General features: G+C 46.6%; 14 protein-coding genes across 28 annotated transcripts; 11 read left to right on the forward strand and 3 right to left on the reverse strand.

Annotated features, from left to right (window-relative positions):
- Positions 1–12,180: 12,180 nt before the first annotated feature.
- On the forward strand, positions 12,181–54,910 carry KHDRBS1 (KH RNA binding domain containing, signal transduction associated 1). Of its 2 annotated transcripts, none has more exons than XM_058553521.1 (10): positions 12,181–12,820; positions 24,228–24,352; positions 25,257–25,373; positions 26,807–26,953; positions 31,705–31,838; positions 32,593–32,794; positions 33,300–33,367; positions 34,164–34,222; positions 36,478–39,334; positions 49,749–54,910. In XM_058553521.1, the coding sequence occupies exons 1-9, from the start codon at positions 12,439–12,441 to the stop codon at positions 36,573–36,575; spliced, it is 1,332 nt and encodes a 443-aa protein (XP_058409504.1). In that variant the 5' UTR covers positions 12,181–12,438; the 3' UTR covers positions 36,576–39,334; positions 49,749–54,910. The 2 variants fall into 2 exon arrangements, with proteins under 2 accessions (XP_058409504.1, XP_058409505.1); XM_058553522.1 differs by lacking the exon at positions 49,749–54,910 and adding an exon at positions 44,144–47,846.
- Positions 54,911–58,350: 3,440 nt separating this feature from the next.
- TMEM39B (transmembrane protein 39B) lies at positions 58,351–75,911 on the forward strand. 5 transcript variants are annotated; one of them, XM_058553523.1, is made up of 9 exons: positions 58,351–58,468; positions 60,224–60,350; positions 60,859–61,078; positions 61,660–61,743; positions 62,067–62,221; positions 68,841–69,177; positions 70,653–70,840; positions 73,844–73,964; positions 75,445–75,911. In XM_058553523.1, the coding sequence occupies exons 1-9, from the start codon at positions 58,465–58,467 to the stop codon at positions 75,685–75,687; spliced, it is 1,479 nt and encodes a 492-aa protein (XP_058409506.1). In that variant the 5' UTR covers positions 58,351–58,464; the 3' UTR covers positions 75,688–75,911. The 5 variants fall into 5 exon arrangements, with proteins under 5 accessions (XP_058409506.1, XP_058409508.1, XP_058409507.1 ...); XM_058553524.1 differs by lacking the exons at positions 58,351–58,468; positions 60,859–61,078 and having other exon boundaries at positions 60,300–60,350; XM_058553525.1 differs by lacking the exons at positions 60,859–61,078; positions 61,660–61,743; positions 62,067–62,221 and having other exon boundaries at positions 58,352–58,468.
- A 3,011-nt stretch (positions 75,912–78,922) lies between these two features.
- KPNA6 (karyopherin subunit alpha 6) lies at positions 78,923–130,296 on the forward strand. Of its 2 annotated transcripts, none has more exons than XM_058553532.1 (14): positions 78,923–79,066; positions 113,394–113,527; positions 114,326–114,418; positions 114,830–114,929; positions 116,320–116,414; positions 117,127–117,258; positions 118,594–118,682; positions 119,594–119,693; positions 120,005–120,168; positions 120,358–120,436; positions 122,571–122,696; positions 123,013–123,140; positions 124,192–124,370; positions 124,988–130,296. In XM_058553532.1, exons 1-14 carry the CDS (start codon positions 79,063–79,065, stop codon positions 125,173–125,175), a joined length of 1,611 nt encoding a protein of 536 aa, XP_058409515.1. In that variant the 5' UTR covers positions 78,923–79,062; the 3' UTR covers positions 125,176–130,296. The 2 variants fall into 2 exon arrangements, with proteins under 2 accessions (XP_058409515.1, XP_058409516.1); XM_058553533.1 differs by lacking the exon at positions 78,923–79,066 and adding an exon at positions 79,107–79,175.
- A 2,806-nt stretch (positions 130,297–133,102) lies between these two features.
- TXLNA (taxilin alpha) lies at positions 133,103–149,001 on the forward strand. 3 transcript variants are annotated; one of them, XM_058553529.1, is made up of 11 exons: positions 133,104–133,205; positions 133,767–133,976; positions 134,604–134,942; positions 136,563–136,654; positions 139,425–139,595; positions 141,058–141,252; positions 143,043–143,162; positions 143,377–143,451; positions 144,211–144,303; positions 144,721–144,816; positions 145,528–149,001. In XM_058553529.1, exons 2-11 carry the CDS (start codon positions 133,799–133,801, stop codon positions 145,852–145,854), a joined length of 1,686 nt encoding a protein of 561 aa, XP_058409512.1. In that variant the 5' UTR covers positions 133,104–133,205; positions 133,767–133,798; the 3' UTR covers positions 145,855–149,001. The 3 variants fall into 3 exon arrangements, with proteins under 3 accessions (XP_058409514.1, XP_058409512.1, XP_058409513.1); XM_058553531.1 differs by lacking the exon at positions 144,211–144,303 and having other exon boundaries at positions 133,103–133,205; XM_058553530.1 differs by lacking the exon at positions 133,104–133,205 and having other exon boundaries at positions 133,501–133,976.
- Positions 149,002–152,203: 3,202 nt separating this feature from the next.
- On the forward strand, positions 152,204–155,681 carry CCDC28B (coiled-coil domain containing 28B). Its single transcript, XM_058553534.1, has 5 exons — positions 152,204–152,913; positions 154,065–154,231; positions 154,346–154,542; positions 154,769–154,791; positions 155,396–155,681. Exons 1-5 carry the CDS (start codon positions 152,705–152,707, stop codon positions 155,448–155,450), a joined length of 651 nt encoding a protein of 216 aa, XP_058409517.1. The 5' UTR covers positions 152,204–152,704; the 3' UTR covers positions 155,451–155,681.
- Positions 155,682–155,926: 245 nt separating this feature from the next.
- IQCC (IQ motif containing C) lies at positions 155,927–158,603 on the forward strand. Of its 2 annotated transcripts, none has more exons than XM_058553538.1 (5): positions 155,927–155,980; positions 156,382–156,525; positions 156,730–156,994; positions 157,222–157,337; positions 157,458–158,603. In XM_058553538.1, the coding sequence occupies exons 1-5, from the start codon at positions 155,939–155,941 to the stop codon at positions 158,301–158,303; spliced, it is 1,413 nt and encodes a 470-aa protein (XP_058409521.1). In that variant the 5' UTR covers positions 155,927–155,938; the 3' UTR covers positions 158,304–158,603. The 2 variants fall into 2 exon arrangements, with proteins under 2 accessions (XP_058409521.1, XP_058409522.1); XM_058553539.1 differs by having other exon boundaries at positions 157,228–157,337.
- Positions 158,604–158,682: 79 nt separating this feature from the next.
- Positions 158,683–164,222, forward strand: DCDC2B (doublecortin domain containing 2B). Its single transcript, XM_058553546.1, has 9 exons — positions 158,683–159,366; positions 160,335–160,386; positions 160,857–160,933; positions 161,181–161,312; positions 161,611–161,757; positions 161,859–161,898; positions 162,570–162,705; positions 163,390–163,493; positions 163,759–164,222. The coding sequence occupies exons 1-9, from the start codon at positions 159,101–159,103 to the stop codon at positions 163,852–163,854; spliced, it is 1,050 nt and encodes a 349-aa protein (XP_058409529.1). The 5' UTR covers positions 158,683–159,100; the 3' UTR covers positions 163,855–164,222.
- A 163-nt stretch (positions 164,223–164,385) lies between these two features.
- Positions 164,386–169,685, reverse strand: TMEM234 (transmembrane protein 234). 3 transcript variants are annotated; one of them, XM_058553541.1, is made up of 5 exons: positions 169,526–169,685; positions 168,922–169,073; positions 168,074–168,140; positions 165,230–165,322; positions 164,386–164,950 (listed from the first exon to the last, which is right to left on the reverse strand). In XM_058553541.1, exons 1-5 carry the CDS (start codon positions 169,683–169,685, stop codon positions 164,856–164,858), a joined length of 567 nt encoding a protein of 188 aa, XP_058409524.1. In that variant the 3' UTR covers positions 164,386–164,855. The 3 variants fall into 3 exon arrangements, with proteins under 3 accessions (XP_058409524.1, XP_058409527.1, XP_058409526.1); XM_058553544.1 differs by lacking the exon at positions 169,526–169,685 and adding an exon at positions 169,420–169,450; XM_058553543.1 differs by lacking the exons at positions 164,386–164,950; positions 168,074–168,140; positions 169,526–169,685 and adding an exon at positions 169,199–169,484 and having other exon boundaries at positions 165,255–165,322.
- EIF3I (eukaryotic translation initiation factor 3 subunit I) lies at positions 169,481–177,764 on the forward strand. The gene is made up of 11 exons (XM_058553540.1): positions 169,481–169,557; positions 169,651–169,743; positions 171,260–171,347; positions 171,654–171,719; positions 172,676–172,825; positions 172,909–173,036; positions 175,873–175,983; positions 176,103–176,192; positions 176,765–176,838; positions 177,354–177,446; positions 177,574–177,764. The coding sequence occupies exons 1-11, from the start codon at positions 169,555–169,557 to the stop codon at positions 177,653–177,655; spliced, it is 978 nt and encodes a 325-aa protein (XP_058409523.1). The 5' UTR covers positions 169,481–169,554; the 3' UTR covers positions 177,656–177,764.
- Positions 177,765–177,794: 30 nt separating this feature from the next.
- Positions 177,795–184,400, reverse strand: LOC131413083 (myotubularin-related protein 9-like). Of its 2 annotated transcripts, XM_058553536.1 has the most exons (10): positions 184,004–184,400; positions 183,718–183,826; positions 183,368–183,493; positions 183,079–183,252; positions 182,340–182,566; positions 180,832–180,993; positions 180,513–180,654; positions 180,210–180,430; positions 178,214–178,365; positions 177,796–178,134 (listed from the first exon to the last, which is right to left on the reverse strand). In XM_058553536.1, the coding sequence occupies exons 1-10, from the start codon at positions 184,186–184,188 to the stop codon at positions 178,001–178,003; spliced, it is 1,632 nt and encodes a 543-aa protein (XP_058409519.1). In that variant the 5' UTR covers positions 184,189–184,400; the 3' UTR covers positions 177,796–178,000. The 2 variants fall into 2 exon arrangements, with proteins under 2 accessions (XP_058409518.1, XP_058409519.1); XM_058553535.1 differs by lacking the exon at positions 180,832–180,993 and having other exon boundaries at positions 177,795–178,134; positions 184,004–184,274.
- A 42-nt stretch (positions 184,401–184,442) lies between these two features.
- Positions 184,443–187,782, forward strand: FAM167B (family with sequence similarity 167 member B). The gene is made up of 2 exons (XM_058553545.1): positions 184,443–186,621; positions 187,313–187,782. Exons 1-2 carry the CDS (start codon positions 186,361–186,363, stop codon positions 187,541–187,543), a joined length of 492 nt encoding a protein of 163 aa, XP_058409528.1. The 5' UTR covers positions 184,443–186,360; the 3' UTR covers positions 187,544–187,782.
- Positions 187,783–189,864: 2,082 nt separating this feature from the next.
- Positions 189,865–208,171, forward strand: LCK (LCK proto-oncogene, Src family tyrosine kinase). 2 transcript variants are annotated; one of them, XM_058553548.1, is made up of 13 exons: positions 189,865–189,972; positions 199,653–199,762; positions 200,067–200,148; positions 200,341–200,431; positions 200,676–200,774; positions 200,918–201,021; positions 201,195–201,344; positions 201,640–201,792; positions 201,936–202,115; positions 204,215–204,291; positions 204,383–204,536; positions 204,620–204,751; positions 207,523–208,171. In XM_058553548.1, exons 2-13 carry the CDS (start codon positions 199,658–199,660, stop codon positions 207,723–207,725), a joined length of 1,530 nt encoding a protein of 509 aa, XP_058409531.1. In that variant the 5' UTR covers positions 189,865–189,972; positions 199,653–199,657; the 3' UTR covers positions 207,726–208,171. The 2 variants fall into 2 exon arrangements, with proteins under 2 accessions (XP_058409531.1, XP_058409532.1); XM_058553549.1 differs by lacking the exon at positions 189,865–189,972 and having other exon boundaries at positions 199,532–199,762.
- Positions 208,172–211,169: 2,998 nt separating this feature from the next.
- On the forward strand, positions 211,170–239,950 carry HDAC1 (histone deacetylase 1). 2 transcript variants are annotated; one of them, XM_058553550.1, is made up of 14 exons: positions 211,170–211,275; positions 216,517–216,629; positions 226,528–226,645; positions 232,331–232,405; positions 233,787–233,925; positions 234,385–234,526; positions 235,614–235,706; positions 236,873–236,981; positions 237,062–237,202; positions 237,735–237,843; positions 237,938–238,068; positions 238,324–238,476; positions 238,995–239,043; positions 239,320–239,950. In XM_058553550.1, exons 1-14 carry the CDS (start codon positions 211,227–211,229, stop codon positions 239,345–239,347), a joined length of 1,449 nt encoding a protein of 482 aa, XP_058409533.1. In that variant the 5' UTR covers positions 211,170–211,226; the 3' UTR covers positions 239,348–239,950. The 2 variants fall into 2 exon arrangements, with proteins under 2 accessions (XP_058409533.1, XP_058409534.1); XM_058553551.1 differs by lacking the exon at positions 235,614–235,706.
- Positions 239,951–240,138: 188 nt separating this feature from the next.
- On the reverse strand, positions 240,139–242,498 carry MARCKSL1 (MARCKS like 1). Its single transcript, XM_058553552.1, has 2 exons — positions 242,230–242,498; positions 240,139–241,417 (listed from the first exon to the last, which is right to left on the reverse strand). Exons 1-2 carry the CDS (start codon positions 242,314–242,316, stop codon positions 240,905–240,907), a joined length of 600 nt encoding a protein of 199 aa, XP_058409535.1. The 5' UTR covers positions 242,317–242,498; the 3' UTR covers positions 240,139–240,904.
- Positions 242,499–243,793: the final 1,295 nt, after the last annotated feature.

The following is a 243,793-nucleotide window of genomic DNA, read 5'->3' on the forward strand; positions in this document are numbered from 1 at the left end:
CCTCCCTGGCCCCTTGTATTCTGGCCATGGAGAAGATGGCACCATATATTGGTTCCTTGTCTAAGGCATACACTACATCCTTTGACATCACCCCAACTTTGCAGATTACTGTCTCCTAGGTGGCATTCTCAGGAATTACCTGGCTGTGATTTTCTAAGCTATTTCCATGCCATCAGAGTTTGTTTTAAGGTGTGACAGCTGAACTGGAAGTTTTTGCTGGTGGCTTTACCTCTCTATGAAGAAGATATTTTGGTTATTTGACAATACCTTGCATTTTCATCAAAACAAAAAAAACCCAAGAAAATAAAAACACTCTTGTTCTATAATGATCTTTTTAAGTTATACAGGCAGACCCCACCTAAAATACTTGGCTTTGCCATGCTATTTGATGCCTAATTATCACTCATTTCTTAGCTCTCATTGCCTTACCCCATCTAGTGGAGAATGTGTCCACTATGCCTATATCAGCCATTTTCACAGAGATATTTTATATTTCCTATTAAGAACCATTGTTAATGACAACCTGGTAATTCTGTAGCATTCATAAAGTATGATACGCCCTGTAATATATCAACAAAGTGGCAAGTGGGCCCTGTGTTGAAGTCAAGAAAAAAGATAATGGCCCCTAATGCTTCCCATTTCATATTTTGATCTGATAACTTAAACTGAGGAGCAGCTTGGGATGAAAGGAACAGTCTGACTTGTTCAAAATTATAAGAGAAACACCTTCAGTATAATAATCATTCTCATGCATTTAAATAAGTATCTTTTTTTGTGTGTGTGAGAAAGATTAGCCCTGAGCTAACATCCGATGCCAATCCTCCCCTTTTTTCTTGAGGAAGATTGGCCCTGGGCTAACATCCGTGCCCATCCTCCTCTACTTTATATGTGATGCTGCCACAGCATGGCTTAGCAAGTGGTGCATTGGTGCGCACCCGGGATCCGAACCTGCGAACCCTGGGCCGCCGCAGCGGAGCATGTGCACTTAACTGCTGCGCCACTGGGCCAGCCCCAAATAAGTATCTATTTCTTAGAGAAAATCTTTACAACTATTTGTAGTCTAAGAGTTTGGATTTTGAAATCAGACAACCCTGAGTTCCAAACCTTAATTTACCAGTTATGCGATCTGGGCAAATTATTTAAACTCTCTGAGCCTCAGTTTCTTCCTCTTTGTAAAGTGCGCATAACCATAGTCCTTTCTTCTAGACGGAGAGGCTCACATAGAGCCTGGCATATACTAAGTCCTTTAAAAATGTTAGCAATTGTGGTTTGTAGTAGTTATTATGTACTAGGCATTATAGATGCTGGGCTCTAAAAGAAATGAAAGATTTCAGAAGTCTCTGTTTGTAATAGGGAAATTTACCAAGAGGAAAAGACTTCAACTTGTTTCCTTTAGACTGTTTTTTAGAAGGTTGGATCATTCTTTCCCCTTGCCACTCTCCCCCAAAAAGACTTGATAAACTTTAAGAAAGCAAGCACAATTGCTTAACATGAGCTTTATCATAGCAAGTTAATATTATAATAGTTTGAGAACAAATTAATTCATTTAGGTCAACTTAACGGTACAAAGAAATTCTGTTTTTATGGCTTATAAAGGTTTTTTGTAGCCATTGTATTGACACCACTGTATAATCACTGAATTCAGTATAGTTATGCCCAATTTTATAGAACTAGAGGCCAAAATTTGTCAATTTATATAATTTTAGGGGTTTGTGGTTGCATCTTTGTCTTTAAGTCCCTAAATCGGTCACACCTATGGTGTAGAGCTTAAAAATTTGGGCTCTCAGGTCAGACTACCTGGGTTCAAATCCTTGATAACCTTGAGCAAGTGACTTAACCTCTCTGTGCTTTTGTTTTTTCAACTGTAACATAGGAATAACAGTACCAGCCTCACAGGACTGTTGTGAGAATTAAATAAACTGAACACATGTAGATGTTGGCTTTTTTTTTTTTTCTGTAATGCGAAGTTCCTAGTAAGGAACGCATTGTGGAGAGAAGAAGAAACAGCCTGTCCTATCAGAAAAGGTATCTGAAAGTCAGAAGTGCCTAGTGAGCTTGTCCCAGGAAAAAGTCTGATTGCACACGTAGTGAACCACTATCCCAAGAAATGCAGACCAGCTGTGCCAAGAAGGAATCCATTTCATGCACAACTACCCTAGAAGTTAGGGACAAACCTAATGAGTCAGCTTACTGGAGCATAAAATCGACTGACTGGTCCCATCCTTTGATAAATTGGATTTTCCAAGAGTCTGTAAAAAAGGTTGAAGCAGGCCCCAAGTCTCTTTATTCCACTGTACCCCTGGGCTGCAGCCTCACGGATGGTATGATCTAAGTAGTCTTATGCAGTTTCCCAGGTAGATCTTTTCCATTACTCAGAGAGTAGTGATTTTTTGCCTCCTCTGTTCTTTTTCATCTAGTTAGGAAAGAACAGAGGTGTTCAGCCAGCGTGCTTTGTGGTTTTCAACACTGAGTATAATATCAGGTTCAAAGTTACAGCTCAACAGATTCTTATTAAGACTGATTTGAGGCAATTAGGGAGAGAGGCAGTTGAGAGCTGGGCAGGCCCCTGAAGCATCTCGTTCTGCTGCTGAAAACCCTTTGAACGCCTTTCCTATGCAAACTCAAGAGGCTTATATCCAAAAAAAAACAAAAACAAAAACAAAACCTAAGACCGATTTCTTTTTTACAGGAAATATACTTAAGATCCAGCCATACTAAACTCCTTGTGGGTCCTCAAACTCACCAAGTCCTCATTCCCCCTCTAAGCCCTCTCAATGCCTAGGATGCTCTTCTCCAGCCCTTCACCTGGCTAATTCCTGAGGTCCTTCAAGTTCAGCTTAACTGACACCTCCTCCAGGAAGCACTCCTTAACCCCCCAGCCTGATGACCCTCCTCTATACTCTCACAGCTCCTTGTCCTTACCTCTATGTCAGCATTTACCACACTGATATACAATTGCCGGTTTGTCTGTGTCTCCCACTATCATCAGCAACCTGAGGACAGGAACCCACATCTTATGAAATCCCTAGCATCTAGCACAGTTCCTGGCACAAAGGAGATGCTAAAGAAATATTTGTTGAATATTTACTGTAATAGCCTCCTAATCAGTCTTTGTGCTTCCGTTCTTCTTCCAATTTCTACACAACAGCCAGAGAAAACTCCTTACTGCAGTCTACATGGCCATACTGGATTATGATCCTACTTACCCCCCGTGCTCACTTTATTCTCCAGCCATTTGGCCTTTCTTCTGTTCCTAGAATTCACTCAACCAGTTCCTGCCTCAGGGCCCCTGCACTTGCTGCTCCTTTTTTCCAGAGTGTTCTTCCTCCAGCACTTGCCATGGCTGGCTTCTTCTCCCTCATCAGGATCCCCTCAGAGAGACCCTCCTGGACTATCCTACCTAAAGTATCCGACCCTAGCACTCCTTGGTCACTCTACCACAGTATCTCGTTTTGCCTTTCTATAACTTATTTGTACCCTGTTTGCTTGGTGATTATCCATCTCGCCTATTTAGAAAGGAGCACAAAAGCAAGACCCTGTCTATCTTGTTCACCACTTACCTCAACACCCAGAACAATGCTTGGCATCTATTAGGTAGATATTTAATGAATATCTGTTGAATGAATGAATGTACGCATGCATGAACGAAACAAGTGCTGTCCTTGAAGTAGTCACTTTCGGTGGGTGTGTCTACCCTTGTACTGAGAGTGCCATCATCGATCCAAAGTATTTTGAGATCTCATCTTTTATTTTTTATTTTATAATATTTTTTGTGAGGAAGATCAGCCCTGAGCTAGCATCCATGCCAATCCTCCTCGTTTTTTGCTGAGGAAGACTGGCCCTGAGCTAACATCCGCGCCAATCTTCCTCCACTTTATGTGAGAGGCTGCCACAGCATGGCCTGACAAGCGGTGTGTCGGTGCGCGCCCGGGATCCGAACCCTGGCCACCAGCAGCGGAGCGTGCACTTAACCGCTACGCCACAGGGCCAGCCCAGATCTCATCTTTTAGAATTGACTTCAGGATCATTTTAAAAGTTACACAAGAAAATTAGATTCACTACTCTGTGGTCACACCTACTTTTTTACTCAAAATCTTTCTCCCCAACTTGATTTGTATCTTATTCACTAACTTTGGCTCTGAATTATTTGTTTCCCAAAATTAAATTAACCCTCAAGAATACAAATTTGTCACCTTTGATAACAGTCTGAAGAATGGACTTTAGGCTCTGAAGACAATTTTAAAAGAGGCATCCAAAAACCTCTCATTTCAACGTGTAAGTTCTGGAGTGTTATGTTGATTTAAAATGATTACCTTACTTTACAGTGAAACCTTATACACTGGCACAACAGTGTTTCCACCTCTGGACTGGTTTCTCATTTTAGTTATTCTTGGAAATAGTTCCATTTTAAAGAATACAATTTCTAGAAAAAAACAATGATATTTAGGTCAAAAGACAACTTAGGGTCTAAACAATTTGCTTCCTTCTCTTCTACAAAAATCACTCCAGGGGCCCGCCCCGTGGCTTAGCGGTTAAGTGCGCGCACTCCGCTACTGGCGGCCCGGGTGCAAATCCCTGGTGCGCACCGAAGCACCACTTCTCCGGCCACGCTGAGGCTGCGTCCCACATACAGCAACTAGAAAGATGTGCAACTATGACATACAACTATCTACTGGGGCTTTGGGGGAAGAAAAGGAGGAAGATTGGCAATAGATGTTAGCGCAGAGCCAGTCTTACTCAGCAAAAAGAGGATTAGCATGAATGTTAGCTCAGGGCTGATCTTCCTCACACACACACAAAAAAAATCACTCCAACTCAATACTTCACCATTCCTCAAACATTTCACACATTCTCACCAGTTCTTCCTGTTCTTTCTTCTGACTAGGATGGGCTTTCTATGCTCCAACCCAAGCCCTAGCAAAATTTTATTCTTCCTTCCAGGCCCAGCTCAAATGTCTGCCTTCCAGAAGTCTCATGCCATGTAAACCTCTTTCAGAATTAATTCCATCATATTCTGAGCTCCCAAACTACCTAGATATAAACCCTATGAGGGCAGAGGCCATACCTGTCTTCTTCCTGACTATACCCCCAGCACCTAGCACAGTGTCTGGCACATAGTAGGTATGGTAGGTGCTCAAAAATATATTTGTTGAATGAATGAATGCTTCTCTAGTCTATTATCTAGCACTATTGAGTTATTTAAATGTCTTCCTCCCCCAAAAGACTGTCAATTTCCTCTACAGTAAGGATCATGGTCTCATTCATCTTTTATCTATCTGGGACATGGAGAGTGCAAGGGCGCACTCAGAAAGAGGTAGCATTTATCTTGTTAAAATTCCAAAGTTTCCATTCATTTACTCTCAGATCACCCAGGATCACAGCAGATTTCCTGTTTTGTTTTTATCTTCTCTTTAGCCCAAACAAAGCTTCTCTTGGCAGAAGACCGGCCCTATGTTCTGAAGCTTATTTCCCTCCCCCACTCCAAGCCTGGGCCTGACTGATTGAGTCCAGATGTAGTGTCCCTTGGGTCTAAGTGTCTCCAACTTGAATGTGAACTCCTTTCTCTCCCTGGGTTTCTCCAGCTGCCATTGCCCTTCCCTACCTGCTCCAATCTCTTCTCCCATTCCACCACCAGAATGATCCCTCTAGGACTGGCTCACTAACTCAAATGCTTAGGGAGTCAGGCTGGTAGCAAAAATGCCTGGGGAGTTAGAGGCAGTGCCCTCTTAAGGAGGAAGCTAATTATTGCTTGGAGGAATACAAACCCGGGGTTCCTAGAATATCTGATGTTTCGACAAAAACTAGAAATCCAGAATTTTTTTTAAATGTAAAATCTCCCAATGTTTAAGTACTGGCAACTATTTCAATTTTTTTAAATTAGGCAGGCCAATTAAGACACATTTACAGGCCATATTTGGTTTCCCTCTCTACTCTAGATCTTGACCATGTTATTTCGATGCTCCGCACGGGCATTCTATCTCCTTCCTTGAGCATCAAGACACAGTCTACCCTTTGGACCTCATCTCCTGTCATTTTCCATGCACCACTCCCCCCAGTCCAGGTCATACCACATGACTTACCATTCCAGGGACCCAAGCCAAGTTTTGTAATGCTTTACTGTCTCCGCATGTGCTGTTCCTATTTCTTTTCATTGAGTCAACCAATCTTTATTGATCAGCCAATCTAGCCCACACTGTGCTAGGTGCTGGGGGAAAACCTCAAACACCACAGGCAAAGTTCCTATCCTCATGGGTCTTACATTCAAGTGGCAGAGGTATATGTTACTCAAATAATAGTTAAATACTCACACAAACAAGTAAAGTTTAAATGTGATAGATGTTAGGAATGAGCCATGAGAGCATACGACAACGAGCGCTAAGCTGACCTGCCCTGGGGATCTGGGAAGGCTTCCCTGAAGAAGCGACACTTTCATATATCTGAAGGATGTGTAGGAATTACAGTATCTAAGGGAAAGAGGTGGTGGGGCAGGGAGAGGCTGGATTGGAGCAAGGGGAGCAGTGATTAGAGTTTTAGGCGAAGGAACCAGAAAGTGTGCCGTCCAGGGGAGGCAGGAGTCTGGCTGGTTTGAGGAACTGAAAAAGGCCAGGGCTGCCGAGCACAGGAACTGAGGAGGAAAAGGGCATGAGATAAGGCAAGAAAGCCAGGCGGGGCTAGCCATGCAGGCAGGGCTGGGTCAGGCATGGTACGGATTCTGATCTTTATCCTAAGAGCAATGGGAAGCCACTGAAAAGGTTTAATAAGGGGTGTGTGTGTGTGTGTGTGTGTGTGTGTGTGTGTGTGTAAAAGAGACAGACAAGCAAACAGACAGACATGATCAGACGTGTGTTTTGAAAATATCATGCTGGCTTCTGAGTGGAGCATGGAGAAAGGCGCAGGAGTAGAAGTGGGGGACCAGTTCAGAGGTGGCAGAAGTTCAAGCGAGGCATTATCGCACTTTAGGTGGATGCAGAGGTAGTGGAGATAGAGAAACATGGATGGGATTTGCAAGATTTATGAAGTAAACATCAATAGGATTTAGGCACGGATTGTATATGGCGGGGGTAGAGCAGTGAGGCAGTGGAGAGAAGTTAAGGATGACTCCCAGATTTCCTGCTATGCGGTGAATTGAGGATACTGTTCCCTAAGACAGGAAACACTGAAGGAAGAGCAGGTCGGTGGTAAACGCAACGGGGAGAATGAGAGTTTAATTATTTTGCAGATATTTACTTGGTCAACAGACACTTATCGAATGCCTGCTCTGTTCCAGCCTCTGTCTATACAAAGACAGAAATGGTTCCTGCCCACAAGCCGCTCACTTTCTGGTTGGAAGGACAGGCAGAAAAAAGATTATTATAATCCAAATATCACACAGGCCTCACTGGCCTGTGGATTCAAACAAAGCCACGTGAACACTAATCATCCTGAGTTCCTATTGTTGCCCCTGCAAAGTCCACTTCAAGTATTTTTGGGACACTTGTAGGGACTTTTCACATGTGGCTGTCAGACAAAGCAGTGGGACCAACCACTGAGCACATCAGCCCTGTTCTGATCCTCTCAGTCCCTGCTCACTGCCCCCACCAATAGTGCCTTCTGTGGGAATGTTAAGAGCACCCCAGGGCTAGAGGGAGGCAAGCAAGAAGCATGGCCCTGAAAGGGAATGCCTCCTTAAATTGTGCAGGCCCTGATGCTCTTGAGGTGCTGGAATAGGCCTGGGTCCAGAAAGGGGAGCTTCTCCCAAGCCCCGAGTTTCATTAAGTCATCTGGGCCCTGACACAGCACTGCTAGTGGCTGCAGTTTGGGTTCTACTGGGGACACGTTGAGTTTGAGGGGCCTCTGAGACATCCAAATGGGGATGTCAGGGATACAGTTGGCTATCTGGATTTGGAACTCGGGAGTTTGGGCTAGAGATCTAAATTCTAGAGCCATGAACACGGAGGAGGAAGTATAGGCATGGGACCAAGCTTTGCTGAACTCCTAACATTTAAATGCCCTGCCCCCACTCCACCTAGCAACTTCCCAAAGATCTAACTTCCCTAATTCCTGTCCGCAGTTGCTCTGTCACTCCTTCCTGTGCATTCCCACAGCTCTCTGTATAGTCCCCTATTATAACACTTTTCATACTACATCATAACTCTAGGTTTACATATTTGTCTCCTTCACTAAACAGTGAGCTCCTTCAAAGCAGAGACTCTAATATTCAATGTTGACTCTCATGCCATTTCATCTACCACACTGGTGAAGACTAAAAAGATGGGAAGACGGTACCCAAAATTGATTGAGGAGGTGGGAGAAGAGGATGCTGTCTACCCTGCTGCTTGGCACAGTCTTTTTGTGCTACTTCTAGGAATTATCCTATAGATATATTGATATTAGTGCACAAAGATATTCTCTACAGTGATGCTCATTGCAGTATGATTTGCAATACTAAAAAGCTGGAATCGACCTACATTTCTTTCAGAAGGGAACTGGTTAAGAAGTACTCAATGGAATATTATGCAACCATTAAAAATGAAGTAGGTTTCTATACAGTGACAAGGAAAGGCAACCAGAATATTTCATTTAAAAACTGTTCGTATAGAACACTCCAGTTTGTGCTTAAAGCAAAAAATATAGACTTGCATATAGATGTATTAAAATGTCTGGAAAGCTACACAAGCAACCACTGAATAGTGGGTATCTTTGGAGAAGGGCAGTCAGGTGAACGGGCAGGTTTGGGGAGGAATTTTACTTTTCACTTTACAAGCCTATCTTATGGTTGGATTTTTCTTAAAACTAGAAGTGTATATATATATATATATATATATTGTGTGTGTGTGTGTGTGTGTGTGTGTGTGTGTCCGTGTCTGTGTGAGGAAGATTAGCCATCTTCCTCTACTTTATATGGGACGCCGCCACACCATGGCTCGATAAGCGGTGCGTCAGTCTGCGCCCAGGATCCGAACCCACAAACCCTGCACCGCCAAAGTAGAGCTCGAGAACTTAACCACTATGCCACCCAGCCAGCCCCTAGAAGTATATGGTTTTGCAACAAAAAAAAAACCTTAGAAAAAATTGTAAAATGTTTAATCTTGGTCTCCCTGTCTCCTTCTCTATCCTCCACATGTTTGGCACCAAGTAAGTGTTTAAGATTGAACAGATGAACTACACTCTTGGAAGAGAAACTCCTGTCCAGGGCTGGAGCCCTTCTCCCAGGAACTGGCTGCAAAGCAGGAGACATAGGCAGGGCCTGCAGATCCTCCACTGGTGGAGATCACACAGGTCCAGCAGCAACAGGCAAATTTTGAGTATTCTCAGCCCGTCAGTTAGAGACTCACATGAAAGTGCAAGTCTGCAATAGGGTACTCAATAAATCTGTGTGTAGCAAGAATAACAATGGCCGCTATCGTTTATCAAGTACCCACTAACTGCCAGCCTCTGTGCTGAGTGCTTTACAGACACTATCTCTTTTAATCCTAACAGCCCTGAGCTAGGTATTGTTATGACTTCTGTTTTATCAAGGAGGAGGAAGCAGAGGCTGAGCACGGTTAAGCAATGTGCTCAATCACTCAGCAGGTAAGAGGTCTAAGAGCCAGCTTCGGACCTCACTCCATCTAAATCACTATGCTCTCAATTGCTCTTGCATCCTACACCATAGTAACTAAACTATGAGAGGAAATAGGGTAGAAGAAACTTAGTCTTTTCGGAACCTCCCCCCTCCAAAACAAAGTCAAGCTATAGTCAGTGAAAATGAGACAGATTAGAGAGCAGGCCTTGCAGATCCACACCCAACATGAAGCAACCAAAAATCTTCATTAGGCATAACTAAATGGCACAATAATAATGATTACTTCTGCTTATAAGCCCAATTGTGAGGAGGTTTACACTGGTCTTTGTCAATGTTCACAACAATTCTGCAAGGTAGATGTCAGTACGTCCACTATAAAGGCTCAGGTTGTGGTTTTCCCAATGACATACAGCAAGGACAAGGCACTGATGAATTTGAATTTGTCTGCCTCACTCCAAAGTCAGAGTCATTTCACAAGGCCATGCTGTTAATACCTTCAGGTGAACCTGGAGCAGCATACCATGGTCAACACAAAATGAACTCTACACTTTCAAGGTGGGAATTACTCTTCCCTGCCCCCGGGAAGGGCCCCCACAATGGAAAGCTGCTGCATTACTGACTTGGTAAATACATCGCAGCCTCAGCAACCCATCACCTGCCTCAGAGATTACCTTTTGTGTATCTCACCAAGAAGAAGAGCTCAAAGCTCCCCTTGACCCCACCCTCAGAGAAACTAAGCAAAAGGTTTGACAGCCATCTGGAAAGACTGCTGATTTTAGTCTAGATACCCACAGATACCACTACCCAGCTCCTTCTCAGACACTTCTTCATCAAAGTTTTATTAGCCTCAGCTCAAGGTACCTCCATCTGGGCATCTCATTACAGAGCAAGGACACTTCAGCCATTTGTAACACCACCACCCAAGCAGGATTTTCAAGGATAGCAGCAGAAATGAGTTGCAACGGAGCTATAAATCCTCCTTGCCCCCTTTCCCCTCCTCCATGCATTTGCTCTATCCACCCACCTATTTCTTCACAGTCCACAACTGGATTACGACTCCCATTCCTTACCCACGTCTCTGCTCATTTATTCACACTTCCCTTCTGCTGGAACTCATTCTCCCCTGGCCGAAATCTATCTTCCGCTTTGAGCTGCAATCGCACTTAATATTCACTTATCTTTTGGCATTTGTCACATTACATTTTTCATTCCAATTATTCAAAAACATTCTTTTTTTTTTCTCCTACTTGACTATAAACTACCTATGTGATCTTAAACTACAGTACTGCACCACACACTGGAAATACATATGTATAATACATGTGTGATAACTGATGGAGATACTTGTGTTTTGTTCTCATTTCTGTGGATGATTTCTCTCCCCCGTCCCCAAGAAGGTAGCCAGGCCTTAATGTTCTCTAGTTGAAGGCTTCTAAGTTTCAGATCCAAATATCAACAGTTTCCAGGCACCCAGAGGACAATTTCCAGAAATGCTTTTGAAAAGCCTGGGCTTATTAGAGGAACTGATCCAGAAGGAAAAGGGATGGGAGTGAGTGCTTTGAATGGGGGAAGCAAAAATCTGTGGAGGGAAGGAAGGGTTAGAGAAGGCACCAGCTCTCTTGAGCCTTTATGGGACAGTAGAGACGTAAGCTCCTTTTGCATATAGCACTCGAGGGATGAGGAGAATGCTGTGGGAGACTGTCCGCTATATACCTTGGCCTTTAGAGCAGTAGTAAGGGTCTGTCTCTTTGAGCAAGTCTGGAACGATCCATTGTGAAGGCCCAACAAAGGCAGGATTAGCACTCACATCCGTATAAAGAGCCACCCTAATGATGCAACCATCAGGGATTAAGGACCTGGTCTCTACCCCACTTTTTTGCGGAAGAAACACAAGTCAGCAGAAAGCAGTACTATACGTAAAGAGCTAAAATGCTTCATCTTTTAAGACTTCTCTGACCAACAATGGCAAATGTTTTAGAGCCTTTTATACTGGAAACCATAGGATACGACTTCTTGGGTTCCCTGCTTTGGTCTGGTGCCCTTTGCTAGATTTCAGGTCTCCTACCTGAACCTTACCTCTTAGTTCAAGTCCTGCAATAGCCTTCGGTCTTCCCACTGACCCGTCCTTCCTCACTTGCTCCTCCAAGCTTCCTTTCCCCATCTCCACCCCTCATCCCTGCGTCAGACTCTCCCTTAGTCGTCCCCTTTTCACTCCTAGTCTCCCCTGCGCCCTGTCTGTTCCTCTCCTCCTGCCTAGACGGCCTCAATTTTCTCTCCTTCCCAGGCGGGTCTCCTTTCATTTCCATACTTTAGAGACCGCCCCCCTCGCCCGACCCCCCCACCCCCCATCCCCCCATCCCCCCACTGAGCACAGCCCGGCTCGGCGGCTCAGCCGTTGGAGGGGGCGCGGCCCCGCGAGTAACAGGTCTCCCCCCCCACACTCTGCGGGCTCGCGCGCAGACAAAGACATTCCACAGCCCCCGCCCCTCCGCGCACTCGGCCAGAAGGGGGAGGAGACACGTGTCCCGCTAGCGCCGAGTCACGTGGAAAAGAAAACGAACGAAGCCCGCGGCCACCCGCGCACGCGCACAGAGCTCTGGCCTGGCGGGCTCGGAGGAAAAAGGGGAGCGGGGAGGCGACTTCTTCGGGCTCCGCGGCGGTGCGCAAGCGCTGTGGCCCGACCGGGGACTTTGTTCTCCGCGGAGAGACCCAAGGGCGGTGCCGGCGGCTGGCTGCGCACGCGCGCCGCCTCATTTCCGGTGCTCTCTTTCGCTGGGTCGGTCGGGTCGCCTTCGGTCGCCGTCGCTCCCGCTCTCCCACCCCCGCCAACCGCCGCTCGGGCCTCCGCCGCTGCCGCGTCGCTTCCTCGATCCCTCGATCGCACATCCTCCCCAATGCAGCGCCGGGACGACCCCGCCGCGCGCATGAGCCGGTCCTCGGGCCGCAGCGGCTCCATGGACCCCTCCGGTGCCCACCCCTCAGTGCGTCAGGCGCCGTCTCGGCAGCCGCCGCTGCCTCACCGGTCCCGGGGAGGCGGAGGGGGGTCCCGGGGGGGCGCCCGGGCCTCGCCCGCCACGCAGCCGCCACCGCTGCTGCCGCCCTCGGCCACGGGTCCCGACGCGACAGTGGGAGGTCCGGCGCCGACCCCGCTGCTGCCCCCCTCAGCCACTGCCTCGGTCAAGATGGAGCCGGAGAACAAGTACCTCCCCGAACTTATGGCCGAGAAGGACTCGCTGGATCCGTCCTTCACTCACGCCATGCAGTTGCTGACCGCAGGTGAGCCGGCCTCCCGGGTCCCTCTGGGTCGCCAGGCCACCCGGGGGCACGGGTGGCAGCGGCTTTGTTCCGCTCGCATCCCTCCCCCTCGGGACCAAGGCAGGCGTGAACTCCCCTTCTTCTCTCATCCTCATTCTGGGGAGCCTGGATTCCACATTCCCGTCCCGGCCCAGGGTGCGAGGGGGAGTTTCTAGGCTGCAGAGGAGGCCCGAAGGGGACTTGGCGATCTCAAAGATCTGGATGGATAGTGCTGAGCTCCCCGCCCCCTTGCCGACCCTTCCCCCTCCCACCTCTCGCAGCTGCCCCGCGCTCCTGGTGCTCAGATGCTTCCAGAAATGAGCCTTTATCACCCCCTTCCCCCCAAAGGGAAAGCTTTTTTGATCTCGGGTGGCGGAAGGCGCCCCGAGTGAGGGTGTAGGAGGTGAAGACAGCCCGAGTGAGGAGGGACGGTGGGTGGGAAAGCCGAGGTGAGGCGAGGTGAGGCTGAAGTGCCCTGTCCAGCGCGCCGCGGTCGCAGGGGCGGGTCGGACTTAGCGGTAATTGACGCTTAAGTTGCTTGGAGGCAGGAGCAACCTGTGGGAATTGGAGCTTGATGTTTTCCGAATCAGATTTCCGACTTAGGCGGATAAAATGATAATTGCTACAGAGCCGGAAGTTTGGATCACTTTATTTTACAACGTGTGTTCATCATTCAAGAAGGGGAAAAATAACCCTAGAGACAGTGAAATCGGATGGTTAGAGGGAGGTAAAGGGTGGTTTGCATTTGTATTTCCGGTGAGGTGGACAGAAATTGAAAGAAGTTGCACGATGCTTCTACCTGAAAGGCTTGGTGTTTTTAGTTTTTTTCTTTTGGCTTCGGGAGTGAAATAGATTAGGAATAGTAGTCTTTGTTCTCTGTCTGTGGGCTAGCGCTCCTTTCCTGCTCAGCACTGGCCAATCACCTAGTCGCTCTGATTTCTCCGTAAAGCCGCCTGTTTTCCTCGCACTTTTAGTTAAAACGTTTTAATAAGTATTTGTTATGATACCTAAATTTTATTAAGCAAGTAAAAATTCACAACTCTCAACACTGAATGAGTAGTTGAACTCTTTGGCAAGGTTGATATAATGGACAGATGGTTATGAAAATATCGTTTCCCTCTCTTTGTTCTCTAGCCCCCAACATTGGTAAAGGGTCTTTACTTTTAAACACAATAAACAAAGCACGCAGTGGTCAAGAATAAGAATATTTAGATAAACTGCTTACATTTTCAACTCAGGGTTTTGCTGTTCTGTAACACAGATTGTTTGAAACATTAGTGTTCATTGTGTTCTTCTGGCAAGCTCTTTGAGGGCAAGGATTGCCTTTTATCTTGGTATTTTTCTTATTGCCTTGAATATAGCAAACACCAGGTGTTTGAATCTGAAAGCAAATACATGCAGATTTAGGAATGTCAGACTAAATGGTAAAGATCGATTCGGTAGTCTAATTTTTATTTCCTCAAATCTTTAATCAGTCCAGATTAAAAGAATGAAAACAGAATAACACACCTTTGAACTTTAAGATGTCAGCTTGGGTTTTGAAATTCTGACCATTAACTAGTTACTTACTCTTAGGAAACTCTGAACCTCAGTAACCTCATCTGTAAAGTGGGATGGTGAGTTGTGAGGATTAAATGATGTTTAAAAGCACCAGCACAGTTCTCTTTGGCCTTTTGACCTATTGTCAATAGATAATAACTTGTCACCACAGTTTTCTTCTAGTTGTAAATCCCTGGTTCTGAAAAAGGTATGAAAACACAAGATATTTTTTGCCTTTCTGACCACATCAAGTGCCCAATGTGGTGTTTGTCTTTTAAGTAAAACATGGTTTCTTAGGATAACCATCAAAAACTATTGATCCTTAAAAGTTACTTATAATTCTCACGCTTCTCTCACTGCTTAACTTCTGTTACGAGAGAGTGCTGTTTAATTTTTTTAACTTGGGCTTTTTTGATGTCTTTTTTTTTAACCAAACTGAAATTTTAATTGGAGAAATGGGATTAAGGTAATGCTGGCTTATTGAGAGAACAGATTTGGAGTGTATGGATACTTCTTAGCATGGATAAGTCATGACATATATTGGACCTAGCTTTTAAGGTATTTTTGAATGATCTGGAGAAGGGGTTGCAGTGGAGTCAACCAACTGTGCGGAAGTGAGACTCTGAGAAGACAGAATAGTGGTATCTAAGCTCTGATAAGGATACATGTAATAACAATATAGCTAACATTTATTGTGCCAGGCACTGGTCTGAGCACTTTACATCAAATATTTAGTCTTCATGACAATACTATGAAGAAGTTATCTTATCCTCACTTTTACGGATGAAGAAACCAAGGCACACAGAGATTAAATAATTTGCCTAAGGTAACAAAATTAGTAAGCAGCATAACTAGGATTTGAAGTCAGTCCAAGTCTGGATCTACACACCTAACCCTCTCCATGCCCACTACAGTACCTGTAACAAATTGAACTTAAAGTATTTTGTACCAGTTGAACAAAATATTAAAAGAAAATCTATTTGAATGCATGAGAGTGCTAGCTAACAGGGCAGTGAAGATGACAAGGCGGAGATACAGAAAAAGGAGGAAACTCAGCGAGCAGAGCCTAGCACTCGGCACTGTGACTTGCCCATTTCCCAAGAGGTGCCGCAAGACCCAGATGACTCTTCCTTTACTAGCCACACAGCTCTCTCTCTCCCTTTCCCAGCTTTACTTTATTTTGCACTTATCGGCATCTGATGCACCATATATTCTAGTTATGTGTGTTTGTTGACTGCCCCTTCTCCTTCATGGCTAGAATGTCCACCAGGGCACCAGGGCAGGGATCTTTTGTCGGCTTTGTTCACTGCTGTATCTCCTGTTCCTTGAAGAGGGCCACACAGAGTGGCCTCTTACTAGATGTTTGATAAATAAATATTCTTCGTTGCATGATGGAAAACTATCAACACAATTCTGAGAGATTTAGATTTTGAATATAGACTTCTATATTAGCCAAGTTGATATTCAACTATGATGACAGTTAAATGAAGTCACAGACGTGCAAGGACTTGGGGTACCCATGCTTGTTTTATGAAACAAAAGTAATTTATTTTTTGTGTTAAATATTTATATAACACACAGAAATGCTTTTATGTATATCAGTGTTCTTTTTCTACTTTCTATAATTAGGAAAATGTAAGTTAGTATAAATGACTCAGGAATAAGTAAACGTTTTGAATAGATTAAGGTAATCTGCAGAAGATCTTGCAAGGATACTCAGAAATCCATCTTCCGAAATCCATCTTCTTTGTAAATGGAGAACATTTACAAAGTTTGTTGAAACTTCAAAATAGTTCATTGCTTTATTTTATTTACAGTATACTGTAAAAATATATCTGAATGTTCCCATTTCATTCTACAGGGCTAGCAAAACCTATTCAAAACCAGAAAGTGGAATTGCAAAGGAATTATAGACCAAATATAGGTATAAGTATTAATATTAGGAAAGGAAGAGGCAGAAGTTATCACTATTTGCAATAACTTCATGGTTGTTGACCTAGGAAAGTGGTCAGTTATGTGGCTAATTACAAGATGAAGATGTGCAAATCAATAGGTTTCTGATATATGAGCAGTAGCCAATTAGAAAAGAATTGACAGAATGATCTCGTTTTTAGAATAGTGTCAAATGCCTTGGCATAAGCAATAAAAATCAGTTCAAAATGTATTGAATAATCATAACAAACAATAACAGTAATAATATTTAACCTTTGTAGAGCATGTAACGTGAGGTGTGCTACTCATTAATTCCATCCTCCTTGGCTATTCTATGCGATAGGAAGAATTTTTATCTCAATAATGCAGATGAGGAATATTGTGATCACATATTATCAATATGTGATAAATAAATTTTTACTGAAGGTGATAAAGGAAGATCTGAATAAAAAGAAAAATATGCCATGTCTTGGGCAGGAGTTGGGAGGTGGGGGAGGAACTAGTGTTATAAAGATGACAGAACTTTTAACTTAACATGTTGAATTTTTGCATTTTCCAAACGGATTCTGACTGGATTTACTTTTTCAGCTTGACATGTTGAATATAAAGTAGCTAAAAGAGTAAATGAAGATAAAAGAAAAAAAATTTTTGGAGACAGGAAAATAATGAAAACCTGCTACATTGACAAAAATTAAGTCAAACAGGATTTAGAGCTTGAGAGGATGTGGAATTAGAAGGAACTCTTAAACATTACTGGTGGAAGTATGAATTGGTACAACCACTTTGGATAACAGTTTGGCATTTCATCTGAAAGCTGAGCATTCAAATTCCTTAAAATTCAACAACATTATTCCTAGGAATATGCCCAAAGAAACTTGCACATGAATGCCTTATTCATAAAATGGTGCACCTTGTTCATAAAATGGTGTGACTTGTTTCATCATTGGCTGGATACTGTGAGATTTTCAAAATGAAATATTTATACGTCAGTGAAAATGAAAACTATGGCGACAGGCGATAGTAGAGAGAAATCTTGGAAATCTAATGTTAGGTGAAAAAGTAAGTCCCGTAAGGCTACATACATGCAATACAATGCTATTTTTATAGAAAATAATACTAGTAAGATTAAGCAAAATATTATTGCATACATATTTCTCTGATAAAGCTATTTTTTTATTTTGCACAACTGAGCCAGTGTTTACCCTACTACTCAGCAGTTGCACTCTTGGTCTTTTATCCCAGAAAAATTAAAACTTAGGTTCACACAACACCTTTACATGAATGTTCATAGCTTTATTGATACTAGCCAAAAACTGGAAACAAACCGTAGCTCAAATAGGTGAATAGGTAAGCTGTGGTATGTCCATACCATGAAATACTACTCAGCAATAAAAAGAAATGAACTATTGATAACTGCAACAACTTGGATGGATCTCAAGAGAATTATGGTAAGTGAAAAAAGCCAGTCTCAAAAGGTTACATACTACATAATTCTATTAATTTAATATTCTTGAAAAGACAAAATAATAGAGATGGAGAACAGATTAGTGGTTGCCAATGGTGAGAGAGAGATGGAGGGAGGTGACTGTGGCTATAAAAGGGTAGCATGAGTGGCCGGCCTGGTGGCATAGTGGTTAAGTTCACACGCTCCGCTTTGGTGGCCCAGGGTTTGCAGGTTCAGATCCTGGGTGCAGACCTACACACCACTCATCAAGCCATGCTGTGGCGGCGTCCCGTATACAAAGAAGAGGAAGATTGGCACAGATGTTAGCTCAGGGACCATCTTCCTCACCAAAAAAAAAAAAAAGGTAGCACTAGGGATCCTTGTGATGTAACTGTCCTGTATCTTGACTGTGGTAGTGGTCACATGAATCTGATTAAATTGCATAGAACTAAACACACACACACGCAAATAAGTGCTTGTAAAACTAGTGAAATCTGAATAAAGTCAATAGGTTGTGTTAATGTTAATTTTCTGGTTACAATATTGTATTAGAGATACGCAAAATATTATGAAGATGACTGGGTGAAGGGTATCTGAGATCTCTTAAGTTTTTTTTAAAAAGCCCTAAACTCTAAATTGTGCCCCGAGAAGAGATTTGGGAGACCATGGTCAATATGGCATAATAGGGTTTGCCGCTATCCTGAAATGTGAGAATTAAGCCCTTTAGAGGGCTCCTAACTCGGGCTTTGGGGGATTTTTTTGAACCAATACCCACCCTTAGTCAACATTGTATGCGAAATATTGTGTTTGTATCTTTTTCTGGGGAGCTATTCTGTACCTTTCGTCAGATTCTGAAAGGGGCCCATGACCCAAAAAAAGATTAAGAACCTGCTGCTCTGTGCTCTTGCTTAAAACAGTAGGTAATTTGATAAATAAAAGGAAGAGAGTTTTTTTAATAGAAAGGTAGTAAGTTTACTGGACTTGTGATTCCAAAAGGTGGTACCAACAGAAAAGGTATAGGGCAGAGAATTATAAATTTGGGGATGATAAAGTCACATGAATCATTAAGGGAAGTTGGGGGTGTTAATGGTACATTTCTTTCATTCAGTAAACGTTTATAGATGCCTATTGTGTATTAGGCATTGTACTAAGAATGGCAGAGACTCAGTTTAGTGATGGAAGGGGTCCAGAAATCATTAACAGGGGAGGGAGTGCTGTGGTTAGAAGTATGAACCGAAAGCATTGACAGTCTGGAGGAGAGCATGACCCCTGACCTTTTGGAGCCTATGAATCTTGCCTTCCTACAAACACTGTCTCTGGATGCCTTAGTAAGAAAACCTTGACCACTATCTTGTTCTTTATGCAGCCTTTATCAAATGTTCAGTTAATGAATGTACGTGCTGGTCTGTGTTTAGTTAAGCCAGTCCAGTTGATAAAGTTTGTATATAATTTTTACAAACTTCTCTAGTATTAACATTTCACGTTCATTAAATCTCTCTTTTTTTTAATCCTCCTTTTTAAAAGTAAGAAGAGGGCCGGCCCTGTGGCTTAGCGGTTAAGTGCGTGCGCTCTGCTGCTGGCAGCCCAGGTTCAGATCCCGGGCGCGCACCGGCGCACCGCTTCTCCGGCCATGCTGAGGCCGCGTCCCACATACAGCAACTAGAAGGATGTGCAGCTATGACATACAACTATCTACTGGGGCTTTGGGGGAAAAAATAAATAAATAAAAATTTTTTTAAAAATTAAAAAAAAAAAGTGAGAAGAGAAGACTAAAAGAGGTTCAGTGACTTGGCCCAAGTCACACACCAAGCATGTAACAGAGCTAGGGTTTAAACTCAGTTCTGTCTAGCTTCAAAACCCATGTTTTTTCCTCTGACACATACATTTAAGAAACAGTCATGCTTCGGAGATTACAGTCTGGTTGTAATAGGACCTACCAAAAAAGGAAAGATAAAGTACAGTAAAAGAATAAAAGAAATGCCACAAGATTAGCTGAATTTACTGACTGATGTAAGGAGTAACTTGAGTTTAAATACCTGCTCTGTCGGGGCTGGCCCCGTGGCTTAGCAGTTAAGTGCGCGCGCTCCACTACTGGTGGCCCGGGTTCGGATCCGGGGCGCGCACCGGCGCACCGCTTCTCCGACCATGCTGGGCCACATCCCACGTACAGCAACTAGAAGGATGTGCAACTATGACATACAACTATCTACTGGGGCTTTGGGGGAAAAAAGGAGGAGGATTGGCAATAGATGTTAGGTCAGAGCCGGTCTTCCTCAGCAAAAAGAGAAGGATTAGCATGGATGTTAGCTCAGGGCTGATCTTCCTCACCAAAAAAAAAAAAAAAAATACCTGCTCTGTCGCTAATTAGTTTTGTGATCTTGGACAAGTTATATAACTTTTCTGAGCCCAGGCTTCTTCAGCTGTCAAACGGGGATAGTCCTGGTTAAAAATACAAAATTCCAGGGGCCGGCCCTGTGGTACAAGCGGTTAAGTGCGCGTGCTCCGCTGCGGCGGCTCGGGGTTCTCAGGTTCGGATCCCAGGCGTGCACTGATGCACTGCTTGGCAAGCCATGCTGTGGCGGCGTCCCATATAAAGTGGAGGAAGATCAGCACGGATGTTAGCCCAGGGCCAGTCTTCCTCAGCAAAAAAGGAGGAGGATTGGCAGATGTTAGCACAGGGCTGATCTCCTCACAAAAAAAAAAAAAAAAAAAATTCCAGACACACAAAAGGCACTGGATATAAGATATGATTATTGTAAACATCTGGCTAGGAAATAAATGGGTCACCTCTCTGTGTTGTTTACACCTTAGCTTTTCTTTTTTTGGCTCTTGGGACATCCAAGGTCTCTAGAGGCCCAGGCAAAGATCATTTAAACGAGTCAGTTTCAGAAAGGTTGTCTAGAAAGTACTTGTACCTGAGGGTAAGCCGTTTTTAGGAAGCTGCTGCTTGATTTTTTTTCTTCCCATTACAGCCTGCTCCTGGCTCTCCAAGAGAAGTGAGGCCAAGGAGAGAAATATAGAATTGAAAAAGAAAAGACGAGAGATCAGGCAGCTGAACATCTGAGGCACCCACAGAGCCCTTTCGTTGCTTTTAGCCGCATGACGGTGTCTAAGGGTATAAACTTCCCAGAATTTTACAAAATCAGCTCTTTCTTGCTTAAATAAAGCCCCTCCCCCCCAAACCCCTCATTGAGAGGCAATAATAAAAGCATGAGGTTTGACCTTAGAGAAAGCCTGGATTTTAATCCTTATTCGGGCACTGTAAAGCTTTGTGACTTAGAGATTTAACTTCTCTGAGTTTGTTTCCTCAATTGTAAGATGGGGATAGTACCAGCCACTTCACTGAGTAGTTTTGTAGGATAAATGAGACAATATTTGTATAGTATTTGATACATCGTAGGCATTGAATAAATGTTAGTCATTCCCCTTCCAAGCATGGAAGATAACCCTTCTTGAGGGGTCAAATTGCCTCTTAGTCTTTTGCATTCTAGGCTAAACTCCCCCTGATTCTTTTGTCTTTTCAATTCTGTTTTATTTAAATCATTATTCTCTGAATTCTCTAAAAATACTTTAGTATTATTTTTTAAATTGTGAGATAGATTGGAAAAAGGGATCCTAATTAAGATCTGACTAGTTCAAAATAGAGCAGAAGGATCCATGTTATAGAAAGGCCTTAAATTCACAGGGTGCATTACGATGCATATAAATGAACTTTTCTACGGGGTTCAATTTTTGCAGCCCTGCTTCCTATAGGAGTACAACAGATTAACAGACATGGAGTCTTATCTTCTTGCACTGACCAAGAAAAGTTTCTGGCAAGTGGTATAAAATACAGCTGAAGGGCCTAACTAGATGATAGCAATTAGGACATACAGAGGGATATAGATAAAATGAAGTATGTAATTTGTTCCACGTTTTTTAGAAGCTCCTCGGTGATGTTTTCAGATCAGAAATGTGTCTTCTTGTTCCTTGAGGACTTTTAAGGATTGAGTACCCAGTTTTGCAGCCTGGAAGCTCAAGAGGAGATGTATTCAGAGATGGTAGTCTCAAAAGTAGTGACTAGAAAAAGTTAATATTAGCAGTAGGTGGGAAAGGGTGGAGGTCAGGATATACCACCAATAAAACAGCAAACAAATAGGATGTTGAATGAAGCATTTAGTCTGTTAATTTTAAGGTCAAATTTGTTTTCTATTCCAAGCAGTGAAACAGGAGTGTGAAGAGCACTGTCATTTGCAGTTCTTCTCATAGAAGTAAAGGTTTAGTTAAGAATATTTACAATATAATGAGCAGTTTTAATTGTCAGAAAGCAAGGGGGTGGGTATGTGCTCTCGGGCTTAAGTAGGTCAGTTAGCTCACCGAATATTATAACATCTGAAATTAGATTTTTTAATAAACAGAAGGCTTCAGTTTGAAATTCTGAACTCCTATGAAGTCTGTCAAAGTCAAAATAACTCTCCTTCATCTGTGTACTTCACAGCTGAACTTAGTCTAAACAGTTATTTTTTTTTTTTTTTTTTTTTTTTTTTTAAAGATTTTATTTATTTTATTTTTTCCCCCAAAGCCCCAGTGGATAGTTGTATGTCGTAGCTGCACATCCTTCTAGTTGCTGTATGTGGGACTCGGCCTCAGGATGAACGGAGAAGTGGTGCCTCAATGCGTACCCGGGATCCGAACCCGGGCCACCAGCATCGCAGCGCGCGCACTTAACCACCAAGCCACAGGGCCGGCCCTAAACAGTTATTTTTAAACTGTTAAAGGTATAGATTTGCAGAATGTGTTTGAAGTAGTATATCTTTATACCCTAAACCAGTGGTTTTCAAAGTGTGGCTCCTGGGCCAGCAATATCAGCATCACCTGTAAATGTAAATTCCTAATACAAATCCCACACTGGGGTTGGGGCCCAGCAATCTAGTGTGAGTCTTCCGAGTGATTCTGATGCATACTGAAGTTTGAGAACCTTTACGTTAAAATTATAGAAGATAAAAACACAGTGTGAGAATATTATACGAGGAGAATATTCTGTGTTATTTAGAATGTTCCACTGATTTTAGGGAGTATCAGTTTCTTATTTTGACTGTTCTCAGTGGACCATATAACCTTTTAGTTGCTGTTCATTGCCTGCACACTCTGCCCGCATCTCTGTTAGTACTCCTGTCGTAGTACTTAACTGTGTTTCATTGCCAGCTTTATAGACTGGGAACTCTAGTGTATAACATGGGGAAGATGGGGACCATATCTGACTTGTTCTGTTGTGTCTCCTGTACTTTATAGGATAGGTGCCTGGCTCTTAGTAAATCTCCCATAGTGGTTAATGATCATACCTGTATCTCTCACTTCATCTGCCTCTCTATAGGAAACACTCAGACACTTGCAGTCAGTGAATGAATGAATGAAGGTCTCTAATGATAGGAAATCTTTTTGGATGCTCAGGTTCTATCTGATGAAACTGTGTTAACCTGCGAACTGAAAGTTCCTTGGTGCGTGTTTTTTCCTTTAGGACAAACTGAATTGGGGCTAGATACTGTTGACTATATATTAAGCTCTCCCTAAGAAATGGGCTTTAATTAGCATGTGTATATATGTTATTTTATTGTCTTTATAGCAACTTCATGAGGTAGATATTGCCTCCATTTTACAAATGAGGAAACCAAAATTCAGAGCAATTAAACAACTTTTCGAAGTTCACACAACTAGTGAGTGACAGAGTAAGAGCCAGGTCAAGTCTTTCAAACTCTTAAGGGCTACTACTATCCAAAGCACTACTGTCACAGTGGAATTTTAACTGGACTCTCTATTGTATACTTAAATTACTGACTGTTGTTTCTTCAATTAATATATGACTTTGTACTTTTGTTGGTGCAGATTTTTATTTTTACTTTTTTATTTTTGTGTGTGTGAGATCAGCCCTGTGCTAACATCTGCCAATCCTCCTCTTTTTTTTTTTTTCCCCCGCTGAGGAAGATTGGCCCTGGGCTAACATCCGTGCCCATCTCCCTCCACTTTATATGGGATGCTGCCACAGCATGGCTTGCCAAGCGGTGCATTGGTGTGCGCCCGGGATCTGAACCTGCGAATCCCGGGCGGCCGCAGCGGAGCGCACACACCCAACCGCTTGCGTCACCGGGTCGGCCCTATTTTTATTTTTTTAGTTCGTTTATCCCTTTTTCCCCTTTCTCACCCCATTAGTTTTGTTAAATCCATTTATTCTTAAGACGCATTTGAATGTCTCTGATGTAGAGTCTTCAGGTGAGGGTGGAAAAGCAAACTGCCCTTAATTAGAAGCAGGCTTTGGGTTTCCTAGTCAACTTCATATAGCTTTGGTGCTTTCAGCCAGTCTCTGTCTGAAATTAGCACATTCATCCGAACTATTTGGTCTCATTATACAGCACTCCATGTTACTGCTCTAAGCAGACTTGGAAATTTGCCTTTATTTACCAGAAGAAAACTAAATTAAATTCTATTTGTCCTATTCAGAAATTGAGAAGATTCAGAAAGGGGATTCAAAAAAGGATGATGAGGAGAATTACTTGGATTTATTTTCTCACAAGAACATGAAGTTGAAGGAGCGGGTACTGATACCTGTCAAGCAGTATCCCAAGGTAAGGCAAAAAATGCCTCACTTCTTTGAGTTGTCTTTGTAGGTATGAGAGTCATGGGCTGTAATAAAGACTGCTGGAGGGCCGGCACCGTGGCTTAGCGGTTAAGTGCGCGCGCTCCGCTACTGGCGGCCGGGGTTCGGATCCCGGGCGCGCACCGACGCACCGCTTCTCCGGCCATGCTGAGGCCGCGTCCCACATACAGCAACTAGAAGGCTGTGCAACTATGACATACAGCTATCTACTGGGGCTTTGGGGGAAAAAATAAATAAATAAAATTAAAAAAAAAAAAGAATTTCTTTCTCAAATGTTTGTTCAGGCTCCAAGTTCAAAGAAAAAAATTAAACCATGAAGAGTGGCTCTCTGTCAAAAGATTGACCTGAAATCTAAATAAAGGAAATATAACAAATCCTTCACTGGATGAGGTTAATTTTATTTCTTACTCTAAGTTTTACTTTTAAATAAATGCTGTCGTCTTCATCTCCTCCTGCCCTCCTCCTTCCCTCTCCCCACACCTCCTTTTCCTTCTCCTTTTTTCCTTTTTTTAGGAAAGCTATTAGTTGTATTTAGTTTACTAAACCAGTACTACCAAAAGGTGCCATATGTCTGTTCTGTTTTGAGGTAACTGCCTTAAAAGTGTTTATGTATGTTAAAGTGCAAAGGGTTACAGTGTGATATTATGGAAGGAGCACCAGATTACATCAGGAAACCCAAATTCAAGTCTAGGAACTGCCACTTTCTAGTTGTATAACCTTAGGCTAATTACTTTATCAGTATATCCTTCAGTAAAATGGAAATGGTAATACGCTACTTATTTTACAGGGTTGTTGAAGATAAATGAGATAATACATGTGGAATGTTTTATAGGACCATATGTATTTAGAAATCTGTTTTTGTTTTCTGTCAGTTCAATTTTGTGGGGAAGATCCTTGGACCACAAGGGAATACCATCAAAAGACTGCAAGAAGAGACTGGGGCAAAGATTTCTGTTTTGGGAAAGGGCTCAATGAGAGACAAAGCCAAGGTAAGCTCACATTAGTGAGGCAGGAAGACACCTTAATGCCTTCCCAGTAGCCAAAGTCCAGTATGGATGCCTTATGGGAGCTAGCGCTTCTATACCTACAGAGTGTGACTCCTTTAAATTTGCGTTGGATGTTAAAAGATTATAGACCAAGTTAATTTACTTGCTTGGCAACCCTGGAAGAGCCTAGGAGTGCCCTGGTGATTGTTTTCTTTCTGACTTTTGACTGCATTGTAATGGAAACAGCAGTAGTGATTTTGGCATTAGCAAGCTTATCTATGAAAACTTGGAAGAGGGGCTGGAGGTTCTAAAACTTACCCAGGCTAAAGACACAGTCCCTTTGCTGTAGCATGGAAATGTGAGAGCAGTAGTGTTGTGAGTGCAGGTGAATCTGAGGATTAGTTGGCTGGTTTGTTTTATAGCCAGCTGGAATGTGAGGCCCAGTAAAAGAGAGTATTCCAAAAGGAGGATCCATGAGTAATCCTGACAACAGAACCTAATGCTTATTTTTATCCATGCCATAGCCCCATATGCTTCATATCCTTTGTAAGTGCCAAGAAACTTCCCACCGAATAGAATAGCCTTAGCCTTCTAGGATTAGCTTTTTAAATGAGACATACCTGCTACAGCCTAAAAACTAACTCTTTCAGGCCTCCTTTTATGCAGCCCAATTGATGAACATTGCTTTCTCAGACCCTCTTCTTTTGTCCACTCACGTTTCTCACTAGATGAATACAGTTAGAGCTAAAATATGTTATTCTAGCTAATGAGATTTCTTTCTCTGTCCTGACTTCTTTCCTCCTCTAGAACTTGAGTTCCCAGACCATATAAGTGAATAAGAAGAGCTGGTGATTAACAGCTCTGCCTGGGATTTAAAAGCAAATGCCTGGGCCGGCCCTGTGGCTTAGTGGTTAAGTGTGTGCGCTCCGCGGTTAAGTGGCGGCCCGGGTTCGGATCCTGGGCGCGCACCGACGCACCGCTTCTCCAGCCATGCTGAGGCCGTGTCCCACATGCAGCAACTAGAAGGATGTGCAGCTATGACATACAACTATCTATTGGGGCTTTGGGGGAAAAATAAATAAATAAAATCATAAAAAAATAAAATAAAAGCAAATGCTTGGCTATAAATGAATGAATGCTTGACAAATGCTGTTATCTGAATGGAGACTGGTATCAAGTTTGTCTCTTCTATACCTTGTAATAAGAGCTTCAGTGAATATATGGGAGATTCAAGGCAACAATTAACTTTTAGCAGCAGACCGCTTGCAGGTTTAGCAGGTTGTGTAAATTACTCTTCTCCAGAGCGTGTTTTACTTTCTTACACTTTACTGTTTTTCTTAGACATTGAGGTTATTTCTTGCTGTTCCTTTGAACTTGAGGTAAAGGTATCATTTTCTAGTCCATGTGATGTGATGTTTTTCTGCATTTTTCCATAGGAGGAAGAGCTGCGCAAAGGTGGAGACCCCAAATATGCCCACTTGAATATGGATCTGCATGTCTTCATTGAAGTCTTTGGACCCCCATGTGAGGCTTATGCTCTTATGGCCCATGCTATGGAGGAAGTCAAGAAGTTTCTAGTACCAGTAAGGAAATCCACATCCTGTATCTTTTGAGCAAGAGAGAACTGGGATTTTGTGCTGTTGCCAAAGCAGGGGTTATCAGCAAAGGTCTATGCATATAACCTGACATTGCATACCAAAGTCTGCATTTGTGTTCATGTTTCTGAGGTGGTCCATTACTTGTACCTAGTTCTCAAAGCACTGTGCCTCAAGGCCACTCTACCCCTCCTTGTCTAATGTGGTTTTAGTTGTATACCAGTATCTGTTGTCCACAATGTGTCTGGCATTGTAACATCTGGTTAACAAAGATTTAACAGGATCTTTGCTTAGCTAAGTGTTTTGGTACTAGAGTGGAACCAGTAGGTTATGATGGGAAAATGACTAAGATGGTCATAAACCCCCTGCACTCAAGGGTTTATGTTCTAGACTCTAGAGGGTCTAGAGGATGACAGCAAGAAGCTCATATACTTATAGTATAGTGTTACTGGATTAAATTCTGACCTGGGTGCACTTAGGGCTTTATCTTCTGAAGGAGCTTATTCAAGTAGAGTTTGATTTGAAAGAGGCATGATTGTTACAGGCTTGACTGTTGATGATATTAAACAAATTGATGTGCAGCTCCTTTCAGAATATAACTAAGGCCCAGGAAGAGTTGAGACAGACCAAGTTACCTATCTTGCTTATTACCACCTGTTCAGAGGGTTCATTCTTTGAATAAGTAGAAAATGGTGCAATTTTTGCCTTTTTAGCAAGGCCTGGTAGTTGTCAGAGTTAACATACTATTGTTGAATATTTAATAACCAAGGATGAATCTGGAACCTTAAGAAGCATTTGGAATACTATTCAACTAGAATTGAGTAAGCATCATATTTCATCACTAAAACTAAGAGGAGATGAGATACAGTTCTTGGTTTTCTTGTGCATGTAAAATGAGGGAGTTGAAACTAAATGTGGTGTCAGAGGATTTGAGAATTGGTAGAGCAAAAATTTATAGGCAGTGTGTACCTATAACGCCGAGCCCCAAGGATTCCAACACTATCTCAAATGTCTCAGCAGCTGCTTTGCTTCCAAGTACCTTGTCTTCATTAGAACGTTCAACCTGAAACAGCCAATTTAAAACATCCTAGAGAAAAACTCAGAGCTGGTAAATTTTCCCTTGAGGGAATTCTTTTTACTCTTTTTGAGGTGTTGTATTGAAGCATCCTGAGCCACCCAGTTGCTGAAGGACTGTAGGGGAATGCTCATCTCCTCTTTGTCGTTAGTCTCAGCATATTTCTCAAAAAGAATAGGTTTACAAGGCTTCCATGTAAGTGGATCTTCAAAAAAGCTGCCTGCCAGGGAGATCTGGGCTTCCTCAGTGTTGATGTGGCAGTTGGAAGGATCTGAGCTAATGGAGTGTCGCTGGTCACTTGTGAGTCTAAGGGAGGAATAATGTGGGGCCGGCCCCGTGGCTTAGCAGTTAAGTGCGCGCGCTCCGCTACTGGCGGCCCGGGTTCGGATCCTGGGTGCGCACCGACGCACCACTTCTCTGGCCATGCTGAGGCCGCGTCCCACATGCAGCAACTAGAAGGATGTGCAGCTATGACATACAACTATCTACTGTGACTTTGGGGGAAAAAATAAATAAATAAAAATTATAAAAAATAGAAGGATGTGCAACTATGACATGCAACTATCTACTGGGGCTTTGGGGAACAAAAAAGGAGGAGGATTGGCAATAGATGTTAGCTCAGAGGCAGTCTTCCTTAGCAAAAAGAGGAGGATTAGCATGAATGTTAGCTCAGGGCTGATCTTCCTCACACAAAAAATAATAAATAAATAATAAATAAATAAATAAATAAATAAATAAAAAAGGAGGAGTAATGTGTAAGGTAGGAGGAGGTGAAGAGTTAAGTGGGGGCATTTCTCTGTGGTGACTAGAATCTTCTGTTCTAAAGCTGTATCCACCTGGGATGTATAAAAATGCTTGAAGTATTAAGACTGAATGGCTCTCATCAGGAAATACGTAGAAAGATTTGCAAATGGCATTTGACTCAATTCTCCCCTCTTGTGAGGAAAGAAAGGGAGCCTATTTTTTGCATCCATCACCCGAGCCCTATGTTTTCCCCTTAGAACCATTAACTGTACCAGAGAGGTTTCCTGGTACAGTAGGAAGAGCACTGGACTGGGAGCTCTATCTGTGTCATCTTGGACAAGTTATTATTTTACTTTTCTAAGCCTCAGGTTTCTTGTTCATCCCAAACGTTTGTTAAGTATCTGGTAGGTGACTAATACTGTGCTTGGGTCTGAAGTTACAGAAATGGCTCCTGAAGAGCTTACAATCTAGTAGAAAGACAATTCTAAAAAGATGTGGTAAGTGTTTGGGTAGAGAAAATTACATGGTGCTGTGGAAAAAGAGGAGGAAGTAGGGGTGGTGGCATCAAGAGAAAGTTTTTCAAAAGAGGTAATATTTTAGATTAAGTCTTATAAGAGTGAGTTAGAGTCCCTCAGTTGGAGAAAAAAGACGATATAGTCTAATGATTTAAAACCTAGCTTTTGGAGACAGGTAATTCTTTTTTTTTTTTCCCCCCAATAGTTCATTTCATTTTAGTACGTATGATTTTCTTCTATAATACCAAAATAGGCTTCTTACACATTGTAACTTGATTTATCTAATTACATTCCAGTAATGAGTTATAAAATGAAACTGAACTCAGAACTAAAAAGTTTCGCTTTTTAAAAATGTAGAGAGTTTCCATAAAATAAGTTTTATAGAAATTTAAGTTAAAAAGTTAATGCAGTGATTTCAGCTTACCAGGATTGAAGATTGTTTGCTTTATGAAAACCCTTATAAATTCCTTTAGTAAGTGATTTTTAAAGGTAACCTAAAAAATGTTATATAGGATGTTTTTTATAATACATCAGTCTGATTCTATCAGCAGGTCATAACCTGCCATGCAAAAATTACTGAAAAAATTCAGCAAAAATTATTGAAAATCATGCCTTGCTTAACTGTAGGACTGTGTAACTTAAATTTAACAAGAGTTCTAAAGAAATTATTTAAAACATAGACTAAATATGTAGGTGTTCTTGGCCTTCCAAGTTAGTGAGGACTTTAGTACCTTTTGATACATTTTTAAAAATACAATTTAGATGACAGCTAAGAGACCTATATAAATATAGGTTTCATCACACTTCAAGATGTAGTCCCTGTCCAACACAATAACTACATTTGATAAAAAATGTAAATATGATAGATAATAGAATATTCTTTATGCAATTCATAATAAAGTCTTCGAGGAAGTTAGAACATGTCTTGACTGTCATATATGAGATATAATTTACCAGGAATTATCCAATATGTGGCATTTTAGCTAATGTAGTAGTATTTGCATTGGTAATAGCTGGACTCAGGGGGCATCTAATCTCATTTCTGCAGGATTGTTAGAAAGATGTTACAAGACTACAGTAATAAATGCTCATTAAATTCATAGAACTTAAATTGCTAGTAAATAGGTGAGTCTTTAATAATTATGTTCACCTGTATTAAAACTGTATATATGAAATGGAAAAGTTTCAGTGTTTGTGACTTCTAATAAAATTTTCTGGCTTTGTTACAATACTAGTTAATTCAAATAAAACTTCTGAATATTCATATGTTTTCATGTTTAGAGATAAATGTGTATTTAAAGTAAAATGTTATTTCAAAATACTTAGATTCATGAATTTATGACATACTTTCACTTAGAGGAGTACTGTTGGATTAAAGAATTTGGAACACTGTTCTGAAAATAAGAAACAAAATAATCCTAAGGAAAATAGAGGCTATAGAGTTATTAAAAATTTTAACGATGTATACCAGCACACATAAGCAGGCTTAGGATATAAAGGAAACTATTGAAAGCAAAAAAGAAATATGTCATATTTCATGATAAAGGTTAAGTATTTTTTTCTAAGTTTCTATTTTGGCACTCATCTGTTTCATAATCTAGCTGTGAAGAACTAATTGCTCATCTTGAAACACTCATTGATGTATTTCATTGAAGGATTAGAGTTCTTATTTAGACTTTTCATCTTCAGTCTTTGGATCTGCTTATACTGCTTCCTCTTCCCCACAACACAATGCCCTCAATATATTCTCAGTGATTGATGGTGCTGTTGGTGGTAAGGATGGTGCTGAGGCTCTGGCATCAAGACAAATTTGAGGGAGACAGGTAATTCTGAATTCACATCTAGAGTCTACCACTTACTAGCTCTATGTCCTTAGGCTGGTTGCTTTATACTCCCTGAATCTGTTTTCCCAACTGTAAAATGGGAAGATTTGCCTACTTACTTCAGGGTTATTTTGAAGATTAAACTGAAAAATCTATATAAAGCTCATTATATAGTACCCAGTACATAGAGCTTAATTAATGGTAGTGGCTTTTACTATTCTAGGAAGAGGAAACTATTTGCAAGAATGGATGTGTAAGAGTATGCCAGGTTCTGAACTACAAGTTGTTCAGCATGGCTTGAAAGGAGGTTATACAGGGAGAAAGGATGGAAGTGGTCTGGAGAGCTAGGCAGGGACCACATCATGAAGAGCTTCATCTGATTAATGAGGGGTCTGACATCAAGACTTTCCTCAAAGAAGTGACAGGTAGAGTGCGATTTGACTTCAGAGAATGAATGACCTGAGACTTCATCTGGACTTTTAAAGCTTTTCTTTGTATCCAAGGCTCACGTGGGCTAGATGACTTCTCAGCAGAAGCTGGAGATGTTGCGCAAAACTCCTTCTCATTACCTTTCTTTTGCAGGATATGATGGATGATATCTGCCAGGAGCAGTTTCTAGAGCTCTCCTACCTGAATGGAGTACCAGAGCCCTCTCGTGGACGTGGGGTGCCAGTGAGAGGCCGGGGAGCTGCACCTCCTCCTCCACCTGTTCCCAGGTAAAAATAATGGAGAAAACCAGAAATAGGATGTAAATTTGACTGCTAGTACCATCTGTCTCTTAGTGATGCTCTTATCTCCAGCTTCGAAAGGGTCTCAGGATTTGTATATTGTATCAAGAGTGGAATTCTAGATCTTGGGTACTTTGCCCATAGTCAAGTGCAACAGTCCTGCTGAAACTTTTGGTCTTTTCATTTGGACAGTTGTAGCATTTTTCAATGGTCTCTGACTTTAGAATGTTATCTTTTGTGACTGAACTTTATGGAGTGTTCAGACTCTCCAAGGCAGTCCACTGATGAGACATTGATAGGTCCACTGTGGCGCCTGGGGAGTCTTCCAGTATGGGTCCTTTACCCACCATACATTTCTCCTTGTTTTAATAATAATCTACCCAAGGCATCATAAAATCTATCTTAACTCCAGAGTTTGCGAACAAATCTGAACATGAAAGTAGCCTATTTATAAAAATCTCCAGGGGCCGGCCCGGTGGCACAGCAGTTAACTTCGCACGTCCCGCTTAGGTGGCCAGGTTCGCTGGTTCGGATCCTGGGCGCAGACCTACTCACTGCTCATCAAGCCATGCTGAGGCAGCATCCCACATAAAAGAGCTATAACTCTACAACTATGTATACAACTATGTACTGGTGCTTTGGGGAGAAAAAAGGAAAAGAAAGATTGGCAACAGATGTTAGCGCAGGGTCAGTCTTCCTCAAAAAAGAAAATCTGCATTTAAGACAAACTTTCTTTTTGCAGGGGCCGTGGTGTTGGACCACCTCGGGGGGCTTTGGTGCGTGGTACACCAGTGAGAGGAGCCATCACCAGAGGTGCCACCGTGACTCGAGGGGTGCCACCCCCACCTACTGTGAGGGGTGCTCCAGCACCAAGAGCACGGACAGCAGGCATCCAGAGAATACCTTTGCCGCCACCCCCTGCACCAGAAACATATGAAGAATATGTAAGTTTGAACAGTGTACCATTTCCCAATACCTAGAAGATTGCCAAAGGAAGTTGAATGACAGGGCCTTGGCCCTTGACGTAGGTGGCAGGGACTGCTTGTAAGATTTGGAATCTTTCCTTTTCTCTTGCATTGAATGTTAAACTATGACAAGATTTTTCCATTTTAATCATGGTTTACTATATATGTGTGTAGATTAAACAGGAACTAAGCTGAGCATTGTTGTACAGTGTTTTACTAAGAGTCTTCCACTACTACTACTACTAATGCTAAAGTTCAACTTTATACCTTATTTCCTGCCCTCACTTGAAGGGGTTTTTTTGTTTGATTGGTTGTTTTGTTTTTTAAAAAATAACCCTTTCTTTCTTGACTATTCCACAGCAGGTGTTAACATTTTGGAGAGAATTCCTATGTTCTGTTAATGCAGAGCCTGCCATACTCCCATGGGATATAATTACCTTCCCTCCTCTCTGTGATTCTGACTTTCTGTTTCATTTTGTTCTAGGGATATGATGATACATATGCAGAACAGAGTTATGAAGGTTACGAGGGCTATTACAGCCAGAGCCAAGGGTGAGTCAAGCAATAGAAGTGTTGTTTCATATCCTAGGGATGGATGGGGGGAGTTGGAGGAATTGAGAAGTTTAGGCAGCACACATCTAAGGAGTAGTGAGGCTCACCTTTTGAGGGTATCTCTGCTTTTAACATCTGTAAGGCACGTACTTGGGTCTGCAAGTTTGATAACTGTGAATCTTAAATTATAGTGTGGAATCTGGGAATAGCAGATGAAAAATTCTTGAGCTGTGACTACATGGAAACAGAGGGAAAAATGCCTTTAAATTATTTTGATTTATTAAGAAATATCACAGCCAGATTAAAGTTGTATAAAAGTTTAAAAGGAAACTAAAATCCTACTACTATAACTTAGGTTCTTTTCTGCACTTTTCTTAAAAAACATTTTTTATGTGTGTGTGTATGTATCTTATCTGTGATTCCTTGAAAAGGAGTCTTATAATTCTACAGTGGGGACAGAACAGTTCTTTTTGTGTTTGTTTATTCTCTTCCAGTGAACCCTATGAATGTATGTGTACGTACAGTATGGTTAAGATGGTCAATTTTGGATTGTGCTTTTTTCACTTTAAATTGTGTGGCATCCACTTTTCTTTGCTATAGTTGTCACAATTTTTTTATGAGTGCATAGTGTATACATGTTTTGGACATATTTTGTGGTTTGGAGATGGGGCAGAATGAGCATTTTCCTGTATCATATGCACAGTAAAATGATTGAAATATGGAATTATTTGGGAGAGAGGTGAAACTGAAACATAGTTGCTATATAGCTCTCTAACACTCTGTCTTTGGCTTTCAGGGACTCAGAATATTATGACTATGGACATGGGGAGGTTCAAGATTCTTATGAAGCATATGGTATGTCTTTATTTCTGTGGTGGGGCAGAATGTGCAAGTAAGTGCCTGGGATAATGCTGGTGACTGGGTTATTGGGTGTCAGACAATCACACACCTAAGAGGAAACGTTTAGAAGACCAAGATGTTGCTAGAGGTGACAATAGGAGTCCTACTCTTATTTAAATTTTGTGGTGTGCGGTAGAAAGAGGAACTGCTAAAGTGAGGTAGGGGTGCTGTGCACACGGCCTAAACCAGGGCTCATGTCCAGCTTGGCCTGGTTGGAGCAGCAGACTTGTAAGCTGATGTTGATTTTTTTCCTGCTTTAGGCCAGGAGATGGCTAGGCCTCAGTTACGTTGCTGGCCCTTTGCTGCTGATACCTAGGTCACATTGGTGGATAAGAATTCAATCATATCCAACTCTACTTTTCTGCCCCACCTCATTTTAAAAAACAACTTTGGATCTCATTGAAAAGAATCTCAATGTGGAGGAAATGCTAGCTGAAAGGGACCTAGATGGCAAGTAGCTAGCCAGAGCCAGTTACGGGCAAGAAGAGGATCTATTAGGCTCAGAGTAGAGGCTGGAGCCAATTCAGTGCAGTACTTGCACCAGGCTCTTTACTCTCCTGGAGACATCTCAGCTCGGTTCTTGATCCAAAGAGAGCTAGAGGCTGGAATGGCAGCAGGACCAAACTGCCTTCCCTGAGGTTTGGTTGAAAACACATTGCTCAAGAGTGTCCTCAAGAGCCAGTTATGGCCCCATGTTAATGGGCCCCAGAGGGAGTGCCATGTGGCAGTGAATGCAGAGAGAGCAGTGTTTTAAATGTGAGGTATTCTCAATATACCTAAAGGAATTCCAGAATCCTTGGCAAGGGGCTTGGCAATTGACAGTTCATCTTAAGATACTAGTTGACAGTCTCCTGTTACCCCTAGCCAAAAAAGGGAGCTTCTTAGGGCCTCCCACTGACAGACAAGCTGAGCTGAACTCCTCAGCACAGTATGTAATAGCCAATCAGCTGCTTATCCAGGGAGACAGTTTTTACCAGTTCTAGCTAAATGGTACTGGACAGTTGCCATCAGTAACACTGCACTGCTCATATGCCACTATTTAGAAGAGCGGTATGATTGCCTCCGGCTATTTCCCTCCATCCATGAGGCAGCACAATGGGGCCTCTGTATGTGTTTGACTAAATCGCATTTCTGTTTTGCTGGAGAAAAGACTGGACTGAAAGGGGCAGGCTGCTCCTTGTGCTCCTGGTATGATGTTGCCACGGTTAATCTGTTCTGATTTCTGCTTTTATAAACAGAATTAGAAAAATAAACCGTCGTCTTGGCACCGAAAAGCCACTTGGAAAGTGATGGACGTATCTATTATATTAGGGGTATAAACAGGCTTAGATAGGGTTCTTTGCGACTTTAGATCCATATAGGGATTTTAGACTTATAGGGATGGAGGCAGATGTTTGTGAATGCAGGCAGCTGGAGAAATACTTCAGGAATGAACTGGCATGGGCAAAGTATGGGGGTGAGTGGGATGAATAAAGCAACTCATTTTCATAAGAGGTCAGTTCTAAAAGTAAGTGATCATCTCCCTCAGGCTTTTTCCTGTCACAAAGGAGAACCATTCGAGAATGTCAGCCATGTCGTCTGGCTTCTCTGGACTATTGGCATATGAAAGGAGATAATACATTCTCCTAATCAGTGCTGTAAACAAATTTAATTTTATTTCCCTCTGCCAGAGCAGTGGACCAGCTCTGCTGGTGGGGGGCCTCATGAAATGTGGCCCTTGCTTACTTCTCCTCAGGGAAACCTGACTTGCTGTTGCATGGGAAGGGAGCTACCTGCTTCCAATTCGAAAGACTTCGGATGTTGTCACCTTACCTGAGGCTCTCTGCCAGATTGCTTTGGGAACAGGAAAAGGCATTGCAGACCCTTACCAAGATGTGTTTCCTGACTATCTCAAGCACAGTGTTGGGTTTATCCAGTTTTAGGGGCGGCAGTATAGATCATGTTGCCTTTGGAGAGCCTCTTTGCTAGAGACTACTTTAAGCCCTTTCTGTTTCCTTCGGTCCATCCATTCAAAACTGCCCTATAGTTGGGAAATTCCCTAAGCTGCTCAGGAGGGCCAAGCAGAGTGGAAAGCAAGGACCACCTGGGAGGTGGCAAGACACTTGAAGCAAAGCAGTGTTTTTTGGTGATCTTTACCAGGTGACATACCCCTGCTCCTCTCAGAATGCCATTGGCATGTGGTTTATAAACTGTTCTTGCTTTCTCCACAGGCCAAGACGACTGGAATGGGACCAGGCCATCGCTGAAGGCCCCTCCAGCTAGGCCAGTGAAGGGAGCATACAGAGAACACCCATATGGACGTTATTAAAAACAAACATGAGGGGAAAATATCAGTTATGAGCAAAGTTGTTACTGATTTCTTGTATCTCCCAGGATTCCTGTTGCTTTACCCACAGCAGACAAGTAATTGTCTAAGTGTTTTTCTTCGTGGTCCCCTTCTTCTCCCCACCTTACTCCATTCTTAACTCTGCATTCTGGCTTCTGTATGTAGTATTTTAAAATGAGTTAAAATAGATTTAGGAATATCGAATTACTTTTTTAAGTGTGTAGATGCTTTTTTCTTTGTTGTTTAAATATAAACAGAAATGTACCTTTTATAATAAAAAAAGAAGTTGAGTAAAAAAAAAAACCACAAACCTGTTAGTTTCAAAAGTGACATTGCTTGCTTAAAGGTTCTGAAGTTAAGGCTTGTTAACTTTATCTTAGTTTTGATTTGAGGCATCCCGTAAAGTTGTAGTTGCAGAATCCCAAACTAGGCTACATTTCAAAATTCAGGGCTGTGTAAGATTTAAAATCACAAACGTTAACGGCAGTAGGTGCCACCGTGTAAAAGTGAGCTCAGACGTCTCTAAAAATGTTTCCTTTAAAAGCACATGGCGGTTGAATCTTAAGGTTAAATTTTAATATGAAAGATCCTCATGAATTAAATAGTTGATGCAATTTTTAACGTTAATTGATTTAAAAACAACAACAACAAAATTAGGTTTGTAAAACTGAACTTTTTCATTATGTGGGTTTTGAAATCTAGCCCCAGACATACAGTGTTGAGAGATACTTAGCGGGGAGTAGGTTTTGAAGAGGTTGATTGGGGGAGAGGGGCTGGCCACCTGAGTTGAATTTGATGCAGAGGTTTTTAGCCACAAACAATCTTTCTGTAATAGTACTAATAATTAAAGTTTCAGTATTTAAAAAGACAAAGTATTTTGTCCATTTGAGATGCTGCACTCCATGAAAAGCTCACTTGGACACTGGGGCCAAAAGCTGATGATTTTCTTAAGTTGACGGTTGTCAATACTGAACTGTTCCCAAGGTAGTTAGTCAAGTATGTCTCAACACTAGCATGATATAAAAAGGGACACTGCAGCTGAATGAAAAAGGAATCAAAATCCACTTTGTACATAAGTTAAAGTCCTAATTGGATTTGTACCGTCCTCCCATTTTGTTCTCGGAAGATTAAATGCTACATGTGTAAGTCTGCCTAAATAGGTAGCTTAAACTTATGTCAAAATGTCTGCAGCAGTTTGTCAATAAAGTTTAGTCCTTTTTTAATCAAAGTAAATGTGATGAATTGTCATTTTTTTGGGTGGACAATAAAATAGTTTTCTCTTTCAAATAAACTTAAATTAACTCTAAAGTTAATGGGCTTGTTAAAAGTTGGAGACATTCTTAAAAGTGGTGGGGGGGATTTTATTTTAAGTTTACCAAAAAAAAAGTTTATGGAGTTGTTAAGTTTTAGTTTAAAAATAACCAAAGCTTTTTCACCCCCTGGAAGTTGTTGAAAACAGTTTTAGCCAATCCTATCATAAGCTCTAATTTCCGAAGAGAAAAACTCAATTAAGCTGAAAGTTAGAATGGTTTCCATACATAGGCCTCAATATTGAAAGTGCCAGCCACCCTAGTTTGCACCTTCTGTAAAGCCCCTAGGTGCCCCTAAGAGTGACACCAAATCATCTTTGTGATCTTGGAAAAGGGTAGCACTGCCTGCCTTTGATAAGACAATTCAGCAAACCCTGGATGCCCTTAAGGGTTTCCCTTCCAATCCCAGAAATGCTGTTAACAAATCAGCTGGGCTGGGGCAGGATCTGGCATGATAGGCTGGCTCTGAACTCCCTCTTGAGAGACCAAGAGGGCAAATGATGGAATTGGTTGGCCCTCTTTCCACTCCTCTATGTTAATTCTCAGGTTCTCATGTCTTCCCTAAGGGAGCCACCTAAACTGCTCGGGGGTGAAAAATCCTCTTGTATGCAGTGCCAAGCTGCCTGCAGCAGTGCATGATGGACATTTTTTTTCTTTTTAAAACACACCAACAAAAAAATGTATTTGTAGATTGTGATAAAGTGTAAATAACTGAATTTTCAACCATGGTTTGAAGTCAGCTTTCAGGGCATTATGTCTTGTTTTGATGAAAAGAGATCACTCTATACCCCCCTTTTTAAAGGAAAATTATCGCAAGAGAATCAGGATGTGTAAAGCTAACATGCATCGCAAAAAACCAAAGGTAACCTAAATGTCTGATTTTAATAGCACATATTTCTCTTTTACATAAACTGTGACAGCAACTTGCATAAACAATTCTTTAGCTGTTAATTTTAATGTTAAAACTTTGCAAAACTTGTTTAATAAAAATAGCTGTAAAAAGAAAAACCATATGCTGCCACATAAATTAGCCATAACTCTTAATAATCCTGCCCATCACAAGTGAACTGTAATGTAACCTGGGCACAAAGTCTGACATCTTAAATGACACGTTGTTAAAATTTCAATGACTAGTTTAGACCTGCTGCTCCCCAAAGTAAAGCTTTCTGCTCAGCTATTTTAAAATGTACAAGGATGAGCCCCTCTAGGTCCCCCGTATTGATATTCACAATGAAACGTTACTTAAAATTTCTTTAAAGTTGCATGACTCTCTCCTGTAATGTGTAAACTGCATGCAGGATCTCTATCTTTTATTTTGTGTCTTTAAAACTTCCTCTTCAAAAGACTGATCTCTTGCTTCTCCATTTTCAGATGATTGAAAACTCCTGAGACATTTTCTGGAGTAGAATGGGTAGTGAAGACCCATGTCAGGTATGTTAAGGTGGCTTTTTATTAAGGATGTGAGACTTTTTACCCTAGCTATAAAACAGTTTTGCCAGGAGGTGGCCTGGGGGTGATCAATGAGGGAATCTTTCTTGCATGTCGTTTGTACCATATTTACAACATGACCATGCTTATATGTTGGTTTACAGTCCATATTGAATTTACTTGTAATGACCAGGTAGTGTCTATTTATATCTTTTGCATCCCACTCTATGCTGTCAATAACCTGATGAGGCAGTGTTTCATTTGGAGTTCATTGGTTGTTAGCACCAAAGTGACTGGCTAATGTAAATAAAAAGGCATTTATTGGAAGGATGTCAGGGGCTCAGAAATTTAGTGTGAAGGCTAGAAATTCTGGCTTGGGAACCAGAGTGGCTGCAGAGAACTGGAACAGTAGTGGTAGACCACAGGAATGGTCCTGAAGCCAGGACTAGTTGCTTAGGTGCTATTGCTGGAAGAAGTAAACTCTAGCCATGTTTGGTTTCTTTTTCCCTTTATTCAAGATTCAAGTTCTAGGGAGGTAATGTCAGACTGGATTAGCCTGAGTCACATGTCCATACTTTACCATTATGTAGTATTCCTCAAAAGGAAGTCAGGGTGTTATTAGGAAAGGGAAATGGATATTGGGCAGCCAGAAAACAATTGTCCAGTAATACCATATTTTACAGAAGAAGTGACTGAGACTTAATAAGGTTAAGTGACTTCCAAGGGTCACACAATTAGTATGGTTAGTAATCAAGCCTGAGTTTGTGTGTTGCCAGAACCTGACATCTTAATTCTTCTACTCTCCTGCTCTAATCTAAGGAAGGGCTATTTCTCACACTTAGGAGACTCCTGGTAGGGATATTCTGTTGTAAGAGAAAGGAAATGGAACCTGACAAACCTAGAGTTGAATCTGCGAGCTGTGTTTTGTTTACTGACCTAAAACAAATCACTTGTCTTATTTCCACATCTAGGAAAGAAGATAAGGATAATGTACACGTTACAGTAGTTAGTGAACTGAAGGAGTTCTGATATGTATAAGGCCAACCATTCAGTGCCCTATACATGGTAAATATTAGTGTTCTTTCCCTAAGAAAGTTTAGCCCCTTGGTTTGGGTAGTTGGGGGCTCTGTGAGCCTTCCTGTTGCTTGAAGCCATCAAGGAACTAACTGGATGTTTTTTCCCTCTGCCCCTGAGTGAGTTGTTAGGGTTAGGATGGCACTGAGCAGACAGGATCTAACTAGGCAGGCCAAAGGCACATACAGCCTTTGACGGTGAAATCTGCCTTCTTGGAGATCATTTATTCCAAATCTCCCTCTCAGCCAGGAGCCTCTGAGATCTGGAGACTTTTAAGGAGGGCCACGTATATTAAGCATGGTTCTGAGCACCCAGGAAATCCTGAGTTTGATGTTAGTCACACAAATGGCTAGGAAATTTTAAGGACAAGTCCCTGAGTGCAGGAAATTTAGTCTCAACTCTTCCTGGAGTAGTCTTAAGAGCAGAATTTTGGAGAAACTTCTGTCTTCATTTGGCCTCTAATTTGTGCTTGGAAAGGCAGGTTCCATTGTTGGCAGACCCAGGCCTGCCAGTGGTCTGCCTATTCTGGGTGTCTAGCTTAGTCAGATGGTCCCAGTGTTTTCTGTGGCTTTCTGTCACTACCTGTGAACTTTTACTACAGTTCTATAAGCTTTAAAGACAGGCAAGATTGGGGACCTGTCCTAACTCTGCCTCATCATAGCCTTTGTCTTTGTTTTGACAAAAACAAAAGCCTTAACCCCTCTCTGTGTCTCATTTTTTTTATCATCAAATGAAGTTGATGATGATAACTAACATTTATCACTATGTGCATCATAATATCCTGAGCAGTTAATCAAGGTTATCTCATTTGGTCCTCTCTACCTTTTTCTTTTTAAGTTGAGATAAAATTCATATAACACAAAATTTACCATTTTAACCATTTTAAAGTATACAGTTCAGTGGTTTTTAGAATATTCACAATGCTGTGTAACTATCATCACTATTTAATTCCAGAAAATTTCTGCTACCCCAAAAAGAAATCTCGTACCTGTTAGTAGTTACCCCCAATTCTCCTCTCTCTTCAGCCCCTGGTAACAACTAACCTACTTTTTGTTTCTATGGATTTGCCTATACTGGACATTTCATACAATTGGAATCGTATAATATGTACCTTTTGTGGTTGGCTTCTTTCACTTCACGTAGTATTTTCAAGGATCAACTATGTTATAGTGTGTATCAGTACTTCATACTAGTGATAAGAAACATATTACTTCTCCAAAGTAGCCTATTTCATTTAAGGCAGTTCCAAGTATTAGAAGTTTTCCCTCATTTTGAGTGAGTCACTCCAGTAACTTATACTGGTTCTACTTTGGACCCCTGAAGGAATATCCTTTCAAGCATTTGAAGATAATTTTCATTCATGTTTTTTTCCCAGCTCTAAAAATTTTTTACTGAACTTGCTAGATCTGATTTTCAAGAAAAACTAGAAATTTGGATTTTCTATCCTGGTAGTTGTTTAATATTTGCTCAGATTTGTAGTCCCTGTAAAACATCTGCTGCAAGCCAAATGCTGCCCGTAGCCTACCATTTTGCAGCCTCTCGTTAGCCTCTGTTGATAGAAATTAAAGGACATGTTAGGATTGTTGAGATATAAGTCATAGCCCGTACTGTTCACCCGTTTAAAGTGTACAGTTCAGGGGCTGGCCCCGTGGCGTAGCGGTTAAGTGCGCACACTCTGCTGCTGGCAACCCGGGTTTGGATCCCGGGAGCACACCAACGCACCACTTGTCGGGCCATGCTGAGGCGGCATCCCACATAAAGTGAGGAAGGTTGGCACAGATGTTAGCTGAGGGCCAGTCTTCCTCAGCAAAAAGAGGAGGATTGGCATGGATGTTAGCTCAGGGCTGATCTTCCTCACAAAAAATAAATAAAGTGTACAGTTCAGTGGTTTTTAGTATATACAGAGTTGTACAGTCATCACAATCAATTTTAGAACATCTTTGTCACCCCAAAAAAGAAGTCCCATAACCTTTAGCCATCTCCCCTCAATCTACTTATCTTCTCCAGCCCTGAGTAACCACTAATCTACTTTCTGTCTGTATCGACTTGCTTTTTCTGGGCATTTCATGTAAATGGAATCATACAGTATATGATCTTTTTTGACTGACTTCTTTCACTTAGCATAATGTTTTCAAGCTTCATCCACGTTGTAGCATGTATCGGTACTTTGTTCCTTTTATTGTCAAATACTTTTTCATTGCATGCATACGCCACATTTTATTTATCCATTCACCTGTTGACGGACCTATGAGTTGTTTCTGCTTTTTGGTTTTCATGAATAATACTACTGTGATCATTCATGTACAAGTTTTTGTGTGGACATGTTTTCAGTTTCTTGGGTATATACCTAGGAGAGGAATTGCTGTGTCATATGATAACACTATGTTTAACTTCTTGAGGGACTGCCAAACTGTTTTCCACAGAGGCTGCACCATTCCCACCAGCAAGCTGTGAGGTTTCTAATTTCTCCATATCCTCACCAACCCTTGTTATTTTCTGTTTTGTTTATTATAGCTATCCTGCTGGGTGTGAATTGGTAGCTCATTGTAGTTTTGATTTGCATTTCCGTAATGATTAATGTTGTTGAACATCTTTTCATGCGCTTATTCACCATTTGAATATCTTCTTTGGAGAAATGTCTATTTAAATCTTTTGCCAATTTTTAAATTGGATTGTTTGTCTTTTATTATTGAATTGTAAGTGCTTTATGTATTCCGATACTAGACCCTTACCAGATTTATGATTTTGCAAGTGTTTTCTCCCATTCTGTGGGTTGTCTTTGTTTTCTTTGAAACACTAAAGATTTTCATTTTGATGAAGTCAGATTTATCTGTTACTTTCTTGTGTTGCTTATGCTGTTGGTGTCGTAAGTAAGAAGCCATTGTCTCATTCAGGGTCCTGAAGATTTGTACCTGTTTCCTTCTAAGAGTTTTATAGTTTTAATTCTTAAACATTTAGGTCTATGATCCATTTTCCGTTAACTTTTATATATGGGGTGAGGTGGGGGTTTCATATTCATTCTTTTGCACGTGGATACCCAGTAGTCCAAGCACCATTTATTGAAAAGACTACTGTTTCCTCGTTGAATGATCTTGGCACCCTTGTCGGAAATGAGTTGACCATAGATGTATATATATATATACTGCCTTTTGAAATAGGTATTACTTAAAGTGATTAATGGTATTACTTAAAGTGATTAATACAATTTCTGGCATATGGTAGCTACTCAATAATAAATCATAGCTGATTGGGTTTCTTTGGCATCTCTAAGAGTTAGTAAGTGGTGGGGCTGGGATTTGATCCCAGGTATGGGTGACTCCAAATCATGTCTTTATCCTGTGCATTATACTGCATGCTGCTGAAGTGGAAATGAGGCTGTTCTAGCTGCCATGCTGGCCATATGTAGTTCTCCAGAGGCTCAGAGGCTGAGCCTCAACATGCCCTTCTCCGACCGTCAACCTCCTTTGCACTTTTCCCCATCTCCCTCCAGGGTTTCCGTGGAGCTTCCAGGTCACTCTTGGTAATGAGAGTTGCTGCTAAAGGAACACTCTTTGCCCTTCCTTTCCTAGGAATATGGCAGTTATTCAAATAGCCTTAGGATTTGTCCACTCTTGCTTTCTCTCCCACCACTTCCCACCCTCTCCCCCAAGCTAAGAGTGAAGGTAAAGATGCATCAGCAGCTGCTAGGACTTTCTGGCCACCAAGGATGAAACAGACTCAGATTGTGTTTTGTTTCAGGAACAGCAGCCTGAGAGTTGACACCCAAAAGACTTCTTGCCTACACATATGCAGAGTGCTCCTGAACCAAGTGAACAAGGGGGATAGAAGTGACAGTGGTGGATGTTTTGCTCAGGTTTTTGAAACTTAAGTACTCCCTCCCTGGCCTGAAGTTCTATGTCCCCCCAAGTCTTTGCCAAAAGATCATTTCTGGGTTAGAATGCAGAAAGCAGCACATGGGCTCCCTCTTTCTTAATGTGTTCTCGTGCTTTGTGTGCCAGTATACAGGCTGCTGTTTACTGGCAGTGTTACTATTAAGTGGTCATTTTCATTTTTTTCTCATTTTATTGCTTCTCAGTCTACTCCCTTTCATTAATCTTGAGCCCATTTTTTAAAAGGAGGAGAAAGTGACATAGGGAAATAGGCAGCTTTGCCTGACTAAGGGAGAAGAGAACTCAATTTGAATGCCTACTTTGTGTTCTTATTTTTGTAAATGAGGCAGCTGATACTAGGAGAGGTGAAGTAATTTCCCACAGTTGCATAGCAAGTTGTGGGGGAGTGCATATCAGTGTTTTTATACACCAGAGTCCATTCTCTATGCTGAAAGCGTGCTGCTTCTATAAGATAACACCACCATAATTCATTGACACTGAGGCCATTTATTATAAGACATATCATTAAGTACTGGAAAGAAAGAAAAAACAATGCCAATTAAACCAACACAGTGGTTTATTTTCTTCTGGAGTGTAAGATGCATCGTGATTTCAGAAATGTTAAAATCTGGAAAAAAATGTATTTTAGCTACTATTACGTTTTGTCAGTTCTAACATTTATTCTTTATTATGTGCCATGCACTATCTTCTTCACCTGTAAAGTAGCTATTATTATCCCATTTTTACACAGTGATGAAACTGAGTCCCATAAAAATTAAATAACTTATCAAGGTCATGCAGGTGGTAAGTAGCAGAGCTGGGATTCAAGCTCAAGCAGTCTGATTTCAGAGTCTGTGATCAATCTCAACTACTAGGTCATACTGGAATTTAGAATGAGTTTTACCTGTCAGCCAGAATCATCCCAGGGAGCCTGTACAGTCATTCTCTATCCTGGAAGAAGGCTTCTTCTACAGGAATATTATTACTAATGCAGTGAGCATTTGCTGAGGCCACTTAGGGCATTATGCTGGCTGTGCTGGGTCATTGGTCTACATCAGTTCATAATCTCTGCCTTCAAGAAACTCAGTCTAATGGGAGAGAATAAGTCTTAAATAGTTACAGTAGTGTGTGATCGTGTTCTGTTGCTGAACTGAATACCAGGGAGCTTGGAGGAGCTGTCTGAGAAAGGCTTAGGAAACATCAGAGAGGGAGAGTGACATTTAAGTCGAATCTTAAAGGATAACTAAGGATTTTCCAGGCAGACAGTTAGAGTAGCATAGCACTTTATTATGGCTTTAAACAGACTGATTTCAAGTTCTGCCTCCTCCAAAGCTAACTAGCTTTGGAACTTTAGGTGAGTTATCCTCTCTAAGTCTCAGTTTCATCATATGTAAAGTGAGGGGATAATATCATTTGCTTCACAACATTGTTGTGAAGATGGAGTGAAACTAGCATGTAAAACATTCAGCATAACATGTAGTAAGCACCCAATAAATGTTAGCTATAAATCGAGGCTAGAAGAGTAGGCTAGTGCTGATTTTGAAAAGCTAAATGTTAGGCAAAGAATTTGGACTTGTTTCTAAAGTTTAGGGAGCTATTTAAGGCCTTAAGCACAAGAGTGACTTGAACACTCCTGTGTTCACTATTGTGCTGGCAAGGCAGGAAAACAGGGAAGCAGAAGAGAAAAGTCTTCCGTAAAGTGGCCCCCGTTCCTTTGTGGGAGAGTGAAGAGACATTCCCCCATCACTTTGCCTTCCTTCTGCTTTCCCTGTTGCCTGAAGGCCGTTTGGTTCTTAGATTTTTCAGATAGATTAATCATCTCTCCTCTCAGATATTTGGACTATTGGAGGGTGGAGTGTTAGGCCTTCGCCATGTGTTAAGGGAGTCTTCCCTTATCCTATCCCTTTCACCCACCCTGTGATTTAGAGACCAAAACTCTTGTGAGTCTCCACTGATAGAAACTTTGCTCTTAAGGAATTGTTACACAAAGCTTTGCTTCACCACTCTTAGGTCCTGAATGAATGAAATTTCTGCCTCCGTTTTAAGCTCTTAATTCTGTGCTAACTCTGTCCTGGGAGTATCATATGCAGCATCCCATTTAATTCTCACAAACAACCCTGTGAAGCGATGATTATCCTGGGAAACTGATGTGTACAGGGTCCAAGAACTGAAGTTTAGACACAAGTCTTTCTACTGCCACTTAGCTGCCTCCTGGTGTCTCCTCTGTACCTAGAGGAGATCAGCTTACACTGAAAGTAGTTCGGGGCTTTGGCGTACAGAATGGGTTGCCCCTGGCTTGGTTTCCAGATTCCTGAAGTTAAAAGAATTGGATCCTTTTAAGCCCTCCCTCTCTCTCTCTCCAGACCCTCATGTACCTCTTGCTCTCCAGATTAATAGTCGTTGCATGTTTAAAGCTAGCAAGCATCTGATGAATATTTAATAGGCTTGAGCAGACAGGCTGGATACAGCTGTCTGAGATAGCAGCTGTTGGGGGGAGGGGGAGGAAATGCACTGCACTGCGAAACTAGTGTTCTTTTGTTCCCCAGCCTAGCCCTTGTAGGCCCTTTAGGAGCAAAGGCCCATGGTGAGCACTGTACCCTAGTCCTATTGTGGCCCAATTGCTGCTGTGGGCTCCCAGGGAGGCTGCATTCAAGCAACAGATCAAACCCTTTTTGGGGAGTGATGGGGGGGCAGATATGTTCACTGATATCTAGAATCACTTTTCCAGCCCCGGGGCTGGAGGTCTTCTACTCCATAACCTGTTCTGACTCTGAGGCTGAGAATGTGTTCTCATCCAGTGTTCTGCCAGCTGTAGCTCTCTTTTCTGAAGGGAGAGAGACTTGTATCTGGACGGGACTTGAATTTCATAACATGGTACTGGGGTTAGGTTCTTGACATTCCTTAACTACAAATGCTGCAACCTCTCAGCGGGAGGTGTACTTCTCATTCCTAGCCTAAGCTGTGGTGGTTATCTTTGGCTACATCTTAGCCAGGGAATGGGCAGGTAGGAGTTCTCAGACAGGACACAAGCCATCCCTGTGCTTCCCCCCACCTAGGTCTAGGAGCTTTTTGCTTCAAGGAGGCCTCATTATTTCCAGGGGAGATTGGGGGAGGTCATGGGGATTCCTGAAGAAAGCTCATTTGAGAGGTTTCCAGGCAGAGTGAGGTACAGTCAGGCTATCAGCCCAGATTTTTTTTTTTTCTTTTTTTGTGAGGAAGATCAGCCCTGAGCTAACATCTGCCAATCTTCCTCTTTTTTTTGCTGAGGAAGACTGGCCCTTGACTAACATCCGTGCTCATCTTCCTCTACTTTATATGGGATGCCACCACAGCATGGCTTGACAAGTGGTGTGTCAGTGCGCACCCGGGATCCGAACCGGTGAACCCCGGCCACCGCAGCGGAGTGCGCGCACTTAACCGCTTGCACCACCGGGCTGGCCCGTCAGCCCAGATTAATCACCTAGTAATTGCCAGAAATTTGGGCACTATTTCTGTTTTTAATACTGCGTTAAGGGCCGGCCCTGTGGCGTAGCGGTTAAGTACACGCGCTTCCCTGCTGGCGGCCCGGGTGCGGATCTCGGGCGTGCACCGATGCACCACTTGTCAGGCCATGCTGTGGCGGCGTCCCACATAAAGTGGAGGAAGATCAGCACGGATGTTAGTGAAGGGCCAGTCTTCCTCAGCAAAAAAGAGGAGGATTGGCATGGATGTCAGCTCAGGGCTGATCTTCCTCACACACACAAAAAAAATACTGCATTAAGATGCCCAAATTAGCTGTTCCCTTGTCAGCCTGTGGGACCCACCTTGGCCCTCCTCAGGATAGCCAGTCTCTTCCTCCCCAGGCACCATGTGTGAGAACTTGAGATAAAAGAGTTTGGGTTCCGATACAGGGCTAATTCTTCTCTAGGTCCTCTGGCTCCTGCAGCCTTCATCCTTCCTGTTCGTGGCCCAGCTTTGAGTCTAAAATGGGTGCTCCCCATCTCAGGCTCTCTGAGGTTGGAATGTAGGAAACAAACTCTGCATCTGTCTTTGAGAGAGAGAAATACCTTCTGCCTCTGATAGGATTCTTCATGAGCTTCTCTCCAGGGATCAGTACAAATGACCCCTTTCATTCATTTTTTTTAATACATTCACTGTTATAAATTGGAACACCTACTGTGTGCTAGACACTGAAGATTCACTGGCAAGTGAACAAGATAAAATGGTCCCTGACCTCATGGAGCTTATGTATATTTGAGGAGATAGACACTAAACAGATATTAATCTCATAAATAACATAAATCATTTCAGTTGTGATAAGTGCTGTGAAAGAGAAGAATAGGGTGCTATGAGGGCATACAACAGGGAGCTAACCTAGCTCTGGGGTTTTCCTTGAGGAAATGATGCTTAAGCTGACCTCTAAAGGAAAAGTTAAGTAGGCAGAGGGTTTGGGAGATGGTTTGGGGAAAGGACATGAAGCATATTGTAGGCAGAGGGTAGGACTGAGGCAGGTTCAAGGTGAGGTAGGAATCTGGACCTTATTCTGAGGTCATCACTGAAGACCATTGAATCCATGAGAGAGGGGTAAGGAATGACATGATTACCAGATTTCTGCTTTTTAAACTTCACTTGCTCCTGAGTGGAGAGTGGATTATGGGAACCTATTAGGAAACTTTTTTGCATTGGTCCAGACAAGAAATGAGAAAAACGTAGTAGGGTGATATCAGTGAAAATATAGAGAAGTGAATGCATTCAAGAACTTTTAGGAGATAGAATAAACATTATTTGGTGATTGATTAGATGTGGAAGAAGAGGGAGGTATTAAGACGGGCTCCCAGGTTACTGGCTTGAACACTGGGGAATGGTAGTGCTGTTTTTTTTTTTAAGGTGGGGAGGCACTACTACAGTCTTTGGCATGAGATCAGGGCCCTGTTCTGTGCCCTAGCCTTAGGGTGTGTCTCTCCTGTGGATGACCCTGAGTTTTGGGGGCTGGAATGAACCCCTCATAAGGCCAGAAGAGATGGAGCCCTCAGCCTAGAATTAATAGCTATGGGAAGAGGCGTATTTCCTCATTCTCTTTCTTCCAAAGGCTTTAAAGCTCTTTGTTAATCTTTTATCTTTTTCACATCTCTGGGAGAGCAGAAATCATTTCCCCTTTATATAGCTGGAGGCCCCAAAGCTTGTATGGCTGAAGGCCCCAAAGGTTTAGTTGATTCTGCCCTGGATCACTCAGCTCCAGCGTGGCCGGGGATGGGACGTAGGAGGTGTGAGTCTCCATTTTCACTGCCTGACTGACAGCAAAAAGAGAGCTCATAGGCTGTGGACTTCTGTTTTCTACCCATCTGTGTCCCTAGAAACCTTGTACTGAATGAAACAATTGGAGTTCTGCTGTGGGCTGGGGAGATATAAGGGAGGCAGCCTGGCCAAATGGGAGGCTGGGAAGCGCCCGTGATATGCCAGCTTCATTTCTTAATTTTCTACCTGTGTCTTTGCAGCGATCAGAGGACTCTGGAAACCAGGAGAGCTGCCTGCTGTGTCAAGGCTGGCCTGAGGGCATTTGCTGAGCACAGAGAAACCCAGGAGCGGAGATCCACAGTCTTTTCCCACCCCACCTCTTGATCTGTTTGATTTACCCACAGAAAGCCAGCCAGGATCCCCTGAGAGAGTCTCTAGGCCCAGAATGGAGTCCTCAGGACTGCAGGGGACTGTGAGGCTAACAGTTAAACCTGCTCAGGACTTCAAAGAGTTGAAGGGGGACTGACAGTATCCCCAGCATGGCCTCCTAGATCTGAATAAACTGGCAGTCCTACTGTGTCTTTCCCAGTTTGCCTGCTTCCCCTTAGCTTCCACTAGAACTAGCTGGAATACCCCTACCACCACCTCCTGTTTCCCGCCTTGCCACACCTGTGTTGTGGGTGCCAGCCTGGGAGCCGTTGGACACTTCCAGAGGGCTCCCAGAGAGAGGCAGGTCACCACCTCTGTAACAGGCCAAGGAGAGCCAAGTGAGAAGGTTCATTTACTTTGGGCAAGTTATTTAACCTCTGAGCCTGTTTTTCTCTCCACTGTTGATTACTAACCTTGTCCAAAAAGCTCTTGAAGGGTAGGGCTTTTCCTTCTTCACCTCTGTACTATAATCCCTTCCCCAACAAATATCTGACACTGAGGAGCTCAATAAAGATTTGGTCAAGTTATGAATGGTCCAACTCTGGTAGCTTCTGTCAGCTTTGGGAGAGAGCCAAAGGCCCCCTGTCTAGCTCCCACTTTCCTTCCAGCTGTATTGGGCTAGCTATTTATCCATTTTCCCATTTCTCTTGAAGAATGGGAAAGTCAGCCTTTGATAGACTTCTGGTTTCCTATGGCCTATGCCCTAGGCTGATTTTACACTGAGCTTCCTGAGAGGTTAGGGACCTCTAATATTGCATTCTTCCTTTATTTTATTTTTACTTTTTTTGTGTGTGAGGAAGATCAGCCCTGAGCTAACATCCATGCCAATCCTCCTCTTTTTGCTGAGGAAGACTGGCCCTGAGCTAACATCCATGCGGATCTTCCTCCACTTTATGTGGGACGCCGCCACAGCATGGCCTGACAAGCGGTGCGTCGGTGCGCGCCCGGGATCCGAACCCCGGGCCACCAGCAGCAGAGCACGCGCACACTTAACTGCTACGCCTCGGGGCGGCCCCTACATTCTTCCTTTAATGTCTCCTCGTTATTTATCCCAACAAGGGAGCATCGCTTCTGGCCTTTTGGCTAAGATCAAGTGTAGTATCCTAACAAGGGAGCAAGAGAATGGGCTGAGTTTGGGGAAAGAGCCTGTCTGCACTTTAACTGTGCCTGGGGCATTCTAATGAACTTGGATTCCTTCTTAGCAGGAAAGGGATGTTGAAATCGGTTGATTTACTTTGGGCAAGTTATTTAATCTCTGAGCCCATTTCTGTCTTCACTATTGATTATTATAAATAATAGCAAATTATTTATTGAAAGCTTAATAATGTACCAGGCGCTATCTCAAGCACTTATATGCACTGTTGCACTTAATTCTCCAATCCATTATACTCATTTTACAGATGAGGAAACGGAGGCTTAAGGAGGATAAGTAACTTGCCTAAGGTTAAAAAAAGGTTCTGTCAGACTTCAGAGACCTTGCTTTTGACCAGTTTGTACCTCTTACAGCTACCAGTACTTTGAAACAGAAAAGCATTGTGTTTGTGTGAGAGAGCTGTTTAGGGTGACAAACCATCCAGGTTTACCCAGGACTGAGGGTTCCTGGGATGTTGGACTTTCAGTGCTAAAACCAGGAGAATCCCAGGCAAACTGAGATGTTTGTCAACCTAAGTTTGCATTGCGACTCTCAGTCCAGGGTTGACCACTGAGGCTGCATTTTCCCTGGCTTCTTGGTCTCCTAGGCCTCATCTTGTGGCTAGAGTTCCTTTATCTAGCATTTGAGGACCTGCTTCAGTTCAGCAGGCAGGGGAGGAGTTTGGGGCGGGGAGTTAGGGAATCAGATGGAATCCTGGTCATAGATAAATGGAGGCGCAGAGCCTGGGTCACTATCTGAGAAGCCAGGGCTAGGCTCCTAGGCAGCCAGACCCTCCACCCCCAGATGCAGGATATCTACTTGGGAGCCAAGGAATTTTACAGGAAGGCTCACAGGGCTAAAGCCAAAGAGATCTGGATTCAAATCCTAGCTCATCACTTGCTGTGTATTTTTCTGAGCCTGTTTACTCTGTAAAAGTAGGATAATAATCCCTATCCACTGAATGGATAGGGATTTCACAATGTGTGTGAAATACCTACCACAGGGTCCATACATAATAGTGGTCAACACTTAAGTTTCCTTCCTCCTTTTTTCTGGCTTGTTTTTTTAATCCAGTCCTGTCACCTGTCATGTCTGTCACATACAGCCTTCTCCCTCCTCCCATTACCACTTGCAGCCCTAGGGATCTTCCTGTGAGAGCCCTGACCTAGTAGGTTTGGCCCACCCGCCCAGCTGCCCTGCATGTCAGTCACCTTCCCTGCAAGCAGAGAAGGGATGACATCAGGCTTCATTCCTTCCCCCATCCGAAGCCTCTGGACTGTTTTGAGCCGTAAATATTTTAGCTGGGCCTTTCTCTGGATGTTGCCAGGGTAATGGACTCTCAGGGGAGTGGGGTGGGGGTGTGGAGGCAGGGCTGGCAGCCTGGGGCCTACCAGCAGAGCTGGCCCTGAAGGGGCGGGTATGAAGCCTGGCCAAGAGCCAGCGCTTGCTGCAGCAGTTCTGAAGGCTGTTGCTCTGTCTGCCTCCTTCCCTTTCCTGGGCCGCTCCTACTGCTTCCAGGCCCTGCTCTGCCCTTGAGTGCTACTTGGGTAAATTGCTAAATGTCTTCATTTTAACATCTGTAACAGAAAAGTCCCTGATTAACTCAGTGCAGGTAAGTGGAGAAGACAAAGAAGATAAAGGAGGTTTTGTAAAAATCCTGTGAAACGCTAGATTAGTAAGTCATGACTGGAGAAGCTAGGCCCCATAGCTCTTTCTCTTTTTTTTTTTTATAATTTTATTTATTTATTTTTTCCCCCAAAGCCCCAGCGGATAGTTGTAGGTCATAGCTGCACATCCTTCTAGTTGCTGTATGTGGGACACGGCCTCAGCGTGGCCGGAGAAGCGGTGCGTCGGTGCGCACCCCAGATCGAACCCGGGCCGCCAGCAGTGGAGTGCGCACACTTAACCGCTAAGCCACGGGGCCGGCCCACCCACAGCTCTTTCTGATAGACCTAGAGGCTGGAGTCCAGGGTAATGTGGATGCTGCTCTAAACACTGATCATCAGGGGGCCGGCCCGGTGGCGTAGTGGTTAAGTGCGTGAGCTCTGCGTTGGTGGCAGCCCGGGGTTCCCAAGTTCAGATCCCAGGCACGGACCTACACATCGCTCATCAAGCCATGCTGTGGCGGCATGCCACATACAAAATAGAGGAAGATTGGCATGGATGTTAGCTCAGGGCTAATCACCCTCAAGTGAAAAGAGGAAGATTGGCAATAGATGTTAGCTCAGGGCCAATCTTCCTCACAAAAATAAATAAGACATCCCTCAGACATGGCACTGCCTCTCCTCCTTCCCCCTTCTTCACACTGCAACCCCAGCTCCTTTTCTAAGGTTCCCAGGTCTAGCTAGACTATCTGGCCTGACACACGGTGTTCTAAGGAGTTGGGCCTAGAGGCTTGTGAGCAGAATTGATAAAAGCCTTTTTTTGCTTGAGATACAAAAACTCAGGCCCCAGAACTAGATCCGGCCCTCATCTTCTACCCCCAATCCTAGAGCTCTTACATCTGGCTAGCTGCTAGGCTCTAGGTTGTGGCAGCATGCCTCCCTCTCTCCTTGTGATGTGTCTAAGAAAGAAAAGAGGACCACACGGGGGGCAACTGGATCATGTCCCACTGCTACTGTTGAGAAGCTCTGGATTTGGCCCAGAATTCCACATCCCCTGCTCAGCCATTCCCACTGCAATTTTCCTGTTGAGCTGGGAGTTCTGATTCCTTTGTAGCGAGCTCCCTCTGATGGTTGATATGCGTTGCAGGAAAATAGGATCTCAAAAGTAAGAATGAATTGCAGGCCACCCTAAGAGGTGGGATGGCTATACCAAGGAGAAGAATCCTTGTCCCCAACTCCTAATGACAGTCATTGCATTTCTTATATAGGATATCTCCCATATGTTTGCTTCTCTCTGTCATTAAACCTTATAACAATTCAGTGACGTAGGAATTATCCTAATTTTACAGATGATACAGGTTTAGAGAGGTGAAATCAAATCCAGACTCTTCACTGTGTGTAGCATTCAAAATCCTCAAGTGATATGAACTTAATCTATTTTTCCAGCCTTATCTTTTCCAGCCTCAATTACTCTAAAGCCAAAATGGACTTGCTCTTCTGGAATACAGCTTACCTCTGGACCTTTGCTCATGCTGTTCCATCTATCTTCATTGCTTCCCCCCTCCCCAGTACATTACCTACCAAATTCCTATTCATTTTTGAAAAACTAAAGTGGCAATACGGTATTTTCTAAAGCTTGCATATATTATCTTTGTAATAAATATTATAAGACATGAGAAGACAAATGTCTGGATGAGAACAGATGGGTGGGGATCTGAGATGTGGAAGGTTGAATGGGGAGAGAATGGCCCAGGAAATAAGAAGAGCATGAAGACACCTGTATTCTCTTGTAGGCTCTTGTAGTAAAAATCAGATGTGAGTATTTTTGCTGGCAGAAGAAAGTGAGAGCAAATCCCTTGGAAGCTGGGACAGAACTGCAGGTGACATGTCTTCAAAGTCCTTCATCTTACATTCACATTAGTTTTCTTTGTACTTCATAATATATCCATGTCTTAATAATAGCTAATAAATAGCACTTACTGTGCACTAGGCACTGTTCTAAGTACTTTACGCAGACTAACTTAATCTTCACCATAATCTCATAAGATAGGTACTAATACTACCCTCACCTTACACTGAGGAAACCTAGGCACGGAGAGGTTAAGTAACTTCCTAAGGTCATGCAGCTAGTAAGTGGTGGAGCCAGGATTTGGTTCCATCTAAATCTGGCTCAGGGAAGGTGCTCTGAATAACTACACTTTAATATTGAAAATATTGCCTTACTTTTCCATGAATAAAACTGACACTCCAGAAAGCAGTATTGTGTTTTATCCTGTGGTTTCAGCACCCCCACTGCGTACCACTAGAGGTCTGCATAATCCAGGTTGAAAACTACTGATCTAGAGGACAGACTTGCCAGCCTTGGCCCCAGAATAACATGACCAAGGAAGAGATCCCAAGTCCTGACACCCAGTGACACAGGACTGGCCTAGAGCCAGTGGCATTTCCTCAAAAACTCAGACTCTTGGAAAAGCCAAGATAGTAGGTTAATCAGGAAATTAAGATGCAGAGGAGGGAAGTGAGGGCTTCAAGGTCACAAAACGGCTGAGATGTGTGGCCACAGATCTGGAGGACAAGAACCTAACCAACGTCCTGCCATTTTATGATTATTTTCCTCAGGGAGCCTGTAGGAGGCAGATGTGAAAGGACTAAGACACTAGATGTTTCTGGCAGATACTGAGATAGAAGTGTATAATACTCTGGATTATTTCATTTGCAGTTGTCAGAGACCAAACAAACTGACTTTTTGTAACAGAGAAGTCCAGAAAGGCTTTAGGTAAGGCTGGGGTCCAGGGGTTCAAATGATGCCCTTGAGCAAGTGTCTCCTGATTTCTTGACTTTTCTGTGTTTCCTTCATCGTCAGCTAAGTTCTTCCCAAAAGGTTGCGAGAAAGCCACCAAGAGCTCCACATTTATATCCTATTTGCTTAGCCATCCAAGAGGGGGAAAATTTTATTTCCTAATCGTTCTAGCAAAGATCCTAGGATTGCATCTCATTTGGCCTGACTTGGGTCACTAACACCCCCTCACCCCCAACCAGTCACTGTAGCCTGGAGTGGCAGAGAGGGAATGCTTTGCTTCGCCAGGCCAGGGTGGTCAGCCCACACTGGAACTCCAGAGTAAGGCAGCCCCACCAAACCACATGGACTGAGAGAGTCGGGGGAAGGGTAGTTCCCCAAGGGAAAATCAGAGTGTTCTTACCAGAAGGAGGAATGGATGCTGGGCAGACAAAATCAATAGTCAACCTGTACAAGATGGGCAGGAGCCACAAGTAATGGGTCACATGCATAACAGTCCATTTGAATGGACTTACGCATTATACTGGGTTGTATGAATGCCTTCAAATCAATTCAGCAAACATTTCCTGAGTATTTGCCATGTACAAGGCCCAGCACGTTCCACATAATAGATACACAGCAAGACATTCTCCTGCCACCACCCCCAGTAAGGCAATTACCAGACTCAAGCTACTGCTTCATCCCATAGGAGTATAACTGGCAAACTCTTATGCATCTCTCAGACACTAGCTCTGAAGTCATCTCTCATGAAGCCTTCTCTTGACTACCTCCCCTGTCAGAGTTAGTCACTTTCCATCCATCTCTGAACTTGGTACACACTGCTGTCGTTATCACACCGTGCCATAATTTATTGATTCTCCTCTCTGTCTCCTCCAATAACGAGTGGCACCTCCGTTTCCCCAGTGCCCAGAATATAATAGATACTCAAAAATATTTGTTGACCTGAGTTAAAATGAGTTCCCAGGAATGGCCTGGCCTCAGTCTTCTATGGAATATGCCTGAAACCACTTAGCTTCCCTTCCCAACCGGCCTTTCTTTCAAAAGCCAGTTTGCCACTACCTCAATTCAACTGAACTAATACTTATTGAATGCCTATCATGTGCCAGGTAGTGATAGGCCTTGGGGATTCAGAAATTAACAAGATATATTTCAAATTGAGTACTCTAAAGAGCCCAGAACCAGCTCTTCTACCAGAATTTCTTTGGCTGGAAAAAGAAATCTCAGTCCTCGTTTCTACTCTGCTTTGTGGCCTGCCTTGTGACCTGGTCATTCTCCCTGCCTGGGCCTCTTTCCCCTCAGAAGGGAAGGCCTGACCTCATGTAAAATCTATAATTTAGTAGATGTATATGTGTTGAATTAAGCTCCATATTTCCATTTGCCTAGGTTAAAAACTTTGGAGTAATCCTTGATCTTCTCTTTCTTCCACACACCTATCCAATCTGCCAACAAATCCTGTTGACTTTACCTTCAAATCCAGAATTCAACCGTGTCTCATCACCTCACCCAGTTTGGTACAAACCACCACCATCTCTAGCTAAGATCATTGCCATAGCCTCCTGTCTGGTCTCCCTGCTTCCACCCTTGTGCCCCTGCAGTCTATTTTCACAGAGCAGCCAGAGGGATTCTTTAAAAGTGAAAGTTCAGACTCTCCAATAGCTCCCCATCTCCTTCAGAGTTAAAGCCACACAGCCCTATATGGTCCATCCCTTCTCATGCCCTGCTTTCGTGTCTATTCCATTCAAGCTGCCCTGGCCTCCTTGCTGTTTCTTAAACACACCGGAGATGCTCGTGCCTGAGGGCCTTTCCACTGACTTTTCCCTCTGCCTGAAATGCCCCCCTTTCTCCAGATATCTGTATTGACTGATTCACTCATTTCCTTCAAATGTTTGCCCAAACGTCACCTTCTCAGTGAAGCCTACTCTGACTGCCCTGTTTAAAATTGCAACCTCCCACCCCTTTCCTGTTTTCCTCCACAGCAATCATTCCTTTCTGACATACTACATAAACTTCGTTTATGTCTATCTCCTCCCACTTAACTGTAAGCTCTGCGAATATCTATTAAGTAAATATCTACTAATTCATTTAATTAATTGAATATTGATGTATATTATGTGCCAAACACAGTGCTAAGCGATGGGGCTACCAGGTGATTAAGACAAGTGATTAAGTCTTGTAAGGGAAGAAATCATAACAATTAGTAGTAGTAACTCATTTATTGAGTGCTGCTTCTGTGTTAAGTGCTTGCCACTCATCATAATAATGATGGCTAACATTTATTAAAACAGACTCTGTTTTACATGCATTATCTCATTTAATCCTCACCAAGACCTATAAGGTGAATATTACCAGCCTCATTTTAAAGAGCAAGAAACAAGAGTTCGAGGCTCTGAACTGACAGAGTCAGGATTTGAATTAAGGTGGTGGCAGGAGAGTAGGTAAGGTCAGATGTGAGAAATTATTAGGATTTAGGGTCAGCAAGGCTAGATTAAAGATTGGATGTGGGGGCCGAGGGAAAGGAGGAACTGACTCTCAGGTTTTGACTGGGATGGACTAAAGAGCAATAAGACTGAAGAGAGATGAAAGCCCAATTTGGGACGCGTTGAATGTGGACGCCTGTGGGCCACTCACGGATATAGTCCATTTCGGAACCGAGACGAGAGGCCGTTCCGGTCCCCTCCCTCCAGCCTGAAGAGATGCTGGGAGAAGGCATGCACGGGAAGGGCAGGAGGTGGGTTTCCTTGCCTCTTGGGTTTCTTCAGCAGCAGCTGCAGGAAGGGCATAGGGGACCCCCAGACAAAGAGCGTGCGGAGCCGCCTTTCTCCGGGCGGCCCCTTTAAGAAACGCGCCCCCAGCTTCTAGCCCGCCTTGTATGCAAATTTGGCGGCGAGGCGGGAGCGCGCAGCTGATACCCGGGGACTGGGCTGTGGCGGTTAGTCCTCTCCCGGCCGCCGTCGCCTCCGACATATTGCCCGCAGGAGCTGCGGCGGCGAAGCGGAGAGCGCCGGGGGGAGGAGATGGGTGAGTAGAGCGGGTTCGCCTCGGCCCGGGAACAGGGGGGCGCGGGGTATAGGATGGGCAGGCTGCTAATTGCTCCCCCACGCGGACAGAATCCGGCGAGGGGAGGGGGAGGGGATGAGGGGCGCAGAGGGACCCCGCCCCCTCCTGTCGTTTTGCGGGGTGGGGCCTCTGTTGTGGGGGCGGGACATTGGAGTGGTGGGCGGGGCTTCCAAAATAAAGAGGGCTTCTGGGGGCTTGGGCCTTGGGCCTTGGTGAGGGCTAGAAGTGGGGGCGGGGCTTATCGGTGGGCGGGGCCTTCGTGCTAAGGGCGGACCTCCTGGGCTGTAGGCACTTATGCGGAGGCAAACTTTCTGGGCTGTAGGGGCTTTATACTGGGGTCGATGGGGAGGGAAGGAGACCTTCCAGGTTAAGGAAGCCTATTCTGGAGCGGGGCTTTTGGGCAGAGCTTATTGGCTTGTGGGCAGGTTTTCTGGGCTGACAGTTGTCTGTAGGCGGGGCTTATAGGCTGAGAGGCTTTATGTGGGTGCGGACCTTCTAAAGAGAGGAGAGTAGGTGTGGGCAGAGCTTTTGGACTGAGCGTGTGTCTGTGTGTGGGTGGAGGAGGGTGCTTTTTAAGCCGGTTATAGTAGTGTATGAACAGAGCTTCTGGGCTGGGAGCTGGTTGAGGACAGAGCTCCTGGACCAGTACTTTTTGGAGACGTCTGGGAAAAGCTTCCAAGCTGAGGAGCTAGGACAAGGGGTGTTGTGTGTGTCTAGGCTGCTGTGTGGCCATGAGGAGGTATGAACAAAGCTATAACTTTGACTAGGATTAGGATGGTACTTAGAAGCTTTGTGCAGGACCTTTGTGCAGGGGGATGCCTGGGTGCTTGAGCTAGACTGCTAAGACTAGGGTGATAAGTTGTAGGCCCAAGTTTTAGGTCCACGACCACAGCCATTCTCCCAGAGCCCACATCCTTGACCCTGTACTCAGGCCCTGGGTCCTGCCCATGAGACACCTGTATGCCGTTGAGCTGGACCTCAGGGCCTTAGAGGAAAAAGCTGTCCCAAGGGTGCCCAGAATTGTAAGCCTATAGAGACTTGTAGTATTCGAATGGGCAATGCACGCCAGATTTGAGAGCACAGGACCCAGACCCCAAAACTGCCTGTGACACAATGTAAACTCAGTTTCCTAATCTGTGAAAAACCTACATTGCTGAGTTCATTCACTCATCAACATATGCTTATTGGGCACTTACTTTGTGCTGCACACTGCAGCAGGGAAGGGGGGGGAGGGGGAAGGGATATAACAGTGAAAAAGACAGATAAGGGTATTGATTTCACTGACCTTCCATTCTAGTGGGAAAGAGAGACAATAGATATGTTAACAAACGAGTAAGATAAATTCCAAGGGTGAATTGTTGTGGGGTAAAAAAAGAAATAAGATAGAAAAAAAAAAAAGAAATAAGATAGTGATGCAGGCAGATACTTCAAAAATGGCAGTCAGGGAAGGGCTCTCCAGACAGAGATAACAACAAGTGCAAGAGGTAGCAATAAGCTTGGCTTGCTTAAGGAGAGAAAGGCCACTATGGCTAAAGCATGGGAGTGAGGCAGAGAATGGTAGATGAGGTTGAAGAGGTAGGCAGGGACCAGATCATAGATCTCTGTGAGGATTAAATGATAAAATGAGATAGTAGGTAACTGGTAGCTAGTATCCTTGCTGTTGTCCTTGATGTATGCCCTCTGGCTTGAGGATCTACCTTATGTTGAGCCCCACAGGAGGACGAAGAGGTCCCAACAGGACATCCTACTGTCGAAATCCACTCTGTGAGCCAGGATCCTCAGGGGGCTCTGGTGGGGGCCACACTTCCAGCGCATCGGTCACCAGTGTCCGTTCCCGTACCAGGTAAACCACCTTTCTGTCTCTTGCCCCTTACTTTGGGCTCATGGGCAGTATAGACAAAGCTCTCCCTGACTGGGCTCTAGGATATGATACCCCAGATGCCAGATGGAGGCTTAGAGGGCAGTGAGCAGCAGAAGAGACCCAGAGAGTGGTCACTTGGACAGATGCAGTGGGACATAGAGTAATAAGCCCAAAGGCTTGGATTCCAGTTACAGTTCTGCTCCTGTTTTGCTGGTAACTTGGATAAGTCTCCCATCTTTGGGCCTCCTTTTCCTCATCTGTAAAATGAACCTAATAATTGTTTCCTTCCTGGGGAATGTTGGAAAGCCTGAATAAGATGAGGGATAGGAAAAGGCTCTGTCAGCTGCTTTGTCTGACAGGCAGAATTAGGAGGACTCCATCCTTGCCATGAGCTGCTTTTCTGTTCCTATCCCACAATCCTGTGCTCTAGAAGCCCTTCTTGATAGTGTTCTCAGGTCAGCTCCTGATGTTGTTTCCTCCCCATCCCCAGGAGCAGTTCTGGGACGGGCCTCTCCAGCCCCCCACTGGCCACCCAGACGGTCGTGCCCCTACAGCATTGCAAGATCCCCGAGTTGCCAGTCCAGGCCAGCATTCTGTTTGAGTTACAGCTCTTCTTCTGCCAGCTCATAGCCCTCTTCGTCCACTACATCAACATCTACAAGACAGTGTGGTGGTATCCGCCTTCGCACCCACCCTCCCACACCTCCCTGGTAGGTGCCCAGCTAGGACCAGCTGTGTGTGTGTGTGTGTGTGTGTGTGGCATTTGGTTTTAGTTTAGCATAGCTTACTAAGTACCTTGTACTCTTGGCCTCCTCCTGGGCATGGGAGGTGTAGAAGGAACAGGAAACTGATGATTCCTGAACCGTCACCCCTAATGTGCTCAGTACCACACTAGGCATTGTAAGGGTAGCAGAGATAAATTTGACACAGATTTTGCCAAAAGAAGCACAGTCTTAAGTCCTGTGGGGGAGATGAGCCACAGGCATACATGAGTGTTTCAAGGAGTGGAAAGATGTCCATGTGGAAAGAGAGGTTCAGGGAGAGGGACATGGGTGATCAGAGCAAGAGGGTTCACATACCATTCTCTTATCTCCAGGGACTGTCCCACTTCCCTCCTCTTGGTCCTGTTCTACTCTAGGTAATTTCCTGGCCTGACTCAGCTAGAGGTCTATGAAGGTCAGAGAGTGGGGATAGCCCCTCTGGAAAGGACTGGGCAGGGGGAGGTGGGTATGAGAGAAGCCTGTGTGTGGGCAGGGGGCCCACATGACCCCTAGCCTCTGCCCCCTGACAGAATTTCCACCTGATCGACTTCAACTTGCTGATGGTGACCACCATTGTTCTGGGCCGCCGCTTCATTGGGTCCATCGTGAAGGAGGTGATTGGGTCCTAGAGGCTGGCTGGGAACTTGGGGACTCCCCTCTCCCCCTCTGGGTGCCAAGGAGACATATCTAGCCCTTCAACCCTGAGACATTTCCTTGGGGCTCCCTTTGGACTTGGTTGAAGAACATTACTCACATCCTGTTGGCTCTTGGAGTTTACTGGGCGTTGAGGAAAAGGATTCGCCTAGCCGACTTCTACCCAGGCTGCTGCCCCACATTTCCCTGGGTGGGATCACAGGCCATGCTGGGTGGGATTTGGGCACAGCCCCCGTGGCCTCCATCCAAAGGCCCCATCCCGTCCTATCTCGCCCTGACCCAGGCTTCTCAGAGGGGGAAAGTCTCCCTCTTTCGCTCCATCCTGCTGTTCCTCACCCGCTTCACCGTTCTCACGGCAACAGGCTGGAGTCTGTGCCGCTCCCTCATCCACCTCTTCAGGACCTACTCCTTCCTGAACCTCCTGTTCCTCTGCTATCCGTGAGTACCCCTCACTCTACCCATCACTGCCTAGCACCCGGCTCCTGACCTCTGCCCTGAGTGTGGTTAGGTCACCAGGCCCTCATACCTGGAAGACTTACAGGCAGGGCAGCAACAATATCCTCTCACATTGTCTGATAGCATCCCCCTGAGATCAGAATGATTAGCTTTCTTTTGCAGGAGCAGAAACTGAGACGGCATAATTTACCCAAGGTGCCACCAAGCGGGAGGTCAGAATGGGACTCAGATCTGAATGTATATCCCAAAGGAACGATGCTGAGGGGGAATGCATGGGATTTGTCTATCTTCTCTCTTCCTTTCCTCTCTCTCTGGTTCTGTCTCTTTGTGTATCTTAGTATTTATGTAATCTCTTGGTGCCTCCTTCAGGTCTGTGTGCAAGCAAGCACCTCTGTGTAGGCATGTTTATGTCTGAGTGTCTGTGCATGAAGCGTGTGTGTATCTGCCCGTGCATGTTTGTATGTCTTTCTTTGTGTCTGTTTTGCTCACTCACTCCCTCTGTCTTGCCAGAACCCAGATTGTTGAGGATGGAAAGATAATCTGGGAGGAGCCCAGGATTGCCCCTTTCTGGCCTAGAATTAGGGAGGGCTTTGGCAAGATGTCCACCCTGGCTGCCTGGGCATTAACAGTCATTTCCCAACCCCTGGACTTTCTAGTTCATGAACTTCCTCAGGCTGGGCCAGCTCCGTTCCCTGGGAAACTTCAGAGCTGGGCAGTCCTCCCTCTCTACCTTGCATGACCGAATGGGTACTGGCATGGGAGGCACTCCATCACACTTGCTTCAGTTATAACTAGTTTTTAATTATAAGAGTGACACGTGTCATATAAAAACACTAAACTTTATAGAAGCTTTTAACATAGAAAATGAAAGTCCCACCCAGAAAACCATTATTTGTAGCATATCCTTCCAAATTTTTTCTGTGCAAGTACACACACGTATACTTTTTTTAAACAAAAGTGAGATTAATTTATGCATGATGCTGTACAATTTACTACATTTTTCACATACTGCTATAACTCAGATATTTTTCCATGGCAATACACATGGGTCTGCCTCACTTTTTTTAATGGCGTCATAGTATTCCATTGTATAGATTTTTCGCAATTGGTTTTGTCCTCTATTGGTGGACTTTTGAGTTGTTCCTAGCTTTTCCCTATTGGAAACAATGAGGCAGGGAACATTCTTTTGCATACATCTTTGCACACTTGTCCAATATTTTTGTACAGCAGATTCCCAGAAGTGGAATTACTGCACCAAAAAGTATGTCCATTTACGTTTTTGAGAGATATTAACAAATGGCCCTCCAAGGGTTGTACTGGTTAGAACTATCAGTAGTCACCTTAATTTGACACTCTCCGGTTACTACCCAGTGAGTCCATTCTCCTTGGATATAGACATTACCCAGTGTTCATATTTTGCTTTATTTTTTATTATTAATTTTTATTAATATAAAACAAGTATATCATAAAAAATCAAATCCAGTAGTGCTAAAAAGGTTATGATGAAAAACAGCTTCCAACCCTGCCCTCCAGATTTTTAGTCCCACTTCTCAAAAGCAGTCTTTCACTGTTTCCCGTTTTAAGTGTTTTTTAAGTTACCTCCATAATTCTAGTATTTTTGTACCTTTGTTTATTCCTTTTAAAAATTTATTTATTGATTTTATAGTTGGATAATAGGTTTACGTAGTTAAAATTCAAAATGTAGGGGGGCCGGCCCCGTGGCTTAGTGGTTAAGTGCGTGCGCTCTGCTACTGGCGGCCCGGGTTCGGAAGCCCGGGCATGCACCGACGCACCTCTTGTCCGGCCATGCTGAGGCGGCATCCCACATAAAGCAACTAGAAGGATGTGCAACTATGACATACAACTATTTACTGGGGCTTTGGGGAGAAAAAGGGAAAAAAATAGAATAAAAAAAGATAAATAAATAAAATTCAAAATGTACAAAAGAATATAGAATGAAAAAGTCTCCCCTTGACTCCTATCTCCCAGCTACCCAGTTTCCCTTCTAAGAGGTAACCACTAACGTTTCTGGTTTCTTGTATATCCTGAAAATAAATGTTCTGTGCATATACAAGCATACCACACATGCACACACACACAGATGCATGCATACAGGCACACGTACATTGATTCTGTGCAGTGAGAGATGAAGACTTAGTTCACCCTTCCATCCATACTGTTTCCAGTATTTAATAACTGTTAGTATTTTTAGTTTTCTGTTGGTTATCTTTTTCAATAATATGAGTATGCCTGTATTTTTTTATTTCATCATCAATAGTCAGTATCTTAATCCCTTTTATGTAAGATGATAATATTAGGAACCCTATCCATCCACTTTTCCTCCCCTCTTCTTCCACTCACTTCTTGGCAGCTGTACTCTTACTTTTATATTGTCAAGCTTGACATTAACATTCTCCTATATAACCACATTTAAGTCTTCCATTCTTTGTCTAAGGCTAATTCTAAAAATTAAAAATGAATAAGTAGCCTTGGTATTGTTATGAGTATGAAAATATCGTTCACTACAGGGCCAAGTAGTGTGCGTAGATGACATTCCTTCTCTATAGTTACTGAGTTATAATCTTGGGCCTCTTAAAAAAAGAATGTTCCTAGTGGCAAGATCAAATGGGTTTCTCTTTTCTTACATTCCATCAATTGCTTAAAATCATGCCACATTTTAGTTTGCTTCGTATTTAGATTGTAACTCTTATACAGCTTTTTATTTTTCTTGGAGTTTCTAATTGCCTTTCTTTTTTCTTGTTGACAAAAGAATGATGGGCCTTCAACATATCCTCAAGTTTATCCAGCCTCTCAATCATGCTACCTGTTGCCTGGAGTCCATTGTTCCCCCCAAAGACATCCCTCTCAGAGCTCTCCATCCTCCTGCTCCAGTCTGGAGTGGTTGCTCTTTAGGTCTGCTGTACAGCTCTCAGCTTGGGACTTCCCTTCGCTGCCCTCCTGGGTCGGATCCACTGTTTCCTGGATCCCATGTCTTCCTCTTTCTTGATTTTCTCCCTTATTTTGCTGGAGTGCCTTATCAGGTAATTTCCTTAACAATGGGTATGTGGGAGGTATATGTATTCTGAGTCCTTGCATGTCTAAAAATGTCTTTATTCTGCCCTCATACTTGATTGATAGTTCAACTAAAAATAGGTTTCTAAGTTCAATTTCTTATTCTCTTAGAATTTTGAAGATATTGCTCCATTGTCTCTAGCATCCAATGTTTCTAATGAGAAGTTTAATGCCAGTTTGATTCCAACTACTTTGTAGATGTCTTGTTTTTTCCTTTCTGAAAGCTTTTAGAAATATTCTGTTTATCTTTTGATTATCTGAAATTTCACAAGGATGTGTCTGGTGTGGAACTTTAGTCATTCATCTTATTAGTATTCTAGGACTTTTTTAACCTGGAGATTTGGGTATTTCTTCAGGTCAGGGAGATTTTCTTCTATTATTTCTTTGATAATATCTTCCCTTCCCGTTTTTTCTATTCTCTCTGGGACTTCTGTTCATCAGATGGTAGACCTCATAGATTGGTCATCTGTTTCTCTTATATTTTCCCTCATATTTTTCATCTCTCTCCCTTTCTCTCTCTTCTTCCCTCCTCTCTTTCTTTCTCTTTCTGTTTCTGTCTCTCTCTTTCTCTCTCTGTCTTTCTCTCATCTCTCTCTCTCTCTTTACTTTGCCTTTAGGGAGATTTCCTCAACTTTACCTTCCAGATTTTGTATTGGAATTTTTTTCAGCAATCATATTTTTCATCTCTAAGGCTCTTTCTTGTTTTCTGATTGTTCTTTTCTCATAGCATTCTGTTCTTGTTTTAAAAATCTCTCATGTTCCCTCAATTTTGTCTTTCCACTAGGATCAGTTTTTATTTTTTGTGCTGCTAGTTTTTTTAAATGTAGTTGGTTTCTTTGGTTGTCTGTTTATATTTAAGAATGAAGGACTGAGTAGCTTGGAGTACATTTTCTTTCCCTGTGCCATTGTATATGTGAGTGGGAGGTTTAACTGGAAATTCTAAGTACATGGGCAGAGCACACTAACTGGCAGGCTTTGCTTTAGGATGAGTGAGTGCAGTGTTTGTTGTCAGGCTGTGGGCCCCCATAGGCTGGAAAGGTGGGGCTGTTACTCTAGGATGCCCCCATTAGAGACTTCAGTCCTCCTCAGATAGTTTATTCAGTTTCTTTAGAGAAGAATCCTTCACGATGGATTGCGGAAGTGTGTAGGAAAATAAAGGGACTCACTCTTATAAATAAATACAGATCTTTGTTTAATCCCATTTGTTCAGCCCTGCTTCTCATTTCTACCCTCTATCAAATGTACCTACTTCAAACCATAGTCTGTCTTGGGTCAATTTGGGCAGATTAGCTCCTACCCCCAGCACAGCCCTCTCTTGGCATATTCTAGACCTACACCATCCAGTTTAGTAGCTTCTAGCTGCCTGTTAGTATTGAACATTTGAAATAGGCTAGTTTGAATTGAGATGTGCTGTAAATTTTAAATATACACCAGATTCTGAATACTTAGTACAAAAAAAGAAAGTAAGTAAAACATCTCATTTATAAATAATGACTATGTGTTGAAATGATAATACTTTACGTATATTGGGTTAAGTAAAATAGAGTATTAAAATTAATTTCATCTCTTTTTTTAATGTAGCCGCTAGAAAATTTAAAATTACATGTGACTCCCATTATATTTTTATTGGACAGTGCTGCTCTAGACGATGGCTTGCTTCCTCATCTGTCATCATGTTTACATCTGCTTTCTAAGTTTGTCAAAATCACTTGTGTACTGATAATTCCCACACCCATTCTTTTTGCTGATATGGATTTATTTTATGCTTTTATACTGTCACGTCTTGGGTGGAGAGGATGAGAGGGAATCTGCCATCTTGCAAGTGAAGTTGCTTCTAACTTGTGACCTGTCAGAGCAGTCACTTGCTGTAACCAAATAATTTAATTGTATCTGCAGTCCTTCTTAGAGGCAAAGCCAGGGAGATTCTTAAGTACTTGCCCTTAAGTTTGAGTCTGAATCCCTTGTATGTTCATGGAGGTGCCCCACCCCCTCATTCCCACAAGGTATCCTGAAGAGTGTTTTGGGAATCTCATTTAAGTCTTCTTTTCTGTCCCACAGAGTCACTGGCCTCTTTCCTTTCTAAACAGAATTGTATTGATCTTCTGCTCTGGGCCAGGCACCATGCTAGGGGTTGTTATAAGAATTAAAAAAGAGTGTTTATGAAAACAATAGCATAATGCCTGACAGAGCCTAGAGAAGCAATACAAGCTATGTAACTTAAGGCAAGTTAAGGAAACTGAGGCTCATAGAGGTTAAGTAACTTGCCCTAAATCACAGTGCTAGTAAGTTGGCAGAGCTAGGATTTTAACCCTGGCCTATTTGACCCCAAAGGTTATCCTCTTGACCACAATTCTCTAAGGTATCTTACTTAACCTTACCCCAGGGAGAGTAGTGGCATCCCCATTTTATAGACCAGAAAGCAGAAACCCAAAGAGGCTAATTGCCTGCCCAAGAACACTCATATATCCCTTCTTAGAACCTCAGAAAAAAGGAAAAGAGAAAATTACTGTTGATAAGAAAACGCAGTATTCTCGTTGGCCCTAACTGCTGGGGGCAGCCCAGGGACCCTTCTAAACCTGTGTCTTGAGGACCTGGGAAATTGAGAGGCCACAAGCTAAAACAAGGAATGCCTGTAAAGAGCGCCCCTATGATGTTCCATGCACTGTGCTCGGCACTCACCCACTTCCTGTAATTACTCTTCTGGGCTATGGGTCTGTCTGGTTTTCTCCTCAAATACCAGCCATACACTCAAAATACCCCTTGACTAATTAGCTCCAGCCCTGACCTAAGTGTGCTGCTCTGGGGAGGGAATTCATACTGTTCAAGGGCCCATTTCAGTGCCTGGCACATACTAGGCACCCAATAAATACTGTTCCTGAACTGCTCTCCTCTGCAGACTAAAGAGAGCTGCCTCTAGCATATGCATCCATGACAACTTACACCTCTCTTTTGTGGTACCGTGTACATTTTTAATCAATTAATTACTCATGGTATTTGTTGAGTATCTGTGTTGATCTTTGGTACCAGACAGTTCAGGGTTTGAATCCCAGCTCTGTTACTTCCTTACTAATTGTGTAACCTTTGGGAATCCACTTCACTTCTCTGAGCCACAGCTTCCTTGGCTGAAAAGGGCTCAAAATAATAGTACCAAACACATCGTGTTCTTAGGAGCAACAAAAGAAGAAAATGTATGTAAAGCACTTAGTACAGTGTCTGGAACATAGGTTGTGCCCAGTGAACATGGGCTGTTATGATTACTGTTAGCCAGCAATGGACTTCTAGGGCAGGGACTCGTCTCTTGCTTCTGACTGTATCCCCGATGCTCGGCACAACATAGTCATTCATCAATGCTATGTTGAATGACTGACCATTGGATGGGAGGATGGATGGATAGAAGGATGGGTAAATTCTCCCCTCTGAGCAGCCAGGAGAGCTAAGGCCCAGGAAAGAAAGAAGATTCTCTCAGTGGCGGAGGGTTGGGATCCTGGCCCATGGGCAGGCCTGCCCTCACCACTGTCTTCTCCAGCAGGTTTGGGATGTACATTCCGTTCCTGCAGCTGAACTGTGACCTCCGCAAGACAAACCTTTTCAGCCACATGGCCTCCATGGGTCCCCGGGAGGCAGTCAGTGGCCTGGCACGGAGCCGGGACTACCTACTGACGCTACGGGAGACATGGAAACAGCACACGCGGCAGCTGTATGGCCCGGACGCCATGCCCACCCATGCCTGCTGCCTGTCGCCCAGCCTCATCCGCAGCGAGGTAGAGTTCCTCAAGATGGACTTCAACTGGCGCATGAAGGAAGTGCTGGTCAGCTCCATGCTGAGTGCTTATTATGTGGCCTTTGTGCCTGTCTGGTTCGTGAAGGTGCGTAGCTCAACCCAGGGTCCCTGGGGCCTTACCCTGCTGCCTGCCCCACAGAGCCCTCCTGCTTGCATAAATCATTCTACTGTTTTTGATGAGATTCCTGTCTGTTCTCTTGAGGGCTAGAGTGACTACTGTCTCCATTTTAGAGTGGAGGGAACAAGGCTCACTGAAAGGAAGTGGCCTACACAAGGTCACCTAGCCAATGAGGGGGACATGGCATTGTTGTTCATAACATTTGATAACAAAAAGCGGTGACTTTGTATTTATTTATTTATTTATATCGTGAGGAAGATCAGCCCTGAGCTAACATCCATGCCAATCCTCTTTTTTTTTTTTTTAATTTTATTTATTTTATTTTTTTCCCCCAAAGCCCCAGTAGACAGTTTTATGTCAGCTGCACATCCTTCTAGTTGCTGCATATGGGACGCGGCCTCAGCATGGCTGGAGAAGCGGTGCGTCGGTGCATGCCTGGGATCCGAACCCAGGCTGCCAACAGCGGAGTGCGCGCACTTAACCGCTAAGCCACGGGTCCGGCCCCCAATCCTCCTCTTTTTGCTAAGGAAGACCAGCCCTGAGCTAACATCTATTGCCAATCTTCCTTTTTTTTTTTTTCCCCTTTTTCTCCCCAAAGCCCCAGTAGATAGTTGTACGTGATAATTGCACATCCCTCTAGTTGCTGTATATGGGACGCCGCCTCAGCATGGCCGGACAAGTGGTGTGTTGGTGCGCACCTGGGATCCGAACCCGGACCGCCAGTAGTGGAGCATGCGCACTTAACCGCTATGCCATGGGGCCGGCCCCTGACTTTGGATTTAAATGTGACTGTTTTGGCACAGGCATGTCACAGTATACTGTTTTATCATTAAGTAGGAAAGCCAGGATTCACCCAGATCTGAGTGACTCCAACAGCCTGTGCGCTCTCTCTCTAGCTTGTAATGCCTTCTGGGAAGGTACCTCCCCAGCTGACAGTAGGCTTGAAACATTTCTCCAGGGATGGAATGCACTGAGTGATTGGAGGTTGAGACTACTTAATGTCTGTTGAGCACCTACAATGTGCTAGAGCTTTCATGAGTACTATGATCCTCCTGACGCCTCTCAGAGGTGGTTACTGTTATCCTCATTGAACAGATGAGCAAGCTAGAGCACACACAAGTGAAATGACTTGCCCAGGATCACATAGTTAATAAGCAGCAGAGCCAAGATTTGAACTCATGTCTTTTGGACTTAAGAGCCTGTGCCATGGCTCAGAGTGGTGGGCAGTGGGAGTAATTTTTCATTGTAGAAAACTGAGTAATTAGCACCGGGTCCAAGCCCATGATTAAGCCTTCTTTGTTAGGTGTTTGATCCTTGGTTTCAGGCCACCCTGAGGTCTCTCCAGGGCTTTCCTGATCTCTGAGGCAGATAGAATCAGGGAAGGGGGAGGGAGTGAGGCCATTATGGCATCCCAGGCCTTACCCACCTCCTGCTGCCCCCAGAACACACATTACTATGACAAGCGCTGGTCCTGTGAGCTCTTCCTGCTGGTGTCCATCAGCACCTCAGTGATCCTCATGCAGCACCTGCTGCCTGCCAGCTACTGCGACCTGCTGCACAAGGCCGCTGCCCACCTGGGCTGCTGGCAGAAGGTGGACCCAGCGCTGTGCTCCAACGTGCTGCAGCACCCGTAAGTCGCCCTACCCTTCTCTGTCCAACCCCAGCCCTCCTGGTCACCTCCTCGCTCATCAACTCATTTATTCAGTCAGCAAATAGTTATTGAGCATGTCTTGTATCCTAGGCCTTTTGGCTGGAATGAGGTATGGCAGGGCCCCAGATGGACATGTTTCCTATCTTTGGGTAACTTGCAGTGTACTGGAGATGGGAGAGGGGCAGGCGGTAAATTCATAGACTCATTGACTTTCTCATTCACTGACTATTATCTGTTCACTCATTGATTGATTTGCTCCTGCATTCATTCATTGCTTCACTCCTATCACCTGCTCGCTCATCCATTCAGTCATTAGGTCATCTCCTCTTTCAGCAGACATTTACTTTACCTAATCCATACCAGGCATGGTGCCATGTATTGGACAAAGGAGCTTGGACTTTGACCTGTAGGCAGAGGAGAGCTTTGAAGGGTTTTGAACAGTGGAGGGACCCATTCTAAGCTGTGCCTTAGAAACATCAGTCTGGTAACAGGATATGGTGCTGTGTTAGCTGATGGTGAACCTGGCCAGGGAAGAAGAGCCACAGGGAGGAAATAACTGAGGAGTTCACAGTCTGGTGGGGGTGATGGTCGTGTACACAACTAGTTAGGCTGAGTAGGGCGAAGAGGCCCAGCTGCAGGGTGGCATTGCACCCAGAGCAGAGGCAGAAGTCACCCTGCTCAGGAGCCCTGAGTTGCTGGGCTGTCCTCCCTCAGGCTGGCTCATCCTTCATGGTGCCTAGCATTTCTACAGCCTTTCGTCATGTACTTTTCACCCAGGTTTTACTAATTTTCCTGCCTGTATTCCGCCATTAGATTGGAAGCTCCTCAAGGCTGGGACCACCTCTGAATCACATCTGAGTCTTGGGCCCAGCACAAGGCCTGGCAGAGAAGAGGCCTCTAGGACAGATTTGTAGAGGTAGGCCCCCAGAGATGCAAAGGGAGGCCACAGAGGCCAAGCCGCCTGGTGTTGGCCCTCCATACCAATAGGGTCCCTCTCATGCTCTGTCCAGGTGGTCCAGGAATGGGGATGGATATTGCGCAATGGGCCAAAGTGGGGCTCGGCTTAGCCTCAGGCTCTGAGAAGAGGGAGGAGTAGAAAGATAGAACATAGCTGAATATGAGGATACACCTGTCCATGGCTCACCATCGTCCGCAGATAAGATCCAGGCTCCTTCACATGGCTTCCCAGCTGATGAACTGCGTGCTGCCAACCTTTTCTGCCTTATCTCTTACTGTGCCCCCAGTCACACTCTGCTCTCGCCAGACCACACCTCTTTGGGTCTTCAAATTCTTGTATCCAGGCTCTTCTACATGATGCATGTTTTGCCTGAAATGTCCTTTCAAACTTTCTTTTCCAGATTAATACCTATTCATCCCTTAGCACTTTGCTTCCTCCAGGAACACTTCCCTGACCCCCTGGGATGGGTTCAGTGCCCCTCCTCTATGCTCCCACAACCCCATAATACCATGATCATTGCATCTAACATTTCTGCTGTGTTTGCTTAGTTACTTGCCTGTCATTCCAGGACTAAAGCTCTTGGAGGTCAGAGTCCTTGCCTGTCAAGCACTCAGCCATCTCCTCACTCCTGGCAGTATGCCTGGCTTATAATAGGGCCACAGCAAATTTTTTGTGTATAGTGTTTTTTTTAAGGTAGAATTTACATACAGTAAAATGCACAAATCTTAAGATGTACAATTCTTTGAATTTTGTTAAAGGCATATACACCCATGTAACCCACCCTCACATCAAGATATAGAATATTTCCAGCCCCTCAGAAAATTTCCTCATGGCCCTTCCCAATGACCCCCGGCCCCTGACAACCACCTTTCCCCTTTCTTTCACCATAGATTAGTTTTGCCTGTTCTACAACTTAAATAAGTGAAATCATACAGTAGATACTCTTGGGTCCAGCTTGTTTCATTCAGCATATTGTCTGTGAGGTTCACCCGTGTTGTTGCATATAACACAATAACTGTTTTTAAATGAATGAATCAATAGGGCAGGAGCATGAGATTGAGCTTCTTGCAGACAGTGATTCTCAGTCCTCTGGCCCAGGACCCTTGGAGTTCCTGGGAGATCTTGCAGAACACTGGAAGAAAACTCACTGGTCCTACCACCTCATTCACATGCTCACTGGGGCTCCTCTGTGCCAAGCCTTGTGGTGTGCTCTGAGGACACAGAGATGAATTGGACACCGTCCGTTCCCTCAAGGGCTCCTAAACTAGTGAGGGATACAGGAGTATAAATAAGTGATAAAACACTGGGGAAAGTGGACCAGTAGCAGGAGATTTAAGGAGGTGTTAATGGATGCTGAACTCTGTGGGGAGTTTGAGAAAGGCTTTCTGGAGCATCCTGGATTTTCAAAGATGGCAAAGAGCTTACCAGAAGGATAAGGCATCAGGAAGGGCAGTCCAATTGGAGGGAGCGACTTATGCAGAGACATGAAGCATTAAGGTATGTTGGAGGAACTAGAAACAGTTCTGAATGGCTTGAGCATGAGGTGTGTGGTGGGAGCCATGGAAGGCCACACAGGGCCTCAGAGGCCATGCCAGATCCTTGGGGACTTGATCCTAAGAGCACTGGAAAGCCTTCAGACGGTTTTGAGCAGAGAATAGTCAGGCTCAGCTTGGTATTTTACAAAGACCACTCAGGCAGCTGTGTGGTGGACCAATTGGAGGCTAGAGATGAGAACTATTGGAGACTAGATGAAGAAAATGACCCCAGAGAGGGAAAAGGGTTTTCTTGACAGTCTCTCAGACGTTAATGTCAGCCCTAGACCTACTGACTCCCAGTGCAGTGATTTCTCATGATTCTTACCCCATTTTACAGGAGAGGCAACTGAGACCCAAAAAAGAAAAGTCACTATGTCTAAGTGATAGAAATGGGAGTAAAGCCCTGGTGGTCACCCCGTGCCTAATCTTCTGGTATCCCCTTTTGTGGGTGAGCTGGGCGTAAGGGATGCTGTTGGGCTCTGCCTCCAGGTGGACTGAAGAATGCATGTGGCCACAGGGCGTGCTGGTGAAGCACAGCAAGAACGTCTACAAAGCAGTGGGCCACTACAACGTGGCCATCCCCTCTGATGTCTCCCACTTCCGGTTCCACGTGAGTCTCCTCCCCTGGGAAGGATGGGGAGGGCCTGACTAGAGGGCAGGAGGATCAGCAGGGCAGGAAGGTGATGTCATACAAGAGAAAGCTATTTTCAGTATTTCCCAAATCCAAAGGAAGACAGTGCACACGTGCAGCACAAGGACAGCCGTATAAATGATCACTTCATAACTGCAGCTCACTTGGTAGCAAATGTTTGAAAACACTGGGTGGGGAAGACGATACAATAAAAGGAGGGGTTCTTGGTAGTGAAAATAGTAACTGTCATTCCTTCTAGTGTGCCAGGCACTGTGGTAAGTACTTCCCATGCACCCTCCCATTCAGTTGTCACAGAACCTTGTGTATGAAAAATGCCAGGGCTATCCCCATTTGCGGATACTGAAATCGGCTTAGAGAATTTAATTTGTTCAAGGGTGCCTTACTGGGAAACTTGGGAACTGATGGTAATGACTCGTGGGCTCAGCTCTGTGGAAAAGACTGTGCAAAATCATCTAGGCTAGTGATCTCCATTTTATTTATTTATTTTATTATCAAAATCTTTTTTTCCAACACAGTCATAGATTAAAGTCCAATATGTAGGACCTTATGGCACTGCTCTATTTGAAAGAGTTGGAATGCCCTTCACTTCCCACTTCCCACTGCTATAGCCCCTAAAAGACCTCCTCAGAACCTCGGGCTCTGAGGAACCTAGTTGAGGAAGCATTGATCTAGGCTGATCTCTTCACTTCACAGTAGAGAAACCTGAGGCCCAGACAGGGAAGGGACTTGCCCAAGGTCCTGTAGCCTGTCAGGTGTAGAGCTGAGCCTGGCACACTGGTCTCTTGGACTCCCATTTCCTGCCACTTCTCCTCCCATTCTGTAAGCAGCTTTTGACGTTTAGGTACCTTGACCTCTGCAGAATCAAGATCCCCTAGACGTTGATTACTCTTTTGAACTGATCAGAAAATTTTTCTTGAGTCCCTATACTCTGCCTTGCCCTGTAAACACCAAGTAAGAGTGAGGTATCACTATGTCCCCTGGAAGCTTCTGGCCTAGCTGGGGATGCTACACATGAAGTAGTGGGTGACTCATGCTGTAGAGTCTATAATAACTTTCCATGCCTATGTCATAAGATTCTAATTTGTTCAGGCCTGACAGTACCCAGGAGGATCACATGTAAAAAGGTGTTGATTTTAGACCAGAAAAAGTATGAAAGAGTGAGTAAGACCTCTCAAGAAAATCTTCCTGGAGGAGGTAGAAGTTGAAGAGGATCTTAAACAATTTATATGGGAAGCAGTAGTCTTGACAGAAGGAACAGCACAAGCAAAGGCAGAGAGGTGGCAAAGTCTGCGCCTATCACTATGAAGTCTTCTTCCCCACCCAAGTCTGCATGGGGTCCCAAGAGCTTGTCCTCTTCACTGGCCCACCCAGAACTCCCATCCAAGAAGCAGGTTTCTGGAATATACTTTCCAGTCCATGCCTACTCTTTCCTGGGCAGTTCTTTTTCAGCAAACCCTTGCGGATCCTCAACATCCTTCTGCTGCTGGAGGGTGCCGTCATTGTCTACCAGCTGTACTCCTTAATGTCCTCTGAAAAGTGGCACCAGACCATCTCACTGGCGCTCATCCTCTTCAGCAACTACTATGCCTTCTTCAAGCTGCTGCGGGACCGCCTGGTATTGGGCAAGGCCTACTCGTACTCGGCCAGCCCCCAGAGGGACCTGGACCACCGGTTCTCCTGAGCCCCAGGGCAACCCCAGGGACAGCATCCAGGCTTCAGCCAGGGGCTCCCTGGGAAGGGGCTGTTGGGGAGGGATGGGTGAGGGGCAAAAACAAAAAAAGACAAAAAAATCCACCAGAGCTTTGTATTTTTGTTACATACTGTTTCTTTCTTTGATAATTGATGTGATTATGAGGAAAACAAAAGTCCTATTTTTATACTCCCAATAAGCCTGTGTCCTGTATTTCTTTCCCTTCTTGCCTGTCAGGCAGAAAGCAGATGTGTGGGATTCTGGGTGGGGAAGCCCCGCTGTGGCTCCTGGGGCCCCTGTGGGCTCTGCCTTCTCCAGTGGAAAGGAGATGAGTAGGCACCAGAGGTCATGGTAGCAGTGACAGCTGCTGCTAGCTGAGTGCTCACTGTGTACCGTGCTGCTCTATGTGTATTATAGGCCTTGTCTTAATCCAACTTTCATGATAATCCTAGGAGGTAGGTGCTGTCACTTCTCTTAAAGATGAAGAACGAGCTCAGAGAGCTGTAATGACTTGCCCAAGGTAACACAGCTAGGAGGTAGAGCTGGGCCCCAAAACCTTCTGAAAGGTGACATATTAACCTAGCAGAATGTGATGTCCTGATTCTCTCAGCATGCAGTCACTGAGACCCTGCTCTCTGCTAGGTGCTGTGGTACATGGTGAGGATGCCAAGACACAGAAACAAGTCATACTACACTGGGATGGGTGTAACAGTTACAGGGGAGGGAATGGTTAATGCTCTGTGGACTTCCTGGAGGAGGGGTAGTCTGAGTTGTATCAGCCACTTCCCAGGTGGACAAGAGGGAGACTTGGCAGAGTCTACACTTAAGCAGAGAAAAGCGTACGAGTAATAGCACAGAGATTTGGAACATCGTAATGTATTGGGGGAAGGGAAGCAGAATGTGGTTCCTAGAGCAGAAAGGATAAGGAAAGTGAGGTGGGGGTGGGTTGGAGCTAGAAAGGTCTGCAGGGACTGGATCAGGGAGGACCAATGGCTCTAGGCTAGGGAGAGTGAGTGAGCAAGGCCAAGTGCTAGAGTGGAAATACAAAGCTGCTTGGAGGGCCACCTGGCTCTTAGGGGGCATAGGATGGAGAGCTCAGGAGTAAGAGAAGAGGAGACACAGACAGTCATAGCCACTTGTCTAGTCTGCCCGTGTTCCCCGAGCCCTATTGGCCACAGGATATGCAGATAAGTCCACGGTGGTGTATTAGAGACAGACACTGCAACCAGCGTTTTTGATGCCTCTGTTGAGGAAGGCATTGTGCCAGGTGCTGGCACAGATACAAAGATGAGGAAGATTCTATCCCTTCCATAGACAACCAGCAGAGAGAGACATTGTCATGAGCAAATTAGGGTGCTAAGTGCTGAGGAAAACATGTGTCCAGGGCACTGAGGAGCAGAGAGGACAGACACCCTGACTCTGGAAAGACAGGCTTTTTCAAGGAGGTGAGAGTTGAGTCTTGAAAGTGAGTAGGTCACACCATGGTCAAGAGGAAAGAGAGGGCATTGCATTTCAAGCAGAGGGAACAGCATGTGCAAAGGCACAAGAGAAGATAGGGACATATTTGGGGAAAAGTGGTTCCCCAAATATGGATGGAGCCTGGGTTGCCTGGTGGGGAGCAGCCTAAGAAGCCAGTAAGGACCAGCCCGTGTGTCAGATTGAAATGTTTGTGCATTACCTAAGGGCAGATAGTAGGAAGTTGCTGAGCAAAGGAGTGACATGAAAAGGTCTCTGATTTTAAGGAGATAGTGGGTGCGGGTGGGAGAGCTTGGAGGCAGGAGACCAGTGAGGAGGCAGGCAAAATAGACCAGGAGAGAAAGAAGAGGTCTGACCTTGAGCAGTGGCAGTAGGAATGATACCAAACCAAGTGGGCTCGCCTCCTGGTGAGTTAAATAAGACTCTACACCAGTGGAAGTTGTCTCACAAAGTAAAGTGTATTTGCAACAAATACTAGGCCATGAGGAATCATTTCCCAAGTTGTGGTGTCCCCGAACAAAGGGAAGCAGGAACTTTTATTTCGGTTGGGGAATGAATATTCAAAAGGGAGAGGTGGGTTATGCACTGCAGATTATGGTAATGAGGCTTAATCTCCGCTTGCAGAGATCGCATTAAAAATCAGGCAAGGTCATGGGCATAGCTCTTGTAAAGAGGCTTGGTTGCTTCAGAGTGGTTGCTGGTTTTGTCTCCTTAACATAAAAACACAACTTGGAAAAACAGTTAAATGCTTCCAAACCCACCCTTGAGTTCCTTGGGGCACTAGTCAGTGACAGGAAGAGAAAGGTAGTGCTCCCTTTCCTGACCATGAGTTCTAGAGTGGGGTTTTTGAGTTGTTTCCCTAAATGAGCCCACCAGGCACACAACTAGAGTTGGCAATTTGTTGTGACAGGACCTGGAAGCCCACATTGCTCTTTCTGCTTCCAAAAGGCATCTCCCTCTGGGACCAGTGACTTGAAGACATAGGCTTCCTCTGTGTGTTGAGGTGGAGGACAGGAGGACGGGCATGTCACTATGCAAAAAGGGAGGCCTACTATGTACCAGCCATAAATTCCATGATTCAAAAGGCACATGAACACTCAGAGCCTCAATTTCCTCATCTCTAAAAAGGGAGATCATATCCCTTGCTTTGTGTAACTTACAGGCTGTTCATTTGTTTATTCATTCAACAATTATTTATGGAGCACATACCATGTGCCAGATACTGTGCTAGGTGCTGGAGATACAGTGATGAACAACACAGGACCCACCCTTGCCTTCAGAGAGCTTACTGTAAGGACAAATGAAATAGCTCTGTTGACTATAAAGCACTGCACCTGTCTCATTCTTTTTCTACTTCTTATCTCCCAATAGGGTTGTAATCGGGTTTACTCTTGACTTCATTTCCCTACCTCTATATCCTTGAGCAAGTCACTTCCCCTCTCCAGATGATTCCTTTTTCATATCCAGCTCAAGGGTCTATGATTGGCTTTAATTACGAAAGGAAGGAATATCTTTCTGGGAGAAAAAGTTTCTAGGGGAGGAAATCTCACTATAAAGAGGAAATAGTAGCAGAAAAACCTGGGAACTCCCAGGCACGCTGAACTTTCTTTAGTAGGCATCCCTCCCAGTCTCTCTCCGCCCACTCCTTTCATATTCCGCCCCTATTCCCCGCCTTTAATAGCTGCGGTCTCTTTAAGTGTGCGCCTTGGTGTGAACTAGGCTGCAGGGCTGAAAGCGCGTTTCTTCGCTGGACTGAATATTGAGTTGTTTGTCCGTTTCGGGCTGCCGTCCTGCAGATCCGCCATATTGTCTGCTGAAGCTGCAGCTGAAGCTCGCCGCTCCCGTCGCCGCCGCCGCCGCCGCCGCCAAGTAGGAGCGAGCGGAGCCGCGATGGGTGAGTAAGGAAACCAGGCGATTGGGGACTCGAGCTGAGGCAGTCTCGGGGTTAGGGGTCTGGCGAGAGCCTGTCTCCGGTCTGCAGAGGATATCCGAGGCCCTTTCAAGTAGGTTTGAGGGGAGAAGCCAGGCCGGGAGTGCCGCTCAGGCCAGTTTGGGGCCGGGCTAGGGCCCATGCGGAGATCAGTCTTCGGGGGCTGGTTCTGGGGACACCTTGTCAAGCCTGGAGCCCCCACGTGGTGGCTCTAGGCCGGAGCCTACGCGTTCCCGGAGGCTAGAAAGGTGCCGACCCTCCGGCCTGCGCCGAGACTGGGGCTGGGGGACGGGCTCCCGGCGGCAGGCCCAGCCGGTGCTAAGGGAGCTCTCTCCAGGCGTGTGTTTGACCGACGCGCATCTTGACTGGATTCGGTGACTCCCCTGAACTCAGGGAAATGTTGCCTACGTCGCGGGTTGAGTCCTCCGTTGAGGAGACGCCAGGCGAGCCAACTCCAGGCCCGTAACCAGGGGCAGCCATGCCAAAGGCAGCCTGGGCCGTTCAAGGCCGGGAGAAGTTCCCGAGCCGAGGCGGAAATGGGGTGGTTCGGTTGGTCTCAGAGTGGACAGCCTTCGTAGTGGTAGAAAACCAAAGGCCGAGACTTCGTGGCCATATATAGGTCGGGGACTTCGGTTTCTGCGCCCGGCCCTGGTTAGGAGAAAAGGAGCGACCTGTTGCTCGTTCTGAAGGGACTCCAGCTGGCAAGGCCTGTGCTTAGAATACGATGGCCAAGTTTTTGGACTTAGGGACAGAACTGTCAGTGGTATTTCCTCTCCAGCAATAAAAACTATTAAATTTGCTAAGCTCTTCCTATGTGCAGGCATTGTTCTGACTGCTTTACATGTCACGTTTCACTTAAAGTGCACAGCCTAATGAGATACATACTACTGTTACCCCTATTTTACAGATGGGAAAACTGAGCCTTAGAGAGGCAAAGTAACTTACCCAAGGTCACACAGTGGCTAAACCAGAGTGATCACTCCAGAACCCTAGTTTATAGCTGCTGTTCTTTATGGCCTGGCCCCCTGGTGGTTGGGGTGGAAGAGGGGGGAAGAAAGCTTTTAACCCTAGGGAAAGTTGTAAAGGTGGTTTGCTGTGTTGTTTTTTTTGCTGGTGGGCCGACTTTGAAATCTTTAGTCTGAAGGAAACTGAAAAAACTCCAAAGTGAATTGCTAACCCCAGCTACTGCGTGGGGCGGGGGGGGGGGGGCGGCTAAATGAGATTCTAGGATTGAGTTTTGTAAGATTCCTGATTCTGAGGAAAGAAAAATTATTCCCTTGAGCTGCAATGCAGTGACTTCAGAATCAGATCTGGTATTTTAATCCTGCCTGCCACTTCCTAGCTCTCATCCAGAGAAGTCACTTAAATGTCAAATGCAGTAATGCATAAGGAAAGCATCTAGCACAGTCCACAATAAATGTTATGTTCCTTCCTTTCTGAGCCTTCCTTTCCTCATCTCTAGAAAGAGGGGAGGGGGCAGTGTTATCAAGGTGTTTGAGAACTAAATAACATAACACAAGCGTTTGGAGTCTAGTAAGGGCTCTATAAATATCAGAACAGATTCCTTTCCACCCTCAATGTTAGTTCCTTTCCCTTAAGCACTCTGGTTTCCAGAATCCTCCATTAAGACTGATAGGCCTGTCTTTATAACTGCAGCTTTATGTATCAATGAAAAATTTTAGGGGTTTTTATGTTATAGATTTTTGTGTTGGCCTTCAATTTCAGAAACCCTGGTGTCTCAAAGGGAAGTGGCTAATGTTTAGTTTATTAAGCTCAGTGAAATAAATTTGGTAGTGGTTTACTCAATTTTTATAGACTGGGGAACTACCTGAGAGAAGATAACACAGCTAGTAATCAGCAAAGCCAGAAGTGAGATTCTTACCCATTTTGCTGCCCGTAAACCTCTTACAAGACATAAGGTGTGAAGTAAAGTTAGTCCTTTTTTAGTAGACTTGGAAATGAAAGTTCTTCACTGGAGCAGCAAAATCTGACCAGAGGCCCGAAGGAGATTTTTAGTCTAGAGTCAGGCAGCCTCTCCTTTTCTCTCCAACTCCATTTCAGGTACCTCTCACCTGTGCCACTTTGTCTTTTTGAACATCCAGCTATTGGTGTGTGTTTGGAGTTTTTTGTTTTTGGCTGATTCTTATACCATGGGAGTGAAACTAGTGTAAGGATACATTTAATCCTGACGTCAAATCTGAGATAGTTTGGGTTATCCTCATTTATAAATGAGTAAACTGAGGCTTTCAGAAGATTAGGTGACTAGTCCAAGGCTGGTGATCTAAGCCCTTTGAGTGCTGGGGACACTAACAGGGCCTGCGTCACATTTCCATGAATCTAGAACCTGCTGTATTTCACTGCCTCTCAGGTATACTCTCCTTGAGCTCTGGCCTATATCCTATACTATTTCTCACTAGCCTTAAGAGACCTTTGTAGTGATTTCACTGCCATTAGGAGCCCTGTAGGCTTCATGCAGCTCTGGAAGTTACTTATTCTGACCCTTCCTATCAGAGACCACAGCCTCTCAAGACTAAGTCTTGGCAGATGCTGGTTGTTTTATCACCATTTCTGCCGTGTTGCTTCCCAGGAATCTGGCATCCCCTCCCCAGCCTCAGAGGGTGGGTCTTGATTAATATAAACTCTAAACCAGTCATTGTAATTCTATCTCCCTAGGCAGTGATTGCTTTAGGCATGGGCATGTGACGCAGTTCTGGCTAATTAGATGTGGAGAAAAGCCTAGGGGACTTCTGGAAAAGCCTTCCTCATTTCAAAGAGATTTGCCTGGTTTTATTATTTTTTGCCAGCTTATATTTTAACCCACGTATCACCAAAGTGTGAGAGCCTCAAAAAAAGACAGAGAGATGGGAAAGCTATAATGATAGCCAACACTTATATAGAACTCGCTATATGCTAGACACTAAGTTCTATAATATTAACTCATTTAATTCTCAGATTCTCATGTTCTACTTGAGGAAACTGAAGCACAGAGAGGTTTAGTAACTTTTGCAAGGAAAAGAGCTAGTAGAAGAACCACTTACTCAAGTAGTATGGTTCTAACCAAAATAGGGGCTATTAAGGTCTATATTCTGCCTCTGGAAAGGAAAGAGCCCTTTTCTGACTCTGAAATTGCCATTAGCAATGCTGGGATCATGAGGCAGAATTTATAATAATAAATAAGAGTAGGCAATTCTAAGGATGAGGATAGAAAAGATGGAAAAAATCTGATATCTTCATGATGTTTTTGAGCCACTGAACTAGCCAACTTGGGAACTGTCTTATCTCTGGGCTTAAATAGGATACCGAAGGCCCCTTCTAGGTTGCTTTTAGCTGCAAGTAACAAAACCTTTCTAACTGATAACGCTTCCAGGTCAGGAAGTAACTTAGCCCATCTCTTCTCTTAGTTTCCCTCCAGTCTTGCCCACCCACTCCACAGTTCATAACAGTTACTTGCAGAGAAGGCACTAAACCATCAATCACCACCTTAATGTCCCACAAGCATTGAACTCACTCCCTATGCCTGGACTTCTTTTCCTGCTTTTTTGTTGATGCTGGGATTATTGGCCCAGACACTAGAGCATAAGATAGAAACCATATCCATCTTTGGTTCCTTGCTCTTTTCTTCCCTTTCTATATAGCAATTATTGGATACTCTATGATCCTATTACTGAGGTCTTCCCTAAATTGCTTTGTGTAGGTTTCTCTCACAGCGTAGTCCCGCAAAGAATATTAATTCTGTGGTCTTTAACCTTGCTGAGTCTCAGGCTCCTCAGAGTGAAAATATGGATAATACTATATATTAATGTTGTTAGTGAAGAGTCAGTGAAGTACTAGATACAAAAAAATATCGTAGGTGCCGGCCCAGTGGCACAGCGGTTAAGTGTGCGCACTCCACTTTGGCGGCCCAGGGTTCGTAGGTTTGGATCCTGGGTGCGCACTGACACACCGTTTGTCAAGCCATGCTGTGATGGTGTCCCATATAAACTAGAGGAAGATGGGCACAGATGTTAGCCCAGGGCCAATCTTCCTCAGCAAAAAGAGGAGGATTGGCATCGGATGTTACCTCAGGGCTAATCTTCCTCACACATGCACGCACAAAAATATTGTAAATTGTAAAGGTGTTATTACTTCAGAAGCCCTCCAAATCTCTTCTGAGGCCTCCCCTACCACTACCAATTCTGCAGCAACGTTGCTAAAACACCCATCTGATCTTGTCACTCTTCTTAGTTTAGGAACTTTCACAGACTCCTTATTGTCTATAGGATAAAATCATAACCCATTGGGTATGGTATTCAAGGCCTTCCTATTGACTCTACTAATCTTATTCCATTTAATGTTTATCCACATATCTTGCATTCCATTCAGACTACCTCCTTAGTACCTTAGCATTCCTGGCAGAGAAAGTGACAAAAGCAATTCCTTCCCCACTCATCTTTTCCTTTGGAAATCTTCCTTGTTTTCCAGGATCTAATTTAAATGCTACCTACTTCATGATCTTTTCCCAAATATTTTGTGCCTTCCAAAGTGGAAGTGAATTCTCCTTCTGAATTCTAAGCACTTTGTTCTTGCCTTTCATATAGCTCTTATCATATTCTTTCTTTGTGTTACAGTTATTTCGTTCTGTAATGTAGTTAGTTCTTCGACTAGTTACTTAACCTCCAGAGCCTCATTTTCCTCATCTCTAAAATAGGGATAATAGTATCTACCTCATAGGAGTGTTAGAGAGATTAAATGAGTTGATGCGTGTAAAGCATTTTAGTATGGTGTTTAGCATACAGTAAGTACTCAATAAGCGGTAACTAATTATTGTTAGTCACTTAGTGAACAAATAAAGTGCTTATTATGTATCAGGCCCACTGCTAAATATAAAGATTAATCAGTTTGTCTTTGAGGGGTAGGCAGAAACATATTATGAATACTTGTCATACTTGGGGGCCGGCCCCCTGGCGTAGTGGTAGAGCCACGTAGAGCACGTGCTCTGCTGCTGGCGGCCCTGGTTTGGATCCTGGGCGCGCATTGATGCACTGCTTGTCAAGCCATGCTGTGATAGCATCCCATATAAAGTGGAGGAAGGGGCTGGCCCCGTGTCTTAGCGGTTAAGTGCGTGCGCTCCGCTGCTGGCGGCCCAGGTTCGGATCCCGGATGCGCACCGACACACTGTTTCTCCAGGCATGCTGAGGCCGCGTCCCACATACAGCAACTAGAAGGATGTGCAACTATGATGTACAACTATCTACTGGGGCTTTGGGGGAAAAAAATAAATAAATAAAATTAAAAAAAAATAAAAATAAAGTGGAGGAAGATGGGCACAGATGTTAGCCCAGGACCAGTCTTCCTCAGCAAAAAGAGGAGGATTGGCATGGATGTTAGCTCAAGGCTGATCTTGCTCACCGAAAACAAACAAACAAACAAAAAAACCATTTATCCATTTCGTGAATGTTGATTTAATTAAACCTAGATAACTTATAAATCCATTTAACTAGGCATACAAACTACAGTGTGATGCAGTATTTTAAATGTGAATGAACTAATATCCGCACTTGCTGGGTATAACTCCCAGCCTTCCTTCAGGAAAACTTGGCCATCTGGCCATTACACACACACGTATGATAAAGGTAAGCCTTATATTAGTATATATTATATATTAATATATTAGCATATATATTTTTTTTCTTCCTACATCCCAGTTGGTCTTTTTTCCCATACTTTGGAGACCAGTATAAAATGGTAAATATTTTGGATGGGGCAATCCAGAGTGCTATGGACGCATATAGTAAGGGAGCCCCAGACTAGGGGAATCAGGGAAGGCCCTTAAGCTAAGTGGGACCTGACCCATGCGTAGGAGTTCTTAGTGGCAGGGTGGGAATGATTATTTCAAAAGCGAAAGATTGGTAGACTAGATGGGTTGGTAGCATGAGGGGAATGATATTTGGATCACGATGACAGTGAAATGCCGTTGAAGGGTTTTAATCTCAGGAGTGACATCAGATTTATTTGTTTGTTTATATTACTTGCACTGCTCTGGGGAGAATGAATTAGACTGCAGTAAGATTCCAACTAGGAGGCTCTTTAAGGAGTTGGTTCTTAAATAGTGCGGTAGTCCTATCCAGAGGTGATAATGGCGAGTGAGGTAGTAATAGTAAGGAATTTGAGTTAGCAGGACTTGATTTCATCTGGAGGCTGAAGCACGAGGTGGGGTGGAATTAAGCATGACTCCTAGGCCTCTTGCCTTGAGCAGCAGAGTAAATAGTGATGCTGTTAACTGAGATGAGTTGAAATTTGAACGTTTTGGGGTGTCTCTGACTTCCAAGGGAAGGTGTCCAAAAAGCATTTGGATATATAGAAGTCTGGAGCTCAAGTGTAAGGTGTGGGGATGAAGATAGAGGTTTGATCGATCATCTATTTATGTCTATCTATATATGGTAACTGAAACCATGGGAATCACTGATAGCACCTACAGAAAATGTGTATCATGACAGATGGGAGGAAAAGAGAACCCCAAGGTACATCAGCTTTAATGTGCAGAAGAAAGGGATCAGCATCCAGAATTGGAAGAAGAAAACAAGGAGTGATTGATGTCTCAAAAAAAAGACAAAAGAGAGTATTTCAAGAAGAAGGAAATGGTTGTCAGGATTGACTGCTGCCGAGAGGACCAGCAAAATAAGGACTAAAAAGGTCTATTGAATTTCGCGTCATGCACTTGATCAGTGGCTTTTACAAAAACAGTTTTGGTGGCATAGAAGCAAATTGGAGTGGGCTAAGAAATGAGAGAGGAGAGGCAAACTGTTTCAAGAAGTTTGGAGTAAAGAGAGAAGGAACAGGTTAATGAGGCTCTTTTAAAGTCTAGGCAAGAAATCATGAAGACCCAAATTAGGGCAATGGCAGTAGAAATGGAGAAAAAGAGAGAGTCCAGAAATAATTAGGAAATAGAGCTGGCCGTGATTGGATGTGGGGATAGGGGAAAGGAGTTGTCAAGGGTGGTTCCCAAGTTTCTGGCTTGAAGAGCTGAGAAGATATTGATACAGATCTCTAATCTTTTATCAGTATTTCTCAACTCTTTCATTATCTCCCTCCTAAGGAGCCTTTTTTTTTCCCTAATGCATCCTCTCGTGAAATTTTAATACACAGATAACTGTATCTTTTTATGTATGGTAAGTATGTCTGTGCTTTATACATAAAAAAAAGTAAGCATAAAGCTTGCTTTTTATTCAATGCAAGGTTAAGAATGACTAAACAAAATTTTTAGGTTAAAAGTTAAATTAAAAAGCTATTTGCATTTAAATAACTTTTATAGCTTTATTTGCTGAGTAACTTTTAATGTAATTTATTTAATTATATAAATTGTAATGTATCAAATTGCATATTCAAGTTAGCATTTCTACATACATAATGTAATCCAAATTTTAAAAATCATTCAAAACTGTTCATTTTCCAGCAAAAGCAAAACAATAAAGATCAGTTTCTTAAAATTATTTTTAGTAAACTTTTTAAGTTTTGCTTGATATGAGAAATAACTTATAACTTAACAACCTGTTAGATATTCATTTAGATATTGTTGACATTCCTCTTTTCAGCACTTGGTGTAATTAGTCATGACAGATTTTAATTTGTAGAACTAAATATAAACTTTTAATTACCATATCTCATGTCGTACACAAAAGCCCTAAGGATCAAACATAACATCTCAAGTCATAATAGGCATGCACAGGCCGCCTCTTGTTCTGTCTTCAAGATCCAGCGATCAGTCAAGAGAAAGCCTCCCGGTCATGGCCATCTATTCGCCATAGCTTTGCAGTGCAGATCTTGCATACATTTTGTCTGCCTTCCATGAAGTCAGTGTCAGTGGTGCTCATGTAATACTTGAGAACCCAACGAGAGATATTAAATACTAAGGAGTAAGACTTTGTTGATAAGGTTGAGCTTTGGAGGACCACATACCATTGTAATATCTAAGTGTCCCCCCCTTCCCTATGAACCAGTTTCACCCTTTTGGGTGCAGTATTGCCCCCATTGAGAATGCATGCCTTAAAAGAAACCATTTAGGGGCCGGCAGGTGGCGTAGTGGTTAAGTTTGCGCATTCTGCTTCGGCTGCCCAGGGTTTGCGGGTTTGGATCCTAGGCGCAGACATACCGCTCATCAAGCCATGCTGTGACAGCATCCCACATACAAAAAACAGAGGAAGATTGGCACAGATGTTAGCTCAGGAACAATCTTCCCGTTTATGCCAGATATTTCAGAATTCTACTTGTTTAGATTTTAGAAAGGCATTATAGTACGTGTAACTTAGATAACACCTCCAGCGGGGTCTGAGATAGAGCCCAGATAGTCAGATATCATTAATATTTTGTAGCAAACCATTTGAATATTAATTAAGGGATGAATAAAGGCTATAAACAGTCTCATATTAGTTTTGTTCAACTTCTGCCACGCATGTTTTGAGGCTATATTTACTAAAAACCTTCCTTTTGATTTTAGAATTCCAAGTAAGGGATTGTGGACCATGAAATTAAGAGAAATATATAAGAAGCAGCTTTATGGAGAAGCTGATGACTTTAAAATTTTTTTAAAAAAACATTTGAGATGCTTATGGGACATGGGTGAAAGGAACTCCTTGAGTATTAGGTATGCAATTGCAGATGTAGAGTTGGAAGTCATCAGCATTTAAGTCTTCCAAAGAGGCAATAATTGTCTAATGAGACATGAGTTAAATTGTTCATTTTGGGGTGAGGTAAATGGTAGAGTCCTTTTAAAACACGGGCTTATTGGTTCTTACAGCCTAGCTTTGGAGGGAATGAAGATGGAATAGAAGGATAAAGATTAAGAGAAAGGAGCTGCAGTGTTAGGAGAAAGGAAAAGGAAAAACCACCTTTTAATATAGAGCAAGGAAATATAGCTGTCCTCTTTGACCCTAACTTCCTGGAAATTGCCCTCATGAGGAATTGAGGCCTCTTAGAGTGGGAGCTGAGAAGAAGGAAATACCATTGATTCAGCATCTAGGCCCTAGACACTTTCACATTACCTCATCAATCCTAGAGGGCTATAAAGTTTATCATCCTCATTTTATAGGTAATGGAAGGAGTAACTCAAAGATAGTGGGTAATTTGCCTATGTTTATGCAGTTGTGATTGGAACCCAGCTCACCTGACTCCCAAATCAGTGCTCTTTCCTGCTACATCATATTGGAAGGAGTTGATAGGGCTTGAGGGGTAACATTGGATGTCTGTCCATAGCATGTCTTCTGAGAGCAGAGAGGATTCCCTTTGTGTGGCCTCTCAGTCTGTCTCTTCTCCCCCATATTGTCCTGGGCCCTTCATGCATGGGGCCTCAGAAGATTGCCTCCCAAATTGAGCTCCTTCTTTTTAAATTAATATATATGGGTTAGAGAAATCCCTGCTTTTAATTTGTCAGAGGGCTATTGGAAAAGCCCTTTCTCATGTTACTAAAAGTTAAAATGAAGAGCTAATTAGAGGGATTTGTGTGATTCAGCCTACAGACAACGCAGAACCCTCCTTGTTCAGAGACTGGGGATGGAGAGGCATAGTGCTGCAGAACAGGGGCCAGGTAGCCAGCAGTTCACTGTTACATTGCAGAGACATTTTACTGTGTGGACCTTTGTTTTCATACCTCTCTAACCAAACTGGTCGTGTTCCTCAAACCAGCCTTGGGCTTTCTGATCTCTTAATCTTTGCTCCTGGTGGACTGCTCTCCCTCCCTACCCCTGTTACCTTCAGAAATATTAACCATCTAGACTTCAAAGACCACGTTAGAGCTTACCACTCAGTAAAGATAGTTCTCACTCCCACTCTCTAAACTCGTTGGACACTTAGATTCATTATCTTTTATATTTTCTTTTTTTGTTTTTTTTGGTGAGGCAGATTGGCCCTGAGCTTACATCTGTTGCCAATCTTCCTCTTTTTGCTTGAGGAAGATGGTCCCTGAGCTAACATCTGTGCCAATCTTCCTCTACTTTGTATATGGTACGTTGCCACAGCATGGCTTGATGAGCAGTGTATAGGTCTGCACCCTGGATCTGAACCTGTGAACCCTGGGCTGCCAAAGCAGAGCACGTGAACATAACCACTATGCCACTGGGCCAGCCCCATCTTTTATATTCTGGATGCTGTGAGACTAAACTAGGTTGTAAAGCTCCCTGAAGGCAGATACCTTTACACAGTGCCTGGCACACACATTTTTAAAAATGAATAATAAATCACTTGTCAAATTTATTTGAGTCAGTTTGGAGATAACCATTTGGATTTTATATATATATATATTTTTTTTTTTTCTTGATTCCTTGAACAGCGTTGAGTGCTTAGGAGATACTCAGTGAATATTTTGAGGTTTGCTTAAATGGAAGTTAAGCTCTTTGGTTTCCCAACTTTAAGTAATTTATTTTATTTCCTTGTGGTACCTGGTGGTAGCAGCAATGGAGTGTCCCTAGGAAGGTGAGAGCCACCGGATTCTGCACAGTCTACAAGGGATAGTTGGAAATTTTCTTTTGGAGAAACTGTTTGGATTGTCGCTATCCTAGTCTGTTCCTATGTCTCTTATCACCCCTTCCTTCCCCTCCCTAGATCTGAGCATTGCGTTTACATATAGACGCAAGGGCTAAAAGGACTAGTAATTCCTAGGAGAGAATTAGGATTAGAGAACTGGGACTGTGAACTGTCCGGTTGATTCAGTACCTCAGTGTGCCATACTTCACTTGGACCCTGAGCTTTGAATATGTAGTTGTGTGTGCAGAAGATAGTTTTCCCCATGTGGTCTTTTAGCCAAACCGCCTAGTTTTCAGCTTTGTTTCCTAGAATGATCACTGTTCAGCTCAGTCCTGTGGGGATCTGCCGAATATGAGCAGCCTTATTGTGGCCCCATTGTGGACTGACCCAATTGTCCATAGAGGAGTCTCTCCCATTGTCTTGGTGACTGGCGGTTCTGACAGGCTTGCAAATAACACCCTGAGAGCCCCATGCTGTCAGACCTGTTTCATACTGTTTTCTTGTTTGCAGTATTTCCTGGTCATGAATCTCTGAGAGATATTCCAAAGTTTGAAAAACTGTTATCAAACCTGATCTTACCTTACCAGCACAGCATTTTAGTATTTACAAAGTACTTTCATGTATATTTTCATTTGATCTTCACTGTAACTCTGAGGTAGACAGGGTAAGGGTAGGAAAATTGAGATACAGATAAGTGACACCCAAGGTTGTACATTTATTAAGTAGCAAGACCAAAGTTCAGGTTGTCTGGCTTTGTAGCTCCTTTCACCACTTCCACAGTTTCCAGTGTGCTTGTTAGTGGTCCATCCAACACAGCTGCCTTCTCTCAGCCTAGATATTTCTTTCTGATACAAACCCTTGTAGATATTCTGTCCATTCACATAATATTGAGCTTTTTAAAAAGATTGTCAGACCCCACACCAGACTTAAATGGCATTTATCTCAGCTCATCCTATTTCCCTCAATTTTGTATCATTAATGCAGCTGCTACCACCACCAATCACTCCCTTCTACACACACACACCCCCCTACACACCTGCCGCCACCACCAATCACGCCTTCCTACACACACACCTGCCACCACCACCAATCACTCCCGCCTACACACACACACCTGCCACCACCACCAGTCACTCCCGCCTACACACACACCTACCACTACCACCAATCACTCCCTCCTATACTCACACACCTACCACCACCACCACCAATCACTCCTTCCTACACACACACACACGCACACACACACACACACAACCTGCCACCACCACCAATCACTCCCTCTTACACATGCGCGCACGAGGGGGGCTTCAAAGACAAGAACAGGGAAGATTAACTAGGTTGGTTTTGTTTTTCCTTTGAAGTGGCAAATAGCCTTCAAATGACTACATTACTACCTGCCAGTCCATACAATTTTCTGCTTCTGTTCATATCAGTGTTGGTATCATCTGATATTTGTATTCCCTATTCCTGGTAAGAACTGGACCACACTTCATTTGAGGTATTGAGTCAGGCAATGGTTAGGGTGGTAGAATCCAAGGCTGAACATTGATACCTCTTCCAGGAAATACCAAGGGAGTCCCCTTGTGGCTAGTATGCTCTTGTGTAAAGTACAGATGGCCCCTCACTTACGATGTTGCGACTTAGGATTTTTCAGCTTTACAGTGGTGCAAAAGCAATACTCATTCAGTAGAAACCGTACTTGGAATTTTAAATTTTGATCTTTTCCCAGGCTAGCAATATATGTTATAATACTCTCTCATGATACTGGGCAGTGCAGTGAGCCACAGTTCCCAGTCAGCCACGCTATCACGAGGCTAAGCAACTGGTACGCTTACAACCATTCTGTACCCATACAGTCATTCTGTTTTTCACTTTCAGTACAGTATTAAATAAATTACATGAGATATTCAACACTTCATTATAAAATAGGCTTTGTGTTAGATGATTTTACCCAAGTGTAGGCTAAGGTAAGTGTTTTGAGCATGTTGAAGGTGGGCTGCACTAAGATATGATGTCGAGTAGGTTAGAAATGTATTAAATACATTTTCGGCTTACAATATTTTCAACTTAGAATGTTGAGGGGCTTAACCCCATCGTAAGTCAAGGAAGATCTGCATGTGTAATGGAGAGAGCATTGACTTTAGTCAGAAAGACCTGTTTTCAACTCGCCCACTTATTAGCTGGGTCCTTCTGCAAGTTATACCTCAGTTTCCCTACCTCTAAAATGGGGGTTCTACATGAGCTCAGACTTAAAAGCTAAGCAAATTGTTAGTAAATCATTACGAATCAAATTTGAATTTTCCATAGGAACATCCCCTCTGTAGAGGTTAGAGATTGACTTTGTGATATTTGAAAGATCTTTCAAAAGGAATATCTTGAGTTTTAGTCTGGATTTAGTAGTTAAAACCTTTTCACCATGGCCAGAGACTTTGGAAAGCATTATGGACTGAACTCAAGAAGACTGCTTCACATCTAGCAGTGAGGTCACAGGTGTTTGATTTTCTTGGCGGGAGCGTCGTGATCCTTGCCTGCCTTGGTGCGTGATAGAGGTCTCCTAGCAGGACATGGAAATAAGTAATTTGACACAGGAAAGGAACTTGTTGAATACTGCAGTAGTTTGTGGGTTTAATCATAAAAATCGTTAACTTTGAAGGCATCTCAGTTAAAGATAAATTCATTAAGAAAGAACTCATGTGGATCACTAGTTTATTTTGATTATCCTGATGTGCTAATTACTATATATAATGCCTAAGAAGAACAGGTATGCAAAAGAATGAAGTTGGACCCCTGCCTTACACCATATACAAAAATTAACTCAGTAGATCAAAGACTTCAATCTAAAGAGCTAAAACTATGAAACTCTTTTAAGAAGACATAGGAGTAAATCTTCATGACCTTAAATTGTCAACAGTTTCTTAGATATGACACTGAAAGCACAAGCAACCAAAAAAATAAAAAAGATAAATTGGACTTAATCAAAATTTAAAACTTTTGTGCTTCAAAGGACACCATCATGGATAATGAGACTTATGTAAGTGCTCACTCATATTGCTTTATTTTGGCTGCCAGGTAAGCTGACATGTCAAAATGCAGCTCAGTTTTAATAATTAAATGATTCTTTAAGTCCTGCTTATCTGCATTCTTCTTTGCCCATTTACTATACAAATTTGTATAGAATTTGGAAATTCTATACAGATATACAAATTCTATAGAATTGGAAATTCTATACAGATCCTTTGGAAAACTGAAGCTTAAAGTGTTGGATGAAACATTTGAGAGCATGTGTGTGCTTTGTGCTGTAGACTCAAGATTCTTGCTGTTGAAGATTTAATGGTCTAGAAGTGAGAGGTGGTGAGTTGTGAACTAAAACTGTCTTTGGAGGTTGTCAGTAGTCAGTAACCAATTTGGGGTAACTAGTGTCAAAGAAACAAAGCTAGACACTAAAGTGGTAAGGACAAATTTTAATCGGTAATATACTATTGCAATAGGGAAAAGTGCAAACTGAACTCAGCTTCAATTTGTACTGAAGTAACTGGGCATTTGAAAAGGTGTATGAGGGAATAGAGGCATGGTTGGTGAGAGGGAGAGGGAGCTCGGTAGAGTCAGGGAAGTGAAAAATTATCAAATGTGAGGAAGGGGAGTTGGTCCATGTGAAACCCATCTGGGTTTGCTAACTGGTGCTTATTGAAGTTAGACTCCTACCTTCCCACAGAGCCTGGGAGACAGGGACCCTATTTTCAGGTGTTAGCTAAAACAAACAGTAAATTCTTCTGGCAGTCTTGAGATTTTCTCAGGCAGGCACTTTAAGAGGGGCTAGGGTCATCCTAGTGATGTGACCTTGAGCTCTGAAGTAACTATGTCATTGTTTTGTTCAAATCTTTATAGGCCATGGTTGAGGCCTAGTTGAGAAAGGGCTCAGAGGAGCCTGGATAGAGTTTGGTTAAGGAGAGGATCTTCAGCACAGGTAAAAATCAGTTTACCAACCTCCTGTCTTTGGCGGGGAGAAAGTTCGTGGCTTGGCTGACTTTTAAGACCAGGTGAATGGTAATGGCATTAACTCTGAACTATAGGAAGATAGGAGAAGAAACTGGTTTAAGGAGAAAGACAGTGAGGTGGAAATAGCCAGTTGGCATTTGGAAATATACTTTCAGGCAAGAGGTTGTGACAATAGGGATTTGGTACTTGATGTAAAAGTGGAGGTTGAAGCTAAGGGAAATCACTTGGAGAGGGGGCTGCTTCTGAGACCAAAGGCAGAATTTTGATACACACTGACATTGAGAGATTGGCAGTGGAAAAGGAACACAGTAAGAAACCTTAGAAAGTGTGGTTGGAAAGGTAAGAGAAGAACTGGAGAGGATGCCATCAGAATCGTGGGTAGAGTTTCAAGAAAGCAAAAGGGATCATCAGTGTGAAATTAGAAAGTCAAATAGAATGATTACTGACAGGGTCACTGGATTTAGTAGCCTAAAGTGTCTTTTTCTGAGGCATCTGTGTCCTGCAGTCTTACAGCAGAGCACTTTTATTCAGTTTTCATATCAATTTTGGAGGAAACCTATGCTTTCTGTGTTTCTAGTAAGAAACCCTTCTAAAGTCTTTCTTTGGAAGTTCTGCTCCACTCCAGTCACAAGGAAGATCCTTTGCTGTACACTTCTTCACTTACTGGCAAACATTAAGCAATTATTATAGCTAAACCTTGTGTCTGGGACAATGTAGGTGTTCAATAAGGAATAAATATTTGAACAATGGTTCGTTGAACAAATGTGTATGTATGATATTATTATAGATGCTGGGGATACAGCAAAGGTCTCTGCCTTTGTAGAACTTAACACATCCTATGGAGGAGAACAGACACAGGTTGTAAATAGTGTAATGAAGGAAATAAAACAGGTGTTCTGATGAAAATAGAGTAGCTTACTTTGGGTTAGAGTAACGACTGAAAGAACTGGCAATTCTGAGAGCTAGAGAAGAGCATTGTGGGCAGAAAGAAAACAAAGTATGAAGACTGCAGCTGGAAACAGCTTGATGGGTTCCAAATACTGAGAGGGTCATTGTGACAGGAGCATATGATGAATGAGGGTAAAGTATTGAATGAAATGAGATGAAGATATAGGCAGAGCCTTGAATTGTGAAGAAGATTTTATTCTACATGGGAGCAGTGGTGTGCTCTGGTTTTATTGTGTGGTGATGGATTGAGGGGAAAAGAGGGAGGTTGTTTTAGTAGCCAGGCAAGAGATGATAGTGATTTGGATGGGGTGGGGGTCAGGAATTGAAAGAGATGTAAATACATTCAAGATATATTTTGGAGATAAAACCAGGACAAGATTTGGCAATAGATTAGATGAAAGAGGTGAGAGAAGGTTTGGGATATTAAAGTGAAGATTTCGATAGCTAGTTGAATATATGAATCTGGAGCTCAAGGGAAAGGGCTGGGCTGGGGACATAAATTTGGGAGTTATGGAAATGGATGAAATCACCTAGAGCGAGAGTGAAGACAGAAACCGGTATGTAGATGTAGGGAGGAGGAGGAGGCATTAAGAGAGACTGAGAAGACTGGATGAGGTCAGGAGTGGTGCCAAGAAAACTGGGTGTTTCCAAGAGATGAGATTAGACAGCTTTTGAGGGGTTAAGAAGAGGACAGAAATTTCTGTCCTTTAGATATGGCAATATGGAGGTTGTTGATGACCTTGATAAAAGCATTTTCATTGGAGTAGAAAGAATGGAAGTCAAATTTGAAGAGTTAGAAGAGTGAACAGAGCACACAGAGATTCAACAATATTGGTAATGCCTATTTTTTAAAGTTGGTCATTTCATTATGCTTTATATCTTACACATAAAATATGTAATAATCAAGAAACATGTCACAATAAAATTAAAGTGAATGGAGACTTAGAGTATGTAGATGACTTTCAAGAAGAGAGAGCTGGTTACTGTCTTATCAAATTTAGTATCATTTGGGCAACCTGCCATTAAGTGCCTCCTGATGTGATGTAGTATGAAACGCTATATGTATTCTTGCCAAAAATTTTTTTTTGTTGAGGAAGCTTCGCCCTGAGCTAACATCTGTTGCCAATCTTCCTCTGTTTGCTTGAGGAAGATTGTCGCTGAGCTAACATCTGTGCCAGTCTTCCTCTACTTTGTATGTGGGACGCTGCCACAGCATGGCTTGATGAGTAGTGTATTAGGTTTGTGCCCGGGATCTGAACCACCAAACCTCAGGCCACCGAAGTGGAGTGTGCAAACTTAACCGCTATGCCACCAGGCTTGCCACCTGAAAAGTATTTTTAACCTGAATCTATTATAGCTCCTAGACCTAACTTCAGTTTTACAAGAAACAGAGAATTAGGGGTATAAGTTAATGACACAAAACCAGAATGTGGGGCATTCATTAAGGCAACTGAGCTAGTCTCTTCAGAAAGTTAGTATCCACAAATAAATAAAAGAGTTGGAGGAGAGGAGGACAGGGACTTTGTAGGTTAAAAGTGACCAAATGTTGGAATAATGATATTATAATTTTAAAAAACATTTTTATTGTTTGGAGTTACATACTGTAATATATGTGGATGAAATGACATGTCAGGAATTTGCTAAAATAATACAGGGTCTAGGAGTAGATGGAAGCATAGGTGAATGGCTGCTAGTTGATTACTGAGTCTGGATGATGATTGTATTGAGATTCATGTTATTTACTATTCTGTCTACTTTTGTATATATTTTGAAATTTCCATAATAAAATGTTAAAATAAAAGACTAAATACGATGAGTGAACCTTGACTGGGTTCTGGTTTCGGGGGGGGGAAACAGCTATAAAAACTATTTTGAGATAAGTAAGGAAATTTGAGTATGGACTAGATAATAGGTGTTTTGTTAATTTTCTTAGGTTTGAAATGGTATTGTGGTTATGTAAGAAGGTCGTCATTATGAGATGCATACTAAAGTAAATAAGGTAAAGTACCATGTCATGACATTTGCAACTTTTATTTATTTATTTATTTTTTTGTGAGGAGATCAGCCCTGTGCTAACATCTGCCAATCCTCCTCCTTTTTGGCTGAGGAAGACTGGCCCTGGGCTAACATCCGTGCTGATCTTCCTCCACTTTATATGGGACGCCACCACAGCATGGCTTGCCAAGCAGTGCATCAGTGCACACCCGGGATCTGAACTGGCGAACCCCAGGCCACCGCAGCGGAGCACGTGTGCTTAACCGCTTGTGCCACTGGGCTGGCCCCGCAATTTCTAAATGTTCAGTTTAAAAAAGTATATATATATATATATACACACACACATATATCATATGTACATCTGATAGAGTAAAACAGATATGGCATTTTTAAAAATTGTTGAATCTGGGGCCAGCCCAGTGGCATAGTGGTTAAGTTCGCTTGTCCTGCTTTGGCGGCCCAGGGTTGCAGGTTTGACTCCTGGGCACGGACTGACATACCGTTCATCAAGCCTTGCTGTGGTGGCATCCCTCATACAAAATAGAGGAAGATGGGTACAGATGTTAGCCAGAGCCAATCTTCCTCAGCAAAAAGAGAAAGATTGGCAACAGATGTTAGCTCAAGACCAATCTTCCTCACCAAAAAAAAAACAATTGTTGAATCTCAGAGGAGAATTTATAGATGTTTATTGTACTCTTTCAAAATTTCAGTGTTTGAATAATTCATAATGAAAAGGTGGCAGAAAAAATCATATTGCTATTCATGAGAACAGAGAAATGGGGCAGTAAGTAGCTTGAGGAGGATGGTGAATGAAAAGATGTACTCACAAGTGTCTGGCTGATTTCTTGGTATGAAGAATTGCAGCTGGTGAGATTCCTGAACTATTCCTATGGTGCTGATTTTAGCTAGCAAAGTTGTAAATCAGCAATACCAAAATTTTGCCCTAAGTGTTGAGTGCATTCACAGTAATATATCTACTAGGTAGACCAGCAAGATTTATCTATTAGTAGACCAGCAAGAAGATAGGCAAAATTTAAACCAGTCTGTGTTGTTTTCTTATGGCATCTTTGATAAGAAACCAGGCCAGGTAAATTTTAGAACATCTTTGAAAATGTTTGCATTTGTTAGTCTCTGTATCTTTTACTTGTATATTATGTGGTATTTTCCCACTCTTCCAATCCCAACATCGTGGCTTGCCTTATCTGCTTTGGAGGAATTTTGATTTAATTAATTCTGATGGTTTAGGTGTTCAGTCAGGGTCAGATGGACTTCAGTTTTACGGTTGGTTGGATTTGTGGTCTAGGGAGAGAACTCATTGCAAAAGGAAAACCTGTACTGTGAAAATGAGTTCCTAAAAATTAGATATGGTGGGTGAAGACGGGAACTCTTAGACAAACATCTTTAGTACAGTTTTCAGTTGCTTCCTGTTCATATGCACTAATTAGAGAATTGATTGCCAGTAATTCTCAAGTTAAAATGACTGTGAGTAAATAGATCAAGCTAGACAGAACCTAGTCTAAAGGCAGGAGCCAAATTGAATAGAATTATATGTGTGTTGGGAGGATGGAAAGTAGTAGTTCTCAGAGGTTGGATGAAAAGAGGAGGCCTTTGGAATTCGAGGGTCTAGATCCCAGTCCCAGCTTCACAATTTAATAGCTGGATGATCTTGTGCAAGTTACAGCCCCACTGAACTTGGTTCCTTAGCTGTTAAGTGGATATGCTAGTAATTGACTAATCTTTCTCATAGGTTGTTATAGGGGTTGATGAGATCCTGCGTATGCAAACATTTTTTGAAAACAGAAGCATGATGCTGGGATTTATTTGATTATTATCCTCAAACCAAGGGCTTAGAACAGCTGATTTCACTCTGGCCCCTGTCAAAATTTTGTTTGGCTGGCACAGTATTGTAAAAATTGAGTATGATGCAATCCCTGCTGTGCTATTATAACTGTCCCGTTAAAAATCATTAACCTCTTTACCTTTTAAGGCATTTGAGTTTGTGGTTAACTGAGATCCTGGGATGTGAACAGATTTGTTTCTTTTTTTGGGGTGAGGAAGATTGACCCTGAGCCAACATCTGTTGCCAATCCTCTTTTTGCTTGAGGAAGATTGTTGCTGAGCTAACATCTGTGCCAGTCTTCCTCTATTTTATATATGGGATGCCGCTGCAGCATGGCTTGATGAGCGGTGCCTAGGTCTGCACCCAGGATCGGAACCTGTGAACCCCGGGCCGCAGAAGCAGAGCTGGAGAGGTTAACCACTGTGCCACGAGTCCCAGATTTGTTTCTTTATTGGTGATGGAGCAGTCAGTACCCAACCCAGAATTCTGATGAATTTGCTGTTACCAATAGCTTCCCTTTTCAGGAAATGAAAAGAACCTAGAGTCTGGGACCAAACAGGTCAGGGCTGACTTACTAGCTTCCTGCCTTGTCACTTAACCTCTGAGTCTCATTTTTCTCATCTGTAAAATAGATTCTCAGGATTGTTGTGAAGATTAGAGACTATATGTACAAAGAGCTTGGCACATTATTAAACCTTACTAGCTTGCTAAGGCTATGGGCTCTATATCCCAGTATACTCGTTCTCCTCTCTTTTTTTTTTTAATTTTCTATTTATTTTTTTTCCCCCAAAGGCCCAGTAGACAGTTGTATGTCATAGTTGCACATCCTTCTAGTTGCTGTATGTGGGACGCGGCCTCAGCATGGCCGGGGAAGCGGTGCGCCTGTGCGCGCCCGGGATCGAACCCGGGCTGCCAGCAGCAGGGCGCGCGCACTCAACCGCTAAGCCACGGGGCGGGCCCCGTACTCCTCTCTTTTTAATTGACTGGCAAGTGGCTTTAGTGTTTTAACCAAGGAATCTTATGTTGATGCATATTTTTTTTTTTTTTTTTTTTTTTTTTTTGTGAGGAGATCAGCCCTGTGCTAACATCTGCAATCCTCCTCTTTTTTGCTGAGGAAGACTGGCCCTGGGCTAACATCCACGCCCATTTTCCTCCACTTTATATGGGACGCCGCCACAGCATGGCCTGACAAGCGGTGCGTTGGTGCGCTACCGGGATCTGAACCGGCGAACCCTGGGCCGCCGCAGTGGAGTGCACGCACTTAACCGCTTGCGCCACCGTGCCGGCCCCCTTATGTTGATGCATATTTGCTAGAGAATTCCTAGTGAAAAGTCAGAGAGGCCAGCTGAAAAAAGCCATTTCAGCCTGGGAGGAATCAGTTTTCTTTCATTCTTGAAGGAAGAGGCCTTAAGTTGGGAGATAACAGTTTTTCTGTTCTCTCTCTCTCTTCCTAGTGCCATTAAATAACCTTTAATGCATCATGATAAGTTGTCAAGCTTCCTAACTGTAGCATATGCTCAACAGTCAAGTCTGCTTGATTTAAAGCCTTAGCTCATTCTCTGTACCTGGGCAGCTACAATAACATTTCATTAGAAAGCCTTCCTCTGCAAAGAGGAAGGCCCGCTCAGTTTAGCACTAGGACAAGGGAAATGATTTGAAAAGACTGACTGCTTCATAGTGTTCCAGGGCCCATCTCCTTTGAAGATTATGTTATTACCTGGAAAATAAGGCTAGTTCCCTTATCTCCTAAATATAGCTCTTTTGGATTCTTCGAGGCAGATCCCTTCAAGTGATTGCTTGGTAACTTTTTGAAATACAGACCACGAATATAAGAATTTGATTTGGAAAGTCCTAGAGCCAGTAACTGTCCAGGATGTGAGCTTGAAGGTGTAGTAGTATCATTCTCATCCCACGCACAGGACAGCTGGCTGTAGGTAGTATGCCTTTTTTTGAGAAAATGTGCATAATTTAAAAATTTTATGAATCTCAAAATTTTAAACATACCAGTGATTAAATAGAGTACTACAGTAATCTTGCTGCTCACTAAGTGTGTGACCTGAGACTTAGTTCTTCATCTATCATTAGGGCTTATATTAATTTGCTAGGGCTGCCTTAACAAAGTACCACAGACTGGGTGGCTTAAACAAGAGAAATTTATTTTCTCACAGTTCTGGAGGCTAGAAGTCCAAGATCAAGATGTTGGCAGAGTTGGCTGCTTTTTGTGTGTGTGTGAGGAAGATCAGCCCTGAGCTAACATCCATGCCAGTCCTCCTCTTTTTGCTGAGGAAGACTGGCCCTGAGCTAACACCTGTGCCCATCTTCCTCCATTTTATGTGGGACGCCACCACAGCATGGCCTGCCAAGCGGTGTGTCGGTGTGTGCCAGGGATCCGAACCCAAGCTGCCAGCAGCACGCACTTAACTGCTAAGCCACGGGGCCAGCCCCCAGGTTGGCTTCTTCTGAGACTTCTTGCCTTGGTTTATAGATGGCTGTCTTCATGCTTCACATGGTGTTCTCCCTCTTTGTGCAGCTGTGTCTTAATCTTATCCTCTTATAAGGAGACTAGTCATATTGGATTAGGGCCTTACCCCAGTATCCTCATTTAACACTAATCACCTCTTTAAAGACCCAAATACAGTCACATTTTGAGATACTGGGGGTTAGGACTTCAACATACAAATTTGGGGGCAGGCACAATTCAAGCCATAACAGGATCCATACCCCCCCCTTTTTTTTTTTTGGTGAGAAAGATTGGCCCTGAGCTAACATCTGTTGCCAATCTTCCTCTTTTTGCTTGAGGAAGATTGGCCCTGTGCCAACATCTGTGCCAATCTTCCTCTATTTTGTATGTGGGTCCGCCACCACAGCGTAGCTGACAAGTGGTATAGGTCATGCCTGGGATCTGAACCTACGAACCCAGGTGACCAAAGCAGAGCATGCTGAACTCAACCACTACACCACCAGGCCGGCGCCTATTTTGTGTTGTTATTGCCAGTCTCTTGGTTCTAAAGGCTTAGAAAATGCATGGCAAAGTTAGACATTTCTTTCCTGGAAATGGGAGGTAAAACTTCAGGGAACTATTCCCTTTGAGAGTTCCTTGACTAACAAAACCCAAAGGCTATCTAAGACAGTTAGATGCTAGAAAAGGTATCTTTGTATCGTGGCTTTCTTGATCCAGCCCCAACAAATAAGGGAGTACATGATGAAAAAAGCCCCTTTGCCCGCTTGTCCCTGAACAAGAGGCCAGCATTCCTTTCGTTGCTGATTCCAAGTGTGCTTCTGCACATGTTCCTCCTTCTAATCCAACCTCTCCTGCCTGGCTTCTCCAGTGAAGTCATACGCAAATATTTGTGATAGTTTCCTGTTGCCATGGTGACTAAAGAAGCACAGCCTGGTTCTACTTCTAGCTTCACTGTCAGCTCTGCTTGAAGGGAGGGGACAGCCCTCCAAGAGAGCCTAGGCTCAGTCATGAAAAACTGTGTGTCAGGTAATGGGGGACAGCAGTCCACAGAGCTGCGTTTAGGAATCTGTCTTGTGCCTGTTAGTCTCCAGGCACAGGTGTAGTCAGGGACCCCAAAGGGAGGCCACTGCAATCTTTTAGAACTTGTTTTTCTTTTTTTGGTGAGGAAGATTGGCCCTGAGCTAACATCTGTGCCAGTCTTCCTCTATTTTGTATGTGGGACGATGCCACAGCATGGCTTGATGAGCGGTGTGTAGGTCTGCCCCCAGGATCCAAACCTGTGAACCGCAGGATGCTGAAGCGGAGTGTGGGAACCCAGCCACTACGCCACGGGGCCAGCCCCCATAGGCTGATTATTTTTAAGAAACAAAATACTCAGAAAGTTTTTCTTGTTACCTCTCCCTTAACTGTCTAAAAGAATTCAGATTAAAAAAACCTGTCTCAGGCCAGCCCCGTGGCTTAGTGGTTAAGTGCGCGTGCTCCGCTACTGGCAGCCTGGGTTCGGATCCCAGGTGCGCACCAACGCACCACTTCTCTGGCCATGCTGAGGCCGTGTCCCACATACAGCAACTAGAAGGATGTGCAACTGTGATATACTGAGGCTTTGGGGAAAAAAAAGGAGGAGGATTGGCAATAGATGTTATTAGCTCAGAGCCGGTCTTCCTCAGCAAAAAGAGGAGGATTAGCATGGATGTTAGCTCAGGGCTGATCTTCCTCACAAAAACAAACAAAGAAAAAAAACCACACCTGTCTCAGGAAGTGAGCTATCTATCACCTTAGCATAACATGAACTAGGTGGTAGACAGGAAGGAACCCAGAAAAGCCTGTTTGTTGGGCTCCCTTCTGTGTTCTTCTGTTTCTGTGTGGCCATTTGTTTTCTGAACCTTTGCTCCTTTTCACCTACCTGTAAATTACATTCTTTCTCTTTGAAGTCCCTGACTCTCCCCACCCCCAATATCTTCTTTTGTCTTTAGCCAAGGGTGGTATTTAAGGTGAGGGCTTCAGCCATTTTGGCGAGTTACTCAGTTTTCCTGGGTTTCTCCCATGTAAACATGTTATTAAACTTTTGTTTGTTTTTCTCCTGTTAATTTTTCTCATGTCAATTTAATTCTTAGACCAGCCAGAAGAACCTAGAAGAGGAGAGGAAAGTTTCTTCCTCACCTACATTACTTACATAAACCTAGATGGTATAGTCTACTACACACCTAGGCTGTGTGCTACTAATCTTATGAGACTGCTGTCGTATGTATACGCAGTCTGTCATTGACCGAAACGTCTTTATGCAGAGGTGCATGACTGTAGTTGGATCATGTTTTGTTTTTTTTTTTTAATCCATCACGCCAATCTCTTCCTTTTGACTGGAGAGTTTAATCCATTTACATATAATGTAATTACTGACAAGGAAAGACTTTTGCCATTTTGGTCTTTGTTTCCTGTATGTCTTATACCTTTTCTGTCTCTCTCTTCCTTTACTGCCTTTTGTGTTTAGTTGATTTTTTTGTAGTGAAGTTTTTGATTCTCTTCGCATTTCCATTTGTGTATATTTTTAGTTTTTATTTTGTGTATGTGTGGGGTTTTTTTTGTTTTAGATATTGTGGTTACCATGGGGATAACATTTAACATCCTTATTTTTTAACAATCTAGTTTGAATTGATACCAGCCTAACTTCAGTAGCATATGAAAACTTTGTTCCCACAGCTTCAATCCTCCCTTTTATGTTGTTGCTGTCACAAATTACATCTTTATACATCGTATGCCCAGTAACATAGATTTATAATTCTTTTATACATTTGTTTTTGAAATCATGTAGGAAGTAAAAAGTGGAATTACAAACCAAAAATACAATAATACTGGCTTTTATATTTCCCCATGTAGTTATCTTTACTGGCTTCAAGTTAACTGTGTAGTGTCCTTTCATTTTCAGCCTGAAGGACTCCATTTAGCATTTCTTGTAGAGTAGGTATAGTGGTAACAAACTCCCTCAGCTTTTGTTTATCTGAGAATGTCTTCATTTCTCCCTTGTGTCTGAAGGACAGTTTTTTCAAATATAGAATTCTTTGATGGGCCGGCCCCGTGGCTTAGCGGTTAAGTGCATGCGCTCTGCTACTGGCAGCCCGGGTTCGGATCCCGGGTGCGCACCAACACACCGCTTCTCTGGCCATGCTGAGGCTGCATCCCACATATAACAACTAGAAGGATGTGCAACTATGACATACAACTATCTACTGGGGCTTTCGGGGGAAGAAAGGAGGAGGATTGGCAATAGATGTTAGGTCAGAGCTCATCTTCCTCAGCAAAAAGAGGAGGATTAGCATGGATGTTAGCTCAGGGTTGATCTTCCTCCCAAAAAAAAAAAAAAAAAGGATTCTTTGACAGTTTTTTTCTTTTAGCACTTTTTTTTTTTTTTTTTTGTGAGCAAGATCAGCCCTGTACTAACATCATCCAATCCTCCTCTTTTTTTGCTGAGGGAGACTGGCCCTGGGCTAACCTCCATGCCCATCTTCCTCCACTTTACATAGGATGCCACCACAGCATGGCTTGCCAAGTGGTGCGTTGGTGTGCACCCGGGATCCGAACCAGTGAACCCCAGACCTCCGCAGCGGAGCACGTGCACTTAACCACTTGAGCCACCGGGCCAGCCCCTCTTTCAGCACTTTAAATAAGTCATCCCAATGCCTTCTGGCCTTCGTGGTTTCTGATAAGAAATTGGCTTGCATGTGATGAGTCACTTCTCTTTTGCTGCTTTCAAGATTCTCTTTTTGCCTTTGGCTCTCAGCAGTTTGATTATGTGTCTAGATGTGGCTCAGAGTTTACCCTCTTTGGGATTCGTTGAGCATCTTTTATGTGTAGATTCATGTTTTACATTAAATTTGGGAAATTTTCTGCCATTATTTCTTCAAAATTTCTTTTGCCTCTTTCTCTTCTGTCTCTTTAACTTCCATAATGCATATATTGATTTGCTTGTTGGAGTTTCATGGATCCCTAGGCTGTGTTCACTTTTCTTCATGCTTTTTCCTTTCTGCTCCTCCGACTGCATAATTATAATTTTCCTATCTTCAAGTTTTCTTCTTCTCTATGTTACCTGCTCAGATCTGCTGTTGGACCCTCTAGTGAATTTTTCATTTCAGTTTTTGTACTTTTCAACTCCAAAACTTCTGTTTGGTTCCTTTTCCATTTGTTGATATTCTCATTTTGTTCATACTTTGTTTTCCTGATTTCCTTGAGTTGTTTGTCCATGTTTTTCCTTTGCTCTTTGAGTGGATTTTAGACAGCTGTTTGAAAGTCTTTGTCTAGTACGTCCAGTGTCTGGGTTTCCTCAGGGATGGTTGGTGTCAGTTTATTTTGTTTCTTTGAATGGGCCATACTTCCCTGTTTGTATGCTTTATGACTTTTTTCTTTTAATTAAAAACTGGACATTTGAACATTATAATGTTGTAACTCCGGAAATGAGTTTATTTTCTATTTGTCATGTGTTCTTGGTTCTTTTTTCCTTCTTTACCCATTTTCTTTTGGATTATTTTCTATAATTACATTTTGTCTCCATTATTGACTTATTGGCTTTAAAGAAATTTTTTTAAATGGGAAAAAGTTATTTTATATGTACCTACACATTTACCATTTCTAGTGTTCTTCCTTTTGTGAAGATCTGAGTTACCGTCTGATATCATTTTCCTTCTACTTGAGCATTTCTTTAGTGGAGGTCTGCTAGAGAGAAAGAATCTCAACTTTTGTTTGTCTGAAAAAGTCTATTTCACTTTCCTTTTTTTTTTGTGAGGAAGATCAGCCCTGAGCTAACATCTGTGCCGATCTTCCTCCACTTTACGTGGGACGCCGCCATAGCATGGCCTGACAAGCAGTGTGTTGGTGCGCAACTGGGATCCGAACCTGGGCTGCCAGCAGCGGAGCACGTGCACTTAACCACTGTGCCATGCAGCCAGCCCTTCACTTTCATTTTTGAAAGTATTTTCATTGGGTATAGAATTCTAGTTTGACAGGTTTTTTTTCTTTCAGTACATTAAAAATGTTAATGAAATAACATCTTCTGACTTGTATAGTTTCTGGCAAGAAGTCAGGTTATTCTTATCTTTGGTCTTTTGTATGCAATGAGTCTTTCTGGCTTTTAAGATTTTTCTCTATCACTGGTTTTCAGGAATTTGACTATGATGTGCCTTAGTGTGATTTTCTTTGTTTTTATCATAGTTAAGTTTGTCATGGTTTCTTCGGTTTATGGGATCAAATTTGGAAAATTTCCAGTCTTTGTTTCTTCATAAATTTTTTTTCTGTCCCCCTCCCTGCTTTGTTTCCCCTGTGAATCCAGCTATAGATGTATTAGATTGTTTGATATCATCCCACAGGCCACTGAGGCATCGTTTTTAAGTCTGTCTATATTGACTGATTTTTCTCCTGACTGTGGGTCACATTTTCTGGCTTCTTGGCATATGTACTAATTTTTAATTGGATTTTCGATGTTGTATTTTGTGTTGTCTTTTTTTTAAAGGATGTGGAAATGGAGCTTTATAGGCAGTTGTTACATGCTGCTCAGTTGATCAGTTTGTCTTGTGTTTTTAAGCTTTATTGATAGTCTTTTCTAGGGATAATTTAATCCCACTACCCTAAGGCACGGCCTTTTTAGAGTCTTCACTGAATGCCCTGAGTGATCAGTGAGGTATCTTCATTCTGATTCATCAAATGCCTTTCAGCCCTGTGTGAACTCTGGGAACCACTGAGGTTACAGCTTCCCAGTTGCTCTTTGCCTGGCTTATGAAGCTTTATCCTATACTTGTGTATCAGCCAAGACTTAAGGGAACCCCAAGCAGATTTCCTGAGTTTTTTTTCTGTGTATCTCACTCTTCTCTGAAACTGCCTCACAGTTTCCGGCTATCTCAATCTCCTTGAACTCTGCAGTCTCTTTCCTCAACTAGTGAGATTTCTATGCTGTTGGGTCACCCCCTCCCTGCTCAGTGGTCTAGAATGTGCCTCGAGGCAGAAAGCCAAGGAGATAAGTCAGGCTTGCTTCATTTGTTTCCTTCTTTTTCACTGCCTGTTGTCGGCTATCTGAAACAGTTTACAACAGAAGGGTAAACCCGATCACTGTTATTCCACCTTGGCTGGAAGTTAATGTCTAACGAAATAAGATAAAAAGCTTTGATAAAGAATAATTAGGCTGTTTATAATAAAAAATTCTTAAATACACCAGGAAGATACGACCATTCTAAATCTGTATACCCCTAATAAAATAGTCTTAAAATATATAAAGCAAAATGAAATTACATGGCAAATGGATACATTCAGTATTGATTAAGTCAAGAAAAAAATTAGTAAAGCAATAGAAGAGTTAAACAACATGAAGAACTTGATTTAATGGACATATGGTATATAGAATGCCATGCACTATAATTAAAGAATACACCTTCTGGGGCCAGCCTGGTGGCGCAAGTGGTTAAGTGCGCGTGCTCTGCTGCGGCGGCCCGGGGTTTGCCGGTTCGGATCCTGGGCGTGCACTGACGCACCACTTGTCAAGCCAAGCTGTGGTGGCATCCCATATAAAGTAGAGGAAGATGGGCATGGATGTTAGCCCAGGGCTAGTCTTCCTCAGCAAAAAAAAAAAGAGGAGGATTGGCAGATGTTAGCTCAGGGCCAATCTTCCTCACACACACACAAAAAAAGAATACACCTTCTTCTCAAGCGCACATGGGACATATATAAATTGAATACATATTAAGCAAAAAAAGCAAATCTCAGTAAATTTAAAAGAATCATCCAGACTGACTGCAGTGTAATTATGTTAGAAATAACCAAAAAGGTAAGTCCCCAAACAGTACTAATTTAAAAAAAATACCCATGATTCAAATAAAACTGATAGGAATTAGATATTCAGAGCTGAATTACAATGAAAATATTAATTTGGAGGAAATTTACAAGCCTTAGGAAGATAATATAAAAGTACAAAGTCTGAACATTAATGATTTAGGTACACAGGTTAGAAAGAAAAGGAGAGAAAAGTCATACAATAGAAAGAATTAACAAAGGCAAAACTTGGATCTTTCAAAATACTAAAAATATTCAAGTCTCTGGTGAGATTTCTCAAGAACAAAAGAGGACACAAATATTATTAGGAATGAAAAAAACATAACTACAGGTAACTAAAGAGATTAAGAGAACATGAACAACTTTATGCTAACACATTTGAAAAGACAAATTCCTAGAATAACATAACTTACTAAACCGGACTCAAATAGGATGTCTGACGAGCCTTATGACCTTATAAATATATTGAACCTTATAAATATATTGAATCATCAGTAAAGAATATTCCCACAAAGAAAAGGCCAAGCCTAAATGGTTTTATAGATGAGTTCTACCAAATTTTCAATAAGTTATTTTATTCTTCTATGTACTCCCAGAAGACAGGAAGAGAAGGAACATTCTTTTGATAACACCACCAAAGAAGGATAATGTGAGAAAGTTCTGTACTTTTCCTATATCAATTATGAACAAGGATATAAAAATTCTAAATAATATTAAAACATACCCAGCAGTGTATAAAAAAGATAATTCATCTTGACCAAGTTGGGCTTATCCCAGGAATTTACGGGTGACTTTCTGTTAGAAAATCTATAGATCTAATTCATTCCTTATGCATTTTAAGGAGAAAAACCATATATCATTTCAGTAGATGCAGAAAAAGGATTGGATAATATTCAACAGTTATTCATGTCTACAAACTCATAGAAAACCAGGAATAGAGGAGTCTTTTTTAGCCTGATCAAAGATGTATGCCAAAAACAGTCAACACCATTCATAATGATAAGTTAGAAACTTTCCTTAAAATTAGGAACATAGCAAGGATACTCCCTATCACTACTTATTTTTAGCATTGTACTAGAAATCCTAGCCAGTGCAAAAAGATAAAATTAAATAAATATTTACTTCCTAGTACTCAGTAGGGATTTCTTTTTTTAAGTATGAGAATAAGAAAGAAAAATCTATTATTTGCAGGTGATGTAATTTATCTACAAAGAAAATCAGGTTTTTTGGACTCAATAAGAATTTATCAAGGTGTCTGAACATAAGAGTAACCTCCTACCTCCTCCCCTCAGCCCCCCCCAAAATTACCTGGAATAAACCTAAAAGTTGTAGATCTTTATGGAGAAAATACTAAATCTTTATTGAAAAGCATTAAAGAAAATGAAAAAAAATGAGAGAGACACATGATCATATTTCATGGATATGGCAGTTCAGTATTGGCTAACTTTAATAATTTAATATTATTTTTAATAATTTAATTCCAATTAAAATCCCAACGGGATTTTTTAATCAAAACAATGTGATATTGGAGCAGGAAAGAAATTACCAATGGAAGAGAGTCTACATAAAACTAGACTTGGTCATAGAGGGAGATTTGCTTGATGACTAGAGTGGCATAGTGAGAAAGGAAAGATGAGTCAGTAAACCATGGTAGGACAGTTGATTGTTCACATGGAAAAAAATGAATCCCTGTCTCATATATGCATGCAATTAAATTTCAGGTAGGTGAAACATCTGCATGTGAAAGGCAAGCTTTAAAACTTCTAGAAGACATGAGAGGGTATCTTTCTGACCTTGGGAGCATGAAAGGATTTATTAAACGACGCACACAGGAAAAGCTAAGTACAAAAGAAAAAATTAACTACATTATAATTAAGAACTTCTTGTTAAAGAACTTAATAAAGTGAAATTGAAAAAAATGAAAAACTACAAACTGTTAGGAGATATTTGTAACACAAATCACCAACAAATGATTAATAACTAGAATATCTAAAGAACTACCAAACAGTAAGGAAAGGACAAATAATTCAATAGGAAAATATTCAAAATACATAAACAGGCATTTTTCACAGAAGAGGAAACATGTGGCTAATAAGCATGAAATCTAACCTTATTAGTAATCTGGGATGTGCAAATCATTATCTCAATGAAATACCTTTTACCCAGTAGAGTGGCAAAGGTGACAATTCTGGTGATAGGATATATATCAATGGGAACCCCTTATGTATTGCTAAGCTAGAGTAAATTGGCATCACATAGTAAAGCAACGTGGTACTACCTGGTCAAGTTCAACATTTACCTGCCTACAGCCCAGCAGTTCATTCCTTAGAGCAGCAGTTCTCAAAATATGATCTGTAGACTATTTCAGAGGGTCTGGGAAGTGAAGATTAAGATGTTATTTGCCGAATCAAAATAGATTAAAGACTTGATTGTAAAATCTGAAACCATAAAACTCCTAGAAGAAAACATAGGAAAAAAGACCTTGGTCGTGGCACTGATTTTTTGGATGTGACAACAAAAGCAAAAATAAGTGGAATTACATCAAATTAGAAAACTTGAACTAAAAGCTTCTGCACGGCAAAAGAAACGGTCAACAAAATGAAAAGACAACCTATGGAATGAGAGAAAATATTTGAACCATATATCTAATAAGGGGTTAGTATCCAAAATATATAAGGAACTCATACAATTCAATAGCAAAAAATAATAATACTAATCCAATTAAAAATGGGCAAAGGACCTAAATAGACATTTTTCCAAAGCAGACATACAAATGGCCAACAGGTACACCAGAAGGTGTTCAGCATCACTAATCATGAGGGAAATGCAAATCAAAACCACAATGAGATATCACCTCACACCTGTTAGAATGGCTGTTATCAAAAAGACAAGAGATAACAGGTGCTGGCAAGGATTTGGAGAAAAGGGAAGTCTTGTACACTGTCGGTAAGAATGTAAATTGATGCAGCTACTACAGAAAACAGCATAGAGGTACCTCAAAAAATTAAAAATAGAACTACTATACGATCCAGCAATCCCACTTGTGTGAAATAAAATCACTATGTCGAAAAGATATCTGTACCCGCATGTTCATTGCAGCATTATTTACAATAGCCAAGACTTGGAAACAAACTAAGTGTCCATCAGTGGATGAATAGATAAAGAAATTGTGGTGTATATATAAACAATGGACTGTTATTAGGCCATAGGAAAAAAAAAGAAAATCCTGCCATTGGTGATAACATGGATGAACCTTGAGGGCATTATGCTAAGTGAAATAAGTCAGACAGAGATAGACAAATACAAATACACTTATATGTGGAATCTAAAAAAACTGAACTCATAGCAACAGAGTGTAGATTGGTGGTTGCCAGGGGCGGGCAGGGTAGGGGAAATGGATGAAGGTGGTCAAAGGGTACAAACTTCCAGTTTAAGGTGAGTAAGTTCTGGGGGATCTCATGTACAGCATTGTGACTATAGTTAACAGTACTATATTACATACTTTAAAATTGCTAAGACAGTAGGTCTTAAACGTTTTCACCCCCCCAAAAAAAAAGAGGTAACTGTGAGATGATGGATGTGTTACCTAACCTTATTTGTGGTAATCATCTTGCAATATTTATGTATATTAAAGTCACCATTTTGTGACTTTTAACTTACACAATGTTATATGTCAATTATATCTCAGTGAAGCTGGAAAATAATTTTTTTTTTTCACTGCGAAAGATTCACCCTGAGCTACATGTCTTGCCAGTCTTCCTCTGTTTTGTATGTGAACTGCCACAGCATGGCCACTGACAAGTGGTGTCAATCTGTGCCCGGAAACTGAACCCAGGCCACCGAAGCAGAACACACCAAAGCAGAACACGCCAAACTTAACCACTAGGCCACCAGGGCTGGCCCTGGAAAAAAAATTTTTTTAACATGTTATTCACCATTTTCACTATGTTGACATTTGCACCGATGTTGCAAAAGCAATGGTAAATGGATAAAAGCACTGGTGCCTTAGCACAAATCAAGGCAGTGGCACAAAGCTGTACTAATAGTCCATGTATTCTTCACCACCACTCACTCACTGTTGGAAAAAAAAAAAATGCTAGTTTCACTTAAGAATGTCCTTCATGAAATTGTACAAATCCAAACTTTGAAAAAGTGTCTGGAGGAAATCACCTGTGGGCTTAAGCTAAACTAGATACTTTTTTATTTTTTATTTTATTTTATTTTTTTGAGTTTAACTCTTTTTTTTTTTAATTTTATTTATTTTATTTTTCCCCCCAAAGCCCCAGTAGATAGTTGTATGTCATAGATGCACATCCTTCTAGTTGCTGTATGTGGGACTCGGCCTCAGCATGGCCAGAGAAGTGGTGCGTTGGTGCGCGCCCGGGATCCGAACCCGGGCCGCCAGCAGCGGAGCGCGTGCACTTAACCGCTAAGCCACGGGGAACTGGATACTTTTTTAATTGACACTGTTTTTATTTGAAAGAATGACTTACAGACAAACTGGTTATTCAGGCTTAGGTATTGGGCTGACATTTTCTCAAAATGTGTGAAGTGAGTCAGTATTTGTTGTCAATGATAAAATTTTAGCTTTCAAGCAAAAATTAGAATTTCAGAAAATTTGTATCCACCACTTAGTTCTCAATAATGTTCCAATAGATTTGTAATAGGAAAAAACTGGGGAGGAGTGAGGGAGACCAACAGAAAAATGGATAAATTATGATGTATTTATTCGGTGAAACCATATAGGAAGAATGAATGATATACAGCTCCATGCAAAAACATGGGTGAATCTTAGAAACCCAGTGGAGGGGGGACAATTCTCAGAAGACTAAACACAGTATGATACAATATTTAGGGATATACATATATGTAATTAATAAAAACAGATATTGGCAGTTCAGGATAGCAGTTTTCTTTTGGCTGGAGTTAGAGTAGGGATGGGGAAGCCTGGGATAGGAGAAGAGCCCACAACTAGATGCGGGCATATTGATAACGTTCTAGTTCTTAGATTTGGTGGTGGGTTTACAGATGCTTATTGTATTATTTTGCTTGGTAACGTAACATTATGTTTCATCTTTTTGTATGTATCAAATAATAATTTAATAAATTAAAATTTTTTTAATTTAAAAAATAGATGGACATAATGAGTCATTAAAAAAAGATACATCATATACCACTGAACTATATTTCAAAAATAAATATATTTGAGTTTATTGGGCAAGTCATATAACTGTTTCCTCTCTTGTCTTGGAGGTGATCATAGCTTGTGAGAATTTACCACGTGCCTAGCATTGTTCTAAGTAGTACTTCACATGTATTAATCTATTTAATCCTTCTAACAACTGTGAAGTAGGAACTATTATGTCTCTCTCTGTTTTAAGGATGAGATCCTAAGGCATAGAGGTTAAAGTAACTTGTTGAAGGTTGGACAGCTAACAAGTAGAAGAGCCAGAATTTGAACCCATGCAGTCTGGCTCCAGGGCCTACACCTTTTAACTACTATGCTTACATCAATTGCTATAATAGCATTTATTTGACAAGCTTATTATAATTAAAGGAGACTTCGTTTGTTGGTGTGGGGGTGGTACTAGAGATGTCAGGTGCAGTTATTGAGATTATTAGGCCTCCTTGAGAAGCTGTGGTCCCCCTGAGTAGGGGAGGATGGGTTGGGACATAAGACCAGTGAAAAGGAAAAGCTGCCTTCTTAAGAGCCTTTGCCAATGTGATTGTATCTTGCCTTTTTCTAGAGACCATGGCGAGCCCAGGGAAAGATAATTATCGGATGAAGAGTTATAAGAACAATGCCCTAAACCCTGAGGAAATGAGACGAAGAAGAGAGGAAGAGGGCATTCAGCTCCGGAAGCAGAAGCGGGAGCAACAAGTGGGTTAACTGGAGTATTCTCAAACATACTATTCAGGGAAGTGATCCAGCCGCCATGATTGGCCTCCAGCTTGCACTCGCACTTTCCCCTTAGGAGGAGAGTAGCTTAGCTCTATGGGCCGTTCATCCAGTCTCCTTTGTTATAAAGAAATATCGGAAGCTTTGAGAAAGAGAGAACCAATCCCTTATTCCTTTTCCATAATTTATAACAACTTAGACATCATTTATGTCTTCAATATAACATTCTGGTTCTAACCCCTTCTCTCTTCTTCACCCTGTAGTCATTGTTGACCTGGCCTTCAAGCCCCAGCCCAAGCCTGGCACTTTAAAAGGTTCATCAGCCATTCTGGGCTGCCTTACTTCTATTTCTTGAGTCCATTCTTTGTAAGTCTCCCTAGGACTGAGACTATATTAATGCCTCATCATCTGTGCTCCACCACACGCCACCACCAAATTAGCGCTTTGCCCAGGTCTAGATGCAGTCACCTAACCTGCTTTTGTCCACCCTCTTGCTTTACTGTTATTCTTTCCTTCAAAGCCTTTTATACCCATCACCTTTTATACAAAGGGCAAAGAAATCTTTAAAGATTTTTTTGCTTATAAAAATGTTCTCTTAAAAAATGCAAACAATTAGATATAACATATAAAGTCTTTGAATATCTTTCCATGTCAGCATATTAAGCTTGGCATTTTCTCAACTATGCTGGCATTTCCTTGACAGTTATGCCATAATTTAACATTGGGTCATTCTTTGTTTCAGTGAGTAGTCTTATCACCATCTCTTCTCTTTACTTTCAGCTTTTTAAACGAAGAAATGTGGAGCTGATTAATGAAGAAGCCGCCATGTTCGATAGTCTCCTCATGGACTCCTATGTGAGCTCTACCAGTGGGGTAAGGTCCTTACATGTGCTTTAGGTAGGCCTGGGAAGTACCTGCTTCTACAGAACAGAAATCAGGCAGTTCACGTCATCTAGTAGCTTTGCCGACAACCATGTTAAGCTCTTTCTTCCATGGGCCCTTTTGTAGCTGGTCAGCCTAAGGAGTCAGTAAGGATTCTTCTCTCTTGGAGACACTTGAGGAAGCATTTAAGGGAAGCCATCAGTTGCCTCAGAGGTTAGGAATCACTTTCAAATGTCCCAACTTGAAGCAGCCATGGAGTAAACAAACAGCTTCTCCTGAGCCTGCTATTATGCTATTCTCTTGCCCTCAGGTCTTTAGAAAATAGGATGCCAAGCAGGATTGTGTGCTCATATCTGGCTCTAGTTTGGGTTTGCACAGTCTTGAACTTGTTTTATGTTCTAGGAGAGTGTGATCACAAGAGAGATGGTGGAGATGCTCTTCTCTGATGATTCTGACCTGCAGTTAGCAACTACACAGAAATTCCGGAAACTGCTCTCCAAAGGTACAAAACCTGGTTCTCCCTAGAGAGGCCCTACATGATTTAGACTCTTGTTTCTTCTCACTGACCTCATCAACTACTTCCCTTCCCTCATTCTACTCTAGCCCTACTGGCTTTGGTGTTCCTTTGACAAGCCAGACACATTGTTACCTTTACGTGGCTATTCCCTCTGCCTGATATCCTCTACTTGCAGATATCTGTGTGACAGCTCTCTCACTTCTGTGATCAGTTCCTACCTTCTCAATGAAGCCTACCCTGACACCCTATCTAAAGTTGCAGACTACACCCCACCCTCAACATTTTTAATCTCCTTGCCCTGCCCTATTCTTTATTTAACCCTCTACACTTATTACCTTCTAACACAATAGAATGTCTCTCCTCGCTGTCTCTGAGGACAGAGACTTTGGGTTTTGTTCATTACTGTATCCTCAGTACTAGAACTATGTCTGGCACACAGTTTGTGCTCAATATAAATTTGATATATGATAGGAAAAATACTTCTTGCCTCAGTATTAAGCAGTCCCCCCAAGAACAGATTGCTGGTCTTAGAAGGGAAATGTTTAAACTAGGGCTGCTCATCCCTTGGGCTTTCGTCTCTCCCTTTCTTACTTGCTTAGGTAAGTAAGGTTGCTTGCTTCGGTTCAGTAAGCCAAAGGTGAGCATACTTAAATTAGGATTGGCTTGGACCGGCCCCATGGCTTAGCGGTTAACTGCGCGTGCTCCGCTGCTGGCGGTCTGGGTTCAGATCCTGGGCGCGCACGGACGCGCCGCATGTCCGGCCATGCTGAGGCCGCGTCTCACATACAGCAACTAGAAGGATGTGCAACTATGACATACAATTATCTACTGGGGCTTTGGGGAAAAAAAAAAGGAGGAGGATTGGCAATAGATGTTAGCTCAGAGCCGGTTTTCCTCAGCAAAAAGAGGAGGATTAGCATGGATGTTAGCTCAGGGCTGATCTTCCTCACAAAAAATATATATGTATATATATTAGGATTGGCTTTTCCTCCATAGCATCCCAACTGTATTATACAGTTCAAAGGTGACCAGCTTGGGGCCGGCCCAGTGGTGTAGTGCACTCCACTTCAGCGGCCCAGGGTTCAAGAGTTTGGATCCTGGGCACAGAAGCATACACCACTCACCAAGCCATGCTGTGGCGGAGTTACACATAAAATAGAGGAAGATTGGCACGGATGTTAGCTCAGGGACAATCTTCCTCACCAAAAAAAAAAAAAAGATGACCAGCTGTTGTTGAAATTATCTCACCAAAAGGGAGTTTGGGAATGTTAATAAGGATGGTCAGGAGTTTCTAGGAAGGATGGTGGGCTAACCCCAGTGAATGTATCAGCCAAAGCCTCTCCTGACTTCTCTCCTTCCTTTTTCCTTCCTCCAGAGCCTAGTCCTCCAATAGATGAAGTTATCAACACTCCAGGAGTGGTGGATCGGTTTGTGGAGTTTCTGAAGAGGAATGAGAATTGTACATTACAGGTGAGGCCTGGGGTGCAGGGGTACCATATGAAAGCCCTTCATCCAAGAAATTGCAGTGAGATGTTTCTACAGACACAACTCTCAGGAACTAGACAAGCAGTATGAGGAAACATTTAAGAGAAGCTATCAGTTCCTTCAGAGGTCTTGGCCTCAAATAAGAGGGCCAGAATCTCTTACCTAAAACAGTCTCAAAGGAAGGATAACAGAATATGATGACTGAACCTTCAGTTATAAATCGGAATTTCTATCCCACTTCTTGTTACCTGCGTGACCTGAGGCAAATCATTTAGCCTTTCTGGGTCTCTCTTCTCAGAAATGGGTGATGAGTCAATTCATTGGAACTTACTAGAAACTCAGCTGAAAGGGAGTTTAAGAAACTCATCTTACTCTACACCTGGTTTCAGAAATGAAGAAAGTGAAGCTCAGGAAATAAAAAACTGACTTGCTCAAGAACTCATGGGTGCTATGGTAGTGCAGACTAGACCTGGGACCATTGAAGCCCAATTCCATCTTTCCATTGTGTTACATCACTACTGATACCTCTTCCTGCCATTTAAAGGGGCGAGATGAAAAGGCATGTGTTTTGATTTTTTTTAGTCAGGAGCAAGAGGCTTACTCCTCTTGCTGCCTCTTGCTTACTACCAGGCCAGCTGGTAGACATGGTTGCTCTGTCTGGAATGACCTCTCAATCATGACTTAATCTCACTTTCAGTTTGAAGCTGCCTGGGCTCTAACGAACATTGCCTCTGGAACTTCTCAGCAGACCAAAATTGTCATTGAAGCAGGGGCTGTCCCCATTTTTATAGAGCTGCTTAACTCGGACTTTGAGGATGTACAGGAACAGGTAATGCTTGAATTTGACTTGATTCTTGATGGTACCTGTGGTATAATGAAAAATATATTTGGTCTTTGTTCCTAGTTCCTGGCAAAGAGCTCCTAAAAACCTGAGAATTTTCTGAGTGATAGGAGTGTATTTTGTTATTTATATAATGAGCCCCTTTGGAACACACCTGAGTCTATACTAATGTGATGACTCAGGCTGGGGCCCCTAGATAGCCTTAGGATGGGGCTGAGGGGTGGGAGGGCTGATCGTTAGAGAGTGGGAACTCTCAGCCCTAACCCTCCAACCTTCCAACCTTTCCTCACCCCTCCACCCCAACCTTCCCAGGGAGGTTAGGAGGGCTGGAGATAGGGTTATAAAAACTTTTGAACAGTGAGATTCAGAGAGCTTCCAGGTTGATGAACACATCGATGTGCTGGGAAGGTGGTGTGCCTGGAGAGAGCATGAAAGCTCTGTGTCGCTTCTACTCCTCACCCCATACCTTGCCCTATGTATACTCTTCCGCTTAGCTCTTTGAGTTGTATCCATTATAATAAACTGAAAAATGTAAGTAAAGTGTTTTCCTGAGTTCCATGAATCATTCTAATGGTTACTGAACCTGAGGAGGGGATTGTGGGAAGTCTTGAATTTATAGCCAGTCAGTCAGAACTACAGGTGGTACCTGGGATTTGCAACTGGTGTCTAAAGTGGGGGCAGCCTTGTGGAACTGAGCCCTTAACCTGGGGCTTAACTGGGGGGTCAGCGCTAACTCCAGGAGTTAGTATCAGAATTGAATTGAATCATTGGACATACAGTTGGTGTCAGAGAATTGGTTTTTGGTGTGGGAAAAACTCCACACATTTGGCATCAAAGGTGGTATTGGAAAAAAGACCACAGTATCCATTTCTACAGATCATAGAGATAAAGACACAACTTCCATTTTTTTCCACTGAACTTTTGCTGGTTGGATAGAAATGGAGAGTGGTACTGGAATTTTTTCCTCCATTACTACATATAAGGTCAGTCCTGTGAGCCTACAAGAATGCAACTTTCCAATCACTTCCTCCTTTTCTAGGAGGTGGGGATAGGGAGGTCTTGGTTTGGCTTCTCTGGCTGCAGTACAGATATCAGCCTGTCTTCCCCACTGAATCAGGAACTCTCAGAGGAGAGGTCCTCACAGAGCAAGTGCTCGATAAGGATGTCAACAGGGTAGGTACCTGAGCTTGCTTTGTGTATCTCAGGCCTTGATATAGTTTTCGTCCTGGTTACTGGTGGGTATTCACTCTGTAGCTGTGAGTGTAAAGTACTTACAGAAGCCACTAGGCTTTGTGGGTGATGGTTCCATCATCCCTTTTACAGGCAGTCTGGGCACTGGGAAACATAGCTGGAGACAGCTCCGTTTGCCGAGATTACGTCTTGAACTGTTCCATCCTTAATCCTTTGTTAACGTGAGTAACTATGATCGTCTGCACCTGGGGCACCTATAGGGCAGCCATGTGGCAGGTCTTTTGGGAGCAGCTTACCTTAAGATGATAAGTAAATACAAAAACGCTGAAAGTGCATTCTGATTGCCAAAGTAAAAGCTATCTTTTGAGAGTAGGAAGATTTTGCCAAAGAGGACCTTGTGCTTCCTCACTTCATGGCACTATAGAATCTCATGTTGGTCATACCTGCCTGATTGTTGAGCCAGAGGAGAGAGGCCAGGACTAGCCCATCTGTAAAAATCCAGCCTTCTCTACGGAATACATTTATTTGCTATGGGTTTATGCGTAGGTACATTGGAGAGCTCTGTTGTAAACCACAGGTCAAAGACCCCATGAAGGGTTATCTGGATCCTTCTCCCATCCCTCCCTCCCATACCCCTAAAGTAGAGCTACATCTAAACCAAAATAGATGGGTGAACTGTTCTTCAGAGACCACAATCTCATAGGCTACTGCTATAACTTTTTCTTGAGCCCTTCACAGAAAACCATTCCGTACTGCATGGCTAAAGCCCTCACACTAGACCTTCAGCTTTTGTTTCCAAGGAGAACAGCAACAATACTCCTTATTTAGAACTTAGGGCAACAGTTAGGGGCACAGTATGTCCTATCTTAAAAGCTTTGCAAGCTTACTCAAGATCCAATCCTCTGTCCTAATTAGCTATGGTTTTAACTAGCCACAGCAGATCCTAATTCGCTGAAGATGTGGGTTGGCCTCCTGGCCCAAACAGGCTCAGTTAACTTAGATCTATGAATAGGAAGAAACAGAGAGGCTGCTAGTCTTACAGGTCTGATTGGATTTGCTCCTGGGGTTCATTGGCAACAGTCCTATGCCAAGTGCATCATTGCTCAGGATCTGGCTTTGTTGTTTCGTTTAGACTCCTTACCAAGTCCACACGACTGACAATGACACGGAATGCAGTCTGGGCCCTGTCAAACCTCTGCCGAGGGAAGAACCCACCCCCAGAGTTTGCAAAGGTGAGAGCTTTTTACTAGTTCCTGAGTGATAGCAGGTTTCTTCATATGCGGAAATTTTGATATGAAGTTTTCAATTCTTTGGGGAACCCCTTAGAATCTCAATCCATGGCAAACTGAAAGAGGTGATTATCAACGAAGTAGGTGATCTCATGTGCCTGAATGGTAAAGTGAAAAGTAGGCCTGATGGTATAATGTAGAGATCTCCAGGGCTTAGAATTACTTGTAGAGGAGGGGACAGCAATGTGAGGGTTAGTGGTAAAGCTGATGTAGCCCTGCCCCCCTATGAGTCCCTCTCACTCTGCTTCCAACAGGTCTGTCCTTGTTTGCCTGTGCTGTCTCGCCTACTCTTCAGCAGCGACTCAGACTTGCTGGCAGATGCCTGCTGGGCCCTTTCTTATCTGTCTGATGGCCCCAACGAGAAGATCCAGGCAGTTATAGACTCTGGAGTCTGCCGGAGATTGGTAGAACTTCTAATGTGAGTGGTCTCAGTTAGAAAGGGAACAGATTCCCTAAGCTTCTATAAGCTCAGACTAAAGAACTACATTCAGCAGTCTGTTGCCCTATCCCAAGGTCTGGAGCCATGAGAATGCTGCCAGCCTTGGTGGTCAGCAGGGCTGAATACCGTGTGCTGGCTCTCTACTGATCAGATCTCCCTCCTCTGTAGGCACAACGATTATAAAGTGGCTTCTCCTGCCCTGAGAGCTGTGGGTAACATTGTCACTGGGGATGACATCCAGACCCAGGTAAGGAAGAGGAGAGCTGTCTATGGACAAAACTCTTCCCTGTTAAGGGCTTTGGTCCTGACGGGAGGCAGCGTGGTCTAAAAGAGAAAGCATGGACTTGAGTGAAGAATTCCAACTCAGCTACTTTCTCTGTGAACATGGGCAACTTCGTTGCCTTCATTTCTTCTATAAAGTGGAAGCAAATCATCATCCATTGGGTGCTTTTGAAGGAAAACTAAATGAAATAACTTGACTTACTACATGGGACATTGTAAGGTAATTGTTAATAGTTTTTGAGTCATGATCCCTTTGAGATACTAAAAGCTATGGAACCTTTACCCCTACTTCCTAGACTTTTAGGATCCTAAGGACACTATCTAATGTTAATCTCGTGTTAGTAGCACCTCCAGTGAGGGCACAGTAAACAGGATTCCTTTGTTCAAAGGCTAGAGATCTAGGTATTATTTGGATCTTGAGTAGTTGGCATAATTATGTGGGATTCTTGACAAATTTCTTACAAGTGAGCAGTCTTACTCAAACACACACACTAATTTTCTAGGTCATTCTAGTGTGTGTGTGCATATGTGTGCAAATATTCATAACATAAAATGTACTGTTTTAACCATTTTTAAATGTATAGTTCAGTGGCATTAAGTACATTCACATTGTTACTCAGCCATCACAAGCATCTATCTCCACAACTTTTTCATCATCCCAAACTACTTTGTACCCATTAAATAATAACTCCCTCCCTTCAGTGCCTGGTAACAACCATACAACTTTCTGTCTCTTATGAGTTGGACTACTCTAGGTACTTCATATCAGTGGAACCATATGTATTTGTCCTTTTGTGTCAACTTATTTTACTTAGCATGATATCCTCGAGGTTATCCATATTGTAGCATATGTCAGACTTTCATTCCTTTTTATGGCTGAATAATAGTCCATTGCATGCATATACCATATTTTGTTTGTCCATTCATCTGTTGATAGACGCTTGGGTGGTTTTTGCCTTTGGCTATTGTGAATAATGCTGCATTGAACGTTGACACACAAGTATCTGTTTGAGTCCCTGCTTTCAGTTCTTTGGGGTATATACCCAGAAGTGGAATTACTGGATCATATGGTAATTTTATGTTTAAGATTTTGAGGGGCCAGCCCCAGTGGCCTAGTGGTTAAGTTCGGCATGCTCTGCTTCTGTGGCCTGGGTTCAGTTCCTGGGCGTGGACCTACACCTCTCACCAGTGGCCGTGCTGTGGCGGCAGCTCACATACATGATAGAAGAAGATTGGCAACAGGTGTTAGCTCAGGGTGACTCTTCCTCAAGCAAAAAGAGGAAGATTGGTGACAGAGGTTAGCTCAGGGCGAATTGTCTCAGCAAAAAAAAAAAAAAAGATTTTGAGGAACCACCATACTGTTTTGCACAGCGACTGCACCATTTTACATTCCCAATAGCAATGTACCAGATTCCAGTTTCTCCACATCCTTAACAACACTTGTATTTTCTGGGTTTTTTTGATAATAGCCATCCTAATAAGTGTGAAGTGGTATCTCATTGCAGTTTTTGTTCACATTTCCCTAATGTTCAGTGATGTTTGGCATCTTTTCATGTGCTTTTTGGCCATCTGTATATCTTCTTTGGAGAAATATCTATTCAAGTCCTTTGCCCATTTTTTAATTGAGTTGTTAAGTTTTTTGTTGTTTATTTGTAAGAGTTCTTTATATATTCTGGATATTAATCCTTATCAGATATATGATTTGTATATATTTTATCCCATTTTGTGGTTTGCCTGTTTTCTCTGATGGTATCTCTTGATGCACAAAAGTTTTTTTTTTTTTTTTGGTGAGGAAGATTGGCCTTGCGCTAACACCTGTTGCCAGTCTTCCTCTTTTTGCTTGAGGAAGAGTGGCCCTGAGCTAACTAAATCTGTGCCTGTCCTCCTCTATTTTGTACGTGAGGTGCTGCCACAATACGGCTTGATGAGTGGTATAGGTCCACACCCGGGATTCAAACCTGCGAACTCAGGCCACCGAAGCAGAGCACGCCAAACTGAACCACTAACACCACTGGGCCAACCCCTAAAAAAGTTGTTAATTTTGATTAAGTCCAATTTAACTAATTTTTCTTTTGTTGCCTGTGTTTTTGTTGTTCTAGGTCATTCTTAACTGTTCAGCCCTCCCTTGCCTCCTCCACTTGCTGAGCAGCTCCAAGGAGTCAATCCGGAAGGAAGCTTGCTGGACCATTTCAAATATTACTGCTGGCAACAGGGCTCAAATACAGGTAGAACAAGCAGGAGGGGAGTCAGGGGGCAGGGGCCGGGGGGGTTGGCAGGTGGGAAGGCATGGGAACATGAGAGGTTGTGGGATATTTGCTTCTAGAAGAAAGAGTTTGTTTCCCTCTAGAAATAGAGGTCAAAGATTTTGTGTAGTGCAAGCCAGGTTCCTCTGTAGCGTATCACCTATATGAGAAGAACAAGGGAGGCCTCCCAGGAAGGGGAAGATGTCTAAACCTTAGCTGATTTTTGGGCTGGATTTGCTTTCTCTTCTTAAGTGACTTTTTTTTCTTCACCCATCCCCCCCACCAAATCCTCTCTAAGGCTGTCATAGATGCAAATATTTTCCCTGTGTTGATCGAAATCCTTCAGAAAGCAGAGTTCCGTACAAGGAAAGAAGCAGCCTGGGCCATCACCAATGCCACGTCAGGAGGAACCCCTGAGCAGATCAGGTATCACATTCCTTTCCCATTGTCCTGAGTGATGTGTGTCCTCTCCCTCTTGGCTCATGGTTTACATGTGACCTCTAAACTGCTTTTTCTGGGATAGGTCTGTCCCTGTCTAGCTGCAGTAGAGTTTAACTGGTAAGCTGCTAGGGTGGCACTGCAATAGGTTCCTATAGACCAGGTACCTCTTTTCCCTCTTGGGGAATAGAATCCTGTGACACAGACATCCTTCTCTCCTCTACTTCTTCCTACCCTCTAGAGAATTTAAATCTTTGTAATTCTTAATTATCCATACAAATGGAGGAGAACCATGCTGTGGCTCATTCAAAGCAGCTTCTTCAGAAAATTGTTTTGAGGGTGATATTTGGGAGAAGCAAATAGAAAGCTATTTTGTGTGTGTGTGGTCTTTGATTTTAGTTTCCATTATCGATATGAGTAGAAGTGATGGGAGCTAGACAAGTGTCTTGCCCTCAGCTTGTAGCCTAGGAGGGGAGTATATTCAGTATACAGAAAGCCTTAGGAGAAAAGGGATAGCCATTGAGTTAAGCTTTGAAGGAAAAATACGGGGTTATAAAAGGTCAAAGGCCTTCTGGACAGGAAAAAGCATAGGTAAAGGTACAAGAATCAGAAATCTGGAGACATTTACATGTTTGACTGCAATGTAGTGTCCTTGGAAGGGAGTGATGGGAGGCAAAGCTAGAAAAGGAGGGTGGGAGCCAGATTCTAGAGGGTCTTTATTGGCATACCTGTAGAGCTTGGACTGTGAACAATTTTAAGCAGAGAAATGATGTGTTCAGAGTGATAATATTGCAGCAAGGAGACATTAGAGACTAAGAGGAGGAATCTGTGGCAGCCTTCCGCTTGAAATGAACTAGACCAGCAGCACTGGGGAGGGTGGAGAGCTTAAGATAAAGGATGGGTGGTTATGAAGGCTCAGGAAGAGTGGATTGCTGAGAGTCTTGACATGGATGAGAGAGACCCACAGTCCCCTCAGCACCTACCTAGCACCTCCCTAGCCCTGCATTAATTTAGAACTTGCCTGGTCTCTTGCCCCCAGGTACCTGGTCTCACTGGGCTGCATCAAACCCCTGTGTGACTTGCTGACTGTGATGGATTCAAAGATTGTACAAGTGGCCCTCAATGGACTAGAAAACATCCTTCGACTTGGAGAGCAAGAGGGCAAGCGCAGTGGCTCAGGGGTCAATCCCTACTGTGGCCTCATCGAGGAAGCCTACGGTATGTGCTCTCTCCCCAACCTCACCTCTGCCTAAAGTAGAGAGGTTCTAGGTCAGAACCTGGGGACTGTAGGTCTCCAAAGTGGTATACATATGTGAGGGTGTGTGTTTTTTGGGGTCATCATTGAATGCAAGGTTGTATCCCACCAGTTCCTTCTCCCTTGAGGAGCAGTACGTCAGTTCTCTTTCTTATAGGCTCTCCCCAATAAGTAGGTATGGAATAGATGGAAAAAAATAAAGCTCCAGAATTGATAATAGAATCAGGCACTGGAAGGCCTGTTTTCATCTGAGTTTCTGGCAAATTCCAGTAAGAGTGCTGGATTGACTCATCACTCATCTCTCAGAGATTCAGAGAGACTAATGATTTGCCCGTGTCACACAGGTAGTTAAAAGCAGAATAGGGACTAGAATCTCTGATTTATAACTGACACTTTGGGGTTATATAGTTGGGGGAAAAGATCTTGGCGCTCCTCTTTCACATCAAAAAGAGATCTGATCGTATTACTGGTGTTTATAAACACTAACATAGCTCAGGGAAAGAAAAATAGCTTGTTTCATGGACCCATAAAAAAGCACTCCAAGTTTACTCTTCTGCCTCCTTCCTTCTTGCCACCATAGGCTTGGATAAAATTGAGTTTCTCCAGAGCCATGAGAACCAGGAGATCTACCAGAAGGCCTTCGACCTCATTGAGCACTACTTTGGTGTAGAAGATGATGATAGCAGCCTGGCTCCCCAAGTGGATGAAACGCAACAGCAGTTCATCTTCCAGCAGCCTGAGGCCCCCATGGAGGGCTTCCAGCTATAATGTCTGCCTCCGGGGAGGGGAGGGAATGGGAAGCACCACCAACCAGTGGAAAAGCAGCCCTCTGGTGGGCGGGAAACCAGCCCCCCCACCATTAGCCACCACACACCTCTGCTGCTCTGGAAACTGTGCTCTTGACCTGCTCCGCCCCCTTCCCTGGAGGGAGCACCCTCTGGACAGACAAAACCATCTGAGGCTCACATTTGGGTTTTGTGACAAGAAGGGGACGTGTTGGGTTTTTCTTCCTTATGCTATATTTTGGCTGCACATATGTCTTTAACCCAGGAGCCCAGGGGTAGACAAAGGAGGACTGAGGTAATCAATTTTGCACCTTTTTTTTATTTTTATTTTTTTCTTTAGTGGTGACTTCCTCGCCTTTTATCTTCCTTCATCCTTCCCAGTCCTCTGCCCTGATCTGTGTAACTCTTCTCTTGGGTACTTGAGCAGATGGAATATTCCAGAGGTGGGGGTGGGGGTGGGGAGGGGAGATATCCAAAACAAAGTGTTCTTGCTCTGACAGAATATTAATCTTGTATGCTTGGATTGAGTTATTTAATTTTTTTTCTTTTGCACATTTTTCTTGTATTAAGATTGCTCTTTCCAAGAGCCATGAGTTCCTGGTTTTAGGAATCCCAGCTGCCAGCATTGTCTGGGACTAGAGGCTGAGGGGGGCTCACCATGAGACAAAGACCTCCTTCTTCCCTCTAACCCCTTTCCCAGACCTCTTTAGTTTGGGAGATCCCCCTCACTCTCCTGGGGCGAGGACACCAGTGGGAGTGGAGGGGAGGAGCACAGGCCTTCAGATAGGGCTTCCCATGTGTCGCTACTGATCCCATGTTTCCTACCCACCTTCCAATGGTGCGACCCAACTTCATTTGTTTACTTGAAATTTCCCCTCGGAGTTGAATAAACCTCTGAGGTAGCTGTATTTTCTCCTAAGCATGAGACAGGGGGCTGTGGTCCTTCCTTTCTCCTGAGGAGAAAGTCCTTGCTCTAGTGACCCATAAGTTGCAGAGGAGGTTGGAGTGAGAGTGTCATGTATTGGGATAGCCAGGGATCCCTGCCTTTGGCCTTTCTTCTTCTTCCTCTTCCATAGTTGGATCATGTATATTTTACTTCCAAAGGAGAGAATGTCAAAAAGTTCTGTATTTTTTTATATTCTATATATTAGGTAGGTCAATCTTAATTGGTCTCAAGAGGAAGAACTGTCTGTAATTTCTCTAAGTAGGATACTGTGAGGAAGACCAAAAAGACATGTGGAAGCTCCCTCACTCAGGAAGCCTGAATGTGGTCCTTTTCCTCTCTGCTTGGGTTCTGTGCCACCACCTGGGACCAACCCTTAGCTCTGGAACCTTTATATAGCAGGTCAGCCTGGTCTCATTGTCCTAGTACCTGGAGGGAGCAAGGATGGCCCCAGGGCCTGGTGAAGTCTACCACTCTAGTCCTTACTGCTGAGCATCCTGCTTAGATCAGGAAACCCACAAAGTAGTCTGGCTTCTCAGATTCAGTCTCAAAGGCCCTTGTCCACATACTTTATCACTTACGGCTGCCTCTCCTATTATCACAGAAACTTAGCAGCCTCGGGACTTTTGTGGGAGTTATTGATATCTTTCCTATTTGGATTCCTTGTATCTGGTTGGGGTTTTGCCCTTCTTTGTGACAATTATAATCCTAATGCCTTTTCTTTTCTCTTTGAGTAAAGCTAGTGCAGTGCCTCAGTGGCTTGCCTATGCTTTAGTGGATTACCTGTGATAGTCAAACCCAGTTGTTGGGGATAGGGGTGGAGGAAGTAATTGGCTAAGTATAGACCAGCTGTGGAGCTGAAGGCACAATCTTCCCTGCCCCTGCTTCCCCACTGTGCTTGGTCAGAGGTGCCCTGCTCCAAGCTGTATCTTCCCTTCCCCAGAAACAATGCCATTCTTGCTCCTATTCCTGTGCATCCCCTCTGGCTCAGGTGAAATCCATGCCCCTCTCATTACAGATCTAAGTTCAGGTGCTCATTGTCGGCCATTGGTCTTGAATTTGCCCTCTCTTTCTAGTGTCAAGATCCAACTCCAGAGCCATTTTCTGAGAAAGGTTGTTTGGGGCTAGTGGTTATCACTAAAAAGTCACACCAATGCTGTACCACCTTAGTGAGTCACATGCTACTCTTCAGCTTGGGATTGGTGACTGCCAACCCCCAATCCCACAGGTAGGCAAGGGGCAGGACCTTTTTCACTTGGCCTGCTGACTTCATTACAAAACTGTTCTCTTCCAGTTCAGACAAAAGCTACTCCCCCCCCGTTGTCTTTGTCCAAAGGGCAGAGCACTTTAGTAGGATCTACTTTGTACGTCTCAAAGAATAGTTAAGTCCTATTGGGGCCAAATTCTTATTGTGAGACATACACATCCTGCTTTTCCCAACTATTCCTCCAAAATCTACTTTCACTTCAGATCTGGGTCCTATACCAGATGGAAGACTTTTTTAATGATCTGGCTTCTGTTTAAAGCCAGTTTTCTCCAAGGATTTCAAAGACTGAAGTGTCTCCCAGGGCACAACATGACAGATTTCTCATCAGATTAAGTGGCCTCTAGGAGCTTTCCTTTGTTAGTGTCTTCCTTAGACCATGTTTTCCCATAATCGTCCTCTAACTCCTTTTTAGTCAACAGGCAAAGTTCTTACAGCCCATAGAGGCAGTAACATCATCTTTTGTGTCTTGTCTTCTCTCTCGGCTTTCTTGGAAAGCAAAATATTATTTCTTTAGCCCAGGCTTGACAGCCACTCTTTGTGGGCAGCTCCCATCTGGACTCTAGACCCTGGCCTAGGAGAGGTCAAAGGCTTTCTGGTAGATTTCTGAATGGACGTTGCAGAGATGGAAGGGCTCCCCGGCCTGGTGTAGGGAATAGCCTGATAAGACATGTTTTTGGAATCTTCATATGTTTGCAATATGGCTGGTATATCCATTTTAAGATCTTTGGTGGAGGTGGAAGTATCTAGGTGTGGATTAAGGGAACAAGGAGCCTACTTCTTAACTAGTGTGTTCAAATACTGTTTTGAACAGTGCCAGCTATTTATTGCCAGCCCCTCTGGACATCCCACCCCAAAATCATCTTTTCTAGTACTAACAAGGTCTCTGGTCTTAGAAGCCTGCCTTCAATTCTGAGCTGTCCCCAGTGACTGCCTAGCCTTGGTGTTGGCTGCAACCTTCTGGTTGAACCATAGGGTTCCACCCTCATCTGGCCAGCCTGGTCACTTGGGGTAGTGGGTACAAATGACCCTTTTAAGAAGCAGGCATTAATGATCTCAGCTTTCAGGGACCCGACCCTTGATGTTCCCCCTTTTCCTAGAACTCTTAGATCTACTCCTTCTCTCTTTGCTGTAGAAGCCACTTTCCAGGAGCCCTGTTTTTTGGAACTGAACTGCACAGATTATAACTGCTTCTGTACTTAGCTAAGGAAGAGCAAGGAAGGCTCTCAGGCACTGACTTGCTATTTCTTTCAAGCCAAACCAGTTTAAAATGAAAATGGTCTATCAGAATGAACTGGATTTCCATTTCTCAAGTCTACTGCCTTCTTTCTACATCCTAGAGTTACCCCTGTTTCTAGCAAACTAGAAGGGAAGGAGATGAATGCCTGGGAATACTTCCTCATCCCACATGCCCCTCTTTGAAGGCCTCAGCTCATTTGTTCAGGCCACATCTCTTCTCAGTGAGACTCAGCTTGGTATCCATCATTTTGGGTATTCCTCAGTAGATTCATCTTGTGGGGTGAGATTCTGGATTCTCAGTTGAAGGCAGGGAGTCAGGTTCTCCAGGTCCCTGCAGGCACTACAGGGATACGTAGGGAAAACAGGCTGGTTGGGGGCCTCAGGAATGTGTATGACTATCTGCCTCTCTGGCAGGCTGGGGAAGGGTGCAAGGCTCAGTGCACTGAACTGAGGAAACGCTCATAACCAGTAGCAACATCTTCCAGGTAGGACTATCCAAAAAGTGAGTGTGAGAGTGAAAAATTGCCCAGAGTGGGTTTCTTCCACAGCCGTTTTAGGATTGCACATTCTAGACCAATCTTGTCCAGTATTTTTTCTTGTCTTAACTTTTGGATTCTGTTGTTAAGCCAACAAGCTGAGAATTTGGCTCTGCGGAGATCCATATGGTAGGCACTAGCTGCTCTTTGACCAAGGCCTTCCTAAATGATTCAGTCATCCCATTGTCTAGCCCCTAGCCCCACCCCCAGATTTAAGACCACGGCAAATGAAGAATTTGAGGTCAATACCAACCAAGTCTGTGAATTAAAGCTGTTATTTTCCTCTCAGAGGGCATTTTGCATCAGGCCTGGGCTATGTGCAGAACCAAAACTGGGTATGAGAGTTAGAAGAAGCAGTGTTAAATTTTGGGCCCAGAACACCCTGGGAGAAAGGTTTGTGTAGTGTGTTATAAAGGTCTTCAGTGGCTTTGGGCCTACCTCGCTACTTCTGGGCAAGCCTAACTGCTGACGTCTGCGTTAGCACATACCTGAACCCTTCTGCTAAACACTAGCCCTGCTCCCCTGTGTAGGTCAGATTTTCAGCCCCTGGGTTTGGGGAGAGAAAACTTGGCCATGCCCTGGGGGCAGTGAAGGAAGTCAAAGCTTAGAGCCTGAGACTGGCTAGGAACCTCTGACTCACAAGATGGCCTTAAAGAGCCCACCTCTACAAGAACCTTCAGGCCCTGGAGTTAGGTATTGGCCAGCTTTTGTGGGAACTGCCTTTGATTGAACCACTAAAGAAGTGAAGGGGCTGTGAGGTCTTAGCCACCCAAGACAGACTGGCTGTCCCTCAGAAACAGCTTGGGTTCCCAGCTACAAACCTAAGGAAGGTGAATCGAACCCTTTTCCTTACTGGTTTTTCTTTCCAAATTCATTTGCTTTTAGTTTTCCAAGAACTGTAAACTGGCTGTTTTCCATGTTCTCAGGGCCCCTGGGTAGACAGACAAAGCTTGATTATTTCAGAGCAGACATAGGCCAAGAAACCATGGCATTGAGTGTGCTGAGTCCAGACAAATGATATTTATATACACATCCAAATTTGAAGAGAAAATGTATTTCTTTAGGTTTCAAACACTGTAATAGATATAAAGCAAAAATAAAAACCTGTTGCAAAGTTCTAAATCGTCTTCTTTGGAATGATCCTAGATTTTGTGGAAGCGAATGAGGAGAGGGTGTTTAAACTTGTGGCCTAACAGTGGAATTAAGAATTGCAACAGCCTGCTCCTGCTATAGAGAATCTTTTTAAATCACCTTTATTGTAATATAATTGACATAGAGTAAATGGCACATATTTAAAATGTACAATTTGATAAGTTTTGGCATATACAATCAAGATAGTGAACATATCCATCACCTCTAGAAGTTTCCACATGCCCCTTTGGAATCCCTCCTTCCTGCCCGACCCCCAGCAACCACGCATCTGCATTTTGTCACTATAGTTTAGTTGGCATATTTTCTAGAGTTTCTCTAAAGGATTTTGACATCATTTCATCAGCACCATTCCACAGCCCTTTGAGCCCATTGAGGTCATACAGTTCACAACTACCCACTTCATTTTAGATCAGTTCCTAAAGCAGAGATTACAGACAAAAAGTTGGTTCAACCCAAAAGGAGGGTTTTGGTTGGCTGATAGAGTGTGTTTAAGGTTTAATTTGTTGCCAACATTTAAAAAAATAAAGATATATCTATCTTGAAAAATATCTGGCACTGCTGGGCCTGAGTTTCTGCTTGAAAACAATCTGCAAGAGCTCCATTTTACCACAATCACCGCCATTCTCAATGGTCTCCCTGACTGACTCTGGCAGATGCTAATATTGGTGATATTCTCTTTTACAGCAAAGGAGAAAGTAACTTTTTAACCCATGTTTCTATCAAATTTTCTTATTCCTTGCCTGCCTGCTCTACTCATTACCCAGGTGGCCCCTGTAGGCCACTGATGATCCTGATACACCACTCCACCCTTCACCCCATGCATACCTTGTTCTTGCTTATTATGTTCTTTATCTCTGCCTAGAACATCCTCTTCCCATGAAAATCCATCAAGGCTTGATTTATATGTTACCTTCTCAAGAAATTTCCAACGTGCTTCTCTGGAAATAAGCAGGGACTTGGTTTCGTGAGACCTGGATTCCAAACCTTTCAGAGCTTGAGTTTGACCATTATACTATTATACCATATTGCCTCTCAATGTTACCTGGAAAATGCAAACTCTTGCTGCCTAAGGGATGTGGAAGAGAACTGCCCTGAAGTCTCTAACTGGGGAAAATACTTAACATCTTAAGAGCCCTAAAACAATGCCCAATTTGCACAACAATTTAAAACTCTCTGCCTCCAGAATGATGCTAGGCTTTAGGACTAGAGAATTTAGCCAATGTCATTGTTGTTCTCGCAATGTCATTGACTTGTAAAGCAAGTAATTTCAACACCTTGTTACTAATGCTGTAATAAGACCTCTATCCAGACTTAGGGAGCCAGGACAGACTGCAGAGCACTGGGAAGGCTCTGAAGTGACCTTTGACCTGGACTTCAAAAGATTTTGTTTTTGCCAGAAGGCCGTTTTGGAAGGTGGAATAGCACCTGCAAAAACCTAGGAAATCCTGGAAATAAAAGTATAATTGGAGCAAAAAAGGCAGAGGGGATGGGCAGGATCGGCTAGAAACAGAAGCCAAACCATGTAGACATTAAATTCCATGTGCAAGAGTTGTCGGTTTTTTTTCCATTACCTCTAGGCAACTGGATAAAGAATTGTGATATCACTTGCGGAGAAAAGTTTGGCTTTTTTCCCCTTTAGCCCCAGTGCAACTGAGACTTTGTAGAGAATGAGCCAGTCAAAGAAAAGGCTCAGGAATCTGCTGAGGCCAAAATTCCCCTTACAGGGCCCCCTTACCCTTTCCAAAGAGGGACTCAAGCTGGTAATGGAGAGGGGAAAAAATATAACCTACTTTCACAAGTCACAAGTCATCGTCAGGGAAAGCGTCCCATGGTGGTTATTTCTTCTGGGTAAGAGGCAGGGTAGTCTAGTAGTTAAAGATGGGTGCTGGTGCCAGACTTCCTGGTCTCGAATCTCTGCTCTAACCATTCAATAACGATGTGACCTTGGACAAGTTATCTAACCTTTGCCTTACGGTCCTTGGCTATAAAATGGGAATAACAAATAGTACTTAGTTATGAGGATTAAGCTAGTAGACACTGAGAAAGCACACTGTAAGCGCTCAAAGAACTGCTATTGTTATTAAACGCTTCTATTTGAATACGGATATTGATGCCCTCGGATAAAAAAAAAAAATGCCAGGGGCCAGCCTGTGGCTTAGAGGTTAAGTGCTCGCACTCCGCTGCTGGCGGCCTGGGCTTCGGATCCTGGGCCCGCACCGACGCACCACTTCTCTGGCCATGCTGCGGCAGTGTCCCACATACAGCAACTAGAAGGATGTGCAACTTATACAACTATCTACTGGGGCTATGGGGAAAAATAAATAAATAAATAAAAATTGTTAAAAAGAAAAAAATGCCTGGTCACACAGCAAATTAGTGATGAAGTTAGGACTGGAATACAAATCTCCTGATTCCCAGCCCCAGTATTCTATCCCTTGTCCTCAGAGTTCCTAGATAGTCATAGATGTTCGCAGAAAGGGTGGAGGCATGTAAGAAAGAACAGCCAGGGGCAAGGCTTTGAGAGCTGAATCACAGCTTCCGCGTAATGGAAACGAGGTTGACGTTGATGTTTGTGCAAAATGACCTGCTTCTTTCGGACCTCCTGGGTATCGGGCTCCAAGACTAAACCCCTTCCTACTGCATCTTGGGAGTTGGGGTCAGCCCCAGTGCATGGAGGGACTTGTAGTCCTCTCCCTCCCCCGCCTTCCCAACTCACCGGCCTCAGAGGCTGCCTTCGCTTCATCTTTCCCAGCAAGCCTCGCGAGAGCGCCGGCTATTGATTGGCTGCGGCGGGAGCAGGCGGCTCTGCCGGCAGCGGTTACCCAGGGTTTCCGGTGCGAGGCCAGAGCGGGCGAAGCCGTCGGGACGTTGGCGTTGAGGTGGGTACCACGGCGGCTAGAGGGACGAGGCGATCAGACGGTCTGTGGACCTGAACCCTTTCGGCCAGTGCGGGGAAACACGCCGATTCTGCGCGAGAGCTCGGGCCGGGGGGCAGGGCTGAGACCTGTGCGCATGCGCGGGCGGAGCGCGCGGCTGGAGGGCGCGCGGGGTGTGGGTGGCTGCGCGCGGGCGCGCGCTGGGGGCCCCACGTGGGGCCTAGGGGGCGGGGAGGGACCGGCGATGGAGCGTCTCGCCACGTCAGTCTCGGTCCCTGAGCCTGTCCCGCGGTAGGCCTGCGTGAGGGCCCGTGTTGTCCCCGGGAAGTGGTTTCGGGAAAAAGGAGGCCTCTCCTTCCTCGCTCCCGGAGCAGCGCCCGGAAAACCTGCCTGGGCACACCAGGCTCCTGTGACTGGCTAGAGACAGGGGGAACCGTTGGCTCCCTCCGGGGAAGGCCGGCCAGTTTGTTTTAAGAAGCTTTGTGCGCCCAGTGTTGAGATTTCTGATCCAGGCTACGAAGAATTTCTTAGTCTGGAAAATAGCAAGTGTGCTTGTTTCTATAGGATCTGCTCCTAACCTAGCATTGCAAACCACAATGAAGAACCAAGACAAAAAGAATGGGGCTGCCAAGCAATCGGGCAACACTTCCAACCCAAAAAGCACCCCAGGGCAACCGGAAGCAGGACCGGAGGGAGCCCAGGGGAGGCCCGGCCAGTCGGCTCCTGCGACAGAAGCTGAAAGTTCCACCAGCCAGGCTCCAGGGAAGACTGAGGGTGTGTGCCAGCTCTGCTTTTCCAGCGGGCAGGGGGAGGAGTTTGTGATTCGCCAGTCTAGCTTCTGGAGTTAGAGGGCAGGGCCACTGTTTACCCAGGAAGGAGGAAATGTAGAATGAGAAGAGGACATTGCTGAGTCTGTGCGGTCCCCACCGTTTCCTGGGGAGTGGGTAGAGCCCCCACCCTAAGCACAGGAACAGAACTGTCTTGAGAGAAGGCTCTGACAGGATTAAATCAGGGAGCAGTCAGATGAGACACCTAGCCAGCAAATCCAGGTTAGAAACACCTTATTCACCAGTGGGTAACTGCTGTTCATATTTGAGGCATTTCTGGAACTTTTTTAATAGTAAGAAATGAGTTTTGCAGGGAGGAGAAGGGCAGGGACTAGACGTTGAACTGCTACATGCCATCCCTATGTTGGATGCTTTACTTACTTGATTTCTTTTATACTCAAACACAATCGGGCAGCAGTGAGAAATAATTATATCATTTTATAGGTAAATAAACTGAGGCTTAAAGATGTTAGGCAACATCTCACCCAAACTAGTAAGTTTGGACCTGAAAAACGCCAACCATTGGTATAACCATCTTATTTCTCACTCTGCTCCTCCTCCTCTCCTGGTGTAGGAGCACAAGCCAAAACTGCTCAGTCCGGGGCCCTCCGTGATGTGTCTGAGGAGCTGAGCCGCCAGTTGGAAGACATCCTGAGTACCTACTGTGTGGACAACAATCAGGGGGCCCCAGGTGAGGACGGGGCACAAGGTGAGCCTGCTGAGCCTGAAGATGCAGAGAAGTCCCGGACCTATGCTTCGAGGAATGGGGAGCCTGAGCCAGAGACCCCAGTAGTCAATGGTGAGAAGGAGACCTCCAAGGGGGAGCCAGGCACAGATGAGATCCGGGCAGGTGACGAAGTCGGAGACCGAGACCACCGAAGGCCACAAGAGAAGAAGAAAGCCAAGGGTCTGGGTGAGCAGAGGGCGGCTGCTTGTGAGGGTGCTGAGGGGGAGAAGTTTGGACCTGACATTCCTTGGGCTAGCCTGCTCTGCCAGGATTCAGAGGAAATCCTGCTTCCCAGAGCAGAGAGTCCCGCTAGTTTAATCAAAGCCAGTGCTTTGGGGCCATTGCATAGAAGTGTGCAGGTTGTTCACTGTGCAAGGGCTTCTGGCCTTGGGAGCAAGTAGGAACTGAAATCCAACTTACGCTCTCTGACAAAGTGGAGAGCAGGAGACCTGAGTGGGCTCCTGTGTCAGCCAGCACCATTTCTAACCTGCTCTGTGACCTTGGGCAAGACCTTTCTTCTCTCTAGTCCTTAATGTTTGTTTCTCTACAGTAAGAGAATTGGCCTAGACCAGGGTTGAAAACTCAAATGAGCCAAGCTAGCTGGGGGGCCCCATGAGGACCAAGAGAGTACCTACTTCATCCAAAGGGTTGACTGCCGCCTGGTCCCAGAACGTTGCATGTAAAACCACAGGCTAAGTGTAGCCAGCTTTTCCTTTTTGTTTTTTTTTAAGAAAAGCCATGGGCCGGCCCCGTGGCTTAGCGGTTAAGTGCGCGCGCTCTGCTGCTGGCGGCCCGGATTCGGATCCCGGGCGCACACCGACGTACCGCTTCTCCGGCCATGCTGAGGCTGCGTCCCACATACAGCAACTAGAAGGATGTGCAGCTATGACATACAACTATCTACTAGGGCTTTGGGGGAGAAAATAAATAAATAAAATTAAAAAAAAAAAAAAGCCAGAAATCTAGGGTTACATGAAATGTCCAGAATTCTAACATTTGGCAACTCATATGCTGGGAGCCAAACAAAACCCATCTGTGGGTTGGATTTGGCTTGTGTGCCAGCGATTTCCAGTCTCCACCCTGATCTCGGAGCCTCCCAGGGTTGACCCTTCAGGAGCCTCGTGCTGTACTCTGTACGCCGGCCCTCCAGGTGACAGTGGGAAAATTGGACTCAGGCTAGTGTATGTTAAAGAATCAAAGTTAGGTGATATTATGCCCATGTCTTAGTTCCTACTCCCCCACCTCTACCTGCCATTCTAATTTAAAGAGGGTGGTTTTTGTTGTTGTTTTTTCACCTTAGCATCAAATATTGGAAGGTATACTCATGTTAAAGTTCACTGTTTGGCTGCCTGTGTTGACGAGTCTAGTAGTTCTCAAGGAGACCTGTTCGTTTTTGCATCCTTCCTCTTTCAGAAGGACCTTCCTTATATTGAAACAGTAGCCCTGCATTCACTGGTGGGACACCTTTCTTTCATCTGTTGGTAGAGCAGGCAGTTTTTTTTCTTCCAGTCCTGGTGCTCACCAAGGAGATTCCACAGAGATTCAGTCATTCATTTCATAAGCATTTGCTGAGCCTGTCCTCTGGGGTGGGCGCTAGAGGCAGTACTGGGGCTATAGTAACGGGCAGAAATGAGTTGGTCCCAGCCCTCGTGGAGCACACAGTCTAGCAGCAAAGGCAGCCAGTTCAACAAACAGAAATATCAAGTATGATAAGGGAGGGCTGCCTCGGGTGGAAGATGGTGGGCCCAGGCCTGGAGGGGACCTCCAGAGAAGGAGGTACATGCCTTTGCTCCCTGTGCTTTGCAGGGAAGGAGATCACGTTGCTGATGCAGACGTTGAACACGCTGAGTACCCCAGAGGAGAAGCTGGCAGCTCTGTGCAAGAAGTATGCTGAACTGGTCAGTTCTCCCCCTTCTCCTCGCACCTTCCCTGCCTCAGAAGGTCAGCAGGCCACCTGGTGTGGGGTTTGGGGTGCAGGGGCAGGTGGGTGGCTTAATTCCTGTCCAACTTCTCTCAGAGCCTTTTGCGCGTCTGTTTAGTGGGGAGTCAGGTCCCAACCAGCCTCTTCAGGTAAGATGTAGAGTAATAGGAGAGGCTTCATGTTCCAGTGGTGGATCCCGAGCTCCTGGCCCGAGTCCCGGGTACCATCTTGTCTCGCCCGTGTGCTTCAGTATGCGTCCTCCCAAAATATGAAAACGCACGGTGCCATCATCACACTTCACAGAAGGAACACTAATCACTTGATAGTCTGTAATACCCAGTCTGCAGTCAGATTTCCCGCATTGTTTAAAAATGTCAGTTTGGTCAAATCAGAGTCCAAATGAGGTCCATTTATTATATTGGGTTGTTACGACTTTTTTTTCCTTTTACTTCAAAATAGTCTTCCTCTTCCTGCCCCTCTTTTTCCTATGACAGTGACTTATTGCAAATCAGTTGTCCTGTAGGATGCCCCACTTTGTAGCTTTCTGGTGGCATTTAAGTTGCTCCTTTATCCCCTGAGTTCCTGTAAATAAAGTGGAACTTAGCTCTAGAAGCTTGATCCAATTCAGGTTCAACTTCTCTAACAGGAATTTTTCATAGGTGGGTACTCGGAACTTCGTGTTGCCTCACAGGAGAAACCAAGTGTGGACATCTTACTTTTAGTGATGGAAGATTGTTCAGTGGGTTCTGATGGGCCAGCCAGGGCCCTCCTTTGTCAGGTTCCCCATCAGAATGTGAATTAACAGATTCATCCACTGAAGATCATTACTTAAGGACTTTTTTTTTGTGAGGAAGATCAGCCCTGAGCTAACATCCATGCCAGTCCTCCTCTTTTTGCTGAGGAAGGCTGGCCCTGAGCTAACATCCGTGCCTATTTTCCTCCACTTTATGTGGGATGCCGCCACAGCGTGGCCTGACAAGCGGTGTGTCGGTGCGCACCCCAGATCCGAAGCCAGGCCACCAGCAGCGCAGCGCATGCAGTTAACCGCTATGCCACGGGGCCAGCCCCTAAGGACTTCTTTTTAAATTCTTTCATTCCATTCACACTTATTAGCTGGAATTCTCCTATAAGGAACTTTTCTCATCTGTAAAATGGGGGAAGTCATACCTGTCTAATGGGCTTATTATAATGATTAAATAAAAGAAAGGATATGAAAAAGATACCTCCCTTTCAAAATGATCTAGCCAGGGAAAGATTGATGATGGAAGAGAGGAGGAAGTGAGTTGCTAGAGTGATGTTCAAGAGGAAATGAGAGGAGGTGAGGTCCGGGGTGCAAAGAGAGGGGTCCTCGTGGCTGGAGGAGAGGACAGGTGCAGAGGGCCCAGCAGGTATGGAGCTTGTGCCCCTGCTCCTCTGGTTGCTCCTTTGTTCTCAGGGAGATGGGGATGATAGTTTTAGCTGGGGCGGAGGAGATTTGAAAAGGAGGATGAAAGAGTTGTCTGGAAGAGGGGTGTGAATAACATGAGAAATATAGGAGGACCACTAGGCAGCCCAGGGTCTTCCTGGAAGTGGTGGTCATGAATGTAAAGTGAGAGTCTTCAAGCGGGGCTGCTTCAGTGCCAGTGCAGAGTAAGCAGGAGGTTATGTGCCAGGGTTGGGATTTTGCTAGGAAAAGGGGGAAGAGAGTTGAGAGTGTAAGAAATGTAAGCCCGGTAAGAAGGTTAGTGATTATTTAAAGGAGGGTTGAAAGAAAGTGAAAGGATGATTGAGTCAATGGATTGGAGATCAAGTAGGGTAAGAGGCTCTGGGACCACAGATTAGAGAGAATGAGCTAGAATGATAGGTGATGGTGGTCCTGGCCTGGGATGAGATAATGGAGGTGAGTGCAGTTCCAGGTAATGACAAAGTCTAGGCCTGCGCTGTCCAGGACAGTAGCCCCAGATTGAAATGTGGCTAGTCTGAATTTGGATGTACTCTACGTGTAAGATACACATCGGATTTCAAAGACCTAAGAAAAAAAGGAACAATGTAAAATATCTCAAATTTTTTATGTTGATTCCAGGTTGAAATTATAATATTTGGGTATTGGATTAAGTAAATATACTCTTAAAGCTAATTTCACCTATTTCTTTTTACTTTGCTAATGTGGCCACTAGAAAATTTATCATTACATAATTGTCTCGTATTTGAGTATTGAGTAGGCCCATGGGAGGAGAGGACAGGGTCCGAGGAGATTAAGAACTGTGAAGCCAGGGAGTCAGAAGGATTGTCTGTTGATGATAAAAATGCCAAGATGATAATAGGAGTCATGTGAAGAGAGAAATGATGAGCCAGTGCTCAAGTGTTAAAGCAGTGAGAGGGAGGGATGGGGGTCTGTTGATGAGTAGCAGGTGGGGTAGCAGGTGGTCTCATCTGAGGGCACAAGGTCCCGAGAGTTGGGGGAGTGTAATGGCCAAGATACTGGAGAGCTGTATCTCTGGAGTCAGGGCTGGGAAAGAAACTGGGATCTGCTGGCTGTGCACCTCTGCTTGTCCTGTCTGACGGTCCATTTCTGTAGCCTTGAGATGGGGCCCTTGGGGTTATCGTGAGGAGTAAATGGGAGGAGGGTGTGAAGCACCCACATAGTGTCCGGCCTGAGGTGTTATGGCTTGAGTTGGGGGAGAGGGCCAGGTTGGATCAGCTCAGAAGACCCTGGATCCCCGTGGGGAGAGCCCCACAGGGCGCTGACCCGCCCTCGCCATCCCCAGCTGGAGGAGCACCGGAACTCCCAGAAGCAGATGAAGCTCCTGCAGAAGAAGCAGAGCCAGCTGGTTCAGGAGAAGGACCACCTGCGTGGCGAGCATAGCAAGGCCGTCCTGGCCCGCAGCAAGCTCGAGAGCCTGTGCCGCGAGCTGCAGCGCCACAACCGCTCCCTCAAGGTAGGCCGGCCGGCCCCTGGGAGGGACGACTGGTTCCCTTTGACTTCTGCTTGCTTTTGCTGGGTTCTCCCCTTAAAAAGTAGCACAGGCTTTTGGTATAGAAATAGATTTCCCCAATAGTGCCCTACCTTAGAGAGAGCTACTGGCACCCACTTGACACGTGCTACTTGCATCAGTAACGTAAAGACTCAGGCGCTAAGGAGAACCCACGATGCAGGGCTTCAGAGTTCTCAGTTCAGCAGCAGCCCCCAGATGAGCCAGCGTCCAGCGCCAACCAGCAGCTCTTCTCCCAGAGTTGGTCTGTCGAGGCCCTTTCCCTAAGTTCTGCTTCTCCAAGGTGGGGGGGCGGGGGGGGGGCGCTCAGTCTGGTTAAAGCCCGGTCACTGCTGTGGCCTCCAGATGGTTTTTGTATGTGGATCCTTTATATATATTTCTTAAAAAGTTTAGATCAATGAATATATGGTATTGCTTATTTTTAGTTTGTCTCTGAAAATATTACAAATTTAATACAAATTTGATGTAAGGGATTCAAAGGTGACAAAGTCTAACAAAGATAATAGTTGCCCCCCCCTTCAACCTTAGTGCTCAGCAGAACCACGGGGGTAAACCTCCTTATATGAAAGTTTAAGTACAGCCTTCTAACTTTCCTGTCTATGTGTAAAATCTTACCTACAGTTTTTTAAATGAAATTGTTATACATGTATTGTTTCATATCCTATCCCGTTTTCTCACTTTATACAACGCCTTCTCTCTCTCTGTCGGTTTATATAGGGCTGTCTCATTCTTTTTAACAGCACTGTTATCTGGATATGCTGTATTTTATCAGTGCCCTAGTTAAGGTATTTTTGGCTTGTTTTTAATTTTTCACTATTACATGCAGAGAGCTACAGTGAAAATTCTTGTTATATATATATCCCTGGCTAATTATATAGAATTTATCCATAGGATAAATCTCAGAAGTGAAATGGCTGGGTCAAAAAGTATGCAAATTTTAAAATTTGATAGATTTTGCCAGATTGCAAAATGAGAAGCAGTAAACCCTCCCACCAACAGTGTCTAAGTCCCTAATTCTGCACAAGTTTGCCAACCCTGGATATTAATGAATCTTGACTACTTGGTGTTGGGGGAACGGGGGAGCACAGGAATGAAAGCACATTAAAACAAGGCTACTTAGTCTGAAATCTGGAAGAACAGGCTTCAGGAGATCCAGATTTCTTTAGAATGGCACTTCCATGTATGCCTGCATTTCTCTAGAAAGAGAACCTCTTGCTTGATATCATCTGATGTATAAAGAAGTCCATTAGGAGCCCCCCATTGCACAGTGTCTTGGAGCCTGGCTCCTCCTCCCGTTGAGAGCAGAGAAGGTTATTGATAGAGACCCTCCCTGGACTAGCTGGGGGAGCCTGGCAGGGCTGGCCAGGGAGCAGTGGATGATGGAGCTAGGGCTGACTTCTCTGCCCAGGAAGAAGGCGTGCAGCGGGCCCGGGAGGAGGAGGAGAAACGCAAGGAGGTGACCTCGCACTTCCAGGTGACGCTGAATGACATTCAGCTGCAGATGGAACAGCACAATGAGCGTAATTCCAAGCTGCGCCAGGAGAACATGGAGCTGGCTGAGAGGCTCAAGAAGCTGATTGAGCAGTATGAACTGCGAGAGGAGGTAGGGTGTCAGCAACAGCCTCCCCAGTCATAGCCGGGGGATTGTGAGGTTCTGGGTGTGCTAGATGCCCGGACGGCACTTTTCAGGCTTCATCCCATTCTCCCATTCTTCCTCCTCCTCCCTTGGGAGGGGGGTCATGTTGTGCATCCTCATATAGACGAGGAACTGAGGTGAGGAGAGGAGACTTGCCTGCAGCTGTACAACCACAGGTCCACAGTGCCCTGTCCTAAATGGTAGGGCCAGGCATCTTTAGAACTATCCAGGTTTTAGAATGGAGATACGTACATGTACTATGTATTACAACCCCCAGCAGGGCCTTATGGCAGCACTTCCAAATCAGACACATCAGTACTGATGCAGTTAAACTTCTGAATACTCACCTAGATTATAAAAAGCCTTACAATGGTACAGTTCATGTTTGTTTGTCTCCTAGCTTATGACGTTTTCAGAGTTTTTTAGAATTGGGACTCTCAGGGGAGGAGCTGGACCTGTGGTCAGTGATGGACTCCAGGCTCTGTGTCCTCTGATTCCTTGCTGCTCTGCTGCCCATGCCACCTGAAAGGGCAGGATGTCACTGCTCAGCTGGCATTGGCTGCTACCCCTGGTACTTGAATCCCTCTCTGGGTCCCCTCATGCCAGTCACTTGGCTTTTCTAGGCCTTTGTTTCCTCGTGAAAAGGCAGACTGGCATCCACCTGATAGGGCAGGGCCAGGCCCCTTGCTAGGCCCTGGGGGTGTGGTGGTGGGTGGGATGCGTGAGATGTGGCGATCATGGGTGTGCAGTGCCTAGAGGGGCCTCCCCTGACTCCCCCCTTCTTTTCCTGTACTTCGTCCTCTGAGAACACAGCTGTGAGTGATTTATTTGGTTTGAGAGGAGTTGGTTTGCTTCTTGTCCCTCAGCAGTGAGAGACATGGAAACTTCCTGAGCCACCACAGAGTGAGGCGCCTACTTCAAGATGCTGAGGACTCTCTTTTTCCTTCCCCCTCCTTCCCCCCGAGATATTGAAAAGACCGGGGGGGTTGGGGTGCAGGTCTACCAGGTCCTGCTGCTCCTCACTGTCACCCTATCCCTAGTCAGATTCAGGCACTCCCATCCTGCCCCCTCTGAGCCTCTGGACCCTAGATCACAGGCGACTGCAATTCATCATGTCCCATGCTGGGCCTGTCCCCAAGCCCACTTCCCTTCCACATCCAAAAAATACATAAAATTGCTCGCATCCCTTGTTGCAGTTGATGTTCCTTTGAAGTAGCGCTTGAGTCCGTCACCTTCTCTCCGTCCCTGCTCTCTCGGCTGGTCCAGGCTCCTGGGGCTCCTCCCGCGGTTAGGACAGCCGTTCCTCGGGATGCACGCGTCCCATCCTCGCCTGTAGTTAGGGCAGATCTCTGCCAGCCCTGCAAAGCTGTTGTCTTGGTAGAGGCGTCATTTTTGCCCTTCCTTCCCATTCACAAGGGAGTCGGGGGCTGCAGAAGTGAGGGTTGTCAGCCCAGTGGAGTGTTCTCTTGGGCCTGAAGGTTTGAGTGTATTCGTTACTTGGCTTCCTGGGAGCTTGTTTCATTCATAAACCCCTGTGCTCACCCAGGACTGACACTGTGAGAGAGAAACACAGTCAGGTCAGGAAGTAGACCTTACAGGGACTTGGGGTCCACGTGGGACCCCAGCATGTCAGACTGAGATGGGAGGCTGGGTAGGGGGCCCTGGTCTCTACAGGTAGGCCATCCCTGCAGCCACCGGCCCTCCCTGAGAAGGGGAGCTCCTGACAGGTGGCCCCCTCCCACTGTGCTTTCCTGCAGCATATCGACAAAGTCTTCAAACACAAGGACCTGCAGCAGCAGCTGGTGGATGCGAAGCTCCAGCAGGCCCAGGAGATGCTGAAGGAGGCAGAGGAGAGGCACCAGCGGGAGAAGGATTTTGTGAGGCTCAAGCCCCGGGGGTGGGGGGTCTGGCCCAGCTCGTAGTCAGGTTTGTATGGGAGAGGTTGCTGCCTGGCCAGATCAGGACAGTGCCTCCTCAAACACCATTCTGAGAGCAGGAAGCCTCAGTGGGTTCTGGTGCATACGGCTAAAAAAAGCCAAACACAGCCCCTGGGAGCTTCTGATGGGGTCTGGGGTCCTGTCTTGGAAATAGCTCCTCAAAGAGGCAGTGGAGTCCCAGAGGATGTGCGAGCTGATGAAGCAGCAGGAGACCCACCTGAAGCAGCAGGTAAGACAGTGTGTATCCTGACCCTGTTTCTCCAAGGTCCCCTCGCTGGGCCCCATCCCAGGGGGAGGGAAATGTGACCCTCATTCTAGGACCACCTTGACTGTTGGTGACCTTGCTGAGCCTTTGTTCTCTCTGGACCCACCCAGCACCTGTGTGGTGGTGACCAGGTGGCTAGGTGAGCTCGAAGGACTTCGTTCCTAGGTGGAAGTGTTGTGCTGCTTTTGAGGAGGTGAGGATAGAACAGCTGTTGTTTTTTTGTGTGTGTGAGGAAGATCAGCCCTGAGCTAACATCCATACCAATCCTCCTCTTTTTGCTGAGGAAAACTGGCCCTGGGCTAACATCTGTGCCCATCTTCCTCCACTTTATATGGGACGCCACCACAGCATGGTACAAGCGGTACATCCATGCGCACCCAGGATCCGAACCCAGGCCGCCAGCAGCAGAGCGTGCGCACTTAACTGCTACGCCACGGGGCCGGCCTGAACAGTTGTATTTAATTATGTAAATTATACTTAATTCTGGAAGAAAAGTTTGAAAACAAACATAAAGACAAATATAAGTCATCCTAAATCCTACTCTCCAGGCTTAACATTGTGGATTATATCCTTCCAAATACGTAGTTTTGTTTCGTTTTTCTATTTTTAATGGTATCTCAATAGAAATTTTGGGCCAGAGGGCCAAGGATGGGTCTGAGTGTGTTGACCAGAAGTGCCATCCAGAGAAGCCCAGTCTTACCTGTGGGCTTCTTTCTTACTCAGCTTGCCCTATACACAGAGAAGTTTGAGGAATTCCAGAACACTCTTTCCAAAAGCAGTGAGGTGTTTACCACATTCAAACAGGAGATGGAAAAGGTAACGGTGATCCAGGCTGGGTGAGGCTGCGGGGGCACAAGCTGCTCCATTCAGAATTCAGCACTGGGCCTGCCCTCGGGAAGTCCCTGTCCCTGGGCTGCCTCATGGGGAGCTGTTTACAGTAACAGTGTGGTTGATACCAAGGGTGGGGCTGTAGAAGGGATCACAGCCCTTCCACCTTCTCAAGGAACTGTCAGTAGATTGGGCATCTCCAACTTGTCCTGGAGAAGGGGCACTCTTGTCATTTCCTCTTCTTGGGGGCGGGCATTTAACTTGAGACATCCTGACGTGACACCGAAGGCACTAACTGTGCCCTATAATACCTTGCTCCCTTGGGACCATTCCTTAAGTTGGAGACACGGATGCACAGACAGCCTGGCCCCCTGACCATTTCCTTCTGTCTGTTACATAACCCAGATGACTAAGAAGATCAAGAAGCTGGAGAAAGAAACCACTATGTACCGGTCCCGGTGGGAGAGCAGCAACAAGGCCCTGCTTGAGATGGCTGAGGAGGTGGGCTGAGTGGGGTCTGCATGGGGTGCAGTTATGAGCACTGGGCCCTTTCCTAGACGTTCTACCAGTAAGTAATGTAGCGAGCATGAGGGGAGCTGGGATTCACGTGCACATCTGTCCAAGTCCAAAGGCACCGCCAGCTCTCTCCCCATGGGAGGTGGGGAGCCCAGTGATAGGTCTGCAGTGAAAGCAAACAGAGAAAATGGAAGAAGGGAATAAAGGAGCAGAAAAACCAAGGGTTGCCAATGATGCACGTAGTTTGTATGCAGAGCGGCCCAGATAATTTGACTTTCTGGCTTGAGATATAGGAGAAGAAAGTAACACTGCTGGAGTAGCCACTGCATGCCAGATCCTGCTGAGTGTTTTAGATAAGCCAGTTCATTGAACCTTCTCTTGAGATCTGAGAGGTTGATGTTAGTAGTCCAGCTTAACAGATAAGGAGATAGGCTCAAAAGCCAAGTACTTTGCCAAGGTCATCTGGTGGATAAATGGACGAATACGTTTTCTCCAAGCCATGCCTCTTCTCTGTACCACACTGTCCCCAAGTGACAGCTAAGTCTTGGTATAAACCAGAGCTGTTTACTAGAAAAGGGCCAGCTTTTGACTCTGGTCTGCTCCAAGTGCTGTTCAAGTATGAATGTTTTCTACCAAGTGGCCTTGTTGGCTGGGGGGTTGACAGCGTGACACTGAAGGCCCCATTTCTCTCCCTAGAAAACACTCCGGGACAAAGAGCTGGAGGGCCTGCAGGTGAAAATCCAGCGGCTGGAGAAGCTGTGCCGGGCACTGCAGACAGAGCGCAATGACCTGAACAAGAGGGTACAGGACCTGAGTGCTGGCGGCCCAGGCTCCCTCACTGACAGCGGCCGTGAGCAAAGGCCAGAGGCTGCCACTGCCTCCAAGGAGCTGGCTGGCGAGGGGCCTGGGGCCCAAGCACCCAGCTCCCCAAGGGCCACAGAAGCTCCTTGCTGTCCTGGAGCACCGAGCACAGAAGTATCAGGCCACACAGGGCCCCAGGAGCCCACCTCCGCCACAGCCTAGGGAGCCTGGTGCTAGGGGCCTGCTGGGAAGGGAGCAAGCAGCCCAGCCAGGCCTGGCCCGTGCAAGGCTCCCACCACTAAACAGTCCAGTGCTGAGGCCCAGGGTGCTCTGACCTGGCTGGCATCTGACACTTTGCAGTTTTGTGGGTCAGTCTTACATACATATGGCATATGTGCAAAGGCTCATACATTTATATCTCTAAGTGTAAAATGGGCTTGCACTGGAGGTAGAGGTGTGTACAGATGAAGTCTGGCTCTTCTGTGAGCTGAAGAACCTTAAAGAGGAGCTGTCATCTGTAGCTGCTATCGCAGTGAGCTGGCAGAACAAGTGACTTGAGCATTTCCCTGCCTGATTCGAGGCTCAGGCCCCTCCCGCCCTGCCCTTCAGGACTCATGACAAGTGACACACCAGGCCTTGACTGTGTTTCTCTTGTTTGTGGGGCTGGGGCAGCGCTGGCTCTCCTAGCTCCCCTGGAAGCTTCTTTGCTTCTTTTGACCTGGAAAAGGGTTCCCGAGGCAGAGCCTAGGCGGGGCACTCAGAGCTCATGATTGAACTGCTTTCCTGCCTAGAACAAGGGACCTGGAGAATGTTTCTGTGTGGGATGATGCGCTGGTAGGGAGCCCCTCAGGCCCCACTTCCCCTGCCCTCTGGTATTGCCAGGACCAGGCCAGTGATGCTTCTCGGTAGCCTTATCATTCACAGGTGCCTCTCTAGCCTGCACACATGATTGACAAGAGATCACCCAAAAGATTCTTTCTGAAGGGTTGTTTTTTTTTCTTTTTGCACATGACAGTGTATTGGGGGTCTTCTGAGGAAGGATTAGGGGTGCTGTAGCAGTGGTGCCTGGTTCCTGTGCCTCACCACCCTTACCACCCCACCTGGCACCTTTGCCATGTTGGTGCTGAGGTTTCCTGTTTGATAAAATCAGGTTGTAGTAAGAAAGGAACAGGCTTCTGATGGCTTTGCCACTAGCTTGCCTATGGATTTCAGTCCTGGGAGGCCACCGCTGGTTTCCATCACCACTGTCTCCATGCGGCAGTTCTCATGCCCTCTTGGCTTTATGAGTCTATTTCTGCTTCCTGCCCTCACCTTTCCCACCCCCAATGTGCAATGGTGGAGATTTGCCCTGGTTCCGTTGCCCCAGAGCTGAGGTATGTCCTCCTTGACATCCCACTTCTTCCTATGTGGGAGCCCCCACCTGTTACCCGCCAGCTAAGGGATAAGAATGAGACTCAACAATTGACTGAGCCCCAGAAATCCGCAGAACGGCTGCAGATATTTATGTCTTTTCTCCAACCACTGCTCCCACCCTGCCCGTACCTTACATGTGCTACTCTATACTCTGAAAGTTCTGGTTGCAAACTTGCCAGGGCATTAGCCAGTCTTTATAGAAAGCAACTTTTGAGTCTTGGATCAGGAGGCAGAGCTCTGTAGGGCTCGTGGTACTGTGTCCCATCTGCAGCTTCAGTGTCGCTGAGGGGGGCCACAAACCAAGATGATGATGGTTGAGCTTTTGCTTCTTGCTGTATTTCCTTGAAGTGAGTTCCTTATCCTACGGTCCCTTCATCTTCCACAACCAGCCCACTCTTTCAGCCCTTATTTAATCCCTCAGGTAAATAGGTTCGTGAAGAGTGTTAAGTACTCCTGGATCGTGTTATGACTTAGACCAGAGATGGCAAATAGATGGCACACCATCATCCCTCTGCCCCCATGGTAGGTACACTAACCTGTTTAAGAGTGTTTCCCACTAATCCCCAGGATATCCTCATTTCTCAAGATTCCTCCCGCAGCCAGTGTAAGTGTCGAGGCCTATTTGCCATCCCTGGCTGAGATACTGCTCTCCTGTGGAGAAGTGTTTCCTAAGATCTTTTCCTCCCCTCTGCAGTGCCTGTGTCTGAAATTGTCCCTGAACATGCCTCTTCCAGCTCCAGTAAGGCCTTCTCCCTCCCCCAGCCCCTATGCCAGTCTGATGTACATAAGAGCTGCCAACCCCAAACAGGGTTTGCTGGGCTATGGAAGCACAGGGAAGAGGCAGAAGCTTCTGTCTGCCCCCTCTAAAGAGAGCAGGAAGGCCTGCAGTGGCCCCTGATTGCCTGCCTCGCTTCAGCTACCTCTTAAAGCCCATGGGGTGGGAGTGGGGAGCTGTTGGAGCCCAGTGTGGTGCTGAGGAGGTCACAGCTGCACAGCACAGCAGCCCTCTGAGACCACGTCTAGCTACTGTGGAGCTAACAGTAGGCAGGGTGGAACCTTCACTCTCAGCTCCAGCCATCCCTAGACATCCAGCCTAGGCTATAGATGGGGATCCCATTCTTCCTCTTTCTCCTTCTCCATTGACCAAATCTTACCACTCACTACAGCTGCTCTGCTTGCTCTGCTTTCCAAAGTCAGCCCAGGTACCTGGGTGCTGCCCACACCAGCCAGGAGCCTGGGCCAGATGCAGAGGAGGTGGCCTATCGGTGAATGAAGGCCAGTGCCGTCCTTACTGCGGCAGGTCCCATGCACATGACCTCAGTTTTAGGACCAAGAGCTGTGTTGGTGTCTTAGGTTGCTAGCTTTTTCTCCAGAGGACCACAACAGGTGAGGCTCACAGCCCAGAGCCCTTGGCTCTGCTGACAGTAGTTTGTGTTCAGGACCTTGTCCAGCTTAGAGCTTTGTGTACACCAGATCATGAGAGGTGTCAGCAGCACTTTTTGTTTTGTTTTGTTTTCCGTGAGGTTTTTGGACCATGGGCTGAGCTCAGGCACTCTCTGTAAGAGAATGTTATGTCTGCAAAGATGGTTATTTCCTCTTCTTCACCCACGTCATGGTGGCCCTGCTGAGAGCTGACCAGGAGGCCAGGGGAGCTGCCCTGCTGTCTAGTGGGGAGGGCCAAGGCCTGCTGAGCTGATCCTCCAGCTGCTGCTCCAGCCCTCCCACCTTGCACAGCACAGAAGTGGTCACCCCGGGGACAGCCAGGCACCTGCCTGGGGGAGGGGTGCTGCCTTCTGTCCCTATAACTGCTTCCCTTATGGCCCAGCCTGGCCGCCCAGATTTGTTTGAAGCTGTGCTGACAGCTTTTTTTTTTTGTCTCCTTTTGGTATTCACAACAGCCAGGGACTTGATTTTGATGTATTTTAAACCACATTAAATAAAGAGTCTGTTGCCTTACTTGTTTCTCTCCTGACCTTCGTGGTCATCTGGCGCTTCTGGATCCATGCAGCCCTCACTGGTTTGTCTGCATATGCTGCAAAGCTCTGTGGTCATGCCCTGGTATTCTGCATTTTCCAGAGTGCCCTCCCAATTTCCAGCAGTCCCACAGGCTCAGGACACTAGCAGAGTCACTTCAGCTGCCTGAGCGGAGCCCTTGGCAAAGTTAGCATGATGCTCATATATACATGGGAGTGTCAGAGATGATTTCTTTGAATCAGAAGTTGCCCCTGCCCCCTTAGGGCTCGCAGGCTAGTGAGAGAAGAGGTATTTTTACATATAGAAAGGTCAGTGGTGCTATGGAAGCATAGAGGAGGCCCTGTCCCCTTCAGCAAAGGGATACCTGCCAAAGGGCAAGTGGAAGTTTGACAACTTCATTTAGTAACGACATGGTTCATCTAGCAATGCAGGTGCACGTGGAGCTGGGAGGAGGCAGTGAGGCAGGGGCCAAACCACCAAGAGCCTGTGCGCCAACTTGAATTTGGGCTAGGTGGTGGGGGAGGGGCACCACTGAAGGTGTTTAAATAGGAAATTGCTAGGGTCCACGAAGAAGGCAAAAGGCAAGGAGAGCAGAGAGCCAGGCATAGGCCAATTGAGGCCCAAGTCAAGATGGGTGGACACTTGTCACTGCTGTCTGGGGCTGGCTGCCATTGGCAGCATCCTTTGGCACTAGCCCACCCAAGGGAATACACAGGGACCTCAGGTTCTTTTGATTTTGTGCCCTCTGGCAAGACCACATTCTGCATGCAGTTCTTAAGAATGGGCTGGTTTCTTAACTCCTGCTCAGCCACCCCAAGCACAGGTGCAAAAGTTGAGGCTTCTGTATGAGAGACATGGTACTGATGGGCTTGCCCAGCACCCTGTTCTCTCTGGGGCCTGGGTTGGTTTGGCACAAAGGATGTTATGTGAATGCCCAACAAATGGCAGAAACAACTAAAGTGCCCTTCCCTCCAGGCTCCAGATATGTCCACACTGGCTGTGACAGTCCCCACAGAGCCTCTGCCCCTTCTAGTCAGGGTCCTGATGGATAGTTTTTGGTGCTGGCCACAATGGTTCCAGTCAAAGGTCCTTTGCATGGGGTCAGAGGAGGCCGCCCCAACTCTTGGAGCTCCTGAGCAAAACAGCTCTGAGAATAACCACCCTAAATGTGCTCCTGGACCCACTGCCACTTTCCTGGAGGAGTCCTGATGCCACTCTATCAGCTCTGGTAGGAGGACAGGGACTGCCCAGTTGTCCTCTCTGTGCAGACCCCTCCCTTGACCCCTGGTTGTTGAAAAAGTCCTGAATTAATGTCTCCTCTTCTGGAGCAGTCTGGGGTTGGAAATACCTGGGAAAGAGCCCTGCACAGCTGCCTGAGAAAACAGTGCCTTCCCTCCAACAGTCAGCCAGAGGCCCAGGCCCAGGCCCAGGCCCAGAGAAGATGCTCCTGCCCAGCGGGAAGGGAAGGTAGGTGAGGTGGCTCTGTGCATTCCCCAAGGCAATTATTTGAGGCTGCAAGGCAGCCTGGCCAAGGATAAGCCTGTCTCCTGTTGCATCAAATGCTTCTCCTGGGTACCTGAGCTGGGCACCTCTGCCAGGTCTTTAAATAGCCGCCCCATTGATCTGGCCTCCTGGGCAGCACCAGCAGTGCTGGGTCAGCCTCCATCAGGTGCTCAGGTTTCCCTCATGGAGGCTGGAGTCAAGCACCAGGTAATCGCACTGGCTTCCTTGTGACCTGATGCTCCTCACATGTGTTTCCTAGGTCAGGGTGGGGAAGGGGTAGGCTTGGTCCCGTCACTTCATCAGTTCAGAGCACAGCCCCCACAGCTTACCAGGGAAGAGTGTGTGTTGTGGGGGGAGGGTATTGCCCTCAAAAGACTATTGCTGACTTTCAGTAAAACGGACGATGACGGTATCTTCCCCAGGGTTGTTATGAGGATTAAATGTATGTAAAGTGCTTAACAGGGGACCTGGACTCACTCAGTAGACGGTTGTCTTCTTACAGTTTCTTCCTGCAGCTGCTTGTGCTTATATGCTTGTATATATTCATATTCTCTCTCTCTCTCTTCCCGCCATTCCCCCCTCCCCTTCGTCCCACTCTGACAAAGCCATCACCATTTTGTATGGGACAGTAGCTTCTCTCCTACGTGGGAGAAGCGAAATGGATGGATGGGAAAGAGAAGGGTTTAGATTGCCATCACACAACCAACGTGGTCACCTTAGTTCAGGTTGGAAGGTAAAGCCGAGTGAGAGGAACAGCTTAATAAACGTGGGGATGCTGTTCCCATCTTACTCCATCCCAAGCTCTACAGAAGGTCACTTTCTCTTTAAATGCAAATTGCCTCCTGCCCGCTCAGCCTCCGCCCATTCTGTTCCCTAGGAGAGTGCTGAGGGTGGAGGGAAGCCGCACAGAAGCATCTCTCCAGACCCCAAACCTCCAGGTCAGTTGCCCTCTCTGGGGGTGGGGGTGGGGGCAGGATGACGCGGGTTTGACGGTCCATTTCCGATCCTACTCCAGAGCTGAGCAATTCTTTGGGCACACAGCTTTGGAGACTGAGCATGGGAAAGAGATCCCGGTTGTCCTAGCCGTTCCTGGAGACTAGGAGCTCCTGCTCCAATTCTTCTATCAAGTCTGTAATTGGGCCAAGCTGCCGCAGGGCGAGGCAGATCCACCACACCCCCTCGGTGCCAGCCAGCCATGTGCCAGTTTAAATGCTTGTGCCCCCAGCACCACCACCGTCCCAAAGGGCGGAGTCAGGCTTGGTGGCAGCAGCCTGGAATGAGCAGCTTGGGAAAACCCCGTAAAGGGCCCCCAGACCTCCATGAGGGAGGACCTCAGCAGACCTGAGGCTTAGGGGCCGGGGCTGAACGAGAGGCTGAGCAGTGCCAGCCACAGGCGCAGCCATTGTTGGAGGCCAAGGCAGCCAGCTGCCCGACCACCCACCCCACGCTGGCTGAGCAGAAGCCAAGCAGGGACTTTCTGACTGGGGAGGGTGATGGGGCTAGAAGCATGTCCCAGGGAGCTTCTGGGAGTCGCCTGGTCTTTGCAGTCGGGGGTGGGGTGGAAGAGCGGAAGAGCAGGGATGCCAGTGTCTTGAGTGGGGACACTCCACACGGAGCCCCGCCCCGCTGCGTGCCATGGCTTCTGCCGCTGTTACCCACTCTCTGGGGATTACTGCTTGACACTGGGGTCTTCCCAGGCACCCCACTCACACCTTGATCACCTCCCGTGCTGACAGAGTTGGTCAGCATCTGCCTAGGCAGTTGATAAATAGAACGAGACCTAGTTAAGACACCCCTAATCCTCAGCTGGGTTCCTGCCAGCTCAAATCCACCCTGTCTCCCCCTGCATTTCCTCTGCCAGCTCCGCCCCCTCAGCCACTGGGACAGGAAACCCCAGCAGCAGCAGGAGAAGTGTCTGGTCTTGCCCTTTCCAGGCAGGGCCTAGGTTCTCAGGCTAAGGCCAGAGGGCGGAAGGGGACCTGGAATGGGCCATGCAAGGTCCTTCAAATGCACATCCATGACCCCAGCAGTGGGTGCTGGCATCTGGCCTTGCCCATACTGCACAGATGAGGGGACAGAGGCCTTGACAGTTGTGAGGAGACAGTTGGAAGGTCCCAGGGCCCTTCCTTTGCAACTCTCAGGGGTTACTGGGTGAAGGGATGACTTGCCCCTCACTATCTCAATGGGGCCGCCCCCCTTCCAGGGCCTGAGGCTCAGCCAGCACCCAATGGAGGACAAGAAGAAGAAAAGGAGTCCCAAGCCCTGCCTGACCCAGCCAGCCCAGGCCCCGGGCACACTACGCAGGGTCCCTGTGCCCACCAGCCACAGTGGCTCTTTGGCCCTGGGACTCCCTCATCTGCCGTCCCCCAAGCAGCGGGCCAAGTTCAAGAGGTGGGTACAGAAGGAAACAGGGCAAGAAGGGAGGGACCCCAACTCTGGGCTGGGCTCTGTGGGGAGGAGGGCAAGGGGGGCTTTTAGCCTTGAGTTAGTAAACAATAATCGATGCCTTCCCTGGGGCTGCCCCAGCTGGCCCCTGAGACCCAGAGATGCCTCAGACCCTGTCCCTACCCTCAAGTGTGGGGGGAAAAGGCCAGGTGGATCACTGGGATCACACCGCATGATGATGAACCTCAAAGCAGGGAGTGAGCAACGCTGCCAGGGAGTGAGTCAGAGAAGGCTGTTGGCACACTGGAGAGAAGAATGTTCTGAGCTGAGGGGATTGCCCGGCATAAACATTGAAGAAAAATATTGCCTGGAAGATTCTAAGAACCACCAGTGGTTTGGTGGCCCTGGAGTGTCACAGGGCAGGAAATGGTGAGGGGATGCTCAGGCGTACAATTTGAATTCTCTGCTTAATTTTCTATAATGATTGGGAATTTGCATCCTACCCTATAATGTGTCCGTGTTTGTTTCCCACTAAACAAGATGTGCTGTCTCTCCAATTACGATGTTTCCCTGTGGCTTTGCCTGAGAGGCGTGTTTGGGGATGGCCACAGTGGCTGCAGCTGAAGCTCAGGGCTGGGGCAGGAACGGGAAGTGCAATTGGAGAAGCCAAGGGGCCAGGCTGGGAAGGACGTTCAGTGTCATCCTGAGGGCAATGGAAAAGTCAAAACTGTTTTTAAATAGAAAAGGGGCAGAAAGATATTTGGGGGAGGGGTAAGATGGCTCTTGTGGCAATAAGGGAGTAACTGTCCCCAAATTAATTCTGAGGACCAGGGAAGACAAGTGATTCACCCAGGGTGATTGGAAGAATGAATGAGGGGCTCAGACAGGAACCCAGGAGCCCCCTTCCAGGCATGGCTCTGGCTGTGAGTGTTTTTGGCAGAAAAAGACTTCTTTTGACTTTTTATCTTCACCTATTTCCCTTCCTTTACCAATCCCGGTAAAAATCCTGGCCCCAGGGTAGAGCCAGGAAAACAAACATCCATTTATCTTGGTGAGTGGATAGGAAGATGAATTAGGCCATAAATAGATGGCACAAAAGACCTGGGGGTAACTGGCTGCCCCCACCCTGTGACCATGGTCATGCGCACCCCATCCAGGGTAGGCAAGGAGAAATGCCGCCCAGTGCTGGCCGGAGGTGGGGGCGGCTCTGCAGGCACCCCCCTGCAGCACTCTTTCCTGACCGAGGTGACCGACGTCTATGAGATGGAGGGGGGACTGCTGAACCTGCTCAATGATTTCCACTCCGGCCGGCTGCAGGCCTTCGGTGAGTCCTGGGGGCTGGGCTTAGAGGGTGTGTGGGTGGGGCTGGGGGTCTCTGGGCGGGGCTGGGGCCAGGGTCCCAAGCTTGCCCCCCAGGGCTCAGACACATGCTGTCCAGGGAAGGAATGCTCCTTCGAGCAGTTGGAGCACGTGCGGGAGATGCAGGAGAAGCTGGCCCGGCTGCACTTCAGCCTGGACGTGTGTGGGGAGCAGGAGGAGGAGGAGGACGATGAAGACGATGGGGTCACTGAGGGGCTGCCTGAGGAGCAGAAGAAGACGATGGCTGACCGCAACCTGGACCAGCTGCTTAGCAATGTGGGTCGCAAGGCTGGGTGCTTCGGTTCCTGGGGGCCCTCGGAGGCGGGGGAGGGACATGCTCCTAAGACCATTCCTGGCCCTGGGTGAAAAGCTGAGGTGCATGGAGCCAAGAGCTCTAGGCCCCTCAACTCCCTCACCACCACCGAAGATGGCCCCCAGGGCATCTGGGGTATGGCCTGGTGTCCCTACTGACAGAAACCTCCCTTTCTCTTTCTGTTGACAGCTGGAAGATCTTAGCAATTCTATGTATCCTTTTCAGGGGACCTGACTGTGTGCGTGTGTGTGCGCGCCTGCGCGCGCACGCGCCACCCTCCAAAGACAAGATCAGTTTCCTTCTCCCCACCACCCTCCAGGAGTATTCACATATAACCAACATCCCCACCTCTTCCAGTCCTACTGAGTCAGAATTAGCCGCCGACTGCCCTCACCCAGGTAGAGGAGTGCAGAAAGAATTTCCCAAATATTAGGAGACAGGTGGTTGCAGGGTATATATTTTATCTACTTATCAAAATCTTTGCAAGTGCTTTAGCTGACACCAATCCATGGCAAAGCTTGTCTGCTGTCTTCCTGCTTTCAGCATTGAATTGTTTCTACTGATTTACACTATCTCCTCATCTAGTCCTAGTCAGAAATAGTGCGGGTGCTCGCACCTGCATGATCTAGATCAGAAGAGGGGTTGCGGGTAAGACACCTAGCAAGAAAGGGAGGTGAGGACTGCAACCTCAGACCACGGACCGCCCCAGAGACCCTCACCCCACCCCTTTGTGCAGTTGGGGAAATAGCCTGTGCAGGATGGGAAGACAGGGCTGGAAACAGGAGTCCAAAGCATGACAATCCTTGACTGGCACAGACAGAAGTTGCATCTGGCGGAGAACACCGAGCCTGAGGAGCAGTCAGCTGTGTAGATGTCGGATCCAGGCCCAGATTGCCCCCTTTTATTCCCTCCAAACTGTGACTTTTTACAGACTCGACTGGGTATTCCGCGGCCCCCCAGGTGCTATGGGGAGGGGGGCACTGGATGGAATTAAATCGGAAAGAAAGAAAGCGGCTCAAAACAATGAAAATAAAAACAAAGAAAAAAACGATAAAAAAAAAACGAAAACAGAAAGAAAGCGGCTCCGTGTCTTCCTTCGCCGCGTTGCGCCTTTTCTCGGCAGGGGCGCCCAGGCCCCGGCCTCCGTGGAGACGCCCTCGCGCCGCACTTTTGTTCGGGAGAGCGAGCTCAGGGTGGGGCCGGTCCGCCGTGGGGCTCTGGGAGTGGAGCCGGGCCAGGCCGCGGCCTGCCGGGGTGCGAGGGAACGGTTGCCGTGGAGACGGGGGGCGGGGCCTGCGCCAGCCCGGAGCGGCGCCGACGAGTGACGCACTGCGCGGGCGCCCGGCAGTTGGTGCCCGGATGGAGCGGGAGCGGTTTCTTCGGAAGGTGTCGGCGATGCAGGTGTGGCCAGGGCGGGGGCTGCACAGGATTCACCCCATGAGATCTGAGACTGGGTCCTTGTAGCGAGATGAGGCTGTCACGTTTAGTCACCTGCCCGTGTGCCCACCCCTGGAGATACCGACCCACCCCCACCGCCCAGAAGAATGCTGGCGCCCACGGACTTCCCCACGCGCCCCGCGCACACTCCCGCGGGATCAGGGAAGGACGGGAAGGGCCTTATAGCGAAGAGAAGGATGCAGTCCAGCATACCTCCTTGAGCCCCCATCCACACCGTCACCTATCCTTTCCCCGCGGCCGGTCCCCTCTTGCAGTCACCGGGATGACCTCTCCACGAGAATCCCCCAAGATGCCCCCACTTTTGCAGCGATAAGGGTTTTCTTTCCCCTCTTTCTCCACAACAGGCCTGCGTCCGGGGCTTCTTGGTCCGACGCCACTTCCAGAGTCTGAGAGCTGAGTATGAGGCTATTGTACGAGAGATCGAGGGTGATCTGGGCACGCTTCAGTGGACTGAGGGCTGGATTCCCAGGCCCCAATTTCTCCCAGAGGTAGTATACAACCCAAGGGGAGAACGGAGGGGAAGGAGGGTCCTGGGCAGGGGATGCTGACAAGTTTTTCTCGAGGGAATAAGCAGCAGACTCACCTCACACCCCAATCCTTAAGTCTCATCAGTTTGTCTGCTAAATCATGGCGCTCAAATACTTGGAGGGTTTAACCCTGGGGCTCTCATACTTCTCTGACTGATTTCTCAGAAAGCAAAATCCCATCGGATCTGGAAAGCTGGAGAGAGGATACAAAATCCAGAGCAGGAACAGTGGAGCCGCTTCCCATGTAAAGAGCCTGAGAGAGAGGCCATCTGGGAGGGGATGATGCTGAAGAAGTCAGGAGAGAGCCCAGCAAACTCAAGAAGTCTTCCCTGCAGAGATGACAGCCCCTGGCTCCAGGATGAGCAAAGCAAGAAAACCGCAAAACCCAGCCAAGAGGAGACCAGAGATATATCAAGGATGGAGAACACAGGTACTGCTCTGCCTAGATCAGGGAAGCCCCTGACCCTCTCTGGACCTCAGCTTTCCCATCTGAAAAGTGAAAGGCTTGTGCTAGATAAGCTGCATCCCTTTCCTTCTTCCGTCTGCCTGGTTCAGGGCAACACACGGGTGGGCAGGGGGAGGATGCCAGGGTCTTATGCTAGGCCAGTGCCTACCCCTCAAGGCTTTCTCCCTTCTTTCCTCCCTCCTTCACGGAAGCTGCAGGTCCAGGACTGCCCCACAGCCAGATGGAGTTCCAGGAGCTCCAGTACCAGCGCAGCCACTTGGCCATGGAACTGCTGTGGCTACAACAGGCCATCAATAGCCGTAAGGAGGTAGGCACTAACTTGAAACCTTTTCTGCACATTTAGGGCCAAGGCTGGGGGTTAGGGACAGGCCTCCTGCCATGCCCAAGCAGGCCTGCCTGGTACAGTGTCTGCTCTCTTCCCCAACAGTACCTAATTCTCAAACAAACACTGAGATCCCCAGAGGCGGGCCAGACCGGAGACGAGCCCAGCATGTGCCCAGACCACAGGGGACAGGCCTGTGAGAGGGCCAGGTCACAACCAAGCCCACCACTGGAAGACCAGTCCTACAGAGACAGGACCACTAGAGAGCCAGACCATGTGGATGACTCCTGCAGGAAGGTCAAATCACAACCCCACAAATCCCCAGAAAGACTGGCCACTACACTCAAAACCACTACTGGGGCCAAGTACAGGGACCAATGCTACAGGAGGGCTGGACCACAGCTGCCCACACCATCAGATAACCAGGCAATAGAGAACAGGCGCAGCAAAGAGCCAGACTGTGGGGAGCAGACCTTTGGAGGGGCCTGCATGCAGCTGACAAAACTCCTGGAGGACCAAACCCCTAAAGGCCTCAAACCTAGCGGCCACTGTTCTGGAAAGGCCAGGACACAGCTGCCTGCACTCCATGAGGACCCAAACATCGAAGACAAGTCTCCCAGAAGGCCAGACCACAAAAAGCCTGATTTCCAAAGAGCTAGACCACGAGAGTTGGGTCTCTCGGAGGACCATGTCATCTGGGATAGGACCTTGACAGGACCAGAGCATGGTGGCCTGGATCTCTGGAGGACTAAACCACCTAAGGGCCAGACACCCAGTGACAAAAGCTCCAGAGATAGAACCTCCAATGAGCTTAGCTATGAAAGATGGAAAAACCAGAGGACTGTACCATGGAGATCAAGGCCACCTGAGAAACTGTCTTCCAGAGGGTCAAACCAAACAGGAGAGGACCACTGGAGGGGCAGACCGTGGAAAACAGGACCAGCAGGCTAGACCCTGGGGAGCCAGGGGTGGACCAGGTTCCGAAAGGGGTACCATGAAAGAGCAAGGAGGGAGACGGGACCTCGTCCTAGCTCCCTGGTACCAGCTCTACCTCCTGCCCCTGTCCCTGGCCACTGGTAGCTAATGGGGCCAAGACAAGCTGAGCCAAGAGCTGGTACCAGTATAGGGAGTGGAGGGAGAAGGACGCTCATCCTCTGCCTGTGGATCAATCCAAATTTTGGGACAGGGAGTTACCTGGGGTAAGTAAAGTGGGGGGCCTGATGGAGAATAAAGGTTTTTGTTGGATTCTGAGCCTGGTTGCTTTCATCTTCTGCCTCTAGTCAGGACCGACTCTGGGCCTTCCTGTTAGCTTCCTACTCGCCTGGACATCTTCCCCAGAGCTGGCTGGGAGTCACAGCCCGGGAGCAGACTAGCCATCCTTGGAGAACAGCCCCCTAAGTTGATCCTCCTTTGAGCCCAGCCCTTGGACTGCAGAGTGGCAGGAAGGTTCTGAGAATCCCTCCCTCCGCCCAGTATTGGAACATCTGTGTTTCAGTGTGATCTCTGTCACTTCCTCTCTCACTGAGCCCCAGGGTCTTCCTTCGTGTATAGTGACCATAACCACCCTGCTCTCATGAGGCCCCACCAGGAGCAGATGGGATGAGACCCTGAATACAGATAGATGCTCCTGCCAGAGGCTCTCCCTGCCTTCTAGGTGAGAAGGCAGGACTCCACTTCTGACTGGCACTGCTCCCAGCCCTGCCTTAGTTGCTTAGCAACAGTTCTGCGTCTCTAGCTGAGGACACACTATGGCGTCTGGCAGTCCAGCGGCCAAGAGAGTAGTGGTGTACCGAAATGGGGACCCCTTCTCCCCAGGCCGCCGGCTGCTGGTGACTCAACGCCGCTTCCCCACCCTGGAGACCTTCCTCTGTGAGGTGACATCAGCTGTGCAGGCCCCACTGGCTGTGCGTGCCCTCTACACACCTTGTCATGGCCACCCTGTCACTGACCTGGCAGACCTGCAGAACGGAGGGCAGTATGTGGCTGCTGGCTTCGAACGATTCCGCAAGCTCCAGTGAGTGGGCTGGGGCTGGTCAAAGAGCCGAGGGAGGGAATAGTAATAGCACATGTTCGGTACTTATGTGTTCGCACGGGCACTTTATACGTTATCTCATGGGGTACAGAAACCCTATGGAGAGGGTGGTTTTACCCCCATTCTTTAGAAGGGGAAATCAAGATGGTGACGTTAAGTAACCACTTAAGAGTACCCAAGTAACAGAGTGGAGCCACTGTTCAAGTCGAAGTCTGACCCTGGGGTTTATGTCCCTCACAGGCAGGATAGCCCTTGGGAAGGAGGACATTGTCCCGCAGGTTGGGCCCCTTTTTCCAAAGGCTCTTGATTGGATCCCCTACCACCACGACCACCACCACCAAACACGAAATCCACCCGTCACTTTCTCCCTGCTGTGTTTAGATGTCCATGCTCTTCATTAGGCCGGGGTCATCCGCCTTTGCAGGGTGGGGCTTGCCTTCCAAGATGGAAGAAGAAGAATTTGAGTATCTGAGTTTCCAGCTCAGATCTGGCTTCCAGGTCCTACTCTGCTCTCAGCTGAGGTTGCTTACTGTAACATAAGGAGCAAGGGTTTGGGAGTGAGACAGACTTAGAATCCGGGCTCTGTCACTTATTTCTGTGTTACTTTAAGTGAGTCACTTAACTTTCTCTCAATCTGACACGCAATTAGATAAAACCACCTACCTCATGAATAAGAAACTTCCTGGGATACAGCAGGATGCTTAATGAACTGGTTTCTGTTGACCTTTAATCTTACGGTTTGTATCTGAGACTCCAGTCTGAATGTTCAGCCTGACAGGGCCCTAAGGCAGGTTCAAGTGCCAGCATCTGTTTCTAGACTGAGATGACTGAGACTATTCCACTGGAAGGGATACCTGGTGGGCTGGGCTCCAGCCCCACACTCTGGCAGCTACTGGGCTGTTGAGGCTCCAGGCTCCCCAAGATGACCTGTGACCTATCTGTCCTTTCAGCTATTTACCCCCTGGAGGGAAGGATCCAGGCGGGAAGAGCGGCCGACTACCAGTGAGTCCTGGGGTCTGGGGGAGGCTGGCCCTCAGCCCTGTCTTCCCACCCCTCCTGGGGTTGCCCCCAATTTGGTCTCGGAATTCAGGGGCCCTGGGAACAGCAGGGTCTGCCAGTTCTATGGGGCATCCTCCACACCCACGCTGGAGCCAGCTGCTATCCTCCCTGGGGTGCAGGATTTCAAGACACTATCCCTTGCTCCTTTTCCAGCCTTTTGCTTTATCTCCAGGCTGTGGTGCCCAAGGGAAAGAGGAAGCTATAAAACACACATGGGGACTGGGGGTGCTTAGAATGTCACTTAGGGGAGGTAGAAGCACCCTTTGGTGAAAGGTGTGACCAGTCTTATCCCTCTTGTCCCTTCTCCTGCCCCAGTCTGGCTCCTCTGCCTCACCCTACCTACCTTGGACTAACCCACCCCTAACCAAAGGCCTCAACTCTCCCCTGATTTGGGGGCCTGACTTGGGTTTCAGGGTCCTCCTGTGACTCATCGCCCGCGTGATGGGGCCCTTGGACGGCAGCTACCTACAGGTTCCCCCTGCTATATCCAGTGAGTGCTGGTGTCAGGGAGGAGGGCATAGATTTTTGTTTCAGTGAGGCCAAGAAAATGTGGGTGGGTTTGTTCCAGGAGTCTCTGGTCACTGGTGGGGATATAACAAGTCCAACACACTTGATGGGTGAAAATGGACCAATGCACTGGTTCTTGGACCATCTTCTGGCCCTGTGCCACCCTTCTTCCTCTCACACGTAGGGAGTCCTGGGGACCCATCCCCTTACCAGGCTGCTCTTTGTCCCAGTGTGTTCAGGAATGGGGACCTGTTAAGTCCCCCATTTAGCCTGAAGCTGTCCCAGGCTGCCAGCGAGGACTGGGAAACGGTGTTGAAGCTCCTGACTGAGAAGGCCAAGTTGCAGAGTGGGCCTGTGTGCAAGTGAGTATGGGGACTGGGGAGGCCCAAAAGTCCCCAAAGGGAGCCTCCTACTGGTTTTGGCTGTCCCTGAGGATGAAAAGGCAAAAGGAAAGCATGTTTCCCCAAATGGGACTTCCTTCTATGTGACAGGGAGAGACCCCTACAGCCCAGCCCTTGGAGCCTAGGTGACTGGCTTGGTGTCCAGAAGGTCAGCAGCTAAAGGGTACCTTGGAAGAGCTGTACCCACCCCCTCACAGTCTGCCAGATATGAAGAGGCATCTTGTCTACCGGCTCTTATCCGCTCTCCTCTCTCTCCCAGACTCTGCACTCTGGAGGGGCTCCCAGTGTCAGCAGGGGAGGCTCTGGTGAGTGGCCATTACTATGTGGCTGTCGGAGAGGATGAGTTCAAGGCCCTCCCCTATCTGGAGCTGCTGGTGCCCAGCCCCTCACTGCCCAGGGGCTGCTGGTATGTATGTGTGAGGTGGAGGGGTAGCGGGTTAGAGCAGAGGAAGCCACCCTGACTCCATGTCCTCTGCCCACGACAAGCCTTTTCTTTTTTCGTTGCAGGCATCCCCCAGACCTGAGGTCTAGGCCCCACAAGCAGAGGGTAGGTGATGTGAGGGGCTGTGGCGGGTGGGAAGGAAGGGGAATGACTGGCTGACTCCTCTTCCAGCTCAGGCTCTGACCTTATCTCACTGCATCCTCTCAATAATCTTATGAAACAGAGATTATTATTCCCATTTTCTAGAGGAGAAACTGAAGTACAAAGGAGTCAAGTAATTTGTTCAGGGTGACACAGTTATTGAGTGGCAGGGGCCAGACCAGAGCCTGGGCTGAAAGCCAACTCATTCAGGCCCCATGGATATCTTCAGGACTCTGAGTTACTGGACCTAATGCCTTCCTGCCAGGCTGGATGCTGGGAGAGAGAACTGGCGTATCTGGCATAGCAGGGTCCAAAGGAGCTTACCAGTTCCCCATCTTATCCCAGGCCTGAGCTCTCCCAAGAGATGAGCCAGTGAGCATCGGGTGGGGGTTAGGAGGACACGGCCTGGTTTCAGTGGGCATCCTGAGTGCCAGGCACCAGCCGCTCTGTCCCTGGATAAGGCAGCCTGATGGGAAGAGGGAGCAGGGAGGGAGGATGCAGGCTGTGAAGATGGATGGCATCTCCTCTCCCAAGCTCCCACAGGCCCCAGGGGCAGGCAGTTCAAGCCTGGACTGGGAGGAGAGAAGGTAAGAACAGCCAGCACCCGTGGCCCAAGCCTGGTGTCCTCTCTACAGGCCCATGGCCACAGGGCACAGGCAACCCAGCCCTCTCCAAAGGAACCAAGCCAAATTGAGCCATCTGCTTTTGATGCCAGATCTCAGCAGGCCATTCAACCAAGAAGCATGCTCCCTACGCTCTCATTTCCATCAGGTGAGAGGACTCTGGGACCCAGGCTCTTCTCAGCCACCTTCTGACAGTGACACAGGATGGTCCCTGCTGTTTGGGGGAGGTCCCTGGGGGCACAATGCCCAGGTACAGAGCTGGCCTGATCTCAGCACAACTGTCTCCTACTCCCTCATGTGCATATCCAGCCCCTTGCTCTTCACAAGGACTTGGCATATGAAAAGAAGCACATGGCAACTCAAAGCAGTGAAACTTTAGGGGTGGGATTTGGAAGGGATGGGATGGGGCCAAAGGCCTGCCTCTGAATTACCCTGCCCTCCTCTGAGGTAACAAGGCATGCGGAGCACAGCTCAGGGGAGGGGTGGGGGCTGGTAGAGAAGGTCAAGGGAAAGAATGCTGGGACCTGCCCGGTGGCATAGTGGTTAAGTGCGCGCGTTCCGCTTCGGTGGCCCAGGGTTCGCAGGTTTGGATCCCGGGCGCACACCAACGCACCACTTATCAAGCCATGCTGTGGCAGCGTTCCATATAAAGTAGAGAAGATGGGCACGGATGTTAGCCCAGGGCCAATCTTGCTCAGCAAAAAGAGGAGGATTGGCAACAGATGTTAGCTCAGGGCTAATCTTCCTCAGAAAAAAAAGAAAGAAAGAAAGAAAGAAAGAATGCTGAGGGCTCCTCAGCCAGGGCATCAGCCGATGTTGTCCCCCTCATCAGGAGTCAAGGGAGTGTATTGGGCTCCCCACCCAAGGAAGGAGACAGCAGGGGCCCAGGAAGTAGCAGATGATGAAGACACCTGGACAGAGGAACCCTTGAATCAGGTGGGCTGGGGCTGGAAGTAGTATGTTGGGACAGGAGTCCTGAGCTGGAAACTGGCAGCCCTAGGTCCCAGGAACAGCTCTTCCCCCTTGTGACTGTGAGAAGATCTCCTAACAGCTCAAAGCCCAACTTCCTACCTTGTTAAATGAGAGGGCAGACCCTAATTTCTAAAGTCTCTTCCCTGGGGTCGGGAAACTGCCGTTGAGGGCTGGAGGCTGGACCTGGGATGCTACTGGCTCCGCTCTGTATGGCCTTCGCCTCCTCCAGAGGGCAGCACAGATAGTGGAAGAGGACCTGTCCCTGGAAAACCAGCCTGGGGCTGGGGCAGCTATCTCAGTCTCAGCCTCTGCTCTGCCATCTTGAGAGCCAGCAGATCCAGCCAGGAACTGGGGACACCACTCTGCAGCCATGTTTTATCTTCAGCCTCCAGCAGCCTGTTCTCCAGGAGCCAGCGCCTCCCCTGGGCTCACAGGGTATGCTGCAGTCCCCTCAGCCCCTCCCCACCTTCTGCTCCTAAAGCCACAGCCCAGTCTTCCATTCCTCTGAGCAGAGCAGCCCTAGCCACCCAAGCCATTTCCTTATTGGGGTTCTCTGGCCAGAGAAACGAGTAGCCAACTGAGCTCCAACTGAGCTTGGGGAAGAGACCACAAACTTGGAAGCGGGTCTATCACAATAAAAGAATACTTAGTAACCTCTGTCTGTTTACTACGAATTTATTACAGACTACTACTCACCAGGCATTGCCCCTATGCTGGAGTTAAGCAGTGTTGGGGCTCACAGGTGTCTGAGAGGGGCAGGCAGTTGAGGATTTCCACCCACCTTATGGGTGGGACAGGCAAGGCTAACAGACAGCTCACCTCCCTTACATCTGCCATTCTAATGCACCTTCTTCCCCTCAGTTCCCCCTTCAGCCAGCCAAGGCTCTCTGACTGAGCCCTGGAGGCCTCCTGTTTGCATTTCTGGCTCAAAGACTGTAGCTGGCCCTCTCCATGCAGCAGGGGTTCTGCGGTCCATCAACCCTGCTGCTGGGAGAGTCCAGATCAGGCCATAGTAACAGTGGCTGGGCTAGGGCCTTAGGGGCCTGATGTGACAGCAGGAAGAGAGCTGCTGGGGCAGAAAGGTTGCTGAAGGTGAGTGTGAAGTCTCTTGTGCTAAATCGCAGAAGTTGAACAGCACTTGAAAGTTACAAAATCCTTTCAGTCTTGTTCTCTTATTGTGATCCATGAGGTAGCTGTTATTCCCATAAGAGATGAGGAAGCGGAAGCTCAGAGCGGGGACGTGCTAGGTCCATCTGCTCACAGCCTGCACCTCATGGCACGAGGGCTTCCTGGAGACAGTAGAGCTGGAGGGTGGTGTCGGCCCACTCAAAGGGTAGATGGTTGCCCCTGGGTCTTGCTCACTGAGCTTGTGATGCAGAGGGTGATTCCTGCCACGGTGAGCACAATGCCTGCGAATGCTCCTGCGGTAATGGGCAGAAATAAGAGGCTCTGAGCCCAGCCATGCCAGCAGGAGCTGGTACAGGGCTGAGGGAAGGGCTTAGATGGGGTGTGTCCCCAGACTGTCCAGGGGAAGGGAACTCTGATGGCCCCAAGGAAGCAGGAGAGCTGCAGAGGAAAGGGGCAGGATCGGAGAAGGTCCTCTCCTCCCCCACCCATGGGACATGGCTTTGAGAAAGAACCAAAACAGGGGTATCAAGGCCCAAGTAGCTGCTTCCCACACTTGCAGTGGCCCGACTTACGTTCTCCACCAATATCTTCTCCAAGGACCTTCCCAACAATCAGTGTGAAGACGATGGCCAGAGAGTTGCTGATGGGCACAGCTAGGGTCAGATCTGAGTGAGCAGAATGAAAAGAATCTCTGAGATGCAAAAATGCCTTTCGAAGCACAAAACACTTTCATTTCATCATCAAGACAGCCTTTTAAAAAACGGTATCTCAGGACTCCATTTCCCAGACGAAGTCACAGCCAAGCTCAGGATTCAAAGCCAGGTCTCCTAACTCCAAATTCCATGTTCCCTCAAGATTCCAGCATGAAAATCTGAACTACAAAGTCTGGAACCACCCTGGTTTGCTGCTAAGGATGAGGTCTTTGCACTCAAAGAGAGCTCCTGAGATCTCAAGCACATCTGGACAGACAGGCACCCAAAGCCCAAAGGATGCAGCAGAATGAGTGCAGTGACACGAAGCACAGCCACTGTTCATACTAAGCACATATTCTGTGCTGGGCGCTTTGTGTCCATGTCTCATTGACTCTTCACAACAACACTGCAAGAACAGCACTGTCATCATTTTGCATCGATAAAGGAAACAAAGGCTCAAAGAAGTCACATAAATTGAGGCAAATTGAGGATTTAAACCAAGGTCTGCCTGACTCCCAAGCCTGTGCCCTTATCGAATTAAATGGATATGGACAAACCAAAAGAGAAGGAGAAGCACAGTTTGTTTCTGTTTCAGCTCAGGCTTGGGCCTTATGGAGTTAAAGACGAAAAAAGAATGTTAGAAGGAGGAGGCCGGGTACCTGTTCAGGACAGGCCCCACAGGGCTGGGCCTTAGGGAGAGGCCACCAGAGCCCAGGATCTGCTCCTTAGTCTTGAAGCTCCGAGTGACTGACTCCCAATAAACAGACTTGAAAAAGACTAACAGACTTAACAACTCTGTTAACTTAAAATGTGTTACACTTAAATTTTATACACTTAAAATTTGTTAAGAGGGTAGATCTCATGTTAAGTGTTCTTACCACACACATACGAAAAAAAAAAAAAAAAACTAATGGATAAATCAGAAGCTGAGTTACTTGTTTACAAAACTCCTAACTGCCAGCGAGACCAGGATGCTCATGTTGGCTCCTCAAGAAGTTCTTTCCCAGCACTCCCAGGCCTCACCTGTTTCAGGTAGTGAGTGGAGGCGAGAATTGTCCCACTCCTCATCCCCTGTGAGGCCCTACCATGGCTGGCATTACCCATCCAAGAAACTGACACAACTCCTACTACTCAGACCTGCTTCCTTAAGCTTACATGCCTTACAACAAATGCCATGGCTGCTAAAGACTGGGTTACAATGGTAGATGGGGGAGGGAAGCAGCATGCTGCACTGGAAGAGCAAGGGCACTGGAGAGGCAGAGCTGGGTGTCCCTGTGTAGTCTCGGTTAGCTCATTCAAACACTCGGAGCCCGCTCCCCACGTGTAAAACAGTGATAGCAAGATAACAGCATCTACTTACAACAGGGTTGTTGCAAGATGAAATATGACAATGCCTGTATAGTCCCTGGCTGAAGTAGATGCTTAATAAATAGTAACCATTGTTCTGATTATTAGAATGGGTGGATGTTAAAGGATAGAGGCAGAGTAGGTGATGAGATAACAGGATCATAAAATTGCCATTTGCCCAAAACTTGGTAAATGGCCAACCGCAGTCAGCTGGCCAGAGGGTTCAGCATTCTTGGGTAGCAGGGAGTGCCCAAGTCTTTCAAACTTTCTTTTTTCTTTTTTTTTGCTGAGGAAGATTAGCCCTGAGCTAACGTCTGTGCCCATCTTCCTCTATTTTGTATGTGGGATGCCGCCACAGCATGGCTTGATGAGTGCTGCATAGGTCTGTGCCCTGGATCCGAACCCACAAACCCCAGGCCACTGAAGCAGAGTGCACGAACTTAACCACTACACCACTGGGCCAGCCCTTAAACTTTCTTTTAAATGAAGTCTTATGAGAAGCCCAAAATGTAAAACAGATGAAAGTGGAGTGACTCTAGTTGAAGCTGACACAGCAGGTCTGGAGACTGGCCTATCCCCTTGCCCACCCATGGCCTGAGAGGTTCCCCAGAGCTATCTGGGGCCCAAACTCCCTTCAAGTCCCCAGAGGGCCTGGGTGAGACTCCAGAGGAGGTGAAGCCACCACAGGGAGACTTCTCATAGCAAAGTTAAAGAGCATAAACTTTAAGTAATACATGGCTTCAAACCCTTCTGCACTGACATGCTGTGGGACTTAAGAGAGATGAAATAAGTTGCCCAAAGTTTTGTAACTTCATCTCCTAAATGGAGATAATCATGTGTCCTTCACAGGGTCACGATGAGAATTAAATAAAATGTGTAAAACTAGCACAGTATCTGATGCAGTAGAGGGCAGTCAACAAACAATGGGGGAAAGGAAATTTATATTTATTGGGCTCCTACAGTGTGCACCAGGTACTCTGCTAGATGCTTCTCATACACTGAATTTAATCCTCTCAATGCTATGAAGCCAGTCGTATAAAACCAAGGTTCACATGAGGGACTTGCTCAAGGTCAAGCAGGTAGCATGCAGTGGAAGCAAGAGCATCAAAGCCAGCCCTTGACACAGCAAAGTGAACCCTCCTTCTTCCTCTGCTGCTGCACAAGACTGCCAGGCTTCAAACCAAGCCTAGTGCCTGGCAGCATACTCACAACCAGCCCCCTGTGCTCCTTCTGCTCAGAGAAGGCGGTGCACAGGGAACCAGAGGCAGTGGGCTCTCCCTCACCCATGGGAACAAGGTGCTTCAGGCTCCCTCCCCAAAGTGACTCTTCCAGGTGGCCTCCACCACTAAGCATAGCAGTTCTAAGCCAGAGACCCACCTGTTGATGCCAAGGTGAGGTAGTAGAGAAGGGAACCACACTGGTTTAGGAAAAACGGCATCAGGTACTGAAAACAGAAGAAATCTGTAGTCAGTGTGATTGCTTGACTGAGCAGCACTGTCTACTTTGAGCTTCTGGATATGCCTTTCCTTGGAGGGAGGGGTAGCTATAAGGGCCCAGGGAGCACTGAGCCTTCTGAAAAGGACCCTTCCAGGGCAGAGGGAAAGTTACTGACTGAACTCCATGCCTTTGTCCTGAATGCCCCCTCCCTCAGCCCTCCTAGTTCCCATACCCCCTATCCTGCAAGTCCCTGAGTGCCAATGTCACTCCCTCCAGGAAGCTTTTCCCAAGTCCCCTAACTCCAGCCTCCCTCCTCTGAACTATCTGTACCTCTCTCATACCCCTTAGCCCTGAGAGGTGGTTGTGTCCATGTCTTGTCTTTTCCACTAGCCTAGACTGGCAGTGTTGGGGTCAGAGGGAGTTCTCCATATCCTTCCTTAAACTCCCTCCCCAGGGCCAGTTTGGGCCCCAAGCCCTCGCTCTGGAAAGGTCTACTGGAGGGATCACAATAATAAAATATTAATAATAGCAGCCATAGGCTGAGCACTACTTATGTACTAGGCCCTGTAACTCACTTCACTTAATCCTCACAACTGCCCTATAAAATGGTTACCATTATAATTCCCATTTTACAGATGATGAAACTGAGTCTCAAGAAGAACAAGTAACTTGTCCATGAGCTTCTAGCGAGTAAGTGGTGGGGTGTAGATTCTAACCCAGACTTGTTTGACTCAGGAGACTAAACTCTTAGCCACTATCCCCGAGAGAGGGGCCATTCACAGACGCACCTCAGTATTCAAGAAGAGAGTCTTCATCTCCTGCAGCAACTGCCGGGCCCAGGTCTGCTCATGAACCTGCTGCAGGCCGGAGGAGGCCCGCTTGAGCAGCGGTTGTGTGCCACCCCACAGAGCGGCCACCAGCACCAAGGCCAGTACCTGCCCTGGATGGAGATGCGAGTGACCCCTCCCTACCCCCAAATGGCCGCCCGCCGGGCCCAGCCCTCATCCGGCCTCCCATCCCGGCCGGCCCTCTCCCGGCCTCCTATGCCCAGCTAGCCTCCCCCACCTCCCTCCTTCGCTCTCCGACGCTGCGGGTGCGATTCGCGGGTAGGACAGACCCCGGAAGGCCGGGGAGATGAATCCAGGAGCCCGGGGCTTGGGGCTGTAGCAAGAGTCGGGGTGAGGTGGAGGTGGAGGTGGACGTGGAGTAGGAAGCGAACTCCAGAGGTGGAAACTGAAGGCCGTAGACGGGCGGTAAGCCATGGTGGGGCGGGGCGCCTTACCCACCGAGAGACGCCGCCATGGCAACGCCGCTCCCTTCCACTTCCGGGAACGAAGGGGCGGGGACCCATAATCCGGAAGCCGCTGCAAAGCCTCTTCCGGTTCTACTCACGTTGCCGCTCTCCTCGCGTCACCGCTGCGATGGTAAGTTCCCCTGAGTTGGAGGTGTTGCCCTGGGGGTCCGGGTCTGGACAGGGGCCGGTTCTGGGCGCTGACTCTCCCGTCCTGTCCCCACAGAAGCCGATCCTTCTCCAGGGCCATGAGCGGTCCATTACGCAGATTAAGTACAACCGCGAGGGAGACCTCCTCTTCACGGTGGCCAAGGACCCTGTGAGCCTCGGCTGGAGGGCGGGCTGGCGGGATCATGCGGAGGGCCTCTGGAGGGGGCGCGTTCATTCTGGAGGGCGATGGGTGGACAAGCGAGTTTTGCCGCAAGAGGGGAACCAAAGAGCGCCCTATTCTGAGAAGTAAGGAGAGACCATCCTGGGGGTAGGTAGGAGAGAGCATTCTACCAGGAAAGGTGGGAAAGAACTCAGTTGTTGGTAGAAAGAGGGAGTAGCCGGGGAGAAGAAAAGCAAGAGACCATTGTGGAAGGAGGACGGGGACAAGGGTCAGCTCGTTCAGGGGACCAGGAGGAGACCACTCTGGGGGAGAACAAAACTATTCTACCTGGAGAGGGGAACAAGCCACCTCTAGAAGGGGAAAGCTGATGTTTGGGTGGTGAGGGACACAGAGGACTTAATAAAGGTGTCCTTGGTCTCATTTCAGTCAGTCCTTCTGGGCCCCATCCTGCCATTCACTGATTGTAAACAGGCCCTCACAGCACCGCCTTTTGAGGCACCTCCCCATGGATGAAGTTAACTCTAATGGTAAAAGTGGGGATGCGGAAGCCAAACGCCTGATTTGAATCCTGACCCCTGCATCCACTAGCAATGTGACTTTGAGTGTGTCATTTAACCTTTCTAAACTTCAAGTTTTGGGGCGGCCCCGTGGCTTAGCAGTTAAGTGCGCGCGCTCCGCTGCTGGCAGCCAGGGTTCGGACCCCGGGCGCGCACCGAGGCACCGCTTCTCCGGCCATGCTGAGGCCGTGTCCCATGTACAGCAACTAGAAGGATGTGCAGCTATGGCATACAACTATCTACTGGGGCTTTGGGGAAAAATAAATAAATAAATAAAATTATAAACTTCAAGTTTCCCTTTTTATAAAATATGGGTACTGATAGTACCTCCTCCATGGCATTGTCTTTAGGATTAAATGAGATCATTCAAGTAAGGAGCTTAGCACCTGGTGCGTATGAGTGCCTAATTAATGTTAGTCACCTATATTTTAAATTCCTTAATCATTTTATTGGAGCCTCACAGCTACCCTTTGAAAATGGCATTATTGTCATGGCTATTTTACAGATAGGCAAACTGAAGTTCAGAGGGGAAAAGCACTGTATCTGAGATAATACAGTGAGATTGTGGCAGAGCAAGGACTCCCCAGGCTTCCCTACTACCAAGTACTCCCACTTGGACAGGACACCAAAGCTACTGTTTTTCTGGACTGGCACTCAACTTGACCTTTTATTCTTCTGAGGGCTTAGGAGTCTGGGGGAGGGCTGGGACAGTGGCAGATGGAGACATTTTTGCAAGCCTCCTGACTCCTCTGCCGCTTACCTGTAGGAAGGAGGAGAATCCAGGAGTTGGTCTTTTTACCAGCAACCTGCTGTTTCCCAAGAGATGAGCAGGAGAGAGCAGAATCTGGCCTGGCTAGAGGCTGGTGAGGGTTCCTGGGGCAAAATAGGAGGCTATTGCTCTGCCTGGGTTGTGTACCATCCTGTCACATTGTCGTTGACCCCTCCAGATTGTCAATGTATGGTACTCCGTGAATGGTGAGAGGCTGGGCACCTACATGGGCCATACTGGAGCTGTGTGGTGTGTGGACGCTGACTGTATCCTTGTCTTGGCCCTGAGTCTATGCTCCCAGGGTCTGCCAGCAATGGAAAAGCTGCTGAGTTGGAGGTTGGGAGTTTGGGATGCTCTTGTGGGTCTAGATAATGAAGCCTCCTACTCCCTTTGTTCACTGATTGGGGGAAGATTCAGGACAAGTTCCAGTTCTAGATGAGGAGGTGAGAAACCTCTGAGGTAAGAGAGAAGAAGAAAAGCTCTTTGGGGCTGAAAAGGGAGATGATTGAGTTGGCTCCCAAGAGGACAAGGGCTCAGGTGAACTCAGTCATGTTTCTTAACACCCTCTTCAGGGGACACCAAGCATGTCCTCACTGGCTCAGCTGACAACAGCTGTCGTCTCTGGGACTGTGAAACAGGTAAGCCTGGGCTATTCACTTTTTCAGCACAGTGGGGACCTACAGTGTACTGTTTAAGTGAACAGGTTCTGGGGAAATAGAAATAAATCCAGAGATGGTTCCTAGCCTAGGGAACAAGAGACAGATAAGAAAATAAGGAAGACAGATGAGAAAAGAGGCACTGCAGGAAGATAATGAGCCATGTGAGAGGAAGCATAGAGCTCGGTGGAAGGCCAGAGAGAAGCGACTGACTGCCTGGCAGGGGGATGGGAGCAGCCCGAAAGGTTTCCCAAGGTAAATGTCATATGAGCTGGGGCTTAAAGGATGAGAAAGAGGTCATCACTTTGGCACATGCAGGAATGAAAGCATGGCAAGTGTCGTGTCCAGGTCATATGATCTGGCAGGAGTTCCCGCTTGAGGGATGAAATAGTCAGTGGAGAAGATGAAGCAGGCTAGGGCCAGAACAGGCCTTGAGTGCCAAACTCAGGAGCTTGGCTTTGTTCTGTAGGACGTGGCATGCTGTGGAGGTTGCTGAGCAGGGAAGAGTGGTGGTCTGTGTTTAGTTTTAGCAAGCTCAGGTAGCAGTGGGGAAAGAACTGCAACTAAAGACGGGGGAGCCTATGAAAGCTGCTCCATATAGTAAATATTTACCGAGTCCCCAATTTTGTGCCAGGTCTAGGCTGGGCGCTGGGGACACAGGGAAATTAGAGCGGGTGTTTGCTGTGAAGGAGCATATTCCGAGGGGGAAACAGGTATATTGCAGTCCACTGTGAGCAGTGCTCCATTAGCACGATGTCTGAGGAGGGGCTGGGGAAGAAGTTAAAAGACTTGAGGGAAAGCATAGCAGTGAGGAAGAGGAGGTGGTGGGTTGGAGTCACTAGAGCAGGAGAAACAGTGAGACGTGATGACAGGCAGGTGTACTGTCCTCCCTGTGATGGCAGTGGGCAAGGGGTAGCCCAAACTCTTCCTGTCCCCAGGGAAGCAGCTGGCCCTGCTCAAGACCAATTCAGCTGTCCGGACCTGTGGTTTTGACTTTGGGGGCAACATCATCATGTTCTCCACGGACAAGCAGATGGGCTACCAGTGTTTTGTGAGCTTCTTTGATCTGCGGGATCCGAGCCAGATCGGTGAGAGCTGGGGCCAGGGCTGGGGGGTGAGGTGAAGGGTGCGGCTCCAGACCCCAGGGCCTGACATCTGCTGCCCCACACAGACAACAACGAGCCCTACATGAAGATCCCTTGCAATGACTCCAAGATCACCAGTGCCGTGTGGGGACCCCTGGGGGAGTGTATCATCGCAGGCCATGAGGGCGGAGAGCTCAACCAGTATAGCGCCAAGGTAAGGGGCTGCGTGGGGCCAGAGCCCACTAGAATGATTCCCTACCAGAACCAGGATGGCACAGTGGTTAAGAGCGAGGGCTGGATTCAAACACAGATTTCACCACTTTCTAGCTGTGTGATCTTGGGCAAGTTACATAACTTCCCTGAGCCTGTTTATCTTTAAAATATTTTGGGGCTGGCCCTGTGGCTTAGCGGTTAAGTGCGCGGGCTCCGCTACTGGCGGCCTGGGTTCAGATCCTGGGCACGCACCGACGCACCGCTTCTCCGGCCATGCTGAGGTGGCATCCCACATACAGCAACTAGAAGGATGTGCAACTATGACATACAACTATCTACTGGGGCTTTGGGGAGGAAAAGGGAAAAAAAGGAGGAGGATTGGCAATAGATGTTAGCTCAGGGCTGGTCTTCCTCACCAAAAAAAAAAAAAATTTCTCTAAAATGTTTCAAGGATCTAATGACATCAGATGTTTGAAAAATTTGTCACAGAGTACTCAGGATATGTTAATAGTGATCACAAGTAAGCATTTTCCTGCCACCACTGAGTACCAGCCCCTGTGCTAGGCTCTGAGGGCAAAGAAGTGAATCAGACATGGGCTCTGCCCCAGGGGGAGACAGACTTGCAAACGGCTAGGACATGAGTCAGATTGTGAATTGTGCCACCATAGAGGTCTCAGTCAAGTGCAGAAAGTGCCCTCTGTCACAGAGGAGGTGGCATGTACAGTAAGCCATGAAGAATAAATGGAGCGGGGCCGGCCCGGTGGCACAAGTGGTTAAGTGTGCACGCTCTACTGTGGCAGCCTAGGGTTCGCCAGTTCAGATCCCTGGAGCACACTGACGCACTGCTTGTCAGGCCACGCTGTGGCAGCGTCCCATATAAAGTGGAGGAAGATGGGCATGGATGTTAGCCCAGGGCCAGTCTTCCTTAGCCAAAAGAGGAGGATTGGCAGATGTTAGCTTAGGGCTGATCTTCCTCACAAAAAAAACGGGGGGGGGGGGGCCGGCCCGGTGGCGCAAGAGGGTAAGTGCGCACGCTCTGCTGCGGCGGCCCGGGGTTCGCCGGTTCGGATCCCGGGCGCGCATCAACGCACCGCTTGGCAAGCCATGCTGTGGCGGCGTCCCATATAAAATGGAGGAAGATGGGCACGAATGTTAGCCCAGGGCCAATCTTCCTCAGCAAAAAAAGAGGAGGATTGGCAGATGTTAGCACGGGGCTGATCTCCTCACAAAAAAATAAATAAATAAAGTCCATGACTGATAACTTTAAAAAATAAATAAATAAATAAATGGAGCTTCAAGCAGGAAGAGAACGTTCCACAGGCAAAAGGAGCAGCACACGCAAAGGCACAGATTTAAGAGAGTATATGGATTCTTCAGGAAACAGTCTGGTTATCATTGGAATGCCGTGTTGGGGAAGGTGGACAGAGACTAGATTTTTTGAGTGTCAGGAGGTAGGGGGTTGTGATTTTCCTTTAGGCAGTAGGGAATCTTTAAATGGTTATTGATGGTCACATTTTCTCCTTAGAGAGCTTTGCAGGCTACAGTTTGGAGAAGGGACCTGAACTAGGCAGTAGCCATGGGGACGTGGAGTACCTGATGGAGTCGAGAGATATTTAGGGGTGACTGATCAGATGGAGGGGTTAGGAAAGGGTCAAATCCAGGCCGTCTCAGATTTCTGAGCTGGGTGTCTGGGTTTCTAGGGAATGCTGGAATGTAGTACCATCAAGGTTACTCAGTCACTCAGCAAGCCCAGGCCTACCTGCCTGTATAGGAAACAGGAACCAAGGTCAAAGGCATAAATAATGCTTGATGCTAGCAGATGGTGGAGCTGATCTTTGTCCCCCAGCTAGGCCTGACTGCAAAGCTGGTATTGGTTCTCCAGAATGTGGAAGCCAGATATGTTTGTACCATGTGTCCAAATTGATGGAGGAGACAAAAATACATTCTTCCCTCAGAATAGGTAAAAGTAATTAAGGAAAGTGTGAGGCACAGCGCTCAGGGCCTTTCAGTCATGTAACAAATGTTTACAAAGCATAGGCCAGGTGCCTGTCACAACTAAGTCAAGTAAGACACAGTCCCAGTACCCTTACAGTGACCCTGGGTGGTGGGCTTTTAGTAATCTTCTTTTCCAGATAAATTGAAGCAAAGAGAAGTACTTTTAGGGGCATATTCTAAAACTCTGCTCTTTGTACTACACAGTCTAGCAGGTTGTTTAGTGGGAAGGGAAACCAGGAGATGAAATGGCCCGTTGGGGAGACCTAAGAAAAGATAGATATGCAGCAGTCCTCGTGGACTGTGACCAAGACCCTGGGAGGGAAGGGGGGTGAGCTCGGGTAGTCTGCCTCCTACTAGTCGTGTGATCTTCAACAAGTCACCCCATCTCTCTGAGCCTTAGTTTCTTCCTGTTAAAATTTCCATTAAAATACCCACTTCATAGGATTGGTGTGAGGATTAAATGAAGTAAGGTGTTAAGTGCTTGGCACAATGCTTGGCAAATAGTATCTGTTCAATAAATATTTGGTGAAAGAAAGAATAAACAGAAACTGCTCAACCCTTATAGTATGATGATGAATTAATAGGTGCATAGATTTGTCACGATAAGCATGTGTTTTCCTAGGTGGACTAGCAGTGTTTATGAAACTTGTACACGTGGGCCGGGTTAGATGTAGACTTGGGTTTGGGAGAGGGAGAAAATTTTGATTCAGGGGATATGTGGGCAGTCCCAACCTGAACCTCGCCTCCCTGTGATGGGACAAGAAGCAGTATAGAACCCTGGCTGAGCAATGGGGCTGCTGGGGTTCGAGCTGGTCAGAGCCTCCCTCTCCTTTCTTCCCCAGTCTGGAGAGGTATTGGTGAATGTTAAGGAGCACTCCCGGCAGATCAATGACATCCAGTTATCCCGGGACATGACTATGTTTGTCACTGCATCCAAGGACAACACAGCCAAGGTGAGCCCGAACAAGGGGTCTGGCGGGGCTGCTCCCGCCCTCCTGCATGGCTCTCAACTTGCCCGACTTCCCCCAAGAAGGCGTCTTTTACAGGCTTTTCCCCTGCCTTCTCTCTCCAGCTCTTTGACTCTACAACGCTTGAACACCAGAAGACTTTCCGGACAGAACGTCCTGTCAACTCAGCTGCCCTCTCTCCCAACTATGACCATGTAAGGGAACCCCGCCTGGGCTTCCTGCTAAAGCCTCAGAATGCTTTTAGGATCTAGATGTTTGTCTAGCAATTAAGATATGAACTCTGGGGTGAAATAGTGTCAGGCAGACAAGGGATTCCCAGAACAGCGACAAGGCTGAATGATTGGGAAGTCCCAGGGGACAGGGCAAGAGGTGGCTGAAGTATCTGTCCCCTGCCCTTAGTATCCTCCCAGTCTGGTATGGGAGATTTTAAAAGCTTATGGGGGGACCAGCCCGTGGCGTAGTGGTTAATTGCATACCCTGCTTCGGCAGCCTGGGTTCGCGGGTTCAGACCCCAGGCGCAGGCCTACACCACTTGTCTGCCATGCTGTGGCGGCGAGCCACATACAAAATAGAGGAAGGTGGGCACAGATGTTAGCTCAGGGCCAATCTTCCTCAAGCGAAAAAGGAGGAAGATTGGCAACAGATGTTAGCTCAGGGCAAATCTTCCTCAGCAAAAAACAAAAAAAAGCTTATGGGGCAAGAGAAAAAAACAGAAAATGGACTTCCCTGCCCTTTGGGCCTGTCTAGAGTTTCTTCTTCTCTTCAGGTGGTACTGGGTGGTGGTCAGGAAGCCATGGATGTAACCACAACCTCCACCAGGATTGGCAAGTTTGAGGCCAGGTAAAGGAAGAGGGAGCTCTCTCAAACCGGAACCTCATGGGGTGTCTTTCATAATGGACGCAAAGCACGTAACTGAGGAGACCCTCTTATTTCATTGGCAGCCAGATTTGTGGCCCTTCTGTGACAAGTGTGTAATACAGCAGGTCAGAGCATGAACCCTCAGGCTCGCTCTGAGGCCCTAGACACATCATTGTATTTGTCTGTGCCCAATTATCCTTGACTGTAATGGGGACAGTAAAAATGTACTTACCTCACAGGATTGTACAGATCAAATGAGTTAATGCTCGTCAAGTTCTTAGAGCACTGCCCAGCACATAGTAAGGAGGTGTTGGCTATGTATTCAGGCAGACATTTGGGTCTAGTCTTCCCCTAACTTCATCTTACTTTGTTCACATTCATTTCCCCTTTTCCCAGTTTCCCCACTTTATAGTTTGCATTTGGGGAGTGGTAGGAGGGTTTTGGAAGGAGATGGAGAGTGAATTAACTGTCCCTTCCCACCTCACTCTCTCCTCCAGGTTCTTCCACTTGGCCTTTGAAGAAGAGTTTGGAAGAGTCAAGGGCCACTTCGGGCCTATCAACAGTGTTGCCTTCCATCCTGATGGCAAGAGGTAGGGCCCCAGGGAAGGGAGCTGAGCTCAGCCCAGGTCCGGCCTCTGCCTCTTTCCCATGCCCTGCCCCACAGGCCTGCCTCCCCCAGAGCAGGTATCTGACTGGTCCCTGGCTATGTCTTTCCAGCTACAGCAGTGGCGGAGAAGATGGTTATGTCCGCATCCACTACTTCGACCCACAGTACTTTGAATTTGAATTTGAGGCTTAAGAAGCTGGATCTCCATCCGGGCCAGGGAAGAGTTTCTGGGCCAAGGCTCCCGGAAAGTTGTGGACTATGAGAAATCAATTAGTTTGGGAATAAATGGTTTCTGGCCAGATGTTTTATGGGGTCTGTTTCATCATTTTCCCTTCTCAGTGACACCCCAGCGAGCTGATGCCAATCATGGATGCTTTTATTATTTGGACCTTCTCCCTATACTTTGGACACTTCAAACCTGGAACTTCAGTATTATGGGCTAGGCTGGGTTGCAGGCACCCTCATCCAAGGTCCAGAGGTGCTGAGGGCCTGGAGAGGTCTCAGGAACATCTCAGCCACTATCCAAGGAGCCAGCGCTTAGGATTGGGGCTCAGGGGCTGACACTGTTGGCTGAGAGCCTTCTGTCTTCTCCTTGTCTGTCACTATTTGCCACACCTTCTCCCATGCTACCTCTGAAGGCTCAGGTGGGCGGGTCCAGCGCAGAAAGAGGCCTGAGGAGGAGGAGGACAGGTAAGGAAGCCGAGCAGAGGGGATAACTCCCCAGGGGAGAAGGAGGAGTAGGGGGGTCACCTTGCCACAGTCGTAGACTCTGGGGCTCCACAGAGGGCCAGATGGCCAAGGGATTGAGGACGTAGAGCGGGTTCCGGACTTTTCGTTGTTCTTTTGGCTGGTTGAGCCCAGACCACAAGGAGTGTGTTCGAGTTCTCACTTCACACAGGCATCTGGAGGGAGAGAGTTTCCAGACTCAGCTGTGCCTACTGGGATTTGTGTGTGTGTATGGGGCGGGGTGGGACGGGGCTAGTTAATAGGGTGACAGCCACTAGGGCAGTGATAACCTCTCCTTTTTCCTGCAAACATTACTGCCAGTCACATCCTGTACCGGGCACTAGAATAATGCAGGAACAAGACAAAATCTGAGTTCTTAAGGAATTCTGCTTAGCTTTGCCTGAAAGTGTCAGGGAAGGCTAATTAAGAATGTGCTGTTTGAGGGGCTGGCCCGGTGGCATAGTGGTTAAGTTTGCGTGCTCCACTTTGGCAGCCCAGGGTTCGCAGGTTCAGATCCCGGGTGTAGACCGACACACCACTCATCAAGCCATGCTGTGGAGGCGTCCCATATATAAAATAGAGGAAGATGGGCACAAATGTTAGCTCAGGGCCAATCTTCCTCAGCAAAAAGAAGAGGAAGAATGGCAACAGATGTTAGCTCATGGCCAAGCTTCCTCACACACACACAAAAAAGAATGTGCTGTTTGAGCTGGGTCTAGCAGCAGAAGTTCACCAGGTGTACAAAAGCATGGGAACACTCAGGAGGGGGAACTGCACCAGCAAAAGCAAGAAAGTGGGAAAGGGCCCAATGTGAATATTGATAGATGTAGATTGATGTGTTTAAAAAAAGCTGATGGAAGTGGAGACAGCGCAGGGAGGAGGCTGTTCCAATGGTCCTCACGGAAAGGAAAGGGTTTGGATTAGGGTAGTAGGAGGGGCTTTGACAAGAGAGGACTAAGCTAAGAAATTCTTAGGAGAAAGGCTAACTATGAAGGATGGGGGAGAGGGAGGTAAATAAAGAGAACAGTTTCTAACCTAGATGACCCACTGGTGGAGTTAGTGAAAACAACGAGGGGGTAGGGGGAGGCTAAGCAACAAGATAACTAACTACGATCTTCACCTTCTTGGAGAGGAGTGAACCCTCCCTCCCTCATCTCAGTCTGATTAGAGAAAGACGGCTTACGGGGGCTTATTGGGATCATATACAACAAGCCAATTAAATAATAAAAATAACACCCCCTTGTGTGCCCACTAGCGCCAGGCACTGTGCTAAGCACTTTGTATGCTTTAACTCAGCTAATCATCACATCCCACCCCCCATAGATTATGGCTACTATGATCTTCTCCTTGCTACTGATGAGGAAACAGACTCAGGTTTGCTGCTTTTTTTTGCTGAGGAAGATTGTCTCTGAGCTAACATCCGTGCCCATCTTCCTTTATTTTGTATGTGGGATGCCACCACAGCATGGCTTGATGAGCAGTGCATCGGTCCACGCCTGAGATTTGAACCTGAAACCCAGGCTGCCGAAGCAGAGTGCGTGAACGTAGCCACTACGCCACTCAGCCGCCCCCTCAGATTTGCTTCTGATCACCCAGCTGGTGAGTAGTGGAGCCAGAATCTGAGCCCAAACAGTTTGACTCAGCTGTCAGCCTCTATTCTAGAGGCTGCTTCACTAGAATCAACCCTGCAGGGTGGTAGAGAGCCCCAGAAATGATTTATTTTTGCAGCAACTTTCCCCTTCAGTCCTTGTTTTTAAGCTAGGGGTGCACTTGCTCTTGGCCATGGACAGAGTGGGTAGATCTGAAGGATTGACCTTGGACCCATCCATCTCTGGGTTTGCAGAAGTTAGGGGGAACTGTGAGATTTGGAGGTAGGGGAGGAGAGGACACAGTTTTCCTAAAAGAGAAACTCATTTGGAAGGGAAAGATGTCCCCTAAGGGAGTAAGGGGCTGATGCGGCTGGTATGCGACCCTGTCTTGTGCCTGCCCACTGACCCACCTGGACACCCCCTTAGCTCACCTCTCCTTTTCGCTGTTGCAGAGGAAGGTGCCAAAAGGGGAGGCATAGGCGTGTTCAAACAGCACCAACAGCAGCCCCTCCCCAAACTCCAGTGACAGCGGGAACTGGCGACCCAGCTGCCACACGCAGTCCAGGAAGAGGAGAAAGGTGGGTGCCTCGTGCTTGGGGCGGGCGTGGGAGAAGGCCGAGTGGGCACAGCGCAGCTGGAAGGGGTGGCCGGCCTGGGGAGGGGGCAGAGCGATGGGCACAAGGAAGCGAGGTTTCTGGATGGAGGGGTAGGGCTGGGGCTAGGTGGCCACTTACCTGGATCCACTCCCGCTCTACCAGTTCCTGGAATCCAGCCATGGTCCGGCTCAAGGGGTCCAGGATGAGTTGTGCCAGTGAAGTCACAAGCAGGGTGCTGTCCGTGCCTTCAGCCCCATGCACCAGGATGCAGGCCCCTTCCCTGTGGACCCAGGGCTTATCAACAGCAGCCAGACCTTCCCTGCCTGGGTGGCCAGGCCAGGAATAGAATCGGCCCAGTTCTAGGCAATATTTGCTTACTGAGAGATGCTTTTGTGCCCAGGGGTTGAGAGCCCTGCCCATCCCGCCTTGTTCTCTGTCTTGTAGGGATGGGCCTTACCTCTCCATGCCCTGGGCTGCGAGGCAGGCGGTACTCAGTGCCTCCTTCACATGTGCCAGCCAGCGGCAGCCCTCTAGTCGACTAAGCCAGCGGTCCATGCTCTGCTCCAGGTCCCCACAGGCCTCCACCAGGCGCACAAAGCTCTCCTGTAGGGGCCGCCCCCTGTGCAAGTGAGAGTCTGGTCATCCCTCCACCAGCCCAAGCTCAGGTGAGCACAGCCTGGGAACAAGTGCTCCAGACTAATAAGGGAGACATAGAACCCTCAGGGGAACCCATCTGATGAGGGGAACACAGGACTCTTTGGGGAGCCCACCAATCTGGTGGAAATGATTCAGTATTCTTGAGGGTTCCCCAATCTAATGGAGGAGACCCAAGACCCTTTGGGGAGACCTAGTCTGTTCGAGGGGCACAGCATCATCTGGGGAGGGGTCACATAGCCCTCTGGAGAAACAAAGAACGCCCTGGGAAAACCCCAATTTGATGGCAGTGTCACTGTACCCTGAAGTCCCCCAGTCTGACAAAAGAAACAATACGTCTGGGATTCTGGTGTCTGCTCCTACTTCCCAGAAACTGTTCTGCTCCAAACCACCAGTGATCTCCAGGCAGAAAATCTAATGGAGACTTTTTCAGCCCTGTTTAAGAGCCTTCAGTGGCTCCCCACTGCCTGTAGGATAAAGTCTAAGCTCATAATCATGGCATTCAAGACCTTTGCTCTGGCCTCTGTCACCCCTTTAGCCCCATCTCCACCTCCACCTCACACTCTACATTCCCACCATACTGAAGTACTTGCAGTTCCCCAAACAGGACAAATGCCCAGGCTCCCTGCTTCTACACACCAGCAGTTCCCTCTACCTGGAATGTCCTTCTCTGGCCCTCTGGCTAACTCCTTTTCTTTCGGGTCTCAGCTAAAGCATCATCTTCTCAGAGAAACTCTTTGGATTACTTATAGAGAGGGGTGCCTCCTCTGCAATGCTGCTTATCACATTGAATTCAAACTGCCCATTTACTGCTGATCTCTCAGCCATGTCTGGGTCGGCCACCATCTCACCCTCTGCTCAGTCAGTGTCGGTGGAAGAAGTGAATAAAGTGAGTTTTATATTCTGGATAGGGGAGCAGTCCACTCTCCTCAAAGCACAAAAACTCCCTCAGGACCTCCTCTTGGTACTACCATGACCTGGAGACAGAGGGAACAGATACAACTGTGCAGGTACAGGGGACTAATGGGGAGGGCGTTGTGTGTGTCTGTGGTGAGGTAGTTCCTGGAAGACATTTTCAGTGTCATGTAAAGAGTTGCTTTTTCTTTCACAGGCAGAGTTGGGGTGCCTAGAAAGTAATGAGCTCTGTCAATGGGGATCTGCAAATGGGGATGCCCACCTGGCGGGATGGCTACCAGGAAAGTCCTAACAGTCCTCAAGGTTCCTGGAAGACATGCTCCCTACTCCGCACCCCCCACATCCATGAAGAGTCCTGCAGGAGTGTGCCTAAAAGAGGATGGGAAGGCTCCTTACCTCTCCAGGGGCCGGTGCAGCCGTTTCCAGCCAGGGTAGGCGGCCTTGGCCTCGGTGCCGCCGCCGGTCATGCGGGCCTGTTTGGCGGTCTGGGATGAGCGCGTGTCCACGATGAAGCCCCGGGCCCCAGGGCGAGCCCCAGCCAGCACAGCTCGCAGCATCTCCTCATCCTCAGCGCAGCGCCGCTTCTGAGGCCCGGTCAGGGGCTGGCTGGAACGTAGCAGCACCTGCGGACAGGGACTCAGCTCCGAGAGCTGTAGCCACCCAGCCCTAGTTCAGAGACTTCGCTCTGGGAGCCCCTAGGCCAGGTCTACACACTGGAGCGGGTCTGGAGCTGGCAGGGGCGGGCTGGAAAGCAGGAGCCTTATTGGCGGAACTCGGAAGGTGTAGCACCCAGGTCTGTGTGGATTGTGGCCAGAATGGGTAGAGACGGGATGAATAGACCGTGGGTCGGTCCTGGGTTGACAAAGAAGGCACTAGGCTTCCAGCGGCCCAGATCCGCCGTGGGCGGGGCCAGAGAAAGGCCAGACTCCCGAACCCGGGAGAGGGGCAGGGTCAGAGTCAGTGAAGCTGGATTGAGCAGAGGGACCGGGGCCTGTTGGAGGCAGCAAGAGGCGGGGCCAGAATAGGGCCGGAGCCCGGGCAGCAGCCGAGCTACGAATTGGGCCGGCCAGTGCGGAAAAGGGCCGAGGAGAGATGCAGTTGGTCCAAGCGGCGGGGTCGGGAGGGCGGGGCTCACGGTTCCGCTGGGAGCGTGGTGGTAGCTGAGCACAGGGAAGCGGCCTCCCTGGCGGAAGCGGGCGCTGCGCTTCAGGGCATCGTCATCCACCGCGCGAGGCACGATCACTGCGCGGGGGTAACTGGGGCACACGCTGAAGTCCTCGTTCACCTCACTCAGCCGCCACGCGTTGGTCTGCGGCGCGGGGAGGGGCAAAGGCCAGGTCTAGGGCATCCAATGAGTGCCCCGTCCCCTCGCCCCCTGCAGGCCCGGCGCTTCCACATCCCCTGGCCCCCACGACCGCGCCCACCTCGCGAGCTACTCGCTTGTAATAGTGTTCGGGCGGGTGGAAGTGCCAGGCGTCGCCCAATCTCAAGCCCTTGGGACGGTAGAAGAACGGAAAGGAGGTGATCACCGATTCCAGGGAGGACAGCGCCTGGGGAAGGAAGTCAGGGGATCTGAGAAAGGTCGGAAACATCTCACCCGCGCCCTTCTAGCCCTTCCGCAGCTCCCGCCTCTCCAGACCACCCTGCATCCCCTGGCCATTAGCTGTACCCCGGGATAACTGGATGCTGAGTCCCCTTGCGCAATTGCCCCTGTGTACTCCCTTCGTTACAGGATAGGGGTAGCTTAAGGGCCTCTGATGCACCCCTGGCGTACCTCGATGGAGCGGGCGATGTCCAGCGTCGCTTCCACGCCCTCAATGTCCAGCTGCAGCACTCGCAGGTCCTTACAGCGCAGCGTGATGGTGCCAGAGTCACCCGCGACCCTGGGGATAGACGGGTTTAGGCTTAGTGTCCCCCACACACACCAGGGGAGGAGAAACGAGTTTCTTGGGATTGGACGTTATGCAGGGGGGCACCGGCTCCAACTGCGCTTGCCCTTCCCCCTCTCCCCGCGGAGCCGCGCGCTCCCCAACTACGGGGACGCCCCCGCCACGTCTCACCGCTTCTCGATGGAGTCGACGCTACGCAACAGCAGCAGCCACAAGTCTGAAGTCGCCTGGGGCCCTGGCGACAGCAGCAGGTGGTGGCCGGTGACGCACAGCGTGCCGCGCAGCGGGGGCGCCTCTGGGCCCCGCAGGAGCTCGGCTTGGGCCCGGCCGGTACGGATCAGCTCTGAGAACTCCATTCTGCTAGCGGTGGGCCTGGGGCCCAGCAGAACGACAGACTCCAGGGGCGTCAGGCGGGGCGAGCGCGGGCTCCGAAAGGGACAGGAACTGGCTGGGCAGCTGGCGACGCCGGCAGGACAGCTGTTAAGGAGGCCCCTTGGAGGAAGAGATCGCACAGTTTCACAGGAATTTCCCCCTTCTATTGCCAGCACCTCGTAGTAAGGACCCAAGCCGGAACCTGTTAGGAAACCTCAATTTCATCCTCTGTGAAATGGGGAGAATTATCTTGCGTAAAGCCATTTTACGTAGTGCCTGAGTCGCAGGAGGCGCTCAATATTTTTCTTTTTTTTAAAACTTTGGGGTGCTGGTACTCCTGCTGATTGAAAAAAGAAAGAAAAATACCACCTCTTCTGTACTCTGCTGGAAAGAGTGGGTGTGAAACTGGGAACTGTCTACTTCCTCCCCTATGTCTGAGGCTGCCTGGGGAAAATCCCTTGGTCCACCTTAAATGCAAGCAGCTGTGTAGCTGTCGCCCCTCCTCCACCACAGCTGGAAGTCCCTGCCTGACAGCGCCCTCTATGGGGGCCACTTCTGGCTTAGTCCTGCCCTCGGGAGCCCCATCTCCTATCACTCCATCCTTTGACGGAATATGAATTGCCCATACACGGAGCTGAGCCCTATATTTGGTGTTGGGACCCAAGGATGACTGAGGAAGGTGCTGTTCGGAGGGTCTTCAGTCTGTCAAGAGACGCACTTAAGCTGGTAAATTATAAGAGTTTAAACAGATTTACTGGAGGACTCATCTATCCATCCAGTTATTCTTTCATTTCTTAAACATTGATGTAGCACTTTGCTAAGTGCTGATGACTAGGAAGAAGATAAACTCTTGCCTTCCAAGGGCCTTCTTGTCCACTAAGTTCCAGGCTTGTGTGTGTGTGCACAAAACCCTTTTCTCAAATAAACAAGTGAAATCATAGGTGGGCCCCCATAATATAAACATAAAATTGGAACTTCTCTATGAAAGGAACTAGACATAAAAGGGTACAAATTGTAAAATGCCAGATCAGCAGCATCAGCCGGGATAGGAATTCATTAGAAATGAAAATTATCAGGTCTTACCCCATAGATACTGAATCAGAAACTCTAGGAGTGGGGCCCAGCAATGTGTTTTAACAAGCTTTCCAGGTGATTCCAATGCATGCTAAAGTTTGAGAACCACTGGAAAGTATACAAAAAGGCAAAACTCATCCATGCTATCAGAAATTAGGGTAGCATTACCCTTAGGAGAGTAGTCCCAGGCCAGGAGCACAAAGCCGGCTTCCTAGATGCTGGTAATACTCTGTTGCTTCATCTGGGTGCTGGTTACATAAGCCTGTTCTGTTTGGGAGAATTCATCAAGCTATGTATTTATGACGTGAATTTTTCTATGTGTCTGTTATATTTCAATACAAAGTGTAAATATAGGGCTCTGGTTGGAGCCCTGGGAGGGGCAGGGGGAGGAAGGTCTAGGAGCCCGTCCACAGCTCTGTCCTTACCTGGCACGCAGTCCTTGAGGGATTTTCAAGGGAACCTAAAGTTCCTTAGAATATAGCTTGAAATCATCCCTCTGTCCCAACAGAGAGGCAGTGACTTGTCCAAGGTCCCACAGAGCCAGCACCAGAAGCCAGGTCTCCTGACTCCCAGGCCAGGATCTGGACACTATTCCTTTGCTGAAGGGCCAGTGTCATGAGTGAGGACAGGGACAGCTTGTCAGTCTCCTGTCCCCTCCCCACTCCCTTAACTTGCATCTTGGGAAGAGGGCCAAGACTCTGGTGTGAATGATGCTTTCCTTATCCTGGAGCAACTTCCTTTCTGGGAACTGGGTGTCTCCTTCTGGGCAAAGACAATAAAATTTATCCAAGGGACCAGAGGAGCAGGGCTCCTCCTGCCCCCACCCGGATGGGCATCACGTGGCTCCCGGGTTAGCAGTTCAGGAAAATCCCAGCCGTTGCACAGTTGGCCTCCCATATCCATCTCCTCACCCACCCTGACACACTCAGTCTCTGGGACCCACCTTGAACATTCACCATTGCCCACTCCCTGGCACACTTCTTTCACCCTCAGCTTCTGCCACCTCTCTCTGGGCAATATTGCCAGCCTTTCCCTAATCCCAGAGCTGCAGCCTTGCCCTGTCACTCATCCCAAAACCCACCATGTCCCTGGGGCCACTGAAATTTCAGGCAGTGGGTGAAGAAGATGAGGAGGATGAGGAGGAAGAGAGCCTGGACTCTGTGAAGGCACTGACAGCCAAGCTGCGGCTGCAGACACGGCGGCCCTCATACCTGGAGTGGACAGCCCGGGTCCAGAGCCAGGCCTGGCGCAGGGCCCAAGCCAGACCTGAGCCAGGGGGACCTGGGGCCATCTGCGGCTTCGACTCAATGGACTCCGCCCTTGAATGGCTCCGACGGGAGCTGGTGAGTCTGGAGGGGTGAGCAGCCTTATAGAGGGCCTCGGAGCCAGTTCCCCTTAGGGCCCAAGACCACGGGTGTGGGGAGGGGATGAGAATGGACCCCACCTCCAGCAACCGGCCACACCTGTGGCCCTGTCTTGAGGTTGAGGAGCCAGGGATAGACTTGTCCAGTGTTTCATTCAGGGAGCCTTGCTGAAGAAGGATTCCATCCAATCTACTGACTTTCTGCTCCTGTGGCTCAGGGGACAGAGCCCTGCCCTTGGTGGTCACCAGTTACAGGTGGGGAGGGCATGGCCTCTCCTACTCTGGGAATTGCTATATCCCAAAAGTACAAAATAAAGTTCAAAAGGAGGCACTGACCACGCTGTAGGCAGAATCTGAGGAGGCGAGTGTTGAATAAGTGGCTCAACCCGATATGTGCAAATATAAATAAGTGGAGGCTCCAGATGGGAGATTCTGCTTGGTTGATCTGGGATGGGGCCCCAGGCACCTGTATTTGTTTAATAATGGCTCCTTAGCCCGGTTTTAGAACCACCAGTGTGGCGCAAGATCTGAGAGAGAGCGAGAGATCAAGCTGAGGTGAGGGTGGGGAGGACACAGCCAGTGCAAAGACCCAGGGTGTTGACAGGAAGGGAAGAATGGCGCTGAGCCGCTGAGGGCGGGTCCGGCAGGCTCATGTCCCCTCTCGGCCGCAGCGGGAGATGCAAGCTCAGGACCGGCAGCTGGCGGGGCAGCTGCTGCGGCTGCGGGCCCAGCTGCACCGGCTGAAGGTGGACCAAGCCTGTCACCTGCACCAGGAGCTACTGGACGAGGCCGAGCTGGAGCTGGAGCTGGAGCCGGGGGCTGGCCTGGCCTTGGCCCCGCCGCTGCGGCACCTGGGCCTCACGCGCATGAACATCAGCGCGCGGCGCTTCACCCTCTGCTGAGGGGCGCCCGCGTACTTCCTGGGGCACCCGCCGCCCCTTCCCCAGCCCACCCGGGAAGGGAGAAGGGAGGGGTGCCCCAGAGGCGCCAGCACCTGGCAGCGGTGGGGGTTGGGGGCCACTCAGCTCTCTGGGAGCGTAAAGTGCTAGCATCCTGTCCCCACTGCTGCCCCAGCTGGGGGTGTGCGGGAGGAAGGGGAGGAGCTCATACACCCCAGGCTCCTCAATAAACGCCCTTTCTGCTTCCCACCAAGGTCTCTGCAGTCATTTATTCAAGCCCAAGGTCGCTGTATGTCGTTTGTTGCTGGGACCAGGGATTCCACTGCAGGAGAGAAAGCTGGGGCTAGGGATGGAAGACGGACTGATGGATCCCCGTCTCCCCCACAGCTCCAGCTCTCTCTCTATCTTATCAAGGTCAGAACTGGGAAAGAACTTAAAATCCTAAATCACCCCCAGGGAAGGTGACTTAGGTAAATGGGCAGATGAATGGGTTCAAAGCCAGCTCCACGCTTTATTTATGTCAGACCTTGAAGAGGTTCCTTAACCCCTGAATCTGTTTCTTTACCTCTAAAATGGAAATGCTAATTCTCACTCTACAAGAAGTTGAATATGTCTTAAGTGGGACAATGCACAATAAGCACTCAATAAAGATGAACTGTCTATTGCTTATTGTTACTATCACCAGCGGTATTATTACTGTTGTACTGAGGCCCAGAGATGGACTGTGAAGTGCTTAGGTTCACAGCAAGGGCGGCTGGGGCCTGCAGCCTGGACTCTGTGCTCTGTGTCACTCTGTAGGGTTTTTTTTTTTACTTTGCATCTCTCAGCCTTTGTTTCTGTGTTACCCTCTTTGTCTGACTTTCCAACTCAGGCTTCCTCTTCCCCCCACCCATTTCCTGTCTCCCCCTTCCCTTTGCAGCTGAGGTGCACACAGCATCAGCTTCGACCTCACAAACCCCAACAATGCTCTGTGGGCTCCCCTCCCCCAACCCGCTCACTCATGTAGGCTCAGGGGTGGTGACGCATTTATACTTTCCTCTAGGTGAGGTCAAGGCCCAGCTCTTGGGCCTGATAGAGGCCACCTGGAGTTCCTCATAACACTAGTGACCTGGCTTTCAGCCTATGATGGGTGCCACCCTTAGCCTGGCCCCGGGGGAAAGGGAGACTCTTGGCCTGCTAGCCCTTGTGACAAGTTTCCTGCCTCCTGCCTACAACAGAAAGTCCTGCCAGTCAGCTACCTGTACCTGGGGGCCTGGGCAGGCGTGTTTGTTCTGTCTTCTACCTGTTGCAGGAGATGGTGCCAGGCCCTGCGCCTCTAACGGGGGCTGTGGCCTTGCCTCCACCTGAATTAGAAGTGTTGCCCTACTCTACAATCATAATTAGTGGGTGTTGTCCTGCCCTCAGCCTACAGCAGAGGCTGTTACTCTGCCTTCTTAAAGACATGGGGTTGTCCTGCCTGATTCCCTAAACACCTACACAGCCTGTTGTCCGGCATTCTGTCTGTAAGAGTGGTGTTAGCCTACCCTCTGACTATAATAAAAAAGCTATTGGGGCTGGCCCGGTGGCGTAACGGTTAAGTTTGTGTTCTCTGCTTCGGCGGCCCGGGGTTCACAGGTTTGGATCCCAGGCGCAGACCTACTTACCACTTATCAAGCCATGCTGTGGCAGGTGTCCCGCATATAAAGCAGAGGAAGATGGGCAGAGATGCTAGCCCAGGGCCAATCTTCCTCAGCAGAAAGAGGAGGATTGGCAACAGATGTTAGCTCAGGGCTACTCTTCCTCACCAAAAAAAAAAAGGTGTTGTCCTGTGCCCTGAGATGCCGTGGCTATTGTCCTGCACTGCCGACTGTAGCAGTTGTGTTAGCCTGACATCTGACTGTTACGTGGGGGTTCTGCTCTCCAACTATTTAACAGGCATAGTGTCCTCTCCTCTGACTCTGAAGTGATGTTAGCTTTGCCCTCAGACTGTAATGAAAGGGTCACTCAGCTGTATGTGGCAGCAGTGCTACTTGCCTTTCGCTGAAAGCTGAGCATGTCTGCTTTGCCCCTTGCTCAGTGGGGTTTAAAGGCTGCCCTTGAATCTCTTGCCGAGGTGCACCCCGGGGAGCAGGAGGGAAGTTCCATCAAATATCCTCCAAGTGCCAACCTCAGGGTGAGTAGAGCCTGGGCTGGAGATGTAGGGGACCCCCAGGAGCTGAGGAGCGGGGGGCTATGGCGGCAGGAAGCTTAGGGTGCTGGAGGCTTGTGGTTGGGCGGCTGGGGCCCGGTTGGCTGAGGAGCCCTCAGGAGGAGGCAGGAAGTCAGGGTGGGACGTGGGCGCGGGGAGACAGGCGGTGGCTACGACGGCGAGGGGAGCTGAAACTGTGTCTGGGCAGCCAGGCTAGGCCAGGAGGACCATGTGAATGGGGCCAGAGGGCTCCTGGGCTGGGCAGGTAAGGAGTACTGGGAACAGGGGTCTAGGGGCTGTAGTGGGGGGTCTGATAGCAGAGGGCCGCTGCTGGGCATGGGGCCAGGCTCCCTGTGTATGCAGCAGCCCTTCAAGCTGAAGGGGGACAGCAAAACCTTTCTGAAGGTCCGGGGGAGGCAGGCAGACAGCTGAATCACCTCTTTCCTTCATGGTTGTTGGCTCTTGCCACACTGCCTACCATCAGCCCCCACCTCACTGGGAGCATTTTTCTTGAAGATCTGGCACACGGAGTGTCAGGTAGTAAAAAGGCCTCTAGAAATCCCCAAGTCCAGTCCCTTACCCCACAATGGATGAGCCTCCTGAGGCCCAGAGAGGACAAGGCACTACCTTCCCACAGTCTCTCAGCAGGGCAGCGGCAGAGTGGTGCCAGGCTGTGACCCCCCCATGGAGCAGGGCGATAGGCTTGAGTTAGGGGACCCAAGAATCCTTCTGGTTTCTGGGGCATACCCAGGTGCCCCAGGTGACAAGAACCTCCTGAGAGAGAGAGGAGTCACCCAGAGCATCCAGATGGACACTTGAGAAGTGATTTAGCCTCAGTGACCTGCGCTGCTTGAGAGATGGAGGAGTGTCCCGTTGGGAGCGGATGGATATGTGAGGGTATATTTAGCATCTGGGATGGAGCCTCATGGGCGGAAGCATCTGCCCGGACACTGGGAAGTTAGAGGGAGAGAGAATGATGGGAGAAGGGGAGAGGAAGAGCTATTTTTATCCCCGATGGAGGTGCAGTTGGCCCTGGGCAAGGAACATCTGAACTTCCATCTGGAAAGTTGCCATTCCTGCCCCTGCCAAGTGCCATAGGATGTCCTCCCCTCTCCGCTTGCTCCCTCCCGCTGCAGGCCCACACACACTGCCACCGCATGTGTAGAGCCAATTGGTCCTGCGGATTCGTGCTTCAAACTCCAGGAAGGTGGAGGCCCAGGAAGGCATAGTCAGCTACCTGCCCACTCCTTACTTTCTAACTCTGAGCCTTCAGTTTACAGGGGGAGTCCCCACCTGAGCAAGAATTTCCAGGTTTCCTCTGCCTCAACCTTCCGCCTTTGGAGTTTTTCTTGACACACAATTTCCGCCTAGTCAGCATGCCCCAGCCTTTCTCCCGTCCCCAACTACAAGGCCTGCAGCCTTTTGTGGGAGCTGGGAAAACATGCTGGCTCTGCCTGCACTTCAGGGGGACTCATCCACACCCTGGATGGGCGGGGCAGTCTCTCTCACCCACGCTGTGTTCATAGATGACTCAGATGGGGTCCCTCACCCTCGGGGCTCAGGGACGGAGGTTCTTCTCCACGGAAAAAGGGCCAAGTGATGGGGCAAGAGAATGGGCTGAGGGCTCAGAGGACAGGAGAAAGCTTCCCTTAGGCGATCCGGAAGGCTTTCTGGAAGAGTCAAGGCAGTTCTGAGAAGGACAAAGACCCATTTTGGAGAGCACCTAGGACATGAGGCTAAGGTCACTGTTCCTGGGTTCTGCTCGTTGGGTACCACGAGGGCAGACACCTTGGAGCAAGACCCAATGTGAGAGAGCCAATGAGGATGATGTAGTGCAAAGAACGTGCATTTCAGACTCAGGCAGACCCAGCTACAATTCCGGTTCCGCCATTTCCTTGAATGAGTGGCTTCACCTCTCCGAACTCCAGTTTACTTATCTGTAAAGCTGCAATAATAAATCCCTCCCTTACAGAGTGCTTGTGGGGAATCAAAGACAAAATAATGACTATGATGTGCCCTGGAGAGTACCTGACACATAGCAGGAGCTTAACAGAGGTTAGGCTCTCCCTCCTTCTGCAAATGGTGCACCAAAGGGACAGCTGTCCACACCCGGAATTACTCCTACTCAGCACCTTGGCAGGACAGCAAACCACACATTCCCTCACACTTGTGGTGTGGCTTTGCAAATGAGCTTATTTCCTGTGTATAGCAGGTGTGAGAATTCTAGGCTGAGCCACAGGGTCTACCGTAGAGGAGGGTCCCACACACAGCTTCACACACACACACACACCCTCCCCAGCCCAAACACCATTCACGTCATCACTGGAAAGTGTACATGTGCATGTAGGCTCAGAGGCAGAAGTCGGACCTACACATACGACACACACTGGATCCTACAAATCCATACACACACCCACAAGCTGATGGCTTTGAGGCCAAGCTGAATTCAGTGAAAGCAATGCTGAGGAGAGCTGGGTGTGTGGGTGGGATGAGGGCAGGCGGGACCAAGACACCATCCAGGGATGTGGCCTCTGACAACCAACTTCAGGGTTGGTTTTAAAGTATCTGGAGCTGCATTTCCAACGCTTGTTCTAAAGAACACTAGTTCCATGAGACATGGGGAAAGACAAGGGTTCTGGGGCCAAATTAGCATGGCCTCAGCTACAAAGTGTCCCGTATTAACTTCACAGTCAACGTTAGCTTGTCAAAGTCCTGAAAGTGCCCCCAGAGAAGGAGCCTGATGGATTTTGTCTGACCCAGTGTTTCACCAACTTCCTTCGTCGCAAAATCTTTTTTTTCCGTATCACCTATTCTATGCCTACACCTCTTGAGACAAGGAGAGGAGTGGAAGGGCGAGCTGTGAAGTTGAGCCTCCTCAAATGATTGTGTCTCTTGGCAGAGTTTTTGCGTTGGTGGTGGTTTTGTTGTTTTTTGTTTTTCAATTACGATATTAGCACATGGCGGTTTTTAAAAATTCAGACAGCACAGAGGCCTGTAAAGAAATACAAGAGATGCAGCTCCCTCCAATCTCACTTCTGGGATATGCTCACCATAAACAATTTCGTGTGCATCCTTCCAGATTCTCCCATGTGTGGCTGCTGCAAAGCATAGCGGGCAATAGCCTAGTCTCTGGAGGCAGGTAGACCAAGGTTCAACTCGCCACTCCATCACTTATTTGTTATGAGGCCTCAGACAAATCACTTTACCCCGTGTGGGCCTCAGCTTTTGCATCTGTAAAATGGAGATAATAATAGCACTTACTTCATAGGATTATTATGAGAATTACATGAAATCATGCAAATAAAGGCTTAGCACAGAGCCTGGCTTAAAATACTCCCCTATACATACATATTTAAATGCAAATAGGCTTGCACTCTACGTTCTATTCTGTAACTTGTTTGCCGTGTTATATCTGGGACATGTTTCCATGTAAATACGTGGAGATCTACCTCATCTTTTTAATCGCTTTGGCTAAATATCATTAACTTGGTAGATGGGTAATAGTGGTGATTTTGAGATGCAACTTCCTGGCAAGTGTTGCTGTTTTGTGTCATCAGTGTTGTTGGGAGTCACAGACATTACCGATCAGTGAGCTGAAGACAGGCCTTCCTTATGGCCTCCTGGAAAATGGAGTGACCTGCCAGAGGGGTACCCACCTCTGTCACAGGGGGCAGGGCCAAGTGGACGGGAATCTCTTTGTCTGTTTACCTCTGTTTCTCCAGCACTAGATCAGACCCTGGCACATAAGATGTACTCCTTAAATTTTTGCCGATAAGCTGGCCCATTAAGAAAATTGTGCCTCCTCTAACTCACCAACAGAGGCCTAAGCCCAAAGTTCTGTCTCGTAGTGCAGCATTTCCCAAAATATGGCCTGTGTGCCATTGACAAGGGTGAGTGATTTTAGGGGGTAATGAAAGGACGTTTACAAATGTGAATTTATGTATTATGTGTTTATTTCAATGTATACTGATTTCTATTTATGGCTGGTGATACTGGTTTTCCATTTATGGTAGTGAAGTTTCCATTTTAGGTAAATATATTAAAGGTAAACAGGTGGTCCGTGGAAATGCCAAAAATCACGAAGGAGAATGAAAATGACTGATAATTTTAGTCTAGAAAATGTTTAAGGCTGGGGTAATGAAATGTCCATGCTAGCCTCGAATAAGTATTGTTCTCATTTATTTAGTCTTTACTATGTACCAAACACCATGTTAAGCACTTTATTATATGGGATCATCTATATATTACATATAATGCTCACAACAGCCCTAGAGGAGGGTGCTATTTTTATTGCCCTTTTGAAGATGAAGGAACTGAGGGAGGCTCAGAGAGGTTTAGTAACCTGCCCAAAGGCCCTCTGCCAGTGAGTGACTGGGAGGCCTCGAGATTGAACTTGGGTCACTATGACACAGACATGGTGAGCTGAGCCTCCACACAACCTACAGACTCCCAGAAACTTTAATAAAGCAGCAAGGATGCCAAGCTATAAGTAAGGCTCCATCCTGTTAAAACCCCCATGAAACAAAATGCACACAGAGGTATAGGAGGGAGGGGACTCACTAAAAGGGATTACTAGGTACACACAAGTTACTAGTTGGAAGGCCTCTCCCCAAAACACCAGCTTTAGAATAATTGCTCTATAGCCCTTGTGTCTGGCAACAATTAACCAGCAGAATCAGTTCTATGTTCAAGCCACTCTCAGTCTGTGAGAATAAATCCATCTTGTTTGCATATAAGAGAAGATATCTTTTTGTTCTCTGTTTTTGTGAACTCTGTGAACTGAGTTCATTCAAAAGTGGTATTATATCAAAAAGGAACACATGAAAAAGGAGGGAACTCAGGACACATCCCTGTTTTACCCACTAGAAGTTATTTACCATACCTACCACTTCGAATTCTTGAGTGTCATGATGGAGGTTCTGTGTGGCCATCCATAGCTAAGGCTCTTCACTGAACATATGCAACTTTGCCAATAACCAAATCTTGGACAAAGAAAAAGGCCAAGAAAATGTTTTAAATTATTCCTGACAGCTTTTGCCACAAGGTGGCCCAGAGTACAATGGTCTGCTGTGGAATAGCCTGCCTGCTCTTGACATAGAGCATTAGCCTGAGAAACCCAGGCAAGAAGCTGGCACACATTTTGGACAGAATGTTCCATAAATGAATAGGTTTACAGGTAAGAGGAGGAAAAGTGTTTCCTTTTTCTGTTCTTTTCTTTTTTTTTAAGAAGACAAAACACATTCTAGGCCTAGCCCGGCAAGATCATATCTATGGAGTTGATAAAAGTGAAGTTGGCAAGAATCAGAACTCATCGTGATATGATTTCTAAACAGCCCTGAGTTTAGAAAATCTAGTCTAGGAGCTTCATGCAGCCCGGGATTTTTGATCAATTCTATACTGTGTGAGCAGGGCCACTGTGTGTGTTGAGCACTGTGCTGAGGGACAGGAAGTGTGGGGACTGAAATCTAGCCCTCATTCCACTCTCCAAGTTTGAAACCCCAGCGAGAGGTGCCCCTTTATAATTGGCACAAAGTGCTCCGTGGACCATGGGCAGCTTTGAGTTTGACCAAGAACATTACAGACCCTAGTCAGAGGAGGTCTAGAACCTACAAAATTCCTGCTATTGACTTTGAATTCCTGAGTTGGGAGAAGAGAATGTACTGTTTCATTCATCCCAGAATTTGCCCTCATTGCTGGTTTTGAGAGCCCTGGGGATTCCCTAGATCTGTTTTGTTTCTTCTTCTTCTTTTCTCTTTCAGACAATGAGAAATTTATAGTAAGCTTTAATTTTGATTTTATTTTTACTGACCTCATTTATTAACCTGATTAGATCGTTTTGGCTACCCAGCAATCTTTGTCAAACTAAGACCAGAAGGATGGGACCCACATTTTGTATAACTAGATATATGCATATATGACCTCACAATTACATAGGGACAGGCACTAACTATAAATGCCCACATTCTGTTATACATCCATCTGCACACTCGGACTCATACACGCCCACGGGTGTGCACAAGTAAGCACGATGCTCACTGAATCATATGCCTCCATCTGCACAGACTTGCATTCACCAGTCAGGTCGATGTACACTCAGAAACATGCATTCTAGATAAAAGGAGAATTGCCTTGGAGAGAAAAGCCTTTGTTAACAGCACAATGATCAGATTTTGGACTGAGAGTGGACCGCACTCTGTCAGACCTCCCTCCCTGCCCTGTTTTCTCCATGATCTCTCAGGATCTCCCACCCCCTTCAGACTTCCTTCGTTGTGAAGAGGAGAGGAGGGGACCTTGATAAAAAACGTAGGGGCCTGATCTGAGTTTCACCTCAGCCAAGAGCCCTCATGTGCTATTGGGAAAATCACTTAACGTCTCTGATCCTCCAGCATCTTCATCTTTAAAACAAGGCTAGTAAATTATATCAGTGCTTCTAAACTCTTCCCTCCCAAGGACTCCTTTGCCCTACCCCTGTTGTACCACGCCCTCATGGAGCTCATGATTTTGAAGTTTTTGCCCACTAAACTACCTCGTTTAGGTACTAATTTTCTTGTTTTCAAGGTCAAATTTTAATTAGAGACTTAACTAAGTATGCATTGAAGAAACAATAATACAATTTGTCAAACTAAGAAACAAATCATAGTACAATTTCCCTTCAGATTTTTGAAATATTGGAATAACCTGCAGGCCTCCAACATTATCCTGGGGCCTCCTAAGAGCATGTAGCTCCCAGTGGCTGGAAGCCACTCACCAAAATAATCTCTGGCATTGCCAGATCCTGGGGTGTTATGATTGCTGCCAGGACCTACACTCCAAAGCTTACACTTTCGTAGAGGACAGGATGTACTACCTGCAGTTAGAGGACTCCAGAAGCACAAAACAAGCCACAGAAGAAACACTAGGGGTCAGATACCCAGCAGAGTTACAGAGTTCCTTTTAGCTTAATGAACACACCTTGACTTTCTCTCACTCCTGGCCCCAGTCTTTAGGGATGTCAGGTCCTCTCTGATAGGGCCAAATTCAGTTCAGGATATAGGTCTTGCCTGTATGCTCTCCTACCCTACACTCTACCCTAGCCCAAGTGTGGTTCATTTTCCTTCCCCCCAGCCTGGATCAGGTACCAGCTTCCAGCCCTATGGTCTCCAGCCTAGATTCCTTCTGCCCTTTCTTCTGGCCTCTCCTTGGGCTGACCCCGTGGCTTAGCGGTTAAGTGCGCGCTCCACTACTGGTGGCCCGGGTTCGGATCCCGGGTGCGCACCGATGCACCACTTCTCTGGCCACGCTGAGGCCGCGTCCCACATATAGCAACTAGAAGGATGTGCAACTATGACATACAATTATCTACTGGGGCTTTGGGGGAAAAAAATAAGGAGGAGGATTGGCAATAGATGTTAGCTCAGAGCCAGTCTTCCTCAGCAAAAAGAGGAGGATTAGCATGGATGTTAGCTCAGGGCTGATCTTCCTCACCAAAAAAAAAAAAATGAATCTACTGGCCTCTCCTCACTGCCTCACTGCTGTACCCCAGTTCATCCCCCTTTCTCAAACTTTTCTCATCTTTCTCTTACCCTTTTCTGAAGCCTCCAAGAGTGTCAAGCCTGGAAGGGACCTTCCTGATCTAAGTCCACACTACATATGATGTGGGTGTTCTCTCTACAATATAACCAACTTGTGGTTTTCCAAGGCCTGTTTGAATATCGCAAACAACAGGATGCCCATGACCTTACTAGATAGCCCAGCTCGTCCCAGGCTGGTTCCAGGTTATCAGTCCTTTTCTGGAGGCTTTTGCTGCTAATCAGTTCCTAGCCATAATAAAATTAGCAGTCAAAAAGCCATTTGCAGCCACAGATGGGTGGACTCTGGCCAATCAGGATTTCTCTAATGTCTCCTGCCCACCCTCCAGGACTCCTAAGAGTAGGGAGAAGAGTGAGTGTGTACCCTTTTCCTTGAAAGTCTCTCGATTTGGCTTACAATTCCATGTACATTTTGCATTTACCCCCGTAATAGATCTATGCTTGTTTGACTATGTGAATAAGGTCAGGTAACACTCACGCTCTGGGAAGATGCACACCCATGACTTCTGGTACCCATGAGATGTTATGAGTATCTCAGTTTAAGAAACATGAGCCTAAAGCAAAGAGGATTATTTACCAGTTCCATTCTCCCACCCTCCAGAGCAGCGGTTGATCGTGCAGAATGGGCACTGGTGGAAGTCTTTCTAAGCTCCAAACTAAGCTAACATTTATGTAAGCTTATGGGAAAAGGATGATGATTCCCATTTGACAGAAAAGGAGAAGTAAGGCTTAGGAAGAATGATTTCAGCAAAGTCACACAGTAAATGTCAAAACCAAGATTTGAACTTTGACTCTGGGGCCTGTCCTTGAGTCTTTTATTTCTTTAAATTGAGGTATAATTGACATATACCCTTAAGTCTTACTAACCAAAAAACCTCCACTGCTCCCCACTTCCGCTTGGTCCCGCCATGGATTAGCAGCTCTAGCTTTGCTCTGCCCCAAAGAGGTTGTGTGAGTTTCAGCAGGCCTCTCTGGGCCTCGGTTTGCTCGTCTAAAATCAGAGGTTAGACTTGGTGGTTTCTAAGACTTTGCAGACGGGAGAATCTGTGCCTTAACCCTCCACCCACCAGTCAACAATTATTAACGCCCACTAGTTCTGGGTGCCAGGGCATTCAGGCACATAAAGCATAGTTTCTGTTCTTGATGAAGCCCTCATCTCATCAAGGGCATGGGAGCAGCAATGGGACTGACATATAAATCAGCCTGATCATGGCACTCAGGGCCTAAGTTGATGGTTGTGGTCTGTGAAGAATGTTGAAGGAGCAAAGAGCATTGGGAAGGCTTCACGGAGTAGATGATATTTGAGCTGAGCCTTGAAGGCTGAGTTGGAGTTCAAGAGGTGCACAAAAGAGAGCACTCCAAGGCAAGAGAACCTCATGTGCAAAGGCAAGGAGTAAGAAAATAGTGTGAGGTGTTTGGGAAAGGCGAGGGTAGCTCAGAAAGAGGGCTGTGTGAGAGTGCGGGTGGGGGTGCTTGTGTGTGTGTGTGTGTGTAGTAGAACAGACTGAGGTGGTGGATTTGATCTTGATATTAAAGGATCTTGAATGCATGGTAAATTAAATTTTATCTGAGGACTAGTGCTTTCCAAGAAGTTCTGAGGAGCAGCTCTGGGGAAGGAGGTGCCTTGGGGGCTCCTAGGGGCTTCAGAGCGAGGCCCCCATTCTGCTTCAGGAGGAACAGGTCCTGTTTTACCTGCTTATCTAGGGGGTTCTGCTTGATTTCATCTGACAAAAAGTTTCCACTGCTGAAGCAGGCAAACAAATGAAAAAGTTATGGCCAATAGGGCCGCCTAAGGGTTTTCTGCTGGGGAGAAGCAGAAAGAACTTTCCGAAGGAGACTTTGTGTAAGGGGGTGGGGGGGCAGAGGCCTGATGGCTGACCTTTGGGAGCAAGAGTCTCTTATTCAGCTTCCTTGGCTGAATAAGGAAGAGGGGAATTGTAATTAGGATGTGGGGCGCACACATCTCTCTGGTAGGGGAGGATCAAAACCTAGGTCTCCCCCAAGGCTTGGGGAAGTTTGTGTGATCTCTCATAGGTAGTCCCCCAACATGGGGGATGGGCAGGGAGAGAGGGAGGGGGGAGAGGCAGGAAGTGGGCAACTAGACTAACAAAGGTGCTTGTGGCGGTTTGCCCACCCCAGGTGGGAGGGCGGGGCCCAGGGCTTAGCCCGGGCAGTGTGTGACTTTTGTGGCCTGGGGGCTCAGAGGGAGCATCAGCCGGGAGTTACCATTTCAGCTTTTCTGTGGCTGGTGAATGGGGGGTGGGGGGCTGACAATCTTAGGTACTTCTGGAAATTCCCAGGGCTAGGCCCTAGCATGTCTGATGTTGGGGGAGTAGATCCTGGGGGACCCCCTTCAACCCCCTCTCCATTTCCCCAGGGACCATGGGCTGTAGCTGCAGCTCAAACCCTGAAGATGACTGGATGGAAAACATCGATGTGTGTGAGAACTGCCATTACCCCATAGTCCCACTGGATGGCAAGGCCATGGTAAGAGGCAAGACAAGGGGTTTGGTGAGGGAGTTGGGTGGAGCGCACAACCTAGAAGAAATAAATGGACCACCACAAAAGGTCCTGGGAATAATAAAGCGGCTCTCATTCCTGGAATACAGAAAGGAAAAGAGGCTCTGAGAGGGAAGGGACTCTCCTAAGGCCACACAGCAAGTAGTTGGTGAATTCAGGGAAAAGACCCAGCTAGGATGGAGAAGTGAAGGAGAGCAGGGTGGTGGGGAGGGGAGCCAGGGTCTGACTGAGCTGCTGTTCTCTGACCTCGCTCTCATCCTCTACTCCACAGCTGCCTATGCGGAATGGCTCTGAGGTCCGAGATCCACTGGTAACCTACGAGGGCTCCAACCCCCCAGCCTCCCCTCTGCAAGGTGACCTCAACCAGCAGGGTTGGGAAGATAAGGCCTGCAGATCTTCAGCTGTCGGCCTCCATCTCCTCCCCACCTCCCCTCTACCCTATCCTGCCTCTTGCCCTCAGTCTTGTCCGCTGCCCGGTAACTTCTGAACACCATGCTCCCAGCCGAGTCCAGGCCGCTTCTCCCTGATGCCCCCTGTCTTTACAGACAACCTGGTTATCGCCCTGCACAGCTATGAGCCCTCCCACGATGGAGACCTGGGCTTCGAGAAGGGCGAACAGCTCCGTATCCTGGAGCAGTGAGTGTCCCCTCCACCCCACCCATCCTTGCCCTGCGGGAGTATGTGAGGGAGTGGGGATCCCGGGTATCGCTGCCCTCCTGCGGCCCCTGGCTGGCTTGCAGTGGGCGCCTTTGAGACAAAGTGGAAGGCTCGAGGGCTGAGCTGGAGGGTGGGGTGGCATGGCGTAACTGGGAGCTCTGAGGGAGGGTTTCCAGCTGAGTCCAAGGCTGGGCAGACTGCGCTGACTGCCGCTGTCGCGCAGGAGCGGCGAATGGTGGAAGGCACAGTCCCTGACCACGGGCCAGGAAGGTTTCATCCCCTTCAACTTCGTGGCCAAAGCGAACAGCCTGGAGCCCGAACCGTGAGTGGGGACTTGTCGTGGGGATGGATGGGAGCAAATCTAGGGACTCCGGAGCAGAGCCCCTAGGGGTGGTGGTGAGTGCTTGAGGGTGATGGAGGAAGAAGGGACCCACAGTCGACAGCCTTCGCTTCTGCCTTGCGCAGCTGGTTCTTCAAGAACCTGAGCCGCAAGGACGCGGAACGGCAGCTCCTGGCGCCCGGGAACACGCACGGCTCCTTCCTGATCCGGGAGAGCGAGAGCACGGCGGGTGAGGGGCTGGGCGGGCCCGGTGGGCGGTGGGCGGGGCCGCGGGCAGCCCGGAGGTGCGGGCCGGGTGAGCTCAACCGGAGGGGCGCGGTGGCCGAGGCGTGACTCGCGGGAGGCCCCCCCGCCCCCCCCCCCCCGCCTCTTTTGCCTTCGTTCACCCGTTCTTTCATTCAGGATCGTTTTCGCTGTCCGTCCGGGACTTCGACCAGAACCAGGGAGAGGTGGTGAAACATTACAAGATCCGTAACCTGGACAAAGGCGGCTTCTACATCTCCCCCCGCATCACTTTTCCCGGCCTGCATGAGCTGGTCCGCCATTACACCAGTGAGCCTGGCAGGAGCCCCTGGACGTGCGCCTGAGGCTCCTTCACCCGTGCCCTATCAGCCTGCCTCCCCCAAGTCCCTCTCAGGGGTACCCTCCACCCATCTCTCAGTATGCTCCTTCATTCCCCGCAGTGGGCGAAGTGTGGTACCCTATAGCCCCAGGTGGCGGGTGACAGCCCAACACCTCCCCTGCCAGTCCGTTTCCCCTAGATCGGGACTTGGCGAGGCGGGGACTGGGTGGGGGCACTGGAGTATCGCCATACTGACAGCCCTACCCCTCTGCCTTGTCCTCGCAGATGCTTCGGATGGGCTGTGCACGCGGTTGAGCCGCCCCTGCCAGACCCAGAAGCCCCAGAAGCCGTGGTGGGAAGACGAGTGGGAGGTTCCCAGGGAGACGCTGAAGCTGGTGGAGCGGCTGGGGGCTGGCCAGTTCGGGGAGGTGTGGATGGGTAAGTGAGGCCCTCCAGGACTTCGGGGGAGTGGGGAGGGGAGGCGTCCGCTGAGAGCCCCGCAACAGCGCCCTGTTTCAGGGCAGCTGCCTGGCTCTGGGGACACGGGCTCTGAGTACTCCCCCAACCTCTCCTTGCCCCAGGGTACTACAACGGGCACACGAAGGTAGCAGTGAAGAGCCTGAAGCAGGGCAGCATGTCCCCCGACGCCTTCCTGGCCGAGGCCAACCTCATGAAGCAGCTGCAACACCAGCGGCTGGTCCGGCTCTACGCGGTGGTCACCCAGGAACCCATCTACATCATCACGGAATACATGGAGAACGGTGGGGGCCGTTTGTTGTTGTTATCTGGCTCTGATTCTTGGGAATATAAGATCTGTCCCTTTTTCAGGAAGGGAAAAAAGCTGTTGACTGGTGAATGGATTCTGGAAATGGCAAATGGGTTTTATCATGTGGGCCAACTTCAATTGGTAGTTGCTTGGAGATCTGTGTTGAGAAAGATTTTGAGGCTCACTGGAAGTGAGTGTTAGGATTGATTATCAACCTCGTGGACATGTTGGAGGAATGGCAGTATATGTCCACATATTTACTGCATCTGGGTGAGGCCTTTATGTTTGGTAACTAATTCAGCACTCATACGGGGATACTCAGGTTGCTGTCATCTTCACATAAGGTTTTTTTTTTTTAATTTTTATTTATTTATTTTTTTCCCCCAAAAGCCCCAGTAGATAGTTGTATGTCATAGCTGCACATCCTTCTAGTTGCTGTATGTGGGACTCGGCCTCAGCGTGGCCGGAGAAGCGGTGTGTCAGTGCGCGCCCGGATCCGAACCCGGGCCGCCAGCAGTGGAGCGCGAGCACTCAACTGCTAAGCCACAGGGCCGGCCCTCACATAAGGTTTTAAATTCTTGTTTAAAGTGCTATCAGTCACAAGCTCCATTCCAGCAACTCCCATCCCTGGTCTTCCCCTAGTCACTCTCTGCTACCAGAGAGGTGGTCCCTCAGGCCCCCAGGCATCTCTTTCCATACTCCATTAAATACATTCCGCACACATTTTTTTTTTTTTTTTTTAATGAGGAAGATCAGCCCTGAGCTAACAGCCGATGCCAGTCCTCCTCTTTTTGCCAAGGAAGATTGGCGCTGGGCTAACATCCGTGCCCATCTTCCTCTACTTTTTTTATATGGGACGCCACCCCAGCATGGCTTGACAAGTGGTGCATTAGTGTGCACCCGGGATCCGAACCTGTGATCTCTCGGGCCGCCGAAGTGGAGTACACGCGCTTAAACACTACGCCGCTGGGCTGGCCTCTCAGCACATATTTATTGCTGCTTACTTTGGGCTGGGCACTGGGAACATGGATGGACGAAACAAGGTTCCTGCTATGAGGGAAACCTCATTTTAGTTATGTGCACTAGGAAAACCAGAATTTGTGCCATAGGAAAGTTCCAGCATACCATGGGGAATGTAGATGATGATACAATTTATTATGCTGGTAGGATCTAGAGAGGCTTCCTAGACGAATAGTCTAGCTGAGCCATGAAAGGAAAGTAGAGTTTTCTATTCTTTTTTTTTTATAATTTTTATTTATTTAATTTTTTCCCCCAAAGCCCCCACAGATAGTTGCATGTCACAGCTGCACATCCTTCTAGTTGCTGTTATGTGGGACACGGCCTCAGCATGGCCGGAGAAGCGGTGCGTCGGTGTGTGCCCAGGATCCGAACCTGGGCTGCCAGCAGCGGAGCGCGCGCACTTAACCGCCAAGCCACGGGGCCGGTCCAAAAGGAAAGTAGAGTTTTTAGGAGGCAGAGATGGGACAAGGAGACTTTGGGTGAAAGTCCAGTGGTTATGTGAAAAATCTCAAAATTGTCTGGGGAGGGTGGAGTGAAAGAGGCAGGAGTGGAGGGAGATAAGAAACTACATATGTTGGGCCAGCCCTGTGGCTTAGCGGTTAAGTGCGCACGCTCCGCTGCTGGCGGCCCAGGTTCAGATCCCGGGTGCGCACCGACGCACAGCTTCTCCAGCCATGCTGTGGCCGTGTCCCATATACAGCAACTAGAAGGATGTGCAGCTATGACATGCAACTATCTACTGGGGCTTTGGGGGAAAAACTAAATAAATAAAATTAAAAAAAAAAAAGAAACTACATATGTGGACCATGCAACGCTTTGCATGCCTGGCTGAGGAGTTTGAGCTCAACCCATTGGTGACAAGAAGTTTACAGACCCCTCCAAGCATGCCCCATCCTACTCCCTGGGAAAAGACCTTCATATATCCTGGGCGCTCTGAACACACACTCCTCCATTTTCAGCTCTTACTCTTCCATTCCGTATGTCAGACACTGCTTCTAGACCCCTAGTTAGAGAAGAGTCTGGGAGCTTCCCCCCGGGGCAACTTGGGTCAGCAACTCTTGCTTCTGCCCACAGGGAGCCTGGTGGATTTTCTCAAGACCTCCACAGGCATCAAGCTGACCATCAACAAACTCTTGGACATGGCAGCCCAAGTAAGGAGACTGGGGAGGGGCTGGGCATGGGCACAGGCCAGTGGGGTATGGATGTCTGGCCCAGGACTGGTGACCTGTACCTGGCCTGCAGATTGCAGAGGGCATGGCATTCATTGAAGAGCGGAATTATATCCATCGTGACCTGAGGGCCGCCAACATCCTGGTATCTGACACCCTGAGCTGCAAGATCGCAGACTTTGGCCTAGCACGCCTCATTGAGGACAACGAGTACACAGCCAGGGAGGGTAGGTATGGGATATAGGGGAAGTCTGGAGCCTCCAGGGTCGGGCTAAGCAGACCCAGGTGATCTCGCTCTGCCTCCCTCCAGGGGCCAAGTTTCCCATTAAGTGGACAGCACCAGAAGCCATTAACTATGGGACATTCACCATCAAGTCGGACGTATGGTCTTTTGGGATTCTGCTGACGGAGATTGTCACCCATGGCCGCATCCCTTACCCAGGTCAGGACCAAGGGCAGGAACTGAAAGGGTGGTGGGGAAGGGCAGCAAATTCACGTCTTTCCACTCACTTCTTCCCAGGCTCAGAATCTGAAACTTCCTAGCTGCTTCTCCTCCATTCTCTTGGGGGTGGGACTCCAACATCCCCAATCAGGTGCCACATCTCCCAGGGCTGGCTTCCATCTCTGTCGCTGGCTCTCTCTCCCTTCAATAATCCCAGCTCTTTTCTTTAGTTCTAACACAGGCAGGCTAGTGTAGGTAGAAGATCTAGCCTGGGAGGCAAGAGGCATGCCTTTTATTACCAGATCTGCCACTGATACTAACGTTCTTTTTGGTTTTGATCAGATCACTCCTTCTCGCCCTATCAGTAAAATGTGAGGTTAGAACAGTACCTGGCCCTTACTAAGCACTCAAGAGTGTCAGGTTTTATTATTATTATTTATTTATTTATTTATTTTTATTTTTTTGGTGAGGAAGACTAGTCCTGAGCTAACATCTGTTGCCAATCCTCCTCCCCTTGCTGAGGAAGACTGGCCCCGGGCTAACATCTGTGCCCATCCTCCTCCACCCTATATGTGGCACGCCGCCACAGCACGGCTTGATAAGCGGTGCGTAGGTCCGCACCTGGGATCCGAATCTGCGAACCCCTGGCTGCTGGAGCGGAGTGTGTGAACATAACCACTACGCCACCGGGCCAGCCCCTCAGGTTTTCTTATTAATCATCACTTTGGGCAGGTGACTTCACCTCTCCGAGCCTTAGTTTTCTAATATAAAAAACAAGACTATTTGTGAAAGAGCTTGTGCTCACTAAACACTGACTTCCTTTCCCTCTGAAGCTTTCCATCTAAAGAGTGAAAGAGACATGCAAACAACTAATTCCCACCCTCTCCCACCCCTCCTTCTACCTCCTGGACAAAGTTCTTTATCCCTGAATACAGCCAAGGCAGGGATGGAATTTTTTGAAAGGAACCTGCTAGGAAACTCTGGGAAAAGGAAATGGAACACAAAGACAGGGTAGGGAGGTCATGGAGCACAGTAGCCGGATTTGCAGAAGCTTCCCGCATCCCCAGAGCACTGCGCATAGAACTTTGCTCCTGGGAAGGTAAAGGCACCTTAGAAGCAGGTGAGAGTCTGAAGGAGTTCCCTGCCCTGAACTTGCCCCCTCACAGAGTCCAGGGGCAGCGGTGGGGCTAGAACCACACTCCAAGTCGTCCTACCAAGGGCCCTCACTGCTCCCTTAGAGAATTTCTCTATTAGAAGAAAACAGGCAGTGAAAGAATGATGATAAATGGCAACTGACACACGGCTTCAGGCTCAAGGAGACAATGGGGAGTAAGGGGGACCTGGGTGAACTTGCATCTGCTCCAGCAGTTGGTTGCTATTAAGACGTGGGGGCCCAAGAAGCAGAACTTTTGTTTTTTCAAGAGAAGCCAAGGCTTGAAGTTTTAGGAGAATTTGCCCATTTTCAAATATTGGTGATTGATTCAAATTGTTTAAAAACACAACAGGGGCCAAACCAAAGCAGGTCTGTGGTTTATATTTAGGCTGGGTGTAGCCTATGGGTTTGCACCGTGGACTCTAACCACAGGTGTTTAGTTCCCCAGCCTGTGTCCTCCAGTGTCCTGATTTTGAAATGTGAGGGGCCCATAGCTAGAAACCTCCTGGGGGCGGCCTGGGGAAGTGGGGTCTCTATGGACCAGGGTCAGGTCCAAAGCTTTGTAGAAGCAAAACTTCCATTTTGTTAGGACCCTATAAGAGTTTAGTCTTTGGAGACTGCCTGCCACAGTCTCTTCTCAGGAGACCGAAGGAGAAACCAGAGGCCACATGGGTCATTTAGAAACAGGAAGTGATGTTTCTGCCATGACCACGCAGTTCTCCAGAGCAGCTCCTCTTGGGGTCCACGTGCTAGGAGCCTCCCAGGGGACCCATCACAAAAGGTGGGAACTGGCCCAAAGATTATTTCCTCTGGGTTGTGGAGGGGCCTGGTGAACCTTCTCTGCCCCATGTCGGGTGTTCTTTGCTGGGGCCCAGGGTCCATCTGGCTTCCTGATGTAGCATCTCATATGGTTCTTCCCAAAGCTGGAGAAGCCTCACCATTGTCCTGGCTGTGAGCTTCCATCCTGCCCTGGGCCCTGACCACCCCATCTTTCCCCACCAAATAATAATAATCACAGATACTCTTTATGTAGCATCTCTTCTCCAGGCAGTATACTCGGTGTTTTATACACACTCTCTCATTCAATCCTCATAACAACTCTATGAGGTAGGAGCTACTATTGATTCCATTTTCCAGATGAGGAAACTGAGGCTCAAAGAGGTAAGGTGGCTCACCCAAGATTTCACAGCCAACATATGTGTGTCGTTGAGTGTTCAAGCCATAGCAGACACTCCAAGTGGAACTGCTGACATTTAGCAGGGACTGCTGGTATGGCCTTACCATTGACGAAGACCAAGATCCTTTTGGATTGGTGCTCACACCATGCAGTTGTTAAATATTCTGAACATCTTCCCTGTCTGTGGGCTTCCAAAGTCTGGAGCCTTGGGCTGGCTCCATGGCTTAGCAGTTAAGTGCGTGCGCTACGCTGCTGACGACCCGGGTTCGGATCCCAGGTGCGCACCGACACACCGCTTCTCCGGCCATGCTGAGGCCGCGTCCCACATACAGCAACTAGAAGGCTGTGCAACTATGACATGCAACTGTCTACTGGGGCTTTGGGGGGAAAAAAAATTATAAAGTCTGGAGCCTTGATGTTGTTTCTCCCATTAACCTCTAGGGATGACCAATCCTGAGGTGATTCAGAACCTGGAGCGAGGTTACCGCATGGTGCGACCTGACAACTGTCCAGATGAGCTGTACCAACTCATGATGCTGTGCTGGAAGGAGCGCCCAGAGGACCGGCCCACCTTTGACTACCTGCGCAGCGTGCTGGAGGACTTCTTCACAGCCACAGAGGGCCAGTACCAGCCCCAGCCCTGAGAGGCCTAGCTGGCTGGGGCCTGGAGCCCTCCCCCATCTAGCCAACCCAGCTCTGGGAGATAACGGTTCTTGTGTCATACCCATGTGGCCTATGAACGTACGGACTCTGCACCACGTGAATCCCGCCCATGCATGACACACACACTTCTCGTGTCTTATACACGGGTTCTGTAGTTGTGTGGGCTCTGCACATGTGTCTTGTACATGTGTGGCCTGTGCATATATGTCTTGGACACTTGTCCCTTTCTGGACCCTCCCACTTCCGGAGACCACCAGAGAGAGGAGCGAGGCCTGTGATTGACACCAGCTTCTGCTCGCCCCCTTTTCCTTTCCCCTGGTCATCAAGAAGCTCCTTGAGGGCCAGGACTTTATCTAATACCTCTATGTGCTCCTCCTTGGTGCCTGGCACACATCAGGAGCTCAATAAATGTCTGTTTGTTGATGAAGATTGTACATCTCTCTGCTCCCCACTCCCATCTCCTCTTCCTTGGGAGGGGGGAGGAGCATTCAGAAGATGGAAACTGAGTCACCCTGAATTGGGGTGAGAGATAGAATAAGGGATGTGTAAACTTTTTCCAGCCCTGCTGATGTTGGGGGCCAAGAGGAGGTCACTTGCTACTACACTTTGCTGTATGGACTTCAAACCACTACCCCAAAGGATTAAGGGTGACCATTACCCAGAACCTCCTAGGGAGTGGGTGTGTCCCAGGACTCTCCCCCCTCCCATTATATAAGGGCACTAGCATTTTTTACAGCTACGGACTCAAGGGCTATATTTGGCCTCAGATATGTTTTGATTCACTTTCAAGATGTTTTTAAACATTGAGTTAATTCACTCATTTAACAAATATTTATTGAGCATCTACTGTGTGCCAGGCATGGTTCTGGGTTCATAGGATATATAGTAGATAAAATAAACAAAATCCCTGCCCCTTTGGGGCTTACATTCTAGTAATGGAAGACAGACAGTAAACATCACAGAGAAGTAAAGGATATGTATGCTATAGGTGATGAGTGCTCAAGGGAAAACAGCAGGGTAAGGGGAATTAGGACTGTCATGTTTAGGGGAGGTTTGCAATTTTAAAGAGGGTGGTCTGGGAAGATCTCATTGAGAAGGTGATTTTCGAGCAAAGATTTGAAGGAGGTGAGGGAGTGAGGGATTGAGCCATGTGGTATGGGGGAGGGTCTGTCAGGCAGAGGGAACAGCATGAAGCAGAAGCTTGCCTGGCAACCGCAGAGAGGTAACGACAGCCTGAGGGAGGGGTATAGATCCTATGGGGCCTGGGGCCTTGTGGCCTTTGCAGGAGCCATTTTGAGGAGCCTTTGCAGGGCTTTATGCAGAGCCTGACATGATCTGACTTATATTTTAAAAGGATGGTTCTTACTGCCGTCTTGAAAATAGACTGAGTTAGCAGTCAATTTATACTACTGGTGAGATTTTGCATAAAACTCCAGATTTCTGCCTTCTCTTGAAAAAAACAGGAGGATTTGGCTCCGTCAGGCTTACCTGTCCTCATGGAGCTGAGTAGTGGCCACACTCTTCAGGTGGGGCATGAGCTCTCTCTTTGCCAAAGTCTCCTCCACTCCCTATTGCTCCCAGACAATTAAACTAAGTGTTAGTAGCTATTTATTATCACGCTCGTGCTGTTTTTCTTACAATAAAGAGGAAAATGAAATGATTTTTTGCACCCACATTTCCATTAAAAAGAGAAAATTAAAGATACCTGAAGATGGCAGTGTGTTTGAAGAAAGGTGGGGGAAATGCATATTTATTTATGAAAGCGAAAAAGAATCCAATTTTGAAAATATGCAAAGTGACAGAATCAAACTAATATAAATAATATAGTATGAATCCACTCATTTACATCACCTGCTTGATCTCCTTAGGCATCTGAGTTTGAGATTCCTGTTCTACATTTTATAAAATGCTGCCACACCCATGACTTCAACTGATCCCCACTCTCCTCCTCATTTGGACAGTGTAGCCATAGAGTCTGTGAACTTTTTATTCTCATTCTCCATTTTACAAAGAGGGAAATGGAGGTCCAGAAAGGTTCCTAGCAACACAGAAGCAGCAACACAGAACTGGGAATAGGGTGTGTTCCCTGGCCCTGGCCCTTTGCTGTTTCTATAGTAGAACTGACCGGTCTTAGATCTTCTGTTACCTTTATCATTAATGACCCCAATGCAGTTCCCAAGCGAGGAACACAAGTGTCCAAGCACTCTTTAAACTGTAAAGAGGAATAAAAATGTATCTTATTGACTATAGGACCATGAGTGAGTAACTTATTTGGCATATAGTAAGCACTCACTAAATATTAATATTGTTGTAATTGTTATTTTAATAGCCCATCATGGTGCTTTTCAGTCTTTCAGCTTTCAATAATGACCAGTTGATGACTGATCATCAGTGCAGTGGTTCTCAAGGGGAGAGTGGGGGTGGGGGTGCAATTCTACACTGCCTCCAATCCCCTCCCCCCTTGCCCCGGAGACAGTTTTGCAATGTCTGGAGACAATTTTGGTTGTCACAACTTGGGGGATGTGCTACTGGCATCTAACGAGTAGAGGCCGAGGATGCTGCTAAGCTTCCTACAGTGCACAGGATAGCCCCCTCCGATAAAGAACTATCCAGCCCAAAATGTCAGTAGCTTCAAGGTTGAGAAACCCTGCTCCAGAAGAGGACAATCAATTTCCTCCTTTTTAAAGGCACTCCTTCTGGGTGACTGCATCAGGAAGGTAGGCTTTGGAGTAAGAAAGTCTGGGTTCTGCTACTTTGTTACAGCCTCTGGTGCATAGTAGGCCTTCAAAAAGTCTGTACAGTTGAAAACTGAATTTAATTACTAATTGTGCAATTCTGAGCAAGTCACAAAGGCCTGAACTTCATTATGCTTATCTGTAAAATGGGGATAAAAAGCCCTACTCCAAAGCTGTTGTGAGGCCTGAGATAACCGAAATAACGCTGGTAAAACTATTGTACAGTACTTGGCCTCCAGCAGTTTTCTTTCGTTTGTCAGATTACCCCTCCCTCCTCCAAACTCAGGTTCTAATCCAGGTTCAGCCCTTTTGTGAGTTAAGTGACCTTGTGCAAGTCACTTTTCCCCCATAGGCCTCAGGTGATTCTTTGTAAAATTACAAAATTGACCTCTGATCACCAACCCCAAAGAGGGACTGCGAACTTTACAGACCGCTTTCCTCCCCCGGGACTAATGGTACGGTCCCCGGGCAGCTTCCCCCACCCCCCTGTCGTCGACCTTGGTACAGGCCCAGGGGGCCCTAGGCGGCCTCTCAGGGCTGCCCTTGCCCCCTGCCGAGTTCCGGGCCGTCCCTGCGCGAGCTGATTGGCTGGAGCGGTGCCCGGGCTGCGCGGCTATAGGTGATCCCGGGAGGGGATGGGCGGAGCGCGCTGGAGGCCCGCCCCCTCCCCCCCTGGGTCGGACGCTGCGGAGCCGCGGGCGGGAGGACGGACGGACCGACCGACGGGAGGGACGGGAGGCGAGCAAGATGGCGCAGACTCAGGGCACCAGGAGGAAAGTCTGTTACTACTACGACGGTGAGCCCCGGCCTCGCGGCGGGGGCGGGGCCTGGCCCGGCCGGATCCCGGAGAGGGAGGCTGAGGCGATCTGAGGGGGGAGGCTGGGCGAGGCAGGGGCGTTGAGGGAAGGCTGAGAGAGGAGGCAGAGGGGAAAGGAGATCGAGGCTGCGGGACGAGGCTGATTGGAAGGAGGTCGGGGCTGAGCGACGAGGCTGATTGGAAGGAGATCGAGGCTGAGGGAGGAGGCTGAGAGGAAAGGAGATCGAGACTGAGGGAGGAGGCTGATTGGAAGGAGGTCGGGGCTGAAAGGAGGCTGAGAGGAAGGAGGTTGGGACTGAGGGAGGAGGCTGAGGAGAGGAGATAGAGGCTTAAAGAGGAGGCTGAGAGGAAGGAGGCCGGGGCTGAGGGAGGAGGCTGAGAGGAAGGAGGCCGAGACTGAGGGAAGAGGCTGAGGCAGAGAGGGGGTCATCCAGGGAAGCCTGAGGTCATCTTGGCGGGGGGGAATCCTGAAGAAGGCTGATGTGGAGACTGAGGGGGACTCCTGGAGGGGAGGCTGGGTCTGAGGGAGGAGGCAGAATCTGATGGAGAAGGTTGCAAGGGTGTATGTTTCCTGCTGAGAAGACAAAGGTCTCCCCCGCGCCTTCCCTGCCTCCTCTGTTTTGGTGAGAGTCCTGCGGGAATCACCAACTCGTGGTCACCGGCTTCCCCTCCCCCCGCCTGCGAGCAGGGCCTGCAGTTGCTGCTGGGAAATGGGGCCCCTGGGGTTGGAGGGAGAAGGATGCAACCTATTAAAACAGACTTTTTCATGTAACAGAAATCTGTCGACCAACTTGCTCTGTTGTAGGGAGTGTTGAGGTGCTGGGGCCATGGGAGGATCAGGTCACTTCCCATCTTCGTCTCAGTCGGGAGGGGAAGACAGACAATGACGGAGAGCTGCTCTCCACTATCATGGCGGGATCAAGGAAAGCACAGAGGGGAGGCGCTCGGCCCGGCATGAGGAGTCAGGGAAGGAGGTGCCATCTCTTAGGACCTGAAAAACAGGAGTTGTTAGCCTGGCACAGGGAAGTCCAAGATAACAGCAAGTTTAGGGGTAAGAGAGGACAGCACCTTTGGAAAACAGCAGTTGTGTGTAGAGTATGGCTGAGGCCTAGATCTGAGGGCAGAGCGCAGAGGGTAGGGAGCAGGGGCCAGGGAAAGGTTGCCAGTGATGAGGCTGGAGAAGTAAATGGGGACTGGATCCTGAAGGGCTGGGCATACTGCCCTAAGGAAGTTGGACTTTATTCTGAGGGTGCTTATGAATCATTGAAGTTTTATGCAGGTTAGTGACATAATCAGATTTATACCTTAGGACAGAAATTAAATTCATGAACGCAGGGGTAGGGAAGAAGGTGAGAATCCCAAGTTTCTGGTTTGGACAGTTTGATACAGAGTGTTTGAAGGCCATGTCAGTTGATAACTGTTTTTTTTTTTTAAGAAAAATTCGTTGATATGTCTGGGGGCTATCCGAGTTTTTGGGTGTCCAGTAGGCAGTTGGCCATTCAGGTCTGCAGTTTAGAAGAGAGCAATTTTTGGTAGTCGTCAGCATACAGATGGTAATTTTAGTTACAGAAGAGGATGTGGTCACCCAAGAAGTTGTATGGGGTGCAAAGGGAAGAGGATCCAGCGTGGAATCCTAAGGAAGTGGACTGAGGAAAAGTCTAGTGCCCTTCATGCTCTGTCATAGCGCTTGTCACTGTGTATTGGAATTGCCCATTTACTTCTTCATACTTCTTACAGACAGTAAACTCCTTAGGGAAAGGGACTATGTCTTCTCTACCTTTGTATGCTCAGCCCCCAGAACAGTGCCTATCTCATAGTAGGCTCTCAATAAATACTTGTTGATTAAATGAACAAAGATACAGAGGGAATGGCCAGAGATGTAAGTGAATCCGAAAGTGTTGGGTTACAGTAGCCAAAACAGGGAGGGAGTGGCCTAGTGTTGGCAAGCACTGTTTCCTGTGCAGGGTTTGGAACTGAAGCTAGATTGCAGTAGACTGAGGAACAAATGGATGGGGGAAGAGGAGACATCAGGTTGAACCCTTTTTGAAGGAAGCTTCTCCAGGGCAGAGAGAGAGGGTTGTTGATAAAGGGGAGGTATAGTGGCTGAGAGTTGAATTTCCAAATTCTTATGGAAAATAGCCAGAGAGAAGGAGAGGTTGAAGATATAAGAGAGGGGCTAGTAATGATGGAGTTTTCTGAGACCAGGTGAGATGGAAACCAGAGCACAGTTAGGGACACCAGCCTTCAAGAGGAAGTTCCTTCGTGACAAGAGGGTAAGTGGCAAGGAAGAGTTCAAGTGTAGGTAGGTTTGAGGGGGAGAAGGTGGGGAGGAAGTTGAGGGAGTTTTCAAGATGAAGTAAGAGAATAGTCTTTTTCTTGCAAGTCGGGGAGGGCAGTTGGTAGAGTAGGAATCTTGAAGAGAGAGAGCTGTTCAATAGCTGTTGTGAAAGAGGGAGCTAGGAAAAGAAATTTGGAAGGAGTGCTGGGCGGTGGTGAGGGCCCATTTGAGGCTGGAGCCTATGACTTTGTAGCCATATTAGTTTGCACAGTTGTGATCTCCACACACTCAGTTTAAAAAGAGGAAAAGTGGAAAGATCCTGGTCTTTAGAGAAGGAGACTTCTTTTTGAGAAACTTCTTGTGAGTTTTGCAGTGCGGTCACTAGCTTGGGACTCAGATTTGGCTCTGCCACTCAGAAGCTTTGCAGTATTGGGCAAGTCACTTTACCCTTCCAGGCCTCAGCTCACTCTCCTATAAAACTGAAAAATTATGAAAATGGGGAAAAGCTCTTTAAAAGTTTAAAAGTAGTATCTAAGTAAAAAGGATTATTTCTTTTAAGTCTTTCAGCAACCTGGTTAAAAACTCTTAAGAAAATGATGGTGTCTCTGGTCCCTACCCTCAGGTACTCCCTTAGCCTTTTAGATAAGGTATCTTAGTTCCCCAAGTCTAAGCCTTGGCTGGATCCACTCTTTTTTTTTTTTTTTTTTTGTGAGGAAGATCAGCCCTGAGCTAACATCCATGCTAATCCTCCTCTTTCTGCTGAGGAAGACCGGCTCTGAGCTAACATCTATTGCCAATCCTCCTTTTTTTTCTCCCCAAAGCCCCAGTAGATAGTTGCATGTCATAGTTGCACATCCTTCTAGTTGCTGTACGTGGGACGCGGCCTCAGCATGGCCGGAGAAGCGGTGCGTCAGTGCGTGCCCGGGATCCGAACCCGGGCCGCCAGCAGCGGAGTGCGCACACCTAACCGCTAAGCCACGGGCCGGCCCCTGGATCCACTTTTGATAAGGCAAGGGAGTTGCTAGGGATCAAGGCGCATGCCAGAGACGTGGGTAAGCAGGAATCCATTATATAACATAGTAATGGCCACATGACTACTGACTGCCCACAAATTGGGTCTGCATCTAGATGTCTCAGCCAATGCCTTGAGAACCTATTCTACCCTTCCCCATGGCTGATAAGGTTGTCTGAGGGGCCCTGGGAACAAACTCTTCTGCCTGCCTCCCCTGCTACTGCATGTCAAAGTCTGTGTCTTTGTGGGACAGGGTCCCTATTGAGTGCCACTACGTGCTGTACTCTGGCTTGTGGCCCTTGCTGAGAGCACAGTCCCTGCTCTCAGAGGCCTCACTAAGATAGACAATGAAAAGATATTAGGTAAAAATCAAGGAAATCTGAATGAAGCATGGACTTTTAGCTAATGATAATGTATCAATATTGGCTTATTGATTGGGACAGATACTTCTCATTTTACTAATGTAAAATGTTGATAATAGGGGAAAATGGGGGTGGGGTATTTGAGAACTCTCTGTACTATCTTTGCAATTTTTCTGTAAATCTGAAATTGTTCTAAAAATAAAGTCTGTTTAAAAAGAGAGAGAGAAGAGGATGAGATCCTAAACATCCAACTGTTTAGAAGTTTCCCGTTATCCCAGGCCATGTCTTTGACAAAGAGAATTGGAGTGTGGCTTGGATGCTGTTGGTGGCATTCCCCACAGTGCATTGCTCCCTGGAACGAAGCCGCCTGTTTCTGGTGCCACCAAACCACAATGCATAAGAGGTTGGGACTTTTTTTTCACTGGTGCTGAAAGATCTGCCTCATCCTGATGGAATTCTAAGGAGAATCTTTGGGTGTGCAGTTCACTCAATTTTGGAATATTGTTCTGGGAACTTTCTACCAAGTAGACTCACAGAGCCCTCTGGATTAAGTGCAAACTGAAGTAGGTACCTGGGAAATCCAATGTAGCTTTTAGCATACTGGATTTGGAGTCAGAAGAGTTGACTCCTGGATCACTCATTAGCTGTGTGATCTTCAGCAGGCACTTAGCTTCTCTGAGTCGCAGTTCAATTCCTTGAATCTATTGAGCCTCTATGATGTACAAGGCATACTGGTCCTTGCCTTCATGGAGCACCCAGTCTTGTGGATATAAATAGATATGTAAATAATTCAGATACAAAACAAAATTAAGTGCCATATCCAAATTGCATGTGGAGGAAAAGACCGTTTATTCTGATCAGGAATATGTTTGGAGCTTGAGCTGGGCTTTGTCATATGAGGATCATCAGAGAAGGGACGTTCCAGGTCAAAGGAACAGTCTGGTCAAAGGATACTTTGGTGTGAAGGTGAATGCCGTGTTCAGGATGCTGATAATAATCTAGTGTTTAGAGCAGAGATTGGCAAACTTTCTGTTGAAACTTTGATAGTAAATATTTTAGGCTTTGCGTGCCATATGGGTGGGTCTGTGTGGCAACTGTTTAACTGCTCAACTCTACCGTTATAATGTGAAAGCAGCCATCGATGATATATAAACTAACCGGCATGGCTGTGTTCCAGTAAAATTTTATTTACAAAAAACAGGCAGCCAATTGTATCTGGCCCAAGGGCCAGTTTGCTTACTCTGGTCTAAAGCAGAGAGAGGGGAGAGAGAAAAGCGAGCGCCTGTTCCCCAGTAGCTTTGGAGTGAACCCCTCATACTGTGTAGTGCCTGTGGGTTCCAGGGGAAGAAACTGGGCTACACTGACATCCTTTAAGCGTTGGCCTTACCAGGGTCCCCTGCTTTTTTTTTTTTCTTTTGGAGTTACCCTTCCTCAAGGTGGGTGAGAATCTCGGAGACTAGAATGAATTAGAAAGAGACTTTGCCTAGGAGTTTGTTTTAAAATTCCTGGGTTCTCCTGGGAGTATGTGTCTAACTGTGTCACTGAAACTGTCACTCTTTCTTCTTCAGGGGATGTTGGAAATTACTATTATGGACAAGGCCACCCAATGAAGCCTCACCGAATCCGCATGACCCACAATTTGCTACTTAACTATGGTCTCTACCGAAAAATGGAAATCTATGTGAGTTACTGGGAGCTCCACCCCTCCCTAACCTCATCGGCTCTGGTTCCCCATATGTCATTCATTATCTCATTTTTTCAACTACTCATTCATCAAACATGAGTTGAATGACTATTATGTGGCAGACATTGTAAATGATAGAGATTCTGTTTTTAAGGAGTTCACTCTAGTGCTGGAGGCTGACATTTACGCAAATAAGTAGGACATGTACTATGAAGTGTAAGTGCAACAATTAAAAAATGCACAAGATGCAGAGATAATGAGGAGCCTTGGAATGTTTCCTAGAGATGATATCTGAGCAGAGTTTTAAAGATTGAATAGAATTTAGCCTGCAGTTCAGGAGGGGACTGGCATTCTAGGCCAAGGGAAGAACATACACAAAAAGGCAGAGAGGTAAGAACAGTATGGTGTGTTTGGGGAAAATATAAGTAGTTCAGTGTGCAAGTATTGCTGTAGTGTAAAGTTCACAAGTATGAGTGAGGGGAGCTAGAGCTGGAGAGGTCAGCAAGGATTGGATGTACTGTGCTAAGCAACTCTGATGGGCCAGGGTCAAAAACTCCAGTGCCTAAAAAAAGAGTGATCAGGACTGTGTTGAACTAGACACCAAGTCTCTAGTTACTAGAGACTTATCTAACCTCTTGACTCAGCTCCAGCTGATTTTTGCCCCATCTTCCAGTTTTTAAAGAGAAGCTAGAAATCGAGATTATTGTGTAAAATCTCCCAGGTTTAAAATGTTGGCCTAAATTTTTTTTAAATGTATACAAACAGGGGCTGGCCCCTGTTTAACCTAGCGGTTAAGTGTGCGCACTCCGCTGCTGGTGGCCTGGGTTCGGATCCAGGGCGCGCACCGATGCACCACTTGTCCGGCCATGCTGACGCAGCATCCCACATACAGCAACTAGAAGGATATGTAACTGACATACAACTATCTACTGGGGCTTTGGGGAGAAAAAGGGAAAAAAAAAAAAGGAGGAGGATTGGCAAAAGATGTTAGCTCAGGGCCGGTCTTCCTCAGCAAAAAGAGGAGGATTGGCATGGATGTTAGCTCAGGGCTGATCTTCCTCACCAAAAAAAAAAGTGTATACAAACAAAAACACGTCAGTACATCTGTGGACCAAATTTGGTCCAGAGGTTCCCCGTTTGAATCTCTTCTGGAGACAGTGAAAAGCAAGTGAAGGATTTTAAATGAAAGAGAGATAGGAACAGGCATGCATTTTAGAAGCTGGGAAGCCAGTTCAGAGGCTATTGCAAGGGTCCAAATGAGAAAACAAAGAGGGGCTGGGGGCCCATGTTGCCTTATGGCTAGAGCATAAGAGTCTGTTGTTAAAGCCTGTGCTGACAGCTTAAGTAACCTTGGCAACAACAGTATCCTTCCTCACCATTCCAGAGACTGAAAGGAGATGAGTGTTATGTCCTACATGGCCGTGTCATGTCTCTAGAGCCACTAGAGGCAGCTAGGGAAGCAAGGAGGGAAGGTAGACAGAGGAGCAGACAGACCTTGGGACCAGAGAGCTTTTTCAGGTGTAAAGGGCAGCTGGGAATGAAAAACAAGGTAGCAGTGGTTTCTTCAGGGAGCAGCCTAGCATTTAGATAAAGAGGTTACCTAATGTGGAATAGTAAGCACCAAGACCTTCCAGAGCTGTCTGTTGCACATCTACGTCATGCTAATCTGGCCCCAACTTGCCTCCTTTCCTGCCACTCCCCCCCTCAACCTCCCAGTCAGCCAGATCAGATTCTGCCTCTTTCCACACCATCCTGACTGGAAGGATTATTTACTCTACCCAGTCATATCTTACTCATCTTCAAGAGTCACCTCAAATCCTATTTCTTTCTTTCATTCAGAAGATTTTTGTTGAGAGCTTGTTATACCCCAGGGACTATATTAACTTCCGTGAGAGATATTGAGATATTAAAAAGTGGATTCTATCGTCAAGTGAGAGGAAAAATAAACTAACATTTATTGAAGATTGCTAGGTGCCAGGCCAGGGCTACCTGTTACTTCGTGTAATCTTTATAACAACCCTAACTTATGGATGAGAAAACAAGCTCAGAGAGGATAATTAACATACCCAAAGTCACATAGCTATTAACAGATAAGCTAAGACTCCAACTCAGATCTCTCTAATTCCATCGTCTCTGTCTGTCTATCTGTCCTTATTTCCTTCCTGAACAATATCTTAACAAGAAGTTTGGAGGTAGATGGTCTCAGGGTTTTTTTTGGCTATGTCATCAGGGACCCAGGCTTATTGCATCCTTCTGCTCAGCCATCCTTAGGTTATGTGATTTCATCATTGTGTTTTTTGCCTTGAAGTCACATGATGACTGTCTCAGCTCCAAGTATCATGTCTTCATACAACAGAATCCAAAGAGGAGGGGAATGGGCAAAATGGGTCACTCTGCAATGTCCCCACCCCACACTCTCCCCCCCCTTTTTTTTTTTGCTGAGGAAGATTTACCTTGACCTAACATCTGTACCATCTTCCTCCATTTTGTCTGTAGGTGGCCACCGACGAGTGGTATAGGTCTGCACCCGGGAACTGAACCTGGGCCACTGAAGCGGAGCAGGCTGAACTTAACCATTAGGCCACGGGGCTGGCCCTCACACTCCCCTTTTTATTAAACAGGAAAACCCTTCCCAGAAGCTTCCCAAAAGATTTCGCCTTAAATCTCGTTGGGTCATTTGCCATCTTTAGACCATTCACCCACTATTGGCTTAGACTAATCGTTGACCCCTGGGGCTGGGTGCATTAACACCCAACCAAATTGAGATCTATTACCAAGAAAGAAGGGAGAGAATGGGTCTTTGGGAAACAACCAACAGTGGCTGTCATAGGAAATTAATAATACCTTATTGGAAATGACTTCATATGTGTGTATTCTTTTTGTAAACTTCTAAAGCAAAACCCCAATATAATCTTCCGAAATATCTAGACCTTGGTCTCTTGAACATGATCTTTTTCCTTCTCAGGCCCTACCTCTCCACTGAGTGTGAAGCTTTGCTCCTGTTCCCCCGGCAGTGTTTCTCTGCATTCATCCATTCTATCCTCTCCTTTCTCTGGGCTGTGATCCTAGCATTCCTTTCCCAAAGCACAGATAGCCATATTAGTATCTGTCCTGAAATTCTGATCGCTTTTGCGAGTCCATGCTGAAAGAAGCTCCTTAGACTTCTCACAGAAGATGCTGTATTACATCTGTCTCTGTACCTGAAGGAGACATGCTGAGGTCTATTTCACAAAATTTCTCCCTCTTTGGTCCCTCCCCCAATTCTGTCTCCACACATCTGAATAATCTTGCCCAGGATCGACATGTCGCTTGTCATCCGGGCACCTTCCTATTTACATAATCAAGAATCCTGCTCTCTTCCTTGCCTTGGAGGCTAATTTTGTATATTCTCAGCCTTCTTATTCATCGCCTTCTGTTCTTTTGTTCTTTTTTTAAAAAATGTTTTTATAAAATGTTGAGTAGATAGGAGAGAATTTTTATAAAATATACGTAAGCTATAGAGAATCACATTACAATTAATACCACCTAGTTTAAGAAAAGAAACATTTCTGTGACTGCCAAGGCCCCTGTATGCCCTTCCCTTATCCTAACTTTCTTCTTCCCCAGAGTTAACCTTTGCCCTGAATTTAGGGTTTATTATTTCCTTGCTTTTCTATAATTTTACCAGTATGTATTCTTAAACAATACGTGTTTTAATGTTACATAAATGGAGCCATACAATATTTATTATGTGACTTTCCTTTTTTGCTCAACATGTTCCTGAGAGTCATACATGTTGATGGATGTAGTTGTATTTATTTTCACTGTCTTTCATTGAAAAAATATACTACCGTTTGTCTATTTTATTATTGATGGGCATTTGGTTTTTTCTAGTTTGGGCCTATTACAAACACTGCTACTGTGAACGTTCTTGAACACGTTTCTTAGTGCACATATGCTAGAGTTTCTCTAGAGGGTATACTACGAGTAGAATTGCTGGGTCAGAATGTTTGCAGAGTCACCCTTATTAGATAATGCCAAAATGGTTTCCAGTTGCCAGCAGTGTAGAAGAATTGTAGTTGCTCAAAGTCCTTGCCAACACTTTATTTTATCATATTTAAATTTTCTTTGCCAGTTTAGGTAGGCGTGAAATGGTATCTTATTATTGTTTTAATTTATATTTCCCTGGTTACTAATGAGGTTGAGGATATTTTTATATGTTTATTGGCCATTCAGGTTTCCCTATTGAAGTTCCTGTTTAAGCTTTTTGCCCATTTTTCTATTTGATTATCTTTTTGTTTGTTTGTTTGTTTTTGTTTTTGTATTAATTGGACCTCAGATACACAGAATGTGCATAAACAATATATAGTATTCATTTACTTGTTTTTGAATTTTTTAAAAAAATATGCTATATGTAGTCTTCTGGGCTTTACTTTTATCACACAATATTATGTTAGTAAAATCCATCCACCTTGTTACATATAGGTATGGTTCTTTCATTTTTCTCTGCTGAATAATATTTTATAATGTCAGTATACTGCAAGTTATCCATTCTCTCATGATCTTAATTTGTATCTAATTTTTTAATGTTAGGAACAGTGCTACTGTGAATCTTCTTGTCTGTATCTCTTAGTGCATATATGCAAAAATTTCTTTTGGCTTTTTCTCTAGGAGTGGAATTGCTGGACTGTAGGGTATGTGACTATTAAATGCCAAGTTGCTTTTCAGTGTGGTTAAATGAATTTATACACCCACTGGCAGTGTATGAGAGATACCTTGATTCACATCCTCTTCTACGCTTGGAATTAGACTTTAAATTTTGCCAATCAAATGGGTGTAAAAAAATATGTAATTGTGGTCTTGATTTACATTTCACTAATGACCAATGAAACTGAGCATCTCTTCATGTGTTTGTTAGCCATTTATATGTCCTCTACTCTGAAATGTCTTTTCATTTCTTTTGCCCGTTTTCCTCTTGGGTTGTTTGTTTGGCTTTCTTATTCTTATCAATTTATAGTAGTTCTTTATATATTCTGGTTTATATAGTCCAATGTCAGTATATTGCTATAAACATCTTCTATTCTGGTTTTGTCTTTTCGCTGTAATGTATTTTTAATGAACAGAAAATCTTAATTTTAATAGTCATATTTATTAATTGTTTCCTTTATACGTGCTTTTTGTGTCTTAAGAAATCCTTCCCAATCCTTAAGGTATTCTCCTACGCTAATCTTTTAAAGGCTCTATAGGTTTGCCTTTCACATATAGGTGTTTGCTATATCTAGAACTGGTTTTTCATTATGGTTTGAAATAAAATCCACTGAAATTTTTTCCCTTTATTGTCCCAGCTGATTTATTGAAATGTCTATTTTTTCCCCGCTGATCTTAGTGCCACCGCTTTTATGTATGAAATGTCCATGTTTATTCATTCATTGCATAAGTACTTATTAAGCCCCTACTTTGTGCCAGGCACTATGTATGGGGATGTTTCTGAGCTCTATGTTGTGGTGACTTGGTCTGTCTGTTGACCCATATGCCAGTACCACAGTGGCTTAATTATAATAGCTTTTTATTGTCTTGATAGCTAGTAGCATAAGTTCTCCTGCTTTGTTGTTCTTTTAAAAAAAAAAAGTGACTTCCTATTTGCCTTTTGTACTTCTATATAAATTTTAGAATTAACTCGTCAAGTGCTACAAACAAATCTACTGAGATTTTGGTTGAAATTTCATTGGATCTATACATCATCTTAGAATTGGTATCTTGAGAATATTAAGCCTATGAGTCCATGAACATGGTATATCTCCATTTATTTGGGTCTTTTTAAACGTCTTATATAAAGATTCCTGTATGGTCTTCATTGTGAAATATAACACATGTACAGAAAAGTAAAACAAATATGCAGTTTAACAAATTGGTATAAAGTAAACATACATGTAAACACCAAATAGTTCAAGAAATAGAACATTGCCAGTACCTCAGAAACCTACATCTATCCCTTCCTGATCACAGCTTCTTCTCTTTTTGCAGAGGTAACCAGAATCTTGATTTTTCTGTTAATTTCTTCCTTGCTCTTCATCATAATTTAACTACCTAAATATGCATCCCTAAACAATATAGTTTAATTTTGCCAAACTTGATGTAAATGGAATTGTACAATGTACAGTTTTTGTTGTAGCTGTAGCTTGTTAATATTGCTGTGTAGTATTTCATTGTAGAATATATCACAATTTGTCCATTCCACTGTTCATGGGTAGTTGAGATTTTGGCTATCAATATAAAGTTTTATAATTTTCTCCATAAAGGTCATGTACATCTTTTATTGGATTTTTTTGCAAGTACTTCATTTTTTAATGCTATTGTAAATTGTATCTTTTTTAAATTTTATTTTTTATTTACTGGCATACAGAGATACAATGAAGTTCTTTTTTATTTAAACATATATCCAAAGTCTCTGTAGATCTGATTTGTTTGTATGGGCTCTCACTCCTGGTGCTTTGTTTCCTTGTGTGTTTTGTGATTTTTGACTATGAGGTCATATTTCTTGGAACTTTGCACTGGCCTGGGATGAAGATTGGTTCTTAGAGCGAGATTTGCTGTTATTTTGTAAAAGAGGCAGCTTTTGAGATGGGCTTTGTCCTTCAGAAATTTGAGATAGAGTTGAATTTCAAATAGTAGGAAGAGCGTGATCACAGACACTGTGGTAGGAAGCTCTGTAGGTCTTGTTGAGGAAGAGTTGTTTGTCTGGAGTATAATATTTATGAAAGAGGGCAGGGGGAAAATATATTGGAAAAGAAATCTTGCAGAGTTCCTTGATTGTCATGTCAGAGTTTAGAATCTTTTGTAACTAGGGAGTCATTGAATGTTTTAGAGCAGGGCATTGACTTTTTAAGATTTTTGTGACGCAACTATGGAAGATGGATTGGAAGAGGAAAAGGCTGGATATAAATGGGACCAATTAGGAAGCCAAAAATAATCCAGAAGTTAATTTATTGTGGCAACAGATATTTATTGAGCACCTGCTAAGTGCCAGGCACTGTGCTAGTTGCTTAGAATAAAGACAGACCTGCTCCTAGCCTCCCAGAGACCAAGCAAATGCAATTTCTTTTCTTTTTTTGGTGAGGAAGACTAGCCCTGAGCTAACATCCGTTGCCAATCCTCCTCTTTTTTGCTGAGGAAGATTGGCCCTGGGCTAACATCCGTGCCCGTCTTCCTCCACTTTATATGTAGGACGCCTGCCACAGCATGGCTTGATAAGCAGTGCGTGGTCCATGACCAGGATCTGAACCTGCGAACCCCGGGCCGCCGAAGCAGAGCGCAAGAACTTAACCACTATGCCACCGGGCCAGGCCTGCAAACACAATTTCTATGCGGTTTGAATGTGATGGTAAGGTGAAGTCCCTACAGGGTTCTCAGGGGAGCACTTCAGAGAGTTATTTAAGACTCTAGGGGTCCAGGACAGCTTTCTGGGGAAATTAACTTTTTGATTGTATTCTAAAGGTTGAATAGAGGATGTGAAGAGAATAGTATTCTATGCCATATAGCAAGTGCAAAGGCCTAAAGATAAGAGAGAGTTCCTTTGGAGGATTGCAAGTAAAATTGTGCTTGGAAGATTGGTACAATCAATGCATGAGATAAATTCAGCCCCTCAGATGTTTTTGTTTAACCCAGAGAGTGTTGTTAAGAACTTCATGTTAGTGGCTAACCTTTGAAAAAATGAAATTTAACCTGAAAGACTGGTAATTGGGCCCAAATTCCTTGATGTTAGTAATCAGCTAGAGCTGTGTAAAGGCTGGCTCTCTGTTCTCCAGTTTTTTGTTTATTTGTTTATTTTAAGCACCAAGTTAGCTAAACTGCCTGGCCCTTAAAAGTGCTTTCAATTTGGTGTTCCCTGGGCTAGAGCATAAAATGTTTAGAGGGATCCTAGAGAATGAGCAGGAACCAGATTATTTTTGTTTTCCAAGCCAGATTAAAGAGTTTGAGCTTGATTTTGTAAGTAATGAGGCCTCTGAAGGGTTTTTAAAGGGGAATGACATGATTCAGTTTGAGTTTTAGACAGATTACTCTGACTGTAGGATTGAGAATAAATTAACAATTGTTAAGGTTGCGGCTGGGATACCAGTTAGGAGATTGTTGCTACGATCCAGGCAAAAATGTGGTAGCCTGGGGATGCAAGTGGACAGATTTGACAGATATATTGGCGGTAGTTTCAAGAGAAGTTGAATGTAGTAGAGGAGGAAAGAGGGATCAAGAGTGATACTCTGGCTTCTGTCTTGAGCAGCCGGGTGAGTGGTGGTGAGAATAGGAAACCTGGAAAGAGGAGCATAGGAGACATAAGGTGGTGGATGCAGTCTAGATTATGGAGGTATAATGAAAAAGATTGGCAATGAGTTGAAATGGAAGGCAAGAAAGGGTCGAGTTAAAGATGACACTTAGGTTGTCAGCCAGAGTGGATGTTGGTATCATTAACAAAAATTGTACAGTCATGCGTCAGTTAACAACAGGCATACGTTCTTATACAAACCTAGATGATACAGCCTACTGCACACCTAGGCTACGTGGTACTAATCTTGTGGGACCACTGTCTTATAGGTGGACTGTCGTTGACTAAAATGTTGTTATGTGGTGCATGACTGTAAAAGACTGGTTCTGGAAGTTAAGTTAAATTTGAATGCCTCTAGGCTCTCAACAACAAATTGTTAGGTCCAGTTGAATTCGAAGTGCCTCTAGGATTCTGGGAAGTTTTTGGAATTGAGAATCTGGAGTTCAGAACAGAAATCAAGATGGAGTGAGAGTTTGGGCAGTCATCTATCTAGAAGGGATGGTCAAAGTGGCGCTTTGACGACATTGGGTCAAAGGCTTTGACAAGAGGGTAAAGGGCTTAGTATAGTAAAAACAACTTTGTATTTGGAGCCAAGTCTTGCTTCTTTCACTAGAGGTGTTTTTTATAAAACAATATCCGTCTTTCAGTCTTATGTTCTTCATTATATTGAGGATTAAATGAGAGTCAAATAGCACCCAGAACCAGACCTCTGGATTCCTGTTCCAGCTTACTAGCTGCGGAACCTTGGACAAATTACTTAACCTCTCTCTGCTGCAGTTTCCTTACTGCAAAGTGAGGATAAGGATAGTATGAACTGTAAAAGGTTGTTGCAAGGATCATATGAGATACCGTGTAAAGTGCCTGAAACAGTGGCTGGCACAGAGTAAACGCTCAATGTTAGTTGTGTATTGAAAATACTTTATAAACTAAAGTATTGGTAAGTAGAAAAGAAGAGGGTCATCTTTGAAGACCTACTTTTAAGGGATGAGAGGAAGAGAAGAGAATTTTTAAAAAGAGGGAAGGATGAATCAGAATGTTGGGATAACCAGAAAATTACTTTGTGAAGGAAGTTTTAATGGGAGGATGTGATCAGAATTGTTGGTGTGATGATGATTTATAAAGGATTTCCCATCTATTTCAGTTATTATTAGTTACCCCTTTTTCTTGAATTCTTGGAGGCATTTGGCCTATAATTAGATATTGTTATATTTAATATTAAAAAGAAGCAATAATTTGTAAAGTGCTTCATAATTTACAGAGAGATTTAACAATCTCATCCAATTCTCACAACTTCCCTATAAGGTAGATGTTGTTTTCCTTACTTATTAGTAAATGAGGAAATTGAGGCTCAAGGGATGGACTTGCCTAAGCAGGAGAACTTGAGTTGCAGTCTACGTCTTCTGATATTGAATCTCCTTCGATAATCTTATTTGCCTAATTAGATTGTAAGTTTCTTGAGGCCTGAATGTAATTAGTAATTTCTTTTTATCCTTTACAGCACCTAGCTCAGTGCTGAGCAGATGTAAGTATTCAAGCTAGATTGAGTGAAGACTGGCAGCAGTAAAAAATAACATGCCCTTCCTCCCCTCTGCCCTCTAGCGCCCTCACAAAGCCAATGCTGAGGAGATGACCAAGTACCACAGTGATGACTACATTAAATTCTTGCGCTCCATCCGCCCAGATAACATGTCTGAGTACAGCAAACAGATGCAGAGATGTAAGTCCATTCTTTTCCCTTCCTACTCTCAAGCCCCCAGTTGAATCGCCCTTTCAATTGGAGAGGCCCACCCTGCCTTCCCTTGTACCTCCCATTCAGCTGACCCCGATTTCCCCTGCCTCCCAAGAGTGCCAAAGTGCTGCTTTTTTCTCAAGTCTGATTTTCATCATTTCCTGATTATAGGGAATAGTGATTGAACTTTGTCTAAAGGTTCATAACACTGTGAACTAGGTTCATAACTATATAGAAAACCGTAATTGTTGTAATGGAAAAGCACTGACCTGGGAGGGGGAGACAGCAGATATAGGTCCCAGCTCTGACTCTTAACTGACTGAGCAAGTCACTTCCTCTCGGATTTGTCTTTTGTGAAATAGACTAATGTCATCCCTTATAACAGTAAGTGCTCTCGCTTTATGACTATTAATTAGTTTTGTTTTTTATTTTTTTGAAAGTTTTGGTATTTTATTGGATTTTTGCACAATATCCTTTCCTTTATCATGCATATTACTTGAGAATTTAGCAGCCACTTAGGACAGACTCTAGATGATGTAATCTTTGAGTTGAGATGATTCTACCCCTGCCCCCTGGGACTTGAAACTCAGAACAGGGGCCGGCCCCGTGGCTTAGCGGTTAAGTGCGCGCGCTCCGCTGCTGGCGGCCCGGGTTCGGATCCCGGGCGTGCACCGACGCACCGCTTCTCCGGCCATGCTGAGGCCGCGTCCCACATACAGCAACTAGAAGGATGTGCAGCTATGACATACAACTATCTATGGGGGCTTTGGGGGAAAAAAAAAGGAGGAGGATTGGCAATAGATGGTAGCTCAGAGCTGGTCTTCCTCAGAAAAAAAAAAAAAACTCAGAACAGATCCCATCTCAGAAGCCACACTCAGTTTGGGGGAATTATGGGGATTATTTTAGCTGTGGGGGGAAAATTTGTTCAAATTTGGGAAAAAACTATCATATCTGACTTCTCCCTTGTGTTATTTTATTTTACTTATTTATTTATTTTTATAATTTTATTTATTTATTTTTTTCCCCCAAAGCCCCAGTAGATAGCTGTATGTCATAGCTGCACATCCTTCTAGTTGCTGTATGTGGGACGTGGCCTCAGCATGGCTGGAGAAGCAGTGCGTCAGTGCGTGCCCGGGATCCAAACTCGGGCCGCCAGCAGCGCAGCGCGCGCACTTAACCGCTAAGCCACGGGGCCGGCCCTCCCTTGTGTTATTTTAGAAATTATCTCTTAGCACCTAAGATTTTGTACAATAAAACAGTGTAGCAGCATTGTTGATAAGAAGTTTTAATTAGTTTATGACAGTTTATTTTGAAATATCAGGAAATCTGTGGCACTTGTCTGTTGCCACTAGTCACAAGGTAGTCTGATTCCCAAGGCGGAAAGTTACTTATTCGTTACAATAATTGTGCAGTGGTTATGATTATAGAACCATAGACACCTTCTTTGAAGCATTAAGCTTCTTTGCCACCCACAACTCCAGGAGCTGCTGTCCCCTCTAAGTGAGGTATTTACTCTCTGAATTAGCAGGGTCTTATTTCCTTCCAAGGTGAGACAAATTTATTCCTTTGCTCTAGATGGCTTTAGGGGTTTCCATAACCTATTTAGGTCAGCCATCAGGCTCCCCTCTCAGCACAGAGTGCTCTCATTAAAGAAGCAGCTTGGTAATGAAGCAAGAAAATGAGCTTTGATGTCTTGATTTGAATCCCTTAGCTCTGTCACCTTAGCTGTGTGTTCTTGGGTAAGTCTCCTAGCCTCTTTGAGCCTTGTTTTCCCTTCTTTAAAAGGAAGACCATAGTACCTCTTTCATAGTGGAGCTTGTCAGGGAGAAATAAGATAATGTATTCAAATCACCGACTGTCAATGAATGGTAGCTTTTGCTCTTATGACTTACGACTTTTGTTATTTTCAATTTCTGTCAAGGCAGACAAAATATTAGGCCCTCTGGAGTGTTCAGGTTTGGCTCTGGCTCCAAGTTTCCTCCAATTTTCCTGAAACCAGCATTCTAAAGTTGTGCATTAAAAAATTAGGGGCCAGCCCTGTGGCTTGGCGGTTAAGTGCGCACGCTCCGCTACTGGTGGCCCGGGTTCAGATCCTGGGCATGTACCGATGCACCGCTTCTCCGGCCATGCTGAGGCTGCGTCCCACATACAGCAGCTAGAAGGATGTGCAACTATGATGTACAACTATCTACTGGGGCTTTGGGGGAAAAAAAAAAAATTAGGTCTGGGGGCTGGCCACGTGGCATAGCAGTTAAGTGTGCGCACTCTGCTGCTGGCGGCCCGGGTTCGGATCCCAGGTGTGCACCGATGCACTGCTTGTCAGGCCACGCTGTGGCGGCGTCCCACATAAAGTGGAGGAAGATGGGCACGGATGTTAGCCCAGGGCCAATCTTCCTCAGCAAAAAGACAGGATTGGCATGGACGTTAGCTCAGGGTTGATCTTCCTCACAAAAAAAGAAAAAGAGAAAAATTAGGTCTGGGAGCCAGCCCTGATCGCCTAGTGGTTAAAGTTCGGCACTCGCTGCTTCGGCAGCCTGGGTTCGGTTCCCGGGTACGGAACCACACCACTCACGTGTCAGTAGCCATGCTGTGACAGCAGCTCACATAAAAGACCTAGAGGGACTTAGAACTAGAATATACAACTATGTACTGGGGCTTTGGGGAGGGGAAAAAAAAAAGAGGAAGATTGGCAACAGATGTTAGCTCAGGGTGAATATTTCCCAGCAAAAAAAAAAAAAGAATATACTAAAACCTTAAAAAAAAAGAAAAATTAGGTCTGAGATTTTCTCTCATTGAAGATGAGGGTAGGAAGGATGCGGCTCTCTGAGGACTTCAAGGCACCTTACTGACTCGATTCATAGAGTTATAGAGAGATGTCACTTAGTCCAGTGCTTCATAGCCAAGGGACTCTACAGAGACAATAACGGGTGTAAGAGCTGAGCTCTTTTTTCGTATTTAACAACACCTAAGTAGGAAATTATACCTGTAATAAGACCAAATAAGTCAGGTTTCCTTGCTCTTGGCTAGAATGTAATAAACATTTTATGGTCACTTTGAGACTTTGAGAACCTTGATCAGAAGTTCTGACCTAATATTTAATTAGTTAAAATGGGAACATGAATAAATGTAGTTTTTTTTTCTTTTGCGGAGGAAGATTTGCCCTGTGCTAACATCTGTTGCCAATCTTCCTCTTTTTTTTTGCTTGAGGAATATTAGCCCTGAGCTAACATCTGTACCAATCTTCCTCTATTTTTTGTATGTGAGATGCTGCCACAGCATGGCTGGTGAGTGATGTAGGTCCATGCCCAGGATCTGAATCCATGAACCTGGGCCACTGAAGCGGAGTGCAAGAAACTTGAACCACTCGGCCATGGGGCCAGCCCCTAAATGCAGTTTTTTTTTGGCAGATAGTCTGTCAGAACACAAGGGTTATGGTGGAAACATGGTAAAAGGGATTTATGGTGGTAGAATTTGGAGACATTCTCATCCCATTTTGTAGATGTATAAACTGAGACCCAGGGAGGTGAAATGATTTTCCCAGGGTCACACAGCAATGTGGTAGTAGAATGGAGAATGGAACTCTAGGCTTCTGATTCTGGAGTATTTTTAAATATGTTGCATATAAAATAATTCAGACACACAAAAAAAGTATAAAAAATAATATAATGAACATCATGTACCCACTACCAGCCTAAGAAAGAAAACATTACCAATACAATTAAAGCCCCCTGGTGCCTCTCCTTGATCACATACCCTTCCCCGCTCTGCCGTATTTCCACCACCGCCCAGGTATAAGCACTATCCTGAAGTCAATGGTTAATCCCATGCATCTCTTTCTGCAATATGCTTTTTACTGCCTTCTCTACCTACCTCTGCTCCCCCATCTCTCGCCCAATATTGCTCCCCTTCAGTCTAAAGCCTGCCTAAGAATGAGAAAAGTATTTAGAGTGGGAAGAGGGAAAACTCATAGAAAAGTCCTCCCTAGCCTCATAGAGTAGGCCAAGTGAGGGTCTCCTCTCTCATTTTCCTCCCTTTCCCTCTCTAATCACACAGCTCGTTGAGCTGGGAATAATGGGCTGGCCATTTGAGCCACATGTTGGTTTGGGGCCTGAAGGAAAATATCTTTTTCTTGTGTCTGAAACACCCATTTCCTCCCATGGGGGCTCTACATCCCAAATGAGAGTATAAGCAAAACTTTGGAAACCCAGGGAGGCCAAGCCAACTGAAGGAGGAAGCAGCCGGAGGGGTAAATTGCTTGCCAATGGATAAATAGCCTGGCCCCAGGGACCAAAGTTCTTATTGACACAGCCTCCCAGTGTTTACCCGGGAAGTGGGGGAGAGAGTCTACCCCCTTATGCAGGCTACACTTCTTGGAGCACTTGTCTTGGCAGGGCACCCAACCAGGGCACCCTCCAAGTTTAGGGCAATGCCACAGTTGGTATCTCTTATGGTATTGCAAACCTTGAGCTTCAGCTGTCTCTCAAGAGATTACAACAGTCCAAGCTGGGCTCTCCTACCCTACTTCTTGCTCTGCTTTGAGAACCCCTGTTGATAACAGTGGGTGCACTGGGAAGGCTGGGCAAGAGAATAAGGATCTGGCCCCACCCCTGCCTCTAACTTCCTGTATATCATTGATGTCTCAGCAGTTTCCTTTTCTGTGAGAGGAGACTTGGAGCCATAAGGTTCCTCTCTAGCTCTGTGAGTCTACAACCTTCAGGTGTGCTTCCCTTCCTGTCTTTTTCATTTCATTTGCATTATTGTTTGCATGTGTTTCCTCATTATGTGTTAGTTTGTACTTTTACCCCCTTAGGCCTGACATAACTTGACTCCAGTTGTCACTTGTGGGTGTAGTAAAAAGAGCACTGGACTGTGGGAGTCAAGACACCTGGACTCTGATTCTGGTTCTGCCACTGCCTGGTTCTGTAACCTTGGGCAAGTCACTTAACTTCTCCGTATCTGTTTGTTCGTCTGCACAGTGGGGTTGATATCTGTCTTGTCTAGCTCATGGGGTTGTAATGAGGATCAAATGAGATTGTGCATGTGAAATTACTGGGGGAAAGGCCAGAGTATGTTTTCATAGGCTTTTAGGACGGACGGACCAATGCTTGAAAACTGCCTTTGCCATTTACTAGCATTTACTCACCTCTCTGAGGCTGTTTCCTTATTATAAAATAGGACCAAATCCTACCTCGGAAGGTTGTGTAAGGGTAAATGACATCAGGTATTTAAAGCATTTACCATAGTGTCTGGCATGTTGCTAAGTGTTCAGTGGATGATAGTCAGTTACATAGGTCTCTGTTTGCTTCCTCATTGGTCAGCTGGAGTGAGGTCTAGGAATAAACCCAGGCTGGGATATGAGGCTAAACTTTTCTCCCTCAAAGAATGAACCAACATTTTTGGAGTACTTCCTTGCTAAATGCTTCCCCATATAAGATTTCTTGTAATCTTCTCAACAGCTGAGTGAGGTGGGTATCATTATTGCTTGTTAGATAATGAGCCAAAGCTCACAGAAGTTAAATGACTTGACCCAATTACACAGCGGCTAAGCAGTAGAGCCTGGACTAGAACCCGAGCCTTCTGATTCCAAATTCTGTGTTTTCCATCAGCTTATGAATATGTAAACAAAAACTAAAGGAAATTGTGGAAACTAACTTTTTGCTTATGTCTTTCAAGTCAACGTTGGTGAGGACTGTCCGGTATTTGATGGCCTGTTTGAGTTCTGTCAGTTATCTACTGGTGGCTCTGTGGGTAAGGAATATACATCCCTCCTCAAGGGCTGTGCTGGGCTGTACTAGTGAGGTCTGCATTTTAGGCCACTGTCCCAGTAGGGCTGATCTGTGACCATGTAAAATGGTCCTGTGGGTTTTTTATCTGAGGTCTTTAAAATGTCCTACTGGTTCAGTCTCAGCCCAGGTTCGGTCTCTGACATGGTACTGACAGGTGTCCTTGACTGTCCTCTCCTACCAAGAGATCTTGTATACAGGAGTTTCCTGCAGACCTTAGGGGATTGTTGAAATGCTGTACATAAAAGGAATTTGTGAACTGCAAAGTGCTATAAAAATGGGAAATGTCATCATCTGTGTCTTACAAAAGAGCATGGTAATTATCTTTATAGGTCAGAAATACCTCCCACATATCTCCGACTTCCATTAGTAACTTCGATTACCTCTAGGATTACTTTAATTCCTTTCTTAACAAATATTTATTTTCCTACGATCATTGTTTTATGTCCTCCCCCCACCTCCTGCCTCCCAATATAATCTCAGAAAACAAAGAAGTGCACAGGAAAAAAAATTGCCCAGAATTACACTGTCCACGGATAACCATTGTTACCATTTTGGTGTTTATACATCCGTTTCTTTTTTGGACGTAGCATATGTACATCTATATTTTATAGAAATGTGTTTGTTGCATTATATATATAGTTTTGTGCTTGCATTTTTTACTTAGTAATTCTTTAAAATTTCTCTGTAGTAATCTATAGCCTGATTTCTAGTGGCTACATGATTATTCCATGTTTTGGACCAAATTCAGTTGATAGAATTGGTCCCTTCTTGTTGGATCATTTGGGTTGTTCATGTTTTTATTGCTGTTGAAGTTATACTGCCACAAAGGCACTTGCACACATGAGCCTGTATTTCTCTCTCACTTCTTGGACCTTGTTTGTACTTTGAGCCTCTACTACCTTTGATGTCTTCAAAATTTTTTGGCCATGAACCACAGTTAGAAATACATTTATACTTGCAGCCCAGGTTATGCACGTACACGGACATACCTTCTCTTGCTCTGAAGCCAGTTTCACAGAAGAGAAGTTATCTTTACTGTTATTCTGATATTTTTTCTAGTCTATATCATTCAAAAATACGTATACTAATCATGACTCACTAAACCAATTTTAAGGTCTAATAATGGGTTACCAATCTCAGTTTGGAAAACAGTTTTTTTAGAGTAGCCAGTGTTATGTTTACTCCCCAGTGGGATAGGGTGGGGAGGAGAGGACTGGCTTGTGAATTGTACAATACAGCTGTTGAATAGGCAGGTCCTACCTCTCACTGGGTTCCCTGGGCTTCTTGAGGGAAGGGGGAGAGTGGCTTGGTAACAGGCCTGTGTTCTCTCTTACCATGCCCAGCAAGTGCTGTGAAACTTAATAAGCAGCAGACGGACATCGCTGTGAATTGGGCTGGGGGCCTGCACCATGCAAAGAAGTCCGAGGCATCTGGCTTCTGTTACGTCAATGATATCGTCTTGGCCATCCTGGAACTGCTAAAGTATGCCTGCCTGGCCTTGTCTTTTGGAGGAGCACCTTAGGCCAGGTTCCCACTTCCCTCTCCCCTGGGCTTGCCTCCCTAGTTTGCTTTTCCTAGCTGTGTGCTGGCTAGGATGTGTTCGGTGAGTGTCTCTGGCCATCTTCTCCCTGACGGGGTCTTGGTTTGATCTGAGCCCACGGCAAGATCAGGGGCAGGCGCTGCTCAGAACCTGCCTCCAGAGTGTCCCTGTGTGGCTGGAGTTGACCCTGGCTGTAGAGTAGGAAGATTGGACTTGGTCGGCTTGATCAGGCCTCTGGAGACACCCCTGCTGCTCTTCCACCTTCCTTCAGCCAGTTTCCACGTCTCTGGTGCTTAGAGATACCTGAGGGAGGCAGCTAGCCCGGTAAGCTGGGACCTGGCGCCCTTGGCGCGTCCCACTCCCAAAGAGCCCCCAGACCCCTGACCCCCTTCTGATCCTAGGTATCACCAGAGGGTGCTGTATATTGACATTGATATTCACCACGGCGATGGCGTGGAAGAGGCCTTCTATACCACAGACCGGGTCATGACTGTGTCCTTTCATAAATACGGAGAGTACTTCCCAGGAACTGGGGACCTACGGGTGAGAACTCCCTTCAGGGGCCAACCAGCTCACCCTCAGCTGCCAGCTCTAACTCTCCTATCTCATGTCACCAAAAACCACTTCCTGCCTCTTCTGCCATTCAGAACACCATACCCCAGCCTGGGGCACCTGCCATGGTCTCCTTCCCTCCCTTATTCTGGAGGAGGGGAATGATGGGACATAAAGGGTTGAGAGGGATAGGAGTCTCCTGACTAATTGTGCTTCTTTCCTGGCCACAGCTGAGTTGCATTACACTATTCCGATGTCTCATATGGCTTGAGTTTTAGGCTAGAAACATCAGGTTTTCTCACATGGGCTAGGAATTGGGACCCTTATGGATCATCTCAAGGGCTCTTAACATTTTTAGGTCACCTTCCCCTTTGACCATCTGACTGAAAGCTATGGACTCTCTCCCCAGAAAAGCACATGAACTTTTACATCTGATATCAAATAGTTAATAGACCCCTTCCCTTACTAAAGCCCATCCGGGGACCTCAGGATAAGGATCCTTGGAAGCTAATTCGTCAGGCTGTTCTGTCTGCTTCTATTAGCATAAATACAGTGAAACCAGCCACTTTGCCATGCCAGTAGCCCTTGGGTGAAAAGTGGCTCTAATTCAGTTTGCTATGGCAAGCATTAGAATAACTGAGCATTTACCATTTTGAAGAACTCTTCTTCCTTCTCTGCTCCCCTTCCCCAGGAGAGCGGGGATAGAGGAGTGAGCAGTAAAGCTCTCTGGAGAGGAGAGTTGTTATGGGGTGGGTGTTATTTCTGTGACCCAGCTACCAGCCAGCTTTAACCCAATCCAAGGTGGAGGTCTTGTGCCGTGGGGTAGAATATTCCATCTCTGGCTCCATAAACAATTCTCAGTCTGGGTGCAGGTTCAGTGGTGTGTCCAGAGATGTGAGCTAGACTTACCAGTGAGAGGAATGGTACTAACCAAGGTGCCCCTGCTCTGTCCCTGGCCCACCTCATGGGCCCAGCTTGTCTCTCAGAACCACTGTCTCGCCTTAGCCTTCCAGCCCCCATCCTTGAACTTCTTCCTAGCTTCATCTTTCAGTGTTACTTTAATGTCCCTCTTAATTAGGATATTGGGGCTGGCAAAGGCAAGTATTATGCTGTTAACTACCCGCTCCGAGATGGGATTGATGACGAGTCCTATGAGGCCATTTTCAAGCCGGTAAGTGGCTTATCCACCACCTGGGCTACAAACGGGATTGGTCGAAGGGAGGGGTGACAGAGCACCACCAGCACACCTCAGGGATCTCTCCCCACTGAGAGGCTGCTCGGGAAATGAGATGTGTTTCAACCCTGGATTGCATGCTGTGTGGTCAGTTAGGGGAACAGAATTCATCCAGATATTTATTGATACCTTCTGGGGGTCAGGCCCTGTATTGGATATAAGAATATCTAGGACATGATCTATGCCCTTGAAGACCTCACAGTCTGTGGTGTGGGGGGCAGGCACATACCCAACAGCGTGTGGTCAGGACTATTTTTGAGGGAGGAACAGAGGAGTGAGAGACACACTACTGCCTGGGCTGGGGAGAGGGTAGTCAGAGCTGAGTTCACAGAGGTGGTGACATTTGAGCTGGACCTTGAAAAACGAGTAACCCGTGTGAAGAAGGAGGAGGTGCTGGAGGGGAGGGGAGGCACTCAGAGGGAACAGCGCTAGCAGAAAAGCACAGAGGTGCCAATATGTAGCTGTATGTAGACCAGTATGATGTGTAGGAGGAGTGTTGAAGGATGTGGTTGTAAATGTGTGTTGAGGTCAGTATTTCAAAGGGGGCCTTGAATGCCGTGCTGAGGAGTTAAATCTTCCCCTGTACGTAACAAGGAACCATTACTAGAATATTAATCTAATAAGGTTAGGTAGTCCAGCAGACGCCAAGTGCCTACTATATGCCCGTAGTAAGGGCGACAGAGAAGCCTGAGATATACAAAAGTGAAGTGCTTCTTCACAATATAAGGCTCAAAATCGCTAGGACCAAATGAGTAGAGCAGATGCAACTAAGGGTCAGAAAGGCTTCCTAGAGGAAGTGGCACTGGAGTTTGGGCAGTAAAAGAGGGAAAGATTTAGGGAGTTGATAAGGAAGCTGTTCTAGGTTTGGGGTTATTAGACCTAGAAGCCTCTTGGAGATGCTTTCCAATTGGAAAATTGAACAGAGTGAGGAAAATGAGAACTCCATGCTGATACTCCCTTTTCTCTACCACCCACCTGAGGGAGAGGGGAAAGGTGGGAGTGGGTGATAAGGAACAGAAGACAGTGCTGCAACCACCCCTTTCAGCCCCAAACCTCACATAGCTTTTTCTGAGGCTCGTGGTGACCAGGATGTGTCCTTTTAGGTCATATCCAAGGTAATGGAGATGTTCCAGCCCAGTGCGGTTGTCTTACAGTGTGGCTCTGACTCCCTGTCTGGGGATCGGTTAGGTTGCTTCAATCTGACCATCAAAGGTGAGACCAGATAGCATAGGGATGGGTGGGCAGGGTCCTGCTGGGTGTTCCTGTAACCCAGCACCCCTCCTCCCCCAAAGGGCATGCCAAGTGTGTGGAATTTGTGAAGAGCTTCAACCTGCCTATGCTGATGCTGGGAGGAGGCGGCTACACAATTCGTAACGTTGCCCGGTGCTGGACATACGAAACGTCTGTGGCCCTGGACACAGAGATTCCTAATGGTAATAGCTCCAGGGCCAGGGTGGGCGGGGCAGAGCTGGAGCTCATGTGTCCTCAAGTTCACAGCCCCTTTCCATTGGCCTTGAGCTGTCTTCTTCTGATACTAGTCATTGATTCTCCTTCCTGTCCTCTCTGATTGTCAGACCATAGCCATCAGTTTTTCCTGAGTCCTTTTTGACCCTATCCCCTCTCCCCCTGTTTCTGGTCTAGACAAAATTATCAGTGGTTATTTATAGCTTTGGAATTCTTACTCTATAGGGTAACTGGGGAAATGTGTGAGGGACTGCTCCCAAAGAGCATTGCCTAAATTCGTCTAAACCAGGGGCTTGGGTCTTCTCTTCATAGTGATGTAGACACTGCACAATGGCTTTAAAAAGATTGAAATCCTATAGGCACCCAAGTCTCACCCCATCTCAGAGGCATTCTTCTCTGTTTGATAGTTGGGCTAACAGGTCCAGATAAACCTACCAGTGCTTTTCTCAGGCTTCTGTGGTGGCCAGGTCTCTTGACTTTCTTATCCCCTGCCTCAATTAGAGCTTCCATACAACGACTACTTCGAATACTTTGGACCAGATTTCAAACTTCACATCAGTCCTTCCAATATGACTAATCAGAACACTAATGAGTACCTGGAGAAGATCAAGTGAGTATATCCCCAGACACCCCTTGATTGAACATGCCAGGCTCTGGTTTGTCCCTAACCAGAGCCCAGCCACCCTCTCTACCATTGGCCATAGACAGCGACTGTTTGAGAACCTGAGAATGCTGCCCCACGCACCTGGAGTCCAAATGCAGGCGATTCCTGAGGATGCCATTCCAGAGGAGAGTGGCGATGAGGACGAAGAAGACCCTGACAAGCGCATCTCGAGTAAGACCCAGACCCAGGCGCCTGTACCTTCCCACTCAGTAGGCAGCTCTGACTTCCCTCTACTGTTCCTGGTCCCACATTCCTCCCAAGCTACCCACCAGTTGAGAAACCCAGGAACAGTTTAAGGAGTCTGAGCTCCTTTTCTTGGTCCCCTTCCCTTGGTGTCTCTTGGAGGACATGCAGGGAGTCACTGGGCACAGATGCTGAGATAAAGAATCTTCTGCTTTCTCACCCATATTTTCCATTGCCTCCTAGTCTGTTCCTCGGACAAACGAATTGCCTGTGAGGAAGAGTTCTCGGACTCGGATGAGGAGGGAGAAGGTGGTCGCAAGAACTCTTCTAACTTCAAAAAAGCCAAGAGAGTCAAAACAGAGGATGAAAAAGAGAAAGACCCAGAAGAAAAGAAAGGTGGGTTTGGGTTGGATCTTGAGCCCCAGGCCCTGGAGGAGGATGAATTTATGTGGGGCATTGGGAGGAGGGAGCTTACTCAGGCCCTGCCAGCTCCTTTGGGGCTCTTCCTCAGCTCCTTGGGCCTTTCACTGGCTCCCGGAAGTGGCAGGGCCCACAAAAGAAAGAAACTCGATTCGTCATCTCCACTGGCTAACTGAGCCCTGCCAGGCTCCAGAGCCAGGGACATGCCTGGGCTCCCTGTGGTCAGGAGCATGCCTCTCACATACCACCCAAGCCCTTTTCCCAGCTCTTCACCCCAGTTTCCCAGGGGGCTGCCTCCGCCCACCGGGTTCAGGCTGTAGCAGGCTGAGAAACCGGTTCGACTTGTTTCTTCTCAACAGGGCTCACTGGGAGGATCTGGGATGGGCTTTTCTCTTTGAACAGTAGTGTTGGGGAAGGGGGTTCAGGGTAGTGAAGATCCCATAGGTCTTTCCAGAGGGACTGCCCTTGGCCATCCCTGCACTCTTGTGTTCTAGAAGTCACAGAAGAGGAGAAAACCAAGGAGGAGAAGCAAGAAGCCAAAGGGTGAGGAAGGAGCTGTCATCTTTCTGGCATTGGAGCACCAGCCCCTTTGTCCCACCACGCTGAGAGGGAAGGCACAGGGACAGCTGGTCCAGCTTACAAAGGCCTCTTTCAGGGATCAGTCTGTCTGTCTCTGCAGTTCTAGGCAGAGCTAGGAAGCCCCAACCCTCAGCAGTCACCTGGGCAGCGGGGGGGTCCTGTGGAAGTCACTGTACCCACACTGTTGCCTCAAGGCCTCCGGGGTGGGTTATCTCATGGCAATCTTTGCTCTCTTCACAGGGTCAAGGAGGAGGTCAAGTTGGCCTGAGCAGACCTCTCCAGTTCTGGCTTCTTGCCAAGTTCCCCCACCTTTCTCCCCCAACCCCTCAGATTTTATATTTTCTATTTCTGTGTATTTATATAAAAATATATTAAATATAAATATCCCCAGGGACTAGACAGGAACCAGGGCCCTGAGCCCAGGGCACACGTGCTGGGTGAGCTCTTCTAGTAGCTGCCTTGCCACCCATCCCTCCCCAGTTCTTAATTTTGAACCATAGAGGGTGCCAGGTCTGGGTGGAAGGGATACTCTTAAGCAGCCATAAGACAAAATCCTAAAATGCCAAGTGCCAGCTTAGTAGCTTTGGAAAGGTGTCCTCATCGAGTATTCTAGAAGGGGTGGCTGGGTCTTCAGGTACCCTCTGTTCTTTTCAGGCTCCTCAAGGTAACATCAGCCATTTTTAGATTGGTTCTGTTCTCATCTTCCCACTGGTCCCAGGTGAGCCCAGAAGTTCACACTGCCTGCCCTCTGTCTTCCCCCAATTCTGCAGGTGGAGATTGGTAGTCTAGTTTACTTCTTGAGATACTATTTTCATTTTTGTGAGAATCTTTGTAATAAAATGGTACATTTCTGTACCCTTCTGAGCCTGTCTCCTGGCAGTTTCCCTGGGTTGATTTCGACTCCACTTCCCTGCCCTTTTGGGGTCCATGAGGATCAGGGTAACTCCCTCAACAACAAAAGAATCCCACAACTTACCTGTCTTAATCCATCCCTCAAGGTTTGAGGTTAACCAGTCTTCTCACTCTACCCCCAGAAGACCACTCATTAAAAAGCACCACTAAAGGGACGACATTTATTCCTTTTCCAAATGTTACAGTAAAACCAGGTGGAAGAGAATGGTTTTAGCAGTTAGAAAAAAAAAAAAAAAGTACAAATCTGGGGTTTGGCCATTAAAAGTTATTTACAATAATGGGAGGGGAAAAAAAGACAACAAGAAGTTGTTTCACATTACAGACCTCCCCCCCACCCCAAAGCCTAATACTTGCTTACCAAGTCAAAAAAGAGACACAGTTGATTCACAAGCTGGAGGTTTGAACTTGAGTAAGACATTTATAAAAACCTAGACGGGGCAGTGTCCTCCCCAGCCCAGGTGCCACTAGGCACAGCACAAGAGACTAAAGACTCAACAGGGGAAGACCGGACACTCAGGGTTTGGGAGTGTAGGCACCCCACATCTGGCTCAGGGATTTGGGGAGTAGAGTAAACAAAACCTAGTTGGAAAAGAATTGGGGAAGAAAACCAGTAATTGCCTTCTGCAGGGGTGGGGACAGGGAAGGAGGTAGGGCCAGGGACAGGAGCATTTCACATCACTAACCTAACTTGGGAAACTGCAAGGGACCATCTTCAACTGGCCTTAAGAGGTAGACCAGATGGGATGAGGGGGAATCCACAGGAGGGAGAGGAGAGGGAACGTGGCTGGGAGGGGGCAACAGCCCCTTCCTTTCTGGGCACAGGAAGGCAGCCAGGGTGCCAGGTCCAGGCAGTGACCTCACAAGGACAGCACAGTTCTTGCAGCTTAGAGATCACCCACCTGCCCCCACCCAGCTACTCATTCTCCTCGCTGGCAGATGTAGGGCCACTCTCCGGCCCCGAGGGAGTGGACTGCTCTGCAGCCTGGGGCCCCGCCTCCTCTTCTGTGTCTCCTCCCTTGGAGGCAGCACTAGCCTCTGCCCCCTTGGCCTGGGGCTCCTGGATCTCAGGGGTGGTAACAGCCTTCCCTTCCTGGGCAGTGCCCTCCTCGCTGCAGGCACCAATCTCCCCCTGCTCCTGCTCTTCCTCTGTGGGTGAGGAGGCGGAAGAATCACCCCCACCCTCCTTCCGATTTCTCTTGAAGGACAGGCCACTCAATTTGAAAGGCTTCTTGAAAGAGAATTTCTTCTTCTTCTTGGGGGTCTCCTTCGGGGCTGCATCCCCCTTGGCCTCAGCGCCCTGGCTAGGGGGTGCTGGCTCGATGGCATCGCCAGTGGCCCCAGCTGCCTCCTCTGTTCCGTTCACGGGGGGCGACTCCCCTTCGCCCTTGGGAGATAAGTCTCCATTGCTTTTCACGTGGCCATTCTCCTGCAAGGCAGAGGAGACAGCAATGAGGTCCGGGGCTCTACCCACCCCCGCCTCAGCCCGCCTCTGGCCCCTTCCAGACAACGGGGTCCCGACTCGTTCTACTGCAACCCCAGAGGCTGGTGTTAGCCTCACCCCACATCCGGGATCCCGTCAAACATCCCCCTCCTGCCCCTCGCAGGCTGCCGCCGGCAGGAGGCGCTGGGGTCCCGTGGCCCCCCACCCACCTCCCCCGGGGCGCGCTCTCTATTCCGCACAGAACCGCTCGCGGCCGCGGATCGCGGGCGGGCGAGCCGTGCCAGCCGATATTGGGCGGGAAGCCGCCCCGGGGCGCTGTTCCCTGCACCTGGACGGCCTATTTTCCCAGCCTCCCGCTTTGTGTAAACGGTCCCCCAGCCGCCTCAGGCTCTCCCCACATCTCGACTCCCCCCTAGAAAAAGCCCGTGGGCCACTGAAGTCGGGACTGCGGAGGGGGGGGCCCTCCCCTCCGGGCACCCGCCCCGCGGCCCCTGGGCGCCCCCTTGCGCGGCCCCGCAGCGCCTTTGTTCCCCGTGCGGCGCTCGGGGCGGCCGGGGCGCAGCGCCGGGGGCCGGGGCCGCGAACAAAGAAGGCGGCGGGGCCCAGCCGGCGCCCCCTCCCCGCCCCTCCCCTCCCCTCGCTTCGCCCGCGGGGGCTGCGGCGCCGAGAACAAAGGGACCGGGCGGGGGAGGGGGCGCCGCGTGTCCCGGGCCGGACAAAGCGCGCGGCCCCGGCCCAGGGCCCGCGAGGGGGCGAGGGGCGAGAGGATGGGGCCGGGCCGGGCCGAGCGCACCCACCTGTCCGTTGGCCTTAGCGGGGGAGGCGCCTGCTGCCTCCTCGGCGGTCACGTCGCCCCGGGGAGCCTTGGAGCTCTGGCTGCCCATGATGGGAGGGGTCTGCTGGGGGGCGCCCGGAGCCGCCCCGGGCTCGCGCCGCAGGGTAGTTCAGCCCGGTCGGCCGGGCCAGCGGAGGGGTGGGGCTCGCGCCTGAGGGGGAGGGGTATCGGGGGGAAACCGAGCTGCACCCCCGCTCCGCGCCCGACCCGTGAGCTACGCCCGCCGCGGCTCCGCTCCGCGCCAGAATGCCGCCCGCCGCCCGCCGAGCCGCCTTTATATATGCGCCCCGAGCTCGGGGCGGGGCCGGACATTTAAATGAGCGCCCAATCGAGGGGCGGAGGCGGGCTCAGGTCGCGGGCCCCACTTGCGCAGTGGGCGACGCTGGCGGTCTGGTTCCCCCCTAGTCCGCACGACTACCAGGGGCAGGTGGGGTCTGGTGTGGGAAGGAGAGAGGCGAGTCCTTCAGCGAGCTGGGCAGAGGAGGGCTCCTAGAAGACAGGGGAGAGAGCAATCATCCCCTCCTCTCACGGCCCACCTCTCGAGGTGGACGCCCCAGCACCTGGAGGCGTCCCCCTCGCCTTGGTCCTGCACTGGCGGCCCCTGTCAGTCTCCCCCTAGAACTCCTCGAAGGGCCCACATGCCCAGACTCGTCAGACGGCTGGTCCTGAGTTACGCTCCAGAGAATGTGGTCATAGAAGCTGCAGGGCCCCCGCACTGGGATCTACGCCCCCTCAGGCCCGGACGCCAGTCAGAGGTCCCACCCACGTCCCTGCCTGCCTAGCCTGGCCCGCCTCGGGGGTGGGGGGGGTCTGGCCCGCCGCGAGGTCACTCTGGTCAGAGTAGTGAGGCCCCTCCTCCTCTCTCCTCTCCGTCCCTTGGCCAGTCATACTGAGCCCTCACAGACAAGCTGGCCCTCAGTCTCTCCTGCCCTCAGCATGGACCCATTACAAAGCCCTGTCTAGGGTGGTCCTGTGACCTTGAAGGGCATCTTCATCCCCATTTGAAAGCTGAGGGGCCTGAAGCTCAGAGACGTTGACATAACTTGTCTGACTTGTCTGGTGTTCTCCCCCGACATCTCCTCCCCTACATCAGGGCTCCCCCCAAGCAGGGAGAGGAACGCCAGGAGGGGGCTTAAACCCCAGAACTGGCCCTTAAAACACTCCAGTTCCTGAAGAGGAAGAGTAGCGCATCACCAAGTCTCCCTCCACGTCTGGGATAGCCCCTTAGCAGCCCCCAAGGCTGCCCAGCCCAGCCTCCTGCCCTACCTGAAAGTGAGGGAGCCTGGAGGCAGGGTCCGGGTGGGGGTGGCTGGAGACTCTCCAGCTCTAGTCCTCTGCCACTTCCCCTTCCCCTGCCCTGGACAGGCCAGTGGGAACCCCAGAGTCCTGGCTGGCCCCGGATGTGCGTACCCTCAGCCCCCAGGAGGAAGGGGTAGGGGCTGGAGGAAGCAAAGTGTTGCAAAAGCAAGGCTGTGTCCTGGACAGCTCAGCACGTCCCTCTCTCTCTCCCTCCCTCCCTCCCTTCT

The sequence above is a fragment of the Diceros bicornis genome, chromosome 13 (genome assembly GCF_020826845.1).
Source record: "Diceros bicornis minor isolate mBicDic1 chromosome 13, mDicBic1.mat.cur, whole genome shotgun sequence".
Classification (NCBI taxonomy): Eukaryota; Metazoa; Chordata; class Mammalia; order Perissodactyla; family Rhinocerotidae; genus Diceros; species Diceros bicornis.

Bases quoted from the DNA above. Each gene is read 5' to 3' on its own strand.
- KHDRBS1 (XM_058553521.1), top strand. From the start codon at position 12,439: ATGCAGCGCCGGGACGACCCCGCCGCGCGCATGAGCCGGTCCTCGGGC. The intron at 24,353-25,256 runs GTAAGGCAAAAA...GTTTTCTGTCAG, and splicing joins CTGTCAAGCAGTATCCCAAG to TTCAATTTTGTGGGGAAGAT. The intron at 33,368-34,163 runs GTGAGTCAAGCA...TTTGGCTTTCAG, and splicing joins TATTACAGCCAGAGCCAAGG to GGACTCAGAATATTATGACT.
- HDAC1 (XM_058553550.1), top strand. From the start codon at position 211,227: ATGGCGCAGACTCAGGGCACCAGGAGGAAAGTCTGTTACTACTACGAC. The intron at 216,630-226,527 runs GTGAGTTACTGG...TCTGCCCTCTAG, and splicing joins ACCGAAAAATGGAAATCTAT to CGCCCTCACAAAGCCAATGC. The intron at 232,406-233,786 runs GTAAGGAATATA...TACCATGCCCAG, and splicing joins ATCTACTGGTGGCTCTGTGG to CAAGTGCTGTGAAACTTAAT.
- IQCC (XM_058553538.1), top strand. From the start codon at position 155,939: ATGGAGCGGGAGCGGTTTCTTCGGAAGGTGTCGGCGATGCAG. The intron at 155,981-156,381 runs GTGTGGCCAGGG...TCTCCACAACAG, and splicing joins GGAAGGTGTCGGCGATGCAG to GCCTGCGTCCGGGGCTTCTT. The intron at 156,526-156,729 runs GTAGTATACAAC...CTGATTTCTCAG, and splicing joins GGCCCCAATTTCTCCCAGAG to AAAGCAAAATCCCATCGGAT.
- TMEM39B (XM_058553523.1), top strand. The intron at 61,079-61,659 runs GTAGGTGCCCAG...GCCCCCTGACAG, and splicing joins CACCCTCCCACACCTCCCTG to AATTTCCACCTGATCGACTT. The intron at 70,841-73,843 runs GTAAGTCGCCCT...CTCTGCCTCCAG, and splicing joins TCCAACGTGCTGCAGCACCC to GTGGACTGAAGAATGCATGT.
- TXLNA (XM_058553529.1), top strand. From the start codon at position 133,799: ATGAAGAACCAAGACAAAAAGAATGGGGCTGCCAAGCAATCGGGCAAC. The intron at 136,655-139,424 runs GTCAGTTCTCCC...CGCCATCCCCAG, and splicing joins GCAAGAAGTATGCTGAACTG to CTGGAGGAGCACCGGAACTC. The intron at 143,452-144,210 runs GTAAGACAGTGT...TTTCTTACTCAG, and splicing joins AGACCCACCTGAAGCAGCAG to CTTGCCCTATACACAGAGAA.
- KPNA6 (XM_058553532.1), top strand. The intron at 114,419-114,829 runs GTAAGGTCCTTA...TTTATGTTCTAG, and splicing joins ATGTGAGCTCTACCAGTGGG to GAGAGTGTGATCACAAGAGA. The intron at 120,169-120,357 runs GTGAGTGGTCTC...CCTCCTCTGTAG, and splicing joins AGATTGGTAGAACTTCTAAT to GCACAACGATTATAAAGTGG.
- CCDC28B (XM_058553534.1), top strand. From the start codon at position 152,705: ATGGGGCCGCCCCCCTTCCAGGGCCTGAGGCTCAGCCAGCACCCAATG. The intron at 154,232-154,345 runs GTGAGTCCTGGG...CATGCTGTCCAG, and splicing joins CGGCCGGCTGCAGGCCTTCG to GGAAGGAATGCTCCTTCGAG. The intron at 154,543-154,768 runs GTGGGTCGCAAG...TTCTGTTGACAG, and splicing joins TGGACCAGCTGCTTAGCAAT to CTGGAAGATCTTAGCAATTC.
- MARCKSL1 (XM_058553552.1), bottom strand. From the start codon at position 242,316: ATGGGCAGCCAGAGCTCCAAGGCTCCCCGGGGCGACGTGACCGCCGAG. The intron at 241,418-242,229 runs GTGGGTGCGCTC...TCTGCCTTGCAG, and splicing joins CCGCTAAGGCCAACGGACAG to GAGAATGGCCACGTGAAAAG.
- LCK (XM_058553548.1), top strand. From the start codon at position 199,658: ATGGGCTGTAGCTGCAGCTCAAACCCTGAAGATGACTGGATGGAAAAC. The intron at 200,149-200,340 runs GTGACCTCAACC...CTGTCTTTACAG, and splicing joins CCCAGCCTCCCCTCTGCAAG to ACAACCTGGTTATCGCCCTG. The intron at 204,752-207,522 runs GTCAGGACCAAG...ATTAACCTCTAG, and splicing joins TGGCCGCATCCCTTACCCAG to GGATGACCAATCCTGAGGTG.
- FAM167B (XM_058553545.1), top strand. From the start codon at position 186,361: ATGTCCCTGGGGCCACTGAAATTTCAGGCAGTGGGTGAAGAAGATGAG. The intron at 186,622-187,312 runs GTGAGTCTGGAG...TCTCGGCCGCAG, and splicing joins AATGGCTCCGACGGGAGCTG to CGGGAGATGCAAGCTCAGGA.
- LOC131413083 (XM_058553536.1), bottom strand. From the start codon at position 184,188: ATGGAGTTCTCAGAGCTGATCCGTACCGGCCGGGCCCAAGCCGAGCTC. The intron at 182,567-183,078 runs GTGAGCCCCGCC...CCCTGTCCGCAG, and splicing joins ACCACGCTCCCAGCGGAACC to GTGCTGCTACGTTCCAGCCA. The intron at 178,366-180,209 runs GTGAGCTAAGGG...CTCTCCCTCCAG, and splicing joins TGCAACAGCGAAAAGGAGAG to ATGCCTGTGTGAAGTGAGAA.
- DCDC2B (XM_058553546.1), top strand. From the start codon at position 159,101: ATGGCGTCTGGCAGTCCAGCGGCCAAGAGAGTAGTGGTGTACCGAAAT. The intron at 160,934-161,180 runs GTGAGTGCTGGT...TCTTTGTCCCAG, and splicing joins GGTTCCCCCTGCTATATCCA to TGTGTTCAGGAATGGGGACC. The intron at 161,899-162,569 runs GTAGGTGATGTG...TCCTCTCTACAG, and splicing joins CTAGGCCCCACAAGCAGAGG to GCCCATGGCCACAGGGCACA.
- TMEM234 (XM_058553541.1), bottom strand. From the start codon at position 169,685: ATGGACCGCTCATGGCCCTGGAGAAGGATCGGCTTCTGTGGGGACAGG. The intron at 168,141-168,921 runs GTGCGTCTGTGA...TTCTGTTTTCAG, and splicing joins CTCTCTTCTTGAATACTGAG to TACCTGATGCCGTTTTTCCT. The intron at 165,323-168,073 runs GTGGGTCTCTGG...CTGCTCACTCAG, and splicing joins CCTCACCTTGGCATCAACAG to ATCTGACCCTAGCTGTGCCC.
- EIF3I (XM_058553540.1), top strand. The intron at 175,984-176,102 runs GTGAGCCCGAAC...TTCTCTCTCCAG, and splicing joins CCAAGGACAACACAGCCAAG to CTCTTTGACTCTACAACGCT. The intron at 177,447-177,573 runs GTAGGGCCCCAG...ATGTCTTTCCAG, and splicing joins TTCCATCCTGATGGCAAGAG to CTACAGCAGTGGCGGAGAAG.